Source organism: Bos indicus, chromosome 12, assembly GCF_029378745.1.
Source record: "Bos indicus isolate NIAB-ARS_2022 breed Sahiwal x Tharparkar chromosome 12, NIAB-ARS_B.indTharparkar_mat_pri_1.0, whole genome shotgun sequence".
Lineage (NCBI taxonomy): Eukaryota > Metazoa > Chordata > Mammalia > Artiodactyla > Bovidae > Bos > Bos indicus.
In genome coordinates, this window is record NC_091771.1 from 14,546,647 (window position 1) to 14,835,004 (window position 288,358).

At 41.5% G+C, this 288,358-nt stretch overlaps 2 protein-coding genes and 1 long non-coding RNA gene across 19 annotated transcripts; 2 read left to right on the forward strand and 1 right to left on the reverse strand.

The window, feature by feature from the left end:
- The first annotated feature begins 2,074 nt into the window (after window positions 1–2,074).
- Window positions 2,075–35,230, forward strand: SERP2 (stress associated endoplasmic reticulum protein family member 2). 7 transcript variants are annotated; one of them, XR_011569675.1, is made up of 5 exons: window positions 2,540–2,624; window positions 2,849–2,966; window positions 9,782–9,854; window positions 20,601–20,849; window positions 27,434–27,888. XR_011569675.1 is itself a non-coding variant. In XM_070800036.1 (4 exons), the coding sequence occupies exons 2-4, from the start codon at window positions 2,883–2,885 to the stop codon at window positions 27,472–27,474; spliced, it is 198 nt and encodes a 65-aa protein (XP_070656137.1). In that variant the 5' UTR covers window positions 2,075–2,093; window positions 2,849–2,882; the 3' UTR covers window positions 27,475–27,888. The 7 variants fall into 7 exon arrangements, 6 of the variants coding, with proteins under 6 accessions (XP_070656137.1, XP_070656135.1, XP_070656136.1 ...); XM_070800036.1 differs by lacking the exons at window positions 2,540–2,624; window positions 20,601–20,849 and adding an exon at window positions 2,075–2,093; XM_070800034.1 differs by lacking the exons at window positions 2,540–2,624; window positions 20,601–20,849 and adding an exon at window positions 2,146–2,423.
- A 25,430-nt stretch (window positions 35,231–60,660) lies between these two features.
- TSC22D1 (TSC22 domain family member 1) lies at window positions 60,661–184,053 on the reverse strand. 11 transcript variants are annotated; one of them, XM_070800046.1, is made up of 4 exons: window positions 184,021–184,053; window positions 180,773–180,816; window positions 63,218–63,269; window positions 60,661–62,052 (listed from the first exon to the last, which is right to left on the reverse strand). In XM_070800046.1, the coding sequence occupies exons 3-4, from the start codon at window positions 63,218–63,220 to the stop codon at window positions 61,795–61,797; spliced, it is 261 nt and encodes an 86-aa protein (XP_070656147.1). In that variant the 5' UTR covers window positions 63,221–63,269; window positions 180,773–180,816; window positions 184,021–184,053; the 3' UTR covers window positions 60,661–61,794. The 11 variants fall into 11 exon arrangements, 10 of the variants coding, with proteins under 10 accessions (XP_070656147.1, XP_019826785.2, XP_019826784.2 ...); XM_019971226.2 differs by lacking the exon at window positions 184,021–184,053 and adding an exon at window positions 181,180–183,957; XM_070800044.1 differs by lacking the exons at window positions 60,661–62,052; window positions 63,218–63,269; window positions 184,021–184,053 and adding exons at window positions 150,602–152,298; window positions 153,199–153,345; window positions 181,180–183,973.
- Window positions 184,054–212,301: 28,248 nt separating this feature from the next.
- On the forward strand, window positions 212,302–264,007 carry LOC109566685 (uncharacterized). The gene is made up of 6 exons (XR_002181871.2): window positions 212,302–212,451; window positions 220,611–220,757; window positions 235,039–235,167; window positions 248,612–248,664; window positions 249,206–250,925; window positions 261,691–264,007. It is a non-coding gene; the product is annotated as an uncharacterized lncRNA (long non-coding RNA).
- The last annotated feature ends 24,351 nt before the right edge of the window (window positions 264,008–288,358 follow it).

Consider the following 288,358-nt stretch of genomic DNA (forward strand, 5'->3'; position numbering starts at 1 on the left):
CTCAGGCGGGGTCCTGCCTTGTCTCCTCTCCAGGATCGGAGGAAGGCGAGTCACAGAGAGGCTGGCCCTGGGCCTCACACACAGCCAAATCCAGCAAGTGTGACTGAGGGGGAGAAGGCCTCTCACCCTTCCCCACCAAGAATCTTATTTGCAAAGCAGAAACAGACACACATAGAGAAGAAATGAATGGACACCAAGGGGGAACCGCAGGGGAATGGGAGGAATTGTGAGCTTGGAATCGACACATATGCACTACTGATACTACAAATAAAACGGGGAACTAATGAGAGCCTACTCAGTGCTCAGGGAACTCTACTCAGAGCTCTGTGGTGACCTAAGTGGGAAGGAAATACAAAAGTGGGGGATGTATGTATGTATACATACAGCTGATTCATTTTGCTCTATAGCAGAAATGAACACGATATTGCAAAGCAGCTATTGTTGTTCAGTGGCTAAGTCATGTCCAACTCTGCGACCCCACGGACTGCAGCATGCCAGGCCTCCCTGTCCTTCACTATCTGCCGGAGTTTGTTCAGACTCATGTCCATTGATTCAGTGGTGCCATCCAACCATCTCATTCTCTGTCACTCCCTTCTCCTCCTGCCTCAATCTTTCCCAGCATCAGGGTCTTTTCCAATAAGCCAGCTCTTGACATCAGCTGGCAACTATACTCAATAAAAATTAATTTTTTAAAAAGAAAGAACTCAATTGTTATTAAAAGCACAGCATTAGAGTTGGGCCTACTTGGTTTGTGGTCATGAAATTAAAAGATGCTTACTCCTTGGAAGGAAAGTTATGACCAACCTAGATAGCATATTCAAAAGCAGAGACATTACTTTGCCAACAAAGGTCCATCTAGTCAAGGCTATGGTTTTTCCAGTAGTCATGTATGGATGTGAGAGTTGGACTGTGAAGATAGCTGAGCACCGAAGAATTGATGCTTTTGAACTGTGGTGTTGGAGAAGACTCTTGAGAGTCCCTTGGACTGCAAGGAGATCAACCAGTCCATTCTGAAGGAGATCAGCCCTGGGATTTTTTTGGAAGGAATGATGCTAAAGCTGAAACTCCAGTCCTTTGGCCACCTCATGCAAAGAGTTGACTCATTGGAAAAGACTCTGATGCTGGGAGGGATTGGGGGCAGGAGGAGAAGGGGATGACAGAGGATGAGATGGCTGGATGGCATCACCGACTCGATGGATGTGAGTCTGAGTGAACTCTGGGAGTTGGTGATGAACAGGGAGGCCTGGTGTGCTGCAATTCATGGGGTTGCAAAGAGTCTGACACGACTGAGCCACTGAACTGAACTGAATAATGGTGGTGGTGGTAATGGTTAAGCCAATGGAAACTAGTTTGGAAACTTAACTCATCTTCAGAGTAGAAAAAGAATGACCAGACTTTATTAATGATGCTAGATAACTTCTGGCTTCTTCTAGCTTACCCAAAGCTGCCCCTAAACAGTCCGTGTTATCGTTTGATTGACAAGAAATGGGGAGGGGCATGAGGCTGAGCTCAGTCTAGGAGCCCCTGCCAGTTACCAGGGCCCAAAGGGCCAGAAGGCGCCCTCCCTCCCCTCCCCTGGACACAGGGGAGTCTCACGCCATAAAACCCGGTGGAAACCCAGTCACAGATGCCCCAAAGGGAAGGACTGGGGTGCACGAGCCAAAGCTGGTCTAACTCTTCTTCCCACCACTCTCCCCAGCCCCAGAACTTCCAGGCTGAGGTTTCCCCTCTTCTGGTCTTCTAGGGGCTAACTCCAATCCGTCCAGCACGTGGGAAAGTGAAGGACTGGACCTCTCTCCCCACCTGTCCCCACACTAGACAATCTGTAGGGCCTGGTACCAATGGTTGTGAGTCAGGAACGTTCCATTTGTACCCTTGAACCACAGGGAAGCCTCCAGTTCAGATGCCCCTGGACCGGGGGTCGGGGGTTGTGGGGGGGAGGAATTTTCTAGAGGAGATCCAAGTTGCCCCGAGTGGTCCAAGTTACCCACGTCCGGGCGGTGACCACCAAACTCCGCCTGGGCAGCAAGCCTAAGTCTTTCCTCCTCCACGTTTCACTCAGATGCGGCGCTGCCCGTCTTCCGAGTAACCCGGTAACCGCCCAGGCAGGAAGGCCTCTCTCCGCTCCATCCTCACACCCCCTTCTCCCCATCCTCGGGAAGATCCGGTCCTTTCTGCAGCACTTCAGAAAGCTCCTGCTGCGCCCTTCCCTACGCAAGCCCTTCCCCAGACCCCCGAAGGGGAGGCTCCTTCCCACGGTCCCCCAAAAGCGCGGGCCCAGCCCCGTCCTCCCTCGTTCAACTTGTCTTTTGAGGACCGCGGGCCGCCGCCTCCAGCCCTGCCCTCGGCCAGCGGGCAGCGGAGCCGGGGAGCACGACCCCGGCTCGAAGCGCAGCCGCCCCAACCCCTTCCCCAGGGCCTCGGTGGGTCCCGGGCCGGGGAGCCCCGCCCGCAGTGAGCGCACAAAGCCCGCGGCCGCCGGAACCCTGGGCCTCGCCGCCTTCGGCCACTGGATCCCGACTCCCCCGGGCTCCCCAGACCGGAGCCGCTCGGCGCGCTGCGCTCCGGCCGCCGGGTGCGCAGTGGACGCGCCGCAGCGCCCGCCTCGGGGCTGCGCTGGTTAGGTAGCTGGGGGGACCGGAAGGATGGCGAGGAAGTAGGAGAGGGTTTCCTGAGATGAAAGATTACTTCCGTCCGGGCTCTGGCCTCTCTCTGGAGCCAGCTCGTTGGGGGTTGGGGAGCGGGGTGCCCGGGGCTCGGGGGCCGCGCCTTGCCACCTGCAGCGCCCGGGGCGGGCGAGACGAGCTCGGCCCGGTCTGGGGGCTCACGCGGGGGGGCATCCTTGCAGGTGGGAGTCGAGAGCGTTTCCTGGCGCCCGAGCCATGGTGGCCAAACAGCGGATCCGGATGGCCAACGAGAAGCACAGCAAAAACATCACCCAGAGGGGGAACGTAGCCAAAACCCTGGTAAGGCGGGGGCGGCGTGGACCGAGCGGCGCGGGGCCGGGCCGGGGCGGGGCGGGCGTAGGGCTGCGGGCGCGGGGCTGCCCCCCACCCCGCCTTATCCGCGCCCCGGGCCGCCCCTCCCGCGGAGTCCGGCACCCGGGGGCGCTGAGGAATGGGCTCCCCCACGGCCGGGGCGCGGACTTGGGCTCGCGTGGGCGGAGAGGGCCCTGGTTGGCCGTGGCCCCTCTGGGAGTGGCTGCCACGGAGGCGCAGAAGGGCCTCCCCAGGACAGAACTGAATCTTTGTCTCTGGGAAAGATCAAAGTCACATCCTTAAGGGAAGAGTTAAACCCACTGCTTGACACAAGGGACAGAAACCTAGCAGGTGCGAGATCGTTTGTTGAATGAATGAATGGGTAAAGGGAGGCCGTTTGCCATCTCTCCCTCCTAGGCTTTCACCCCTGCCCGCCCTCCGCAACAAACACACCCTGATAAGGTTTTCTTTCCTGCCTTTTGTAATGCTCTCCTTGTGTACATTGGGAATTCGAAGTGCGATTCAACCTGTATTTCCTTCCATCTTCCTTCTTTGCCTTTTCTCCAGGGGCTTGTAGGCCAAATTCTAAAAGCAGCATTCCTCTTATTCATTCTGTGAATTCAGGTTCATCTTGATAATATGTTCCAGAATTTTAGAGCCTACTTTATTGCCAGGCATTCTACGCCTCCAAAACTGTAGATTAAAGCTTTATAACAATGTTTAAGTAAAATCTGTGCCTTATGCCTTATGTGTGTGTGTGTGTGGTGTTCATTTGTTTTCAGTAGAGTAAATGATCTTCAGCAGAAATTGCCAGGCCTGTATTTCTGGACATTCAATGGCAGGCCACAGATGAGTTGTCGGGTAGTGTTTGTCTCCAAGTGCGTGAGCAAAGACACTTGGAATCTGTCAATATTATCTCAGACACTTCAGTGGAAGTTTAGCTGAAGCTTGGAGTTTTGGCTGGAAGAGTCTTCTGATTTGATGAAGCGATTGCTTTTGGCCAAAGACACAATGCTAGTTTGATTCACTGAGCAAAAAGCTAGATTTGCAATCACTAGACTAGAATTCTTGCACAAACAAGCAGTACTATGTCAGAGAAGCCTTGGGATCAAAGCTGGATCTTTATACACAGCTACAGGCTTAAGTAGGCTTCCCTGGTGGCTCAGACAGTCAAGAATCTGCCCACAATGCGGGAGATCCGGGTTTGGTCCCTGGGTTGGGAAGATCCCCTGGAGAAGGGCATGATAACCCACTCCAGTATTTTTGCCTGGAGAATCCCATGGACAGAGGAGCCGGGCAGGCTACACATCATGGGATGGAAAAGAGTCAGACATGACTGAAGTGACTAAACACAGCACAGCTACAGGCTTAAGTTGTGCTGGAAATTCTCTCATTTGGGAGCTAGATCATTTAGTTGTTGTTGGGCAGCAAAACGGCAACATGCCATTGAATTGGAACTATTTTTCACATAGATCTGTGTTTTTCTTATTTTTACTCAGGAAAAAAAATCTTACTGTCCAAATTGATTCTGAAAAACAGTTTTTAAGGATATTAAAGCATTCAGGGTTTATATCCCTAGAAGATCAGGTCTTCCAAGGATATCATACAGACTAGCTAATTTACTGAAAATTTCTAGCTGTGTGGTTCTTTTTAATGAACTAAAAAAAAATCAGACTTCACTTATTAATTCTCTCCAGTTGACAACTTATCTGACTGCAAAAGTAACAACAAAACAGAAACTTTTTTGCAGAGTTGTGTTATCCATTTGTTGTTGTTAGGTCGCTCAGTTAGGCCCACTCTTTCACAACCCCATGGACTGTATCCCCCCAGGCTCCTCTGTCCATGGAACTTCCCAGGCAAGAATACCAGAGTGAGTAGTCATTCCCTTCTCAAGGGGATGGATGTTCCTGACTCAGGGATCGAAACCATATCTTCATTGGCAAGTGGATTCCTTACCACTGAGCCACCAGGGAAGTCTGTGTTATCTGTTAGGCTTGGTAAAGTCAGCATCTGTCACCTTAAGCTTTTCAAGACCACTTGAGAACATTTGGGACCTGAAAAAAAAAAAGTCTCCAAAGTAAGAAAAGACAATGGAACAGCTGGAGAAAAAACTGTTTAAATATCTAAGAAATGTAGTCAACTTGACTGCAGTTCAACTCAATTCAACTTTCAGAAATATTTTCAAATAATGTTTAATGTGTGGTGTGAGTAGATTTTTAATAGGTTCTGGTATACCATGGAGTGGGCCCTTCAAAAGTGCCTGGCGCCTACGAGGGTATTTAAGTGGTCCTACTAACTTTGTAATGAAAGATTTCCAAACTAAGCCACAAGGTATGTTTATTTTCCCTTGGTTAGAAAGGCTTTTTTGGTTAACTTTATTGTACATGGATCAGCATCCAAAAAGAAAAATGAAATTCTCTTTCAAAAAAACAAAACAAAATGAAACACTTTAAATCCTAAATCTCATTTTCCTAATTACAGATCAAACGTGATTATACTTAGAAAGAAGTAACTTGCAAGGGGTAACTTGTTCAGTATGAAATGCAGACACACGAACAGATTCTAAAGGAAAATCCAGACTAGTCATTTAGAAATAAACTCCTTTAATTGTATGCAGATATTTCATTATTGGTGTACAGCTATGAAGTGAATCAATATTGTTCTCCCAGATAACAGAGTAGTGGGATGATCATTTCATAATTATACAGTAGTAACTTCTTCAGAATAAAGGGGCAATTTACATTTCAGAGTTCTCCTGCTGGTATCTTATCACAGGGAAATATATCCTCCAACAAAGTGAAAGTGTTAGTCACTCAGTTGTGTCCAACTCTTGTGGCTCCATGGACTGTAGCCCACCAGGCTCCTCTCTCCATGGGATTCTCCAGGCAAGAATACTGGAGTGGTTGCCATTTCCTTCTCCAGGGGATCTTCCTGACCCCGGGATTGAACCCGGGTGTCCTGCATTGCAGGCAGATTCTTTACTGTCTGAGCCTCCAGGGAGGCCCATTTTGGGGCCCACGGACTGTCAAACTCCTGCTGGAAATGAACCATGTCATTTGCACGATTCTACTGCTTTAAAAAAAAAACACAAAAAAACCTTTCCCAGCAATAGATTCAGGCTTAGGTGAATTGTCCTGACAGATTTGTGCTGGGCAATGTTTCCCAAAATGAAGTAACTCAAAGCTCTCAGAAAAGGATATATAGGGATAGAGAGGTTTGTTTGTTTTTCCCCTGTGCTGCAAGTCATGTGGGATCGTAGTTCCCTTACCCGGGATTGAACCCATGTCCCTTGCACTGGCAGCATGGAGTCTTAACAGCTGGACCACCAGGAATTCAAATCTAGAAAAACGGTATAGATGAACTTATTTGCGAAGCAGAAATAGAAACACATATAGAGAACAAATGTATGGACACCAAGGAGGAGGGGGGATGGGATGGATTTGGAAATTGGGATTGATACATACACACTAACTGTGGGCTTCCCTGGTGACTCAGTAAAGAATCTGCCTGCAATGCAGGAGACCTAGGTTTGACCCCTGGGTAGGGAAGATCCCCTGGAGGAGGGAATGGCAACCCACTCCAGGATTCTTGCCTGGAGAATCCCATGGACAGAGGAGCCAGAGGCTACTGAGAGACTAATACTTTCACTTTCATGCATAAAATAGATAACTAATGAGAACAAGCTGTATAGCACAGGGAACTGGGAAGAAAATCCAAGGAAGAGGATACACACACACACACACACACACACGTGGTTGATTCACTTTGCTGTATAGCAGAAACTAACACAATATTGTAAAGCAACTGTACTCCAGTTTAAAAAAAAAAAATATATATATATATATAGGTACTATGACCAAGTTGTTCTTGAGCTCTGAAAGTCCCCAAGTACTATTGTTTCACTATGAAATGTCATCAAAAAGATTTCTGTGTTATACGCTCCAAGCTCTGTATCCTGATAATTTGAGTGGAGTTTCCTCAAAGGAAAAATAAAGGACTCCATTTGGTATCTGCCCTAGACCAATAATCCCATTTACAGGCTCCTGAATTCACTTGTTGACTTTGCTGGAGATAGAACTAAATGGATTTTTAAAAATATAGCATTAGTGGGATGACAGCAACAGAATTGGTTTCTGGTCAGCTGGTTCAAATGATTAGGAAGTTGGTGGGTGGGGGAGGGGCAAATGTTCCGCTCCGTTCAAATAACTATTTATCTGCTCTCATCTTGACTTAGTCTCAAGTGCCAAAGAAGGACACAGTGCAAATGCTGATTAAATAGTTATTCTGTGCAATTATTTGACTGATTTCGTCCTTGTTCTAGTCAAAAGAAACAGTCTATCCCCTTTCAGTGTGATTTGCCATCATACAAGTGTTGGTAGATACAAGTTTCTCAAAGTCAGAGAAGTGAATTGCTTTAATCCTTAGTCAGATTCTGTCTGCCCCTGACATTAATCTATACTTCTCTAGTAAGAGAAATCCTGGAATAACCCTATCACCAATTTGGAAAAATTCATAAAAGAGCCAGTATCTTTTCTAGATCCTTCTTTACTCTAGATGACCTACAGAGCAGTGAGAGTGAAAGTGTTAGTCGCTCAGTCATATCCAGCTCTTTGCAACTCTATGGACTGTAGCCTGCCAGGCTCCTCTGTCCGTGGGATTTCCCAGGCAAGAATACTAGAATGGGTAGCCATTCCCTTCGCCAAGGGATCTTCCTGACCCAGGGATTGAACCTGGGTCTCCTGCATTGCAGGTGGATTCTTTACCCCATCTGAGCCACCAGGAAAGCCCCTAGGTGTCCTAAGATGTCATATTTAGTGAAACTTGCATGCTTATTCATTCTTTGATGAATATTTATCAAGCATCTACTATACCTAAGTTCTGGATCAGGCATTGGTATGCCGTGATACATGAAAGAGACACAGTGCCTGCCCATGTGGGGCTTACAGTCTAGTGGAGAGACAGACATTAAGCAAAGCATCACAAGAATAAATATTGCAATACAAACCATGCTAAGTGCTATCTAGAAAAAGTACTTGGTGATATAAATGCCAAGTGAGCTCAACAGAAGTAGAAGAGAGAAGGTTCTCTACGAATGGAACAAGTAAGCTGAGAACCAGAGAACTGTTGCCTTATCTATGATAAAAATGTTTGTTTTTTTTTTAACCTGTGTTGACTACAGCCTATTTTTGGTTCATGCCAATGAGGAAATATTTACTGAGTTCTTTCTTTTTTTCACTCTACCTTCTCCGTTAGCATTTGAGAAATTCTCCACTTTCAGATGCCTCTCTCAGAAAATATTGGTTTTCCATTGATTGATTGGACTGTAAAGGACCAAGCCCTACCAGCACACAGACCCAGAGGGGTTGCAGAGGGACTTCTGTTCATTCGGTTTGAGATGAGCAAGAGGTTCGAAGGACTCATCTTTGTGGGAGCCACAGGCCCCTTGTGCTTCCCAGAGAAGTAGAGATTTCTCCAGAGTCAGCTTCACTAAAATTAGATTTATTACAAAATGCTGCTCCTCTCACCTCCATAACGTGATTGCTGTCTGCCGTTCCCTGGATTTGCACTGAAGTGACTTCCCAGGTTTTTAGCACTTAAAAAATTTTTCTTTTTTAAACCACCATTTTTTATTTTTTAAAGAGTTCTCTTTATTTTTTTGGCCACACCACAAGACACATGGATCTTAGTTTCCCAACCAGAGATAGAACCCGTGCTTTCCAGGTGGCGCAGTGGTAAAGAATCCACCTGCCAATGCAGGAGACACAGGAGACCCGGGTTCCATCCCTGAGTCAGGAAGATCCCCTTGAGAAGGAAATGGCAACTTGCTGCAGTATTCTTGCCTGGAAAATTCCATGGACAAAGGAGCCTGGTGGCTACAGTCCACGGGGTCACAAAGAGTCAGACACGAATGAGCTTATAAGCACCCATGCTTTGAAAGGTAGAGTCTTACCCACTTGATCTCGAGGGAAGTCCTGGCACTTGGAAAGTTTTGAGAAAATGGCTGTGCTTTGTGACCCAGCTTGGAAGCCACAGATGCGGGAATTCAAGGGGAGTCTTTTGGAGGCAAAACCCCTGGCTCTATAATGAGGCAAATCTAAACTTGAATCCCAGCTCTTGCTGAAGTTAACGAAGCCTGAGCCTCAGTTTCCCAGCTACAGAAGGGGGATGGTAAGACTGACCTCGTGTGGAGTTGTGAGCACTGGAAATGGTGACTATCGGCTGTTTCCTAGAGTGCCTGGTATGAAGTGTGCTTTCAGCCAACAGAAACAATTATTAGTAATGGCATTTTTGGCTCCCAAATCACTGTAATGATTTATGTATTATACCTCATCTGTCTCCAGAATATTTAAGAACTACCAAGTTCATTGAGTTACAGGGATGCAAATAAGGTTGTTGATGAGTTTTCCCAAACCAGTCTTGATCCTTTAAATTGACTTTGTTCATCTAGATCTCTGGTGGCTCAGACAATAAAGAATCTGCTCAGAATGTGGGCAACGCAGATTCAATCCCTGGGTCTGGCAGATCCCCTGGGGAAGGCAATGGCTACCCACCCCAGTATTCTTGCCTGGAGAACTCCATGGACACAGGTGCCTGGTGGGCTACAGTCCATGGGGTTGCAGAAGAGTTGGACACGACTGAGCGACTAACACTTTCACTTTCATCTAGATCTGCCCACTGGCATTAAGACTGGATCTGTCTTGTTCACAGACGGGTCCCCGGCCCCTAGGACGGTGTCTAGCTGTACTCGGTAAGTGTTTCTTGAATGAATGAACCTCATCTTACTTTCTCCCACTCACTTTCAGAGGCCGCAAGAAGAGAAATACCCTGTGGGCCCATGGCTGTTGGCGTTGTTCGTTTTTGTTGTCTGCGGCTCAGGTATGGGTTTCTCACTGTGCTTACTATCCCATGGTCTCCTCTGTCCCATAAAAACACATGTTTTCTCCACAAGGTAAATATGCCAAAAATATATTGGTCTGGGATTCAAGGTAATCGCTGCCTGAAGCCTTCCTCTTAATGGGTTTTGATTTCGTTTTCGTTCCAGCAAACCAAATAGGAATAGAGACAGAACTGATATGTTATCAGATCATAATCATAAAGTGATTACACTGAGCAATTAAATTGGCTGGCTACACTTCAGAGTTCAGTTAAAGCTTTCTCTGAAGACCTGACCTAAAAAAGGGCATTTGGAACAGAAAGTGGAGCACCGATCTGCCTGAGATAAATTCACATTCCAGAAAGAGGGAGAGGCCTTGTGCCTTAAGAGAAGCTCTGCAGAGATGCTGGGGAGAACGGAACCTTGGACCTAAGCCTCACGGTACAATCCCCTGATGTGGAAGGTGGCAAGTTCAGAGAACGGTATTTATACTCACATTACAACACATGCCTTCCCTGGTGGCTCAGCAGTAAAGAATCTGCCTGCAATGCAGGAGATCCAGGTTCAGTCCCTGGGTGGGGAAGATCCTCTGGAGGAGAAAATGACAACTCACTCCAGTATTCTTGCCTGGGAAATCCCATGAGCAGAGGAACCTGGTGGGCTAGTCTATGGGATCGCAAAGAATTAGACACTGCAAGCATGCACGCATTAAGCTTCATGAACATTTCTATTATAATTTCATTGTTGGTTACAAGCCATTTTTCTACAGAGTAGCCAGAAAGTGTGGAAGCATAGAAGAACATCTATAATAAATGGCTTACTGATATTATGTGATAATGTACCATACGGTTAGTGACATTCCATGATATATTCAGTGTGTTGCCCTGCATTAGCAATGCATAGTTCAAAGCACTGGTGAAAAATTGCAATAAATACGGTGCACCACTGTGGCATTTTGCTCGGTGCCGCCTATACAGTCATCTGTGACACGTTGCCTCACGTGATCTGCCTCTGATTTTCTCCCCAAAGCAAAACAAACCAAAAAAAGGAAAAACACATACTGATAGCATGCCAAAGAAAAATCCATCTATGTAAAAACTTATCTATGTTTTCAGGTTTTATAGTCAACCAAAGATTGAACCTTGAGCCTTTTATCTAATTATCTTTCTCTCCCAGCTTTATGGTTTCTTGAAAAAATATTATTCCTCCAAGTCACTGATAAAAGTCTAGCCTTGGAGAAGCCCACAGAACATGATTAGAGACAAATCCCCTCAGGTTGATTTTGAACCTCTCAGCAAAAGTCTTGCAAGCAATCCCGGTGACTTGAGGGTCCCCAGTGTGCCTGGCACTGGGCAGCCTCTGGAAATAGAAACTCCTCCAGGAGACAGCAGGCCGTGGGGAGGCAGATAAGGAAGCTGTCCGTTGTAGCCCAGGGGAAGAGCACTGTGATAGCAGAGTGCCCAGAGGGCTGGGCAAGCGCGGATAAGGGACCGAGTCCATTCGGGCTGCTTTAGCAAAACACTGTGGACTGGGTGGCTTAGAAACGGCAAAAATTTATTGCTCATGGTTCAGGAGGGTGGAAGTCAGAATAGGGTACCAACATAGTCAGGTGAGGGCCCTGTGCCCAAACATAGACTTCTCCCTGTATCCTCACATGACATCCTCACATGGCAGACGCGGCTTGGGAGCTCAGTGGGGTCTCCTTTATAAGAGCACTGATCCCATTTATGGGGCTTCCCTGGTGGCTCAGTGATAAGAACCCACCTGCCAAAGCAGGAGACCTGGGTTCAATCTCAAGGTCAGGTAGATCCCCTGGAGGAGGAAATGGCAACCCACTCCAGTGTTCTTGCCTGGGAAATCCCAAGGACAGAGGAGCCTGGAGGGCTTCAGTTCATGGTGGTCTCAAAAGATTCAGACATGACTGAGAAAGTAAATGAAACAACACATCCCACATATGAGACCTCCACCAGGACCTAAGCGCCTCCCCAAATCTCTGCCTTCCACCTCCATCACATTGGGTACTAGGATTCCAACACGGGAATCAGAGTGCATAGCGGGGCTTCTAAATCATACTGAGCAGAAGAGACATTTTCCCAGAGGAGCTGCCATTTGAACTGAGATTTGAAGGACAAACAGCCAGACAAAGGGAAGGTTATTCCGCATGAGGGAGCACCGTGTGACAAAGGCTTGGAGGCCTGAGATAATACACCAGGCTCAAGAATGGCCAAAGCCCAGTCACAGGGATCTCTGAGTGTCGGTCACCATACAGCCTGTGTTGTTAGGAACTAAATAGATACAGAGCTGGGTTTTGTTTTGTTTTGTTTTTTCTGCTTCAAGATACACAGTAACTGGAGCCCTTTCTGGCCTGTGCCCTTAGGTAGCATATAGGGGAGTGTTCGTGCTTAGTCGCTCAGTCACGCCTGACTCTTGCGACTCCATGGATTGTAGCCCACTAGGCTCCTCTGTCCATGGGGTTCTCTAGGCAAGAATACTGGAGTGTGTTGCCATGCCCTCCTTCAGGGAATCTTCCTTACCCAGGGATCGAACCCAGGTCTCCTGCACTGCAGGCCGATTCTTTACCCAATGAGCTGTCAGGGAAGCCCATATAAGGGAGAGGGCAAGCCAGTAGTCTGGCTTATTTTTCTCCAACCTGTGCTAGTTTTCAATACCCATCCTTTTCAAAGGGATTAAAAACCTTCTTTAAACTTCATCTTAGTTAACATTTTGCCAGGCTTATTGGTTCACATAGTAGGAATTGTGTCTCCCCCTCCTGCGTGAGTACATTGGGATGTTTGCTGCCAGTAATCTTTTGGAAACTTCCCAGTTTCCATTAGTTTTTTCAGGAATCAGGTACATTGTCTCTGCTGTCCTATCCACTTGTTGGTTTGTGCAGGGGCCTGAAATGGGAGCCTGTAGGGCCTGGAGATTTGGACTTAAAATGGTTAAGAGGACATACCACTCATGGCATGCCACATCCCCTGCCTGCATGCCTGGGGCTCTTCTAAGGATGCCTCTTTATTTTTATTTTTTAAATACTTTGGCCATGCCACATGGTTCACCAGATCTTAGTTCCCCGGCCAGGGATCGAACCTGTGCCCTATGCATTGAAAGCACAGTCTTAACCACTGGACTGCCAAGGAAGTTCCGTAAGGATGCTTCTTTACATCTTCCTAGTTAAGACCACTGGCTTCTATGGAGAGACTAGACAGTAAACAGGGAGTTGGGTCATCTTAACTTCATTCTCTGTTAACATGCTGTTGTGATCCAAGCAAAGAACCTCATCCCTTTTTTAATCATCACTAAAAATAATGTCCCTTTTTAAATTTTCTTTTCAAATTTCTTTTGCCAACTTTAGCTTTTTTTTTTGCAAGCTTCATTTCAGGCCTAAGCGCTGTTCTCACAGAAGTGTATCACTCCTCTCAGTTCGTCCTTGGTACTGTGCCGTTCCTTCTATCTTTGTCTGTGTCCTTTTCTAAACCAAACATGTCATGAGAAACACAATAGCTCCTTTAGCTCCGTCCCTGTGGCCGTCTCTCTGGGATTAGTCATGATTCAGTTCCTCTTGCAGCTCCCACTTTCCCTCCAAGTTCCTCACGTTCTAGAGTCACAGGCCATAGGCTCCTGCCTGTCTTTTTTCTCCTTGATTTTATTAAAGGAGTTGATTTTACAACGTCGTGTTAATTTCTGCCTCACAGCTAAGTGATTCGGTGATCTACCTACCTTTTCTGTATGTTTAAAAGAATTCGAGGGAGGGGACATATGTATACCTATGGCTGATTCATGTTGATGTATGGCAGAAACCATCACAACATTGTAAAGTAATTATCCTCCAATTAAAAATAAAATTAAATTTAAAAAAATGCAATTTCCTCAAATCTAGCCCTTCCCTTTATCATCAGTTCCTTTGCTTTATGTCATGAGCCGTCTCAGTGCCTGGATGACTGAAGCCCCTCATCACTGCTCTGTCTCGCCTCTGTTCAGTTTTGTGAAAGCGAAAATGTTAGTCACTCAGTCGTGTGCAACTTTTTGCTACCCCATGGACTGTAGCCCACCAGGCTCCTCTGTCCATGGGGATTCTCCAGGCAAGAATACAGGAGTGGGTTGCTATGCCCTCCTCCATGGGATCTTCCCAACCCAGTGGTCGAACTCAGGTCTCCCGCATTGTAGGCAGGTACTTGACGGTCTTTACCATACTTTACCCATTGTAGCACAAAGTCACAAAGATCCATCACATCCCACCTCTTGCTGTCCATCTGTGATGTGCGCAGCAGCCCTCTCATCCCCGCCTTGCCTGTCATGCTCACACAAAATACACCGGAGTTTCCGGTGGGATTTCCATACCTCTGCAGACACGCCGCTTCCTGTCCCTGTCCAGCGGGTCCCTTTCCCATGAACCGGATATACCGTAGGCCAACCTTAAGTTCCCTTTCACCAAGTCCCGGGGATATTGAGGAGGTCATTCGCCCTCTCTGAGTTCATATAATTAGTTATTCATATTTTGTAAATTCTTTTTGGCTACGCAGGCTCTTCATTGCAGTGCACAGGCTTCTCTAGTTGTGGCGAGAGGACTCAGGAGTTTTGCAGGCTTAGTTGCCCCAAGGCATGTGGGCTCCTAGTTCCCTGACCAAGTATCCAACCCAAGTGCCCTACATTAGGAGGCAAATTCTTAACCACTGGACCACCAGGGAAGTCCCTAGATTTTTATACAGAGAGGAAAATGTGATCTGATTCTCTTACTTTCATTACCTTACTCTGTTAACCCACTTTACTGATTGATGGTTGGGCAAAGGGCTCTTTTTAGGAATAGTGTCACATAGAAAACAAACTTATGACTACCAAAGGGGGATGGGGGAGGGGGAAGAGATAAATTAAGAATTAGGGATTAACAGATATTACTATACATAAAAGATAAACAACACAGACCTGCCGTATAGCATGGGAAACTATATGCAACATCTTCGTAATAACATATGGTGGAAAAGAATCTGAAAAATAATATATATATATGTTTGTATCACTGAATCACTCTGCTATATGGAAGCCCACTCCAGTGTTCTTGCTTGCCTGGAGAATCCCACGGACAGAGGAGCCTGGTGGGCGACAGTCCATAGGGTCGCCAGGAGTCAGACAGGACTGACGTGACTTACATACACACACATGTATGTTTGTATCAATGAATCACTTTACTGTACACCTGAAGCGTTGTAAATCAACTGTACTTCAATTTAAAAAGTCACAGAAATACTGTCAGTTTAGTTCGGTTCAGTCGCTCAGTCGTGTCCGACTCTTTGCCACCCCATGAATTGCAGCATGCCAGGCCTCCCAGTCCATCACCAACTCCCAGAGTTCACTCAGACTCACGTCCATCGAGTCAGTGATGCCATCCAGCCATCTCATCCTCTGTCTTTGCTTTGGCTACCAGGGTAAATAAATACTCAGGTCAGGCACGTCATAAGCAATTCCTGTTTTATCTGTTTTCCTGGTATCTTCTGGGAAAGAATGAAGACTGGTAAAAATGTTGACACTTAAGTAAATGCTCACTTGCTGGTCACCCTTACTCCATTTTATGTGGGAAAACAAGTTAACACACCTCCAGGAGGTGCCGGGACCCCTCATCACGGGGAGTGACGTGTCACAGCACACTCTTGGCCTCTCCCCCCTCAGCTCCTTCCCTGTGGCCTTCCTCATTCTCCACACATGCCTTTCGTGCCAGCGGCGCTGGGCGCTGACGAGAGCCCAATGATGAGAAGGACGGGAGAGGACCCGGGGGAGCCGGGAGGCCGCAAAGCACAGGCCCCCAGAGAGAGCCCTGGCACCCAGGGAATGCCCACTCCTCACCAGGGAGGCCCCGGGGTCCCATCCAGCCCGGATCCACAGTTGTGACCAGTCAGAAGACGTTATGTAGCACACCTCACTTCAGAGGAAGGAAGTTTCCACTTTCCAGGATTGCAAAAGATCTCTCCGGCAAGACACTTCTTTGAAAACTGACCAACTGGCCTTAAAAGGATAAGAGGCTTCCGAGGGGAGGTTAGTTTGGGGCGCTGCCAGATGTGGGTTCAGAACCTGGGTTTGCTAGGTATCCGCTGAAAACCCTTGGAACAGTTCCTCACTCTCTCTGTATTGATTTCCTTATGCATTAAACAGGGGTAGGAAGAGCCCTGCTGGAGGTTGTCCAGGCGCTGAACGGCCCCAGGGACGTACATGCTAGCCCACAGCACGCTTGAAACCTGCAGCCTCAGCCACTGCCACCTCCGTCCCCATCACCCTCATGGGAAGTAGTGGTACCTCGGATGGGACTTATGTGCCAGGGCGGCTTAGTCTCCCACCGCCCCCCACCCCCATCCTCCCAGGCTGTGCCTCTGCTTGGCAGACGCAGCCACTCACGGTGGTCTGAACCTTCCAGAGAGCTGTAAACCCCACCTCTTCACTCCAAGGAGAAGGGGACGCTATCTCGGTGATAACACTCCCGGTGTGTGAGACTTATGTTCCCACGAGAAAGCATCAGAGCCTTTCAGACAGACCCAGGCAGGAAAAAGGAACCACCCACAGGCAGACCGAAATCAGTGAGTAGGGGTTTGTACTTTAAAGTTGAATATCAGAAGCAGCCGGTGAGCTTCATGCCTTTGCTTGCGTGTGTGCTCAGTCGCTTAGTCGTATCCGACTGTTTGCAATCCCATGGACTGTAGCCTGCCAGGCTCCACCATCCAGGGGGATTTCCAGGCAGGAATCCTGGAGTGGGTTGCCATTTCCTCCTCCAGGGGATCTTCCTGACCCTGGATTTTTATTTTCTCAAAGCAACCGAAATACACCACTGTTTTGCTATTTAAAAAAAAAAAAAAGCTTGTGAGATACAAAAGCTCAGGGGAACAGCGTGTTCTTTTGAGACACGTAATTGTCCACATAGGCCATGTCAGGGCCGTGTCTTACTTGGTCAGGTTTAGTTTGGAAACTAGCCTTATTGTTGTTAATATTATATACCTTCCATCAGAAATCTATAACCTGTCTCTTAGTCACATCCCTCTTCTGAGTCCTTTCAGATGATTATTTCAAACAGGCCAGAAACTTTTCATGTTCAGGTCTTGACCCGAAATTTTTCCTGGGGCCTTTTTAACTGGGTTGCATTTGTCTTTGTTTGATCTCCTAGACCTTTAGATTGACACTGAAGTACCAAGGCTTTCAACAGCCCTCTCTTAGAGACTTGGCTGTTTTATTCTCTCCCATTTTTATAAAAAAAAAATTATCTTCTATTTCTGCAGACCGGGGGTCCTCTTTCCAGATAAGCAGCTCGTCCCGACTCTCAGTCCCCTGTTTTCAAAACCCTGCCTCTTTAGGGAACTGTCTGATAGCTTCTGTCTTTATCTTGAGACTCAGAGACAAGCGTGACCCGGAATGTCTGTCTGAGGCGGCAGAGATGCTGTCATACAGATACACCGAGTGCTATCTGCTCCAGACACTTGCTGTCTGCGGGTGCTTCCCTGGACCATTGACGAAGTCCATACGCCGTTTGTGCCCACAATTCTTGCCCCTGGGTTTCCCTCTCCCTTTTGTCTTGGGCTCTTTCAAGAGCCTTGTGGAGGAGGGTTCCGAGCCGCCCCCGGGGCTCTGTGGGGAGTGTGCGGCCGCGGGTCAGTAACGTCTGACCTGAACACAGCAGTCACAGCAGGGTGATCGGCCCTGACATCCGCTCTACAGTGTTCACTGGACAACCGTCTTCAGCAGTTTTACAATAGTTTTTAGTGTACAAGTTACGCACATCTTTTGCAAAATTTATGTCTAAACATCAGCATTTATGTTTTTGACGTGATTGTGCATGCAATTGTTTTCTTGCTTGCGTGCTTTCTCTGGCTGTGTCTTAGTTGCGTCATTCGGGACTTTTCCTTGCACCGTGTGGGCTCGGTAGTTGTGGTGCACTGGCTTAGCTGTCCTGCAGCACGTGGGGTCTTAGTTCCCCAACCAGGGATCAAACCCATGTCCCCTGTACTGCAAGGCAGATTCTCAACCACTGGACCACCAGGGAAGTCCCTGTCTTCAGCACTTTTTTACCCCTTTTTAGTCTTTCATTTTTTATATACACAGGATCTTTCCATAAGTATTACTGTCTTCAGCATTTTTAACTGTCCTCTTGAACTGTTTCACCTGGACCTGGGAAAATGAGGTCTTTTTCCTCACAGGCTAGCTGAACAGACAGTTTGGTAGTTCAGTCGGTGCTTCCATGTTTCTTGGGACCCTGTGGTGTCGTTCACCTCTCTGGGGCCCTGGCGTGTCCCTGGACATGGGCAGGAAGCAGCAAGCTAAGAGCAGAGTCTGTCCTCTCCCCTCACTGAGGTTTCAGCCAGGTCGCTGGAGCCATCGTGCTTACGACTCTCAGAAGGAAACTTACACACCAGCCAGCCCCGCTTCCTTCCCTCAGACTAATTCTCTCTCATCTGCCCCTCATTTCAATTTCATTTCTCTCTCTCTCTCTCTCTCTCTCTCTGGCTGAACCTGATACTCACTTCCTAATTAGAGATTATGCGCATTTTCGTGGTTCTTGAAGCCTGGGTTTTCTTGAAGCTGATGAGTTTATAGCCCCCATCAAAGGGAAACCTCCAGGGTAATAGGATTAACCAGTGACTTATTTCCTTCCTAATTTTCTATATTTTCCAATTTTGTCAATGAGCATATATTACTTGTATAATCAGAAAAAAATAAGTGTATTTGGGGAACAGAATGTCTAGACTCCTGGTTTTAGCCTTTTCTTTCTTTCTGTTTTTTTTTTTTTTTTTTAAGCAGTAGACCTCTTTGTTCAAATCTTAAAGGGAAACAAATGAAAGAAAAGCTCTTCTCACTGAGGCAGGATCTTCAGTGAGATCCTGTGTCGTGTGTGTGTATGCATATGTGTTTATGTCTCTGTGTGTGTTTATGTCTGTGTCTGTGTATATTTGCACATGTCTGTATGTGTGTTTGTGTATATGTGCTTGTGTGTGTCTCTGTGTATTTATATGTCTCTGTGTATTAGCATATATGTGTTTGTGTGTCTCTGTGGGTTTGTGTGTGTGTGTCTGTGTGTTTGTGTGTGTCTGCCTGTTTTGTGTGTATGTGTGTACATGTCTGACTATGTGCATGTCTGTGTGTGTGTATGTGTTTAGGGGATACCTCCTGTGTTGCTGGATATTCTGATTTTTTTTCATCCCCAGAAGGGAATGCACATCTGGACCCTCTTTGCCCATCACATAGGAAATTATGTCTGCCCCAGCGCTGGCCTCTGTGATTACAGAGTTCATGCCTTTCCCGCAGAGCCTGCCTGTCAGTTGTGAGTAGCTGCACGGTTTCTGGACAGGAATGTTCCCTTTGTCCGGCAGTTAACAGCCTGTACTCTTCTCCTGTCTCCTGCAGGCACTCTGCCTGCTGGGGTGGAACGGAGCAGAGATAATGTATCACGGGCAGGACCGTTTTCTCAGGACACCCTATTCAGAACAGATAGGAAGAGTGATTCCCTGAGATGTTCTTGGCTGGGCTTGAAGTCTCCTGTCTTCCCAGCCTCTTTTCAGGGGGTCCAGCAGTCTCCCTTTATGGATGTGCCTCTCCGTTTCTGGAAGGGCCAATTCCCCTTCCCTCGCTGGGACTGGTTGTTCTGTTAAGGATGGTGTGGATGAGCAAAAGGACCAAGCGTGTGCCAGCTCCAGGGCCAGCCTCCTTGGGTTGGGAACATGGCTCCGCCATCTGCTAACTCTGTGGCCTTGTCCAAGCTACTCACATCTATCCCCACTCTAAGCCTCAGTTCTCCCACTGTTAAAAGCAATAAGATTCTAACTGAAAACTCCTAGGATCCTCATGAAATGAATCCTGGGGATTATTAAATGAGACAGTGTGTGCAGCGTGTTTAGTTGAGTCCTGGTAGTGGTTTTACAAATGTTTGTTGTTATTGTCATTTTGATGATGCCCTTCATCGTGCTGTGTCGCCATATCTCAACACTCCTGGCAAAGTTCAAACCAAGTTTCTGAATGTTTACAAGGAAAGGTAACGCTGTGACTCTTGTGCAGGTGAGAAAATGTGTAGTGGGGGGCACAGCTCTGTGATATTGGGGAAGACAGAAGCCCCAGCTCCTACTGGACAGGTAGAGCTCAGGGTTTGCCAGCCAGAAGTCAGTGGTGTCATCTCTGCAGGGGCAGCTAGAGCTAGAGCCTCTTCTCTCCTTCTAGAAAGAACTCTTTGAAGACTAGCCCATGGGGTGAGCAGGATCTATTCATACAACTGTTTTGACTACTGATTCTTGAGTACTTACTATAATGCCAGGCCCTACATTTATATTTTCTTTTCTTATCACACAGTCCCTGCAAAGAAGCTATGGTACTCATTTCTCCAAATCACAAAACAGGTCCACAGAGGAAATCAGCCAGCATCCCATAGCTAAAAAGAGAGCTAATTCCCAAACCTAAACTCCAAACCCATCTGCTTTTATCACCCTACATCCTTTTCTCTTACCATTTCCCCCAAACGACCATGGAGCAGAAGTTTTCCACCAACTTCAGGCATTTAGCATATGACCAGGTATTGAAAAGAACTCCTGTTGAAACATCTCTTACTTTCCCTGCCAGAAAAGGTGCACAGTCCAGAGTTCCATTTGGACAGACTGTCTGGGTTTGCTCCCAGGTGGGTAAAGCCCCGACCCAGCCATGTTTCTTTACTGGGCCACCAGTCTTCTCTGTCACCTTGCTCTTTCCTGGACAGTTGCTTCAGGATAGATTTGAATTCACCATGTTTGCAGGTTGACCACATAAACACTGGCCTTCCCTGGAGACTGCCTGAACTATCTTGAAATTGTGATACCCAGAGGGTGTCGCAGCCCCAAGACTGGAAAGTGGGATGTTTGAGGAGCTGAGCCGCCCGGGAGAACCCCTTCTGTTTCACCACAAAGGAAAGCTTGAGGACGTGCGTCTGCTCTGGAACTCCTGCCTCAGGATCTGAGATGAACAGTCTGGAAAAAGATGTCTCATCACCCATTGGCTCCCTCAAGGTGATCTTCACACCTCCCTTGTCTGTGCTTCCTTCTTCCCCGTGCCCTTTGGGTCCTCTGGGTTTCTTTATGGGTTCCTTCTCAGAAGAATGCTTCTACTGTCTGCCATTTGACTCTAGAGAGCGAGCATCCCATTCTTTGCTAATATGATCCCTTCTTCTAACGTCGTCCTCTCGCCCTCACCTGTCCCAGGCTTCCCTCTCTTTCCGCTCTTCTCCATCTCTGGAGAAGCCACTGGGAAATGGCATCTTGCCTTTGACTTTCTTTGTGCTGATCCTTTCAAAGAAAGAACCACCTCACGATGTCTTGTCTTCTAACATTTCTGCTTGTCTTTTGTGGGTCCCATACTTTTCCTACTGGTGCTTTAATTTTCTAAATTTTTTAAATGAAAAATAATAAAAGTTGTGTGATTTCCGAAGTTGGCTTATCCTCCTAAAGGGGATTCCCTCTGGCCTCTCTTGATCTCTCTTCTCAGCAACTTCCTTGATCTCTCTTATCGTCAACCACTTACTTTCAATAAACATCATTTTTGGAACCCCCCATTGTCTGGCAGGGTTCCAGCTTTCTGACAGTCTCCTAGGAGATCCAGTTGTGTCGTGCCTGTGTTCTCCAGCCACTTGCAGTTATCTGGGGTCAGTCAGTCCCCAGGAGGAGAGTGGATTGGACTGGCACAGCCCCCAACCTTAAGGAAGTGTATGTTCTTATGACTTGACTTCCCCTCAAGGACTAAGCTCTTGGACCAATTGAATCTCAAGGTTGCCATATGATACCGATTCTTTTCGTTGGCAGAGTAATCAATTGAAGTTTTTAAATACATTTTCCTCCATGCTGTTCACAATTTTTCATCTTTCAGTCCTTCAGGAAATTTGTACAGAGGACCTACTATGTTCCTGGTGCTGAGCTTAGACCCAGGGGTTGATCTGGGAACAAAATCATCCCTGCTCTCCTAGAGCCTGTGGTCAAGTGGGGAAGAAGGATGAGTCAGTCAAATAATTATGCTGAGATGTGTAAAATTTCAGCCATGAATATGTTGGAGGAGAGGCACGTAGGGCTGTGAAAGCATGTACCAGCAGACCACAGATATATTGCAGGTTTGGGTCCAGGCCAGTGCCAGTAAAGTGAATATCTCAATAAAGCAAGTCACATGAGTTTTTTGGTTTCCCAGTACATATAAAAGTTATATTTGCACTATACTATAGCCTATTAAGAATCCAATAACATTACATCTTTTTTAAAAGTAAACATATGTTAATTAGAAAATGTATTTTTTTATTGATGAAAAACACTAACCATCATCTGAGCCTTTCTGCAAGCCACAGTCTTTTTTGTAACAGTAATATCAAAGATTACTGATCACAGATCACCATAGCCAGTATAATAATAATGGAAAAGTTTGAAATGTGAGAATTATCAAAATGTGACACAGAGGAAAGAAATGAGCAAATGCTGTTGGAAAAATGGCACCCTTCGACTTCAGCCATACAGGATTGCCACAAATTTGTAAAAAAAAAAAAAAAAAAAAAAAAAGGCAATAAAACAAAGTGTGCCTGTAATGCACAGGGATGGTGTGCTTTGGGTAAGTGGCTCTCCAAGCATGGTCCCTGGACCATCAGCCTCAGCATCACCCAGGAACTTGTTAGAAATATACATTCTCAGTTCCCACCACAGACCCACTGGATTAGAAACTCTAGGGACAGCGTCCAGCACCTGTTTTCAGGCACATTCAGGACACTGTGGTACACAAGTTAGAGACCTCTCGCTCCAGATGGTCAAAGGCAGCCCCTCTGAAGAAATAACTTCTGAATCATGAAGAAAAACTAGGCAGTAGGGTAGGATGGGGAAAGTATTTCAGACGGAAAAAATGGCATGTTTAGAAGTCCAATTGTGAGATCAGGGAGCTCCTGAAAACAGGAAGATGTGCCATAAAGGTGGAAGAGAGTGGAGAAGGTGAGTATGGACAAGATGCCTGGGGCCAGGAAATGCTTGTCATGACGGCTTTGCAAAGGATTGGGCAATAGAGAGCTTCTGGAACGCTAGGAACCCAAGGATGGTGTGGTCTCACTTACTGGGCAATACAAAGCTTCTGGTATGCTAGGAACTCAAGGGTGGCATGATCTCACTTATTTTTATCTAAGGAATAATTCTAGCTACAGTATGGAGAAAGGATTGAAGAGGAGCAAACCAGCTGGAGATTGTCTCAGGAATCAGGGGAAAGATGATGGTAACTTGGACTAGGGCGGTTTCTGGAAGGATGAATGAAAGACACAGAATCACAAGATTATTAGGTAATGCCCACAGGTCTCGGTCATCAACTAGACGTGTCCAAGAATGACTCTGGTGCTTTGGGTTTATGTGTGAGACAGAGGAGGAGGATGCCAAGCTTGGCAGTGGGAAGAGACCGTGAGGCGTCCCCATTGTGTTCGACGAGCCTTTGAGCCACCTGTGTGCAGGTATCAATTAGACGGTGGAAGGCGTGGGTCTGGAGCTCCTAGGAGAGGTCGGGGCTGACGGCACATCTTGGTGAGTCATTGAAAGCTAAGCGGCCATTGATGAGATCACCCAGGAGAAGGAATGTAATGAAGAGAGCGAAGCCAGAATATGTGCTGGGGAACTTCAACATTCTTGTTGACTGGTCAGGAAGAGTCGGGATGACCCCCATACACCAGGTTTAGTGTAAAGAGTAGAGAGAAGGAAGAAGACTGGAAACCAGGAGAATCATGTGTCACAGAAGCCAAGGGGGAGTTTCCCCCAGGGAGCGCTCAGTGACGGTGAAGAGGGGTATACGGCAGGAGGCGGCTGAAGGATGCTTGTGGATTAGGTGACTTGGAAGGCCATTTGTGGTTTTAGCAAGAGCTATTTCAATGGAGTTGAAGAGAGCAGAAGCTAGAGTGCAGTGGAATGAGAAATCGAAGGTAAGGAAAATGGATAAAGTGAGGACTATAGACAGCTTTTTGAAAATGGTTGTAAAGAGGAGGGTATCCGTGGATGGGAGATGTGGAGTCAAGAAGATTGTCCTGGTTTGTTTGATTTTTGAGTTTGCAAGTGCTTCTCACATGTTAAACCCTAAGGACTTCATTGAAAGGGAACAGTTGAAAAAAAGAGATGGAGCCAGCCGAGGTTAACAAGAACCAGGATCCTGAACAGATGGGAGAGCTTGGAGGCTCTCGGATTCTGGAGTTGCCACTCTAGCCTGGATTTTTCTGAACCTCTGTGGCCTTCCCAGGGCCGGATGCCCTGACCTCGAATGCCCGCCACCCCTCCCTTTCTTGGCATTCTCCTCCTGCTGACTCGCCTGCTCACAGCCCCTTTCCTGCAGCCCGCTCAACTGTTTTGTCTGCTTTGTTCACCCACTGTTAAGTTATTAACTTGTCAGGGTCTAGACTCCCCACTTCCTTTCCCACTCGGAACCCACTCTTGGCTCCCTTCCCGTTCACTGCCTCAGAAAGTCAGCACTGGGGAGGCCTGGATTGCTCGGCGGGTCATTACTGGTGTGCACACAGGAGTAAAGTTAATATAATTGGTATAAGATGGTAAAGCCTTTTTAAAGATCTTGATGCAACTGAAAAAGAAATCATAAAATACAACCATCTCTCCATTATCTTAGCAGTGGAGGCAAATGCTGAACTTAAAGTAGACTTTATTCAAAGTAATTTCTCCAAGAGGATTCGATTTTAAAGGGTTACCTGTAAACATATTAAAGACCATCAGATTTTACATGTTAATTCATGGATCCAATAAGGGTCAAGAATGACCTTTTCTTAGTTTTTAAAGCAGACCCAGAGATAGGTAAGTTTTAATATAAGTGTTGCTACTCTGAGGTAAGCAAACTTTGTCTAAGATTCTTAAGAGAAATTTGCAGCATTCCTCGAAAAGAATTGAGTGCTTTTATCATTACCCAGCTCTTTTGAAATCATGGAATAATTTAAATGGGATCTGATGGACTAAGATACAGACTGTTTCCTAGCCATTGACCTACATACTGCTGGTAACGATTTGTTGTCTAAGAATAAATCTCACAGAGAAACAATTCTTTGGAGTATATATTATCTACAGTTTTATAAATTAGAGAAATCAGGGCTCAGAACTATTTAGTGAATTCCAAAAATGCACACTCTGGCAGATGGTAAATAGCCCTTGAGCTCCGGTCTTCATGGGCATACCTGGAGAAGCCACAACCATCATTGTAGCAATAGTAACTAGTTACAATAGCTCCCATGCACCAAAACCTTGATATGTGAGGACCCTCATCTATATCATATGTTTAATCCCTATATTAACGCAGCAAGCAACGTGGTCCTCATTGCACAGCAGAGGAGACGAGCATGAAGAGGTTAAATTATTCATGCAGTCACACAGCTGGTCAGTGAAGAGTGGAGAGTCAAACCCAGTTCCCTCTGACCCTAACACTCTCTTGTAAAGTTAAGCCCATTTGTCCAAATTAGGGATATTTTCCCAATCCCAAGAACAAAGCCTGAGGCATGGTGGATGTAAATATTTTTTTCCTAATGTGCTTGAATATACAGCTGCCTCCTAGGACTCCTATGTGAAGCCAGAACACAGAATGTTTATTTAATTTTTATTCCTTGTTAGCTTTGCTAGAGGAAGACGGAAACGTCCGTATTCCAGCAAGCTTATACATTTGTGTGAGTACTTCCTCATCCATCTAGCAACTTCTCCCGTCAAAAGTCACCCCCAAATCAGAATAAGCCAAGAAAACCTCTGAGCACAGCCAGGGTTATATATCACGACTTGTTGAATTAACTCCTTTATCTAGAAAAGAGTCCAACCTTCACATACAACCAATTGACTCTAGTTTTACATGTAGTTCTAACAGTCTTTGTTTTCGACTTAGTCTGCAGCTCATAATAATAGAAGAGGGCACACTGCAGACTGGAGTAGTAACACCAGAGATGTGACCAGACACAAGAATACCTGAGCCCAAATAACCACTAAGAAGCATAAAGGAGAGCCCAAGATATGTAGTTGACTGGAGGTATTTGGGGATCAGATCAAACACTGCATCCGCTGTAACAATATTACAGCAGAGCCTTATCAGTTATCACTTTTTATTATGGTCACACTGGACATTCATGAAAACCTAATATTAAATCACATTGGGTGTATATCCAATTTAGGAAAGTCATAATGATGTACACAGTGATTTTTTTTTTTTTAATCTATAAAAATCCAACTACAGGGACTTCCCTGGCAGTCCAGTGGTTAAGACTATGACTTCCATTGCAGGGGCTGTGGGTTCGATCCCTCTTTGGGCAGCAAAGATCCCATGTGCCTTGTGGCCCAAAAACCAAAACATAAAATAGAAACAATACTTTAACAGATTCAGTAAAGACTTTAAAAATAGTCCACATCAAAAATGAAAAATCGTAAAAAAAAAAAAAAATCCAACTTCATTCTTACTTAATCTACGCTTCAAATCTAGCTGTCCAAGAAAGAGCCCTTGTGAATTATCTTTTGATCCCCAAACACAGTGCCTGGCCCATGGTATATGCCCACTAACGTTAGATGATAAAATCAAACACTTTGTTTTTTGAGGGTTCTGAGTAGCCTCTTTCACTCTGGTTACTTAGGATGCAGCATTCCCGGGTCTATTCCAGGAAGACTTTATGAAGGGAGAGATGGGGTAAACCCCTGAAATGACCTCTGCTTGCTCTGTGTTTACAGATGATTACATGGTACCCAGATGCTCCTCAAAAAAAAAAAAAAAAAAAAAAAATCATTCCGTACATGTTCACTGCTGTTATCATCATGATTGTCTTCATCATGATGGACCCATATTGTATATTTTACATCTGGGAAAGATGTGAAAAAGAAGGTGGACCTTCCTCTCCTGGGACACATTTAAACCCTTTAGACCAAACCAGACTGGGAACTATCCAATCGCTCTAACCCAGATAAGGAGGGGATGGGCCCCTGGAATTGTTTGTTGGACATTCAGGCTACCCACCCCTTCAGTTTATCAGGAAGGAGTTCATTCCACTTAGTGAGGACAGCGCCCTGAATAAATCAGTGCGGCTCTTGGTGTATTTCAAGTTGAATTTCAGAAAGTTCCAGGCCGCCTGAAGATGCACTTGTATCAAAGGTTATCAGCAGCCCGGGGGCCCAGCTCCCGCGCCTGCTCCCAGCACCTGGCCTTCCTTCCTGTTCAAGGGCAGCTTCTTTTCCAGGTCACAGCCCTTGGGAAGAGGCAGCGTCGATGACCTGTTAAATGAGCGCCCCGCCCGCACGCAAGCCCTGCTCCCCGCTCCCCAGCAGCATCAGAACCTTCTGGGGACGGGGGCCAAATCTCTCAGCATCTGAGGGCTGGCTGGCCTCCACTCTCGGTAGAATTAGCAGGAGTTATCCATAAATCCCCGCGGCATCCATCAGCAGACAGAGCAAGACTGCCTTTTTAAAGAAGTTCACTGACCTCTTGTTAACTTAACTCCTTGTTAGGAAATCTCTAATCAGCTGTATGCTAACAGGCCCAGGGCCCCGGGTCAGCAAAGCGGGGCTGGCGGTGGGGTTGGGTTTCCAGCTGTGTGCTGTCGGGTGTCTGAGCCGACTGTTTTGTTTTCCCCGTCCAGCTATCTTCCAGATCATTCAGAGCATCAGAATGGGCATGTGAGCCAGCCCTGGGGGTTTGACACCGCCCCCGCCCGCTGGAGGGTGGAGGACCACTTGAGCTCTTAGCCGGGTATCTGTGGGAAGCCGACAAGTCACCCAGAAGAGGAAAAAACAAACAAACAATCAAAGGCTCCCTCAGCTGTTCCCTGATCACTTCATCGTGGACGTCAGACCAAATTGCTTTCTCACAGGACATCTCGGTACATCCGTGTTCTTGAGCGGAAAGGACATTTTGCTTTGCAGTTGGCAGGATGGGGAGCTTTGTGGTGTCTGCAGCAGTGTCTGTCTGGATTCGCCCTGGGTTTCACTAATGTCTGCATGTGGGCCCCCCATGATCACTGCTTTACTTTCTATGGAGACAGTCTCTGCTCCATTGGGAATTGCTTTTACAAATAAATGTCTTTGTTCAACCTTATGTCCCGTGCGGCTTTCAGTGAGAAAAGGTGTCAAGATAGCTCCGCAGGGGGATGGGTAGGGTGGGGGGACTTAATTATGTAACAGGGGAAAGTCAGGGAATCTGTGGCCCTGGAACCAGGGCTAGATTTACCCATCCTCAAGGTCTACACCTGAAAGGAAGGCCTAGGCAGTTCTTAAGGACTTTGGGTTTTCCACACATTTGATAATTTGCAGAGGGGATCTTTGGACCTGCCCCCTGGTTGGGACTTCTAATGTTGCCTAAAGAGGTCACAGATGCCCAGATCACCTGCAGGATAAAAGAGGCTCTTAAACAGGCCTTTGCTGTTTCTTTTTTTAATTCCATTTTTGCTTTCTTAGTCATTTATTTCATCCCTTAATAATTGGGTGTGTTAGTCACTTAGTCACTCTTTGTAACACCATGGACCATAGCCCACTAGGCTCCTCTGTTCATGGAATTCTCCAGGCAAGAATACTGGAGTGGTTAAGCTATTCCCTTCTCCAGAGGATCTTCCTGACCCAGGGATCAATCAGGGTTTCCCACTTTGCAGACAGATTCTTTACCACCTGAGCCATCAGAAAAGCCCTAATAAGTGTGAGAGTTTTAAAAACAAAAATGAAGGAAACAGCCAGGACCTCTAGTTACCATTTAAGGGGCTTTGTTATAAGTGGCCCTTCGGAATAGAGGGTGGGGGCTTTTTGTCCACAAGAGTCCTTCACCCCAGACTTTTAGTGATGTTCTTGAAAGCTTTCTTTTCTCCCATCCTCCGAGTTCCCCTCCTTCCTCTTTGTTTCCCACTGAGGATAGGGTGTCAGGGCTGTTCTGAAATTTAGCTGCCGCAGGGACAGGCTACCCTCCTTGTGCCCACCTCCACCCCCACCCTAAGCCCCTCCGGAGCTGGCAAAAGGCATTCTCCACCACTTGAGGGCTGCACTCGGTAGGCGCTCTGCTAGCTGGCCCCTTCATTATCTGGGCTCTGTCTGGCCACCCTCTTCTTGGTGACTAAGATCAGTGTGAGATCAGACCCCATGGCTGCCTGCCAAGAAGCAGGCCGAAGGCCAGGCCCCTTGTTGTAAGGTTTCCCTGGTCTGTGCTCCTGTTTACACCCTCTCTGACTCCCACGGGGCCTAGACTTGATCTAAGAGCCTTCCTCTCCCCCCCGCCCCTTTATGCCAACAAAAGCACACCCATCAGACCATTGTGAAAAGCCATGGCTGGTTCTGAGCTTTGAGGTTTATCCTTTACTGGAAAGAGTCTTTTCCCATCCTCATTTGGTCTTTTCCACAACAATAATAATCAATAGGGTGATTATCCCCATTTCAAGGAAATGGAAACTGAAATTTGGCCAGGCTGGGCTCCACGTAAACCCAGCTGTCGCCAGGTGACAGGTGTGGTGGGCTGAGTCGTCTGCCATCCATAAAACTTCCCGTGGTGGAGTTATCTCCACCGGGCTATGCAGTCGCCCACAAATTGGCTTTCTGTTAGTTTCCAGGTAACCTCCCAGAAGTTCTTGTATTTGACAGTCTGCCCTCCCTGGTGACTTCTTCCATGAGCCCTCTACTCGTGGAGACCAGAGCTGCCCTAAGTTAGGGTCATGGCTGTACAAGGGAGATTTACAAACATTTTTTGCATGACCCATGGTAGGGACCTCCCTGGTGGCCCAGTGATTAAGAATCCACCAGCTTCCAATGTAGAAGATGCAGGTTCGATCCAAGGTTTGGGAACTAAGATCCCACGTGCCACGGGGCAACTAAGCCCACAAAACAACTACTGAGCCCTCGCATTCTAGAATCCATGCTCCTGCAGCAAGAGAAGCCCTCATATCAAAACTAGAGAAAGCCTGCTTACTGCAGTGAAGACCCAGTGCAGCCAAAATAAGTAAAAGAGCAGAAAAAAGAAACACATGGCAACTGGATATACAGCACACCTACTAAAGCAATCATGGAACAACACTTATCCTTAACACATGTGATGCACTCTGGTTTTTTTCTAGTCCTTTTTTTTAAGAAGCTGGTTGCACCCTCTTTAAAGGACTTTATAAATCACGAGTAGATTGCAACCTACTGTAAAAAACACTGCTCAGGAGAAAATCAAGCCCTTCATGGGAAATAGAGAAGCAGGGCTTGTGAGGTGAGAAAGTCAGAATCCTGAATCCTGATGAGAACCTGACCTCTCATCTCGGTCACCCCCAAGCAGTACCTCGAGGAGCACATTAAGCAGCTTCTTTGGGGATTTAGGGTACAGATCCTACAGAGAAAGAACTGGCACCCCCTGAATCCATTGAAACATAAACACCACATTCTGCTTGTCAGCATTCACTTGCTGTGCATCACAGTTATTGTGGGGTGGGCTTGGGGCGGGGGGGGACGGGGTATTTTTAAAAACAATATCCAGATGATTTCAGTGCTGCCCATCCACTCATTTAGCCTTTGGGAACCAATTCATCAGCAGACTTAGTTTAATTAAATCAAATGGGGACTCAGAGGCAATATTCCCAAACCTAACACGGCATCAACTTTGATGCATGAGAACGCCTCCCTCCTCTGACATTGGAAGCATCTGGGACCCTCCGCAGAGCTCAGCAACTAAGACTCTGTGTCTTATTTTGCTCCAGGTCCTGCGCATCTCTGTCGTTAAGAACAACACAGACAGGGGCACAGAGTGCTTACGACTTGACCCTCAAAAGCTCTGTAAGAGGGAAGCCATCTGCAGTGGAAATGTGAAGGGCTCTTTCCAGATTCTGGCTCTTTTCAGATTCTCGTCTCCCAGGGCATCATGACAAATCAAACACTGTTTCTGGGAAGGCCGTGCACAGAGAGTGTGCTCACAGCTTCAGAGGGGAAGAAAGCACACAGAGAGACATGTGGGCTGCGCAGGGCTGGAAGAGAGTTTTCATCCCTTCCAGACACGAGAACATCCTAACAGCCTGCAGTTACTCCACTCTGGATCACATTTGCTTTGGAGGCAAAATATCATTTGAGTGATCTCCTTTATCATACACAACTCATCATCAGGCTTCAGCTGCAAATTGTGAAGACATAGCAGTAAGCTCTTCAGGAGCAGTGAGCTCCTTTCTTTGAAAATCATCCAGTCCTCAGGCTTCCATCTGCCACCTGTGGGTCTGCCTTCCTCCCTGGGGCGTCATCAGACTTTCTCGGCAGAGGCCAGAGAGTAAATATTTCAGTCTTTGTGGGCCATACAGCCTTGAGACTACTCAGCTACACATTTGTAGCTTGGAAGCAGCCATAGGTAACACATACATGAATGGACAGGCTTTGTTTCAATAAAACTTTATTTAACAAGCCGGTGAATCCTGCCAAGCCCTGCTCTTGAATGGCAGTTCTCAGATTGTCATGTACAGATGTGAGAGTTGGACCGTAAAGAAGGCTGAGTGTCAAAGAATTGATGCTTTCGATTTGTGGTGCTGGAGAAAACTCGAGAATTCCCTGGACTGCAAGGAAATCAAACCAGTCAATCCTAAAGGAAATCAACCCTGAATATTCATTGGAAGGACTGATGCTAAAGCTGAAGCTGAAGCTCCCATCATTCAGCCACCTGATGCAAACAGCCAACTCACTGGAAAAGACCCTGAGGCTTGGAAAGATTTAAGGCAAAAAGTAGAATGAGGCAGCAGAGGATGGGATGGTTAGGTAACATCACTGATGCAATGGACATGAATATGAGCAAACTTCAGGAGATAGTGGAGGACAGAGGAGCCTGGAGGGCTACAGTCCATGGGGTGCTAAAGAGTCAGACACCACTCAGCGACTGAACAACAACAAATCTCAGATTGTGGTACACAAGCCCTCATCCCCTGGAACACTGGATTATGTTGGAAGGTTTTGCATATCCACAAGCCTGTTGCTCATGACAGAAGGCAGACTCTCCTAAAAAGGAATTTAGAATTTAAATAATAAAAGTAATATAGGCAATTGATCTGCCTCGGCAGAGCTGTGAGGGACTCTCTCAGGATGAATAGAAAGGATATTAATTCTATCAGTGCCAAGGTAAGATTGGAGAGTTGGAGTGATAGGGTGAGACCTTGAAGGCAAAGCCAAATTTAAGGTGGAGCCGGGGAGTCAAGCTCTTTCTGAGAAGTAACTGGAGATTCTCAGCCTTGAATGTTCAAAACAGAGGCACAGACTATGTTACAACATCTCGAAAGTCCCCAAGATAGAAGCCTGTACACAGAGACTAATAGTTTATCTCACTGTGACAGATACCAACTTTAAATATTGCATTAGGAGAACAAAAAGACCTGAGCAGAGCTGCATAGAGGTCTGGAAGAGAGTTCCAAGTGAATAGTTTAAAAATTGGCCCAGGGACTTCCCTCATGGTCCAGTGGTTAAGACTCCTTGCTTCCAATGCAGGGGACTCAGGTTGGATACCTGGTCAGGGAACTAAGATCCCACAGGCTGCTTGATGTGGTCAAAAAATAAATTAAAAAAAACAAAAACACAAACATTGGTTGGTCCTAAGACATTTATAACTCATCCATTACTTCTTGATGGGACCAAGATGGAGGTCAACTATGGGGGAGACAAAATATGTTACTACTAAGGAGAAAGTCCAGGATTTCCCTGCTCGTCCAGTGGTAAAGCATTTGCTCCCTTGTTCAGGATGATTCCACATGCCTTGGGGTAACTAAGCCCTCCGGCCAAAACTACCGCAACTAGAGAGTAGCCCCTGCTCTCTGCAACTAGAGAAAGCCTGCATGAAGACCCCGCTCAGTTAAAAATAAATCAATAAATACAATCTGAAGGAAAAAAAAAAAAAAAACAGAAGAAGAAAGATCCAGAAAGAAATAAGCATTTGGAGTCATCACCCCAAATTTGCTGAAAAGCATTCTTTGTTTTTTTTTTAAATTTTTAATTGGAGGATAATTGTTTCACAGTGTAGTGTTGGTTTCTGCCACACAGCAACAAGAATCAGCCGTAAGTATACAGATGTCCCCTCCCTGTTGAACATCCCACCAACCCCCAGCCCATCCCCCGCCCAGACTGTCAGAGAGTAGCCGCTGCGCTCCCTGTGTTAAAGAGCCTCTTCCCGTTGGCTATGTTTCACATATGGTGCCGAGTGTGTGTGTATGTGTGTGTGTTTCCCTGCCGCCCTCTCAGTTCCTCCCGCCCTCCTCTCCCCGCCCCCCACGCCGGCTCTGCCCACAGCCCGTTCTCTACGTCTGTGTCTTTATTCCTGCTCTTCAAATAGGTCCATCAGCACCATTTTTCTACATTGCATGTATACACGATATTTGCTTTCCCCTTCTGCATGAAGCGTTCTTGAGCATTTAATAGCCTTGCACACACGTTTGTTGCTGTCGCTGTGTTATTTCAGTCTCCCCATAAGGTAGGGTAGACTCATGACTAACACATATGGCTTACTGTGGGCCAGGTCCTATTCTGGTATCTATGAGTATCTGCTCTTTGAAGCCTCACAAAATGCCCCTTGGGTAGAAGCTATAATTACCCCTGTCTTACCCATGAAGTGAAAAATATGGCTTAAAACTCAATACTCCAAAAACTAAGATCATGGCATCTGGTCCCATCACTTCATGACAAATACATGGGGAAACAATGGAAACAGTGACAGATTTTATTTCTTTGGGCTCCAAAATCACTGCAGATTGTGACTGCAGCCATGAAATTAAAAGATGCTTGCTCCTTGAAAGAAAAGCTATGACCAACCTAGATAGCATATTAAGAAGCAGAGACATTACTTTGCCAACAAAGGTCCGTCTAATCAAGGCTATGGTTTTTCCAGTAAGCACGTATGGATGTGAGAGTTGGACCATAAATAAAGCTGAACACCGAAGAACTGATGCTTTTGAACTGTGGTGTTGGAGAAGATTCTTGAGAATCCCTTGGACTACAAGGAGATCAAGCCAGTCAATCCTAAAGGAGATCGGTCCTGAATATTCAGTGGAAGGACTGACGCTGAAGCTGAAATTCCAATACTTTGGCCACCTGATGCAAATAACTGACTCACTGGAAAACACCCTGATGCTGGGAAAGATTGAAAGCAGGAGGAAAAGGGGACGACAGAGGATGAGATGGCTGGATGGCATCACTGACTCAATGAACATGAGTTTGAGCAAGCTCTGGGAGTTGATGAGGGACAGGGAAGCCTGGCGTGCTGTAGTACAAGCTGTAGCAAAGAGTTGGACATGACTGTGCAACTGAACTGAACTGTACCCATGAAGAAAGAGACCAGAAGGTTTGAAACACTTGCCAGAAGTCACGCTGCAAGTGAACAGATGAGCGGGACTGCAGACCCAAGCAGGCCGGCCCTGCATCTGCGCTCTCCACCACTGCACTGACCTTAACCACCACCTGATTCTGCTCCACGGAATGGCTGATTTTGTTTTGATTTTTCAATACAAAAAAAATTTGTATTGAAAATTTGGTGCTCAATATACATGTTCATGATGGAGAAGGAAATGACAACCCACTGACTGAGCATATATGTTCATGAGGGGCTTCCCTGGTGGCTCAGTGGTAAAGAATCTGACTGAAATGCAGAAGATGTAGGAGATGTGAGTTAGATCCTTGGGTTGGGAAGATCCCCTGGAGAAGGGAATGGTAAACCACTCCAGTATTCTTGCTTGGACAGAGGAGCCTGGCAGGCTACAGTCCAAGGGGTCGCAAAGAGTCTGACACAACTCAGCAACTAAACAACAGATATGTTCATGAAATGAATGAATAAATAAGTCTGCGAACAATAGCTTCTTGGTGAGGGCATAGTTTCAGCGAGGCTGGAGCTGCGGAAGGCAGAACTGAACCATAGAAAGAGCCCAGGACCAGAAATCAGGCCCCCGAGTTCCTGGCTTCTGTTTATCACTTTGTTCTCTTGTTTGATTTCCTCCTTCATCTGTTTGAAGATCTCCTGCCCTCCCACATCACAGGGCTGTTGTGGGAAGCAAATGATATGATGTATGTGACACTGCTTTGAAAAAACTGTAGAATGCTATACAAATTATATATATAATTATATATACGTATACGATTATATGTAATTATTGTTGGCAATCATATAATAATATAAGAGTAATTGCTACTCAGGACAGGTGGGGACTATACAGAGAAACGTTGCTACGTTTTCAAAATCCTACCTCTGCTGGGGCCCTGTCTTAGAAGAACATGCTCCAGCAGCAAGAATGCCCAGAAGGGGAGGTGTGGAATGGGTCAACACAATCCATCCAGGCTGTTGAAGAAAGAACTCAAAATGTATAGCTATTGTCATTGCCCCTGTTTCCTCTATTACCACTGTTGCTCGTAGTAGCTCCTGGAGTTTTAGACAAGATTCTAAATTCATCTGCGCTATAGAAGACAACGATATCTGTGAAGAGGTTGACTTACTGCTTGTTCTGTTCTCATTATGCTTGTTATCTTCAAACTTTCTGATATGTTAGAATGGAGACAGGACACGCAATCAGTTCCCACAGCACTGGAGATTCCAAACAGACAGAGAATGGCTGGGGATGGGCAGGGGAGATGGAGGGAGGGGAGGAGGAAGGGAGGGAGGGAGGGGAGGAGGAAGGGAGGGAGGGAGGGGGAGGAGGGAGGGAGGGAGGGAGGGGAGTAGGAAGGGAGGGAGGAAGGAGGGGAGGAGGAAGGGAGGGAGGGAGGGGAGGAGGGAGGGAGGGAGGGAGGGGAGTAGGAAGGGAGGGAGGAAGGAGGGGAGGAGGAAGGGAGGGAGGGAGGGGGAGGAGGGAGGGAGGGAGGGAGGGGAGGAGGGAGGGAGGAAGGAGGGGAGGAGGGAGGGAGGGAGGAGGAAGGGAGGGAGGAAAGGACTTTCCTGACATTTTAGTGCTAGTCACTTTATCATTTACACAATATCTCCACATCTGTTGTGCCTGGGCTAGGTCACAGGATCTCGCACGTGACCCCCTTCCACACACTCAATCTCCACTCTCAGAACCACATCCCACAGGGGTATGTTTCTAAGGAGGGATGGTAGAAATTTGTCCAGGCTTTCCTGGTGGCTCAAACGGTAAAGAATCTGCCTGCAGTGTGGGAGATCCGGGTTCAACCCCTGCGTCGGGAAGATCTGGAGAAGGGAATGACAACCCACTCCAGTATCCTTGCCTGGAGAATCCCATGGACAGAGGAGCCTGGTGGGCTGCAGTCCATAGGGTCACAAAGAGTCAGACATGACTGAGCAACTAACACACACAAGACCTGAGAAAGGAGCTTAATTTTTTCCCCTATTTTTCCTCTGATTAGTGTTGTTAGGATAAACCATCTTCAGACTGGATAAGCTGGGGTTTGGCAGGGAACAAGTGAGAGTAAAAGATACATTTCTGGTGACAAGGTGTGAATAGGATTGTCAGGGAGCAAGACACACACAGGAGAAGTTTTCTTGGTCCCATGGACCAGGGCAATGTATCTTGGGAACCCAGGAAGAGCAGAGAGCAGGGTGTGTTGGGGGCCACCCCCTGCTAGTCTCCTGGGCTCCTAAAGGCTCCAGGGTACACAGTCACCTTGGGCATTCTCGATACCCTTCCTTTCACTCAGAGGCTGGACACATCATCTAATTTTCCTCCTGAGGATGCCAGGTGGCTGCCGGAATACAATGGCATCCACTACGAGGGTGACACGAAGCTCCAGGTGTTGGTGATGGACAGGGAAGCCTGGCGTGCTGCGGTCCATGGGGTCGCAAAGAGTTGGACACGACTGAGCGACTGAACTGATGAGGGTGACCCAGAAAGTATCTACATATTAGACATACATCCACAAAACTGGCATTGTTGCTCTCTTCTGAAATGTGATTTGGGAAAATGAAAGAAGGGAGAAAGGTTGATGACATTGATCCATGGTCTGCATGTGGGGAAATGTGAGCTCTTTGCATAACCGGAAAGCACTTTATTTATTCCCTGCCTTTAGGGCAGGAGAATAACCCTAGTTGGGTGTTTCTATTTTAGAGCAAATACTGCGAATAGGGAAAGGATGGCAGAGAAGCAGAAAGACTCCCCGGTGAATTAAGGGCACTCGCTGTCAGAAGTCACCAAACCTGTATTTCCAGAGCCATCTCTGCAGCTCTGGGTCCCCAGATTGGGCCTGGGCCGCAGCCCTGGCCCGGGCTTGGCTCCCACTCCTTTCAGTCTGAGTGAAACCTGCACGGTGTCTCTCTCCCTGTTTTCTAATATCAGCACTATTACCTGAGATCAACATTTGTGTTGGAAAAGGCTCCTGCTGCTAGCCAACCTGGCGGGGCTCCCAGGGGGCCAAGGAAGGGACAAGTTGCTGATGTAATAACTCAGCTTGGGTTCTGTTGCCCGTGGCAACGGAGACTGGAGGAAGCCGGTGCATGGCCGGGCTGCCCGGCATTACTGCACAGGGAGGCTGGGTGCAGGCCTCGGAGGACCAGCCTTGAAAATAGCCTTGAATCTTGGGCTTTTCCCTAGGAAGCTCCCCTTGACACCGCATCCCCAGTGGATGCCGGGCTGTCTCCTTATGCCTTGGTCTCTGTCTCTCTCTCAAAGGAGCAGCAATTTCTGCTCTCTAACAAGATGGTGTATTCTCTGCCCCGGCTTTCGGGAATTTCACAGCACTGCCTCTGCACACTCCTCCGGCCGCGCCCCCAGCATCTCAGCCTCAGTCCTGTTCTGGGCTGCACCCCGTCCTCCTCCCCTGGCCCAGGCAGCCCTTGCGTTCTCTCCCCAGGGAAGGCCCTGCCCTTTCCCCTCTTCCTAGAGCTGCTCAGTGATCTCCCCGCTGCCTGAGGAAAGTGAAAGCAAAGCGTTAGTCGCTCAGTCAAGTCCCGACTCTTTGTGACCCCCTGGACTGTGTCCATGAGATTTCCCAGGCAAGAATACTGGAGTGGGTTGCCATTCCCTTCTCCAGGGGATCTTCCCAACCCAGAGATCAAACTCCAGTCTCCTGCAGTGCAGGCAGATTCTTTATCACTGAGCCACCAGGGAAGTCAGTTAAATGAGGTACCTAGAATTGTCAGATTCCTAGAGAAGAAAGTAGAGCGGTGGTTCTCAGGGGCTGGAGGGCAGATGAAAACAGAGCATTGTTTAATGGATATCGAGTTTCAGTTTTGCAAGATGGAAAGCACTCTGGAGATGGATGGTGGGGATGGTTGCACAACCATGAATATACTTAATACTACTGAACTGGACACTTAAAAATGGTTAAGAGAGTACATTTTGAGTTATATATATATATTACCACAATTAAAAACAATTTTTAAAATCCTTGAGCCTATTGGTTTTAAAACGGTGGCCAAGGTTTGGTGTGGACTGGAGGGCACACGTTTTCCCTTAGTATTTCTTTGGCTCAAATCCACTCAGCTCTCTTCTCAAATAGCCCTCACTGATACCACTAAAATGGTGCTCCCATGTGCACACGTGCGCACACACACACACACACACACACGCACTGCCTGGCACACACCTTAGCTGGAGTTATGGAGAATCTCCATTCTCCATTACCACCATTTTTTATGCTGATATCCATGCTCAGTCACTTCAGTCGTGTCCAGCTCTTTGCGACCTCATGGACTATAGCCCGCCCGGTTTCTCTGTCCATGGGATTCTCCAGGCTAGAATACTGGAGTGGGTTGCCATGCCCTCCTCCAGGAGATCTTCCCAACCCAGGGATCAAACCTGCATCTCCTGCATCTTCTGCATTGCAGGCAGATTTTTTACCGCTGAGCCACTGGGGAAGCCCATTGGTATCTATACATTGGCTTATTTGTTTCTTTTTTGATCCCCCTGCCAGGACATCAGCTTCACCAGGACAGGGACTCTGTCTACTGTTCCCTCCCCTATGCCCAACGTATCCTAGGCGCTGGTAGGAATTTTTGGAAAGAATGATGACAAACAAATATACCACAGCTCGCCTGTATCACATCCCAATCCTCCACTTTGGAGCCCCATCTGGGCTTATCTTCTTGGCATTTTTCTCTCTCAAGAACCTTGAAGGGAAGTGATGTGGAAGATGGGGTTTGATGTGGAAGATGGGGTTTGAGGATTTGATACCGAATCACAGCTAAGTAACATCTCTTACCATCTTCCACGATTCCAAGTTGGTGTTACAGTTCAGAAACCAAGAGAATGCCAGATGGTGAATTGGGAGGGGAGAGTCAATTTTAGAGAACATAAAACTTAGTTTTTAAAATAGAATCATACAATTTTTGAGGTGGAGGGGACCACAGACTTGGGCTGGGTTTGAAACAGGGAGACAATATCCAATTGCAAGTGGATGGCATGGCCTGCTGACTACCAGCCCCTGATGGCCTGGGACTGGCTAATGGTGCCCTCTTAATCAAGTTTTACATATGACCAAGCCACTAAGATGGGCTTCCCTGATGGCTCAGCAGGTAAAGAATCTGCCTGCCAATGCAGAAGACACAGAGTTCGATCTCTGGGTTGAAAAAATCCCCTGGAGGAGGAAATGGCAACCCACTCCAGTATTCTTGCCTGAAAAATCTCAGGGACAGAAGAGCTGGTGGGTTACAGTCCATGGGGTCACAAAGAGTGGGACACAATTAAGCACAGCATAAGCCACTAAGATGTGCTTTTGCTGAGAAGGAGACAGAGTTGCTGATAGCAGCAGGTGACAGAGGAGAGGCCCAGGGACCCCTAGACAAGCCTACAGGATTAGCTTTCCTCTTTACCTTTCTCTTGAGCTCCCAGGCCTGTGGTCCCCACACTGACTTTATGAACACAGTGCCTACCATTGCTTACATACACCAGGCTGTTTTAAGAGCTCTCATCCACTCCTTCCTCCAAATTCGTTTAAACATTAAAAGGCTAACTTTGAGTAAGAATTCTATGAAAAACAGAAGATAAAATGGCAGTTTTGTTTGATTTTTCAAGGCAATGAAGCCAATTCTCACTAAATGCATTGTCCCTATGACACTATTACATTGTCACCCGCTGTGCCTTAGAATTCTCCCTCTGGAATCCCCGAGTCTCCAGCAGGGAGTAAAAGTTAAATGCTACTGGAATAGTGCTTCTCAAGCCGTAGTTGCAACCATTTGGGGGAAACATAAGACTATTTAGCAGCCCATAATGAGTCGATCCTAAAGAATATTCATTGGAAGAACTGATGCTGAAACTGAAGCTCCAATACTTGGGCCACCTAATGTGAAGAACCAACTCACTGAAAAAGATCCTGATACTGGGAAAGATTGAGGGCAGGAGGAGAAGGGGGCAACAGAGGATGAGATAGTTGGATGCCATCACCAACTCCATAGACATGAGTTTGAGCAAACTCCAGGAGATAGTGAAGGACAGGGAAGCCTGGCGTGCTCCAGTCCATGGGGTCACAAAGAGTCAGACACAACTGAGTGACTGAACAACAGCAAATGAGAATTTGAACTTGAAACAGAGAAGAATTAAATGGAAAATACCACAGTGCGTTGCAAATCATGAAAGGAAGCATTGCTTCACAAAACTTGTCACTCAGCTACATAAAAATATGTATGTGTCCACTGCACTGCAATCTGAGTTAAGTTTCTCTCTGATCCTGACCAAAAAATATTTGAAACCTATTGCCCTGATCCATTTTCAATATAGAATTCAACCCTCCTAGATCTAGCCAATGCTCAATCATTCCTTAATTCCTGAATTTATTAAGGACCCATGGTGTGGTAGGCTCAATGTGGGGTCCTGGGGAAACAAGGATGAATGGAGCACTGTGTTAGGCATGGTCTGGCAGAAACCAGGTGGCACGCTTTAACTGGGTAATATGAGGAGAGTTTAATAAAGGAGCTATTTGTCTGGTGTGGAAAGGGTATAGGGAAACCTAAAGAGATAGTGCAGAACCCGGGGCTGTGAACAACAGAGCAAGGAGCCAGAGTGACAAATATCTCAGCCTCTTTCCTCTCCCCCGCCCCCCTCATCTCCTGCTGGTGAGATCCTCAGGCCAAACTAGGCCCAGGGGCCCAGCGATACAGTCCAGATGGGAAAGTGGGGTGAAGAGGGTGATGAGTGAACATGGAGAGTAGACAGAAGATGGCCAGTACAAACCAAAACCCTGCTCTCTCGGAAGTTACATCTGATGAGTGAGAAGGTTATACAACCCAGAAAACCAGAGTGATACAACCCTTGCTGAGAGTGGTGTTCATGAGGACTTCTGAATGCACTTGGGAAGAAGCACTTGACTCTTCAAAGAAGGTGAGGGAGGGCTTTGGAAGAGAGAAGACATAGTGGTCCATCCCCACTGCATCCCTTCCTTTGGGAACTCCTCCTCTGCTTCAGTCCCTGCAGAGGGCTCTGGGTGCCAGACACTGTGCCCTGCCCCTCTCTGTTGCAGGAACCAATCAGAGTGAGTCCCCATCCCTTGAGCACAGTGATTGGCTCAGGGAAGGTCTAAAGCCCAGCCCCTCAGAGTTTTCCCAGCGTGTGGTCTTCTGCTAAGGAGGAAAATTGTCTCTTGCCTTTGAAATCAGGATGCTGGGTGGTTGTAAAGTTAAAACTATCTCCTGCCATCTTTCCCTTCTCCCCAATAAATGTAAATATTCAATTGGAGGAAAAATTGATTCAGAGCAGAGAATCTTCTTACTGGAAAATATTTTATATTATGGGTCACTTTATATTCAGACATTTATTATATTCATGATATATTTCTGATATATAACATGATTTCTCTTGTTGTTTGTGAGCTAGAGTTGAGTTTCTATCCCAGCTCACTATGGAGATGAAACAAGATGTGCAAAAGTGGGAGGTGAGAAAGTGCATGGTCTATTGGAAACCTGCTGGGTCTGTGGCCTGGCCAGAGCTGAGGGTGCTTGTGACCTGAGACAGTAGGATATGGCTAACAGTGGGCTTGAGTCAGGTGCTGAATGTAGGCGTGTTTATTAAGGATTTTCAGCAGGGAGTGGCACAAACTGCTGTGCATTTTGGAAAGCTCACCCTGAGTCAGGTGGAATACGGGCAGAGGTGAGCAGGCCCGGAGGATGGGAGCTGCTGCAGAGCCTCAGGAGACACAAGGGGCTCCAGAACTCAGCTGAGGACACTGGGGAACACAGAGCAATGCCAGGATCCAAGAGGGACTGAGGGAGGTGAAATAGTCTCGAATTACTATCAAGGTTCCAGTTCGGATGAGTAGGGGAATGAAAGCATAAATAGAATCATCATTTGGTTGTTTCTTACATTTCACAACTTTGAGCGTCTTTTCTCTCCTGGCCATCATTTCCTGAATCTATTCTGGGTTTATCCATCTTCTGTAGAAGACATGGGCCCTGGAACAGAATTATGCCAGCTGTGGTTTGACCAGTGGAGGGAAGGACCATACACACTTAATGAATGCAGCCCACGAGTCCTTCAGATTTCCTTGGAAGTCATTTCACAGTGATGACTCACATGGAATATATTATTGTGTAAAATCCCTGAGGTTTTTTTTTATTGTTTGGTTTGTTTTTTTTTTTAACGGAGGCTCTGGGTCTTTTTTCTTTAATGGGAAGTGAACAATTTTACAAATAAGTGATCCTTTGTAAGCCATCTAAAGTACAAGCCTATACTATTAAGCTTAGCATGACTTCCCTACATCTGCAAACCATGCCTTTCTAATATTTCTAATTCAGTTTAATTCAACAACCAAATATGGTATGAAGATTCTAGGGCAGATATTGTGGGAAATGCATGAAATGGACATATTCTTACTCTTTTCAAATAACTTAGAACCCAATGGTTGATATACACACACATATGTATATATAAGTTAAATTAGGCACCTATATAAACATATGTGTGTGCTCAGTCGCTCAGCCATGTCAGACTCTTTGCAACTCCATGGTCTATAGCCCACTAGGCTTCTCTGTCCATGGAATCCTCCAGGCAAGAATACTGGAACGGGTTGCCATTTCCTACTACAGGGGCTCTTCCCAATCCAAGGATCACACTTGTGTCTCCTGCGTTGGCAGGTGGATTCCTTACCACTGTACCACCTGGAAAGTCTATATATGCCTAAGATGAGGCACCTAGATACAAAATGATTAGATATCCAAGTATCTTTGGACCAGTGTCTACTTGTGAAATGTTAGTGTGGACTGTTGTGATTCTCTGATTTTTCCATGAAGTTCACCACAGCATCTTCACAGCTCAGCAAGTCTGAAAGGTTTCACCATATGAACTCATTGCCTTGATAATTCAGATTAGTCACTAGCCTTTTTCCTCTGTGACCTTTGTCCTAGAATATGTCCCCTGGGGCTATGGGTTTGTACCATCCTCTGCCTTCTCTTTTCTGGTGTTGATCTTTGGTTTATTTTCAAAAATCTCACTAATTTCTACAGATCCACCTTCCAAGGGGTGGTCATAGAAAGCAGACTCCTTAAAATGCCCTTTGTAGGTTTTCTGTAAACTACCTTCAGCTCTGGCACCCCACTCCAGTACTCTTGCCTGGAAAATCCCATGGACAGAGGAGCCTGTTAGGCTGCAGTCCATGGGGTCGCTAAGAGTCGGACACAACTGAGAGACTTCACTTTCACTTTTCCCTTACATGTATTAGAGAAGGAAATGGCAACCCACTCCAGTGTTCTTGCCTGGAGAATCCCAGGGACAGTGGAGCCTGGTGGGCTGCTGTCTATGGGGTCACACAGAGTCAGACACGACTGAAGTGACTTAGCAGTAGCACTTTCAGCTCACTCTTCCCCACTTGCCTTCCCTCCCCTGCAGGAAACTCCCACGTCAGTTCTCATCATTTGAGATTCCTACTGGAACCACCACCATCAACCTCTTTCCATTTTTGGTAGATCACCACTTAGTCCAGCCAGCCAGGCTGTGAGTCATGCCACCAGGGTGTCCCCCACACCACAGGACATCCTCTTTCTGAAGATCCATTGGGGAGCCTGACACACAGATCTCAGGACTATGCAACGTTTAGCAGATCCATTCATTCTGCTGGTAATTACTAAGCATCCATTGTGTACCCAGTACTCTGGAGGGAGGGAGCCAAGGGGAAGGAGATGGGTTACCAAGAGAAGACAGACCAGTAAGTACAGAGAAGAGGTACAGGATTCTTGGGGAGCAGACAGCAACACTCTCACCAGCCTTGGGGTCAGGGAAAGCTTCCTAGAGGAAGAGACGGTGAGCTGAGCCCGGAAAGAAAGACTATAAGAGCAGGAACACGGCTGGCCCAAGAAAGAGAGAAGGAGGGCTGCTCTTTGCCGTAGAATGTGAGCGGCTGTTGGGAGCAGAGGAAGATGTGAGGTGATGGAGGTGCCTGGCTTCTAAGGGCAGTAGGAGACTACTGAAAAATTCTAACTGGAAGTGATGTGATCAGGCTGATCATATTTTCTGCTTCCCTGGTGGCTCAGAGGTTAAAGCGTCTGCCTGCAATGCGGGAGACCTGGGTTCGATCCCTGGGTTGGGAAGATCCCCTGGAGAAGGAAATGGCAACCCACTCCAGTGTTCTTGCCTGGAGAATCCCATGGACGGGGAGCCTGGTGGGCTACAGTCCACTGGGGCTCAAAGAGTCGGGACATGACTGAGCGACTTCACTTCACTTCACTTTGATAACTTAGAAGCTCAGAACGGAATTTGCCGCCTACTGCTAGCAACCACAGAAGGCCACCCATGTGCCATTGGAGATTAATTTACCTTTCTCTCATCTTATTATCCCTTTGCTCCCATGTCTTTATTTGTTAGCTTCTGTTGTGCTCTATACAGGCTTCCCAGGTTGATACTAGTGGTAAAGAACCTGCCTGCCAGTGCAGGAGATGCAAGAGGCATGGCTTCCATCCCTGGGTTGGGAAGATCCCCTGGAGGAGGGTACAGCAACCCACTCCAGTATTTTTGCCTTGAGAAGAATCCCATGAACAGAGGAGCCTGGCTACAATCCATAGGGTTGCAAAGAGTCGGACACAACTGAAGTGACTTAGCACAGCACACACATACTGTATGCATCTCTGCAAATCCCATCAAATATCAAGGAAAAAACCCATGTTAAGGCAGTTACTGTCATAACACCCCTTGAGTAAAATGTCTGTATCCCCATCTTATGGAGAATCTTGAAGAGACTGAGGAATTTGCCTATGGTCTCAGCATCATTTCATTCATTACTGGGACTTGTTCACTATCTCACTTGCCTGACAGATTTTAAATACAACGGAGGCAGAGATAGTGTCTGATGTGGTTGTGGGGGGTGGTGTCCACCTCCAGCACATATAGGGGCCCCAGCCTGAGTTGCTTCCCCTCCCAGCTGGGGCTGCAGACCCAGATTCCCAGACCCCCAGCCACTGTCCTCTCCCCAACTGCTCTGGCATCCTGCCTGCTGTGGATAACCCCTCCTACCACATATAGATGTTTTTAAAGAAGATCCACCATTTAACTTTCAAGTACATCAAGTAACTTGTTGTTTTGTCTCTGAGTCATGTCCAACTCTTTTGTGACCCCATGGACCATACATAGCCCACCAGGCTTCTCTGTCCGCGGGGTTTCCCAGGCAAGAATACTGGAGGGGGTGGCCATTTCCTCCTCCAATATCAAGTAACTACAACAAACAACTAGCTATCTGCCTTTAGAACTAGACTTTTGGGACTGGAAGAAACTTGAGCGACGATTATCATCTGAGTGACTCATTTTACAGTAACTCAGATTCAGAGAGAGTGGATGTCTCCCCAAGGTCACGCTGCTGCTTAACAGCAAGTCTGGGATCAACCACGGTTCCCACGTACCTTAAAAACGCCCTGTATGGTATTTACAGTATCACTTTGTTCTTCTTGCAATATAAAGAGTAAAGCTTTAATTTGGCTCGCTCATAAAACTGAATGGTTTGATATATTTAGAAGGTCCGATGAGAACTTGTTTTTAAAAGATTTTAAACCACAGCCCTGTGATTTGTTCTGACCAGGATCCTGACTCAGAGATGCAGAAACAGTGGTGAAGTAAGAAAACATCCTTACGTGCTCAGGGCCACACCATCCTCAGCCTCACAGCGCTCTCTCCCTGAGCCATCTCATCCATTCATAAGGCTTCTGCTGCTGCTAAGTCGCTTCAGTTGTGTCCGACTCTGCACGATCCCATAGACAGCAGCCCACCAGGCTCCACCGTCCCTGGGATTCTCCAGGCAAGAACACTGGAGTGGGTTGCCATTTCCTTCTCCAATGCATAAAAGTGAAAAGTGAAAGTGAAGTCGCTCAGTCGTGGCCGACTCTTAGCGACCCCATGGACTGCAGCCCACCAGGCTCCTACCATCTCTTATTATGCGAGGGGTCCCAGGCAGTCCGGGACACAGTAGCTACCACACTTTGGGTGTGTGTGTGCATAGCATGCGCGCACGTGCAGCAGGCATTGTTCTAAGCACAATATATAGGTTATATCATCACATTCGTACCACTACCCAGTCCAGTGGACAAAAGAGGAAGGCAAGGGCTGAGAGGAAAAGGACTCGCCCAAGGTCACAGGTGGTAGCCCCAGTGGCCCTCTTACCAGCTCTGCAGCTGGTCTCATTGATCAGGACAGGACCGTGCGAAGCTCAACTCCCTTCCAGGGTCCTCCTCTCTCCTGAACTCCAAGTTCCAGCCAACAGCTGCGTCCAGGCTCCCCCATCAGGCACCCCAGACCTCACTCAAAACTGAGCCCAGCTTCCTGCGGCCAAACACGCAGGTGACCCGGCAACAGCCCCCGGGCCTCCCTTCTTCCCTCGGTTTCCTTCTCCCTCCATCTGCTACCTGCCCGTGTTTTTCTAGATGTTTCTTGGATCCACCTCCTCCTCCCAGGGTCTCCGCCACTACACATGGCTTCAGGGCCCCGGGCAGACTCAGTGTCACAACATCAATCCCAGCCCAGCCCTGCCCCCACAACCAGGCCTCCCCATGAACGTCACTCAGGATTTCTAAAGGCCAATCTTACATCAGGTTGGGCCCCAGCCCTTGGTGGCCCTGAACGTGACCTCGCTTCTCCCTGCCAATTAGCCAGCCACCTCTGAGGCAAGCAGCCTGGCTCTGGCTGAACTACCTGGTTCCGGGCCAGGCAGTCTTGCCTCACGCCTCTCTGCTCCTGCTTCCTTGGAATCCCCCTCTCCTCTCCTCCCTGCCCTTCCAGTAAAGCTGGTCACTTCCTCCTTTGCTCCAAGGCAGCCCCTCTGGCTGATGCTCACTCAGTCCTTTTCTAGGTTCCAACCACTGACTTCCCTGTCTCTCCTCTCAGGCGGCAGGGGCTTGTATCTGGCACTCAAGGCTGCATGGAACCTGGAGAAGGTATACAGGTAGAGAAGGTCTCTTTAGATGTATGTGGATGGATGGATCAGGGGAAGGAATGAATGGCAGAAAGCCTGCCATCCAGCGTCGCACCAAACCAGTTCACTCCTGCAGAGCCACAGCCCAGCCCGCCCCCCATGGACCCCAGATGGGCTCCTTGCCACTGTGCTCACATCAGTGCTACCCACCACAGCCTCATCCACCCTGACACTCTCTCACCTCCCAGCAGGCCCCCAGTGAGGCCCCGTCAGCCCACCACCAGAATCTCTCCCCTCAGTGCTCCTCATCCCCACTCTAAGGGCCTCTCTTAACCAAACTGGGAAGAATGGTTGGAATCTACCCACGTGGTGACAGAGGCCCCACGGTCCTGGAGGGAGCATGGATGGTTTGCTCTTGCTGACGTAAGCACTCGGCAAATATTTGTGGACCAAAGGCATGAACTATACGATGATAAGTCATAAAAGGGACTATAAATATTTGTTACAAGGGAGATGCAATCAACCTCTGAAAGAAAATGCTTGTAAAGACAAAACAAAGCATCACAGATGTTCAGATATTTCTAGAAGCCTAAGGTTTTGCAGAAGGAGTGTGTGTTCCTTGGCCAGAGTCAGTTGGGTCCCTGTCTCTTCGAGGTGAGAAGAGAAAGTGAGGGCTCAGGAGTAAGGAGGGGTCTACTGAGCCTGGTGGCCCCTAAGCCCCTGAGACACTCAGCACTCCCAGCCCGCGTGTCCGTTTGCCAGTAACATGTTCACCTGTGGGTGGCCGAGGCAGCGTAGACCCTGTCTACCCATCAGCATTACTGCTTTCTGGTGAGGGGACCTCGAGGGGACCTCAAGGGATGGTCATGATGCCACCTCCCTGCCAGACTCCCATCATGGATGATGAGATTGGCAAACGCATCCAACTTTTCCTTTCCCTTCTTTCCCCCCATTCCTTTCCTTTCCTTCTCTCTCTCCTCTCTGTTGTTTAAAGTTATCCTCATTGAATTCACACTGTTAGGAAATGTTGAGTTCCCATTTTGTTGAGAAATGCTTTTTTAAATAAATGCAGTGGTCATTAAAACAAACAAACCAGAAAGATTTAATCTATTCCCTTTCAAAGAATGTAAAATCACAAACAAAAAACGAAACCAAAACCTTGCTCTGAGAAGGGATCACCAGGCACCAAGCAGATCCAAGGCATAAAAAAGGATTAAGAGGCCTGGAAGATGAAGCTAAGATTTGGGTCCTCTGGGTAAACGAAACCCTCTGTTTTATAATCCCAGAATTACCAAAGAGGAAGCCCTTCCAAATCTTTTCTCAACACTCTTTTCCATTTATTCATTCATTCAATAGGCATTTATCTAACTTCTACAAAGTACCAGGCAAACTGGGGGAAAAAACAAAGCACCTGTTAAGAGCATTCCCGACCCTAGCAGGTGAGAGGATGAGGGCTGGGTAGACACAAGGAATCAAGGCTCTGAAAAAACACGGGTTCCAGGGCTTCCCTGGTGGCTCAGTGGTAAAGAATCTGCTTGCCAATGTAGGAGACATGGGTTCGATCCCTGGTCTGGGAAGAGGTCCCACAAGTCTCGGAGCTTGCACTTTAGGGCAGCAACTGTGAGCAGCACTCTAGAGTCCAGGGGCCACAGCTACTGAGCCCACGTGCTGCAACAACTGAAACCCATGCACCCGTGCTCCCCAACAAGAGAAACCCCCGCAACGAAAAGCCCAAGCACCGCACCTGGAAAGTAACCTCCACTTACCACCACTAGAGAAACGCCCGAGCAGCAATGAACACCCAGCACAGCCAAAAATAAATAAATAATTTAGAGAAAACACAGCTTCCAACCAGTCATTGCTTTGAAATCCACCGCAGCTCCTCCCTAAGGTAGAGATTCCATCAGAGTGATTCAGAGCCCCCCACCCCAGCCTCGTCTTCTCTCTCCATGACTCCCCATCCACTCTCTCAAACTCCTGCCCATGCCTCAACATTCCTGGCTCTGCAGCCCCTTCCAAGCTGGAGGTAATCAATGGCTCCTTCCCCAATGCTCTCGCCTGGATTTTAGCATTGTCACTTTTTATTGGCTTTATTTATGAGTCCACCTCGCTTCCAGGATCCTGGCCCTCAGCCCATGGTGTTTGGTGGCTGGCGGTGCCATGGAGCTGGTCCCGGAGCCCAGGGGTCCGCTCCCGAGCGCCTGTTCTTAGCTGAGGGATGGAGGCAACTTACTCCCCGCTCCAGTGGCCAGTGTGCACTAGCCAGGCCTCCGAGGGGCAAGGCTGTAACATGTGCCACCCTGAGAACGTTGCTCTCTGACCTTTCCTCCCAATCCCCCCGCCAATCAAAACGTTATTTCCGAGGAGCACTGGCTTTTCCTGCCCAAGGGCGGCCTTAGAACACAGCTTGCTTTCTGGCCAGCGTCTGACACATCCTTTCCACTAGTCCACCTCATCCTGTAAGACTCAGTCAAGTTGTTCCTTCTGGAAGCTTTTCGTGATACTCATCAACCACCCACTTCAACAACCCAGGCACACATGAGTCCTCCTTCTGTCCCTCTGTATCCTGTGTGCTTTATTCCAAAAGCCATTGGTGGCCCCTCCCTGGCTAGAAGCTCCTTAGAGGTAGATACCAGGTCGTATTCATATCTGTGGCCCCAGCATCTAAAAGGCAATACTCATTTGTTGAATGAAAAAGTGGACGAATGAATGAATGAATGAATGCCCCTCCTCTCTTCCTCTTTCACCAAGTTTTCCCTTTCCTTTGCAATTACATTTGGGTCCAGGGCTGTTTTGGCCACTAACTCTGATCATGGAGAAGTGACTTCATGTCCCTGGGACTCAGTGTCCCCTCTGGAAGTGGAGAGGGGTGGGGCAGAGCCAGAGGCTGGTAGGAAGCCCCCTCCCCTCAGTCCTGTGTAAGTGATTCTGTTGTGTGAGTCTGTAGGTGTCAGCACTGCTGGGTTAGAAGAACCTCTCAAGGCCGTGCTCTCTGCCCTGAGATTCCTCCCAGGAACTCTGGTATCCAGTTGGTCATGTTGTCCCCTCAATTCTATAGTTTTCAAGTTTTCAAATCCCCTACACCTGCCCCCAAAGGACTTCCCTGGTGGCTCAGATGGTACAGAATCTGTCTGCAATGTGGGCAACCCAGGTTTGATCCCTGGGTCATGAAGATCACTTGGAGAAGGGAACAACAACCTACTTCAGTATTCTGGCCTGGAGAATTCCATGGAAGAGGAGCCTGGCGGGCTACAGTCCAGGGGGTCACAAAGAGTCAGACAGGACTGAGTGACAAACACTTTCACCCACCCCCCCTTCCACCTTTCCCTTAAACCACAGCTTGAGTCCCTTCTCCATTTTCTTCCACGTGGACTCTAAGTCACTGCCCCCAGGACCTCCTGTCTCGTTCAAGTCCATCTTCTGCACAGCCCTAGACCACCAGCCCCAGAGCCTGGGCGCCAGGCCAGCTGATCTGGGGGCAGAGGCTCCTGCAGAAGCCTGCAAGGTCTGGATTTCCTGTTGGAACCCAAAGTCCTTAACATCAGCAGTTTCCTTCCACAAGGCTGTGTGATTCTACCTCCAGTGTTTTTCTCAAACTCCCAGCATCTGCCGTTTGTACTTTCTGTTCAAACATCCTCTTCCTAATCCACAAGGGCCAAATTTGGCCAGTAGGAGGGACTTTCAGCTTCTCAACACCTGCGAATCCATCTGTATTTGCCTCCACCTTCACTCTTTCCTGCCCTTTCTCTGAGAAGACCTGATTCCTCGCCCTGAGTTCTGGTCCAGAACAATCCTGACTCCATATTGGATCTGTTCCTTTAGCTCTAACCTTTGTTGCCTGTGCTTAGTCAGGCTGGTTCTGCACCTTTTGTCCAAAAGATGTTGCCGATAACCTGAAATACACATGATAGCCCGTTCTCAAGGCTCTGACCTTTAAAGGTATAACATTTTTCCATTCATACAGAGATAAGAAGTTGCAGAACAGAGAATACCATTTGTCTTGTTGGAGGTTTATAGGAACACGGTGACCAGACCTGCACGGACAACTGCAAGAATAAAGGATTCAGGTACCAAGAAGTTTGCAACAACCAGCCACAATCCTCCCCTTTCAGTATAAAAGAAGCCTGACTTCTAACTCAGGTAGTATGGTTCCTCAGACAGTAGTTCACCATTTTCTCCATTTGCTGGCTTTCTGAATAAAGTCACCATTCCTTGCCCTAACAATTCATCTCTCGATTCATTGATCTATGTGGGCAGCAGTACAGGCTTGGACTCGGTCACGAAATGACTCTCACTCTCTTCAGCTCCAATGGACAAGGTGGGCTAAATGCTGTAATGACTCCCCCAACCCCCTACGACGTCTGGGGCTCAGCACAGTTTGCTTCCCTCCCCACACCCTCACCGCCCTCCCCCTCCTCTTGGGGCTGCACACTCAGAGAGCGTGGAAGATGCCCTGGGGCCACGCCTACAGGTGTCACACACCCCTTCTGCTCGCCATCCATGGGCAAGGCAGGGCGCATGTTACAGCAGGGAGGTGGGAAGGTGGTCTGGCTGTGCCCCTAAAGAAGAGAAAAACGTGGGCATGATGAACACAAGCATCTCCACCAGCTAGCCCCCAGGCCAGAGGCGGGGCTGGCTAAAGGAAATCTCCACTTGGATTCCCTGCAAGTTCCCCACTCTACACATTCAAAACTGAACTCTGTTAGGTTCCCAGACTGGCTCTGCTTTCTTATTCCCATCCGGGGGTTGGTGCAATCACTCACCCATCCAATTCCCCGAACTAGAGGCTCCTACACTCTTCCCCCACCCCACCCTGACAAGTGTCTATGACCTTGTGTGTTTCTTAGACTTCTTTCCTGCACCTAATCTATTTCAGCAGTTCAATAACAGATTTCTCTCTGTATAGGCCATCCCGCCTCGATTTTTTTCTAAAATGTACCTTACAGTGTGATGCTTGCTGCTATTCCTTAGCGTGATTATGGGAGCCTCTCCCACAATTCAAAGGCTAGAGGAGATCTAGAGGCTAGAGCCTGCCCTCTCCTGCCTCACACCCCACCAGCCTGCACTTCAGTTAGAGGAAATTAGCCTCAAGTTGCCACTCCTCTCAACACACTCACAAGATGCCTCCAACACTGCTGCCCACTCCCTCTTGGCAACTTGTCCTATTAATAGAAGGCACAGCTCAAGTATCACATTCCCAGGGAGCCTTCAAGGTCCTCCCCAGATGGAGCTGAGCACCACCTCCACATAGATTGCAGTTGGTCATTTACAGAATGGACTCAACCATGTGGACCAGTTAAACATCGTGTCCTTCATCTACAGTACAAGTAAAATTTTTACATGCTAATAAACTCAATTTGAAAGCTTGGGAGGTGGTTCTTTCTTCCTTCCTTTCTCTTTCTTTCTTTTCCTCCCTCCCTCCCTTCCATCCTTTATTGTGAGACAGATTTATCACTCCTATAGAATTTTGAGAATTCAAAGTATACAGCAATAATTATTTCTTCCAAAATTCAAAGTATCCTACAGTAATTCTTCCTATGGGGAAAAAGAAAGTAAACAGAATTCCAAACTGTTGGCAAGGAAACAGAGGAAAGATCTGTACTAGTTAGGGATCCTCTAGTTTCCCAAGAGGTGCTAGTGGTAAAGAATCCACCTGCCAATACAGGAGATACAAGAGACGCGGGTTCGATCCCTGGGTCGGGAAGATCCTTTGGAGAAGGAAATGGCAACCCATCCAGGATTCTTGCCTGGAGAATTCGATGGACTCAGGAGCCTGGCGGGCTACAGTCCATGGGGTGGCAGAATTGGACATGGCTGAGCACACACACACACACGCAGTCTGCGCAGGAAACGTAATTTAAACCAGCTGTGGAGAATAAAGCAACCTCTGGGGATACAGACTTGTCTTCGGATCTAGATGAATGCAGGGTTCAAATGAGGTCACAAAGAGTCACGTGTTGGCCCAGCACTCTCTAAGCTGCCTCTCCTCTGGATCTGTATAGTGGCTCCTGCCGGTGTCCAGAGCTTTCCGCTCAGGGCTGTGGCACTTCTGAGCATTTCATTTTCATATGGCCAATCCTAGCAGAGGGAGGCCAGGGCAAGATTCTGAGTCCTTTGAGGGCTAAAGTCCACTCAGACTTGACTAGATTGGGTCACTGAGACCAGGGGAAGGCGGATGTGGAGTGGAGAGGGCAGATGTCAAATAAGACCATTACTGTGGCCACCTTGGGGCTTCCCAAAGGAAGGATAAAGACTGAATGCTGGGCAGCCAACAGCAGACAGTATGCCAACACTTCTTCCCAAAACAAGCAGGGAGTGAGACCAAAATATCCTCTGCGAACTTGTGTCTCTTCCCTCCCTCCCTCACCTCCCAGACAAAGTTCATTTTCCCCATATCTTTGTTCCGTGAGCCTTCTGAATACATTGGTATTGAAGGAGATAGTCTCTCGTGTTATCATTCTTAACATGATCTGTCTTTGTGACCGGACTGAGGCACCTCCAAAGCAGAAGTGTCTTCATTGTTGTACCCACAGGACGGGTGTGGGGGACTCCTAACGTTGGCACATTGTGGGTGCTTAATAAACAGGGTGGGTTTTATGAGTGAATCAATAGTAGTATCCTGTATAGGATCATTTCATTCTCCAGTGATGGCTTTTCTGGATCAAGAGGTGGTGACACTGGTGAGGGAAAGGTAGCTGTCCCGTCTGTGCTGTGGACTGCCTGCTGCCACGCTGGACAGGAGGAAGGGGCATCTACCTGCTTTTGTACTGTACGTGCTCCTGCGTGTGTGTGCATGCTAAGTCACTTCAGTTGTGACCAGTGACCAACTCTCTGTGATCCTATGGACTGTAGCCCGCCAGGCTCCTCTGTCCTTGGGGATTCTCCAGGCAAGAATACTGAAGTGGGTTGCCGTGCCCTCCTCCAAGGGATCTCCCCACTCAGGGATCGAACCCAGTCTCTTAATGGTCTCCTGCGTTGGCAGGCGTGTTCTTTATCACTAGCACCACCTGGGAAGCCCCATTCACATATAAATCCTCAGTTCATACCTGCTCTTCCCTTTGGAGTATAAAATTCCCTTCCAAGGACATAGAATTCCACTGGGCCTTACGAGCCAAGCAGCTTGGCAGGGTGGGAAGAGTTCGGGGCAGTGTGTCGTGTGTTATTGTTTTCTGGAGGAAACAGGATTCACAGGCCAGCCCTGACCTGGGCCACCAGCACACCCCTCTTTGGGGTGCACACTGAATGCAACACTGGGGCGGCCAGGGGGGCCAGACATGTTCGGCAGGCTGGGGCTGCCCATCTTAAAGCGGCCGACGTGGCGGCTAAGAGCACTGACCTTGGTATCAGACGCCCCTGGTTTGCCTGACACTTATCGCCTCTTTTACACTTGGCCATTTATTTCTGCTCTCTTCTGTAATGTGGGATGACACCTTTCTCAGAGGGCAGGTGCAAAGAATAAATGAGAAACCGTATTTCAAGTGCTTAGCACACAGTCGGCTCAATACCATGTAGTAATAATAATAACAAATGGGTTCCATTTTCCTTTCCCCAAAAGGAAGCTGAAGCCCTTCATGCTGTGACCCAGTTCAATCATTTCACATCCATGAAGGAAGAAGCGTAACTCTGCTCCTTTCCAACAACTTGGGTATCTATGAAGCAAAATAAAATCCAAGAGAGACTAGAACAAGTTCTATTTCTCTTCTTCTGTAAGAGTTAACGTGATATGAAGTTTAAAAACAGGGTTAAGTAAATGGGCTTCCCTGGTGACTCAGATGGTAAGGAATCCACCTGCAATGCAGGAGACTCAGGTTTGATCCCTGGGTCAGAAGATCCCCTAGAGAAGGGCATGGCAACCCACTCCAGTATTCTTGCCTGAAGAATTCCATGGACAGAGGAGCCTGGAGGGCTACAGTCCATGAGGTTGCAAAGAGTTGGACACGACTGAGCGACTGAACCCTTTGACTTTCCCAATTTCTGTATCTTTTCTTCCCTTTTCTTTTTATTGAGAAAGTGGACTCATTCTTTCCTGAGCCCACCTTTTTCTTGAAAGTCTTCATCAAACATAGCAAAGAACCACAGGTTACTAACTTTCTGACCTTTCAGAAATACAGGCTCCCTGGGCACCTGGGTGGCTATAGGTACCAGTTTTACAAAATGTGTTACCACTTCCAGTATGGGTCTCAACCTCTCATACCTCCAATGGTTTTATCACCGGCCACCGTCAATGCCACAGTCAACATTTCTGTTCTGACGGCAACACCCAGTTCAGCGTCATTTCTGTGTTAGCCTTGGGTCCGCCCCCAAGACAAGCAGATTCTCAGATGTCTGAAGGCTGACACACTCCAGCTTATGGGACTGTGCAGGCTGGTTCCAGATTAGTGGGGGAGGACACTCGGTCATTCACACACCCAGGGACAGAGGCTCTGTCACACCCAAGGGCCCCAGGTCTTCCCCTCTGGGTCAGTGGAACAAGCATGGCAGATTGTGCTTTTTGTTTGTTTTTATTTATTTTATTTTGTGGCACATCACGCAGAATGTTAGTGCCCCGACCGGGGATCGGACCTGTACTCCCTGCTGTGGAAGTGCCAAGTCTTAACCACTGGACCACCAGGCAAGTCCTCAGACTGGTTTTCTTAGGGCCGAGTGTTCATCACTTCAGCTCTCAATCCATTGGCTAAAACTGAGTTCCAGGTTGTACCGAATTTCAAAGGGCTGGGAGGTATGATTCAGCTGTGTGTCCAAGTAGAGAGGAAATGGTTTTTAGGGAGACCAACTTCTCCCAGCTTGCCTGGGACTTTCCTGGTTGTAGCATTGAAAGTCCCACTTCCAGGAATCACTCTCAATTCCCCAGCAAACCAGGACAGTGGGTTAGTCTGTCTCCATCTCTCTCTCCCCTTAAGGAGAGAAACACAAACTTCTGTCTTCTTGGTCCCCTAGTCTGCATTTCGGAGAAGGCAATGGCACCCCACTCCAGTGCTCTTGCCTGGAAAATCCCATGGACGGAGGAGCTTGGTATGCTGCAGTCCATGGGGTCGCTGAGTCAGACACGACTGAACGACTTCACTTTCACTTTTCACTTTCATTCATTGGAGAAGGAAATGGCAACCCACTCCAGTGTTCTTGCCTGGAATCCCAGGGATGGGGGAGCCTGGTGGGCTGCCATCTCTGGGGTCGCACAGAGTCGGACACGACTGAAGCGACTTAGCAGCAGCAGCAGTCTGCATTGACTGCAGACCACTACCCAGACATGCTTGAGTTTACCTGACACAATAGGGCCGATTGTTTTACTGAAATACAGGTTATTCCTGGAATTCTGAAGCATGTATGATAAAACCCTGTAGTACACACATCCGCTAACATCTTTGTCCTTAAATGAGTCAGTTGTAAACTGTAGTGGAGGGGTCATACTCCCCTGAGGAATCGCTATCGATTTAACAACAGTTCCTAAAAGAACTCCCAGAAATATTTGTGCTGAAGGATTCACCTGAAAGAGAAGGAGCGATTCGGTATTTTGTCACATAAGGCAAATTTCTCCAGAAAACAAAGTACCTCATATCTCTAACAGGCGATATTTGGGCTGCCCTTTAGGGCTGAGACTCTGTACTCCTTTCTAGTATAAAGAACAAGCCACAGGGGACTTCTCTGGCGGTATAGCAGTTGAGACTTCATCCCTTAATGCAGGGGGTGAGAGTTTGATTCCTGGTCAGGGAGCTAAGACCCCATATGTTTCATGGCCAAAACACCAAAACATAAAACAGAAGCAATGTTAACAAATACAATAAAGACTTTCAAAAATGGTCCACACTGGAAAAAAAAAAAAGCCAGGAGTGTACTCAGGAAAGGATCTTTGAAGAAATTCACACATAGCTCCCCAGACAGCCTTTGCCCATTTTCTCTACTCAAAAGAGAAGTTTTCTGTTTTGTTTTGTGCTGAAGGGATGAGCTGCCATTTAGGGTAGGAGTCTGGTTCTTGCAGATCTAGAAAGTAGGGAGCGGAAACTCGCAGCCCATGGGCCAGATCAGCAGAGTAGCCGTGCTTTTGTCTGGTCTACACGATGTCTAAAATCAGGAATTTTCAGACAGAGCCTGGATTTCTGGATCTTGGAAAATGTGAAGATCTGGCAACACAGAGCTTGAGTTCGCACACAGCGATGATTGCACGGAGTTGAGCAGCACAGGCTCCGTGCGTGTGTGGATGGAGCGTACTCTCGAGGCCATGGTCATCACCGCTTCCTATTGTCTGCCCTCACTTCACTCAAGGGACTTCTCTGTCACATGCTACAGACATCTGGGTCCAAAACATCTGGATTAAAGCACAGATTTATGTTGTAATAGTGCAGTAATTTTTGCACACTTTAAGATGGCCACTAAACCTTTAAAACAGCTGTTGATAAAGCTGGATTACCGACCCCGGTGACTCTGGCCTGCCTGGCCATCCACTGCACTGTTTTACCTAGAACTTCTTTCCATAAGGAAATCAATCATGTAAGACATACATTCCACCTGTAGTTGTGTATTTACTTCCACCAATATGACTTTCAAACAATTCCCAATAAATTCTTTCTAATCAAATAGCTGCCTTAAGTATAATTTCTTAGATATAGAAGGAATAGTATATTTCTGTCCCTATTCCAAGAAAAGGCATTTTTTAGTGCATTTTTGTAATAAAATTTTAACAGCCATCACGATTATCCCAATGCTAAATAAAAGCTAATAGAAAATAAAGTGAAAGTCACTCAGTCGTGTCCGACTCTTTGTGACCCCATAGTCCATGGAATCCTCCAGGCCAGAATACTGGAGTAGGTTGCCTTTCCCTTCTCCAGCGGATCTTCCCAACCCAGGAATCAAACCGAGGTCTCCTGCCTTGCAGGCAGATTCTTTACCAACTGAGCTATCAGGGAAGCTCAGAAAATAAAACTGCCACACCTTTATTCATGCAAAAAAATACAAAATTAAATATACAAATAAACAAGAGAATGAATGACTCAAAAATAAGACAGAGCCTAACATTTCTTGACCCATTTGCTTTGAATCAATCTGTGTTTACAGCGTTCCCTTACAAAATAAAACCTATGGAGATAGCATGTCCCCATTTTAGCATGAGGAAACAGACCAGTATGTAAAGGAACCTGCCCAACGTCACCTTGCTAGAAAACGGCAGAGTTAGGATTAACACCAAATTAATTTAGCCCATGAAGTTAAACAACTAAAACAGTACACTCTCCTCCCAAAAGGTCCAATGAAATGAAGTCACTGGAAAAAGCGGAGGACTGTAGCATCTTGCGGCAGGACAGCATCTTCGTAATCTGATCCAGCTCCGTATTTTACTGATGAGAAAGTGGGTAGAAGGTCCCATTCAAAAGGTCAAAGAGCTAGTTTCTGCAGTGCCAGGCCTGGAAGGTGGAGCTCTTCTTCATCTCTGCTCCGTGGCAGGCGCTCTTATTTAAGAGGGAGGAAACTTCATTTTTCTCTGCCTCCATTTCTGATCTTTGGGCCGTGATTGCTGTTGGAATGGTTGTGAAGTTGATGGCTAAAGGCTGCCAGGCCCCTGGTAGCTTCAGCTACTCCTTTTACATAAAAGTAAGGGCAGAGCACTGTTTGTGGAAATTAAGTTTTCATTTCTAATCTGTGTGTGTTAGTTGCTCAGTCGTGTCTGACTCTTTGCAATCCCAAAGACTGCAGCTTGCCAGGCTCCTCTGTCCACAGAATTCTCCAGGCAAAAATACTGGATTGGGTAGTCATTCCCTTCTCCAGGGGATCTTCCCAAACCAGGGATCAAACCCAGGTCTCCTGCATTGCAGGCAAGTTCTTTACCCATTTCAGTTATAATGAGTATCTATACATATCTTGTATCAATTTAAAATTGATCCTGGCATTATGTATTTATCACATAACGAAAAATAAATTTTTGCTTTTAAACTATGCAAAAAAAGAGGCACAGAATTAATGAGTTATAAGCATTGTGAATTTAAAACAGAAAGCATTCATTCATTAAAATCAGGTAAAATTCCTTGTCTCTCCTTCCCCAAATGGTGGTTTCTCCTGCTGTAATTGATGATGTCAGGCACACCCACGGCTGGACAACATTCCGTCCTCCTTAAAAATCTCTCCCGCTCCAGAGAAACTAAGTATGATATAATCAATTATATAGCAACCCACAAGCCAACAAAGCCCTAATCAGGTCTGTAAGCAGACAGTAAAAATGCCCTTTAAAATTACTTAAAACATGTTTAGTAGTAACTAAAGTGAACATGCATGAAAAAACATCTTTTGATTTTACTAATTCATTCTTATTTCACGTACAATATTCAGCTCCCAAAACAGCATGGGAGTCTTGCATTTTTAATAAAAAAGGCCCCCAATTCCATTAAATAATGAAGAAAGTTCTACCTTAATGATACATTGACATGAGTTTTTTCAAATTTCCCACAATTACAACCTTTGCTATTGAAGAGGCTTCGTTAAAAATATAAAGGATGAAATGGTTAAGGATTTAGAATCAGCATAGCTTTCTTTTTAAAGGAAATGGGATTACTACATGAGTATCCCTTTGTCAGTTATTAATATATAACCTTCACGTGAGTATGACAAGGATTGTTTTAAGCCCTCTCCAAGTTTCCCCAAACCATCTTCATGGCCACGGCCCCCTTCCACGGCAGTCGGCAGTTCAGCGCTTCAATAAGAGCTAGGTTGCCCAGCAGGTCACTTTGAGCTCCGTCACACATGCACCCAGTCCAGTCCTTTCCAGGGAACTCTGATGTTCCCTCCATCCACCCATCAACCTCCCATCAGTTCTACATTAGAGAAGGATTCAGAAAAGTTGAGTCCTATCCTGCAAGGGCCTGAGAAAACCGTGGAGCTGAGGAATGCTGCTTCTCTCTAGTGGAGGGGTACTGAGGTGCTGGGGCAGACTGCAGGGCTGAAAACCCACCCTGTTCATCTCTGCTCAGTGGCACGGCTCCTGCAACGGAATGGGACCCTGCAGGCTTGCTTCTCAGGTGCCAACTTGCTTTAGGATTCCATGTTTAGAACTTTGACTTATTTTAGCCTTAAGGAAACAAGCGGGAGGGGACTCCCTTGTTCATCTGGTCCTTCCTCAAACTCAGTATAAAGGAAGCCACTGGAATTATCCTATCTTTTGTTTGGGCATCCCTAGGAGCTGGGAACTCAATCCACACTAGGAAAGGCATCCATTCTCAGAGTTCTTCAAGCTCAGATTCTCTCTCTAAGCCCCACCTTCTGATCCTAGAGCTGCTTGTTGGGATTATACACAGAGTAAGGTTCATTCCCCTCAGCCGGTAAACACTGGAAGATTAAGACTTCCATGGACTCCCGGAGTTTTAAAGCCACAGAGGCACTGAAGAGATTTCTTTCAGCACCCTCCCATCAGCTGTGAATGGGGAAAGCCATTTGTCCAGGTCACACAACAATCTGAAGGACCAAGCTCTTGCCTCCTTGTCTCTTCCCTTACTGCCTGAAATAATGCAATGTCAGATTCCTTATGCTTCTCCAGTCAAACCATGAGCATCACTACTTTGCCCAACCCTTTCACCCCACTTCAGAATTTCACCAAATTGTTTTAACTTTGCCTGGAAATAGTTGTGGAAGTGACTACCATTACATTAACACTGTAACGTAGAAACACTTGTTTATCAACATTTTGTATGCTTTATTGAAAGTTGACAAGTGCAACAGTTAAATACAGTGACACCTTACAACTGTGTAGAGAACATGCAGAGAAACATATGCAGATAACTACTATACAGGTAATATGCAGAAACCCCTACTGGGAAATCCATTAGCTAGAACTCCGCATTTTTCAAAGTATTCAACCAGTTCAATCAAAGGATTTCAGTGAACAGGGAGTGACTTCAAGATACTCAGCAGCTAGAAGATTGCAGATTACACAAAGTGACTAACTGTGCCAAATTCTTAAAATCTCTTTAGGGAGGTGTGTTTTGCTTCATGGGTTTTTCACGAAGATCGCTATATAAAAGACAATCCACACCTCTTCAGACTGCCAATGAAACATCTAAATTGCAATCTGTACAACCTAAATAGTAGTTACAGTCCTCTATTGTACAAAATAGTTACACTACATACACAAATATACAATAAGCAAAACAACCTTCATGGTAAGAGAGCTTAGGTCCCAGCTACCTGTCACCATTTAGTCACGCCAATAGTTTTGTGTCATCCGCTGTTTCGGAAAGAGGCACAGTCCAATTTTTTTTTTAATGGAGTCTGGTGACAGTCGTCGTTTGTACAATGGACTATGTTTTCCCCTCATCTTAGGTGAGACTAAGCTTCACTCTTGACCTTCACCTCCCTTTCCAGTTCCTCTCCGGGGAGGAGAGGAAAGTCCAGCGGCAAGCTCCTCTGCTTCGGAACCCCATGGAGTACACTACTGTGCAAGCAGGAAGAACTCTTGGAGGGGGTGGGGGGTGGGGAGCAGGGGCGGGGGGGTGGAAAGGCACAACAGCTCCTCAGAATGAATGAATCCATTTCTCACGGTCCTGCCAAGCTGCATGAGGTCCCAGTATATCCATGCTAATTCTCTGATTAACCTTTAACTCACCCAACTAAGAAACTTCTTCAAGCCGAAAGCATATGAGTGTTTAATACTGGAGAAAAGAGAAAATGGCATGTGTCAGTCTCACGTCTCTTTTGCAGCGAGCAATGAAATGGGTGACGGTGGGGGCGGACCCCTCCCCTAGTACATCTTCTCGGGTCTGTTCAGTTCAGACCACAGCAGCCAGTTCTTCGGGGGCCCGGATGGCTACGCGGTTGGTCCTGAGCCCTGGGACGCTGGCTGGGCTGGGGGCTGTGTGGTCCCCTGTGGCTGTGTGGTGGCAGGGGGCGAGCCAGTCTGCAGCTGGGCCTGGAACTGGGCAAGCTGCTCGGGACTGGCCAGTGTCTTCAGCAGATTGTTCTCCTGCTCCAGCTGGGAATTTTTCTCTATGAGTTCCTTGATCTGTTCCTTGAGGACCTCCACTTCCTCTCTAACTGCATACATCAAATGGCTTTTCACCAGATCCTGAAAGGGAGAGAAGGAAGGGCGGTGGGGGAGAAAGGTTTAACGTTCTATTGACTGTTTCCCGGATTGTGAATTGTTAAAACATTTTGCACGTCTCTCCCTAACCACTGACATATCCTGCCTTTAGAGGTTCATTTAACAGGCTCCAGGGGAAAAAGACGGAATACCACCCTAACTGTACAATACTTCAGTTTAACGTATAAGTGATCAAGGTTTTGCTTTCCTTGCAGCCGTTGGCCAGGAATGCCTACGCTCAGGTTTCCTATTCGAGATGGCAAAATGCAGCCGGGCTCCAGCTCGGTGCAGAAAGAAGCCGGGCTCAGGGATGTCCAGCCCCGAGCAACGGGAGCCACGACCCCGCCCCCAAGCCCCTCCCTCCGCCCGCTGGACCGCCTCCCTCAGCACCGGCTGCAGCCAGTTCCTACAGAGCGTGTTGCCGCATTTTCCTCCCCCCAACCCCCCCTTTTCGTGATTAAGCTGACATCACAGAAACCTGGGTAGCCGTCGCAGCCAATGGGCGCTCGAGTTATTTATAGCTCCGAATTAAAGGTTCAGAGTTTGCCTAGCAACAGTGGGCAGAGAATCCCGTGAGAAGAGCCACAGGCGCTGCTCCAATAACAAAGAACGGCCAAGGCGGAAATAAAAAATAGAAGAAATCCAGGCGCAGGCTGAGACGGCGAAACTTTTCTCCAGCTCTTCATTGTGCAGGAGCCTCCACCACTGGGGATCCGTTTGGCCCTGTGTAGGAGGCTCCTTCCCGAGACCCCCACTTCTGGGGCCCTCCCCGCTCCCGGCTCCGCGGTAAACCTTAGGATCCCTAGGAAAGCCACATCACTAGCGATGTGCCCGAGACCGAAGGACACGCTGGGCCAGCGCGTTCCCAGCAATTCCCCACCAAAAGAGGGGCAGGCACCTCCGCCAAAGTCTTGACGGTTGTTTGAAATCGGTCCTGGCAAGAACATCGAATGCCCGCAGGGTCCCTTTCTCTCTCCTTAGCAGCCCCGGTATGTGGCTTCATGCTGGCAGAATGGAGACAGTGCCGGCATTTCTAAGTGTATGGAGAGCAGTCATCATCTTCTACGGATGCGCTCCTTTCATCCCAAGATACCCTGCATTTTGTACCGTGCCCACATTTAGTACAAACGATTTTTAAAACAGTACATACCATAGCTTGCTCGATTTTGTTGTCAATAGCTACCACACTTGCACCAGATGAGCTGAAAAAGAGAAGGGAAAAAAAATCAATAAATGAGACCTTTTTTCCCTATCCCAGACAAAAAGAATTCCTCAATTCTGTGGTGTTACTAACATCATTTTCTGAACATTCTTTAATGCTATGTAATATATCACCCTCCAGAAAACACCAGCCACTCTCTTCCTAACGAATATCCAGACATTTCCCTATTTTAGTGAGCCACAAAGGCTAAATTACATAATGTGGTAAAACACTGTGCTCTGGCCAGACCTGCAAAAACAAGGCTATTCGGAACATTTCAAAAAGCAACATCCATGTCACCGTAGCCTCTCAGCAATGGACAAAGGAATTCGCCGGGCTATCTTTCACCTGCATTATTACAAGGATCTCACGAGTAAATTTAAAAAAGTATCCCAGCCGACATTTACCTATTGTCAAGTCTCACAGAGGCGTTTTCGGTCCCGAGCAAGGATGACAAGAAAGAAATTGAAAAATGTCTCAGTTGGTAAACTCCTAGATCCATCGCCACTGGTCTACACCATTGGGATTTCATGCAATTGCAGCCAAAAACACCCTCGCAGGAAAAAAAAAAAAAAAAGAGGGAATACTAGCCGCTTTGTTGGGGCTAGATAAAAATCTTCTAGCTTTACGCAGCTCAGAGAGAAACAGAAACGGCAGCACTAATTGAAAGAAGCCCGGCTTCTGGGGCTTGGTGATTCCGGGAAGACGCAGATCCCACTGCCGTGCAGAGAAGGTTCCCTGGTCAGCAGCCGGGCTCCACTAGGCTCTAGTCTAGGGCTCCCAGTCTCCGTGCAAAATATATGCAGGAAAGAGCCGCGCCGATTGGCCAGCGCGCCGCTGGATCCGCCCCCTCCTCCCTTTCCCGCCCTCCTCCCGCTGCCCCGCCCCCTCCCCACCCCCACCCCGCCCCCAGCCTCCCCACCGGCTCCTCGGGTGGGCTGGCCCAGGCCGCGGCTTCAGGGGCCCAGAAGCGGGCCGCAGGGGCCTCCAAGATCAAGGAAAGACCGAGCAGTGCTCCGGCGGAAAACGCCGAGGGGTCCTGAAAATGCGATTAGGGCTCCGCACGTGCTTACGTTTAAGGGAGTCAGACCCCGTCCCTGGAGCTGCCTGTCCCCGTGGCTGCTGAACGGCGAAAGCTGCTTATTTGCAACCAGAACCGTCTGAGCTACTGGGCATGCCCAGTCCCAGCACTTAAAGACTCGCAGGAGCTGGAGTATCTCGATTTCAATTATCTCGTTGTAACAGGCAGCAGTAATTGGAGGACTTTAAGGGTGGTTTTATTTATAAAGATAACTATGTTGTAATAATACTTTTTTTTAAGCTAGTGAATTTTAGAGGGAAAAAAATCATATTTCCTTTTTGAGAGATTCTACCTTTCTATGAATTTATCAATTATGTGTAGAAACAAAAAGCAGTACATAGTCTTTGCTACGCATATATAAATTGAAGCCAAAAGGAATCTACCAGATGAAATGAGATCTTAAAAGTTCCCATTGCCATAAACCTTAAAACTGCATTTCCTTCCGTGTATAGCTAGGGGGAAAAAAAACCCCACAGGTTGAATCCTTCCTGCTGCTGCTAAGTCACTTCAGTCGTGTCCAACTCTGTGAGACCCCATAGACGGAAGCCCACCAGGCTTCCCTGTCCCTGGGGATTCTCCAGGCAAGAACACTGGAGTGGGTTGCCATTTCCTTCTCCAATGCTGAAAAGTGAAAAGTGAAAGTGAAGTCGCTCAGTCGTGTCTGACCCTCAGCGACCCCATGGACTGCAGCCTTCCAGGCTCCTCCATCCATGGGATTTTCCAGGCAAGAGTACTGGAGTGGGGTGCCATTGCCTTCTCCGTGAATCCTTCCTACATAGATCTATTTTCACTTTAAGTCCCTAAGGCAAGTTTTTAGATGTTAAGTGCAATTTCTATAAGAGTCAGTCCTTTGAGCCTTCTTACATCAGCGGAATTGAGATACTGTAAAGTCTGCGTGTCAACCTTACAGCCACACTGACCAAATAATTCCCTTCTCTAAACCAAAATTAAAAGATCTGAGTGTGAAATAGCTTAACCCGTTACATAATTTTCTTCTATTAATTTAAAATACTTGCAAGAATGTACCAACTGAGTTTAAAGTTTAATATACTATAAGTCTAAGGCCTTAGGGTCACTTGATTATTATAGGTTATAAACAGCTTGCAATTCAGTATGTTTAAGGTACATTTAAGCCTCTACAATACTGCCCTCTAATGGCGTAATCCTATAAAAACAGAAACAAAAAACAAATACTAAAGACTTTCAAATAAGCAAATTGTATCATCACAAATAATTCCAACATAAAACTTGACCACAGAACATATATAGGTACGTATTCTATTTACATACATACACACACAAACCCACATATGGTCTTTCCTCTCTCAAACATTCTCTCTTAAGCAGAATCCTTTAATTTAGGAAATTTTAAGTTGCTAGTGGAGCCTCTTAGATAAGTCTTTGAAGTTGACCCAATGTTGGCAAAGTGTGTTTGGTTTTAGAAACTGTCCAAAATGGTTAGGTACCAAATCTCGTGAAGGTGGAAGTTGATGAAAGGGCAATTAATTCTCTTTGGGGTTTAAAAACCAAGGCAGTATCATCATTCTTTGTTATTGTAAGGTTTATATTCTCTAAACTTTAAGGCTTTGCTTTTGAATAACAAATGATATTCAAGTCATATTCAAATATGTGTTGGCATATTTATAATTTACAAAAATTATATATTATGATACAAATTTATTTTCAAAAGGAAAAAACTAAGTGGAAGCTCAAAAATCACAATTTGGGAAGCAGATATGTGGTCTGTATGTCTATGAATCTAGGCACAATTATTATTTACTACATCATAGTTTCTATACCGGAGAAGGCAATGGCACCCCACTCCAGTACTCTTGCCTGGAAAATCCCATGGATGGAGGAGCCTGGTAGGCTGTAGTCCATGGGGTCGCTCAGAGTCGGACACGACTGAGCGACTTCACTTTCACTTTTCACTTTCATGCATTGGAGAAGGAAATGGCAACCCACTCCAGTGTTCTTGCCTGGAGAATCCCAGGGACGGGGAAGCCTGGTGGGCTTCCGTCTATGGGGTCGCACAGAGTTGGACACGACTGAAGCGACTTAGCAGCAGCAGCAGCAGTTTCTATATATTTTGAAAGTTACAGTTATCATTACATGATTAAGTCATTTACAGATTTAAATGGAATGTCAAGTGCACAGGAAAAAGTAAAGCATCACTTAAGTTGTAAAAAGAGCTTAAAAAACCAAAACTCTAAGATCATATACAGAAAAGAATTTTAAATTCCCACTGGTTTAAGAAGATTAATAAATTAACTGAATTTTATTTATTTGTGATGTTCTTGAAAATAGAAAGTTACAAGCTGGTCATGTTTTCATTTCATTCATTCCAACTGATCATCCACGTATTCAGCTAATAGAAGCCAATATCCAAATTGCAATCTGTTTACCCCATATCTCTACAGTGGGACATTATGGTCATCACCAACACTTTGCTATCTTAGACACACTTGCAAGAAACATCCTTGTACATACACCCTTGAACATCTGTAATATATTTCTGGAGAATCTGCTGGGAAAAAGGATAGTTAGAAATCTATTTCTTTTCCTATCTTTTTCATAAATGTGCTAGGTTCCTTTAAGATAGATTTTCTTTTTAACTAGAGAAAAAATTTTAATCTCTATGAATGTTATAGCCTTTGTTAGATTTATTAAGTTTGACTTTCATTTCTTTTTTTAAACTTTTTATTCTGTACACACACACACACACACACACACACACACACACACACACCCCCCGATTAATGATGGTGTGACAGTTTCAGGTGAATAGCAAAGGGACTCAGCCATACATACACAAGTATCCACTTTCCCTGGGGGAAAGGATAAGGGGAAAGGAGAGTTAGGGAGTTTGGGATGGACATGTACACACAGATATATTTAAAATGTGTACCCTACAAGGACCTACTGTATAGAGCATGGAATTCTGCTCAATGTTATGTGGTAGCTTGGATAAGATAGATTTTAAATTGAAAACTGAAAAGACATAATTTCAAAAAGAAGGCAACAAGATTAGAGATCTCTACAGAGGAGAGTCCATGGGTCAGGAATGTCTGAGGCCCAGAGGACTAAAATTACTTTCCAGCTATTACAGAAAGTTTCTTCCATTTGCAAAATAGAACATCTGTGAGTTTAGTGCCCAGAGTTTAACCAAGGACAGGATAAACACACGCATGCCTCCAGGAGAGACCCCTGAAGGCATGGATGATACTAGTCCCCTTCAGACACTGGGCAGAGGTCAAGAGGTCTCACTCCAGTAGGGAATCTGGATCACAGGAAAAAGCCCGGACCTTTAAGACTGGGTGGTTATCTGTTGTTGATTTTGTTGTTCTGTTCTGTTTTGCCTAAGTGCCTTTTCACCTGGATTCCAGTTCAACCACTTCTGCATATTAATAGCACATATGCTGATTCAGTGACATGTGCTCTTCTTCCAAACTTGATAGGTACAATACAGGTAAAGACCCTGATGCTGGGAAAGACTGAGGGCAGGAGGAGAAGGCGGAGGCAGAGGAGGAGACGGCTGGATGGCATCACTGACTTGATGGACATGAGTTTGAGTAAACCCTGGGAGTTGGGGATGGACAGGGAGGCCTGGCGTGCTGCAGTCCACGGGGTCACAGAGTCGGACAGGACTTAGTGACTGAACAACAGCAACAACAATATAGGTACAGTTGGTGACCCACCACTCAAACAAGATGACCTGTTTGTCCCTCTGTCCAAACTCCTTGCAAATCTAAACTGACTGCCGCAGAAGAGGCTGAAGCACAGAACCCCGAGCTTGACCGAACAGCTGTTGTCTAGGGACTGCTCGCCACCTTCCCTTTCTAGTCCACTCTCTCTAGGTGCTGGGGGTCATTTTACCAGGTTTAGCAAATGAAACTACAGGACTCCAAGTTAAAGCTGAACTGCAGATAAACCACAAATAATGTTCTATTGTTTGGGTCCTGCACACTATTGGAACAAGAAAGAATGTCAAAAAAAATTAAGAAAAATTCAACCATACTTTAAATTTCCTTGATTTCCACTGAAAAGATGGAAAATAAAGTTGAGAAAATCTTCCCCAAAATAACAGAACAAAAGAAACAGAGATGGAAATATGAGATACAAGACACTAACCGGGTCCATCGAGGAGGAGGTCCAAGAGCAAAATAGAATGAATTCCAAAAACACAGAACAGAGGGATGGCAATTACCAAGGAAACAATTTAAGAATATGTCGAGAACTGAAGGGCACGAGTCTCCTGATTATATGAGACGACCAAATGGCGACCACCATCAATGAAAAGAGCCCTACACCAAAGTGCGTCATGACAAAACTAAAGATCACTTGGGACAGAGAAAATCCTAAAAGCTCCCAAACAGAAAAAAGCAAGGTACAAACACAGGTACCAGTATCAGAATGGCTGTTTTGGCCACTGGGAAACAATGGAGAAACTGCTTATAAAATTCTAAGAGAGAAAGGTTTTTCACTTGGTCAAATCATTTAAATGTAAATGTATCACAAGAACATTTTCAGATATTTTAGACAGCAAAATGGAGGAGCAAATCAGGGAAAGGGGTTAAAAGCAAGAGGAATAAGTTCTAGAGATCGGCAGTACAACCTTGCACCTGAAATCAATAATACGATGTTGCAAATGTAAAACTTTGAGAGGGTGGGTCTCAGGTTAAGTCTTCTTACCACAATAAGATGAAAATTAAAAAAAAATAATACATTCCCCCACAAAGAAAAGATGGCATGAGAAACATGAACCAGGGACTCAAATGCTGGAGAGGAGGAAGGGAATCAACAGGATAATGAGGGATGTTCCTGGCTGTCCAGTGGTTAGGACTTCACGCTTCTACTACAGGGGGCATGGGTTCGATCCGTGGTGCAGGAACTAAGATGCTGCACGGTGTAGTGAAAGAACCCAAAAGATGATGGGGAAGGAAATCTGGGGATGACAGTGCTAATAAGCAAACCTGTCATATATAATAAGCAACAGGTATGTAATCGTGGGGGGGAGAGAGAGCCTTTGGGAGGCAGCACTTTGTTGAGAATAAACAGAGACATGATCTAATAGAGCTGAGCATTTGTAGGGGGAGGGGGCTAAAGCCAGGTATGAACCAGATCTAATTGAACAACTAGCTAAGTTCAAAGGCAGTTTTACAGTTTTGCAGAAATCAAAAGTAAAAGAAAAGAATGTTCATAGATAAAACTTGACTATAATAATTCTTAAAATTGTTTTACTGGTTTAAAAAGTTAAGGTTACTGGGAAGGTTGTGGGAAGAAGAAATGCATGGCAGGAAAAAAACAATGTCTGTTAAGAATGGTGTAAAAGTGCTAAATCCTCGACTATGGCTTGATTATATAATGCCTACAATTAACAGAGCAAGAAATAACAGTATAAATATATCATTACATGGACATTTGTGGGTAAATTTGAGAAATTAAAAGTGGCTGCCTGCTGAGGCATAAATTTATGGACTGAAAAAAGGAAATTGCTAACTTTTGTTTCTATTCACTCTATTTTTAGGTATGTACAGGTATTGCTTTGATTAAAAAATATTTTCAAGAGGGAGAATGGGGTCTTCCAGGAGCTGCTCTGCTCCCAGGTTTCAGATGAGTACATAGCACACGTGGGGAAACTGCCTGAGGCTGGGGAAGAGCCAGCAACAGAAGCAGCAGAACAGCTTCTAGAAATCACACAGGGCTGGTGTTGCCACCAGCCTGGGTAAAAAAGAAAAAAATAAAGACTTGTAAACACAGGATGCCAGATATTTAGAAGGATAGTGCCAAAGTCACGATGAAAAGTTAGTTCTGGACTGATGGGTGGTTGCCAAGGGGAAAGGAGGTGGGAGAGGATAAGGGTAGGAATTTGGGGTTAGCAGATGCAAACTATTATATATAGAAAGGGTGAGCAACAAGGTCCGACTGGACGGCACAGGGAACTGTATTCAGTATCCCATGATAAACCATAATGGAGGAGAATATGAAACAGAGTGTATATGTGAAAAACTGAGTCACTTTGCTGCACAGCAATAATTAACAAAGCGCTGTAATTCAACTATACTTCAATAAAAAATAAAATAGATAAATATACAAGGAAGCTTTGAAAAGATCAAACTGTTTCCAAGTAACTTAATTTTTTATTGAAACAAAGCTCAGAGATATTAAATAAAATACAGCTAGCAACCAATAATTCACAATGTCTGGCATCCAATGAAAAGTCCCAGGCATACAAACAAGCAGGGAGATATGACTCACGATGGGGAGGAAAATCGATCAATCAAAATGACCCAGATATGACAAAGATGATATTATTTGTATACCAGGACACTGAAATTATTATAACCATGTTTTATATGTTCAAGAAAGTACAGGTAAACATTAGCATATTAAGTGCAGAAAACCCAATTTACAAGGATGAAACATATGATTTGGGAAAAAAGATAGGCTGATGGGATTAACAGCAAATTAAACAGGGCAGAAATATTAGTGATATATTAGCAATAGAAACTAACAAAAACAAAACAGAAAAAAACCAAAAAAATTATTATTGCTCCATATCATTGAACCGTGGAGAAATTTCAAACAACCAAATAAATCTCTAGTGAAGTCCCTGAAGAAGAGAGGAAGGGAGGGGAAAAATATTTGAGGCAATTATGGTAATTTTCTCCATATTTTATTGAAAAAAAAAAAAAGATCCAAGAAGTTAAACAAACCTCAAGCAAGAGAATTATGAAGAAAACTACAGCAAGGTATATCATCATCAAATGGCTTAAAACCAGCGATAAAGAGATCATCCTAAAAGCTACCCAGAGAAAAGAACTAGATTATACACAGAGCAACAAAGATGAGACTGGAAGCAGACTTCTGGTTGACAGAAGAGTGTGGCAGTATCTTTCAAGCGCTGAGAGGAAATTCTGAAAAGTCTGTCAACTTATAAGTCTGTCCCCAGTGAAAATATCTGGCAAAAATAAAGACGAGGGACTTCCTTGGTGGTCCAGTGGCTGAGACTCTGTGCCCCCAATGCAGGGGCCTGCTTTCAATCCCTAGTCAGGGAACTAGATCTTATATGCTATAACAAAAGATCCTGCATGCTGCAATTGAGACCTGGCACAGCCAAATAAATAAATATTTTAACAAAGAAAAAAAAATGAGGATGAAGTTCTTTTTCAGAAAGCTGGAAGGACTCAATCACTGCCAGTGATAAGAAATTTATCACCATAAGAAATTTTGTACAAAAGAATGTAGAGCTTCAGAAATGGGAACTATGTATGTAGTTAAACACAAAAATATTTCCCTTAACTATTATTTCTCTTAAAAAAAAACCTATTATATCTCTTTTAAAAAATAACTGACTGTTTAAAGCAAAATTAGTAACAGTATATGAGTGAAGAGGGGCTATATCATACATAGAAGTAAAATGTATGACAAAATAGAACACAGACCAGGAGGGGAGAAGGAATGGATACTGCTGTACAGTTCTTAGATTACTATCAAGTAGATGTGATAAGTTAAAGATGGATTCTACAAACTCTAAAGTAATACCTGAAATAACAATACAAAGAGTTATAGCTATTAATAATAAGCCAATAAAGATAAAATGGAATCATTAGAGAAAATACAATCTAAAAGAAGTAGAAAGGAGGGATGAACAAAAAGCAAACAATAAGACAGTACACTTAAACCGACTGTAGCAATAATCACATTAAATGTAAATGTTCTCAATTAAACACCGTAATTAAAAGGTAGAGATTGTTGGATTAGATAAAAAAGCAAGACACACCTACTGCTGGCTTTAAGAAATAATTCTTTAAATATAAAGGCATAAATGGGCAAAATAAGAGAATGGAAGAAGATCCTCTATGTTAAAATAATCAAATGCTGAATGCTGAAAAGGCTGTATTTTTCAGACCAAGTAGACTGCAAGGCTAAATCATTTCCTAATGAATAAAAGGATCAATTTATCAAGAGGTCATAAAAATCCTAAGTGTTTAAACACTGATAACAGAGATTCAAACTATATTAAGCAAAAACTGATAGAACTGTAAGGAGAAATAAAAAAATCCCAAAACTGTAGTTTTCAACAATCCTCAGTAACTGAAAGACAGTAAACAGAAAATAAGAATACTGAACACTTGAATAACTGTCAAGCACTTGACCTAGCTGGTTTCTGTAGAACGTTCCATCCAGTAGCAGCAGAATACACGTTCATTTCAAGCACACATGGCACTTTTACCAGGAGACACCACATTCTGAGCCACAAAACAAGTCTCAAGAAATTTAAAAGAATTCAAATCATACAAAGCATGCTGTATACACACATTGGAATTGAATTAGAAATCAATGACAGAAAATTATTTGGAAAATCTCTGAATATTTGGAAATAACACATACCTAAATAGCCTATGGAGGTCAAATAAAAGGGAAATTGGGAAATATTTTGAACTGAGAAAAAAATAAAATAAAACATAGCATATTACATTTATTTTAATAAATATAACAACTTAGATATAATGAACAAATTCCTAGAAAAACAAAAACTACCAAAACTCACTCCAGGAGAAACAGGTAATCTAAATGGTCTCTTTTAAAAATTAATTTGTAATTTAAAATCTTCCTATGCCAAAACCCTCAGGCCCATGTGGTTTCACTGGTAAACATTTAAGGAAGAAATAATACCTATTCTATACAAACTCTCTTCCAGAAAACTCAAGAAGGGAAAATACTTCCCAAATCATTCTACAAGGCCAGCATGACCCTAATACTAAAATCAGGTAATGATGTTATTAAAAAAAAAAGAAGATAGCTATAGACCAATAGCCCTACTGAACAGAGATACTAAAATTCTTTAAAAAGTTTTGGCAACTTGACACCAGTTATATAATCAGGACCAAATAGCATTTATTCTGAGAAGGCAAGGTAAACATCTGAAAATCAATATGATTCTACTGTATGATTTAGTCAACAGACTAAAGAAAAATTACAGGGTCATCTCAATAGAGGCAGGAAAAAGCAATCTGACAAAATTCAACCTCCATTCATAATAAAAAAAAAACTCTCAGCAAAATAGGAATTGAAGTTCTTCACCCTAATAAAAACCATTCAGTTCACACACACTTAACAATATAAGAATGAATGCTTTCCTCCTACGATTGGAAAAAAAGGCAAGAATGTCCAATCTCAGCAATACTATTCAATATGACACTGGAGGTAATAGTAATAGGTAGGCAATAAGGCAAAAAAAAAAAAAGGGGGGGGGGAGGAAGGAAGACCAAAAGAATGGATATACAGATTAAAAAGATAAAAATAAAACTATCCTATTAACAGATAATATGATTGTCTTTGGGGCTTTTCAGGTGGCGCTAGCGGTGAAGAACCCGCCTGCCAATGCAGGAGACATAAAAGACTAGAGTTTGAGCCTTGGGTCAGGATGATCCCCTGGAAGAGGGCCTGGCAACCCACTCCAGTATTCTTGCCTGGAGAATATCACGGACAGAGGAGCCTGGTGGGCTACACAGTCCATAGGGTAGCAATGAGTTGGACGTGCCTAAGGCAACTTAGCACAAGACTGCCTATACGGAAAATCCCTAAGAATGCACACAAAAAACTACAGGAACTAACAATAAGCGTGTTTACCTAAGTCATGGGATACAAGTTCAATCAGAAAAAGCAGTTGTATTCCTATGTACTAGCATAAACAATTAAACACTGATATTTTTTAAATTCCATTTACAATATCATAAAAACATGTGAAACAGGTGTAAAATCTAACAAAATATGTATAATATCTGTATGCTGAAAACTAAGAAATGCTGACAAAAGAAATCCAAGAGAATCAAATAAATGGTGAGATAAACTGTGTTCACCAACTGAAAGACAGCATGGGTAACATGTCAATTACCCCTCCCTACAATAATGTATAGATTCGATGTAATCCCAATCAAAATTCCAGCAAGACATCTTATAAAAAAAAAGATAAAGTGATTCTAAAATTTATATGTGAAAGTAAAAGAACTAGAATGAGCCAAACAACATTAAGAAAAGTGCTGAGGGACTCCCACTCGAGGCTTTCTGTAAAGTTACTCTCGTCAGGATAGTATGGTATTGGTAAAAGGACAGATGTTCAGAGCAATGGAATAGAACAGAGAGGTTAAGAGACAGTCTCATGCATATATGGAAACTGATTTGACAAAGATGTAAAACTGACTTCGTGCAGAAAGATATTTCCAACAAACAGTACTGAAACAACTAGATGCATATAAAAAAACAAAACCCAATTTGACCCATTCTTCCCCCACCACATGAAATATCAACTTAAAACGGACCACAGACTTAAATGTAAAATCCCAAACTATAATTCCGTGGGACCTTGGGTTAGGCAAAGACTTCTTACATATGGCACAAGAAGCACCATCCATAAAAGAGAAAAAAAAAAAAATCAATAAACTAGACTTTATTAACGTAGAGAATTTTGGTTCTGTGAAAGACACAGTTACAAGAATGAAAATACAAGCTATAGACTGTAATTAAATATTGCCAGTCACACATCTGGTAAAGGACTTATATCCAGATATATAAAGAATTCTTAAAACTCAATAGCAAGGAAACAACCCAATTTTTAAAAAAATGGACAACACTTTATCAAAGAAGATGAAGACTGGTAAAGAGCACATGAAAAAATGTTAAACATCATTAGTCATTACATAAATGCAAACTAAAACCATAATGAGATACAGCAATGTAATTCCCTTCTCCAGGGGATCTTCCTGACCCAGGGATTGAATCCCAGGTCTCCTGCATTGCAGGCACATTCTGTATCATCTGAGCCACCAGGGAAGTCCCAATGAGATACCAGGGGGGGAAATCTTTTAAAAATTTAACCCAAAAATATCAACTGCTGATGAGGCTGCAGAGCAGTTGCAATGCTCATGTATGTCAGGAATGTAAAATGGTATAACCGCTTTGTAAAACAGTTCAGGAGTTGCTTATAAAGTTAGACTCACTCTCCATAAAACCCAATAATCCCAGTCTAAGTTAGTGAGCGCATGCTTCTCTGTCCATGGGTTTCTCCAGGCAAGAATACTGGAGTGGGTTGCCAGGCCCTCCTCCAGGGGATCTTCCCAACCCAGGGATCAAACCTGCATCTCCTGTGGCTCTTTGCATTGCAGGCAGATTCCTTACCGCTAAGCCACCAGGGAAGCCCTTTGTCATAATCACTCAAAAGTGGAAACAACCCAAATGTCATTCAACTGCAGAATGGATAAACAAATCATGGTACACCTATACCGTAGAATACTACTCAGCCATAACAAGAAATTAAGTACTGATACACACAGGAACACGAATTAATCTCAAATATATTATGGTTAAGTGAAAGAAGCCAGAAAAGACAAACCTATGGGGACAAAAGACAGACAAACAAACAAACCAGATCAGAAGTTGCCAGAGCCTTGGGGTGAGAGAGGAGAGGTTTTTGTAGAAGATGGAACTGTTTCATTTCTTGATTGTGCTGATGGTATAACCACTGTGTGTGTTTGTCAAAGCTTGTAGAACTGTGTACTAAAGAGAGAAACTTTACTGTATGTAAATCACACTTTAAAAAAATGAAAGAAAAGAGTGGCTAGGTAGCAGGTGAGAAGATAAAAAGGAACAGCTAATATTTTTTTCTATTAATTTTACCTGATCTTTATAAATGCATGTGTATTTTTTATTGTGGTAAAACACATGTAACCTAAAATTTATCAACTTAACCATCTTAAGTGTACAGTTTGGTATTGTAAAGAGTATATACCTTGTTGTAAAACAGATCTCTACAACTTTTTCTTCTAGCAAGTCTGACACCATGCATATTAAATAATTCCCCACACTCATCCCCCACCCTGGCCCCAGTAATCATCATGCTACTGTCTGCTTCTATGAATTTACTTCTCTAGTTACCTATGCATGTATTTTGATTAAAAATATTTTAAACTGAAAGCAAAGAGAAAAGACAAAAAAGCTATTAAAAAGTTATAACACAAGGACTTTAATACTTTCACTGACCAGACCTAAAAAAAAATGTCTATTTCAGAACTAACTGCTCTATAATTATTGGAAATGTATTATTGGGTTTGAATTTTAAACTACAATTTTGCTTTGTCTTAAAGCTATCAAATTTGTTGGTAATTAACCTGCAGAAGAACAGAGGTATATTGATACTACAGGTTTCCTAAATCTCATATGAGGATTAGAAGACTCAACAAATTACTTGCTCAGAGGAAGAATTTCAAAAATCCTAACAAAATACTAGCACATTTAAATTAACCTTTTATTTATTTATACACACACATATAAGGCTCTCTATATTTTTCCTGTCTCTTTCTGTATATTTTCTCTCTAAATATATACAATTACTTTTAAATTATTTTAAAGTTCTAGAAGCAATCTCTGGTTCTTCCATACCTGTCTGCACATGCCTCTCTCTATATATATTTGCTTTATTTAATATAACTATCTTTTAAAGATTTTTTTGATGTGGATCATTTTAAAAGTCTTTATTGAATTTGTTACAACATTGCTTCTGTTCTACGTCTTGGTTTTTTGGCCCTAAGGCACGTGGGATCTTGGCTCCCTGACCAGGAACCGAACCTGCGCCCTCTGCACCAGAAGGCCTGCACTGGAAGGTGAAGTCTTAACCACTGGACTACCAAGGAAGTCCCTGACATAACCATTAATTCCAAAATAATGCCCTTATGCTCAAAGAGTCAACAGGATTCAAATGATTAACATTCTTTTTTCTCCTTTTTATCGTCATGAAAATAAGCTCCTCAAAGCCAAATTTCTTTATAAACCACTGCTTTTGCTAAATTGTGGTAGATTATGAAAATCAGAAGCCACGGGCAAAATGGGCATCACAGATTTTGAAATCAAAAAACATAAAACTCTGAAGAAGCGAAAGGTTACCCTGATTATGATTTGCTATTTCAAGAACCTTGTGCAAGTCTATCAGAAATGAACACTACTTCTATTTTACCTTTGCACAGCTATGGGAAACAGATGCTTCAGGCTCTTCTTTAACTTTTCAAAAGCAACTAGTTACTTTAAGCTGTTTTTTATGTTAATTTCCCTAAGATAACAACAATGATAAGCAGTAGAAAGAAGAGCCAGTGGGGAGGACATTAACCATGACTCTGTACACAGAGAACCTCGTAGGGCCGTTAGAGCCGGTCCCTGGGGATCCTGAAACAAGCAGATGAAGTTCGGTTGAGCAGTTTTATTTATACAGGTGAAGATAAATACTAGAGCATTACATAGCTCCTGAATTTCAAAGGCAGTACAGACTCAGGTGAACATCAGCGACTGGAAGAGGTAATTCTGTGCTAGGGACGCTATGTGTTTAACAAACACCTTCTGCTTTGATCAAGGAGTGCGTTTCCATATTACAGTCTCTCAGACTCCAACTCTGTGACTTCAGTGGGCCTGAGGGTTTCTTTTACTGGTCTCTGCAGAATTTTAGAGCTGAAATGCCCCGTAGAGATCATCTAGTTCTAATTTCCTTCTTCTGTAGGTTTAGAAAGTGAAGTTCAAAGACACTGTGTGCTTTGTACAGCATTTATCTCATCTACTGTAGGATGGGGCAAAGAACCACCTTCTGATTCAATATGCTGTCCTCTAGATCAGGAATCCCAGATTTACATATAGACTTCTAAACCAAGGAATATTCACTTAGAGGGGTAAGATGGGGGTGGGCTGGGAGGGAGGCGCAAGAGGGAGGGAATATATGTACGCTGCTGCTGCTAAGTCGCTGCAGTCATGTCCGACTCTGTGCAACCCCATGGACAGCAAGCAGCCCACCAGGCTCCTCTGTCCACAGGATTCTCCAGGCAAGAATACTGGAGTGGGTTGCCATTTCCTTCTCCAATGCATGCATGCATGCTAAGTTGCTTCAGTTGTGTCCAACTCTGTGAGACCCATGGACAGCAAGCAGCCCACCAGGCTCCCCTGTCCACAGGATTCTCCCGGCAAGAATACTGGAGTGGGCTGCCATTTCCAAATCTATGTATAGTGATGTGAAGTTGCTCAGTCATGTCCGACTCTTTGCAACCCCATGGACTGTAGCCTACCAGGCTCCTCCGTCCATGGGATTTTCCAGGCAAGAATACACTGGAGTGGGTTGCCATTTCCATCTCCAGGAGATCTTCCCAACCCAGGGATTGAACCCCAGTCTCCAGCATTGTAGGCAGATGCTTTACCATCTGAGCTATGAGGGAAGACCAAATATATGTATACACATAGTTAATTCACTTTGTTGTACAGCAGAAACTAACACAACACTGAAAAGCAATTATACTTCAATAAAAATAAATTAAAAAATTTTTAAAGCTAAATAGTATAGGAGATACTGATAATACTGAGGAGAAAAAGAATGGAAGTCGGAATGTCGAAGATCAGAGAGGATAAATTTCAGATAGTCATCAAGAAAGCCCTCCATGAGAAAGTGACTCTTGAGTAAAAACCTGTAGGAAATGAAGGAATCAGTCATGGAAGAGCATATCAAAGAGACAGAATAGGCAGAGGCAATGCTCATCTGATATTCTTGAGTCCATACAAAGTTAAGCCATCGTGAAGCATCATGGGGATATGTGGTGAGCAGTACACAATGCAAGTGATGGCCCTGGCTTTCTTGGTACTCCGAAAGACTCCTTTCTTCTCTGGCAGAACAGTGACTGAAATCAGCATTATGATACACAGTGCATTTAAGAAGCACTGCTGAGCATTTAATAGCAATATAGCCATAGGTATTACATACCATTTGGTATGCTCCTAAATAGTTTCTTCAATGATTATTTAGGGGTGCTTTTCACCTTTCAATAAAAACTCAGAAACTTTTCCTGCCTGGAACTATACACAAGTGATGTCCCTTTGTAGAATTATCTGCCTACAAAGTTCCAGAAATATAGAAATATAGTGACAGCCCTCTTCTCTGAATCTTCATTTATACAGTTTCATGAAGCCATGAGAATCTCACAGGGTTTATTTCCTTCAGCTACAAAGCTCTTCAAAGCTACTTCCAAGTGAATATGGTAGACTGAATACAGTCAATTATATTATCCCTGTTGTTGCCAACAAACCACTAAAGAGAGAGAATCTGGTTTTAAACATAGAAGGATAGAGTAAACGTGAGAGATGTCGATTTCAACAGCCTGGAAAAAAAGATGGTAATTCATCAAGCTGAAACCAAAGCAAGACATATAGAAGCAAGACAAAGCAAGACATATCAGAAGATAGCTGATATGCATTGAAGAATCCAATACTTCTAAAGCACAGGCTTCTCAAAGTGCAAGGTACAGGCAAAATGAGAGTCTGTAGAGAAAAACAGACCCTTACCTATCCTTACCAACTGAATAACTGAGCAAGGCCTAACTACTCTCTAATGGAACCACCACCCAAAGAAAAAGGAACCTGAGGGAAACCGAGGGAATGAAGAAGCTTTGAAGATGCTAAAAGTTTACATGGATAAAATAATGGAGATGGAGAGGGGTGGAGTAGAAAACAACAGAACACTACAAAAACTCATGGAAATTGAAAAACTGCTATTATAAAAGCACAAGTGAAAATTTCCTAGAATGAATGAAAAGTAAAGCTGAAGAAATATCTCAGAACCAGAACAAATACCAAAAAGGGAAAAATAGGAAAAAAGAGAAAAAACAGCAGTGTATTATTTTTTCAAAAGCTGGATTGCTCTTTTTTCTATTTTGATGTTTTGGCCATGCCGTGCAGTATGTGGGATCTTTGTTTCCTAACCAGGGATAAAACCTGTGCTGCCCTCCCTGCCCCCCATAGAAGTGAGGTGTCTTAACCACTGGACCACCAGGGAAGTCCCAGGACGGCAGTTTAGAAGGACTAACATCTGCAGCAAATGTTCAATAAAAACTCAAAATTTTTGCAAACAGAACAGAGAATATGGAGGAGAAGAAAGTATCATAAAATAATGCAAGAAAATTTCCTAGAGCTACAGATCATGCTTTTTTAAATTAAAAGAGACTATCAAGCACAATCTGTTCTGTTATAAAGCATATTGGGAAAACACAAATTGTTCCAATATACAATATAGCCTATACATTAGACAACTTGAGCATAATTCATATTTCACATTTTGCTTAGGCTTATGTGTTCAAGCAATATTAGCAGAACACAGGAAACTGCATCCAGCTGGATCAGGCTGCCTGGAAAAACAAACACACACACATCTCAAGCATATTATCAGCTACTCGTAGTTTGATATCCTACAAGATTGTTTGCTATTCTTTCGCAAATCTTAACTTTTCTAACTTTGGTATATTAAAGAAAAAAAAAAAAAAAGCACTCATTCAAATCCCAAACATGTCTAACGACCCTGGTTCAAAAATAATTCCAGGCAGTGGGTTGGGATTAACTGATACACACCACTATATACAAAGTCGATAAACAAGGACCTACTGCATAGCACAGGCAACTATATTCAATATCCTATAATAACCTAGAATAGAAACGAATCTGAAAAAGACTATAGTGTATATATGTGTGTGTGTGTGTGTGTGTGTGTGTGTGTGTGTGTGTGTGTGTGTGTGTGTGTGTAACTGAATCAGTTTGCTGTACACCTGAAACTAACACAACTTTGTAAACCAGCTATGCTTTAATTTAAAAAAAATATATCAAGCAGTGCATGAAAAGGAAAAAAATTTAACTAATGAGGAAGAAGCTAAGAATAGGACGTTTTGAAAGACATCAGAGAGTAAGTGATATCTCTCCAGAGCAACAAGCATAAAGGAATCCACACTGTGGGCCACCAAAGAACACCTGAACTTAAAAGAAACACTTAGAGCTACAGCAACTTCAAGTGATGTGAAGCCAGTGAGAACAAGCTCTTGATAAACAGAAGAAATGGAAATCTTCCTGATTTCCAAACAAAATGAAACAAAAAACCAAGAACAACCTTTTTCACAATCAAAGAGAAAGCACTGCTGCTGCTGCTGCTAAGTCACTTCAGTCGTGTCCGACTCTGTGTGACCCCGTGGACGGCAGCCCACCAGGCTCCCCCGTCCCTGGGATTCTCCAGGCAAGAACACTGGAGTGGGCTGCCATTTCCTTCTCCAGAGAAAGCACTATCTCTACACAAAGATCTTAAATGGAAATCACTAGATGCTGCAGAAGTTGCTTCTTTTATTAACAGTGCTACTAATGACTAGTAGTCTCAAAAATCTCTATAATTTTAAAGTTTCCAGCTGTCATTCTCTGTGAAGCAGAGGATGAAGAAGAGAAAACTGCTAAAGAATTTCCAGCAATGATACACAAGTTAATGGAAAAAGGAGTTTATATATATGTACATACACATAATCAAATTTCCAATTCTGAGTTAATAGGTATTTTATTATAAGTGCACATTTGATCTAAGTCTAAGAACTATGGCTACTGACACTGTTTTATATTATTGGATGGACTTAGAAAACTAAGTTTCCAAGGATGTCCAACTCTGTTTATATCAAAATAGAAGAATTCTAGGATCCAATTCCAATTCTCAAATGGATTAGTGAAGACTGATTATTCCCAAGTCACTTGAGTTCAGTTCAGTTCAGTTCAGTCGCTCAGTCGTGTCCGACTCTTTGCGACCCCATGAATCGCAGCACGCCAGGCCTCCCTGTCCATCACCATCTCCTGGAGTTCACTGAGACTCACATCCATCGAGCTGGTGATGCCATCCAGCCATCTCATCCTCTGTCATCCCCTTCTCCTCCTACCCCCAATCCCTCCCAGCATCAGAGTCTTTTCCAATGAGTCAACTCTTTGCATCAGGTGGCCAAAGTACTGGTGTTTCAGCTTTAGCATCATTCCTTCCAAAGAACACCCAGGACTGATTTCCTTTAGGATGGACTGGTTGGATCTCCTTGCAGTCCATGGGACTCTCAAGAGTCTTCTCCAACAGCACAGTTCAAAAGCATCAATTCTTCGGTGCTCAGCTTTCTTCATAGTCCAACTCTCACATCCATACATGACCACTGGAAAAACTATAGCCTTGACTAGACTAGATTCTATCAAATATGAGCCTCTTTATGCTTCTAAGGTTCTGATATCAATGAAAATTCTCCTCATTCTCTTAATAGCATACACAATTCTATTGTTTTTAATGAACATTTTCTCATTGAAGGATAACTGCTTTACAGAATGTTGTTTTCTGTCAAACCTCAACATGAATTAGCCGTAGGTATACATATATCCCCTCTCATTTGAACTTCCCTCCCCTCTAGGTTGATACAGAGCCCCTGTTTGAGTTTCCTTAGCCATACAGCAAATTCCCATTGGCTATCTATTTTACATACGGTAATGTAAGTTTCAATATTACTCTTTCCATACATCTCACCAACTCCTCTTATGGCCTAAGAGAGAAATGCCAAAATGATGCTGACTTAGCCTTTTTAATTCCAATTAAAGTTATCACCTTCAAAAAACTCTTAAAAGCAACTATGATGTTATTTTAGTCCTTTGACTTCAGATATGTTATTGTAAAATTTCAAATCTATTTATTCCTTGATCAGTAATGTCTTTTTAATGCTGCTTTAAAGATTTTATACTTTGGAATTTGTTGTTGAGTTTCTAAGTTGTCCCATTCTTTGGAACTTCATGGACTGTAGCACACCAGGCTCCTCTGTCTTCCACTGTCTCTTGGGAGTTTGCTTAAGTTCATATCCATTGAATCAGTGATGCTATCTAACCCTGCTTTGGAATTCAGTTCAGTTCAGTTCAGTCACTCAGTTGTGTATAACTCTTTATGACCCCATGGACTGCCGCCAGGCTTCCCTGTCCATCACCAACTCCTGGAGCTTGCTCAAACTCCTGTCCATTGAGTCAGTGATGCCATCCAACCATCTTATCCTCTGTCATCCCCTTCTCCTCCTGCCTTCAATCTTTCCCAGCATCAGGGTCTTTTCCAAGGAGACAGTTCTTCACATCAAGTGGCCAAAGGACTGGGAGTTTCAGCTTCAGCATCAGTCCATCCAATGAATATTCAGGACTGATTTCCTTTAGGATGGACTGGTTTGATCTCCTTGCTGTCCAAGGAACTCTCAAGAGTCTTCTCCAATGCCACAGTTCAAAAACATCAATTTTTTGGCACTCAGCTTTCTTTATAGTCCAACTCTCACATCCATACATGACTACTTGGAAAACCATAGCTTTGACTAGAAAGATCTTTGTCGGCAAAGCAATGTCTCTTCTTTTTAATATTCTGTCTTGGTTGGTCATAGCTTTTCTTCCAAAGAGCAAGCATCTTTTAATTTCATGGCTGCAGTTACCATCTGCAGTGATTTTGGAGCCCAAGAAAATTCAAATTTCCAAAAATCACTTCTTTCTATATACAATGGGGAGATAACACAAGGAAAGAACCTAGTATTTCTCACATCAATCAGGTTAATCAAGCAATTAAAGTCATGACCTCGTGCTCTCAACTACTTGGTTTCAGACATAACTAGAGTTATCGAAAGGTCAGTACATTTCTCCACTTACTTTTTAAAACAGAAGTTGCCTGAGAATAGCCTAATTAATAAATAGTATTGTTATAGATTATACCCAAAAGAAATTTTTTCAACTATGAGAATCCCTAACACATAAAAATTATCCTGAGAACCAATTCATAATAGTCATCCTAAAAAAGACTTCATTAAGTTGTTAAAAGGACAGCTAAAGTTTTGCTTTAATGTCTGTAATATGATGAAGCACTTCCCAGGTGGTTCAGTGGTAAAGAATCTGCCTACCAATGCAGGAGATACACAAGATGTGGGTTTGATCCCTGGATTGGGAAGATCCCCTGGAGGTGGAAACGGCAAACCACTCCAGTATTCTTGCCTGGAAAATCCCATGGACAGAGGAGCCTGGCAGGCTACAGTCCATGGGGTCGCAAAGAGTTGGACATGACTGAGCACGCACATATGATGAATTAGTTCAGAGAGTGATTCCCAATACTTCTGTTTAATATCTTTAGAGAATCCTCTCTTTTTTTTTTCCTCACCTATTTACTTGGTGTCCCAAACTATGTTCCAGTCCTAATAGCCTCCTTCATAGAGCCCAGAAATAAACCCACAGATATACAGTCAGTTAATCTACAATAAAGGAGGTAAGAATATACAACGGGGATAAGACAGCAGCCTCTTTAGTAAGTGGTGTTGGGGAAATTGGACGACTACATGTGACCATTTTCTCATACTACATACAAAAATAAATCCAAAATGGATTAAAGACTTAAATATATAAGATCTGAAGCCATAAAACTCCTAGAAGAAAATATCAGTAGTTCAGTCTTAGCAATATTATTTTGGAACTATCTCCTCAGGCAAGGGCAACAAAAGCAAAACTAATCAGATGGAGCTACATGAAACTAAAAAACGTTTGCATAGCAAAGAAACCATCAGCAAAACAAAAAGGCAACCTGAGATGACATGTGCAAATGGCACACCCAATAAGGGGTTACTATCCAAACCATATCAAGAGCTCATACAATTCAGTATCAAAAAACACCTCAACTGAAAGATGGGCAGAGGGCCTGAACAGGCATTTTTCCAAAGTAAGCATACAGCTGGACAACAGGCACATGGAAAGATGCTCAACATCACTAATCACCGGAGAAATGCAAATCAAAACCGCAAGGGGACATCACCTCACACCTGTCAAAATGCTCTCATCAAAAGGACAAGAAATAACAAGTGGCAAAGATGTGGAGAAAAAGAAAGCCTTGTGCACTGCTGTTGGGAATGTAAATGGGTACAGTCACTATGGAAAATATGAAGGTTTCTCAAAAAATTATACATTGAACTACCAAACAATCCAGAGTACCATCTGGGTATTTATCTGAAGAAAGTGAAAATACTAACTCAAAAAGAAATATGTACCTGTGTTCACAGCAACATCAGCTACAATAGCCAAGATACGGAAGCAATCTTAGTGCCCACTGACAGATGAACAGATAAAGATGTGACACACGGCGGGGCAGGGGGGGCGGGGAGGGACATTACTCAGCCATAAAAAAGAAAAAACATCTTGCTATCTGCAACAACATGGATAGATCTGGAGGTTATTAAGCTTAGTGAAATAAGACAGAGAAGTACTGTATGTTTTCACTTATATGTAGAATCTAAAAACCAAAACAAATGAACAAATATAACAAAATTAATTCACATATACAGAAAACAAACTAGTAGCTGTGGGCGGCTGGAGGGTGGTGAAGGGGTGGGGATGGGAAAATAGGAGAAGGGGTTTTAAAAGGTACAAAGTACCAGTTTAAAAATAAATAAGTCACAGGAATGTAATGTATAGAACAAGGAATACAGTCAACAATATTATAACTTTGTATGGTGTGTAATCTGTAAAAATGCCAAATTACTATGTGTATACTAAAAACTAATATTATAAGTCAACTATATTTCAATGAAAAAAAGATGGTGAATGTGTCAGGAAATATTTAAATACTCTTTACTTATCTGTGAAAAGTAAAGCTTATATTAAAATATATAATGTATAAAAATTAAGTTAATGTACATAACTATAAATAAGATTTTAGATGTATGTTATACACATTGAACACTTATGAAATTTGAAAAATAATTCAAATTATGTCACGCTTTTCAATAAAAAAGATCCACTTAATAATTTTAGCATATCCCTGCTAATCTTAATTCTGAAAAAACAAAATAAAATTGATTTTATAATTCTCAAGTGTTGATCAAAGGGTTCAATTTTACTTGACAAAGTAACAAAATTAGACATCATCTATGGATAAACATAAGGAAGAAACTATAAATAACTATAAAAATTATGTATGATTTCCTAAAATTATGAAATTTCACTTTAAAAGTCCCTGGAAATTTCTTTGGAGCTTCCCTGTAGCTCAGTGGTAAAGAATCTGCCTGCCAATGCAGGAGACATGGGTTGGATTCCTGGGTCAGGAAGATGCCCTGGAGAAGGAAATGGCAACCTAGTCCAGCATTCTCGTCTGGGAAATCCCATGGACAAAGGAGCCTGGTAGGCCACAGTCCATGGGATCACAAAAGAGCCGGACACGTCATAGCAATTAAACAACAACAGTAACCTAACATCTGTAAATCACATTCAACTATTTGACATACTCACAGACTTCTCACATACCTGTATTAATCTTCATTCTACCCAGAATTACAGAAACAGTATCTTTAGCTAAATTGCAGCACTCTTTACACACTAGAAGTTCAGCTGGGTGACCAGCCCAAGGGTTTAACACTAAGCACTTGAACTCAGAGATGGGTCAGTGGGAATTCAGATTAACTACTGAATTTCATATGGAAGTTGATATAAAGAGACTATTTCTCTCTTTGAAGATGGCCTTTCGAAAGAAATGTCTAAATCCTTAAATGTGTGGTATTTCATTCAAGGATTTCATTTAAAAAATTATATTTGCAAATTTACTTTCATTTGCTCTTAAGATTATAATAAAAGAGAAAAAGTTGAAAAGAATCCTTACCTGCAGTTCAATCACAGTAATTGTCAAAGAGCAATGCCAGGAAAGTAGATCAATTCATGAAAGAAAAATGAAAAGAAAAATGAGTCATTTTCTGTACTGTTGACTGTGCCCATAATCGAGTTATTTTTAAATATATGTACATGGCTTACATTTTCATATACTCAAGTATATAGTGGCAAATTTTAAATGCTTAACTATGTACACAGAAAGTACTCAATGTCTGCTGAGTTGCATTCTAGAGAAAATTATGTATAACTATTACATTTTATAATCTCGTGTTTAGAAACAAAAGAAACTAAGGAGTTATAGACACCACAAATAATAGAAACTAAACAACATGAAAGTACTAAGTGAACAAAGATACAGACTGCACCTGTTTTACAAGGACAACGATCAACACGAATGCATGTATGTGGTACCCAGCCTTCAAGACTCACACCCTTGCTCAGCTCCCTTCCACAGTGAAGAGTGCTGACCTGGGAAAAATACCGTACAAACAATGGTGTGTGCTTTCTAAGACTCTTTGATCACTCTCTCTGGGAAAAGCCAGCTGTCATGTCACGAAGACCCTCACGTAGCCCTGTGTAGAAAAGGTCCACATGGCAAGGAACTAAGAGACATCCGGCTAACACCCAACATCGACCATCTGAGTGCCCCATCTTGACAGTGGGTCCTCCAGCCCAGTGTTAAATCTTCAGATGCCTGTAGCCTTGACTGATATCTTGACCATAACCTCCTGAGAGACCCTGAGCCAGAACCATCCAATTAAGCTATTCCTGACCCTCAGAAACTGAGCAGATAATAAATGTTTATTGTTGGTTTAAGCCACTAAATTTTAGGGGAGTATGTTACAGTAATAGAAAACTGATAGAGTGTGTATCTCAAAAGGTCATGTAATAATAATACAACAACAATAATAAGAGTACTAGAGTACGATTGCAGTAGAAGAGGATTAAGGATGATGTCTTCCTCAGCTTCCTCAACTTTCCATAAGGCTGCCACTTTCATTGTTCCATCTTTTCAAAGTATATATGCAATGCTCCCATCTCTGACTATTCCCACCATTTTCATTAGAGAAGTTCTAAGTCATTCATCCATTCAGCAAATGTCTCCCAGGATGGGAAGTCCAAACAGCCAGCATAGTCAGTCAATTACAACCTTTAGCAAGAGAATGAAGAGCTTAAGGGACTTCCCAGGTGGCCCAGTGGTAAAGAATCCACCTGCCAATGCAGGAGACATGGGTTTGATCCCTGGAAGATCTCCTGGAGGAGAAAATAGCAACCCACTCCAGTATTCCTGCCTGAAGAACCCCACAGACGGAGGAGCCCGGTGGGCTGCAGTCCACGGTGCTGCAGTCAGACATGACCACGCGACTGAGCAGGCACACAAAGAGCCCCAGGCCCTGCTGCTGCATTTAACAAAACTTCAAAGCAAGTGCTTGGCCAGGAGAGCCACCCCCCAGTTCTGTGCAGCTTTCAGCTTCTGCCAAGGAAGCTGCCTCTTGCACCCCACCCCACAGCAGCCTGCCTAGCTTAGAGCTCCATTTCCTTCTGTGTTATCTTAGCACCCACTGCTTCTGTGCTAATTAAAATGTTGCTGGCATTTCACCCTACTTGTGTGTGTGTGTTTTTAGTATCTACCATGAGAAGTTTCAGCTCTTGAGCTGGCACCAAATTTTTGTTTTCTCAGTGCTCTAGTTACAAAAGTTGCCTAAGTGTTGAGTGATCGGCTTGACTCGGTTTTCTCCAGAAGCCACCTTATTTTTGGCATGCAATTTTGCAAAGTGGGGTCTTTAGAAACATCCATGTCATAGTATAGAAGAAATCCCTGCACCATTAAGGACAGTTCTTACAGCTCTAGAGGACTTGGATCTAATATGGGAATAGCAAGTGCGAAGGCCTGAAGCAAAGAGACAGGAAAACAAGGAAGCCCACCAGGAAAAACACAGGCTTCAGGAAGCTTTCTCTTTACCATCTCAAATTCTCTGCCAGACAGGAAAGCTGTTTTCACTTCACATGGCTGAGGCATTCCTTTGTCTAACAACTGTGCCAGGCAGGGTGGGGTGGGGTCTGTTTGTGATGAGACAGACTAATTCAATGCTTCTCAACCTTGGCTGAACCTTAGACTCAAGTGGGAGGCTTTTCACAAATACAGAGCCTCAGGTTCATCCTGATTTAATTGACCCTGTATGAATCCTGAGCATCGGTAGGTTTTAAAAGTTCCTTGCAAACTCATGGACTGTGGCCTACCAGGTTCCTCCGTCCATGGGATTCCCTAGGCAAGGATACTGGAGTGGGTTTCCATTTCCTTCTCCAGGAGATCTTCCCAACCCAGGGACTGAACCCTGGTCTCCCGCATCGTAGGCAGACGCTTTACCGTCTGAGCTACCAGGGAAGTCCTAAAAGTTCCCCAGGTAATATCAAATAAGGCATGGGCTAAGAACCACTAGACCAGAGTTAAGACACCAGCAACAATCAGAGGATTGGAGAAAAGGTATTAGGAGGTTTTTTTTTTTTTTTTTACAAAAAACAAACCTGATATTATTTGATATAATTCAAAAAACTCTGCAGCTGTTTAGTGGGTTTCCCTGGTGGCTCAGATGGTAGAGTCCACCTGCAATGCAGGAGACCCGGATTTGATCCCTGAGTTGGGAAGATTCTCTGGAGAAAGGAATGGCAAGCTGTTCCACTATTCTTAGTAAGATTCTATATTCATTTTCTCCAACAAAGTGTACAAGGACTTCCCTGGTGGTCCAGTGGTTAAGACTCCAGGCTTCTACTGCAGAGAGCACGAGTTCAATCCCTGGTTGGGGAATTAGGATCCCACATGCTACACGGTGCAGCCAAAAAAAAAAGATGGGGGGTGGGGGCTGTGGTACAAAGGAATTTCTGAGGGCACAGATAGGGCTGGAAACAGGCAGAGCTGGAGTGTGAGGGCTGAGACCAGGGAGCTCTAATCTTGGCTTCCAGGTGAGGCAACAGGGAACGCTGACAACTATAGCTAGGATCCTCAATTCCACTGAGAGACCAAGGGGTGAGGAATGGTGGTGGGGGTGCTTGGAGGAATTTTCAGAGGGATTTAGACAAGCTATTCAACAGGAGTTCCTGATGGAGCACATGGACACTGTCTCACATCCTATTTAAAAACTTGGCCATCTTTGGACTGTCAAAAGAAAAAGAAGAAGAAAATGGATAGAGACATTTAAATACAGTCCTATTACATGAAGGTAGAAAAGCAGCTGGCAACAAGTTTTCAAACTTGGAGATCAGAGCTGCAGGAAGTTTTAAAAATACAGATTCTTGAGCCCAAAGTCAAAGGTATGAATTAGAATTCTCAGAGGTTGGAAATGATAAATTAAAAACAGCCACAGCTGTTTTTCAGTATTTACAATGTCCCAGGAAATCTAAGCATTTTGTATGTATCACTGGATTTAGTACCTGTAACAACCCTAAATAGTTAACTGGGACATAGAGAAGTAACTTGCCCATTAAAAGTGAAACTGAAAGTTGCTCAGTCGTGTCTGACTCTTTATGACCCCATGGACTATACAGTCCATGGAATTCTCCACGCCAGAATACAGGAGTGGGTAGCCTTTCCCTTCTCCAGGGGATCTTCCCAGTGATCGAACCCAGGTCTCCCACATTGCAGACTAATTCTTTACCAGCTGAGCCACAAGGGAAGCCTGAGAATACTGGAGTGGGTAGCTGTTTCCTTCTCCAGGGGATCTTCCCAACCCAGGGATCAAACCCAGGTCTCCCGCATTGCAGACTAATTCTTTACCAGTTGAGCCACCAGGAAAGTCAAAGAATACTGGAGTGGGTAGCCTATCCCTTCTCCAGGGATCTTCCTGACCCAGGAATTGAACTGGGGTCTCCTGCACTGCAGGCAGATTCTTTACCCGCTGAGCCACCAGGGAAGCCTAATTTGCCCACCGTCAAGGGTGGATCCAGGCTTCACACCTGTAGGGATGCATAGAGCCTATGCTTATAACCATGACATCTTCATCCTTTAAACATCCTCTCCCTCTCCAATAAACCAGTGGTTTTGAGGTTGCTGGATTTTTGAGAACCACTGTACCAAAATCTTTTAGTGTCACTTTTAGCATATCATTCTGTGAAATCAAGCTCAACATCAACAGTCTTCCATTACTGGACTTTAAATCAAGTAGCATTATCTTCTTTATGACGAAGAATTTGCAATACGTTAATGTACAGTAACAGTTCTCCTGCAGAAAGATGGGCTTGTGCCTAAGACTTCTGTCTAACAAAAACAGAAATTTTATATAACATAAGCAATTTGCTGTCTTGTCCATTCCTCCCTGCTAATATCTCTGCCTTTAATTCTATTTCTATTACCAACACTCTAATCCAGAGCCATATCATAAGATTTCTGGATTATTGCCATATTATCCCCACTGGTCAATCTGGCTCTAATCACCATCCACCTGGATCCAGGCAAATCCATCCTGTATACTGCCTCCAGGCTAATATTCTTAATTTTAACTTTCTTGCCTGTCACTCATTCAATTACAGGTCCTTTAATGATTACACACTGCATATAGGATAAAATCCCAACCTTTAGCTTGGCGTTCAAAGTCTGTAGGTAACTGCTCTAACTCATCACTAACTTTTTTTTTAAACACATTATAAAGCAATTATCTTCCAATTAATAAGTAAAAAATAAAATGTTCTCTATGTAATAGACTTGAAAAAAAATTTTAATTCAACTACAATGCATTTTTAGTCCAAAATTCCTTCACCAAAACAAAAATTAAATATATCTTAAAACTACATTTAAAAGGAGAAAAATACTTAAACTGTGGGCTAATACTTTTAATGAGATTGTACCTCATGTACAAATGAGGTTAAATGTTAAATGTTTAACTTGGAGGTAAATGTTCCAACTTGGTACCACTTCAAACATGCTGCTTTTGCTCACAGTTCTTCAATTTTTGGCAGAATGTGTAGCAGGATGTTCTTAACACAGCTAACCTCTTGCATCTTTCGGGTAATCTCAAAATTAGAGTTAATTCTGCTCCAGCCTGTACAGTTAACACAAAAACTGTCCTTGGGTAACCGGAAGGCTTCTGGCTATTTCTTAGAGCATGAGTCTTTTATATAATCCACAAAACCAGTTTGCAAATCTTGAAGATCACTTTTACTTAAAAACATATAATACCTTACCAGGAGGAAAGCATGTACAAGCTTAAACTACAAGCTAGGGAAGTTTATCCATATATTTAGTCATGAAACTCCTACTTTCTCATCTACTATAGGTTAAAAACGGTCGTGTCATTGAGGAGAACTGAGAAGAAAGGATCGAGGGTCTATGCCCTGATACCTATTTCCGGTAGAGCTAACTTAATGGTCATTTCCAGGGGCTTCTCTGCAGCCCTTTCAGAGTTCTCTCATTAACTCAGAAGGCAGGTCAAGGAACATTCCAGAAAACCAGAGAAATAAATGGGTGCTGAAGGAAGCCACATCCTCTTCTTCAATGAGCTTCATCACCAGAGCTCAACAGTGCTTTCTCAGGGCTTATGGGAAGTTAAATGGATTTGTTTTGAAATTTGGTACCATGAATTCTACCCATATCTTTTCAAAGATTACAAAAAATATGCAAATAATTAGCAAAGGAAACAAGTCCAAACAAAAACCTATTTTTAGCCCAAACCTCTGCTGTAATAGATTCATGGAACAACTGGAAGTGTGTGGGAGGGGAGAAAAAGGTTGTGGTAAAAATGCAGCCTCCAAGATACTGAAGATTTTACCCAACACTTGTTGTATCACCAGTAATGGCACAAACGGCCTTGAAACAGCTCTAGGATCAGAGCAGGAAAACAGTCACATGGAAATACATCCATCTCTAAGTATATAATTAGAGATATCTTATATAATCTGTATTATCTCTTTCATACACATTATGTACAACTCAGAATCTAAAATATTATCACAGGAAATATTTCTGAAAGTTGCTCCAAGCAGCTATGTTAGTTTCTAACGTCCCTCGTAACTACAGAATCCTAGTCCTCATGGTCTGGGGTTGCTTTACCAGAGCAGTCTTTGATGAAGACTTTTTAAGGCTCATAGTTTATTTTCTTTCCTCCACTCTGCTCTCTGCCCTACTTTCCCTACTGGGGAAAAGGCAACGGCTGTCTTCACTGCTGTTTAATTTTGCAGAAAGCAATTATGTTCTACTACACCAGAGTCTGGCACTCGACAGGACTGACTTCACTTCGCTAGGAAAAAATGCAGATACGCAGAGAAGCAAGCTAAGGCAAACAGCACGCGTTTTCACAGCACAAGTCCTAGCGTTTCTGCAGGGCCAAGTCCTCATTCCTCACACACCACCTTTATCTCCCACTTCATCTTAATCGCAATCCAATAACTGGTATTCAAACGGCTTATTGATAAAGGCTAAGTTATATTTTTCTGCTTAAGAATTCAGGAAAACAGGGAATGTACTTTAAAGGTTTTCCATTAGAAAAGTTAAAATTTAAAAGTTCTGGTATATAAAATGCTTAACAGTTAACCACATGGAAAACACTAATCTCAGATAACCAAGAATTTGCAGGCCATCAAAGCAAAAAGAATCTACGAAAACACAATCCTGCCACCTTGTGGTACCTATTCAAAAGACCTTCACCACTTCATACTTTTAAAACAAACTGTGACTTCTAAAACTGTGCTTATTTAAAAAAATATTCATCAAGATATTGTTTTAAAATCTTAAATACTGATAGTATTGTTTATAAAATCTGTGAAAATTATTAAATTGTCAATGTCTGATTTAATGAAGTTGTTTCTAAGGTCAAAACTAAATTGTTCTCTTCAAATACAAGATGTAGAAATTCAACTGTGAGCACCTGGAGCTCCCAACAAATTCATCACATCAATTAGGGATCACTTTTTCCTTTCTGGCAATCAAATAACCATCCTGTTAAATACATGGAACTACAAATTTTTACTGCCCACTAGATAGCATTGTTTGATCAACTTTAAACAATGAAGTAGGCATAAATGAAGTATGGTAAATTTCTATAGTACCTTAACTACATACACTTTCTAATTCTTAAATTATTCAAACCCCTTAATAAGCCTAAATAATTATGAAGTTTCTTAACATCATGTTGACATACAAAGACTGGTTTTAAAATAGTGGATAAAAATACAGAACCCCTGACATTTTCAGAGCACCATCTGTATTAACTCCGTTTAAGAAAATTATTCAGTGACGATTAAATCACTTTTGAAATATAAAGGATTGGAAGTTCACTCTGTGAAAATATGACCACCAATTACAATCAGATTGCGCTAAATGAAATTCTATATATGGAGGTCAAAATTATTAAATCCATAAAATTATTATTTTTAAAAAATTTATTTAATTAAATTTAAATTATTTAAATTTAAATTCATAAAAATTTAAATTGTTTTTAATAATTTTAAAAATATTATTAAAGTGATAGCTCAATTGTAATTTAGTTTACTGTAATAAATAACATTTATTGAGAGTTTCCTATAAATCTGTGCTATGTACTTCACCTTACCTCTCTCGTCTAATAATCCTCATGTTAACTTAGTGAAGGAGGTAACCATTCTTATCCCCCTAAGATACTTAGGTCATTGAGGCTTAGAGGTCAAATAACCTGTCCCAAGTGACAGAGCCTGTCTGCTTCCAGTTTCTAAGCACCATATCCAACAGAACAGATATTTACATAGTTAAAGCAGAATATCTGCTTTAAATGTTTCTGAAAAGATAATCAGTATCTTTTTGGGTTTTGTTTTTCTGTTAATGATGACTTTAAATAGCATTTATGTTTCCTTTTAACTATTTAAACTTTCAGGAGAGAAGACAAACAGACTGTTGCATTTTTCAGTTCTGCAGCATCATTTGAATTTACTTCTTTAACAACAAACTGGTCGTCTCTTTTATCCTCACAGCCCTGTAACTGTGCCTTCTCTTTTTTTCGTATAAACCAGCAGTTTCTACTTTGCATGCTGGTATCAATGCCTCAGAAATTTAAAGCCACTGGCATTATCTGATTTTTTTCTCCATCCAACAAATATCTGAGACCCTGCTGTGTGTGCCAGGTACTGAGGAGGAGACATGAAAATGCAGTCTTTACCATCAAAAAATTACCATTTAGTAGGAGAGGCAAGGAGACAGTGTTAATGATAAGTATTTCAAGACCAGTGTGTAGAGAGAATAATGGAATTTAGGAAGAATGGCAGCTAATTTTGTTTTGAGATATCTACTTTTGTCCACTTCTCCCACCCTCAAAGTCATTCTCCAGATAAGCTTCACATTTAATTGCACAGCTTTGCTAATTGCTTCTTTTTGTAACAGAAAGTTTTGTAGTATGTTAATAGAAAAAAGTACAAAACAACAAGTTGTATCAGGGATAATGATTATGCAGATAAATGTTTTCCACAATCTTTTTATCTATTCTGTTAAAGTTAAAATGTCCAAACAACTCACTGAATGGCTACAGGATACCAGTATTATATATAAATTCCATAAGCAAATTCAGAAAAATGGAAGATTAAAGAAAATTAAAGAAAAGTTTTTAAAATTTGCTTCAAATTCCTTTGAACCAAGCGCCACTTTTTAAAGTTCTATCACAGTCCCTTTTCATTCTGTTTCCTCTGTTAGTTTTCTGGATAAAATAAATAATTTTTCTTAATTTTCTCCCTAAATTTTCCTAAAATTGGACATAAATTCGTCTAGAAATGCTTCTTCACTGACACCAGGTTAACTATCAGATTTTAAATTGCCAATGAAGTATGATATCAGTCAAATACATATACATATATAAGTGTATATACCATACTATACACTATAATTATGTATTTTTAATGTTTATATATAGAATTATATTTTTATGTTATAATCACATACACACATGAGATAATTTTTTATCTTTCATCAAATGCACTGTAGATCAATTTGAAGATGACTTTTCCCTTCTAATTTCTTATATCATCCAAATTTCTTATTAAAAAAATTTCTAATTAAATCATGAATAAGTCTATTACTTTATAATAAAAATTATTTATGCTAACTCATTCAACAAACATTTATCAGGCATACTTTATTTGTACTACATACATATAAAAAGTACAAACTCAGCAGCTGAAAGACTAGGGCTGGGTCTTACTGACTGGTAACCATCTCTTGACTTCAATTTCTTTACTTGTAAAATAAGGATAAGAGTATTTGTTTTAACTTCCTCCTAAGTTATTCTAAGGACCCAGAAGAGACAATACATGCAGAAACATTTATAAAGTATTAAGTTATTTCTAAAGTCAAATCAGAGAAGCAAGTGATGTGACAAAACAAGTGGGCAAATAAGATCACTTAATGTTATAACAGAGATGAAATTCATCCTATATATCTAAAATATTTTCAGTTAACCATTAATTTCAATGAGCTATTCATTTGTAAATCATTAATGTTATCTGGTGGAAACAGTGTCAGACTTTATTTTTCTGGGCTCCAAAATTACTGCAGATGGTGACTGCAGCCATGAAATTAAAAGACGCTTACTCCTTGGAAGGAAAGTTATGACCAACCTAGATAGCATATTCAAAAGCAGAGACATTACTTTGCCAACAAAGGTCCGGCTAGTCAAGGCTATGGTTTTTCCTGTGGTCATGTATGGATGTGAGAGGTGGACTGTGAAGAAGGCTGAGCGCCGAAGAATTGATGCTTTTGAACTGTGGTGTTGGAGAAGACTCTTGAGAGTCCCTTGGACTGCAAGGAGATCAACCAGTCCATTCTGAAGGAGATCAGCCCTGGGATTTCTTTGGAAGGAATGATGCTAAAGCTGAAACTCCAGTACTTTGGCCACCTCATGCGAAGAGTTGACTCATTGGAAAAGACTCTGATGCTGGGAGGGATTGGGGGCAAGAGGAGAAGGGGATGACAGAGGATGAGATGGCTGGATGGCATCACCAACTCGATGGACGTGAGTCTCAGTGAACTCCGGGAGTTGGTGATGGACAGGGAGGCCTGGCGTGCTGCGATTCATGGGGTCGCAAAGAGTCGGACACGACTGAGCGACTGATCTGATCTGATCTAAATGTTATCTGGTTTAACAAAAGTATGCTTTTTTTTTAAATCATCATAAGCCAGTTCTAAAAAAAAATGACATCATAACAACTCTTGGTCATCTGTTTAATCAATAACTAAAATCTAAGTTAGTCCAGTGATTTTAAAAAAACCAGCTTTCCATTTGTATCTATATTGTTATGAAAACAAGTATTATTTGACCATTAGCAGTCAGATCATGACTCTATTTTGAAGTTTACACACACCTCAGGAATCCATAAATCAAACAGAAATTAGAATTTTAAAAACTGGATTCATACGTTTTTCACTAAAAATAACTAGAAAAAATTGCCTTCACATGTAAGAGTTAATTCAGGCAAAAAGATTGTTTCTCCTTTAAGATTCAAGGATTTTCATTTATGCTAAGCAGAAAATTTCCCTTTGCAATTTCAGCTCTGATGTATAACTTTTCTTCAAACTTAGTACTGATGAAATCTACAGATTTAATTTTAAATGATTTAAATGTTTCTTTGTCCATTATCTTTTTGGTTCACCTCTCTTTAAATAAAATTAACCATAATCTGTGCCTTTCTTTAATAAAGTAGTGAAAGTGTTAGTCACTCAGTTGTGTCTGACTCTTGCGATCCCATGGACTTGCCCACCAGGCTCCTCTGTCTATGGAATTCTTCAGACAAGAATACTGGAGTGGGTAGCCATTCCCTTCTCCAGGACATCGTCCCAACCCAGAGATCGAACCCAGCTCTCCTGCATCGCAGGCAGATTCTTTACCATCTGAGTCACCTAAGCCAACTGCAAAATTCCTATAATTATTTTCTCTAATTTGAAGCTAGTGACCAACTTTTTTTTTGAAACTTACTTTTAAAATTAGAATTCTAAATTTTAAAAGTTAATACCAACTACTCTGAAGTACTTTAAATTTATGTAGAACTATACAATTGTATAAGGACTTCTGCCAGCATTCAAATCAGTTTAAGTTATAGAAACAGTAGAGACAGTGTGAGTACTGGAGTGGGGTGCCACTGCCTTCTCCGATACACACACACACACACACACACACACACACACACACATATACTCATAAAATATATATAATATACAACATATATTGAAATTAAGCTAGAATTCACCAGCTCTAAGAAGCATTCACAACAATTCTGAGCAACTCAAAAGAACCATGCAACTGACTGACATATAAATCTAAAGATCTTTAATTTCAAAACATACTATAAAGTACAGATAACATCATTTTTAAGTAGCTAAATGAAGGGATACTGACATTTTCTGATAGAAAAGCTCAATATAAAGTCCTAAATCATCTACAATTTTAAGTCAATTCATTAGCGCTTTACCTGGGGAATCAAACAAATTAAAAAGTTATGTAACTAAGCTTTCAAAGATTTTAAACTAAAAAATGGACATTACAGAATTCATCTCAGTTAACAAGAGAAGGAAAAAATTATTTCCTTGATAATCTCCAAATAATCTTCCAAGTGATTTTAAAAATATATATATCTTTACAAATGTTCCAACCAGGACATAAAAATGGCTGAACTGAACCTTATTTCACCCTCCAATATGGGTATTTAGAAGTCAACTCTCTTTCAAGGTATAATGAATAGGACCACCAAGGGGGCAATTCTTTACACAGTTATTTGACGACAGTTGAGTACTCACAGCAGGTCTACCACTAGACTACAGAAAAAGTTTCATGGTACACACACCACAGGGCTTTCCTAGGGCCTCACTTTGCACTCAGGCCCAACTGACGATCCCGATCCCGGTGGACCCAGCGCTTCACAAGTGTCCCGAGTTCCACCCCTCCCTCAAGGCAGTTTCTATTTAAAGGGGCACTGACCCAGTTTCTTTAGGATGACCTGACTTCCCAGAGAACAGTAACACTATGCACATAGTGACTTGCTCTGCTTCAAGGATGTGAAATTCATAGGAGATTTTCCTTAGGTTTTCTTAGAGTGTAACAAGTCAATGCCATATGGCTCCTGTGGGAATTCTAGATTCAAAAATCAGGAGTATCCAGTTGGGGGGCTTTCCAACTTTTGAAACATGTTGGAGGGTGGGGGCAGCAATGAAGATGCAAGAATAGAAGGAAGATTTGAGGAAGAAAAAAGATGAAGGGAGGGATGAAGATAGGAGAGAAGAAGCTGGGGAGGGAGGGAGGAAGAGAAAAAGGTGGGGAGGAAGGGAGAGAGAGAACGGCCAGAGGAGGGAAGGGAAGGTGAGGGAAGAGAGGAACATTCAAGAGGCTTCGCAAAGCAAAACTGAAACAAGCAGACAGGGAGGGCTCAAGGAGAGATGGAGAAACTTCCTGCCCAGCAGTTTCTCAATTCCCAAGAGGGCCCACGGTACTTCCTACAACTTACATCCAAGATATTCTGCTCTAGTCTTACAAATATACCATTTTACTGGAGCAGATGTGGGGATGGAGTGGGAAATAAAGAGAAACACATAGTTCATTGGTTTTTCTCCTACACAATGCTACTTCAGAAAGTAGAAAAGGACTGAGAAAATGAAAATGAAGGGATGCACTCATCAGCAAAAGCTGGATGGTATCAATTATAAAACAGAAAATAACCAGTAAATGTCCAAGTTGGGGCTTTCAAAAAATAGATTAAACTTTAGAAAATTCAGGAACATTCGTAATAAAAAATACAAAGCAAAGGGATCAACATCACAGATTTCCTATTAAATTATGAGATTAAAATGAATATCATATATCTCAAAACTCGTAGGATGTAACTGAAGTTAACAGTCTTGAACGCTAAAAACTAAAGTGATATGAGGCTTTATCACAGAGGATAAAACTTGGCAAAATCAACCCAAAGAAAATAAAAGAAAGGAGATAACGTAATAGCAAAAGCGATTACAACAGAAAACATATATGAGAAGATTAACACAGCCAAAAATTGGCCCTGTGAAAAAGACTCTAAAATGTCAAAGCCCCAGTATGATTAAGGAAAAAAGAAAAGGCAGAAAAAAAAAAAAAGAGAGAGAAGGCAGAAATAAGCAATATCAAGAAAGAAAAAGGAATACAGCCATCATTTTAAAAATACAGAATAGGCAAATTGCTAGAAAAGCATTATTTACTGGATCAGACTGATGAAGAGATATGAAATCTGAACAGCCCAATATTGCCACTAAATAAAATTAAATCAACAGTGAAAAACCTTTTTATAAATAAAACTCCCAGGCTAGACAGCTTCACCATCAAGTCCTAGATATCATTCAGTGACCCAGCCCTGGGTGGTTCTTGCAACTGCCAAGAAAGGATCAGCAACAGAAACCACCAAAAGAGCCACTCCCGGTTAACAGAACAGAACCTCAGTGGGTGGCCCAAAGAGATGGAGAAAACGAAAATTAATGCCATGTGGTTGACACTAGATAAGCCACAGGAGTCCATGTGAGAAACTCTGTTGGAGAAGGGGGCATCAGTGGATGAACGCATAGATTATACAATCATCACTATGATTCTAACAAGACATGCTGAAATTCTAAGGGACATGGAGTCGCTAAAAAAAGTTGAAATGTCACTGCTGACAGAATACATAAATTAGGTATCCTTCAAGATCTATTCAACTTTCTACTTCAGCAGTTACATAAGCTATAAACAACTACAGAACAACTGGTGCAATTTATTTCTAGGAATACAAGTACAGAAAAAAAAAATACACTCAAAATATTATAAAATATAACAGAATGGTTAGTTCTAAATCAGTCCAAAACATACATTATTTGTGACTTGAAATAAACTTTGAATAACTGATGAAATGATCCTCCTTTTTTTGGTTACCAAGTAATAAATGGTGCAATTTATAAAAACAGGGAGAAAATGAAGTGAAAGTCAGTCATGTCCCACTCTTTGCAACCCTATGAACTACACAGCCCATGGAACTCTCCAGGCCAGAATACTGGAGTGGGTAGCCTTTCCCTTCTCCAGGAGATCTTCCCAACCCAGGGATCGAACCCAGGTCTTCCACATTGCAGGCAGATTCTTCACCAGCTGAGCTACCAGGGAAACCCCCCCAAAACAGGGATGATGTGCTCTATTTTAAAATGAAAGTGATGAAAATTATTCATTAGCCACATGATCTGACCCCTGACATAATCAAGAATAAATTATCTTAAAATAATCTTTAATATTGAAGGCACAGCTTATTGAAGCAAATTTTATGACTATTTTCAATATTTAGTAATTACAATTTACCTTAAAAGTCATTTCTTTTTACATTTTCTTAAACATAAAGATTTTATTAAGAAAAGACTAGACTGTCGCAGTTATTGGTTAAAAATTTTAAGACTGTTATAATACTTAGATCTTCCTAGACAGAATATATTTAACAGTAAAATACTGCAACTGCAATAAAATAAGAATTCATTACATTTAAGAACACACCTTTTTATAATGGCTCCCTTCCATCTCAAGCATATCACATCTGTGTGAAATGCATGCCCTGCCCTGTTCACTTCGTTCCTAGTTAATGATACTGATCAATCTCTGGACTTCATCTCTAAGTTCCTTCCCGAAGTGAGTCTTTTCCTGAACACTTAGACCAGGTGAGGTCTCCCTGTGAAATGCTCTCACAGACCTGTATCAGTTCAGTTCCGTCGCTCAGTCGTGTCTCTTTGCGACCCCATGAACCACAGCACGCCAGGCCTCCCTGTCCATCACCAACTCCCAGAGTCCACCCAAACCCATGTCCATTGAGTTGGTGATGCCATCCAGCCAGCTCATCCTCTGTCGTTCTCTTCATCTCCTGCCCTCGATCCTTCCCAGCAATAGACATGAATACAGCTGCTTTATAGAATTTAATTGCTGTATAACTGAAGACAGGACAGCGTGACACACCTGTATGCCCCACGCATAGCGGACACGGAACACAGGTAGTTTTCTCACTGTTGCACCTCCAGCATCCAGCGGGAGTCAGATGTGTGTGAAGCAGAGGGAAGAGGGGACTACGGAGAGCACAGCAAGTGTCATTCCTGTTTTTAAATAAAGTGCTTATATAAAAGGTAAAAGAATTTCAGTAGGTTCTTTGTGTAAGCTGGAACAGAACTTAAGATTGGAATTACTTTAAGTTGCTTAAATAGTTAAATCCCAACATTCCCTCAGAGATGCCAGAAGTTTCCAGAAGTCTTAAGTTTGAGGAAATTTTAAAATTTACATTTTAAATTTACATGAAAAATTACATTTCACGTCTCCCATAGGAAAAATAATGTACAAAATAATGTATGTACAAGCTGGATTTAGATAAGGCAGAGGAACCAGAGGTCAAATTACTAACATCCACTGGATCATACAGAAAGTTACAGAATTCCAGAAAAACATCTACTTCTGCTTCATAGACTACACGAAAGCCCTAGACTGTGTGGATCACAACAAACAGTGGAAAATTCGTAAAGAGATGGGAATACCAGATCACCTTACCTGCCTCCTGAGAAATCTGTATGCAGGTCAAGAAACAACAATTAGAACTGGACATGGAACAACAGACTGGTTCCAAATTGGGAAAGGAGTATATTAAGGCTGTATACTGTCACCTTGCTTATTTAACTTATATGCAGAGTACATCATGTGAAATGCCAGGCTGGATAAATCACAAACTGGAATCAAGACTGCTGGGAGAAATATACAAACCTCAGATATGCAGTTAATACCACCATTATGGCAGAAAGCAAAGAGGAACTAAAGAGCCTCTTGATGAAAGTGAAAGAGGAGAGTGAAAAAGCTGGCCTGAAACTCAACATTCAAAAAACGAAGATCATGACATCTGGCCCATCACTTCATGGTAAATGAAAGGGGAAAAAGTGGAAACAGTGACAGATTTTCTTTTCTCGGGCTCCAAAATCACTGTGGACAGTGACTGTAGCCATGAAATTAAAAGACACCTGCAACTTGGAAGAAAAGCTATGACACTTTTGTATTAAAAAGCAGAAACATTTTTGCCTACAAAGATCTGTATAGTCAAAGCTGTATTTCCGGTAGTCATATATGGGTGTAAGAAGAGTTGACGATAAAGAAAGCAGAGCACCTAAGAATTGACGCTTTCTAATTGTGGTGCTGGAGAAGACTTGAGAGTCCCTTGGTCTGCAAGGAGATCCAACTAGTCAATTCTAAAGGAAATCAATCCTGAATATTAACTGGAAGGATTGATGCTAAAGCTGAAGCTCCAATACTTTGGCCACCTGATGTGAAGAGCTGACTCATCACATCAGTATCAAGACTCTGATACTGAGAAAGATTGAGGGCAGGAGGAGAAGGGGACAACAAAGGATGAGATGATTAGATGGCATCATCAATTCAATGGACATGAGTTTGAGCAAACTCCGGGAGATAGTAAAGGACAAGGAAGCCTGGTGTGCTACAGTCCATGGAGTCACAAAGAGTCGGATGCAACTTAGTGACTGAAAAACAACAGCAAAAGAAAATAATAAAAATAATATATAGACAATAATATCACCACTATTGAGGAACTCGTATCCACACACTATTCTCAGTACTTTATATATATATAGTATCTCATGTAATTCCCGTAAGAACTCTGTGCTGTGCTAAGTTGCATCAGTCATGTCCGACTCTTTGTGACCCTATGGACTGTAGCCCACCAGGCTGCTCTGTCCATGGGATTCTCCAGGAAAGAGTACTGGAGTGGGTTGCCTTTCCCTTCTTCAGGGGATCTTCCCGACTCGAGGATTGAATCTGCGTCTCTTATGTCGCCTACAATGGCAGATAGGTTCTTTACCACAGCACCACCTGGGAAGCCCGTAAGAACTTTACTTTACCATTTTATAGGCGGGAAACTGAGGCACAGAATGACCAGGAAACATGCCCAAATTCATAGGCCTAAGCAGATAATTTTTTGAGTAAGGTTTAGCATCTGACTCAAAAAGCCACTAGTCCTAGGAAAGTCTCTGTTCCTTAGATCTCAGGCTTCCCAGATGCTGTGATGGTAAAGAATATGCCTGCCAATACAGGAAACCAGGAGACGTGGGATCGATCCCTGGGTTGGGAAGATCCCCTGGAGGAGGAAATGACAACCCACTCCAGTATTCTTGCCTGGAAAAATCCCGTGGATACAGGAGCCTGACGGGCTACGGTCCACGGGCTCGCAAAGAGTTGTACACAACTGAGGGACTAAACAACAGCCTTCGATCTTGTTTGAGAATTACTGACTCTTTTATCATACAAGTCTTAAAATCTGATTATCAGGCTTTCTGGGCTTCAGGAGATTATAAAAATTATAATGAAAAGGGCAAACAGTTACCAGCTATGCACAGTATCAAGAAGAGGTAACTTTTCTGTCTTGTTAGGCTGAGAGGTAAGTAGTTGCATCCATAAAGACAAGTCATGGTCCTGGATCTGAGCCTGAGTCATCATCAAACAGTAACCACCTCAGCAGGTTAAAATAAGATTAGGCACCTAAAAGTTTGTTTCAGTTAGCCCAATACTTCTCTTATGTCAAACACTAGAACCACTGGAAAACCTACATGAATAAGTTATAACCGTTTAGAATTTGGAACATGCCATCTTCTCATGTTATTTATTTAGAAATGAAATGGGAAAAGTTTACACCTCCAAGGCTGGCCCTGAAAGGATAATAGGGACAGTTTACTTTAAATATGACAAAAAATGGGAAGTACAGTATACATTTCACAAAAATGTAACTACTGAACCACCACTGGAGAGCATCTAAGGAACAAAAATAATACTGAGAAATATTAAATGAGAAGAACTGGATGATAACATAAGACTCAGGGAGTTTGAGCTTCATATTTTTAAACTGAAGGAATCAGAAGTGTGCAAGTTCTAAAAGGTATTGATAACATATAAACAACTCTTTTAAATTGAGAAACTACAAAAGAAAACAACCTTAAAGTATTTCACTTTAATATAATCTTAATATTCTTTAATATAAATTTGATCAAATCAAGATGAAAAGACCTATTGTTTTACGGTACGTTAGTGTTCTTTAGTGGAGCTTCCCTGGTGGCTCAGCTGGTAAAGAATCCGTCTGCAATGCAGGAGATCTGGGTTCTTTGGTTTAGTAGGGTGATGCTATTAAATATTCCTTGGGATTTAGGGATTGTTGCTAAATGTATTTCTACATATAAAAATATTACCATGTGAAAATATGCAAGGGACTTGGGACATAAAGATTCTAGTGAAATAGACATTGAGCAAATAACTTTAACAGTAAATTCCACTGTAGATACTAAGGAAAGATACTAAGGCGGTAGTTATCCCAGAGCTGGCTGGTTACATATGATAAGAGCAGCAGCAGCTGAGTTTAGGATGATTAGGGGTTTGGCTCATACACAGAGTCTATCTTGGTCCTGTTGACTGGCAGAATACAGGAGGAGCAGACCATCTGAAAGGGGTGATAACTGAGGAGCGCAGCCTGGATGGGACACGCAAGGAGACGTGTTTACAGGGAAACTGAGGCCACTCGAGCACAGCCCCAGAATTTCTACAGAGGAGTACGTCAGCAGCAGAAAGGGTTAGAGACACTTCTGAGGCTGCGTTTCCACACCAAACACACTACTTGTCCATGTTTCTGTGGTTTTCAGTTGCTTGTCTCATACAGATTGTATGTTTACACAGGGACGCTTTCCTGTGTTGACAGGTGGTGGAGGGTCTCGTGGGCTAGAGCCCACCGCTCTCTGCCCTCTGCACTACCAGAGGTTGACCTAGGATCCCACAGATAAAACTCAAGTGGAGGGAGCCTATCATCACATCTGGGCAGGGTCCCCGCAGTCCAAAGAAAATCTGCAGAGTAAGAGGAAGAGAAGGGCAACGACAGAACCTAAGAAAACACCAACAGTTAAGAGGGCTGGGCGAGGAAAAATTTTAAAATAAATAAATGAGACTCAAAAAGAGAAGGTCAAGAGAGGAGAACTAGGAACCAAGGGAGGAGAACATCAGACAATGATGACAAAGACAAGAGACTGAAGGAGGTAAGACTGAAAAGTGTTTCTCAGACTTGAGACTGGACAGTTAGGAAGTCAGTGGTCATGTGTGCAATGCAACAGTCTCAGGAACCTACGCTGTAAGCGGGTGACGAAGAGGGAAGAGTCGGCCCACAGCCACATCGATGAGTGGAGATCAGGAAGACACGGTCTGGGGCTGGGGGGTGGGCAGGGAGTGGCTTGCTGATCCACGCAAGTTGCAAGTAAAGAGGAAAAGATGAAAGATAACAAGGGGTGATGTATTGATAGCATCATTATGAAGTAAAGACCCAGAGGACACAGGAGGGAATTGGCTGTTTATAATTATGCACAGAAATTTAAACTAGAGTGTGATAAGAACACTGGTTTCAGCTGACGTTACTGTTGTGATGCAGAGGCTTTCATTCACTTGTTCATGTATTTACAAGCACGTGCCAAGTACAGCTGAATACACACACACACACACACACACACACACTCACACACACACAAACACACTCACTATGTTTTCAGTGTTCATCAGTTACCACCACATACAACCCCTGCCCTATCTTGAAGACTTGGTCCATAATGCTGCTAAACAACATGCAATTGGTTAAGTATTTCTATTAATCCATGAGTGGATTTTATCTTCTTTATGTCCTCTTAGAATATCCAAGGGGCGACAATTACTAAAACAATGATGGTGATTGATGACGGTGACAATGACAATAATGGTGACAATGACAATAATGGGAAGGGGGCAGGTAAGCTGGGTCCAGCAGAAAAAGTATTCCTCCTTTGAATTCCCCCCAAATATTTCCTATATAATTTATTTAATAATGATGCACACAGATTACATTATTCGGATTAAAAAGAAAACCTTCGTATATTTAGATTCTATCTCAATTAGACACCTCAAAGATGTCACAATTTCTTTGTATCCCCTCAAACTCCATGTCTCTCAAACATAAAGATGCTCGAAGTGAAGTGAAGTCGCTCAGTTGTGTCCGACTCTTTGAGAATCCATGGACTGCAGCCTACCAGGCTTCTCAGTCCATGGGATTTTCCAGGCAAGAGTACTAGAGTGGGGTGCCATTTCCTTTTCCAGGGAATCTTCCCGACCCAGGGATTGAACCCGGGTCTCCCGCATTGTAGGCAGACGATTTACCATCTGAGCTACCAGGAAAGCAAATCTCTTCTTATTTTAGCATAAATAATGCAAAGCTAAATTAGAGAAATAGGTGCATGTTAGCAAACTTGTAGTAGGCTGTTTTTGAAAGGGAGAATGAACATTTATTGTCTGCTACCCACTCCAGTGTTCTTGCCTGGAGAATCCCAGGGATGCGGGAGCCTGGTAGGCTGCCATCTATAGGGTCACACAGAGTCGGACACGACTGAAGCGACTTAGCAGCAGCAACAGCAGCAGCAGTCCACAAAAAGGAAATGAATATCGGCTCCATATATACACTGTATCATTTAATCCTCGTAACACCCTCCTCCCATTTTTCAGAAGAAGAAACTGAGTTTTTCAGAGAGGTTAAATAGTTTACTGCAGGTTACACTGCTAGTCACTGAAGGTCCAGGACCAGAGATCCAACAGGCCTTGTTACTTCCCACCCAACCATACAACACCCTCCATTGTAAGTGATGTGCAGAGACAGTAAGCATTTTGAACATTTGTATTCTTAGGAGGCAAGTTTTATTCAAACATTATAGGTTTTTTTAAAAGGTATTAGTTACTAAGATAAAAAATATATTTGTTGAAACATTTACTTTAAATATATAATCAGTGATAAAAATATTAATGACAAATAATGATAACAACTAGTATTTATTATTATAAGGTGCCAGAAGCTACGCTTAGTGCTTTAGAAGGTGTATCTTATTTATGCTCTACAATAATCTCAAGAGATAGGTACTGTTACTGCTATCCTCATTTACAAATGAGAAAATTGAGGCTCAGAGAAGTTAACGGTCTCAAGATCATAAGTGCCAAAGTAAAGAGTATTACAGGAACCTATTTTTGTAATGTGCTTTCCAGTAACAAACTCCAAGAAAATTAATATATTATTTAAACACAGCTTTTCCTCTAAATGACAAATACACTCAATACTGTGCTATGCAGATTTGGACATTCATTATAAAACAAGCAACATATGGAAACACAGTATTCCATGGATAGTCCTTCAACTACAAATGGTGCGTTCAATTTAAAATCTGAGTTTTAATCCTCCAGTCTTTTTATAGCAATGGCCAATCAATCAGTAAATGTTAAACCAAAGATGCTATATAGAAAGCTAGCATAACCAGCTAGCTTCCTTTTAAAATCCTTAACTGTTAAGAATTATGAGCAAGATCTAAAAAAACTGGTCAACTCTGAACATAGAATATCATCTAAATATTCCCAAACACCCAGAGTTTACAGAGTGGTCAACTAAGAGAGGATACCTACAGTAACAGGCAGGACTTAATAGGTAGGGGCTGGGAAAAATCCAAGTATACACAGAGATTATTCTTACTCAACAGTAGATGGCGCTAACACATCATATTCTTTTTTTTTTTTTTTTAAATAGTGTCCATTCCCTTCTATCCACTCCAGCACTCTTGCCTGGAAAATCCCATGGACAGAGGAGTCTGATAGGCTGCAGTCCATGGAGTCTCGAAGACTCGGACACGATTGAGCGACTTCACTTTCACTTTTCACTTTCATGCATTGGAGAAGGAAATGGCAACCCACTCCAGTGTTCTTGCCTGGAGAATCCCAGGGACGGGGGAGCCTGATGGGCTGCCGTCACTGGGTCACACAGAGTCGGACACGACTGAAGCGACTTAGCAGCAGCAGCAGCATGATTCTATATAATTTAATTTCTAATTATTTAAACCTGAACACACAGGCATCTTATATACAAATCTGGACAATTTTTTAAAATGTATTAATATATGATTAAAATTTACAAAATTTGTTAACAAATTTAACAGATACACTATCACAAAATTTGAAAAACAGAAAAAAATAACAGATAAAAGAAACTCAAAAATTGTATGTGAATGTTTTACGGTTAGAGTAGCCAGAAAGGGAAATTACTTGTATAGTCAACCAACCATAGGAATGCTCAAACAGCCCTCTAAAACCTCTGCTGCTGCTGCTGCTGCTGCTGCTGCTAAGTCACTTCAGTCGTGTCCAACTCTGGACTGCAGCCCACCAGGCTTCTCCGCCCATGGGATTCTCCAGGCAAGAACACTGGAGTGGGTTGCCATTTCCTTCTCCAATGCATGAAAGTGGAAAGTGAAAGTGAAGTCACTCAGTCGTGTCCGACTCTTAGCGACCCCATGGACTGCAGCCTACCAGGCTCCTCCATCCATGGGATTTTCCAGGCAAGAGTACTGGATTGGGGTGCCATTGCCTTCTCCCCTAAAACCTCTAGTATTTACAATCATCAGTTTTCCTATCTCTTCACAAAATCCTTTAAAACTTTGCAGAATATTCTAACTTCCTTGGAAGGAAAAGGAATATAGTTCTTCCCCACCCCTTCACATACTAGCCTACCTTTTATACATCATAATAAGAGACAACAGAGGATGAGATGGTTGGATGGCATCACCGACTCAATGGACATGAGTTTGAGCAAACTCCAGAAGATAGTGAAGGGCAAGGAAGCCTGGAATGCTGCAGTCCAAGGGGTCACAAAGAGTTAGACACGACTGAGCAACTGAACAATAACAGTGCCAACCCAACGGTAAATAATGTCTCTGAATGCTGGGCATTCATAGGTATGTAAAAAGTTGTTTTAATTAGCCTAGAAGAGATAAAATGCAGTTACTTATTATTACCTGTCACGTTAGTCTAGAATGGGAGCTGGGATAGGGGAAAGACAGGGAATGACAGAAATTATTTTAAGTACAAATGATGCTCATGATAAATATATTAAATGATTTGTGGCATAAGATATCGGTCTCAAATCCTACAAGTAAATCTAGTTACACACCCTGATGTAACACGAAACAGTGCAGCACTATTTTCAGTTGAGGGGCTCTGGCACATGAACATCAAGCCACACAGGTGGTTATTCAGCCTACATACTGATTTGCATTAGGATGACTGATTATCGTAGGATACCTTAAGTGAGACCAGAACTGTAGACAATACCTGAGTGCTTGTGGCTTGACTCCTAGTCCCAATATTTACATACTATGATACCCCAGGAAGTAATTAAAATAATTTTCAAACTCAATTTCCTCATTTATAAAATGGAAGTATATAAATCCCATTTCTAATGTAAGTATAAAATGGGATTATAATAAGAACTAAAAAATAAAAGCTATGTAGAATACACAGCATAAGTGACATACAAAGATCCAGAGAACATAAGACTGCATTTTCCTTCTAGCATATTACAGAAACAGTAAAGAGCAGACAGAAATAGCAGTAATCACTTCATCAAGGCAATAATCAGAAAGTAAGGTTTTAAAACATTTAAATCCAGACAACCTGCCCTCTGATCAGCAAAATCTAATAAAGTATGAGTTGCTGAAAAATGGGCACATAATATAAGCAAATAAAACCTCAAAGTCATAAATAGTAATAGTATAACTAGTGACTCCAGCTACAAACCTAAGGGCGGTCACCATACACATGTGTACAGAAATTCCTATTGGTCATATTTCAATCTTTAAATGTACAGCAATCTGTATATAACCTAATGCCAACTGTGTACCTAGTTACTAAGAGACTTTTTAGTAAGATTATTTTTACTGAGTCCACACATATTAAATATTAGATTTTTTATTACATTTTTCATTAGAAAGACATTTCAAAAATGTCCTACTATTGCAGAAAGAACAAATGACTAGGATAACTCTCAACCTAGAATTGGGTACCCAAGACCTTTCAAGAATTAAAGTCCTTTTCAGATAAACATAAAATAAAAATTTGTCACCATTTAACATTCACCAAAGAAACTCCCCAAAAATATTCCTTTAGGGAAAAGAAAAATGCTCCCTTTAAAAGGTCTGAGTTACAAGAAGGAACAGTAAGCAAAGAAGCTGGTAGACATGTATATAATACTAAACATTGTCTACCATAATAATAAATAATATTTGTTACTTAGATAATAAATAATAATGTCAATGTCTACATAAATAATGTCAAATTTATGGAACTTTAAAAAAATGAAATTAAAATGGTCAATAACAATGTCTGACTAGTATAAACTAAAAGAATGTAAGTAGAATATATAGCTCTCAAACCCAAATGGGGGGAAAAAAACCTCTCCCCACACACATCAAAATCCTACTATACAGTATTTACAAAAGACACAGTAAAATATAAGGGCATGGAAATACTAAAAGATGGAAAGTGGAAAAAAGAGATCATTGGCAATATCAACTCAAGAAAGCTGGAATGACCTTATTAAAATAAGACAAAATAAATCTAAGCAAAAGGCATCATTAGGGATAAAAAGAATCAAGACGTAATAGCTTCAATGCACCAGAAATGCACAAGAATTCTCCTCTTGTATTCACTGAATACATATAAATCTATAAAGCAAAAATTGATAGAATCATAAAGGAGAATGCATCAAATGCCCTCTCTTGACAATATTTAGATTAAGCAGACAAAATTAGTTAAGGTATTAAACATCTAAAAAAGCAATTAAATAACTTGACTCAATGGACACAAAGAGAATTCCCAACTTCACAGTTAAAGAATACACATCCTCTACAAGCATCCATGGAATATCTACATAAACTGTTCATGCGCTAAACCATAAGGCAAGACTAAACAAATTTCAAAGAACCTGTATCACACAACCAACATTGTAGATCACTATGCATAATTCATTTATACATAATTTGCTAACAAAAATGATAAAAATGTAAAAACACCTACATTTTAAAGCACTCCTAGATCATTTCTGCGTCAAAAATAAAATATAGTGATGATTTAAAACACTTAAAATGGGGACTTCCCTGGTGGTCCAGTGGTTAAGACTCCATGCGCCCAATGCAAGAGGCCTGGATTCGATCTTTGGTCAGGAAACTAGATCCCATATGCCACAACTAAGACCCAGCATGGCCAAATAAATGAATACAATTCAAATGTAAAGAAAATGTAGACTTGTAAGATATGCTACCAAAGTAATAACCTGGAAGAAATATTATAGCCTTAAATGCTTATAACATTAAAGAAGAAAACTTGAAAATTAAGAGCTATTCTAAATTTAAGAATAGAAATTTGAACTTAATAGAATAGGAACTAAAATAAGCCTAAAGGCAGAGAGAAACAGACAATGAATATAAAACAAAGATTCATAAAACTTTAAAACAAGATACAATTCTTACATGTTTGGTTCTTTGAAAGGCTAATAAAACAGGTCCGTGGACATAGGAGCCTGGCAGGCTACAGTCTATGGGGTTGCAAAGAGGCAGACACGACTGAGTGACTATCACTCACTCACTGAAAACATTAATGAAGAAAATGGGATACAAATATAAATAGCATGAGGAATTAAAGGATATAATCAAAATTAAAATATATTAGAATACTACAAAATTTGAGGCAACACTAAGAAACATCTGACCTAGAACCTTTTACATGTAAATTTCTATCAAACAGCCAAGGTACAGAAGATGATATTCTTACAAAAATAAATCTAGTAGTGAATAAAAAGAGATCATGACCAAGTTGGGCTTATTCCAGCAATAAAAGACTGGCTAATCATTAGAAAATCTTAAAAATTTATCACCTTAAAAAATTAAAAGAAAAAGAAAAGATCATTCGAAGAGATTTAAAAAAGATGGACAAAATTTAAAACTTAGTACCTAAAAATGTAAGAAAGCTTCTTTAACCACATATAAGATATCTTTCCAGACCTACAGACCAAATCCTTCTTAACAGTGAAATGTCAGAAGTATTTGTTTCTAAGTTAGGAACAAGTCTGCCAGCATTAGCACTCTACTAGAAGGTCTAGTCCTATGCTCACCAATACAGCAGCCACTAGCCACAGGCAACTATGAGCACTTGAAATATGGCTAATCCAAATTGAGACGTGCTATAAAAGTTAAACATATACTAGCTTATGAAGATTTAGTAACCCCAAAAAGTTAAATATCTCCTTAATAATTTTATACTGATTACATTCTGAAATAACAATATTAGATTAAATAAAGCATATTATTCAAATTAGTTGCACCTGTTTCTTTACATTTTTAATGTGACTACTACAAAACCTACACACCTTATATCTATTAGAATGGCTATCAGCAAAAAAGACGAGATACAACATGTTAGCAAAGATGTCTAAAAAAGGGAATGCTTGTGCATTTTGGTAGGAATGTAAATTGGTGTAGCCACCGTGGCAAATAGTATAGAGATTACTCAAAAAATTAAAAATACAGATACCATATGACCCAGCGATTCTACTTCTAGATATTTAAAAACACAAAATCAAAAAGATACTGGCACCCCTGTGTTATTTGGATTTATGACAAACACAGATTTGCAAAGAAGAAAAAGGACGGTCTTTTCAAATATTGCTGCTGCTAAGTCACTTCAGTCGTGTCCGACTCTGTGTGACCCCAGAGACAGCAGCTCACCAGGCTCCCCCATCCCTGGGATTCTCCAGGCAAGAACACTGGAGTGGGTTGCCATTTCCTTCTCCAATGCATGAAAGTGAAAAGTGAAAGTGAAGTTGCTCAGTCCTGTCCGACTCCTAGCGACCCCATGAACTGCAGCCTACCAGGCTCCTCCATCCATGGGATTTTCCAGGCAAGAGTACTGGAGTGGGGTGCCATTGCCTTCTCCGAATATTAGTGCTGAGCTAATTAGCTGCCCCTATATGGAAAAACTTATTCTTAATCTCTATCACAAACCATATTTTTTTAAAAAATCAAATAAGATGGACTATAGCTCTAAATGTTAAACAGTTTCTAGAAAATAACATAGGAGAATATCTTGGTGATAAGCAAAAATTTCTTAAACAGAACACAAAAGCATTAACTATAAAGGGAAAAATAAACAAACTGGACTACATCAAAATTGGGAAAGACATCAATAAAAGAATGAAAAGACACACTGCATTGTGAGAGGAGATATTTGTAATACATCAAAGAGCTTATTTCAGGAATATTTAAAGAACTCCTAAAATCAATAAGAAAAAGCTTAATAGAAGAAACAGACAAGAGACTTGAACAGATATTTTACAAAATAATATATCCCAATAGCATGTCTGTCTGCTTTCTATCTATGTTCAATCTTATTGTTCATAAGGGAAATGCAATTTAAAACCACAATGAGGTAACACTACATACCCACCAAGGTAGCTAAAATTAGAAAGACTGATGAACAGATTTAAATGGGACGGATGGAGTTAGAAGCAAATAGACCACTCATACATAGCTGGTAGATGTGCAAATAGGAAACTTGGTAATATCTACTAGAGATGAACATACGCAAACCAGCCAGCAATTTTATTCCTAGGACTACCCTCCACAGAAATGCAAACATATGTGCACCAAAAGGATATACATGGGAATGTTTATAGCTGAATAGTCATGCTGTTGCTGTTAAGTCGCTTTAGTCGTGTCCGACTCTGTGTGACCCCACAGACGGCTGCCCACCAAACTCCCCCGTCCCTGGGATTCTCCAGGCAAGAACACTGGAGCGGGTTGCCATTTCCTTCTCCAATGCATGAAAGTGAAAAGTGAAGTTGCTCAGTCGTGTCTGACTCTTAGCAACCCCATGGACTTCAGCCTACCAGGCTCCTCCGCCGTGGGATTTTCCAGGCAAGAGTACTGGAGTGGGGTGTCATTGCCTTCTCCGAATAGTCATGAAAGTTTCCAAATAAAAACTATCTAAAGTCATCAATAGAAAAATACAATGTGATATACTTATACAATGAAATACTACATAGTTAACGACAATCAGCAAATTTCTGTTAAACAAGGATGAATCTCACAAATAGAACCAGAAGTAAATGCGTATATAGCATACAATTTCACTTATATAAAGTTTGAAATGAACAAAAGTAACTGACACTAGACTAGTATCTTTACCTAGATGAATGAGGGTAGTAATTAGGAGGTAGTTTGAAAGGGGATTCTAGAATGCTGCTAATGTACTCAACTTCAAACCACAATGAACTAACATTTTCATGCATTGTATTAGCAAAATTGAAATGGTCTGTAATATCAAATTACAATTGGTGAGCTTTCTATGCACAGCTGGTGGGAGGGCAAATTGGAACAATAGTTGTGGAAAGTCCCTTTACAAGTTGAACACGTGTCTCTTCCATGATTGGGCCAATCCATTCCAGCTGGAAATACTATACAGGTCTAGGCATGTGTGTAAACAAATGCTCACACATCCCTGTCCACGCTGACAAAAAAACAAAGACAAAAACAAAACACAACTGGAAACAACCCTCAATGCTGAGCAAGAGAAGACTATAGAGTCTTCTGTGGGCTTTCACACACCTAAGTTTCATGTATTCATGAAAATGAACAATGCACAGTTATACATGGATGCTCTTAAAACAACACTGAGTGAAACGCATAATCCAGACAAGACTCCCCACACGATTTTCCATAAGGCTCCTAAAACAAACAAAACTAACAACACATTGTTTAAGGATAGTACTTATCTAGATAAGCTGATGTGGGATCTATTTTGATGTAAAACACAGGGGAAAGTGGATGCTGGGGGGAGGCGGAAGGGATTAAAAAATAGTTTCAAAGATACTCTAATGTGTTATTCCCTGGTGGCTCAGCAGTAAAGAATCTGCCTACAATGCAGGAGAAGCGGGTTCAATCCCTGAGTCAGGAAGATCCCCTAGCAACCCATTCCAGTATTCTTGCCTGGAGAATCCCATGGACAGAGGAGCGTGGCAGGCTACAGTCCATGGGGTTGCAAAGAGTCGGACACAACTTAGTAACTAAACAACAATAATAAAGTAGATTCACAGCTGTTTATTTCAAAATTAGCTTAAATGTTATGTAATTCTTTTACATGACTCCCAGATCCAATGACCAAAAGAACTCCTTAAAATATGAAAATATGAGTTCCATTTCATTTCCCTTGAAGACTGCTCAAGAGATATACTCTCACCGGTAGCCATCTACATTCAATATCTCTCAGGTACTCTTTACCTCTCCTATCAAACATATTCCTCAAAAGGCCACCTGCGGTTGTAGTAGCAGCAAATATAGCAAAGTAGGTAGCTCCAAAGGCACGTCCCTCCAAGAACCATGCCCCCAAATGAGCAAAACGAACAGAATCAACTTTGTAGGAGTTCTGGAAAGTAGTCAAAGGTTTATAAGCAACCAAGCAAATAGTGAATCATAAGGGGAAACACGAACATGGTAGATAAGCTTGGCAGCATTTCTACTTGCCCACCAACTCCCTGGCTCTGCTGCAGTCTTGATGACGGAAGCCTTCATTCAGTGTGGGACACCGGCCCCTGGTTGCACTGGGAGCAGAGCAGACCTTGTTCTCAAAGAATCGTGTCTGTGTTGACCTATCTGTGGACAACCTGAAAGACTGACGGACATTCACTCACTCCAGGTGGAAAAGTAGCTGAGTAGAGGGCATTCTTGCTGCTGCTACTAAGTCGCTTCAGTCGTATACAACTCTGTGCGACCCCACAGACGGCAGCCCACCAGGCTTCCCCATCCCTGGGATTCTCCAGGCAAGACCACCGGAGTGGGTTGCCGTTTCCTTCTCCAATGCATGAAAATGAAAAGTGAAAGTGAAGTCGCTCAGTCATGCCCGACTCCTCTCGACCTCACCAGGCAGCCCACCAGGCTCCTCCGTCCATGGGACTCTTCAGGCAAGAGTATTGGAGTGGGATGCCATTCCTAGTAAACACTAAAGGCAAATGAACAACCCTCTGTCACCTGAGGCAAAAAGATTACAGGGAAGGTGCACAAAAGATACGCTGACAGCCTGGGGAGAGAGATTCTATGGAAAATTAGTACACTGGAAAGGTACCATCTATACTGGGAAATCAGAAAGCCAACATGCACGCCCAGCACAGGATGTGAGAAGACCCTGAAACGTTACTCCTGGCAGATCTTCAGGTTCAGTGCATGAGGAAGTAAAGGCTAAGGGAGAACTATAAATTGCCTAGCTCAGCTTTAAAGGCTGTCCCAATGCAGGGCCAATCTACAAAGAGTGGGAGAGTTGGGGTTATTTGGCAAGGAGATGGGGGGCAGGGGGGTGGTCCAGACATTCAAGGCAATCTCTGCCAAAATACTGCTGCTGCTGCTGCTAAGTCACTTTAGTCGTGTCCTGCGACCCCATAGACGGAAGCCCGCCAGGCTCTGCCGTCCCTGGGATTCTCCAGGCAAGAACACTGGAGTGGGTTGCCATTTCCTTCTCCAATGCATGAAAGTGAAAAGTGAAAAGTGAAGTCGCTCAGTCGTGTCTGACTCTTAGCGACCCCATGGACTGCAGCCTACAGGCTCTTCCATCCATGGGATTTTCTAGGCAAGAGTACTGGAGTGGGGTGCCATTGCCTTCTCCGCTGCCAAAACACTAGCTGACCTCAAACCTCTGAAGTGCAACAGACACTTCAGAGATCACCTACAGCAAAAATACAGAAATAAACCCATATAACTCTCACCAACTGATTTTAGAAAGGAGTGCCTTCTTAAACAGGGGAAGAACAGTCTTCAACAAACGGTGCTGGTACATTGGATACTGACATGCAAATGAATAAACCTAGACTTCTACTCATACCATTGACAAATTCAAAATAGACCAATGATCAAAATATAGGAGCTGAAACTAAAAAATTTCTGGAGCAAAACACAGAATAAGATGTCATGACCTTGGGTTTGGCAATAGATTCTTAGATATAACACACTGAAAAGCACAACCAACACCAATAACAAAAATAGATAAGTTGGACTTGGTCAAAATTAAAACCTTTGTCAATCAAAGCACATTATCAAGAATGTGAAAAGACAGCCTACAGAATGGGAGAAAATACTTGTGATTAATACTATCCAATAAGGGTCTAGTATATATTGAACAGACCTTTGGGGTATACACCTAAGAGTGGAATTAAGAAGACATACTGATGGTTAACAAGCACATGAAAGATGTTTAACGGAGGAGTCTGGTGGGCTACAGTCCACGGGGTTGCAAAGAGTCGGACATGACTGAGCAACTTCACTTTCACTTTTCAGTCACTAGGAAAATGCAAATCAAAACCACAGTAAGGTACCACTTCACACCCACTAGGATGGCTATAATTAAAAGTATAGAAAATAAGTCTTGGTGAGGATGTAGAGAAATTAGAACATGTGTACCTTGCTGGTGGGAATGTGAAATGGAGTAGCAACTGTGGAAAATGGTTGGGTGGTTTCTCAACCATTTTTTAAAAGAAAAACCACATGACCCAGCATCCAAAAGAACTGAAGACATGTACTCAAATATTTATACACCGATGTTCACTAATGTGCACTATCCACAAGAGCCAAAAGGTAGAAACAATCACATGTTCAGGAATAGATGAAGACAAAATGTGGCACAGACACCCAAGGGACACACTCCAGCCATAAAAATAGTACTGATTCATGCTATAACATGGGTGAGCCTGGGAATCATTATACCAAGTGAAAGTAGCCAAACAAAAGAGGTCACATGTTGTATGATGCCATTCATACAAAATACTCACAACAGGTAAATCCATAGAAACAAAAAGTAGATTGGTGGTTGCTGGGCCTGAGAGCAGAGGCCAATGGCAAGCACTGCTCACTAGGTATGAAGTTTTCTTTTGGGGTGATAAAAATGTTTTAGAATTTGACAAGTTACACAATACTGTGAATGTACTTAATATCACATTTCAGCAGTAAATAGTTTATTTGTTTTAAAATAGTTAAGCACTGTTCACAACTCAGCTCTTCTCTAAACTGCTGCCAGGTCCATCTTTCCAAAATGCAAATCTAATCATGTAATTTTTCTACCCCAAATCCTCCCATAGTTTCCCTATAGTTTTTAGGATAAAGTGAAGGTCCTTATCTTAGCACAATAGGTCTTCCCTATTGTAGCCCCCTCCTAGTCAGACACGACTGAGTGACTGAACAACAGCCTAGCCCTCTGGCCTCATCTCCTGCTGTCCCTTGCCTTTTGGTGGTGGTGGTGGTGGTCAGTTGCTAGTCACTAGTCTATCCAATTCTTTGACACCCTATAGACGACAGCATGCAAGGCTTCCCTGTCCTTCACTATCTCTCAGAGTTTACTCAGATTCACGTCCATTGAGTCAGTGATGTTATCTAACCATCTCATTCTCTGCCACCCCCTTCTCCTTTTGCGTTCAATCTTTCCCAGCATCAGAGTCTTTTCCAGTGAGTCAGCTCTTTCTCTCCGGTGGCCCAAGTACAGGAGCTTCAGCGTCAGTTCTTGCCTTTCCCAATTACACTCTTCCTATTTTAAAGACCTGTGCTGCTGAAGGGGCCTGTCCTTTCCTAACTGGGAAATCCCTTCCCAAGCAACTTCCCTCAAAATTCAACTAAAATGTCTCATCCTCTAGAAAGGGTTATTTCACTATTTCACAGCATATTTTTCAAGCGCTTATCAGAGCACTTACCACTTACCTACTTTCCTATAGACTAGATAACCCTCGACCAGACTCTGAGGGCAGGGGTCATGACTTTATCATATTTATATCCCAGGTACCTCGCTTAGCGAATGCTCATGCATTTAGTCCTTTACTTGGTCCAACAGAAAATAATTCACAGCTTTGCTCACCCTTTGCTACTTGGTTGTTAGGTCTTCATGGCTGGCCAGTATCTGAGGGAATAATTAGCAACTTGTTTGTGCAATGTTTCTGCCTCGTAATCCATCCTCAAACTAATTAAAACAAGAGCTTCTGACTTGATTAATGCGTTTAATACACGAAGAAATATTTTCTAATCCTCCTTATTAAAAAAAAACTGCTCTAAGTCAATCTAAGGAAATGTAAATCTTTTTCTTATTAAATAAGGCCACAGTCAAGGTAAAATCCCTTAATTAGTTCTGAGATGAAAAACCTAAATATAAAAATCTAACTAACGGAATGGTTCTCTCCCTCACTGGAAATACAGTTCGGCTTGGGCCTGTGGAGTTGGACGTCGGTTTCACTCACTCCGGCATCACTGGCGAGCAGCTCCCCGGGCACACTGCCACGCTCTTAGCCTCAGCAAATCATCTGGATGCCATTAGATACTATGCTAGAAACTAAATGCTTGCATAGTATTTTTCAAACAAGTATTTTCTTTTTACTTGTTTCTGCTGAAAACACTTGATATCTAAGACTGTTTCAACAATATGAATTTGAAGGTACCCAGGTAAGCCCAAGGTGAGCAGGGCTGTACCTCTAGACTGCCTTAATGATTAGGTATAAACTGATATTTTGAAATATCTATAATTTACAAATACTCCCCCCCAAAATAGTACTTGCATGACAAACTACAGTTCTGTTTTTTCATTGGTAATGGGGTTAGTTTTACTTTAACTGTTCTAATTCAATCAAATTCTGTCCACTTAACATCTATAGATATCTGACCCTGGAAAGAATGAAACACTGCCATTAACTAACTTACTTTCTTATGATCACTAGAGCTATTTCTGCCGACCCAAAACATGTTCCCTGTTTTCATCATTTTATAAAATCCCAGAAAAGACTTTGGGCAAATATTTTCTCAATGCCAACAAGTCTTGTGTTTTGCCTAATTAACTCATTTGTTTTACATCATACAGAGTTGGAATTAGCAATTACTATTTCCATCTTTAGATAGGCAGCTAGAAAGCCCTCAGCTAATTTATGCCCCACTTCTAGACTTCTCTGTATATTGTCTGGGTCACATTTTCATTCTTTTCACATCTTATCCTTTTTTAATGTATATACTTTCAACGTATACTTTTGTAATTCTGTCATGCTGGATATATTTTTGTAAGCTTCCTTTAACTCCTTATGGAATATACTGTTAGAAAAACTTTACATATCACTTGACTAATTATCAGCCAGTCTGCTTCTGGGCTTCCAAATGTTATAGGAGCCAGACTTAACCACACTTATTTCAGGGCTTTTCGGCCACCCACATACACATTCTTGTTTGATTATACATCCATACTCCACATAAACCATTCTATATTTTGTTTTTCATCCTTTTGGAGCCATTGCAATTTATCTCACTATCAACAAGCAACATATCTACCTAAATTTCAGAGGTGATAGAGACAATCAACTAAATTCCCTCACTGTCCTCCTCAGACTGCATCTTCAAATGTCTAAATTATAATCTCAACCAAAAGAAAGAAGAGGCTTCCCTCTGGGTTCTTAATGTTAAAACCTGCTCAGTATTTCCCTATGGTCTTACTTTATCTCATATACTCAATGGCTTGTCTCCTCTGCTGGCTTCTTCCTTTGCCAGAAAAGTTTTATTAAACAACATCTCACCCTCTGCCACTGTTCTGTTTTAGGCAGTACCAGTGGTTCCTGCAGTGAGAACCTGGAAGGGATAAGGATGTGGAACTAGAAGCAGTGGGGTGGGGAGCCAACCATGGGGAGCAATGGAGAATTTAGCAGAAGGAAAACAGATAAAACCCTGACAGGCAACAGGTAATAATAAGGCAGAAGGTTAGTCTTAGGGAGTTTCAGTACCATTTAAGAGATGCCTCAGCAGATGGGACACTGCAAATGTCACACATCAGAGAGAGTCAGCCTCTAAGTTTCACGAAGAGGCCTAGAGTTATCAAACTACTCTGCAAAGAGAAATAAAAGTAGCCCAGCTACACAAAGTGGGGTGAAGGCAGGGGACTGATCACTGGAACAAAGCAGTACACTGAGTATACACACCACTACATGATAAAGAGTTAAGACAGCAACAGCCATCCCAACCGCAGGATCCTCCAGTGCTGAGCTGGACCTCTTTGAATCCTCCCTAAGGTCAGACTTGTTCCCAGAGGCTCAGGCGGGGAAGGGGTGCGCATGTTAGAGGGAGTCAAGTGGGACAGATGAAAGAAAATGATCAGAGGTGTGACATGCTGGATGAAATATAAGAAGAGGGGCTCTGAATGTGGGATGACCAGTCTAGTGTAGTAAAAACAACAAACTTCTGATTAGGTGTATCAAAGTCAGATGAATTTACAAACATACGGAAACTCTGTGTGGCGGATGGGGAGGGTGGGGAGAAGAGTGAGTGTGCACATGCATGGTGGAGAGAACTCCATTGAAATGACTCTCTCCCAGGGTTATCAATGATCTTTATACTCAACAGCCAACTGTAGTTAACCTACCTAAAGTTGTGCTCCAACAGCCCTCTAGCAGATCAAATGAAAATCTCTCTCTGATTTGTCTTTATATGCAACAAAAAATATATGTAGCCACCCCCAAAAAAGGTGTGTCGATTTACCTTTTTGGTACATGGTTGTTTTCTGTTTGCCATCTCTTGCTCACTGAAAACTTCTCTCTCTCTCATAGTTTCAATATGATACTTTTATATGACTTTTATACTTTATATTTTTATATTTATATGACTGATTCAACTAAATGCTTATTAAGAAGCATTTTTTTTTTAAATACACAATCCTCCTTTCAAAGGCTCCATGCTTTTCTGACTGATAACTAAGTTGCTGATTTTTCCAAGTCCCATCTTGGTTCCAAAGACACAAGTAATTGGATACTTATTTGAGATGGAAAACACTTTCAGATAACCTTTAACTTCTCTCAGCCTAAAAAACCCTTTACCTCTAATTAAATCCTCTCTTTTTCTCTTCAGAGTCTAACAACAATGATAATTAACACTTTCAAGCCCTGTTCCATATAATTGATTGCTCATTTAATCCTCAACCAGGGTTCCTTACTGGAAGTACTGTACACAGAAAATTATCTGTTTTCTCAAATCTCCCAACAGTGGTTCAAAACTAGTGCCATTTCAGATGCATAGGAGACAAATCAATACATAAATAGATGACTGAGGTCATTACTGCTGAATTTTCTCAAGAAATTCCTGTTTAGAAAGCCCTTAAGTCAACAATCCCAGTAGGTAAGCTATATTATTATCCCCATTTGACAGATGAGGAAACTGAGGCAGAAGTTGCATTACCTGACCAAGGCCACATTGCTAGTGAAGTAAGTGGAGGAACCAGGATTCAAATCCAGAGTCCTTACTATTTCAGTAACTCCACATCTGCAGCTCTGAGCTCTCCCTTCATATATGTGGTTGTTTAGTCACTAAGTCATGTCTGACTCTTTGCGACTCCATGGACTGTAGCCCACCAGGCTTCTCTGTCCATGGGATTTTCCAGGCAAGAATACTAGAGTGGGTTGCCATCTTATCCTACAGGGGATCTTCCCGACTCAGGGATTAAACCTGCATCTCCTGCATTGGTAGGTAAGTTCTTTACCACTGAGCCACCAGGGAAGCTCCGCCTTCATACGTAAGAAATATCTTATGAACTAATCCTTAATGATGTACTATTTTTATAGTTATTTTACAAACATACATACTTATCACAACAAAACTGCAAGCTATTTAAAATAAGGACCACAACAAACTTCCCTTGTATTCCTATAGCCCCAGGCTCCTGAAAAAAGTCAACTAAGTGTAGGCTTAGAGATATAAGCCTCACTCGAGCCAAAGTACAGTCATCAGTCATTAGAGATACACTAATATGTACATACTGAACATAATGAAATTTGAATATAAAAATATGGGGAAAATGCACACAACACAGACATATCTACAATTAATCATTTTTAAGTTATCATATAATTACTAATATGAAGGTTGCTTTTTCAGCAATTTTACTTTCTAGTTCCTTCAGACAGCTTCTAATGTACCCACACAAATACCCTGAAGTACACGGGGAAAATAGAGGGCAGCCAGGCGATGTGGTACATGATGAAAGATCCTAGAAACCTGCCGGGGCTCTATTTAGGAATATATAAATCTAGACTAAAGTTAACATGGCAGAAGAGAAAGGAAAATAAATGATTCCCACCAAACTCCAGGATGCCAACATAAATACCTTTGAATTTTCAAACTGCCATTGCTACTAAGTTTGTAAATGAGCTAATACTTTTCCAAGAATTTTCATCAGTTTTTTTTGGTGGGGGAGGAGAAGGTATAATCTAGAATATAAAAATCAGTATTTTCAACTCTAAAGCAGAGAGAGAGAGACTTTACAGCATGAACCCTCAGGGTTTCAACACAAAGGTATAAAGACAAATGAAACAGAAACACAGGCTAAGACTTGGCTAGTGGATGAATAAGGCATTCTACAGCTGATGAATGTTTCATTACAATTACCCGATACCTTTCCTCCTTTTACTTAAATACTGATCCATTACAAAACCTAGTTTTACAGATTCTTGAGTATATTTATGTTTTTATTTGGACTAGAAATACTTAGAACACTTAAACATTAAAAATTATTTCAAATAAATTCATGACAAAATTAGGAGACATTAACTGAATCCATCTTAGGAGCATATTAACATAAAAAGATGGAAATTTACTCTTTTACTCTGTCAAATATGCAAGATAATATACCTAGGTTTGACTATAAAATGATGATTAGTTTATGTGAATTTGAGATCCAGGGTTACATGGCACTTCAACTAGTTCTTTCGCTGTTGCTTCAAGACCCTTATTAAATCACAGAAAAAAAAGCTACTTTATCACCAAATGGAATGAAATATTTTAATCTGAGGCAAATAATTTTACTTTCTTGGGGGTATTTAGACATGTTTCCATTTACTGATGAAAATTCCATTTTTCTTATCCTGGAGCCAGAAAGAATTAAGCCCACACTTAATGGATTTTTTTCCCTTTTTCCCATCAGACCAAACATTACTCTGTGTTTTACCTGCAGTCTAGTCTTAGAGCTTCTTAAGTTCCTGTTAAAAGTCTCAAATGATGATGTTTACTATTTCTTTAAAACCACATAAATAAAACTACTACATGATACACCTTCACATATTTAAGCCTGAAACATCATCACCCCAATTTACAATCAACATATAAGACCAACAGCAAATATTAGCCCTGGCCATCTCTTATTCAGTTCAGTACTCAAAAACACTGTTGAATATATGTTGGAAAAGCCAAATGCATACATAAAAAATGCCAGGATGGAGTCTAAAATTATATGTAACCAACCAAGCTCTACTCTGGGGTGTTTTCACTTAGAAGGTTGTCTCTGTTGCATGCTAATTGTTGTCTAAAATGATTCTTAGTTGCTGTTGCTACTCTTTAAAACACCAAAGTTTATGTCTTAAGAGTTTTAGTGTTCAGTGGTTCACTAGTTCATCATCTTTGTATGATTTTGTTTAAAATCTATTTTTTTTTAAAGTACATAGTTGGTTTACTTTCCAAACCATGTAATTAAACAAGGAAACCATATACTTTGGTGCTAAACCATCCCAGAAAAACTCTGTGACCTCACACTATGACTGTTGAAACTCCCCTGGCACAAGTTTAAAGAACCTTGTTTCAAAAAAAAAAAAAAAGTAGCTGTTATTGGACAACTAGATCTTTCAATAAATTTAAATTTAATTCCATAAGTAATTTACTGAATGCCTACTAAGTATAAGGTACCTTAATAGTTTCCATGGGGCATTCCAAATAAGAATAAGACATCCTCGACCCTTAGGGAGCTGATGGAATAGGAAAACTCTTTTGGAAACACGTAATAATAGAAAATATCTATATGGTACTAGGCCGTGTTTTAAACATGTATTAAGTTGCTTATTAATCACATCAGCCCTGTGAGCCAGGTACTATGACTGCTCCCAATTTACAGATGAGAAAAATGAAGCTCAGAGTGTTAGGTAATCAGCTCAAGGTGTAGAACTAGTAAGAGGTGGAACTGGGCTGAGAATGCAGGCAATGCAGCTCGAGTCCATTCTTTTAACCACTCTGCCCATGATGACTCAAAAAAATAATAATTAAGACAGGTTGTGGGTGAGTGATAATTTTTTTAAAAGTTCAAGACACACATATATGGGTTGAGCTTCCAAAAGATCACATCCAAATGGGTAGAACTCAAAATATGGTCCCAGGACACATAAGCCTCAGGGGAAGAGTAGAATGGGAATTCTTGGTAAAAAGGATGCATATGAATAAGCATATGCGTTGATGCTTTTTGATTGTGGTGCTGGAGAAGGCTCTTGAGAGTCTCTTGGACAGCAAGATCAAACCAGTCAATCCGAAAGGAAATCAACCCTGAATAGTCAATGGAAAGACTGATGCTGAAGCTCTCATACTTTGGCCACCTGATGCAAAGAACTGACTCACTGGAAAAGACCCTGATGCTGTTGAAGGCAAGAGAAGAAAGGAGCGACAGAGGATGAAATGGTTGGATATCATCACTGACTCAATGGACATGAAGTTGACCAAACTCCGGGAGACAGTGAAGGACAGGGAAGCCTGCAGTGCTGCAGTCCATGCGGTCGCAGAGAGTCGGACACGACTTAGTGATTGAACAACAATGAATGAGCAAGGGGTTATGTCAAGGTGATATTTTAAAAGTATGAGTGAGTAGTCAGCTAGAAGAAAACAAGAGGAAGCCACTAAAGATGTCTGAACTGGGTATTGGGAGGGGGTGTTTCAGTGAGATTAATCCTATAACTGGGAAGGAGGTGGGGAGGCTTGGAGGCTGGGTAGTCAGTAAGGCACCTCCCACATAGTCCAAAAAAGTTGATAACAGCCAAGAGTACGGGGGTGATAATAGCAGTGGGCAAAAAAAAGAACAAAAAGCATGATGTTACAGAATAAGAAATTCCAAAACCAGATAACACAGAGTGTCCATTATGAACCAGGCACTGGGGATTCAGGAGCAAGCTCAAGGGAGGCAGGAAAAAGTGGAGTCAAGGTGACTAAGCTTTGGAGTCTAGCTGATGGGAACTCCAGGGTGATGGTTAATAGAAGCTCCAAGCTCAGGAGAAGGAACACATACAGGATACAAGGCAATTGGTCAGCAACACAGGACAGGGCAATGGGAAAGAGATCAAGGTTAAAGACAAGGATTTGGAGTCATCTGCAGTATTTAGAGTTTAAGAACTGTCACAGATGTTCCAGGAGTAAGTTGACAGAAAGGAACAGAACTAAGGACAAAGCTTTTATATATCTCTACCTAGCTTATGGGAGGGGAGGTAAATAGCCAAGAAATGAGATTTTAAAAGTAAGGAGTAAACCAGAGAAGTGCAGTGTCAAAATAAGAAAGATTCAAAAGAATTGGAAGACCAAGTTTAGATAAGTCCAAAAAGGCAAGGAATCAGAGGAATATTGTACTGAAGAACTAAGCATCTGAAGTCCTTTCAAAATTTTACGAAGTAAATATCTCACATAGGGACAGGGGATTAAGAGGCACAAACTACTATGTATAAAATAAACTACCAGGATATATTGTACAACACGGGGAATATACTCAATATTTTACAGCAACTATAAATGGAACATAAGCTTAAAAAATGTGAATCACTATATTGTACACCTGAAGCTTATATAATATTACACAACTATACTTCAAAAAAAAGTAAAAATATATTAGTTTTTAAAGCCTACAAGGTCTAATCAGGTGTGTATTGATGTTATTGGGCTTCCCTGGTGGCTCACTGGTAAATAATCTGCCTGCCAACACAGGAGACACAGGTTCGATGCCTGGGTTGGGAAGATCCCCTGGAGGAGGAAATGGCAACCCACTCCAGTATTCTTGCCTGAAGAATCCCATGGACAGAGGAGCCTATGGGGCTACAGTCCATGGAGTCGCACAGGGTTGGACACGACAGAGCGACTAAACAACAGCAATTGATGTTAACCCCCTAAAGCCAACATAAGAAACTTAAAAGCTCACACAATACTATAGAACTTAATTGCTCACACTAGAGACAACAGTATGCTGAAAACAGATAAAGCCACAGTGTAAACAACACATAGCTTCTTGTCATGTCAATCTCCCTCAGTGTTTGCTAATATGAAATACGGTTTCATATAACAAAGCTGTAGTATGGAGTGCAATTGAATATTCACAAGACTTCACAGAAATTTCACACTTGCCTCAAGTTCCTTCAAGTTTCTTTCTCCAATTCTCCCATTTGTCTTCATTCTCCCCAGTCTTGACCTTTGTTTTCAAAGAGCCTTATAATTGAGTAGAATAAATGCTTAACATAGGGGAAGGTATGCTGCTGCTGCTGCTGCTGCTGCTAAGTCGCTTCAGTCATGTCCAACTCTGTGCGACCCCAGAGACGGCAGACCACCAGGCTCCCCCGTCCCTGGGATTCTCCAGACAAGAATACTGGAGTGGGTTGCCATTTCCTTCTTCAATGCATGAAAGTGAAAAGTGAAAGTGAAAAGTGAAAGTGAAGTCGCTCAGTCGTGTCCAACTCCTAGCGACCCCATGGACTGCAGCCTACCAGGCTCCTCCATCCATGGGATTTTCCAGGCCAGAGTACTGGAGTGGGGTGCCATTGCCTTCTCCGATAAAAGCACATAAGAGGGGCCTTTTCCCAGTCTTATGGAATTAGAAGCAAATACACAGAGGAATTTCATGACCTTTTATCTGAGACATCAAAATAATAAATGCCCAAAATGTGCATAAAACTTAAATTTCATCCATACTCTGAAGTTATAATGGATTTGGAAGGAATTAAACTAAAAGCATGATGTTGACAAAACATTGCTTGCAGTTAGGAGAAAGTGACAAATGTTTTGATTTTAGTATTACTAATGACTATAAGTCCTACGTCCTGTTCTTCACGTATAAAATAGGCACCAGAATTATCTTTCTGAATTCACTAACTCCTACATAATTAAAGTTCATTTAACCTCACTGGGATATTCAAAGATCGCTGATAGCGAACTTCTGAGATTCACAGGCAAACCATATTTAGCCCAGGGTTAGTTAGCTTGATTAAAGTATGATACTGATCAACCCATTGCTCTGATGTTTATAACACATCCTGATAAGCCTCACTTTTCCATGGACTAAACCTGGCAAGTTATCTTCACATGTGCTGCAGATGGTCACATTGTGGACTTAGTTTTAAAGAGAGAGAGATTGAAAAAGGGAAGTATATCAGGATAAGACTGCCACCTGGACTATACATCCCACATCCCAACACAATCTCCCTGCTTCTACTCTTCTTCTAGAATCCATTTTTTCCCACCCAGTAGCCAGTATGATCTTTTATAAAACACACACAGACTATGCTGCTCACTCCACTCCAGCTTCACTTAGACTCCTTCAGCAGAATTCTACTCACAGTGCAACAGGAACCTAACTCCTATAGGGCCCACAGTATCTGGCCCCTGCATCTCACACCAATGTCCTTGGGCTCCTCACACCCAGCCACCAAGCTGCCCTTCTGTCTGCTGAGAACATCAAGTTCCTTCCCCATCTGAGCCTTTGTATTTCCTGTACCTTTTGCTAAAGCACAGAGAAAGAGAGACACACAGCCCAAAGTGTCTAACTGAAAAGAACAAACTATAGAATTATCTCAGGAGATTCCATGTGATAAGCAGAAACTGGCAGATTGAGCATCAGTCTAACCAGAACAGAGTAAGTTTAGGGAAAATTGAAATTCATGTTAATCAGCCATATTCATTGAATGATGGACTCTAAATTACTAGTAGTAACCAAGACTCAATATAAACTAGAAATCTCAGCTTCTGTACCTAGACAGTGTGCTTCCACACCCAGAAAAGTCAACAAATCTCCACAACATTTTGATAAAAACAGTAACCAAAAGGATGGTTCACTAACAATAAGAGTGCTACAGGCAACACCAGTGAGATTTTTAAGCCAACATTACTATGCTAGCAGAGCAATCAAAATGACCAAGAGGGCAGGATGACAGTGATTCTCAATATAAGTGTACTCAGTGCTACTCAATTGAATACTTAAAAATGGTTAAGATAGTCAATTTTATATAATGTGTAGTAATTATGTAAGGTATGTAATATGTGATGAAATACTACAATTTCAAAGGGGGTTGGTCACGAGTAGGGAAGTATCAAATACATCTTAAAGGCTAAAAAGTCTGGAACTCCTTTCTCTGAGAAGTTATAAAAGCTAAGAAGGTTATGATCTATTAAATAACAATAAATCAAGTAAGAATATGCAATTGCTCACTGAATTAATTACCAGAACTAAAAGGGGGAAAAAAGAAGATAAATGAAAAAAAGAGATGTAAGTGTACTTCTAACATGTTTATCTTCATTAGCCAAAGTTCACATTAAAACATATCAAATTAGAAAATTAACAAAAAAATTAAAACAAGAGTTATCTGTGCAAGGGGAATGAGTATGCTCATTTGTTGCTAGTCAAAAGTATAGTAGAGGCTCTTTGGGCTCCAACAATCTAAAAACTCAACCCAGAATTACACTGTCTGACTACTATGCTTCCTTCTGGTCAGGGATAAATGAACTGTTTATACACACAAATATACATGTGTGCGCATGTGTCTATATGCTTACACACATACATGTGTATTAATATAAGTAGATCCAGACCGTATGCAAAACACACAGCTTTTAGTCTTTAGAGGCAACAACTGAAATGGAAGCAAATTTTCAAAACTTAATTCATCCTATGCCATGGCCCCTTAAACAGTGTGTACTGATCCACAGGCATTACATTAAAAAAAAAATATCAAGAGCAATGGTTGCATCATTACAGAAAAAAAAATTATTCCCTACTCACTAAAATGTCAAGTAAAGATTGGAGAAAATGAACAGTGAGCATAAATTAGAAAATTTTTCAGAAGACTTGATTATCCCTTATAATTTCTAAGACACTAACAGAAAACAAGCACTGAATTTCACACTGAAAATGTGCAGAACATTAAAATCTTAAATGTGCAGGCTCTATCAGAACCTCAGCATATTCTCCATCCTAATGCTGTTGTTTTCTTTAAAAGTCTACCAGTTAAATCAATCTCAAGAATATGTTAGCACCTTCAAAAATAATTTTGACAAAAAATGAAGTTAAATATCCCAAAGAAAGGGATTCCCAGGTAGTTCAGTGGTAAAGAATCTGCCGGCAATGCAGGAGACAAGGGTTTGATCCCTGGGTAGGGAAGATCTCCTGGAAGACAAAACGGCAACCCACTCCAGTACTCCTGCCTGGGAAATCCCATGGACAGATGAGTCTGGTGGGCGTCTGTTCATAGGTTCATGGGGTCACAAAGAGTCGGACACAACTCAGCAACCCAAAAGAAAACAAATATCCTCCTTCAAAGTGGAGGTAAACAAATTATATGTTAACTCACAGAGAGTATTTCTAAACAAATTTTCTCATCCCGTCCCAAGGACAAAGTTAAAAACAGATTGCTTATTTAATTCACGGACAGTCCTAATTATAATGTCTAACTATCAACATATCATGGACATAGTATTATTACTTTCATCAAACTTTGCTTTAATATTTATCTAAGACTGTACAATGGTCTAATTAGAAAGATTTCAATCACCTTGGAAATGAAAAGCTAAGGTGATGGGAATAATCATGGACTGTCAAATAAGGCCAAAATTTATTTTAATGGACATGCAAACTATCTGAGTTTTAAAGGACTATGAGAGAGAAAATCCCAATTTTTAAAACCATACTTTAAACCAGTAAAGTCCAGAAGAGAGTATAAAAGATGATCTACTTGGTGCAGGAAGAAAAAAGTTTTTCATTTTAGAAGTCAGACATTGAGCTGTGCTGATATTTCACATATAGATTGACACTGGTGACCCCAGTCTATCCTTTGGTTAGATGGTCTCATCAACTAGTGTTCAAGTTGTGTTCCCGTTAAGGTTTCCTCAGTTGTATTAATAGTTCCACAAAGGTATCGGAATTTTCAGTAGCACTTTTACTTGATCACTTTCAATGTTTTAAATTTTACTGCAGTTTATGGGCATTTGATTAAGTGAGTTATATTAAGTAAGTAATCCACACCAAATTAAGAAATGGCTTTAAAATATTCCTGCAAAGGAATATAGGACTAGGATGATAACAAATAACATGTGCGTGCATGCTAAGTCACTTCAGTCGTGTCCAGCTCTTTGTGACCCAGTGGACTGTAGCCCGCCCGGCTCCTCGGTCCATGGGATTCTCCAGGCAAGAATACTAGAGCGGGGCTGTGCCCTCCTCCAGGGCATCTTCCCAACCCAGGAACTGAACCCCACATCTCTTACATCTCTGGCACTGGCAGGTGTATTCTTTACCACCTGCACCACCTGTGAAGCACAAACAGGTAAATAAAAGGAAAATGGCAGAGCTGAATAACTAAGCACAAACATCATATTAACCACAACAGTTGACAAATGCATCATGCTAATCAGATCTGCAAAAAAAGAACCCCAAAAAACTATTCATTTGAAATAGATTTATGTCCCTTACCAAATAATCAGTCCTAAATATATATTGTGCTTAGATAATTAATGAGAATATGAAGCCATCACTGTTCATAAGACATCTAAAATTTTAAAAATCCAGAACCAAGACAAATACCTGTATTTTTTCAAGATATGTTCAAAGCCATGCAATACTCAATCCAGTTGGCTCAACATTTTACAACACTCACTAAATATCCCTAACAAATAGTTATGTTACATTAGGAAAATACTTTGCTCTATGGCAAAACTGACTGAATTTTAAAAATAAAAGTCTAGTGACAAATTAAAATGCAATCCTCAATCAATAAATATTGTCAGAAGGGTTATAAGAAAGATTGCCTAATGTCTGAAGGAAGAAGCACTGGTGCAAACGATGTAGTCCAAAAAGGTCGGACAGAAGATAAAAAGAAGACACATTTCTTACATGGCTCAGCCTGTGGTGTTTGCTAGATTCTGTTTCCAAAATAAAACACTGTGTTTGTGTATATGATGAATTAAAGAAAAATTTTACTGGCGAAGATGTAATCTCAACCGCAAATTTCTTCTTTTATAATTGCAACTTCCGACGGAGCAGCTGCTTTAGCTAGAAAAGGGATTTGCAGATAAATCAGAGACATCAACTCATGTGAAAATCAATGAGTCATCCAGTCACAGGCAAGTTATTGCAGCAAAGAAGTTGAAATTATAAGTTTGCACTAAATGCTCCAGGATATCAACGTCGTTAATTCCATTTAAAAAAAAATTCATTTAAAGTAGAAAGATCATTTGTTGTTGTTGTTTAGTCACTAAGTCGTGTCTGACTCCTTTGCAAGCCCATGGACTGTAGCCCGCCAGGCTCCTCTGTCCATGGGATTTCCCAGACAAAAAATACTGGAGTGGGTTGCCGTTTCCTACTTGAGGGGTTTCTTCCCAACCCAAGGACCAAACCCACATCTCCTGCATTGGCAGGCAGATTCTTTACCACTGAGCCACCAGTGAAGCCCAGAAGAATCATAAGGGTATTTTCAATGAGACAGAGAACAGAAAAAAAAAATTCCTTTTTCCTCTATTTGGCTTGCTAGCTATCTATTGTGAAGAACTTAGAAGAACTGTTTAACTTAAAAGATGGGCTATGGATTTTTCTTTTATGAAAAGAAAAACATTCACAATTGCTGAGCTTTCCTGTGATGACAAGAGATTAATAAGCCACCAAGCAGAAATCTTCAGTACAAACACACTGAACCTGTACCTTTGATGTGAAAACGTTTCAACAGTTCATGAGAGAATGACTGCTTTCCAGGAATAACTTCTATGGGAATTTTAAAGATGGATGTCTCAAAACAGCTCTATCATTGTGTGATTGGTACTAAAAATGTTGAGAGAGATAATTTTTTAAAACCTCTCACTTAAAAGCTTGGAACCATAATGTTTAACCACTTTCAAAACCTTCCAGAAGAACATCAGGTTTCTAATCAATTTCTTAAAATGATGGAAATTAAAATCCATTCCATCAGGTACAAGGTCAGACTCCTAGGAACCAGCCAAGTGTCACCAAAACCTCTGCATAACTGCTGGATGATATTAAAATCCTAGTATCATGATTTAGGAATTACTGTCAATTCAATCGATCTATCTCTGTGAACCATCTCTGACAGCCATTTTGTATGTGTCGAAATAATGACCATCGAATCTGATTCATATTGCTGTCAAAGTAACCAAGATTTTTAAAAAATTATGAAGCATGTAATAGACAGATGTTCTGAAACATCCTCACCATTTTGTGATTTGTACTGAAACGTTCAGAGCGATCTTAAAAATCTCTCATATCTGCACATTGAAAATATGTACTTAAATTAAGGCTGAAAGAAAAGAGCTTAAAAAGAACTTTTGATTTATAGAGGTGAAGAATAAAACTCTAATTTATATGACAAATTTCATCCCCCTTTTCCTATCTTAGAAGCCAAACCCAGATAGAAAATATAGGCCGAAAGTATAGCCAAAAAATAGTATCCAATTTTTCACTGAGAAATTATGAAACAGAATTTACATATAAATATCTCCATTCCTAGTGGAGTTTTCATGTCACAACAATTCATTATATTTCCCAAGAATGTAAGAGGTGTTAAATCCTTTAGGATAAGTATAGTATCCCGACTTATTTAGTAGATTGAGAAATATCATCTAAATATGAGAATACTGATACAGGCCTATTAGAAACTCTATGATAGGGAGATAAATATATTTAAACAAAGGTTTCAGAATTTAGAGTACTTAATTAGAAAAGATACACAAAATGTGTCTTCAAATAGTCCTACATCCACCACCAACACAAACAGTTCAGAGAACAAAGACGACTGCTAGGAGATGATTATTGGTTTGTTTTTGTCTTTAATGCTCTGAACTGTGCAACTAAAATATCAAAGCTCTGGTTCATGCACAAAGTTGGAACAAAGCTGCTCATTTTTAAAACCCTGATAGCCGTCACAGGATTGTTTTTAATGACTTTTTAAAAGACAATGTTGAAAATACGAGAGTGCATTATTAAGTCTCATTTTCCATTAATAAAAGGCTTTATATTTAGAAAAGTAGAATGTCCCAACTTAGAAACAGTAATACTTAAAATATTTTAATTTACTCATGAAAAAATGACTAGGTCCTTATTATTAAAACTAGAAATTTTAGAAACCATTTAATAAGCTACTTTATACAGATATATTTTAATTAATATGATAGTAGTAACTGATTTTCGGAGAAGGCAATGGCACCCCACTCCAGTACTCTTGCCTGGAAAATCCCATGAATGGAGGAGCATGGTAGGCCTCAGTCCATGGGGTCGATAAGAGTCGGACACGACTGAGCGACTTCACTTTTTTTCACTTTCACGCACTGGAAAAGAAAATGGCAACCCACTCCAGTGTCCTTGCCTGGAGAATCCCAGGGACAGGGGAACCTGGTCGGCTGCCGTCTATGGGGTCGCACAGAGTCGGACACGACTGAAGAGACTTAGCAGCAGCAGCCGCAGCAATAACTGATTTTAACTCTTAAATATGAAGATTATTCTATGCTTTCAAAGAACTACTGTAAACAATTTTGAAAATAAAGAAATGCACTTCCATTCTTAGCAAAGAAATGTGTTTATAAATTTTTAAGATGCCAGTGTTGGTGTTAGTCGTTCAGTCACGTCAGACTCTGTGACCTCATGGACTGTAGCCCTTCAGGCTCCTCTGTCCATGGAATTCTCCAGGCAAGAATACTGGAGGGGGTAGCCATTCCCTTCTCCAGGGGATCTTCCTGACCTAGGAATTGAACCCAGGTCTCCAGCATTGTAGGCAGATTCTTTACCATCTGAGCCACCAGGGAAGCTGAGAGGTAATTAGTTCCCTATTATTTCAGACATATACACTTTCTTGTAAGTACTTCAGTAAGAAAAAAAAAAAAAGTTCTGTACTTTGCTGACTTTTTGCTCTACAAAAGAACATCTTACTACCAACCTGATGTTAAAGGAATAAATTGTTGTCCTGCAACGTACTTTGGCACCACTCAATTTTCAGAAAATAAAAATGTATGCTAAGCTCACGACACAAAGCTGTTCTTAACACCGTTAGGCAATTCAAGAAAGAAAAACAAAAGGAATATAATGTACATTATTTCAAAACAATGACTCACAGTTAATGAGTATTTCAAGTGATTGCAAAAGCCTGAAGTGATTAGTTTATTCCAACTACCAAATGCCAGGCTACCAGGAGTGCTGATTATTCAGCATCAAGCAAAACAAGGCCCCCAAAATTACAAAAAGTTTTTTTGGATAGATTTTTAAATTTAAACTCCTTTGAGAATTAATACAATGTTAAATGACAAACTGAATTTTTTCCATTATAAATTTCTCTAATACAAAGCACAAATTGAGTTGACAAAAATTAAGTCTGTTATAGAAATTATCCTCTTGGACCCCCTAATAGAACGACCCTCTTGGACCCCCTAATAGAACGGTGCAGAGAACCTCATGAACTAAGGAACAGAGATAGAAATGCTGACAGTTGGTACCTTCCTATAAGAAACCAAAGTATGAGAGAAGAAGAAAGGGTAAATTAATGAAATGAAGACCTAGGCAAAGACTCATTTCACATCACCCTACAGTTAAAAAGTAATTCTTGCTCTTGAACTCAAATTATGACTAATACCCCTTCCCAGAGATGACCACAAGGCAGCATCATTTGGGAATTCAGGAAACCTGCACTTAAAAGACAAATCAAACCCAGCTTGAATATTTTATTTCCAAAGTTAGAAACAAATCTAATCTCTCTGTTTCGGAAGCCCTGAAGAATGGAACTATGATTAAGTGCCAATTATTTTCGTATAGTATCAAGAATCTAGAAATAAACTAGAATATTTTCCTTAAATAACATTCTTTTATTATCTAAGAAAGGCAGGGGGCTGGGAGAAAATGTAATAGTTCAAGCTAATTTTATAGAAAATTCTTTCAATAACATTATTGTGAGCTTATCTTTCATTATTTTCCTTCCTTTTTTAAACTTTTTATTCCTTAGTGAAAGAAAGATAGCATCCCAAGATCTGATGAACCAAAGGGTGTAAGCCAGTTACTGGGCTAAGTACCCACAAATGGTAAGCAAAACCAAACATAATCCTTGGTCTCTTAGGGGTTTTTAGCTGGAGGGAGAGGTGGAACACAGAAATGTAAGACTGTGACCACTGATACGATATGAACATGGCATTATGAGAGCAAAGAGGATGGTGATCTAACCTGGTCAAGAACATCAGAGGTATTCCTGAAGCAAGGTAATGACCACGGAGTAAAGGCAAAAAAAAGATGAGGGAGAGGCAGAGTATAAAAACAATGAATAAATAAAAAGTGGCCAAGCATGAGTGGAGAGGTAAACAGGAACTTGGTCTGTTGGGGTTTCACAAATTATAAGAAGGATTTTGTCTCTAACCTACCCAAGGATTCAAACTAAAAATAGAAAGCTGATTATTTTAATTACAGATATAAAATCAATAAAACTTGTATCTTGAGAAACATCATTTTGGCTGCACTGTGGAAAGTGAATTCGATTAGCACAAGGCTGTATACAAGGAGACCAGTTAGAACTGTTATAGTGCAAGCTAGGAAGTAACAGACTGAGGACAATGATAACAGAGAAATAGGTTGCTGAGATTTCAGACACAAAAGTCAACAAGAGAGGATGACAGATGGGGTAAAGGAGGTGTGAGGAATACACACACACAGAACGTCATCTAGGTTTCCGGCATGCGTAAGTGGATGCACGGGGGTGCTAGTCACTAAAAGGAGGAATGCTAAGATCACATTTGAGGGCAGACAGATCAAAAATTCACAAAGTGTGTTTGAAGTGCCCTTGGGGCACAAAGAAAGGGAAAGAGATGCCAAGTAGGTCATTCTGTCTCTAAAGCTGGACCAGTATTACTACTGAACTTGAATCATCAGTATAAAGGTAATTAAATGACCAAGGATCCAGCCTCAGAAACTCTCAATATATAAAATAAAGCCTGGGAAAGAATGGGTTTGCAAATCAGACTCAGAACCAGCCAGAAAGGTAGGAGGAATTCAGACTGAAGACTCTCAGAATCCAAGTGTTAGAAGAGGGTCAACTGTGCTGAGTGCTGAGAGCACACGTGGCAAGGGATGAAAAGGTCCTGTTGATTCAGTGATAAGGTCACTGATCACCTCAGTGGTATCATTTCAGTGAAGTTCAGAGGTAGAAACAAGCTTGGAATAGAGAAATGAGTGGCACTGAAAGAAATAGAGAGAATGTTAGAGACAGTAAGTTTGCATACACAGAGGAAGAGGTGGGGCAGCTCCTGCAGTTACTTATTTTTTTCATTGGAGACTTGAATGTGTTTGTATGCATGCATACAAGAAAGATTTGTTTGAAAGGAAGAAATATGAGAGGGAATTTTAAGTCATAAGACATCTGAGAAAGCAGAGGTGACTGGATGCAGAGCATAGATGGAGGAGAAAGGATGGGTGCTGAGAAGGTTAAGATTTATGTTTGGCATCAGAATACAGTCTAAAGAAAAAGTGTGAACGGAAGTGTCTGTTGAGAAAGCTGCATATTACTCAGGGTACTCCAACATCATAAAATGTTAATGACAGAATAAGCACTTTTTCTTTATCTGGCACATGAAAAAATGCTTTACGTATTAGTCTATTCAACCCTCATCACAACCCCGTGCAGCGTTTATTAGCTCCTTCACAGATGAGGAAACTGAGGCACACGGAGGTTAAACTTGCCCAGGTGAATGGCTGCACTGAGCACTCAAAACCAACACGCACCCTACAGGCCATGTTCAGTCAGTAGGCTGGACAATCTCTCGGTGGGCTTGAGATCGTCCCTAAAGCACCCATACTGTCAGTACCAATGGATGATTTCTGGGATCGTACTGCTAGGATGAAAGTTATGTTGACCCTGCATTATCAAATATTTAACTCACTTATGGCCAAGGCAATAAGGATTCATAAATAAGCCTGGGCAGTAAGACTTCAGAAATTGATTACTGTAATCACTAGTTCACACTGCTAAGTCGCTTCAGTCATGTCCGACTCTGTGCGACCCCATAGACGGCAGCCCACCAGGCTCCCCCGTCCCTGGGATTCTCCAGGCAAGAACACTGGAGTGGGTTGCCATTTCCCTCTCCAATGCATGAAAGTGAAAAGTGAAAGTGAAGTCGCTCAGTCGTGTCCAACTCTTAGCGACCCCATGGACTGCGGCCTACCAGGCTCCTCCGTCCATGGGATTTTCCAGGCAACAGTACTGGAGTTGGGTGCCACTGCCTTCTCCGAGAATCCCAAAGATTTTTTTTAAGTCTTCTATTGCTTATTTTCCGGAACTGTAACATTGTCCAACAGCACTGAAATGGCCCTGCGATTCACCTATTTCTGTGTGGATCTCCCTCACTAGATGTGGACATCTGAAAAGTTGCCTACGTCTTCCTCACTGAAGTATCTGTTCAGTGCCTATTGTGTGATAGCTACTCTGCCAAGTGCTAAGAAACAGTATGAATAACAGACATGACCTCTGGAAGCCAGGCAATATATAAACAAACTATATATTTTAAATTGAGAAAAATACTAGGAAGGAATTGATATCAAAGAATGAAGGTTAAGAAGCAGAATGGGATGTTTAGATCTAGTGACTAGAGACAGCATCTCTGAAATGGAAACACGGAAGCTGAGACCTACAATCAGAGGAAGCGACGTTCCAGTCACCGGGAATCCCCTAAAGGAGAGGATAAGCAATTTAGAGACTTCATGAAATAAACCCAAGGTTGACTAGAGAGCAGGAATTAGGGTGAAGCTGGAGGCAAGATCACAGGCCATGATAAAAGAATTTGGACTTTATAGTTTTAATGAAGAAAAGCAACTGAGTCTTCAACAGCAAACAGATACGGATGGATGTAATAAATCCTATTCTATAAAGAACACAGAAGTCAAGGTGACCAGAGAGGGCTACTTCAAGAGTCCAGGCAAGGGACAGCCTGGAGTAGAGGTTGGTAGATGGAAATAGTGAGAAGCTGGACAGACTTGAGACAGATTTAGGAGGGAAATCTGATCTTTGAAAAAGGAACCAAAGTGATTCAAAGGTGAAAGGACAGTCTTCTCAAAAGCTGGTGCTAGAAGAAATAAACATCTACATTGGGAAAAAACAGATCAATCTAAAAACACTGGCCTTATCTAAATACCAAAGAGGATATAGAGATGGAAAATAAGCATGTGAAAAGATGCTCAATATCATGCCATTAGGGGACTGCAAATTAAAAAATGAGATACCACCACACTACGAAATAAGTCAGAATACCTATAATGAAGAAGAGTTTATCCTAAAGGATTTAACACCTCTTACATTCTTGGGAAATATAGTCAACTGTTGTGACATGAAAACTCCACTAGAAGTGGAGATATTTATATGTAAACTCTGTCTCATAATTTCTCTGTGAAAAACTGGATACTATTTTTTGGCTCTGCTTTTGGGCTGTATTTTATTTTCTACTTGACAAAGACGTAAGACAACAGGAATGCTCCTTAGTGCTGGTAGGAATGCAGAACGGTACAGCTACTCTGGGATAGTGTGGAGGTTTCTTACAAACCTCAACAGAGGCTTACGTTTAAGATCCAGCAGTTGCGCTACTAGGTATTTTTCCAAGTGTGTTGCAAATGTGTCCTCAGAACACCTGCACACAAATGTTTATAGGAGCTTTTCTTACTCGTAAGTCCCCAACACTGAAAGCAACCAAGACGTCCTACAAAAGGTGAAGAACAAACTGTGGCAGATCTATACAGTAATAAAAAGAAATATGCTATCAAGCCACAAAAGGACGAACCTTAACTGCATATGGCTGAGTGAAAGAAACCAGCGGGAAATGCTACAAGATTCCAACTCTATGACCTTCTGGGAAAGACAAACCTTGAGAGACAGTAAAAATATCAGTGGGTGCCAGGGACTGTGGTGGTGACAAGATACCCTAATGATGGATAGGTGAAATTACACATTTAGCAAAATCCACAGCACTGCTGACACAGAGTAAATCCTTATGTAAACTCTGGACTTCAATGCACCAAAACTGGTTCAACTACAACAAATATACCAAACTAATGCAAAAGGCTAGTAAAGGAAACTAGGGAGGGGAAATTAATATAGAAGTTCTGTATTTTTTGGTCAATTTTTCTATAAACGTAAAACCGCTATAAAAAGAAAAAAAAAAGTTTTTTAAAAATCCCAAAACAACCAACTGGACTAACAAATAACAGACTGCATATGGGAGGTAAGGGAGACCACTCCATTGTTTCTGATGTGAGATCAATATCATTCTTTACTGAAATGAAGAAGACACAGAGAAAAAATAGCCCGGGGTTGGACTTTTTTTTTTATGTAGTTGAATCCACTTGATTTCCAAGTGGGTATCAAGACCGGAGCTTTGAGGAGGTAGCTGGGCAAGAGATAACCATTAGGGGGAGTTAAAAAAAAGAAAAAGCATTAAGTCATGGGAATGGATGAAGTCATCCAAGTGCAAAGCAAGAAGAGGCTAAAAGAAAAACTCAAGGACTGAGAAGGGCATTTCAGAAGATAGGTTCAACTACAATGAATTCTGCTAAGAGGTCAGAATGTACAGGTAAACATCGAGTAGACCTGCTGTTGCCACAGAACCTGAGACTTTGATAAGAGCAGTCACATGATGTTAGATGCAAAAGCCACAATGGGATAGACTAAGAAAAAAATAAAATTTGCGAAATTATAACAATATGAGTAGATAATTCTTGGTAATAAAAGTGAGTACAGACTGTAGTAGAAGTTAAAGGGTGAGGGAAAAGGTCAAGATGGCTTCCTTAAGATGACATATGAAAGCTTAATTAGATGGTAATGGGAACGATCCAGTAGAGAGGGAGACTGGCTCACAGAGAAAATACTAAAGCCATAAAGTCTTTGACAAGACACAATAGATCGATCCAGGCTCCCGAGAACTAGGGCAGAAAGCCTTTGAAAAGACGGGTATGGGGTAGAAGCATCTTATCTTCAGCACTTGAGAGACGCATGAAATTTAGTAAGTGGATGCTCAAAAGAATTAAATGAATCAAATTAAAGAAGTGAAATGATTTAGAAGGCTCCTGGCAAAGCATATGTAAATGTTAGGACCCTAGGCTAGAATTATACCAGAGAAAGCAGAAATAGAGTGTAGGGCAAAACACATTTTAGAAGGACAAAGGCAATAAACAAACAAGATAGATATAAATCCAACTTAAAAACATTGCTTTAAATGTAAATGGTTGAAATACATCAATTAAAAGACAGTGACTATCAAATGGATTGAAAAAAAAAAAAAAAGACCCAACTGTATGTTGTAAGAAAAGTTCACAGTAAATATAAAGATACAGGACATTTGAGGATAAGAAAGATATACCATAACATTAATTAAAAGAACATTAGAATAACCACATACATTTCAGGAAAACCAGACTTCAAAACAAGGAGAAGTTACCAGGGATAAAGAAGGACATTACACAATGATGAAGGGGGTCAATTCTCTATGAAGAGATGACAACCCTTAGCATGTATTTGTTTAACAACAGAGCATCAATATATGTGAGTCAAAAACTAACAGAGCTGAAATGAGAAACTGATGAACAGACTAATACACTGAAAGACTTCAAGGCTGCTCTACCAGTAAGTGACAGACTCAGCAGGCTGAAAATCAGGAAAGACAGCTGAACTGAACAGCACCATCAATCAGCTGGTCTAACTGATATCTAAAGACTACTTCATCTAACAACAGCAAAATATACCTTCTCAAGCTCACATGGAGAATTCACCAAGATTAAAGGCCATAATACACACCACAAAATTTTAAAAGACTAGAAAGCATGCTGAGTATTCTCTCAGATCAAAATAGAACTGAACTAAAAATTATTAAGATAACAAATATTTACACATAGATGAAAATCCCCAAAATGGAGATTAAACAACACTTCTAAATAATACATTGGTTTTAAGAGCCTCAAGAGTAATCTTTAAATACTTCAAACTGAAGAAAGTGAAAATACAATTTATCAAAATTCTGAAACACAGCAAAAACAGTGCTGGGAAAGAAGAGCCACATAAACCTAAGGCAAGTGGAAGAAGAGAAATAAAAATTAGAGAAGTAAATGAAACTGAAACTGAAAACAATAAAACAGAAAAATCCACAAAACCAAGGTTTGGTAATTTTATCAATAAAACTGATAAATCTCTAGCCAGGCTAACAATTAAAAAGAAAGAAGACACAAATCACTAATAACACAATGAAAGAGGAGCCATTACTACTGATCCTATGGACATTAAAAGGATAGTAAGGAATATTATGAACTCTACTCCACAAATTTGTTAACTTAGATTAAATGAATTTAAAAGATATAATCTACCAAAACTTACAAGAAACAAACTGGAAAGGTTTGTATCTATTGAAAGAAACTGAATTAACGATTAATAACCCTCCCAAGCAGAAAGCACAAAGCCCACATGGTTTCACTGATGAATTCTACCAAATGTTTAATAAAATAACACCAATTCTCTACAATTTATTTCAGAAAGTAGAAACAAAGTGAACAATTCCTGACTCATTCTATGAAGCAATTCGAATATCACAGTCAAAGACATTACAAAAAAGAAAATTATAGACCAGTGTTTCATTAACCTTGATACAAGAATACTTGACAAAATATTAACAAACTGAATGCAATAACATGTAAAAAGAATTATACACCATAGCCAAGCTCCATTTAACCCACATATGTAAGGATGATTTAGTATTCAAAAATCAATTATAAACACTAGAGAAAAATCATATGATCATATCAACAAATGCAAAGCATTTGACAAAGGCAACATCAACTCATGATTTTAAAAAAATACACAACACTCAAACAAAAAACCTCTGAGGAAACAGAATTAGAGGGGAACTTCCATAATGTGAAAAATATCTACAAAAAACCTACACCTAACATCATGCTTATTGTTAAGAAACCAGATGCTTTCCACCCAATATCATGAATAAGACAAGGAAGTCCCCTCTCACCATCCTTACTGAACTTTGTACCTGCAAGTCCTAACCAGTGCAATAAGCAAAGGAAATGAAAGGTATAAAGACTAAGGAAAACAAAATTGTCTTTATTTGCAGCTGACATACTGTATATTGAAAGCCCCTAAAGAAAGAAAGAAAAAGCACCTGTAACTAGTAAGCAACTATAAAAAGGTTGCAAGATAAAGGTAAAGTTAACTGTTTTCGTATATATCAGGAATGAACAACTGGAGTTAAAAATACACCATTTGCATCAGCACCAAAAAAAAAAAAAAAAAGAAATATTTAGGTATAAATTTAACAAAATATATACAGGATCCATATGAGGAAAAAACTACAAAATGTTGATGAAAAATTAAAGATCTAAATAAATGGGAGACTAATTACATGATCATAGATGGTTAGACGTCAGGTCTTCCCAACTTAATCTTTAGATCCGATGCCATCCCAATAAAAACCATACTTAAGTCATTTTGTGGACAAATTGATTCTAAAATTTATACGAAAGACCTAGTTTCAGTCTCAGTGAAAGACCTAGAAAATTAGAGAACTGACAACCAATTTTGAGATGAACCAAAAAATCTACAGTATTCAACAGTGTAGTAGTATCAGGAGAAAAGACAGGTCAATGAAATGGGATAAACTGCCCAGAAACAGACCCATACAAATATAGTCAAGTGATCTTCGAAAAAGGAGCAAAGAAAATACAAAGGAAAAACGACAGTCTTTTCTTAAACTTATGCCTTACAACTTTCACAAAAGTTAACTGTGATCCAAAATGGATCACAGGTCTAAATGTAAAATTCAAAACTGTAAAACTTCTGAAGGTAACATAGGAAAAAATGTAGGTGACCGTGAGTCTAACAGTGAGTTTTTAAAAGACGCAACATCAAAAGCACAATCCATTAGAGGAAAAAAAATTGATATGGAATTGATTAAACTTTAAAACTTTTGCTCTTTAGGAGACACGGTTAAGATAATGAAGACAAGTCACAGACTAGGAGAAAATACTTTCAAAATACTTCTCTGGTAAAGGAGTGCTATCTAAAACATACATAGGACTTTTAAAACAAAAGGAAAAAAAAACTTTTTAAATGGGCAAAAGATCTGAAAGGAGACCTCACAGAAAAGGATACACAGATGGTATCATTAGAGAACTGCAAAATAAAACAGTAAGAAGCCACTATATACCTACTGGAGGGACTACAATCCAAAACACCACCACCACCACATGCTGGCAAGGATGCAGAACAGGAACTCTGGTTCATCGCTGGTGGGAAGGCAAAATGGTACAGCCACTTTGGAAGAAAGACAGCTGGGCCGTTTCTTACAATGCTAAGCATAGCCTTACCGTAAGATCCAGCAATTGCACTGCTGGGTGTTTTTCCAAATGAGTTGAAATCTTCTGCCCTCAAAAACCCTACACACCAATGTTTACAGCAGTTTTGTTCCTAAGTGCCAAAAACTGGAGGCAATCAGGATGTCCTTCAAAGATGAGTGGATAAACACACAGTGGTAGATTCATATGATGGAATACCGTTCAGTAATAAAAAGAAGTACATTAACAAGTCACAAGGAGACATTGTACACTGCTAACTTAAAGAAGGCAGTCTGAGGTGGCTAGAGGGAAAACTACACAAAGAAGGAAAAGATCTGTGATTGCCAGGGGGGGGGAGGGAACACAGGGATGAATATAGGCGTGTATCATGTGTAGGTTGGTGAAACTTCTCTGTATGACACTATTACATGACATTATGTATATGGGGAAACTTGCAGAACTGTATGACAGCCGTGAACCCTAAACTATACATTTCACTTAATGATGAGGTATCGATATCAGTTCATGAATTATAAAATACACCACACAAGATGTCAATAGAGCAAACTATGATAAGCAAAATTGTATATGGGGAGGAGGGAGGTATTCTGAACTTTCTGGTGAATTTTTCTGTAAAGACTAAAACTACTCTCAATTTAAAAATGCATACTAAGTAAAAATATCCCTTTTAAAAATGGAATTTTCCTAAGAATATCCATTCTTTTCGGCAAAGATGTTTGACAATCAACAGCATGATAGAATTCTTTAGATTTTTACAAATTGTCTTTTAAATGCTACTTTTGTTGCTTATTGATTATATGCCCTTGGGAAGATGTTGTGATTTCTGAGTTTTGGCATCTTTGGGTGTAAAATAAAAAATCACCTAAAAGGTCAACTGGATTTAATCACATCAGATCAGTCGCTCAGTCGTGTCCGACTCTTTGTGACCCCATGAATCGCAGGACGCCAGGCCTCCCTGTGTAATTCACCTAGCAAAAGTTGCACAAAGTAGGCATGTAAATCGTTCTTTTCTTTCTTGCTCATTTGTCCTCAAATTCTTTCTAACTCAGGTAAGGTAGAACACACCCTGAGGATTTCTCAAAAAAAGGTTAACACATACCCTAAAGGTACATGCAATCAACCATTAAAAAAACCATTAGGCTACTCATACCTCAAAGGTATTAAATACATGTCTTCCTGGAGCTCAATTTAAAATTTGGAGAGGAGGGGGGAAGCTGTTTAACTGGTAACTTAAAACACTGTTATACCAAAACAACGCTGCTGAAGTCTTTGCACGATATTTCAAAAGGCAACAGGAAACTATGAGAATTTTTGCCACACAGGCTTCCAGGGCACTTCTCCACCATCTTCAGCCGTTTGGGATGTTATCTCAAAATTTTCCACTAAAGCACTGCTTTTCATTTCCAGTTTTAATTATGTTACTAAACACAAGTTCATTTTCATCTCAATGTCAGTCCTTGTGTCAACAATTTAGCTCCAAAGTGCCTGCTTCCCCTTAAATTACTAAAGGACAACCTGAAAAATAACATTTTGCACTAAGAATTAATGCTTTTGAATTGTGGTGCTGGAAAAGACTCTTCAGAGTTCCTTGGACTGCAAGGAGATCAAACCAGTCAATCCTAAAGGAAATCAACCCTGAACATCCACTGGAAGGACTGACGCTGAAGCTCCAATACTTTGACCACCTGATGCAAAAAGCAAGGAAAAGATGTTGATACTGGGGACTGAGGGCAAAAGAAGAAGGGGGCAGCAGAGGATGAGATGGCTAGATCTCATAACTGACTCAATGGACCTGAGTTTGAGCAAACTCTGGGAGATAGTGGAGGACAGGTGGGGGGTGCTCAGAGCCTGGGGGTGCTCAGTCCATGTGGTCGCAAAGAGTTAGACATGACTTAGTGACTGAACAACAATAAAAACTATTTAATACAGAATTTATAGCTCTGTGAGTCAGAATTAAGCAAGCAATAACTGAAATGAAGATTACACTTTTTTGATTGCTTTCTCAAGGATCTGGCTTGACTTTGAGTCATTTTCTTTTCCACTGAACTGCGCATGTTAGTCTGTAAGAGACTACTGCCCTGATTTTTTAACAAAATTTGCGTATCAATATGAAACTCTTTTGTCCAAGAGAATCTCGTAAAATTAAGCACCTGATTGGATAAATACGTAAAGATAAACAAAGCAGTATGAGTGTCACAAGGTCAAACAGAGGCTGAGCATACCTGTACTTTGTTGTGTCACACATTAAGAAAAATAATATACTGAAGCATGTTCAGAGATCTACAAAACTCTTAAGGATTTCAAAACCATGCTACCTAAGAGCAAGAAATGGAGGTATGCTTAACCTGTAGGGGAAAAAAAAAAAATGAAACAAATTGCATCTGAAATTGATGCAGTGTAAGAGCCATCTTAAATCACCTGCAGGCTATGGTATTTGAAGGGAATCAGACTTGCTCGATGTTCCCAGAACTGGGACTAACATGAGGCAGCAATAAAGTACAGGATAAGTATAGATCTCAGAGCCTTCAAGAGACTCAAATCCTACAGTAGACCTTTAATCAACTATGTGATATTAGAAATACACGTGATATTCTCAGACATCAATTAATCTTGTATGTAAGATGAAGGTTCTAACTTGGCTAATTCCCAAGGTAATCTTCAAATAAAAAGTGACATGGAAGCATATTCTGGATCAGCTTCTTCCCATCAGAGCATCCTGAACATGGAATGAGCTATCTCACTGAAGTCATGAGTGCTATCACTACAACATGATCATGTGCTCTGTATAAAGGAAAAACCACAACAGATAGCACAGTATTTTAAGTAAAAGCCAAATGTCCACAAGCTGGTATTCTTACAAAAAGAATTAAAAAGATAGGATGGAAGAGTATTGTTTTTTATGTTGCCATCTACTGAGTAAATTATAATAACGTAATTTTAGGGAAAAAAAATCCTAAAATCATATTTCTAGCTCATCTGTACTGAATATTACATTTTCCTTTGTTTCTAGATAGACTGACTATTATGCTAACTTTTGATTCTTTGAACCCACTTAATATACCTTATGGAATAACCTTATAAATATCTTGTCTGAACAATTTTGTTTATACTAGCCAACAATATTATTTCTTAAAGATTCCTCTGAGTTACAGTGAAAGTGAAATGTTTATAAAACTCAAATTAACTTCTCAAACCAAAGTTAAAATTACTCAGTACAGCTACTTTCTACATTTTAGGTTTAATAAAAATAGGCATACACAACCAACAACCAGGGAATAACCTCATGAAATATGTACTCAACTTTCCATGTAAAGTACAGTATTTTAACAGTGCTCAGCACATAAGAAATACTAAGTTAAGTATGGATCATAAACATTAAGAGAACAAGGGTTTAAAAAAAAAAGAGCAAGGGTAGGAGATGCCTGGAATACAGTAGGCCAGGTACAGACAGTACAATGTAGATAGACGTATGTTCCTAAATTCACTCCAGACAAATTTGTGGTTTATCCATTGCTCTTCTCTGGGGCAAATTTAAAGAAAAATTCTTTCCCTAACTCTACATCTGTCTGAAAATCCAAGGAAATCTGTTGTAGGTCACTTTATCATCAGATGTTAACACTGAAAATATTTTGAACATTTTCTACCTACATGCCATATCTTACCTCTTGAGTAGAGATCACTTTGATCACAATTCCTGAAAACTCCGATGCACACTTCAAAGTTCCCTAGCATTTTTTGTTTTTTCTTACTGCAGTAATCTGATTACCTTAGATGTACATTTAAGTGGGAAAAACCTTTAAAGAGCACCTGTGTGCTTATTTTGGAAATACAAACCTTTCACATTTCAAGACTAAGTTAATGTGAACTTTCTTAAATGGGAAATTAAAATACCTGAATTTTTAAAATCAAGAAATTGCTTAGGACATCTAGGCACTGACACTTTGCTCAAGTGTTTCAATACAGCAAAATCGAATAAGATTTATGGATATATTTACAATAGCTACAAGGTCAGTACTTGTAGACACACTTATTGACATTTATCTCCTTTAAAACAGAAGTTATTAAAAAAAAAGTTCTTTACTCAAATAAAAAAAACTATTTTATTCTATAGCTAGTCCTACGAATCACAGTGAAACAATAAGCCTAGTTCTTATACCTCAAACATAAGGCCATGTTCAATATTCATAAACGTTTTTATTTTGAAACTACTGATAGTGTAGGGAAGAGTTCATGTAATGAAAATCATTTTTAAAACTCTCATTTCATCACTATTTTTACAATATGTTTGAAATTTCCAGTATAATGCTTTTATTTAACACTCCCTGCCCTACATCTTTTAAATACACATAGTTAAGGCTTCTAAATTCTTTTGTACTCAAGGAAATATAGCCTCCCATCTTTCATAGAAATACATTTTGTCTGTGAATCTTTCAATACCTTTAATTCTAAAAACAAAATTTTATCCACAGTATTTTTACTCATCTTTTCCAAACTACTAGACTAATAAAGCCAAGAATTTTAGCTCCTCTCCCACACCCCAAATACAGTAGCTACTCTAAATCATAATATCCTTTTATAATTCTTTTTTTCAGAGTATAATTTCTTTAGAGAGCCAAATTAGGTCATTTTAATCCACAAGTTGTCATTAACTAAACTTCTTATTTGTCACCTAGGACTCCACCATAAAGTTTTTTAATTTTAGCAGTCTGCTTCTTACAAATTTTCATCAAACCAAAAGGGAAATCTCCTCTTGTTTCTAGCAGACTCTGCATAGAAAAGTAAATTGTTCTAATGGCTCTAATTAAGTTTATGTAGATATAAAGACAAGAATCATGAAAACCAAATTTTATCCTTTCCCATGTTCTCTTGATAAGGTTAAAAAAAAGAGACTCTGTAAGTTAAGATTTCCCCTTCTCCAATTACTTGTTCAAGTAGAACACCAAAATGTAAAATACTTTCTTCTCCTATTAACAGCACCCACTAATAAAACAGTTCTCCAATAAGTCATTATTCTCAAATATCCTTTTTCTGACTCGAAGAACTGTCTTCTGTATGCAATTTTCTAAGGGTCTATGTTTAGCAAGATCTCACTTTAAAAGACTTGAGTGTATTACTCCTGATATTTGCAATATTAACTCTAGTTTTAATGGTTTGCAAATCGACATACAAAAATGGCATCTAAAAAAAATCCAATTCTGGAAACGAAGCTAAGGTGAAGCTAATCAGTAAAGTGCAAAAACAAGACTAAATAGATCACCTATTTCCTTAATTTGGCACTGTGTGACCCAATGAAAAGTCATTTTAATTTAACAGTTTAAATCATTTTTTTCTCAAAAAAGTTTAAGACATCCAAGGATATATATTCAGAAATACTTAGAGGAAGACACATAAAATTAAAATACATTTTAAAATACTGTTATAGTTTCCATTTTCTACTCCTGAAAGAAAAATAAGCCATTTATCAGTAAGTGCATTTTTTTCATGGAGAAAATATTTATTAGTTTTTCAAATGATCACATAATACAAATGTTACACAATTAGTCATTCTAGAAAAAAATTAGCTTATATTAATATTCATAAAATAAACACTGAAAAATATAGGATTGCATATTGTGACATGAAATATTTAAAAATATGAAAGAAAATGAATCAAAATAAAAGTTTAAACAAATCAGTTCACATTAATATACACGAAGTTTCACTTTTAAATAGCTTTCAGTGGCATGAGATGAATAGAAATGCACTTACATTTCTTTTGCACACTTTAAGGAACAAAGCTAAAATTTAATCAAAGCATGAGATGAATGGGATTAAGAGACTAAATCATTTCTCTTAAAAACTAAAACAAAAGGCCATAAACTGGCCTTCAGTTCCCTGAGTTCTAAAATGTTGAGTAGTTATTTTTTAATTTATATGTGTTTGTAAAAACTATCTTACTAACTTTTAACAAAAGCAAATCAAGACTAAAAAGTTGTAATCATTTATGGGAACTCAGAGCTCTCCTGGGAAATTTTAGCTCAAACTGATCTTTTAAACTTACTTTTAAGTACCATATATGCAAAAGTTTATGTATAATTAATGAGGGGAAAACGGGTCCCACACATAGCCAACAAAGACTAAAGGCCAGGTTATAACCTAGCAAGTGTGGCTTCTAAAACCTCTTAAGATTTCTAAAACATTTAGATGCTTCCAGAGTGTTACCTCTAGAACCTCCATTCTTAAAGTTTAGACCAAATAAAACAAACTGGCAGAATCGTGTAACTTTAAAAAACTTCTTTAGTAGCTTTCAACTGACTAGTTTTAATAGATACTAAAAAGGGAAATAAAACATTTTGATAGCTACTTCCATCAATTTATCAAATCCACAGTTTGGATAACTTTCTTGCAACACTTAATTCACACACAGAGGCTTATTCTACTACTACTACTACTTGCCTTTGCTCTATAAAATACCTCTTTGTTTCGGGATCATTCAACTTTAGAATGCCTGCAAATGCAGAACAGTACCTCAAGTTTAACAGGTATTTACTTTGAAAGACTTAACTTAGAAGGTGCCTCTACTTCTATACTGGAATCTGTTGATTCAACAAGAATAAGGCTCAAGACTAGAAAAAGATAAACCAAAAAAGTACATCCTAATATTAAAAGTAATTTAGGAATAATTAAGATTTTCACCCTTTACTTCCTAGTTCTTTTCAGTGTTGGGCAACAAAAGACAAGTTTCATTAAGTTTTCTGGGTCTCCGAGACTACCAGAAAGTCTGCCTGCTTCATTAGGGTGATTTTCAATCCCACAAATCTTTTAAGTGAAACAGATAGAGAGCTGCTTTTTTTAAAGAAAGGAGTCTCTCATGCTTCCTCTAGTTCAGTCTTCTGAATAGAAAGGAATAGTTTCATGGTCATGTAAAGTTCCAATCTGAAAAAATTACGTCATTATTTGAGCCTTTCCATTTCCAGATCAAAAGTACACCAGAGAAAATCTTAAAGTTTATCAATGACAAGATCAGGTGGCTCTCTCATCCTTGTGTCTTCTAGACATAGTGCATGGCTCCGTTCACCACTGCCTTCCAAACTGCAGTTGCTGCATGTGTGACAGATATCATCCTTGAAGGCTCTGCTAGAGGAGTTCCTTTGGCGGAAGGAGGATGTTTACCAGTTGAAAGAAATCTGGGCAATTAGAGAACAAATAAACCGGTCTCCCATTATCAAGATACCTGGAGTCACAGAAGGAATCCACCAAGGAAAAAGTGAAAACTTGCCAAAGGCACCAAAGTTCACGTTCTACCCACTGTAGATGATAAGAACTTCCTGAAATCAAATCCTACCCTTGGCATCAAAGATACTAACAGAAAACCATATTAATGCCATTGGGTAAATCTAGGACAAGGTTCTTTTGCCACAAATAACATTATTCCTAGGGACTGGAAAACTACTTGTGAGTATATTTAACAAAGCTTTCAGGGATAGCATCTCCTGAAACATATTCATTCATATGTATCGTATTAAAGAATGAAGCCTAAATTTGACAGTAAAACCATAATGGTACTATCATTGCATCTTGTTAAAGATCTACCTGATATGAAGTCCTAAAGTTCAACACAGGAAAATAGACCAAAAAGTTCTCACTAATAGGGTAGGATAACACCTGGACATCAGATGTATAAATCAGGAAAATACATTTGTCCAGTTTGCCCAAAGACAAAATACAGAAACTTCTTAAATACTGGAATATAAAAGAGCACTGAGAAGTACACTGCTACCAGTAAAGGTTAAAATGGGCAAGTATTTCCTTTTAAAAATTCCTGTGGACTACACAGGCATTCACCAAATCAGTGCCCCCAAATCAGCCACTGCTTTAATTATCTGGAGAGAAAATTAAATACATCTTAAGTCTCTTTTCTGAAAGGGCACTAGTTAGCATTCTTAGAAAAACAAACAGATTGCAGCCCCACTTGGTTCTTCTATGAACCCAAGGAGTAAACAACAGAATTACATGGGCAATGGAAGGACACTCCAGTCTATAAATAAACCCAAGTAAATAATGGAAAGCACCCACTTGTTTATTACCCTTTCCCAACTCTCTCCAGAAGCTGGATATTCTGCCTCCAAAGGTTCAGTGGAGAAAGTGGACCCCTGACGTCAAAAGCTCTCCGTGGTCTTGGCTGTATCTGTGGTTCTAGGATCACTCCTTGCACCTCTGGTAGGAGAGAAGCACTGAAATAGAGAGCTGAATATAGATTTAAGAAAAAACTCTTATTAAGAAATTACATTCTCTGGTCATTGAGCTTGTAATGACTTATCCTCAGGACAAAAAGGGGCTGCCTCTGGGCACACATTCTTCCGTGCCTTCTTAATTTGAATTTTAGAAGCCTTTCACCACAAATGGTTAATTCCTCAGTAACTACTAAGAAGGGAACTAGCTTGGTCTAAGTCAAAACACAGGGTGTGACAAACCACTCAACGTCAAGTGGAAGACCAAATACAAAAATGATAAATTAGGACTGGTAAACAAGATCATAAGTGTCTTAAAGGGACAGGCAAAGGCACTTGACCTCAGATATATTAAAGGAGGAGTCCCAATTAATTCTGCTGTCAAAGAGAAGACGATGGATTGAAAAGCAGAAATAGAATAATCAAGCATATTAACAGGAATACCACTAAACCTTGGGAATTGCCTTAAGAAGTGCAATTTGTTCTCAGTTTTTTAATTCTTCAGTAATTTAAAGAATTAATCAGACTACAGCCCCTTATTATAGCAGTATGAAAATAAACCTGAATTTTATCAAGCTGTGCCTACTGTCACTGAAAAAGATTTATTCTTCAAGCACTCATCTTTAAAAGTGGGAGGGCAGAATAGTGGACATAGGCATATCAGACTAAAAATCCTTTTCAAACATATGATCATTTGGTTTGGGGTCAAGAAGGACCAGGAAATAATCATTAATGGCTTCAATGTAGAAATTAAAGCAGTTAAGATATACCCAAATAATAGATGATGATAAAGATACTGGAAAATAAGTTCACTTTATTATAGAAATAAGGTGAACAAGAGAAGGAAGTTCAAAGCACATAGTATCTGATCAAGGAAAAGCTGAAAGGAGAATAAGATAGGCAGATATATAATATTTAAAGTTAGAGGGACTGCAGGATAAATTTTAACAGTGGAAAACAGATCAATTGTATTCTATGGTACAGAGTGATACATCCCTATTAAATTTCAGATCTTATTCTAAATAGAAAGGTGCTGTATGCTCCTGCTGTATGGAACATGGGCAGTTCACTGTCTGACTTCAGGGACATGTTGTATTTGGGGATAAATTAAGAAAAAATGCTATCAAATTATTTCTCTCTCACCCCGACTGGTCATCACAAGGGTTCCTTACCTGTTAGTGGAACGAGGACTGCACTCTCTTGTTCTCTATCAATCAACTCACAAAGGTTATAGGTTCAGCACTAAGAAGGTAGCAACCAACCAAAGTTAGTTTTAATGCCTTCACTTCCTCCTGGCTCTGCCGGCCAGTTTGGAAAAATGCCAACAGCTGAAAAGGAATGGTTATGCCATTACCTAACAACAATTAGAGTAAAAAAAAGATTTTTTTAAGCCTGAAGATGAAGGAATGAGGTAATAACCCTTTGGTACCTTAGGACTATATTAAATTCTGTACAAGTGAGAAATGAAAATGGTTCGGATTTAGAAAAACCTATAAATTTAACCATCAAATCTATAATTTCCAAAATTTAAAGAAATGAAAAAAGAAGTAAAATGAAGTCAAGGGGGTGAAACTGTCATCTAACAAGAAATATCAAATAAATAACTACAACAGTATTTTATGAGTTTATGTGGCAGCTATTTTTTCTTCAAATTTCCAACAGATTTTAAATCCCAGGGTCTTTAAACAGTATTTTACAGTAAAATCACATTAGGAGGAATGTGAGGGATAACAAGAGGAAAAGAGCACCAAAAGAAAAGATCTGAATATTCAATCTCTCAAGAAAACAAAATCTAAATAGGCATTTTCAAAGGTCAAAAATCACAAATAGATTAGCAAACTATTCCACAGCTGGAGTTCTTAAGGAGTGGCTCTTTAACAGATGGGAAAGGCTTAAAACTGATACATCAGAGGTACCTCATTTGTTTTCAGTGGACCTATACCGTGAAAACAGGTATGACAAAATCACTTTCAAAATTATTAAACAATCAACCTCTACCCTTTTCTAATCAATTTTCTTGACAAATTATTTTTCATTATCTAATAATATTTCAATATAAATCATGGAAATTTAAAGACTCCCAAATGAATAAGAGCTAAGTAAAACTTAACTAAGATACAGTTTAAAATATATTCAGAAACTATAAAGATATGATTTTCCAAATTTCTTAGTTTTTCATTTTATAAATACTAATCAGTAGTATAGCAATATATCTGATTGAAAATATATGCAAAAAGGGAGCATTCCATTATGGAAAAAAATTACTCAATTCTAAATTTAAATTTAGAAGCCCACTTCACTTTGAAAATGAGAAACAACTCCCAAGAAATCATTATCTTGCTCAGATTAATAATGGTCTAAATTTACAGTTTCTCCTTAAGTAGGAGCTCCAAATCCTTGAATTACCAGGCCCCACAGAATATATAAATTAAAAAGGCAACAAACTTAGATTTTAAAAAGCCAAATGTCCTTAGGTTAAGTTATAAGGTAAATAAAATAAGAGAGCTGGCTGGAGAAATAGACTCACTCACGAAATTCTCCCAAGTCATATTACTTTCAAGATATCACCTCTCTATTTTGCCTAAAGTATGCCAAAACTTGTGGATTCAACATATTCATACTCAAAAATGAACTAAACAGATTTCCTTAAACAGGAATTATTTGAATCACTGAGGAGAACTGTATCTCTCTTGCTTCAGGAATTAATTTATGAAGACTATGGATTGATAATCACTTACACAGAAAAATGTAAAGGCACTTTCAAAATGAGACCATTATTCAAACAAGAAAGAATAGCCTTTGCAAGACTACTACTGATTGAGGCTCACAAGAAAGACACAGTAGGACCTAACCTAATTCTGTTTTAATAGACAGCATTCTTTGATGTAATGTTTCAAGAGGGAAAAAAGAAATTACTCCACTTCAGGATTTACAGTTCAACCAGTAAAGAAGAAATTCCAAACCAAAGCTAAGAAAATCAGCAATGCTGAAATGCCACAAAAGAACTCAAACAAGGAGGCAGAAGGTCTGTCTATTCATCTATCATTTTAGTATTTTCCATTATTAAAGTTTAAAGATTCTTACTGAATATTAAGTTACATTCAAATTGGAAACAATCTAAGTATTTTATATATGAATACCACTCTTAAGAAACTCTCCTGAAATGTACAGACTATTTGCAATATTTGTTCTCAATACTAAATTACTAAATAAGCATATAATATTTATTAGGTCTAAGCATTTCTAATATCAACGAAAAGAGAGAAAGATTCACGGAATCATTTTTAATCAATGAAATAGAAGATAACCTATTTCTATGAAGACTATGATTTATATTCTCTTGTGTTATAGAAGACTAATTTGAAGTCTAAATTATAAATTTACAGATAATTCATAAAACAAAACATCTTAGAGTCACATGGTAGCTCAGATGGTAAAGCATCTACCTACAAGGTGGGAGACATGGGTTTGATCCCTGGGTTGGGAAGATCCCTTGGAGAAGGAAATGGCAACCCACTCCAGTACTCTTGCCTCCTCCAGAGGAGCCTGGTAGGCTTACAGTCCATGGGGTCGCAAAGAGTCGGACACAACTGAGCGACTTCACTTTCACTCTAAACTGGGAACGTGACACAGAAATTTTCTTCTTGTTCTTTTTCATTTATTCTTACTAGTTCTAAGGCATTTCTGCAAAGAATAAGAATTTCCCACAAATCCCTTCACATGTCCAAATCAGGCACAACTGGCATTAAGAAGAAAATGAAAGAACATCCTTAAGAGAAGCAGTGAGTCTTTGCAACTCCAGCCCCCATACACACTTGAGTTAAATAAATTCAGTAAAGGTTTTACAAACGAATGAAGCCCACTGGTCAAAAAACAAAAAGTTAAGGAGAACTTTGTCAAGCAGCTGATGTCTAAAGTTAGGCTTTCTTATCCTAAAGGAAATAAAAATCATCATAAGTATTTGTTTCATGGATTCTCTTTTTTTGGGGGGGGCGGCGTCCATCAGCATCTAGGGTTAATTTCTATGTATGATCGATCACCTGAAACTTCACAGGTATTATCCTGAGGTGACACAAATTTTAGCTAAATTATAAGACCCATTATAAATTTTCTAATGTTCTTTTCCAGACCAAAATTAGTAAGAAAACAAACTGGATATTGCCAAAACATCCAATTTCACTTTTAAATTTTAAAAAGTGAGAGATCTTGTCGAAAAGGCAGACAGACAGACAAAGCCCAGCTTCCTTAGAATTAGTTAGCCACAGCACTGTGTTGTATCTGGAGGAAAAGACAGTATCCCCAATCCAAGTACTAATGATGCCCGACCCTGCTTAGCTTCCGAGAAAAGGTTATAGCTAACCACAACTATGTATATATTATCAAAAGGGATACACCTTATAAATACTAAAATAAGGAAGAAAGCCTGGAAATTAAGGAACATAAAGCATGGAAAGCAATAAACTAACAAAGAAAATATAATGAGAGGGAAAGAAACCTGTTAGATTATTTTAAAAATCTAACCAAATTCCAAGATTTACCAATATATTTTTTTCTTCATCCTTTTGGAAAAGATACTAATCCCAAAATTTGGGGCTCAAGTTATTCTATTAGGTTTAAATATTAAGTATTTGTTAAAAGAGAGAAAAGCAATAGCTAATCCAACTGTATCTTCAGGTTCTACTAGCTATAAGATAGGGAAGTAAAAAAGGTAAAAAAAACAAAAACAAAATGTGCAATACATTTTTAGAGCAATTAATGCACTATAGAAGGAAGGATAAAAGGCAATCCTAAAAATATGTATCAACTATAAAAAAAGTCTAATTCAGAGTCAAGCTGCATTTAAAAAGGCAACTTCAGGGTCAAGATAACTAAACACAGAAACATTTAAATTTACCACTGCCTCCTTTAAATGAAAAAGGCTTCTATATTTCAAAAAAAGAAAACCTTAGTGAAAGTAATTTTATGTTAAAATTAATGGAAATATGATGAGAAACAATATTGACACAGTATTAAAATATCTCCCACAAGACACTTATTATTATAGGAAAAAAGTAAATTAATAGTGTAGAAACCTGACAGACACTTCCTTAACCAAATTAACTTTTATCACCACCAGTATCAGGACAAATCGGTACCATGTACCTCCTGATACAATGTACTGATAAGGACATAACATCACTTCAGTAGAATCTTTTCCAAAAATGTTTAATTCTCAATCTGATTATGAAAGAACATCAGACACACAAGTTAAAAAATAGTCTAACTAACCAGTACTCTTCAAAAATGTCACGGTTACAAAAGGCAAAGACAACAAAGAACCAGCCCAGACTGAAGAAGATTAAACAGACATGACAATTAAATACACTGTGAAATTCTAGATAGGATCCTGGACCAAAACAAGGTCATTTAATGGACTATGATCAAAATGCAAATAAACTTACAGATGGTTAGTATTAACTCCTGATGTCTACATTTGTTCTACAAATATTAGCAAAAGCTGGGCGAATTCTATGCACTATTTCTGCAACTTTGGTAGACCTAAGTTTGTTTTAAAATAAAATTAAAAGGTTCTGAATAATTTGACATAAAGTGCACTTCAATCTTTCTTTAAAAACTACCTCTAGTAGAAATACAGAGAAGGCAATGGCACCCCACTCCAGTACTTTTGCCTAGAAAATCCCATGGACGGAGGAGCCTTGGTAGGCTGCAGTCCATGGGGTCGCCAGAGTCGGACACAACTGAGCAACTTCACTTTCATGCACTGGAGAAGGAAATGCAACCCACTCCAGTGTTCTTGCCTGGAGAATCCCAGGGATGGGGAAGCCTGGTGGGCTGCCGTCTATGGGGTCGCACAGAGTCGGACACGACTGAAGCGACTTAGCAGCAGCAGCAACAGCAATAGAAGTAACAGCATTAATGTTCTGTACTAACATCAGAAAACTAATCAGATAGTGATAGTCTTGCTTATGCTTTTTAATTTTTTTGATAAATAGTTCTATACAGAGAACTCTGATTTGGAAGAAATCAGAGATAAAAAAATATCTTCTCTTCTACAAACAGAGAAACTGAATTATGTTTATGTTAAACTAGCATGGAAATGAACTTTGGACTAAAGCAAGCATATAGGAGTAATTGGCTAAAAAACAAAAAGTCTTCAGATTTTGAATTACTACATGTGAATTTTTATTCCCGCATAATAAAAAATTCAAGGAATAAAACTTTGTGCTCATTTTCTTAAAAATCTCCATAAGAAAGTATAGTGCCATAAATACCCCTCTTACAATTTTTTTTCCTAAAAATCAAATTACAAAATTCTCAATTAATAAACCTTCACTTAAAAAATGAGTTACAAGTAAATATTTGTAACCTGTTTTTTTTTTTTTTAACACTTACGGAGAGCTTAGTATACAGCAATATAGTACGTGTTTTATATATATGGCCTCACTCAACCTCACAACTCAATGACATACAATACAATTGTCACAAGTTTACTGAGAATAAACTAAGGCACAAAGCAATAAAGTTAACTCATCTAAGATCACAAATCTAGTAAGTTGTAGACTAGGAAACAGAAAACCAATTTGTCTCCAAGATCCTGAGTTTTAACTAATTTTATACTTTTCCAAATTATATTATTTTGATTAGCAATATTTGCTTTTAAAATACTTAGAATGTGATAAAATGCTAGAATAAACGCTTTAAGTAGAACTGAAATTTTCTTCTTTTATTTGTTTTGCCATTTCTACCAACCCAGGAAAGTCTGCAAGGCAAAAAGACTTAGAAATAAAGTATAGCAAAACTCAGTATCAGCACCATAAATAACCTAGAAACAGATGTTTCTACAGAACCTAAAAGGCCTATATCTAAAAGTCTGTTGAAATGGTAATTCGAAATTCTTCTATCTTGAAAGGATCTCCAAAAAATCAAGATTCAGAATTTTAATTTCTAGTTTACATGTCACATGTATCTATTAACCTGTCTAACAAATATATAGGACAGTCTCTTAAATGTATAAAAATCTCATAAAAAGTTCAATGAGTTTAATTATCTTAATGAAATTTAAACATTGTATTTAAGTCATTAAATATACACATTAAATTAATAAACATTATATTAAGTCATCACTTCTGTTACGAGCAGTGTAAGAATAATGATCTAGCAGTAACAATTGGATTTTATTCTCTACTAATTCAGAGCTCAATTCTGCTACTTAGAGAACAGTCTTTCGTTTGTTACCGTATATAATATTTTGTATGGCTGTTGTAGCTGTCCTAAATTTTAATGTATTTTTAAAATTATTTACACACGGCTTTCATTATTTCTACTCAAATTCTTCTGTATATAAAAACAAGATCAAAGGAAGGTCATTCCCTTCCTCATTCCGATGAAACCTAATAAAAATCAATATAATATCTCTTTGTGAGTATGATATAAGAAGTACTCAGTAGTTTATACAAGAACAAGATGCTTTCAAATTCCTTAACAACAAAGCGAGCAAGGTTTTTTAAAAGACTAGAGAATTATTTAATTATAAATAACACCTTTAATCTACTCTAGTTCTATATAACTTGTCTGGCCATTGAGCCTGCAGTGACAAAAAGTAGTCACAGATGGCATACTGAACTTTGAGGTCCATGTCAGTCAGTAAACCATCAAAAATTAAGAAAGCCCAAGTTTGCCAAATACTCATGAGGTATTTAATACCTACACAGTAATGAAACTACAAACCAGGAAAATAAAGAATGCCCAACCTGATATGCTATACTAAATTTACATTCTGAGGGAAAAAAAAAAACACATTAATCCTGATATTTTACCAACCATTCACAGCTTTCACAGACAATCCTACTTTCCAAACATTTTAGAAATAAGATTTTATAGTCACGATCCAGGTCGTGAAAACGAAAATACTGCCAAAAAAGAAAATGGTGAAATGGTATGAAAGGAAAAGAACATCATTACCATCAAATCAACTTTAGAAATGTGATTTGACATAAAAGAGATACATGAAGTTTAGTTAAAACCATGTGGGCTATCCATACAACTTTCTAAAGGCCATCACAGATCTTGGATTAAGGCCTTGTAAGTGCCACTATTACCACAACTCAAGTTTTCAATTTAGTCAGTGAGAAAACAGCAAATGTGAATATAACTTCTTCAAGAAATAAAATTCTTGTATACTCCCTTCACATATTTAAATAAGGCACTTCTTTAAGTTTTATTCAGAATACAAGATTATAGTGTTTGAGTTGGAAAATCTTTTTCCATTCTTCCTTTAAAACTTGAATCAAGTCTCTGATAAATACAGCTAATACTTTAAAAATGCTGACTTCCTGCTGTTTTATGGTCTATCGTCAAAGTTATTCCCAAAAAAGCCAGAAAATACCTTAATCTACCAATACATCTTCAGGAACATCTCCAATATCCATTCTTTTCACCTCTTTGATAAATCTTTTAGTCTCCAAAAGACTTCCATTATTCTCAGAATTTGACATCCTTTTTGGTACCACTTTCTTATTCCATTGCTGAAATAAATGCTTAACACATGAAATAGATAAATGGGAGTGCAAATGTTTAACTGGGTCCTTTACTTTGTTAGCAATGTCAAGTTTTAACTCTAAAACATAAGAAAAACAAAGTAAAGTAAGTAAAATGTCCTATGTTTTACTAACTGAAGCACAGAGCAAGTTCTGATTAGTTCCTATCTCTGAGTTCATGGAGTTAACTAGTTCTTTCTCTCCTAGTTTCAGATTTCCCCTAGGAATATGCTAACTCATACGAGGCCCATCCTTAAGGTCTGCAAACCATTTACAATGACAGGGCCAATTAAATGAGGCTGCAAATATGCCAGTGCTATACTTCTCACAACATGTTCTTAAACTTCTGCCAGATGGTATATATACTTGCTATACATTTTCACATGACAACAATTATACTTTTATTTCTAATATAAATCAAATACTTAAGAGAAAACAAGGTGGTATAGCAGAAAAAGAACCGCTCATGTAGAATAATAAATGAAGGGACGGGATGCACTTGAAGCCTGCCATCACTTAGCTATACGACCCAGAATATTCCTCACATGTAAAATGAAACAGATCAACATTTCCCAAAGTATGTTCCCAAAAACACAGGGTCTACAAGACATATAGGTGCTATATGTTCAAATGAGTTGGAGTCAAGAAATAAGACTGTCTTCCTTCTGCAGAATTTCTCAGCCTTCAATAAATTAAAATACAATGTCAGTCTCCAAGATGTATATAACAAAAAGCATTCTCCCCCAAATTCCAGGGCTCTAGAACATTTTTCTTTTTACTTGAAGAACCAGCATTCCCAAAACATTAGTTTTGAAACTTTTAAACTAGATTTCAAAATCCAGTTCAAGGAATCTCTGAAACTTAGAAACCAGGTACTGACTCATTATCTTATTTAAAATAAACTGATTTAATTCCATTCATTCTAAGCAGATAAGTCTTCAGTTCCATATGGGACTGAGTATGGAACAGATGGTCTTCAGGACATTACGCCTGTCTAAAACAATCTTACAGCAAAAAAGTTTCAGAACCATTTGATTAGGGAAATGGTTTCATTTTAGGAGTATCAGCAATCTGCCACATGACACTACATTCCTTCTACATATTCCCTGCCTCCATTAAGAAAGAGGAAAGTATGCTTTTAACAATTTTTATTTCCATGAGTTCCAGAATTCTGAAGCACTTCTCCAATAGTCAAGCTACAGTCCAAGCACCCTGGGATTCAGCAAAAGAATTAATCGCAATGCTTTCATTATAAATTCACTTTTCTCTTATGTATCTGGAATGGTGATACTAAATATACATTGTTTGTAAGAGAATTGAGAAGGTGTGCACTCCTCCTGCATGCATTAATTCTCTAATGGAGCTCCAGGTGAGAAAGGCTACCACGGAAAATGTCACAAAGGCGCAGCATCACTTGTTTCTAAGGCTGTAGTATGGAGAAAGTCTCTAAACACGTAGACAAGTTCGTAATTTCAATTTACAGTAGGTAAGAAAGGAATCATTCTTATTTGGCACAGTAAGAGCAGCAGCTACTATTTACCGAACAAAGAAGTGAACTTGCTGCACTACATTATCTCCTTTAATCCTCCCATTAACAGTGCAAGGGTAGCTAGTACTCCCATTTAACAGGTAAGAAATTGGGCTTACAGGTACATTTACAAAGGTCAGACAATGAAGAGACAGCATAAACAAGATTAGACACCTGATCTGAGGCCAAGGATAATGCTCATTAAACTCCACCTCATTATGCTCTATGCTCATTAGTCTACAGCATAGATTAATCAACCTGTGTGAACAGAAAAGCTGTCATGCACATCACACACAGAATAACTAAGCATAATTTAATGCGGAATAATTCAGAAGACGTACAAGATTTTAGGATATTTCTTCAGGGTCCAAGACAAAATTGTTTAAGACCAAAATCATGTCTTTTTCCCTTTGCATCCTTAGTATGTTTGCTCAGTGTGAACATATGTGTATAACAAGCATTTAATAAATATTTCTTAAATAATCACACATATCAAGAAAGAACAGAAATATGATAAATATAAAAAGCCTTCTGGGCTAAGAGACAATTGCTTACATTGCTTAGTTTTTCTAAAATACTTCATACAGCTAAAAACTATCACCAGATCCTCCTCTCGCCTGACCATCCCTTTTACTGGCCTTTCTATTTTTGTTCCCCCCCCCCCGCCCCTTTTCATGTTTTGAACCTCTAACTCAACCATTTGTATTAACTACATTTGTATTAATTGTATTTAAGTCACATATTCACAACACAACCAGGTTTTTGTTAAGCCGATGTGTTCACTTTTTTTTTTTTGCATATGGATCAATTTCTTAATAAGCTAACTGAAGCTACTGACAGATTCTTATAAGCTAAGAATCTGAATGTAACTAGAGACATACCTAAACTTATATAAAGAAAAAACAAAGTGAGTCTGTTAGCCTATCCATTTCAGAAGGGTAACCTCACTGATAATTTCTCTTTTTCAATGTGACTGCTTCAAGGATTGGGAAGAGTGGCAAATTTAGGCTCTTGAAAGCATATCAATAAGCAAAATGTCTAGAAATGCAATCAAGTGTACAAGATGTGAAAATTACTGACTTTTAGCAGCTTTGGCTATTTCATATTACTGGAAAGTGAAATTATGGAACATGTGAATAAGATTTATACTATGTTACTATTAAATGACAAATTACTACTATATCCTTTAAGATATACTTTAAGATATCCTTTAAGATATCCTTTACTGTTAATTATAATTTTTAAAAATTCCAATTGTTTTCTCTAGTTCCACTGTTTATAAGTGAATCAGGAAAATATAAAAATTAAGGAAAGCAACTTTACTATAAGACATTTGAATTAAAAGAATAACTAATGCAACTAAGATTTAAAAATAATATTCTTCTAGGTTAATAAGCAAAAAAGACTAGTAAATCTTGTTTTTCAACTTCATATAAAAATGTTCATGTAAATTAGTAATTTTTTATTCCAATAATAATCTTGCAATGTGAACATAAGCTGTCACTGTACAAAATTAAAAGATCTGAGTCACAATGTGCTATTATAATTGAATTGATTAAAGAGTTTTCTATTTTGAAAAGTACTGTAATTTGATCACATGAAACAAAAAATAACCTGAAGTATCAAGAGCTTATAAGTCTGTACTTAAAGCTCACTGAGATCAATACAAGGCTACCAGTCTGATCTATTAAAATGTTTGTCATAAAACTATCTCTATATCAATTTATTTTTCAGAAACTGGATTCCACTTAAGCAGATTTTCTAATTAAAGGCTTATTCTTTAGCAAAAACTTGGTAAACTTAAATAATTTTGAGTAGAAAATGCTTTCAAATGTTTTAAGAAAAAAAGAACGCAATTAAGATTGAGAGGATCATCATTTGGAACACCAGTCACTGTACCACTCCTGAAGAACCAACAGGAAGTGTATAAGGCCAAAGAGCTCCATACTCATATGCTAAAGACTGCTTTTTTTGTGGCCTGCATTTGTGCTTTTTTTTTCAAATTTTAAACTTTTTATTAGTGAAAGTGAAGTCACTCAACTGTGTCCAACTCTGCGACTCCATGGACTGTAGCCCACCAGGTTCCTCCGTCCATGGGATTCTCCAGGCAAGAATACTGGAGTGGGTTGGCATTTCCTTCTCCAGGGGATCTTCCCAACCCAGGGATCGAAGCCAGGTCTCCTGCACTGCAGGCGGACTCTTTATCATCTAAGCCACTAGGGAGGCCCTTTTATTGGTATAGCTAATTAACAATGTTGTGGTAGTTTCCGGTGAACAGCAAAGGGATTCAGCCATACATATACATGTATCCATTCTCTTCCAAACACCCCTCCCATCCAGGCTGGCACATCACATTGAGTAGAGTTCCATGTGCTATACAATAGGTCCTTGTTGGTTATCCATTTTAAATACAGCAGTGTGTACATGACCTTCCCAAACTCCCTATCTCCTCCCCCAGGCAATCATAAGCTCCTTTTCTAAGTTTGGGTTTCTTTCTGTTTTGTAAATAAGTTCATTTGTATCAATTCTTTTTAGATTCCATGTATAAGGGATGTCATACGATATTTCTCCTTCTCTGACTTACTTCACTCATTATGACATTCCCTAGGTCCAAAGTAGTATCAAGTATCAATACTACTGGCCCTCCCCACCTGTGGATCCCACATCTTCAGATTCAACCAACCAGAGAATGGCCGAATCCATGGATATGGAACCCACAGAGAGCCAGAGTGGTACAAGCTCTGGAATCAAATCACCTAATGGAATACTAGCTCCATCACTTAGTAGTTATGTGACCAACTTCCTTGACATTTTACCTGTAGTAGTATGTCAGCCAATAATATAGTGAAAGACATTTTAGAATCATCTGTCATCCAATCCTAAGGTCCTCTATGAATTTATCATCAACCTTATACAAATTTACCTTAAAAAAAAAAAAAGTTAAAGAAGTTGCTACTTCAAGTATTATTTACCTTCAGTAAATATTAAACATACTTGATACTGGGGCTTCCTAGGTGGCTCTAGTGGTAATGAACCTCCCTGCCAATGCCAGAGACATGAGACATGGGTTTGATCCCTGCACGAGGGGTGACCCCCTGGAGGAGGAAATGGCAACCCACTCCAATAATTCTTGCCTAGAGAACCCCATGGACAGAGGAGCCTGGCAGGCTACAGTCCACAGGGTCGCAGAGTTGGACAAGACTGAAGCACCTGAGCACACACGCAAGTATGCTTGTTCCTAAAAGGATTGGGATGAGGGGATATATATATACTTATGGCTCATTCACACTGCTGTACGGCAGAAACCAAGACAACATAGTAAAGCAATATCCTCCATTTAAAAATAAATTTTAAAAAAGGACTCGGATGCAGTTTAATATTTGGTTTATTACTATGGGATTCAAGAATGGAGGCAGAAAACTAGTTAAGATACCTAGCTTGGACTCACCCTACACCTCCTCATTCTAGATCTACCCTTCCTCCCTGGAATCTCAAAACAGGTAAATTCCTAATAAGATATATATCCAGTTGTACAAACATAAATCCTGATGTCACATAGGAGAATAACTGGTAAGTAATGTTTGACAGATCCCAAAAGAAGAGAATAACACAATGAAAAAACAGCTTAGGAATCACTGAAATCCCTTATTTTAAGATTCTATGATATCATGGAATATCCACCAAAGACAAAAGATAAGGCTCCATGCTTGACTCTGGAAGAGAAGTTAAGATCAACTGTAAGTGATCAAGCCTTTTAAAACAGGACAAGAAGGAAAGACTCAGACATGTGACGGCTCTTTAGCACCTGATCAGCATACAGCACTGGAGCCAAAACCAGAGATTTACTCAATTCACCTCATCACCTTGCACCCCAAACAATACAGTTGAAAAAACAAAAATCAAGTTAAAAAGGTTAACTACAAAGTAGCATTTTTTCCAAAATAAATTTAATAAGGTAAGTTTCACTGAACCAGTTCAGTTCAGTTGCTCAGGTGTCTGACTCTTTGTGACCCCATGGACTGCAGCACGCCAGGCTTCCCTGTCCATCACCAACTCCTGGAGCTTATTCAAACTCATGTCCATTGAGTTGATGCCATCCAATCATATGAACCTCTGTTGTCCCCTTTTCTCCTCCCACCTTGAATCTTTCCCAGCATCAGGGTCTTTTCCAAAGAGTCAGTTCTTCGCATCAGGTGCCTGAAGTATTGGGAGTTTCAGCTTGAGCATAAGTCCTTCCAATACCATCTCTCAAAAGTAAATATTAAAACAGGAGAGTATTTTCCTCAATAAAGAATCCTAGTCATTGTTGAAAATAGTACAACAAAAAGGATACAACGAAGAAAACAAAACTACATTAAAGGCATAAGCAAATACCTCCTTATGAAAGAAAGTGATTGTATTATCCATTTCTAAAAAAGAGACTTAAAACATCTAAAATGAGAAATCAGCTTTGATACAATTATTTGATTCACTGCATTGAAAAGATGATAAAAATATTTCAAAGAAAAAACTGAGGGGGGAATATTATAATAAAATATCCAAATAAGTAAGTATCTACACAATACCTTAAACTGATAGGTAACTGATATGCCATTTATTCATCAGTAACTGACATGCCATTTATTCATCAATAATTTCATTAATATAAATATAAAATTATATAAAATATATACAGTATATGATATTTTATAATATATAAAATTGATATAAAATATAAAAATCATTGATAATTACTTAAATCTTAGCATGTATTAGGGACTTTTTAGTACTGAAAATATTCTCTCTAATATCTGTCTGTAGAAGCCTAACATTTATTTATAACACATTATGAATTTCTTACAGAAGACTCTTACTAGGAAAATGTGAAGCACTTCCCTTATTTGAGAATGGGGAAAAAAAGCAACATAGAGCAGCATATTAAACAGTCCATGGTTAAATGATACAATGTGGCAAATACAACTAAAAATACCATCTCTTTATACTTATCCATAGCTCAGTAATTAACACCATTCGGACTTTATTCAGGTTCATGCTTCCTTAAAATAATATATAAAACATAACCTAACTTTCAACTAGTGAAGAGTCAATACCGTATCAAATTTCTCTGGGGTTTTCTTAAAATTTCCAACTCCGACTTTGCTGTCAGGTTATGAACTGCTACTTTCTTTCTGTCATCCTACATGCCTAAGAGTCCCGTTTTCCCCTTCCCCTCCCCTCATCTCCTTTAAGATGATACAGCTAGTAAAAGTCCAAAAAAGGACCAGAGATACCATGCAAAAAGAGGAAACAAGCAAAACAAAAAAAACCACATAGCTTTGTTTTATGATGGCAATTTCGAGCGGTTTCGGAAGCCAGAGCTGCGTTCTGAAGGATTAAGTTACCCACTCTGAATAAGTGGAGTGTTACCGTGTGTGGACTGGGTCCTTACCTTCTTAGCTTTCCTAATGAGGCCAAGGTCACTGGTTCAAACCATTATCTCCGATTGCAACCACAAAGAGAATGTGCCTCTATCTTCACCAGTGATGGAAAGGGAACTACTGAACTTCTCATACCCCATTAAGAAAGGAAGCAATGAGACATTCAACGTAAGGATGTGTTTCCTAAAACACAGCACTGATCAGGCCACTACATGAACACAAGAAGGGCCCTCCATTCCAAGTCCAATTAAGTCCAAACTTGGCAATCCTGCCTTTAAGGCTTTTCAAAGTTAGCCTCGTCTGCCACGTTCTTGTATACAGACACTATCTCCTACCAACTTAGACTATGTCCTGTGTTCTTTTCTATAAAACACTCTCCATACCTTGAACCTTTTGGGCTGTTTTCTCTGCTAATGTGACTTATATTACCAATCCCCACAGCTATCAAAGTTCTCTCAAAAGCATGTGATCTTTACATTCTATCTCTCACCACTGCTTTAATAGTATCTCTCATGAAACACCATATCCTACCTTGCCATACTTTTCCCATTTACTGGTTTTCTATCTCAAGTCATTCTCTAAAATGTTTCCAGAAGCTTGCAAAAACAGATGTAAATATTACAAGATAAATTATAAATGGGTGAAAAACTGACACAAAGGACCAAAAATAGGAGAAGAGTAATATATATTGAATCTGTTACCTGTTATCTCTTCCTTTCATGTACATGTGTGTGTGTGTGTGTGTGCATGCGCGCATATATATGTGTGTGTGTATATATATATATTTATTTATTTATTTATTCTTAAATTCAACTGCAGGCTCTCTTTAAGGATATAAATGCTAATGCTATGCTAAGTCACTTCAGTCGTGTCCGACTCTGTGCGACCCCATAGATGGCAGCCCACCAGGCTCCCCTGTCCCTGGGATTCTCCAGGCAAGATCACTGGAGTGGGTTGCCATTTTTCTTCTCCAGTGCGTGAAAGTGAAAAGTGAAAGTGAAGTCGCTCAGTTGTGTCCGACTCCTAGCGACCCCATGGACTGCAGCCTACGAGGCTCCTCTGTCCATGGGATTTTCCAGGCAAGAGTACTGGAGTGGAGTGCCACTGCCTTCTCCAAAGGATATAAACAGTGCTATGTATATACACGTAAATAAATTACATCCTTCCAAATACCCAGGAGATTCTGTAATCTAAGGACGATTTTAAAGCGTCCTCTTAAAAAAGCATATACCTTTGTATATGTGAAGTCACTCAGTGGTGTCCAACTCTTTGTGACCCCACGGACTGTAGCCTACCAGGCTCTTCCGTCTGTGGGATTTTCCAGGTAAGAGTACTGGAGTGGGGTGCCATTTCCTTCTCCAGAGGCTCTTCCCGACCCAGGGATCGAACCCAGGTCTCCCACATTGTAGGCAGACGCTTTACCGTCTGAGCCACCTCGTGTACCCACACATATGTGTGTATATTCCCAAATTTTTGAAATGGCAAACAAAAATGAAAAAAGGCACCAACATATAAAGGAATACGTTTTGTGGCACTTTAGATGTCAATAAAATAATCAAATTACATTTACTGTCAATGATAGTCTTAATGTTTTTCTCACTTTGAATAAATCTATACCATTTCCTTTTTGGTAGAGACTCTTGCCTGGAAAATTCCATGGATGGAGGAGCCTGGTGGGCTACAGGCCATAGGGTCGCAAAGAGTTGGACACGACTGAGCGACTTTTCCCGTACTAGGAGTGCTCAGGGGATAGGAAGAAATAATTCCATCTCTTTCTAGTGCCTGGAAGAAACTGGCAATGGACTCTGGTTAGTACGCAAAGAAATCACCTATGATCAATAACGTAAAGAACCCATCCTAGATATTTAGTTCACAGTTACCTGGATTTCCTTTCACTACTAAATATATTTAGGACACATCTGCTTTGGATTACAAACACAGATAAAACCTATGGAGACATTAAACTGCCAAAATCGTACTTGAAGGTTAGAACCACTTAATCCTTCAGACCTTTAAAACTGCAGCTGTAAATCAATAGCTTTTCTGGAAAATCAGGGTTGTCTTTTTCCTTTTTGACATAAGAGAAATGAAACATTGCTTTGAGGGAGGAGAAGCTAGAAAAGTGAATACAGTATTTTTACAAGTTGAGAAATTTGCTAACCAAAGGGTTCCTGAACTGAATCATCTTACAATGAAAACCACAATCCCCCTAATTTCCTCCATTCATTAAGACTGCTTTAAGACAACTTTAAGACTGCTATGACTCCAGAGCACATAATCTATCTCAAATGGTTTTATTAAACCCTTGCCCCACAAAAATAATACAAGAGTAAGGTTTTATTACTATCACCACTAGAAATATATCATACCCATATGATAGCAAAAATGTAATGCTAGATATTATTTCAACTATACCTCTATATGTTGTTTGACTAACTAGTCAGTACATGGCTTGTTGACATGGAGATATACACTAACCCTAATAACCAAAGAAACTAGGTAACTAGGAGAGCTGAGAGAGAATACAGTCTCATCAACAGTGAGCAATTTTATAATCAATCCATCCATCTACAATTACTCAGAAAAAGAATACTCCGACACGTACACTGAGTACCAGGAGCTCCTCGCCTAGGTAGTAAATCAGTATTATAAAAATAATCTGGGCTGCCTGGAAAAATAAGATGCTATCTCATCTGTCTTATCCCCAGGAAGCTCAGTACGCTTTACTCTATGGCTCCATGGATGAGAAAAGGCAATACCATTCACCACGATCTAATCCTTAATAAAATCAAGCCATGGTGAATCTTCTCCCCAGTCAACACAAATACAGTTTTAAGCCACACAGCCAGGTTTAACACTGGTATGTCCACAAAAGGATATGAAAACCTTTGAAGACTCTCAAACTAGCCTCTGATGACCCCTGAACTACAACATATTCTGTATTTTCCCTCCTGTTTTTAATAACCCCAACCTGAAAAGGCCTCATCTCTTAATACTTTTTTACTCCCATTTAATATCCATATATAATCAATTAAATTTATTGCTAATTCTAATCACTGCCACATGTTTTTCATGGTTCCTTGCCCTTAACAGAAACCATAACTTACTAATTTAGTAACAAGTAACTACAGTGACCATAAGCAAAACAGAATGGTTAGGAATTTTAAACAAGTAATTAACTCAACACTTACTACACTAACAAAGGAAACTCTTAATACAAACAAGTGGCATTTTGCCAGTTAAATGTTTATATTTTAAACAGCTGAAACTGCAAAGAACTTTCAAGGTAATACTTAGATATTTGAGAATCATTTATGCTAAAGAGCTGAACCAGTCAAAAGGAGATAAAGAAAAATACTGACACAATGTAGAAATAAATGGGTTTAAGTTGGAGAACTCATCATAAACTTACATAAACAAAACATATGTGCAAAAACAAACGGAGATGCTTGTTAAAAGCAGCAAGTAATACTGCATTGCTTTTTGCTCATGAACAGCAAAAAGTAATCAATCAATTTTCAATCAACTCTCTCAATCAACTATACTAAAGGAGAAAATAGTGTTATCACATGATGTATCAAGAACTTATTTACCTTTCAAATATGTCATAATAGTGTTTTTAAAAAGAAGTTGTCTTTATGCCAACATTAAATTTTTTTTTTCTTCACTTATTAAACAGATTTTGACTGAGTACCTACTGTCAGATACCAACATATACTTTGTATAAATAGTAGCAAACCAAAAACCTGTTTGTGAAGCTTAAAATCAAACAGATAATCACACACAAATTACAAGCTGTACTAAGCACTATAAAATAACAAGGTGATCTTAAACAGTGTTAACAAAGAATCTAAGTTTAGACTGGTGTATCAGAGAAGGCCTCTTAAGGTGACAGTGAAGCTTTAGGGAGGAAAGGAGGAAAGATGACATAGAACACGTTTTGGCTAAAAGAACAGTCCAAGCCAAAGCCTGGAGGACAGAGCAAGAAAGGATGACAACCTGAGGGTCTGAAAGGAGGCAGATGGGACTCAAAAAGTGAGGGGAAGTAGCATATGAAGCCAGAAGGGAGCAAAAGCAAAATGGAATCACCTTAAAAAAAAGTGGAAATGCCTTAGGGATTTGGGACAAGTGAGTAACTGAAACAGATTTCCATTTTAAGAATGTCATTCTGACTACAAGACATAAAATCAGAGAAAGGCAAGAATGTATGCAGAAAGTTGGTGAAGAAGCAACTGCAGTACTTTTCAGAGTTGAGTATGTTATCTTAGGCTAGAGTTGTGGCAACAGAGATAGTGAAAGAAAAGATAAATTCAAGATATATTTAGAAAGTAATGGTCAGAATGTAGAGGGTGAGGGAAAGAAATGACTGAGGCTCCTAAAGTGAAGAACTAGAATGAGAAATAACATTTATTAAAATGAGGATGACTAATAAATTTGAGAGGTCAAGTAATGAGGAGGTTAAGCTTGTGATCTGTTGAGACTGGGAGGCTGTGAGAACGCAAGTAGAGATAACATTTAAGGCAAAGGCCCACATCAGTCTAGAGCTAAGAAGAGCTCTACTACCTAGGGAAAAGGGAGGAGATGGGAAGAGGACACAAATCCAAAGAACTCCAACGATGAGTCTGATAGAAGAGCTGAACTGAAAGTAAATGAGAATGGGTGCTTCAAGGAAGGAAAACAAAGCTCAACTAGACCTCATGAGGCTGAAAGGTCCAGTAAGATTTTCAGGTCTAGCTGATAGGTAAGGAAGAAGTGAAGGGTTGGAGAGAGTGGGCCCTTTGAATATACGCGAGCCTAGGAAAAATGTCAACCTGGAATCCAAAACTCAATATAGACAGATCATTCTTTTAAAATAACATAAACATCCTTTATCATTTTTCCCCTCATGTCATTTCTTTTAATAAGCCACTAAAGCATATTCTTACCATGACATAGTCAACCCTAAAGACACAGTGACACAGCAAAAATCAACCACTATGGTTCAGATAATGCCGTACCAGAACAGGGTGTGCTCTGCAGTTTCATATTTTTTAATTGAAGTTTCTAAACAAACAAACAAACAAAAATCTATTTGCTGTGCAATACTGAAGCCAATGTTACAAAGACAGAATTTAGATTAGAAAATTAAAATGGTTTTCCTGAAAAGATAATTTTCATACAACTTTCCCCCCAAAATGTTAAAACTAATTCATCTAACATTTGTCTGTCTACTGTATTTTCCAGGTACATCAATCTTATGACTCTGCCCACTTTTTTCCTCATCAAAGGGTCACAGGTAAATGCTGATATGTTCTAGGGCAATTCCATGATTTGTACTAAGACACAAATCAACGAGGCCTGCCTTCTTTCAGGTTTTCAGCCACTCTAATACTCCTTAGGGGCTCACCTCGTGTTGGCCTTATGAGCAGTGGAAACAGCACCAGATTCTGAATTGGAAAAACGACTTTTAATCCTTACTCTGCTTCACTGCTATGTGTGTAACCTTACACAACCCACTTGGTTTCTTTAATAAACCAAATAAGCTTCTGTTTACGCACCAGTAAATTAGAGAAAACTTAATTCACAAGGTTGTTTAGTGATTAAATGTGATAATAAGTATTAACTGAATCTAATCCAACATTTTAAATCACTTCTGTGAACTGAAATACCAAGTTATAGGCCATTCTTATTTCTGCTGAATATAAGCCAAGCAATTCCACTCAAAATTTATGTACTAATTACAGATCAAAATTTTGGAGCATGAATCATTAAAATTAGTATCCTTCTTCATATTTAATAGCATAGCATTCTACAACTGAAATAGACGGTGTAGTTAACCACAGTTCACACTCCTTTCCTAAAAACCTCACAAACATGACAGAAAAGGAATTTTTAAGATATAAAAAGCCATGAGCCCACAAAAATTGAGAGAATGGGTGAAAAGACAATAGCAACAAAAATTTGGAAGCTGGAAAGCAGATGGTTGAGTGACAAATGACTTAGCAAACACTAGGAAATCAAATCTTTAGCAAACAGTGGGGAAAGCCAAGAACAAACCCAATTTAAACTGTAAAATCCCCAAAAGACTCAGGAATTGGCAGTACCACATACATCTGAAGTGGGATGTGGGGGAGAGAGAGTGCTAAAATAAGAAAGATTGTTTTAAAGTCTGTTTAAGAAGCAACCAGCCCCACAGATACCAACCACCCCTCCCCAAACCCAACAAAAAACTGAAAATATATTGTCTAGTGAATATAAAACACAAGATCCTGGGACTGAGAAAACGAGGCACAGCAATATGCAGGACAGCATACCGAAAACAAGCTGACCAAGTGAAGGAACCCATACGGAGGTGCCCGGACAGGTTACCAGAGTGAAGCTAACAAAACCTCTCAGAATTTCAAATCAGCATTTTACTCCCCTACTCACACACAACCACCATCTAAGGAAAGGCTGTAACACAAAAGATAAAGACCAAACAAATAAAAACTAAGAGAGTAAAAAATGGAGGACACAGATCACACATGGAGAAGAAACCTAAATGAATAAAAAAAAAAAAAAACTAACACTTATACTCAGCTAAGAGAAAGTATGATTGCTACTAGAACAGGATAGATACTATTCAAAAGGACCAAAGACAAAAGCTCTTGGAAATTTAATATATGATAATTTATGATTATAGATGAAAACTCAACAGCAGTAGAGCAAAAAGAAAAAGATGGAAAATAGGAAAGAAAATATCAGAAAATCAGAAGACTGGTCAAGAAGGTCTATTATCCCAATAAAAGGAATTCGAGAAAGAAAAGAGAAATCGGAAAGAAATAATCAACAACCTCATTCAAGAAAAAGTCCCAAAACTAAAAGGCGTTTCCAGACTGAAGGGCACACCAAGCATTCAGCACCCTGAATGAAAAGAAATCCACATAAGGAACCCTCACTGTTAAATTTCAGAATGCTAAAAACAGATACACTCTTGAAAGCTTTCAGATATTTAAAAAATGAGAGAAGGGAAGAAAAGAGAATAAACAAGAGGACAGGGGTAAAAAGGAAAAACAAAACACACACAAGCCACATGTAATATATGTAAGCCATCAGCAAGGCTTCAAACTTCCCAAAAGCAGCATGGAAGCTAGAAAGCTATGGAGCAAAATGATAAAATAATACACTTTCCAATCCAATATCCTTTACCTAACTGTATAAGGGTAATATAAAGCCATTTAAAAATATGGAGCAAGCCAAGAAAAAATATGACATGGGTCACTGGAAAAGAGAGATCCAACCACAGAACCCCACAATATTAGGGAAGATCAGAGAAATATGAGAGACTTCCTCAGAAAGATAAAAGTGGTAACAATACCTGATATGTCTGAACATCTCCAGGGACACTTGATGAAACGCTGAGTCAGTGATTACTACAGAGAAAACTAAAGCGGCAGTGAGGCGTGGAGACAGTGAATTCCAGCCAGATCAGCCTATGGAAAAGCTAACAGTCAACAAGTCACATTGAGAACTGCTTATCAGCTCTTTAGTCTCCTACATTCAAGTACACCCAAAAGATCAAGAATTGCCAGACATCTGAGAGGCTCTATCACAAAATGTTAAGCCCAAAACCCACAAAAATGGGAAGAAAGGCAGCCTGGAGGAAACAGATGATGATGGATGAAAACATGGGGTAAGGGAACCCACTACTAACATTAGTACATGTTAAACAATATACAGAAATACATATACAAGTATACCATACATACTAGATGGCTGGGATCGGAGGAGGAAGGCAAGTGCAGGACATTAGACAGGCTAGGAAAAGTTATACTTTATAAGAAAACTGAATAATCAACAGTGATGCAATCATAACTATTAAGATGAAGGGGGGACCAGGAGGAAGGAGGACCAGCTGAGTAGATCATGACAAAGTGAATCTTCATTTTCTACCCAGGAAGTTACTAAAGCCAAAAACAAAAGCTAGGAGTATTTTTACCTAACACATACTTATACAAAGCAAACCTAAAGGAAGTCAACTTTGAATATTCATTGGAAGGACTAATGCTGAAGCTCCAAGATTCTGGCCACCTGATGCAAAGAGCCGACTCATTGGAAAAGACCCTGATGCTGGGAAAAATCGAAGACAAAAGGAAAAAAGGGCAGCAGAGGATGAGATGGTTAGACAGCATCACTGACTCAATGGGCCTTAATTTGAGCAAACTCTGGGAGACAGTGAAGGACAGGGAAGTCTGACATGCTACAGTTCATGGGGTTGCAAAGAGTTGGACACAACTTAGCAACTGAACAGTAATATAGAGCATATGAGTTAGAGACATTTCAAAGGACTTTCCAAATTCGTTTCATTCTTACAAAATCCTACGCGGTAGATACTATTCTCACCACTTTCTAAAGTGAGCAAACCGAGGAACAGAGAGGTTAAGCAGCTGGTGAACAACAGAGGGTGGCTCAACCCAAGCAGTCCACGCTCCTAACCACCTGGCTGCGTTGCACGTCAAGTAGTAATACAGGCGGTTATTTAGAGACTAGGAGATAAATATCACAATCATCATCTACAAGATGTGAAAGTGATTGCTTCAGGGAAATAGAGAGGGCAGGAAGCTTTTCTTTGTTTTGATAAGCACATAAACTATTTGGCTCTTTAAACTGGGCAGGTACAACATAAATAAAAATTAGATCTTATAACTTAGTATTTCACAGTTAAAGTATTTTATCTGATGCAACCATCCTAAGAAGCTGGCAAAAATGAGTATGACTCCTATTTGATAAGAAAGCTCAAATTCCTCATTAATAAATATTTGAGGAACTACTCTATATACAGGTACTCTATTTAGAAGATAAATATCAATTTACCTTAAGGTATGAAATTTCTTTTCATTCTGTTGCATTAAATTATATGATCCTGCATCTCCAACAGTTATGCTTAAGGTGAGAGACAATACAAGTTTTAAATCATCCAAAAGGCAGAGAAAGGTCTGCTCATTAATTCTTTCAAAAAACACTTAGCTCTTGCCCTGGAAGAATTCACGGTCTTGTGGGGAAAATGGGTAAATGTAATTTTAATTGAACGTGCACAGTGCCTTGAATAGAAGAACACTAAAAAGGGCTAAGGCAAACATTTCTTGAAGAGAATGCTACAGAGGGAACATCTGAGCTGAGTCTTGAAGGATGAATGGAAGTTTGACCAATTTCACAGAAGAGGCTGTATTAACAATCACAAAACACTGAAAACATCAGTGTGAAATACCTGCATCTTCCCTGTGCTGTAACAGTAAGTTCACATTAAAGGCTAACCTAAGACATGATGTGTTTTGTTTGCTAGCCACCCAGTTGTGTCCAACTCTTCGCAATCCCGTGGATTATAGCCCACCAGACTCCTAGTCCATGGAATTCTCTAGGCAAGAATATGGGAGTGGGTAGCCATTCACTTCTCCAGGGGGGTCTTCCCAACCCAGGGACCAAACTCAGGAATCTGAGCCACCAGGGAAGCCCAACATAAGACATTAAGACCTTTTTAAGGAGAATGATTTTTTAAAAAAAAGATCACACATAATCTTAAGGCCTGATCCATGTTTCTAATCTTTATAGTCTCTGCCAGTAGCCAACACCAGTAGACACATGTGTTACCAACATTTTAAAATTTACCCTGTGTCAATATTATTTCAAAAGATGAAAAAAGAACAGCCAATCTTCATTTATCCTACCACCTAAAAGTTTTATTGCTAATGTGTTTTCTAAGTCACAATACTGACATTACAATGTATCCTTTTCTCCCATGAGATCCATAGGTGAAGCCCAGAAGACACAAACAACACAGAAACTAACATGGGAAGAAAAAAGTAAAAACAATTTTTTAAATCATTATCACTTAACAATTTTTTCCCAAACTACAGTGATAATCCGCAGTAAAATGCCAAGAAAATAATACACAAATTTACCAGATCTGACCTTTACAGCTATTTTAGGGGTCATTTTGATATTACAGAATTTCAAACCTTTCTACATAATTTGCCCCTCATTAGTCCTCACCTCAGTTGCTATATGGAAAAATTTTGTTCTACTATCTTAAACTGGGACTCTAGCTCTACAGTTAAAAACCAAGTTGTAAGTAGCGACATCTGACTTTAATCATCTGGAACACCATGTTATGGAAAGCTCTATCATGCCCTACCACCAGGAGGAGAAAACAAAAAGGAAAAAGTCATGCCAGGAGACCACAATGGTAATTAGTAAAAATCATGGCAGGTTTGAATTCAAAGTATGTGGTTTTCATTTGTGTATCCACCCATCTTTTACTTCTCTAAATTTAGCATCCACATAATATACCTGTTCTTATAGGGGTTTTACTCAGATCACAGTCACTAGATTTAGAAAACCTGAATATCTGAGGTAAGTTAATTATTTAAAATTATAGATGTGTATTAGCATGATTTGATAAATTTAAAGGTTTAGCAACAATTATAATACAACTATTAAGGAAACCACCTCCTAGAAGAGGTCTCTCTTTAAAGTTAGAGCCTTGTATACATGATACAGAATACATGTGGCTAGATAACAAGATTCTATATATGACTTAGAAAAATAAGAATCTTCAAAGGCAAGAATTTAAATTATTTCAATTAACTATGCCTTTACCTTATATCTTTTAAGTAATTTAAAAAAAAAAGAAGGCCTCACTGAAACATTTGGCCTTTGTTTTTCTAAAATGGCAATTCTTTTGAAATATGCTAAATTTTTCCAAAGTGAAAACCACAGACATACATTTAGAATGTAAATGTTCCAACTGGCTTAATAAAAGTTCAATCACAAAAATCTCCAATACTAAAATATTTAAGTATCTTTCACATTTATTCAAAGTTCCACAGTGAAAATGAATAGCCTCTGTCAAAACTCCTTGATCAAAACTATTACTTTGATCAAGGTTAGTAAGGCAAATCTGTGAAAAGAACATTCCTTTAAAAATCAACTTAATTTAAAGCCGTGTAGTATCATGAGAGGTTTCACAACTCTTCTAGCTAGCCAGCTTCAAAGACACAATTTGATTCAATAAATGTGATCACCATATTATTACCAATCCTATTAAGAAAACAATGGTCTAGTAATGTATTTTAGGCTTTCTGTATTTCTCTGGTTAGAGAAGAGAACAAGTAGAGTAGATTAGCAGAACACAGGCAGTTTCATGTCTCTATAAATTCAACCCTCCAAGACATTCTCTTTCTTTACTCTTTAAAACAGCTACCATCTTGATCTACTATGCAAAAGGAAAAACATACTGCCTACTACTGTCAAAGATAAATTGGGCTGTTTTTAAGAGTGTATGCCCCTCCTCCCCCATAAAACATTTTTTACCATTCCCATTTCTTTACTGTTCAGATAAAACGACCATTAAGTAAGTACACAAAAGTCAGTCAGTTAGTTTGAGAGCAACCTGTATAACCCAGCTTAGGTCACCTTTCCTATAATATCTGACTAGGAAAAGCAGTAACATGATCTTTTTCAGACTAATAGCAAACACAGTAGAACTTTGGGTCATCCAGTCCAGTGAAGGAGAAACAAATGGAACCAAAACCTCCCCTTCTGCCCCCAAGAGATGATCATAACGATTTTAGTAAGTCAAAAGAAGAGACGAAATATTAAGCTGGGTTGGCAAAAATTAAGCTTCTGTTCATAATTAATTCTAAAAAACCATCTCATAAATAACAAAACCGCTTGGGGCTCCCATACCTACTCTTAATGTTCAAAAACCATTCTGTCAAGTATTGTTTACGTTTTACTTAGACCATTTCCTAAGCAGTTTGAAACCATTCCATCACACTCCTGCTCTAGAAAACTTACCAGAAAAATGCTCGTTCACCTCTAAAGAGGAAAAAAGTAGATAATGCTTTTAGACTAACCCTGTGCATATGCAGTGACTAAAAAGAGGAACTCTGCATCTGTTGAATGCCTGCAGAAACACGGCATGAGCTTACCTCTCGTCCTCGCCATCCACCAGGGGTGTCGTCAGCGGTAGCACCTTCAACGGGAAAAGAGAAGCAGAGGCTGCAAGGCTGCTGCTACTGCCATCTGAAACTGCTGACACTCCCCCACTGTCACCACTGATGGTCTGAGGTAAGCCAACTAAGGAGGGTTCCGCTGGGCGCCTGGCATCTTCGATTTGGCTTCCAATTGCCTGAGCTAATGATTGTGCGGAGAACTGAACAGAACTGAGCGGTAGCTGTTGTGCCAAAGGCAAATTTATATTAGATGCTAGCAAGGGAGGCTGACTGACACTTTGAACCAAATTACCATTCTGAGTGACAGGGGCTTGTGCTATATTCTGTGACGGGACCAAGTTTGTCGGGGCAGAAGGCAGTCCAGAAGGACCAGCTGAACTAACCTGATTCGTAACAGAAATACTACTAGCAGAGGGCAAAGGACTAACTGCAGGCAACTGCTTCGAAACCACTCCTGGAGCTACCGACTCGACCCCCTGTGGCTGGGGAGGCACAGGTAATAGGGTACTCTGAGGTGCAATGACCAGTTGTTGAGGAAGGCCTGAAGCGCTGGGCTGAACTCCCTGATGAAGGATCGCAGCTGGAGCAGGTGGCACTATCTGTGAAGACGGAGGAGCACCTTGCTGGATAACTGAAGGTGTGACTTGGGTGGAGGGCTGCTGCAGTGCCGATGGTAGACTTGTCTGTTGACCAATAGTTGCGATTTGACTGCCAGGAGGTACAGCGGCTACTGTCGTGTGAGCCTTGCCAACAGGTTGGCCAGCTGCCCCCGCAGGTTGTGCTTGCACTGCCGCGGGCTGCACTGGGAGCTGGATGCTCTGTGGCTGAGCCATAGGAATCACCGTGGCTCCAACAGCCACCCCTGCAGAAGTGGGCTGTCCAGAGGATACCGCTGTTTGGAGAAGCGGTGAGGGCTGAACATACTCGGAGGCTGGGTTCGGAGCCACTGATGTACCATGGCTTGGGGCCATCGGAGGGCCCACAGCTGGCGCCGGCTGGCTATATTGTACCTGTTGGGGTGGCGCCCCTGGCAGGGGAGCTTGCACTGGGGGAGCCGCCTGGGAATACGGCAGTTGGGGTTGAGCCAGGCTGGCGACGGAAGGCTGCTGACCTAAAGCCGAAGTGACGCCCACCACGCCAACAGGTGACGGCTGAATACCGGCTTGCAGAGGTACTGGTTGAAGACCTGGCTTCGGCTGATAGCCCAGTTCTTGAGACGGTAACTGTACCTGCGAGATCTGCGACTGAGAAATACTCTGAGGCATGCTAACTGCTGAAATGCCCTGTGGAGCGGCGCTACTGAAGTCCATCTGCGGAAGGGCCACCCCTGGAAGGGTCGGGGGCACCGGCGGGGCTGCCAGGGTGCCCATCTCTCCGCTGCCCACACTCTCCGTGTAGTGACTCAGTGTGCTGACGCTGCTGCTCACAGAGCTCCCACTCGTGCTCTCCCTCTCAGAAGTCGCTTCGGTCGGGTTTTGTCTTACACTTTCCACCACCTTATTTACGACCACCCCTTCGGTGGCGGGTACAGCGGCGTTTTCTTTTTCATAGAACTCAGTGCAAGTCCATCGACCTTTTTTGAAAGGCTCAGAAGTAGAATCCAACTTCACGACTCTGAACCTGGACGTGTTAACGGTTGGCTGTTGCTGCTGACTCGAAACGGACCCCACTGTCATGCCCGCTGCTGCATTGGCAGCGCTGTTAAAGGCCGCGGAGGAAGCAATCGTACCATTGCCCATGCCACTCAAGATATTCACATTAACCCCGCTGCTCACTGCAGGCCCGACACTCACACTAGCAGCACTGGGGATACTGCTCACACTTATATTAGCGTTACCAAGCATGCTGCTGGTCACAGGAGGATTAAAACTACCCACAGCAGTGACGTTAACGTTATTCATCGTATTGGTGCCCGTAACAGAATTTATACCTAGGCTGCCGGTAGTACTCGGAGCACGGACACTAGTCATGACAGATGCCGGCGAGCCACTCGATGATACAGCAGAAGTTGGTGCAACTGGCATAACACCGTCAGAGCTTCCCGCGGCCGAGAGTTTTCTGGACACTGGGCTTGAGGGCGGCCCTCCAGGGATGGATGTACTGGCCACCCCGGCATGGGATGGATGGTGGTGCCCGTGGTGCAGGTGGTGGCCATGAATGGGATGGTGGTGATGGAGGGGGTGTGGATGAGCATTCCCATTGATCACAACGTTCTGTTGTGGAAGGTGAGGCAAATGAGGCTGAGGAAGGTGGGGCTGGTTGGGAGAGACCGCCCCAGGTGTCTCGGCTTCCTGGAAGTTATTCAGAGTCTCTTCCGAGGAGCTGCGTTCAGGCTCCCCTAAGTCCGTAGCCCTGGAAAGCGACACATCAAGGATCTCGGAAGACGACAGATCTTCCGTGTGAGACTCATCCAAGTCGTCGTAGCTCTCCGTGTCCTCTGCGATGCTGTTGTTCGAGCTGATGCTAGCAGAGATCTGAGCCGGGGTCACGCTCGTTATCTGGAAGCCACTTTTCTTTTTCATCTGCGTTCCGCCTGGCGCAAGAGGCTGTGCCTGCAGCTGAGCCTGCGAAAGGAGGTTCAGGCTTTGTGGAGGCGGAGGCTGTGGTCCCGACAGAGAAGATGCTGCAGGAGGCGGCGGCTGGAGCAGCGACGGAGGCGGAAAATCCTCGGCAGATGGGGCACTACTACCGACGCCGGTACCTGCTGCACCGAGAGCTGAGGCGCTGCCCCCGCCGCTGCCCCTTCGAGGGAACATTGCCGGGTGCGCCATCTTCCTAGCACTCATGTCTGCAGCGGCCGCGGCCGCCGTGGACTCGGGCGGCTGGTGCATTGTGTTGGGTACCGGGGCGGGGGGCGGAGAAGGCGAGTGCAATTTCCTTCTGCACCGTAATCTTTGTATTCAAGACGCCGAGGAGGAAAACGGGACCTGACGCTCCGCCCGGCGCGATTCCCCCACCTCCTCCTCCTCCTCCTCCTCAGCCGCAGGCGCCGGCCGTTCCTGCCTTCGAGGGCGAGCTTCGGAAAGGGAGGATGGACGAGGGTGAACGGGGCGGCCGAGGACCCGAAGGGGGGACCCCTTCAGTCCTTCGCCATCCACTTTCCCCTCTGGCCTCACACCCCCTTTATACTCCGCTTCACGTGGGGTGCGGGGCGGGAGGGAGGGGGTGGGCAGGGGAGCAGGGAGGCGAGGGGAGGGGGGTGGGAAAAGCCAAGAAATGCCCACCTTCTCCGGACAACTCCGGAGCCACCTCCGCCCCTCCTCCCGTCGGCGGCGGCGGCGGCCGCTGCAAAAAGCCTCCCGGTCGCCCTGCACGAAGGCGGCGCCGAGCGAGTGTCGCCTTCCCCTCGCCGCCCCCCAGTGCCGCCGCGGCTGCCGGCGGCGAGCCCCGAGCTCAGTCAGTGTCGCTCAAACCTCCGCTCCCGGCCCCGCCGGCCCGGCTCGGGCCTCCTCCCCCCACGGCCCCGCGGACCCTTTCAAACCCCCTGGGCTCGCGGCGGCTGCTGCTGCTCCTTGAGGAAACGCTGGCCGCGGCTGGGGCCGGCGCGGCGAGGCTCGGGCGGCGGGGCGCCCGGTACGGTGAGCCCAGCAACGGGGCGCGGGCGGACGCGCAGAGACGCCGGGTCCTCGCGGAGCACGGCCGGGGCGCGGCGGCGGCGGTGGCAGCGGGAGCCCAGGGACCGCTCCATCACTGGCAGCCATGGAGCCCGAGCATTTTCCTCCCTCCGGGCAGGCGCCTCAGCTCGGCACACGTCCTCGGGGAGGAAGGGGCCGGCGCCCGAGCCTCCCCGGAGGGCGGCGGGACGTGCGCTGAGGAGCGCCGGCGGTGGTGCGAGCCGCTTCGTCCTCGTCCTCCGCAGCCGGTTGGTCCTCTCACCCCCGCTGCTCCCGCGGCCCGGGCGGGAGGGGGCCGCAGGCGACGGCGACTCCTCTCTCGGCGGCGTTGGTGGCCAGACGGGGCTGGTGCAGCGACTGCAGCCGACGCCGTTCAAAGGAACGAGAGGTGGGGTTTGGTCGGTGTCGGCGAACGGGGCGGGTGAGTGGGTGGGTGCCGAGGGAGGGCGGCGGGCGAGGAGGGGGCTGTGGTGGTTGTTACTAGTGCTCTTCTCCGGCTCCGCCGTATCCCCCGGTCTCTCGCGGCATCGGGAGAGGAGGGACCAGCGCCCGAGCGCAGGAGGAGGAGGAGGGGCGACCGCGGGCCAGAGGAGGCGGAGGCGGTGGCAGCGGCGGCGGCGGCGGGAGGGGGCCGGCTGAGGAGAAGGAAGGAAGATGGCGTCTGCGCATGCGCCTCGGCGCCGCAGACATAAAGCCGGGTCTGGCGGTAGAAGGAGGCGGCGGCGGCGGGTCTTCGGGCCTCGCCGAGCGCCGGGTGTCCCGGCGGAAATTGCCGAAGGTTGACTGAGGCGCCGGTGGTAGGGGGGTGGGGAATTTCGGCCTCGGGGGAGAGAATCCGGGTCGGCCCATGGGGGGTGGGGCGGGGCGCGGAGCGCGCGCCGGTTAGGCGTGTCCGCTCCTTTTTCCACACGCGGCCGGCGCGCGCGCGGGCACGCGGCGGGCGGAGGGGCCCGCGGAAGCCGCCGGGTCCCTGGGGCTCGGGTGTCCGCGCCCCGGGTGGTGTATCCCCCCCGAAAACCCCGCCTCCGGAATGGGTAATGAGGCTTTTCTCCGCAGCAGCAGCATCACGAGTTTCAGTTCCCAGGAGTCCGCCGCCGCCACGACATGAGTCAGGCGTTCCTCTTAGGCGCGCGGCTGGGCCCTCCTCCCCGCCTTGCCGCACCTGGGCTTGCCCCCCGGGCCGCGCCGCCCTCGCCGGCTCCGAGGATATCCCCGAGCCGCGGGGTCCGCGGAAGGCCGGTGGCTCCTCGCGAGCGGCGCCCCCTTTTGTGCGGCGCGGTGGCAGCTGCCATGCGGTCCCCTCGACCCCTTCGACGGGCAGGGGCGAGCGAGCCGGCAGATGTTGCTGCTTTTTGCAGTCAACGGCCGGAGGGAGCTCGTCTCCAGAAAGGAAGCGCTTGCAATCCGTCGTAACCTGGAGGGAAGCAGCCCGGCCCAGGGCGGGGGAGGGGGGGGGGGGCGGGGAACTGACCTCAACAGGTGGAGCTAATCGCCCATAGGGATAGCTTTCCCTGTAATTGTCCAGGCGGTAGGCCGCATAGGTTTTGACTTGAAAGACAAAGTGGCCTGGTCATGGTGGCAACGCGAGGACAATGATCAATGAAGACCACCTTTGCTGTTAGAAAAAGAACTGTCTGCAGTTCCAGTTTGGAAAAAAGAAAGAAAAAACAAAACAAAACAAAACCTGCATAGTTTTACCGAAGCAGGGTTAGGTTTGATTGGAGGCAAGTTAACTGGAAGTTGCTGCTCTGGCCATTACACGTTAAAACGTTCTACCCTAAGCATTTTTGACCCCTAAACAAAAATGTACTTCTCACCTAGGAACCAAGAAAACAAAAACGCAGTATAGGAAACCTCAGAAATGTTTTTTTTCAACTTAGTGTTGAGGGACTAAACGTTTATGGTCAGACCTCTGATTCACTAAATCTCACAGACCAGATCTACAGTCCTATTTCAGGAGCTTGTTAAAAACGTATGGCAGGGTTTGAAAGATGCATAATAGTAGATTCAGCATGTTACCTTTTAGCTTTCTCTAAACTTTTCCCCTCTTTCCATCCCCTAAAAGGTTAGGAACCTCACCATTCTATTGCAGTATAGAGAAGCACATGCTCAACATCCCTGTATAGCCTGTATCAGTTTTGATATATTATTGCTTTTTCCGTGCTCTCCTTCACTAAACTCGAAAAGTAGGACTATGTGTTTTTAACGAGGAGTTCTGGGCTCAGTACGAAGTACGTGCCTGCTCAGAGGCAGCAGACTTTGCGATCGCATGGACTGTAGCCTGTCAGGCTCCTCTGTCCTTGGAATTTAACAGGCAAGACTACTGGAGTGGGTTGCCATTTCCTTCTCCAGGGGATCTTCCCTCCCCCCCCCCCCCCCACAGGGATCAAACCCCCAAGTCTCTTGCATTCGCAGGCAGATTCTTAACCAGAGGACCTAGGTACAAAGTTCAGTTCAGTTCAGTCGCTCTGTTGTGTCCGACTCCTTTCGACCCCATGAATCGCAGCATGCCAGGCCTCCTTGTCCATCACCAACTCCCGGAGTTCACTCCAACTCATGTCCATCGAGTTGGTGATACCATCCAGCCATCTCAATCCTCTGTCATCCCCTTCTCCTCCTGCCCTCAATCTTTCCCAGCATCAGAGTCTTTTCCAATGAGTCAACTCTTCACATCAGGTGGCCAAAGTATTGGAGTTTCAGCTTCAGCATCAGTCCTTCCAATGAACACCCAGGACTGATCTCCTTTAGAATGGACTGGTTGGATCTCCTTGCAGTCCAAGGGACTCTCAAGAGTCTTCTCCAACACCACAGTCCAAAAGCATCAATTCTTCGGCACTCAGCTTTCTTCACAGTCCAACTCTTACATCATACATGATCACTGGAAAAACCATAGCCTTGGCTAGATGGACTTTTGTTGGCAAAGTAATGTCTCTGCTTTTCAATATCCTATCTAGGTTGGTCATAACTTTCCTTCCAAGAGTAAGCGTCTTTTAATTTCATGGCTGCATCACCATCTGCAGTGATTTTGGAGCCCAAAAAATTAAAGTCTGACACTGTTTCCACTGTTTGCCCATCTATTTCCCATGAAGTGATGGGACCGGATGCCATGATCTTTGTTTTCTGAATGTTGAGCTTTAAGCCAACTTTTTCACTCTCCTCTTTCACTTTCATCAAGAGGCTTTTTAGTTCTTCTTCACTTTCTGCCATAAGGGTGATGTTATCTGCATAATAGAGTTTTGCCAAGAAAATGCACTACTCATAACAAACACCCTCTTCCAACAACACAAGAGAAGACTCTACACATGGACATCACCAGATGGTCAACACCAAAATCAGATTGATTATATTCTTTGCAGCCAAAGATGGAGAAGCTCTATACAGTCAGCAAAAACAAGACTGGGAGCTGACTGTGGCTCAGATCATGAACTCCTCATTGCCAAATTCAGACTTATATTGAAGAAAGTAGGGAAAACCACTAGACCATTCAGGTATGACCTAAATCAAGTCCCTAATGACTATACAGTGGAAGTGAGAAATAGATTTAAGGGCCTAGATCTGATAGATAGAGGGCCTGATGAACTATGGACTGAGGTTCGTGACGTTGTACAGGAGACAGGGATCAAGACCATCCCCATGGAAAAGAAATGCAAAAAAGCAGAATGGCTGTCTGGGGAGGCCTTACAAATAGCTGTGAAAAGAAGAGAAGCAAAAAGCAAAGGAGAAAAGGAAAAATATAAGCATCTGAATGCAGAGTTCCAAAGAATAGCAAGGAGAGATAAGAAAGCCTTCCTCAGCGATCAATGCGAAGAAACAGAGGAAAACAACAGAATGGGAAAGACTAGAGATCTCTTCAAAACAATTAGAGATACCAAGGGAACATTTCATGCAAAGATGGGCTTGATAAAGGACAGAAATGATATGGACCTAACAGAAGCAGAAGATATTAAGAAGAGGTGGCAAGAATATACAGAAGAACTGTACAAAAAAGATCTTCATGACAAGATAATCACTATGGTGTGATCACTCACCTAGAGCCAGACATCCTGGAATGTGAAGTCAAGTGGGCCTTAGCATCACTACAAAAAAGCTAGTGGAAGTGATGGAATTCCAGTTGAGCTATTTCAAATCCTGAAAGATGATGCTGTGAAAGTGCTGCACTCAATATGCCAGCAAATTTGGAAGACTCAGCAGTGGCCACAGGACTGGAAAAGGTCAGTTTTCATTCCAATCCCAAAGAAAGGCAATGCCAAAGAATGCTCAAACTACCACACAATTGCACTCATCTCACACGCTAGTAAAGTAATGCTCAAAGTTCTCCAAGCCAGACTTCAGCAATACGTGAACCGTGAACTTCCAGACGTTCAAGCTGGTTTTAGAAAAGGCAGAGGAACCAGAGATCAAATTGCCAACATCACTAGATCATGGAAAAAGCAAGAGAGTTCCAGAAAAACATCTATTTCTGCTGTATTGACTATGCCAAAGCCTTTGACTGTGTGGATCACAATAAACTGTGGAAAATTCTTCAAGAGATGGCAATATCAGACCACCTGACCTGCCTCTTGAGAAACCTATATGCAGGAAGTAACAGTTAGAACTGGACATGGAACAACAAACTGGTTCCAAATAGGAAAAGGAGTCCATCAAGGCTGTATATTGTCACCCTGCTTATTTAACTTATATGCAGAGTACATCATGAGAAACTCTGGGCTGGAAGAAGCACAAGCTGGAATCAAGATTGCCGGGAGAAATATCAATAATCTCAGATACAAAGTTGCTGCTGCTAAGTCACTTCAGTCATGTCCGACTCTATGAGACCCCATAAACGGCAGCGCACTAGCTGCCCCATCCCTGGGATTCTCCAGGTAAGAACACTGGAGTGGGTTGCCATTTCCTTCTCTAATGTGTGAAAGTGAAAAGTGAAAGTGAAGTCGCTCAGTCGTATCCGACTCTTAGTGACCCCATGGACTGCAGCCCACCAGGCTCCTCCGTCCATGGGATTTTCCAGGCAAGAGTACTGGAGTGGGGTGCCATTGCCTTCTCCAGATACAAAGTAGGTGGTCACAAATACTGAAAGGGAGATGGTAGTAAAAATCAAGTTCACTTGAAAACATCAGACTTGTTTTATGATATTCATGAATTTATAGGTGAATAATTGGATTTTTTACATAACTGTGGCCATTTTTTTTACATAACTATGGCCAATGAAGACGGGAGGAGAAGGGGACAACAGAGGATGAGATGGTTGGATGGCATCACTGACTCAATGGACATGAGTTTGAGTAAACTCCGGGAGTTGGTGACGGACAGGGAGGCCTGGTGTGCTGCAGTTCATAGGGTCACAAAGAGTCGGACATGACTGAGCAACTGAACTGACTCACTGACTGATGGCCATTTACAAAAATAATTTCTGTTTCAAGGCTACAACAGCCTTTGCTTTAAGAGATACACCCAATTAAGGCCACCATTCATTGCTGAAATGAAACTCTGACATGCTTTTTAAATAGTTCTTGAATGGAAAATAGGAAGTAAGTATCCTAAAAAATTGAAAGTGCAGTGGAATATAGTGGGCTAAATGTGTCTCTGAGCTACTATGTGAAAGAAAATACTCACAGTCCCTCAAATGTTGGCTTTTAGGTCAAAGTTTTAAATTACCCCCAAACAACAACTTAACATGCCTGGGGCCACCTAAATATCCACCATGATTGTGCTGATAGGGTTTGAAGCAGAAGAAACACATATAATCAAGTCTTCCAGAGTTGGACAGAATGATTCATTGAGATAACCCTGTAAAAGCAGATATTTCTAATAACCAGTAATAATGAATATTGTTATTTTTGTGCTGTTTTGATGTTGGGGGTGGGTGGGTGTATTATTTCTTTTAAAACAAACTTGTTTTCATTTTTCCAGGATAACAGTAAGACCTAAGAAAATACAGTCTTTCGAAACATGTTTCACTTTTATCTGCCGTTTCACCTTCAAATTCCTGGTGAGGCAGCCTCAAGTCCCACTGAAATATGAGAAGCAAGTCTGCAAATATGGAAAACCTGAGTTTGAGAAATGTCTCTCTCTTTCTCCAATTGCCAGCATTCCTATGACCAGTGATACATAAATATGAGTCCCTAAAAACAAACAGAAGCCCTTAAACCAACCTGGTGGTGTTATCATGTTCCCACCTTTCAATTTGAAAAGTCTGGATGTTTTTTTACATTATTATCAAAATGCCCGCTGCTGTGTGGAATGAAGTCATTAACTCCTTTGAATCCAGTACTTGGACTTACCTTTGTCTTTTGAAAGCCTACATTTCACCTATTTACATTCTGAAGGTATAGTTCTGAAAGGGAAAGGCAAGTCGCTCAGTTGTGTCGGACTCTTCGCAACCCCATGGACTGTAGCCTACTAGGCTCCTCCGAACCTGGTAGGGATTTTCCAGGCAAGTGTACTGGAGTGGGGTGCCATCGCCTTCTCCGAAGTAGTTCTGAATTACTCTCTATTGTTCATATTAGTCCCAGGTGCAGTGTTCACTTAAATCTCGTTATCGTGACATTGCAAACCAGCATGTAAATTTCTCTATGTCAGGAGTTTTTAGTGGGCTTCCCAGGTGGCATTAGTGGTAAAGAAACTGCCTGCCAATGCAGGAGATTGGATTCGATTCCTGGATTGGGAAGATCCCCTAGAGGAGGGCATGGCAACCCACTCCAGTATTCTTGCCTGGAGAATTCCAGAATTTTTTCTACCATAAAATAGAAAATTTCCTGACCATTATAACTTAATTTGCCTATTTGTGAGAACTGTGAAATAGATGGGCATTTAAAACCAAGTAAGGGACTTCCTTGCGCTGAAACTGCAGAGCCCTCATGCCCTAGAGCCTGTGCTCCTTAATAAGAGAAGCCACCACGATGAGAAGCCTGCACACCGCAAGAAAGAGTAGCCCCCTCTCACAACTAGAGAAAGCCCACACAAAGCAAGGAAGACCCAGCACAGCCAAAAATAAATACATTAAAATAAATTAAGTTAAAAAATAAAACCAAGCAGGGACTTCCCTGGCAGTCCAGTGGTTGAGACTTCAGCTTCCGATGCAGGGGGTGCAGGTTCGATTCCTGGTCAGGGAACTAAGAGCCCACATCCAGGGAAACTATACGCTGCGTGCCAAAAAAAAAATTTTTTTAATAAAATAAAACCAAGTAATTCTCCAAAAGTAGTGTCCTTGAGGAACAGGAAGAGAATACTTACACTCAGAATGGCTATGAGTGCAAAGATAAATACTAAAGAGAAACAGGTGCAGAAAATACACCATTGATCCACTCCAGTAATTATTCTGGCTAACCAGGGCTTCAGTCAGCTGTAGTTGTGTGTAACTTTTGTTTTTTTAAACAGAAGTATTTTTATTTTTTTCTTACTTTACAATATTGTATTGGTTTTGCCATACATCAACGTGAATCCGCCACAGGTGTACACGTGTTCCCCATCCTGAAACCCCCTCCCACCTCCCTCCCCGTACCATCCCTCTGGGTCATCCCAGTGCCCCAGCCCCAAGCATCCTGTATCCTGCATTGAACCTGGACTGGCGATTCATTTCTTATATGATATTATATTATCTTAAAAAAGTCAAATTTTTTAATAATGAGTTATAAACATGAAAAAAGTCATATTTTTACATACGAAATTTATGCATGGGGATAGTACAGCATGTTTATTAAATCAGTTTGCTCTCTAGAAAATTGTTAATATGAGACCAGAAGTCATATGTGCTCTTTGAATTTTGTAAATTGCACAAAATACTTATTTTGAAACTTTTCATTCACATTTCACTGAGTATAGCTTAACTTATAACTGATTCAATTTTGTAGCACTTGTTAAACCTTTAATATAAATATGTTTCTGGTCAGCTAAACAATTTTATATCCTCAAAGGAGACATGATTATTTTTTTTAAAAAGTATAGAAATTTGAATTTATGGTTCAGCGGGCACACTGATATACATTAGCTCGTTAAATTCTACCCTTTGAGGGAGAAGGCTTTATCATTCTCATTTTAGAAGTAAGTGATCACAGAGAGATTAAATAACTTGTCCAAGGTTTATGCCTAAATCTGGATACTCAGGTCCCTCCTCAATGCAGATTCCATGCCTCTGTGCTGAGGATTTTCCTGCAAACACAGTATGACCTCTAGAGACTAGTATTTTTCAAAGCTCTTTTGGATATTAATGAGTGTTCTTTTAATGCTTTTGAATGCCAAGGAAGATAATTCAGCATACACACTAATTGCGCACAGCATTTCTTCTACATGAAGGGGATGAAAGACTTCTTCCCTGTTTGAAGCAACATAAATTTTACAGACACTTCCACAGTCAGTCTTCTCTAAGGAATGTGTTAATTTGGAGAATTTCCTCACAATTAAATTAAAAAAATTTTTTTCTAACTTCTGCTACAGAACTAAGTAACATTAAAAAAAGATAATTTGTTAACTTCGTTGTTTTTTTTTTCTAAGTTTATAATCAAATAACCCTCCAAATCTCCCCAGATGATAGCTAGTATTTATTTAATGCCTACTCTCTACCACACATTTTCTAACAGCTTAAAGTGTTTTATCTCTAATTCTCACAACTGTATAATGTACAAGCTGTAATTACCCCATTTTGCAAGTGAGGAAAATGGGGTGCAGAGAGTTTGTGGTCTTAAAATTTAACAAGTGGTGGGGCTAAGATAGAAATTCCTGCAGTGTAACCTTCTCTTCCTTCAGGGCTGCATCTGAGACACGTTGTTAAATCAGGTTTCTGCCAACTCTAGCTCCCAAGTTAAATTTCCACAGAATACTCATGTTTTAATTTGTCCAAAGACTCTGGGAACACCATTTTCTCCTGATGTAGAAACATTCTAGGAAAGAATGTACATTTTAGAATCTCTACTACAGCTGCCTAGTAACTGGACATAAATGAACAGAACCACGGCTTGATAAGTTGGATGATCCTTCACTGATCAAAAACAGATGTCAAATGCTTGGGGGGGCGAGGGGGAGAGGCATTAATCACACATAATTGGGGAACACTGTCTATGCAGGACAAGATAAATGTTTTCCCATCCTAGCAATTAGTGTTCATTGAACATGAGAGCCTGTAAAATAGAGACAATAATAAACTAGTCTTTCCAACACGTTCTAAGGACCAATTTGTATTTGCATATGTTTTTGAATACTTAAGTTATTGAAATAAGCAAATTCATTATTTTTCTTTGTGTTACAATTCTGAGAAGACCTCTGTCCTTCCACCATATGTGAACCAAAACCAGGTCGAGTAGTACAAACAGATCATGGCAGCCAATATTTCTTTGTATTTAAAGATTAGGTTCACAAACACAGGTCTATTTCAAGTCTCAGAGCTCAAGGAAAAAAGAATGGCTGTTGAAGTCATTCCTCAGTGTGGAATTTTCCTTTGGTTATTCGTTTTCTCCTACTCTCAGTTATCTTTCAGGAGAAAAACCATAAAATAGTTTTCAGTAACTTATACTTAAATTGACATTCCCAGTTAATTTCACTGTGGAAGAAAACAGGAAATCAGTAGTCATAAAGGCCAAAATCTTTTCTGATTTTTATACCTTTGATGGAAAATAAAAGAAAATCTTGGATATGTGCAGCTAAATTAGAAGCACAAGATAAAATCCTTTTAAGTGTATGACCACTGACTGCTAAATGCAACTGTTTGCATAAGGTGTTTACAAAACCTTCCTATGTAAGTGATATAATTAGAACAGTTAAAGGGGAAAGGTTGGAATTTCAGAGAAAAGCATGAGATAGGATTTAGAGAAAAGAGCCTAACAAAACTGATTTAATACATGCAGTGTATACACACTTGTCAAATTCAAGAAATTAAATGTATAGCTGACTCAGCCCCTTCACGGAGTTAAACATAAAGTTAATTGCAAGGATGCCAGCAAAGCTTTCCGTCAAAAACTAGAAGTGAAGGTTCAGGTGCTTTCTTGCTCCAGTTATTTATAGACAGGAATGGGATCATGCCATAATGCCAACTCAGTGGTTTAACTTTGATGTTTTAAAGAGTTTCTAAACACCCCTTTTATCCAATGCATAAGTAACACAAAAAAAATAGTTGTCGGATTACACTTCTATCAATATACATTTTGATTAAAATGGGATAGTACTGTTTTACCCCATTGTTGATCCTCAATTACTTAATAAAATAAAAACAGCATTTTGAAAAGAATAGTTCCAGTGAAAAGCATCTTGAAAAAGGATGTAAGTTCTCTTTATTCTGTCAAGCATATGATAGGAACTCAATAAGTACTTGTAAAGAATTTCTTAGATCCCACATTTTGCAATAATATTGTCGATATAATTTATCACATGAACTTTCACTACTGAACTTTTCACAGGATGTTTCTGCAGAACAGCAGGTCTATTAAAATTTCAGTCAAGGGCATCCAATGGTATTACGTTTCCTTCTCTGTTCTTTACTTGATCTCTGAAAAATTCTCCTTGCCCAAACTAAACTTATGATAATTTTCTGACTACTCTTTTTCATGGAACATCATGCCCAAAGCATTTTTTTTTTTTTTTTTGTAAGAAGCAAAGTTCAGTGAAAATGATAAGAAGATGCAAGTTGAATCTGCATCTCCTTTTCTGATAGCTTTGCCTTTGTTTAGGGATAGGGCATCATGTTAAATACTGTTGAGAACTTAGGTCCTTAGTCTCTGTGGATTCTGGAGATTCATTCCTTACATCCTGGCTTCAGGATATGGAGAATTCAGGTGCTTCTTCCTCTCAGATGAGCTCCAGAACTACTATCTAAGAAACTTAACTTGGCATGACTCATCACAGAGCTCACACAAAGACTACAATGAATAATTTCAGATAAAATGATTAACGCATCTAAAAAACTTACTACCTGTTCATTGGTCAAAACTTCCATTTGGGGGACTTCCCTGGTGGTCTAGTGGTTAAGAATCTGCCTTGTAATGCCGCAGACTTGGATTCATCCTTCGTCGGGGAAACTAAGATCCCACGTGCCATGGAGCAACTAAACCTGTGCAATTACTGAGGCCATGCACCACAACTAGAGAGTCCATATGCTGCAACGAAATATCCAGCACGATGCAATGAAGATCCTGTGTGCCGCAACTGACCCAATGCAGCCAAATAAATAAATAATAAAATAGTTTAAAAAAAAATCTTCCATTTTGAAGTATTAATACCAAATGAGGGTTCTGCTATTATTTTTGCATTTGCCTCCATATGAAACACTTTTTCCTTTTACTTATGATTGTGAAGTGTAGCATGGCATACCACTCCCAAAATATGCTACTTTGGTATATTAATATTTTGTGCTGTAGGCACTTAAAAAACAGCAAGTGCAAGAAGAGGCTTTCTCTGAACTCCCCTTATCTGCCTAAAGACAGATCCTCCAGAAGGAATTCCATTGTCAAAAATCCCCTCCCCAGGAGTTTCTTTAATTCATTAACCAGCGAAGATGGACTTATCACAGGAGGAGAGTGGAAGTCAGCACCACACTCAGACAAAAGTTCTTCACAAGCTATCATACTTCCAATGTGTTCTTCTAAGGGTCCACTCATCTTTCCTAGAAGTCACTGACTCTGCCTTAAGAGATCTACATCCCCCCTACCCTTTCCTAGTAAGATGATATTTAATCTTGAATTTTAAGCCACCTGGGGGAGAAAAGGGAAGCTCTCCTTAGAACTAGGAATAGGAAATAATAAGACTGACTGAAGTTCAATATCATTAGTTGAATATCTACTACCTGTTTTTTAAGGGGACAAAATTGCCTAGGCGGTGCTCTTTTATGTATCAATGAGGGCACAGAAGAAGGCCAGCCTTACCATGGACCCTCACCACCGGCTCAAAGGTGTATTTATGTAACTTTATTGTAAACAAAGAGCAAATGGAAAGCAGCAGGAGAACAATTTGGTTCACGTTTCACCAAAGATATTTTTCCTCCAGGTTGAAGGTAACCAGAGACTTCTAAGTCATTGCAAACATGTCTTAATCCAGCAATTACATATAGGCACCATATGAATCTTTGGAAATTAGATAAAAAGAATTCTAATGTAACACAATAGCAACATGATACTTTAGAAACCATGATGCCTCACTGATGCATACATCTGCTGGGGAATGAGCATATGGTGGTGCCCAGTACAGATGTAAAGAAAACCTGCAGTTATGGCTCTTTAGTATGATAATTGATTCTGAGTAAACGTATGAGTTTTGCTGCTTGTCTAATTTTCAGTTGTTGGGTTTTTGCTTTTGTTCATTTTTTTTAATGGCAGACATTCGGGAGGCAAAAAGCCTCTATGTTCCTGGTGTAACTAAATCTAGCAATATTACTAGTAAGACCAGGGAAATATACTAAACTTAGCAGAAAGCGGAGACAATAACAACATCCAAAAGTGTTCTTTGAGGCTACTTATCCTCTGACAAATGACATGATAGCCAACAGCCAAGCACTGAAAAAAACTATGTCTGTATCTCATATGTTTAACATTAATCAATTTTATTCTATGGCAGCCCATTATCTATATGGTGACAGAACATTCCATAAGCAGAAAAACTGGAAAGGGGGATTATGTTTAAAAAGTAAATAAAAGCAATGTTATCAGACTCACCTTTAAAGCTTTGAAATGAAGTTTTTCGTTCCTTTTTATGGCTAATATTCCATTGTGCATAAGTACCATATCTTCCTTATCCATTCATCTGTCAATGGACATGTAGGTTGCTAAAACGAAATTTTTAAAACATGAACTGGAGTCCCGTTTTCAACAGGGAAACAGGATGAGAGCAGAACCTGAAGTCTATTGCACAAATTAAAGTGCATTTTGATCAGTATTTCAGGGACAGCCACTGCCTGATTATCTGCATATGCTTGTCCCCTGAGCAGTTTGCATTCTTCAACCATCACAAACCTCCCAGTCAACCCCACTGGGTTCCCCCATCCCCACACTACAATGTGTGTGTGAGGGATGGCAAATCATTTACAATTTGGTCTAGACCAAAAGAGAAAAAGTCTAGGCATGTAACTCTATTGAAGTGGACGTCTAAGTCTGCTATACTTTATCTACTATTTTGGAAGAATTCCGTCATTGCTTTCTTCTAATAGCAAAGATAATAAAAAAAAGCTATTGTTTCATTGAGGTCTCTCAGCCCACAAACATTTATTAAGGACTTGCCTAAATTGTAAGTCATTTTTAGTGTGGAACAGAAAAGGCATGTTTGCTTACATACCTTAGACTATTCTAGAATGATTATAATATACATTTCAGTCAACTCATCACACTTCTACAACCAGCAAAAATATGACATAATCAGGTTATCAAAAAGTAAGGGGGGGGGGAGAAAAAAAAGTAATAGAGTGAGTCGTGGAGCAAGAACTTATTTAAGGGTACTGAGATCACATACAGAATTCTTCAAAGGCTGCGTGAAAATAGAAATAACACAGAATTCTTTGGTGCCTTTGGGTGGTTGGAAAGCACCTGGGAGAGGTCTCTGGAAGAGTAAACAGATCTCTTTGTCTCTAAGGGACCCACCTTTGTCTCTGAATTGGCTGCCTAATTTTTATTTATTTGGGATGAGGAGAGTAGGTGGACAGGAAGTCTTGTCTTCTTCAAAGAAAGAGGAAGCCCAGACATAACAGAACCTAAACTCTTGAACATCATTTTCTATCATTACTGTCTTCTGCTGAAACCTAAGCTGATTTCCTAATGGCAATAACCCTGATACAGAGTTGAGTGGTCTGCATGACAGATACAGTAAGAACTATATGATGGAGAGTCTGCCATCAAAAGTACATTAGGGGGACTTCCCTGGTGGTCCAGTGGTTAAGAATCTGCCTTCCAATGCAGGGGACAAAAGTTCAATCCCTGGTCCAGAAAGATTCCACATGCCTCAGGGGGAACTAAGCCCACACGCTTCAACTACTGAAGCCCACATGCCCTAGAGCCGGTGCTCCAAAACAAGAGAAGCCACCGCATTAAGAGGCCTGCGTGCCACAACTAGAGAACGCCCAAGCGCAGCAACAAAGACCTAGAGCAGCCAAAAAAAAAAGAGTCCGTTGTGTGTAATTATCCACTTTTCTTTATCCACTCATCTGTTTATGGACATTTAAGTTACTTACACCTCTTGGCTATTGTGAATAGTGCTGTAATGAACATAAGTATGCAGATATATCTTTGAGATCCTGCTTTGAGTTCTTTTGGATATATGACCAGAAATGGGGTTGCTAGATCATATGGCGATTCTATTTTTAATTTGTGGAAGAACTGCTATATTGTTTTCCATAGTAGCTCTACCTCTGATCACAATGTATTTTTCATTCATTTTTGCACATGATTTGTTAGTAGTCAGTTCAGAAAGTTTGCATCTGAATTCCTAAATGAGATTGGCCCATTATTTTCTTTCCATAAATTGCCTTGTCTGGCTTATTTCCAAAAACCAGCCTTTGGTATTATTGATCATCTATATTTCTATTCTTTTCTACTGTTTCCTTAATTTCCATAGTTAATTTCATTATTTTCCTTTTCTACTTTGTTTAACCCTAGTTTTATGAATTAAACGTGTAGCTCAAGCTGTCTTATATTTTAAATAAATTCATTTACACATATGCATTTCATTCTAATTACTATTACCTTTCTAATTACCCCCAAGTTTTGATATGTTGTTGTACATATAAAAATGTTATCATTTCCATTGTGATTTCCCCTTGAGTCCATGAGTTCTGTAGAAGATTTTTTTTTTTTTCAGTTTGTAACCTCCAAATCCTCTTTTATAAGTAAAGAAACTAAAGTCCTGAAAAATTAAATGTCCTGCTCAAAATTGTATCACTAATGCCTGGGCTGAAAACAAAATCTCCTGATTAATACTCCACTTTGCTTTTCCAAATTCTTAATTCATATTCTTTACTCTATCAGAAAGCTTCTTGAAATTAAGCCAATGTCTTTAACTCATATTACAACTAGAAATCTACTTTTATATTAGCCTCATCCATTATACATTTTAAAAATATTTGCCTAAGCCTTTTTCTAAATATATTTAGACAATTTTCTAACCTTCTCATCCAGCCAGGATTTATTAATTTCTAGCCACATCATTTGGCATAGTGCTTAGCACAATGTTAGACTTTGAATAAAAAGTTTATTTAGGGACTTTTGTTTAATGAATGTTTAAAGAGTAGTATTAGTGCCATATATGAGCTTTATTAAACATCAAATGACAAGGATGGAAGGATACTTTCCAGCTTACCATAACACAAGTCCAGTGAATTTATAGTAAAGCCGAAACAAAAAAACAAGAAGCCAGAATCACTGTTGAAATGAACTACAATTCCATGGTCAAAAAAGGGACAGTAGAAATATGTGAAAACATAAAATATAAAGTATAAATGACAGTAACCAACTTTCATGAAACATCTGTTGAGAAATAGATTTTATTACCGCTACTATATAAATGGGGAAATGGAGTTGCAGACCGTTTGGGTGACTTCCTCAGGTGACATAGCTACAAGTGACAACTTGGCATTGGAATGCAGTTGTCTCCACAGCCCATCCTCTTAGCAGTAAACCACAGTCTCCAAGTCCTTTATCTGAGCTCCTTCCTCCCAGCTGTAGCGCAGGTCCAGCCCACCCCCTTGGCTGTAATTGGGAAGTGGGAGATAGCTCTGAAGCAAAGGGAAAGGCTGGTAGTATCAGGATCAATCTCCAGTGAACACAAAATATTTTGTGAGAGGTTAAATATTACCACTTTTTTTTTTTTGTCCTTGAGAATACTCTTTGGTGAGGGCCAGGGGGAAGAATTGGACAGTTCTGCTGTTAACATCAATTCAACATCAATTCAATTCAGTTCAGTCCCTCAGTCGTGTCTGACTCTTTGAGACTCCACGGCCTGCAGCACACCAGGCTTCCCTGTCCATGACCAACTACCAGAGCTTGCTCAAACTCATGTCCATTGAGTTGATGATGCCATCCAACCATCTCATCCTCTATCATCCCCTTCTTCTGCCTTCAACCTTTCCCAGCTTCAGGGTCTTTTCCAATGAGTCAGTTCTTCACATCAGGTGACAAAAGTATTGGAGTTTCAGCTTTAGCATCATTCCTTCCAAAGAAATCCCAGGGCTGATCTCCTTCAGAATGGACTGGTTGGATCTCCTAGCAGTCCAAGGGACTCTCAAGAGTCTTCTCCAACACCACAGTTCAAAAGCATCAATTCTTTGGCACTCAGCCTTCTTCACAGTCCAACTCTCACATCCATACATGACCACAGGAAAAACCATAGCCTTGACTAGACAGACCTTTGTTGGCAAAGTAATGTCTCTGCTTTTGAATATGCTATCTAGGTTGGTCATAACTTTCCTTCCAAGGAGTAAGTGTCTTTTAATTTCATGGCTGCAGTTACCATCCGCAGTGATTTTGGAGCCCAAGAAAATTAAGTCTGTCACTGTTTCCATTGTTTGCCCATCTATTTGTCATGAAGTGATAGGACTGGATGCCATGATCTTAGTTTTCTGAACATTGAATTTTAAGCCAACTTTTTCACTCTCTTCTTTCACCTTCATCAAGAGGCTCTTCAGTTTCTCTTTACTTTCTGCCATAAGGGTGGTGTCATCTGCATATCTGAGGTTGTTGATTTTTCTCCTGGCAATCTTGATTCCAGCTTGTGCTTCATCCAGCCTGGTATTTTGCATGATGTACTCTGCATAGAAGTTAAATAGCCTTGATGTACTCTTTTCCCAATTTGGAACCAGTCTGTTGTTCCACACCTGGTTCTAACTGTTGCTTCTTGACCTGCATACAGATTTCTCAGGAGACAGGTAAGATGGTCTGATATTCCCATCTCTTTAAGAACTTTTTATTAACATAATGCTATTAACATACTTGGACGAGGAGATACAAGGTAAGGAGTATTGGCTGCGCTTTGCTGGAGCAGCCGTGAAGAGATACCCCATGCCCAAGGTAAGAGAAACCCAAATAAGACGGTAGGTGTTACAAGAGGGCATCAGAGGGCAAACACACTGAAACCATACTCACAGAAAACTAGTGAATCTAATCACACTAGGACCACAGCCTTGTCTAACTCAATGAAACTAAGCCATGCCTGTGGGGCAACCCAAGACGGGCGGGTCATCGTGGAGAGATCTGACAGAATGTGGCCCACTGGAGAAGGGAATGGCAAACCACGTCAGTATTCTTGCCTTGAGAACCCCATGAACAGTATGAAAAGGCAAAATGATAGGATATTGAAAGAGAAACTCCCCAGGTCAGTAGGTGCCCAATATGCTACTGGCGATCAGTGGAGAAAAACTCCAGAAAGAATGAAGGGATGGGACCAAAGCAAAAAGAATACCCAGCTGTGGATGTGACTGGTGATAGAAGCAAGGTCTGATGCTGTAAAGAGCAGTATTGCATAGGAACCTGGAATGTCAGGTCCATGAATCAAGGCAAATTGGAAGTGGTCAAGAGATGGCAAGAGTGAATGTCGACATTCTAGGAATCAGCAAACTGAAATGGACTGGAATGGGTGAATTTAACTCAGATGACCATTATATCCACTACTGCGGGCAGGAATCCCTCAGAAGAAATGGAGTGGCCATCATGGTCAACAAAAGAGTCTGAAATGCAGTACTTGGATGCAATCTCAAAAAGAATGATCTCTGTTCGTTTCCAAGGCAAACCATTCAATATCACAGTAATCCAAGTCTATGCCCCAACCAGTAATGCTGAAGAAGCTGAAGTTGAATGATTCTATTAAGACCTACAAGACCTTTTAGAACTAACACCCAAAAAAGATGTCCTTTTCATTATAGGGGACTGGAATGCAAAAGTAGGAAGTCAAGAAACACCTGGAGTAACAGGCAAATTTGGCCTTGGAATACGGAATGAAGCAGGGCAAAGACTAATAGAGTTTTGCCAAGAAAATGCACTACTCATAACAAACACCCTCTTCCAACAACACAAGAGAAGACTCTATACATGGACATCACCAGATGGTCAACACTGAAATCAGATTGATTATATTCTTTACAGCCAAAGATGGAGAAGCTCTATACAGTCAGCAAAAACAAGACCAGGAGCTGACTGTGGCTCAGACCATGAACTCCTTATTGCCAAAGTCAGACTTAAATTGAAGAAAGTAGGGGAAACCACTAGACCATTCAGGTATGACCTAAATCAAATCCCTTATGATTATACAGTGGAAGTGAGAAATAGATTTAAGGGCCTAGATCTGATAGATAGAGGGCCTGATAAACTATGGACTGAGGTTCGTGACATTGTACAGGAGACAGGGATCAAGACCATTCCCATAGAAAAGAAATGCAAAAAAGCAAAATGGCTGTCTGGGGAGGCCTTACAAATAGCTGTGAAAAGAAGAGAAGCAAAAAGCAAAGGAGAAAAGGAAAGATATAAACATCTGAATGCAGAGTTCCAAAGAATAGCAAGAAGAGATAAGAAAGCCTTCTTCAGTGATCAGTGCAAAGAAATAGAGGAAAACAACAGAATGGGAAAGACTAGGTATCTCTTCAAGAAAAGCAGAGATACCAAAGGAAAATTTCGTGCAAAGATGAGCTCGATAAAGGACAGAAATGGTATGGACCTAACAGAAGCAAAAGATATTAAGAAGAGATGGCAAGAATACACAGAAGAAGTGTACAAAAAAGATCTTCATGGCCAAGATAATCACGATGGTGTGATCACTCACCTAGAGCCAGACATCCTCGAATGTGAAGTCAAGTGGGCCTTAGAAAGCATCACTATGAACAAAGCTAGTGGAGGTGATGGAATTCCAGTTGAGCTATTTCAAATCCTGAAAGATGATGCTGTGAAAGTGCTGAACTCAATATGCCAGCAAATTTGGAAGACTCAGCAGTGGCCACAGGACTGGAAAAGGTCAGTTTTCATTCCAATCCCAAAGAAAGGCAATGCCAAAGAATGCTCAAACTACCGCACAATTAACTCGTCTCACATGCTAGTAAAGTAATGCTCAAAATTCTCCAAGCCAGGCTTCAGCAATATGTGAACCATGAACTTCCTGATGTTCAAGCTGGTTTTAGAAAAGGCAGAGGAACCAGAGATCAAATTGCCAACATCCGCTGGATCATGGAAAAAGCAAGAGAGTTCCAGAAAAACATCTATTTCTGCTGTATTGACTATGCCAAAGCCTTTGACTGTGTGGATCACAAGAAACTGTGGAAAATTCTTCAAGAGATGGGAATACCAGACCACCTGATCTGCCTCTTGAGAAATTTGTATGCAGGTCAGGAAGCAACAGTTAGAACTGGACATGGAACAGCAGACTGGTTCCAAATAGGAAAAGGAGTTTGTCAAGGCTGTATATTGTCACCCTGTTTTTTTAACTTATATGCAGAGTACATCATGAGAAACGCTGGACTGGAAGAAACACAAGCTGGAATCAAGATTGCCGGGAGAAATATCAATAACCTCAGATATGCAGATGACACCACCCTTATGGCAGAAAGTGAAGAGGAACTCAGAAGCCTCTTGATGAAAGTGAAAGTAGAGAGTGAAAAAGTTGGCTTAAAGCTCAACATTCAGAAAATGAAGATCATGGCATCCGGTCCCACCACTTCATGGGAAATAGATGGGGAAACAGTGGAAACAGTGTCAGACTTCATTATTCTGGGCTCCAAAATCACTGCAGATGGTGACTGCAGCCATGAAATTAAAAGACGCTTGCTCCTTGGAAGGAAAGTTATGACCAACCTAGATAGCATATTCAAAAGCAGAGACATTACTTTGCCAACAAAGGTTCGTCTAGTCAAGGCTATGGTTTTTCCAGTGGTCATGTATGAATGTGAGAGTTGGACTGTGAAGAAGGCTGAGCGCCGAAGAACTGATGCTTTTGAACTGTGGTGTTGGAGAAGACTCTTGAGAATCCCTTGGACTGCAAGGAGATCCAACCAGTCCATTCTGAAGGAGATCAGCCCTGGGATTTCTTTGGAAGGAATGATGCTAAAGCTGAAACTCCAGTACTTTGGCCACCTCATGCGAAGAGTTGGCTCATTGAAAAAGACTGATGCTGGGAGGAATTGAGGGCAGGAGGAGAAGGGGACGACAGAGGATGAGATGGCTGGATGGCATCACTGACTCGATGGAGGTGAGTCTGAGTGAACTCTGGGAGTTGGTGATGGACAGGGAGGCCTGGTGTGCTGCAATTCATGGGGTCGCAAAGAGTCGGACAGGACTGAAGGACTGATCTGATCTGATCTGATTAACATACTGTCCACCTTTTTTTCTTAAGTCCTCATAAAGCTCACGTAGGAAATCTCATGTCAGAAGTTGCAGTGCTCTGTTAAAAATATCATACTCAGGACTTCCCTGGTGGTCCAGTGATTAAGAATCCACCTGCCAATGCTGGAGACATGGGTTTGATGCCTAGTCCCTGAAGATCCCACAGGTGTGGAGCTACTAAGCCCGTGCACCACAACTATTGAAGCGCATGAGCTTGCAGCCATTGTCCACAACAAGAAAAGCCACTGCAATGAGAAGTCTGTGAACTGCAGCGAGAGTGGCCCCTGCTCACCACAACTACAGAAAGCCCACGCAGCAACGAAGACCCAGCACAGCCAAAAATAAACAAATATACTAGTCAATTAAAAAAAAATAGTAATACCGTACTCACAAATAATGAGATCCTTTATGCATATTTTCTCTAGGCATCTTTTTAAAATGTAGGCCTTTCCCTTTCATTATTTAATGTGTGCGTGCTAAGTCACTTGAATTCTGTCCAACTCTTTGTGACCCTGTGGCCTGTAGGCCACCAGGCTCCTCTGTCCTTGGGATTCTCCAGGCAAGAATCCTGGAGTGGATGCCATGCCCTCCTCCAGGAGATCCTCCCAACCCAGGGATTAAACCCATGCCTCTGATGTCTCTCCATTGGCAGACAGGTTCTTTACCACTAGCACCACCTGGAAAGCCTTTATTATTTAATAAAACTACCTTAATTAACCTTACCAATATAATTTGGTGCTGCACAATAATAATTATTTTCTTGATAGTGTTGCAGGAAGGGGGACACCTTCCAGGGCCCGGAAGTGGGCTCTTGTCTAACACTTAGAAGTGTATTGTCCGAGGAGGCACTTGTGCTGATGAAGCAAGAGATTTATTGGGAAGGGGCGCCCAGATGGAGAGCAGTAGGGTAAGGGAACCAAGGAGGACTGCTCTGCCACAGTCCTGGCTTGCAGTCTCGGGTCTTATGGTGATGGGATTAGTTTCCAGGTGGTCTTTAGCCAATCATTCTGACTTAGAGTCCTTCCTGGTGGGGCATGCATCACTCAGCCAAGATGGATGCCAGAGAGAAGGATTCTGGGAGGTGGTTGGACACATGGTGTCTCCTTTTGATCCTGATCTCTCCCTATGACCAGTGTGTTCTCTTGGCAAAACTCTATTAGCTTTTGCCTTGCTTCATTCTGTACTCCAAGGCCAAATTTGCCTGTTACTCCAGGTATTTCTTGACTTCCTACCTTTGCATTCCAGTCCCCTGTAATGAAAAGGACGTCTCTTTCAGGTGTTAGTTCTAGAAGGTCCTGTAGGTCTTCATATAACTGTTCAACTTCAGTTTCTTCAGCATTACTGGTCAGGGCATAGACTTGGATTATCATGACATTGAATGGTTTGCCTTGGAAATGAGCAGAGATCATTCTGTCGTTTTTGAGATTGCATCCAAGTACTGCATTTCAGACTCTTTTGTTGACTATGACTACTCCATTTCTTCTAAAGGATTCTTGCCCACAGTAGTAGATATAATGGTCATCTGAGTTAAATTCACTCATTTCAGTCCATTTTAGTTCGCTGATTCCTAAAATGTTGATGTTCACTCTTGCCATCTCCTGTTTGACCACTTCCAATTTACCTTCATTCATGGACCTAATATTCCAGCTTCCTATGCAATATTGCTCTTTACAGCATCAGACTTTACTTCCATCACCAGTTACATCCACAACTAGGTGTTGTTGCTTTGGCTCTGTCTCTTCATTCTTTCTGGAGTTTTTTCTCCACTCTTCTCCAGTAGCATATTGGGTACCTACTGACCTGGGGAGTTCATCTTTCAGTATCCTATCTTTTTGCCTTTTCATACTGTTCATGGGGTTCTCAAAGCAAGAATACTGAAGTGGTTTGCCATTCCCTTCTCCAGTGGACCACGTTTTGTCAGAACTCTCCACCAAGACCTGTCCGTCTTGGGTGGGCCTACATGGCATGGCTCATAGTTCCATTGAGTTAGACAAGGCTGTGGTACATGTGATCAGATTGGTTAGTTTTCTGTGATTGTGGTTTTCAGTCTGTCTGCCCTCTGATGGGGAAGTATAAGAGGCTTATGGAAGCTTCCTGATAGGAGAGACTGATTGAGGGGAAACTGGGTCTTGTTCTGATGGGTGAGGCCATGCTCAGTAAATTTTAATCCAATTATCTGTTAATGAGTGGGGCTGTGTTCCCTCCCTGATATTTCTGGAGAAGGAAATGGCCACCCACTCCAGTATTCTTGCCTGGAAAATACCTGGGGCCAAATTATGGTGGAGGTAATGAAGATAATGGTGACCTCCTTCAAAAGGTCCCATGCCTGCACTGCTACACTCGGTGCCCCCAACCCCACAGCAGGCCACCACTGACCCATGCCTCTGCCGGAGACTCCTGGATGCTCACAGGCAAGTCTGGGTCAGTCTCTTGTGGGGTCACTGCTCCTTTCTCCTGGGGCCTGGTGCACAAGGTTCTCTCTGTGCCCTCCAAGAGTCTGTCTCCCGAGGCCTGTGTAAGTTCTGGCGGCTCTATGGTGGGGTTAACGGTGACCTCCTCCAAGAGGGCTTATGCCATACCGAGGCCACTGCACCTAAAGCCCCTACCCCTGCAGCAGTCCACTGCTGACCCGTAACTCTGCAGGAGACACTCAAACACAGTACTGTCTCAGTCTCTGTGGCGTCTCTGGGTCCTGGTGCACACAAAGTTTGAGCCCTCCGAGCATCTCTGAGCACTTGCTCCTTGGAAGAAAAGTTATAACCAACCTAGACAGCCCATTAAAAAGCAGAGACACTACGTGGCCAACAAAGATCCGTCTAGTCTAAGATGTGGTTTTTCCAATAGTCATGTATGGATGTGAGAGTTGGACTGTAAAGAAAGCTGAGCGCTGAAGAATTGATGCGTTTGAACTGTAGTGTTGGAGAAGACTGTTGACAGTCACTTGGACTGCAAGGAGATCCAACCAGTCCATCCTAAAGGAAATCTGTCCTGAATATTCATTGGAAGGACTGAAGCTGAAACTCCAATACTGTGGTCACCTGATGTGAAGAACTGACTTATTGGAAAAGATTCTGATGCTGGGAAAGATTGAAGACGGGAGGAGAAGGGGACAGCAGAGGAGATGGTTGGATGGCATCACTGACTCAATGGACATGAGTTTGAGTAAGCTCTGGGAGTTGGTGATGGACATGGAGGCCTGGCGTGCTGCAATCCATGGGGTCACAAAGAGTCAGACACAACTGAGTGACTGAACTGAACTGAACTGAACTCTCCCTGTTGGTGATGGCTTATTAGTTCCGTGTTCCTTACCAGGACTTTCTGTCATAAAATGACTCATGCAAATGGTTACTAGGATGCCTGGCCAGGGTGGGCCGTTTCAGTCAGTGTGCATCCCCTAACAATAGTATTACTGAAAGCTCAGCCTCTTTGTACATCAGAGCAAATCAATTCCTGGAGACAGAGTTTTGGATGAAGTAGAAAAGAATAGCTTTACTACTTCACCAGGCAAAGGGAGATACATCAGGCTCCTGCCTCAAAAAACTATGTGTCTCAACCTGGGAGGATTTGAGGATGGGTTTTATAACAACGTAACAACTCTTGATGACACCACCCTTATGGCAGAAAGTGAAGAGGAACTAAAAAGCCTCTTGATGAAAGTGAAAGTGGAGAGTGAAAAAGTTGGCTTAAAGCTGAACATTCAGAAAATGAAGATCATGGCATCTGGTCCCATCATTTCATGGGAAATAGATGGGGAAACAGTGAAAACAGTGTCAGAATTCATTTTGGGGGGATCCAAAATCACTGCAGATGGTGATTGCAGCCATGAAATTAAAAGACACTTACTCCTTGGGAACGTTAGAATTAACCTAGATAGCATATTCAAAAGCAGAGACATTACTTTGCCAACAAAGGTCCATCTAGTCAAGGTTATGGTTTTTCCAGTGGTCATGTATGGATGTGAGAGTTGGACTGTAAAGAAAGCTGAGCACCGAAGAATTGATGCTTTTGAACTGTGGTGTTGGAGAAGACTCTTGAGAGTCCCTTGGACTGCAAGGAGATCCAACCAGACCATTCTAAAGGAGATCAGCCCTGGGTGTTCTTTAGAAGGACTGATGCTAAAGCTGAAACTCCAATATTTTGGCCACCTCATGCGAAGAGTTGACTCATTGGAAAAGACTGATGCTGGGAGGGATTGGGGGCAGGAGGAGAAGGGGACAACAGAGGATGAAATGGCTAGATGTCATCACTGACTCGATGGACATGAGCTTGAGTGAACTCCGGGAATTAGTGATGGACAGGGAGGCCTGGCATGCTGCAATTCATGGGGTCGCAAAGAGTCAGACACAACTGAGCAACTGCACTGAACTGAACTTTATAACAATGATTCATAAGTGGGGCCTCTGACAAGATTAGTGTGTGAGCAAGGCTGAAGCTGAAGCTCCAATACGGCCACCTAATACGAAGACCCGACTCAGTAGAAAAGACCCTGATGCTGGAAAAGGTTGAAGGCAGGAGGAGGACAACAGAGGATGAGAGGGTTTGATGGCATCACTGACTCAATGGACGTGAATTTGAGCAAGCTCCAGGAGATGGTGATGGACAGGGAAGCCTGTTGTGCTGCATGCAGTCCACGAGGTTGCCAAGAGTTGGACATGACTGAGCGACTGAACAACAACAAGGGCTTGCACTCCCTTAATCTTGTCTCAGGTCGGGGGTCTCCCAATCTTGATGAACTTCTCTAGTCCCTTTAATCTTGCCTCAGGTGGCTTCTTGGCTGCTCCTCCCCTGATTAGCAACTGTTACAATCTGCCCTTTGGAACTTAGGGAAAGCCATGGAGGCTAGAGTCTTGCCCACAAGAAATGGGAAATGGAAAAGCTTCGGTGCCTGGGAGCCCCACAGGGCCCTGCTCAGTTTCAATATTTATATATTATGCCTTTGCTATCTTTTCATTATTTTATATGTTGATCAAAGTAATGTCATTCTTATTTTACTAGTTTCTAATGTTTTTCTTGAACATTTTTCCCCTTTAGGATTTGAAAATTAGTAATAGGAACAATCATTCTTTCATCTTCAACTTTAAGATTGTTTATTTTTCCCCCCTTTGGCTTTGTGGTATCTCCTTGATCTCTATAATCATTATTTTTTATGCACTAGATGTGTGTGGTGATTACAAAGAATGCTTTATGATACAAGAATGCTCACAATATAAAGTTTCAAAAAAATAAGATAAAATAAAGCAGAACTCAAAATTGCAAGTACAGGGGCTTCCTGGTTAAGAATCTGCCTTGCAGTGCAGGGCTGCTGCTGCTGCTGCTGCTAAGTCGCTTCAGTCGTGTCCGACTCTGTGCGACCCTGTAGACAGCAGCCCGCCGGGCTCCCCCATCCCTGGGATTCTCTAGGCAAGAACACTGGAGTGGGTTGCCATTTCCTTCTCCAATGCATGAAAGTGAAAAGTGAAAGTGAAGTCATTCAGTCGTGTCTGACTCTTAGCAACCCCGTGGACTGCAGCCCACCAGGCTCCTCTGTCCATGGGATTTTCCAGGCAAGAGTACTGGAGTGGGTTGCCAGTGCTATGTGGGTTCAATTCCTGGTTGGGGAACTAAGATCTCACATGGATGCAGAGAAACTAAGCCTGAGTGCCACAGCTAGTGAGCTCGAGCCACTAGGAAGATCCTGTGTGCAGCAACTAAGTCCCAATGTAGCCAAATAAATAAATAAAATATTAAGAAGAATTCTAAGTACAGTGGGAACCCAAATGACTATTTAAACATTTTTTGTTTTACACTATCCCAAAATATTGACAGATATCACTCTGGGTAGTGAGATTATGAATAATTTTAAAAAAAAGATTTCTGTGTATTTTTTATGTCTTCTGCAAAACATATATGTTTTATGTATTTATCTGAATCAGAGCCAAAACTTGGAAGTGAAGCCAAAGGGATGATTTTGTTGAAGGGTTCGTATGGCTGCTAAGGGTTGTCCATCCACAAGAAGCCTTCCCTTCCAGCCCTGTCTTGAAGCACCTTTTTCTGGTTTTCTGGTGGGCAGCTGGTAGGTTTGTGTAGAGAGCACGAGTGTGGGGGCTTGTGTGTGCAGGGGGGCACCGAGGGGTGCACAGTAATCCAAGGGAGAGGCCTGACAGTCTGATTTCTCCTGGGAGGTACCAGAGCTCTCTTAGTCTATGGTTGAAAGCAGTGCTATTTAGAATAGAATGGAAAAAACATATGGATCCACATGGCAGCTACTGGTCCAGGTCACTCTCTGCTTAGACTCATTTTCCCAAACAAGGTTATTTAAGCAAGTTCTGGCCTTTTAAATCAGATTGGTAGTGTAATATCAGGTATATTTTTCAGCCTCACTTTGCTTAATTTTCCCAATCATTAAGGGCTAAATAATAATATTATTATTTAGCAGAATATCTCCTGCTATCTCATTAAAGTGTCCTGAGGATTTAGCAATAAATGTCTCCTGTATGCTTTTTTGGGCCACTTCATAGGCCATAGTAGCTCTTTGTAACAAATTAAGTTGCAAAGACATATAGGTTAGAAAGAAGTGTGTGTGTGTGTGTGTGTGTAATACACTTTCCTTTTTCTTTTGCCTCTTCAGGCTTTATTCCATTATTCTTCCTTCTGGGAAATGAGACAGAATGACTGAAGTCCTATCGTGTCGAAAGGTTTGTTTAATGACTGTCCCATGTGAAAACATGCAGTGTTAACTGAGAAGCATGACTGATGTGACCGTGGAGGCCCATCAGACTGACTCATTTATCAAATACTAAAGAGTTGTTTCATAGATTGGCTTTTCTAGTCATTTTTCAATAGAATTAAAGCCTGAGCAATTATAAGAAAAACAAAGAACTCTTAGGGTTATTTTGGAGGGGGTGGGGAGGGTAGGGTCATCTAACCATTTGGGAGCCCTGACATAATAATCTGTGATTTTTCCCCCAAGCTCATTTTTGTCACACAGAGCAAAAATGTGTGAGCGAACATAAAACAACAACAAATTCCCATATCAAATAAACATAAAGGAAAGACATTTTCAAGGGACTATTTTAAGAGAGTTAATATATAGAGTGAAATTCTTGTCAATTGATCATATTCCGTTTTATTCAGCCTCAGGCTTTTGGTGAGCTTTTGGGTTAACAGACAGAAAATGAGATGATACAGTTCTGATAATACATCATTCTTGTATGAACCCCCTCATCATCATGTCTAAACTGGCAATCTCTTTAGTTGAGTTGGGCACAACTTATGGCTCCACACACCAATTACAAGGATATAAAATTAATGTAATGGTTCCTCCCTGGTGGTCCAGTGGCTAAGACTCTGTGCTTCCAATGCAGGGGGCCTGGGTGCAATTCCTGGCCAGGGAACCAGATCCCACAAGTTGGAACTAAGAGTTTTCATGCCACACCTAAAGATCCCACATGCCACAAGGAAGATCGAAGACCCGGTGCAGCCAAATACATACATATATATTTTTTTAATTAAAAAAATGTAAAATTAATGGAATATATTTCATATGTGAGGTGGAGAGAGTGAAAAAAAAGTGAAAGTGTTAGTTGCTCAGTTGTGTCTGTCTCTTTGCGACCCCATGGACTATAGCTCACCAGGCTCCTCTGTCCATAGGATTTCCCAGGAAAGAATACTGGAGTGGCTTGCTGTTTTCCTTCTCCAGGGCATCTTCCCAACCCAGGGATCAAACCCTGGTCTCCTGCACTTCAGACAGATTCTTTGCCTTCTGAGCCACTGGGGAGAGAGTAAGGACTGAAGAAATAACAAGGTAATAGTTCCGATCTACAGTGTGTACCGTTGGTCATTTTCATCTGTACTCATCACATCTGATGTTTCCACATTGCTAACAGCACTGTGTCTTTCATGCGTGTAGTGTGAGGAGGGAGCAATGGATCTGTGCTGCTGTAGGCATGGGAGGTTGCGTTCCGATCACCAAGCTATGACCCAATAAAACCAGCATCTCAGGCAGGATCAGTTCTAATTCAGCCTTCTGTCTTGAATCGCTCACCCGTCAACACAGAGCTGCTACATCTGGGCTGCTCTGTGAAAGTCTGGCCTGCTCACCAGAAACTGGCAGCAAGCCGTTTTCTATGGATATGTTTGGCGTTTAAAACATGCAAAACTTAGCATCTTTGGTAAAGCAGAAGAATAACCATTCTTATTCATAAATAATGATACTTTTCTGGACAAAAAAAAGTCAATAAAAAAACTCGGTTTGAAACTAGACTTTTTTCCGTATGAATAAGAGTTCTATTATTTTTCTCACTCAAGCTTTGGGCTTGCATCTCTCTTTTCGGACAGTTTTGTGTCTCATTTCTCGTACAGATTTCTATTGCCTTCATGGCTTTCACAGAGAATTTAATCCTTGGCAGTGAAAAGAAAGAATCCCAGGGGGCAAGTGGGGGAGGTGGGAGGGACTAGCTAAGTTGAAGGAGTTCGATTTGAATTGAAAAATCCTTTAGTCATGCCAGAGATGTGAAATCATCAAAGACACAAAGATCTTACACAGTAAAAACAGAGGTAAACCTCTGCCTTGCAGGAAGCACATTCTCTTTTCATTGCTCAAAATTGTGATGTCAATCTTGCAGTAGGTTATCCTTGAAAGAGAATATTACCCTCACCTTTTAGAAACCCTTTGCTACTTTACAGTGTGATTATATGTGCTTCTAGAGAGCTGCGATGATTGAATACAAATTTGCACATCTTTTTCAGGTTTAAGCTAAAATTGTTTTCCCCAGTACCTACGGATTCAGGATGTGAAAATATATTCTCAGTGGATCTCACTCAGATCTTATTGTCCACATGTATTTTCACTTATCTTCTTCCTCAACTGTACCAGGTAGAGTTCTTTGGTTGCAAGCAACAGTAATTGCCTCTGGTAAATCTAAGCAAAAAAGAAATTTATTGGGAATTCCTTCGTGGTCCAGTGGTTAAGACTCCATGCTTCCAATGCAGGGGGCAATGGTTCGATCCCTAGGCAGGGAAGTTCCATATGCTGAGTAGCAAGGTCAAAAAAAAAAAAAGGAAAGAAAGAAAGAAATTTATCAGGCAAAGTTGGGAAGCTCAAAGGATTGAAGAGAGAAGACTGAAGATCCAGTGTTGGAAGGGACTGAACCAAGCAGCTCACATGAGTCTCCACAGCATGAAAGTCTCAACAGCTGCATCTAGAAGCAATAGTTCAGATTCCAAAGAGAGAGGGTTTGACTGGCTTAACTAGGGTCAACTCTTCTTTCCTTGGTTGGGGGAAGGCACCCCGCTTCTGAACAATAGTCCCACCAGACGGTATCCGAATGGGAGGATATAATCGCAAAGGATAAATGGAGGATGCTATTACTGAAAGAACGTGGACTGAAAGCTAAAAGAAATAAACCCAAAATAACAACAACAACAACAACACCAATGAGTACCATTCCCTCCCCTTCCCATTCAATTCTTTTTCTTCTCCTTTTGTATGTTTTCCTCTCTTCATTTCTCCTTTATCTTCTCTGTCTTTCTTGTCTCTTCCTTTTCCTTGCCCTTTAAAACTTGTTATGTTGGCTGGAACTTTTGCCATTGCTCTGCTTCTTTAGCAGAGACCCTAACATAAAAATTATATCACCCCCCTAAATGGGAAGGAAATCCAATATACATATACATGTATATGTATATATCCCCTCTTTTTTTGATTTCTTAAATGAACAATGCAAAGAAGTAGAGTTAAAAGAATGGGAAGACTAGAGATCCCTTCAAGATACTTGGACATATCAAGGGAACATTAAAAGGATGGGCGTGATAGAGGACAGAAACAGTAAGGACCTAACAGAAGCAGATGAAATTAAGAATACACAGAAGAACTCTACCAAAAAAAAAAAGAAAATCCTAATGACTTGTATAACCATGATGGTGTGGTCACTCACCTAGAGCCAGACATCCTGGAGTATGAAGTCAAATGGACTTTAGGAAGCATTATTACAAACAAAGCTAGTGGAGATGATGGAATTCCAGCTGAGCTATTTCAAATCCTAAAAGATGATGCCGTTAAAGTACTTCACTCAATATGTCAGCAAATTTGGAAAACTCAGCAGTGGCCACAGGACTAGAAAAGGTCAGTTTTCATTCCAATCCCAAAGAAGGGCAGTGCCAAAGAATGCTCAAACTACTGAACAATTGTGCTCATTTCACATGCTAATAAGGTTATGCTCAAAATCCTTCAATATAAGTTTCAGCAGTGCATGAACCGAGAACTTCCTGGTGTACAAGCTGGGTTTAGAAAAAGCAGAGGAACCAGAGATCAAATAGCCAACATTCGTTGGATCAAAGAAAAAGCAAGGAAATTGACAATGTGGATCACAACAAACTATGGAAAATTCTTAAAGAGATGGGAATACCAGACCGCCTTACCTGTCTCCTGAGAAATCTGTATGCTGGCCAAGAAGCAACAGTTAGAACCAGACATGGAACAACAGACTGGTTCCAATTTGGGAAAGGAATACATCAAGGCTTTATATTGCCACCCTGCTTATTTAACTTATATGCAGAGTACATCATGCAAAATTTTGGACTGGAAGACTCATAAGCTGGAATCAAGATTGCCAAGAGAACTATCAACAACCTCAAATATGCAGATGACACTATTCTTATGGCCAAAATTGAAGAGCAACTAAAGAGACTCTTGAAGAGATGATAGAGGAGAGTGAAAAAATTGGCTTAAAACTAAGCCATCATTCAAAACACTAAGATGATGGCATCTAGTCCCATCACTTCACAGCAAATAGAAGAAGAAAAATAGGGAGCAGTGACAGATTTTATTTTCTTGGGCTCCGAAATCATGGTGGACAGTGACTGCAGCCGTGAAATTAAGACTCCTTGGAAGAAAAGCTTTGACAAACCTAGATACTGTGTTAAAAATAGAGACATTACTTTGCCAGCAAAAGTCTGCACAGTCAAATCTATGCTTTTTCCACTAGTCGTGAACAGATAGAGAGAGCTGGACCATAAAGAAGGCTGGGTACCAAAGAATAGATGCTTTTGAATTGTGGTACTGGAGAAGACTCTTGAGAGTCCCTTGGACTGCAAGAAGATCCAACCAGTCCATCCTAAAGGAAATCAGTCCTGAATTTTCATTGGAAGGACTGATGCTGATGTTCCACTGCTTTGGCCACCTGATGCGAAGAGCCAAATCATGGGAAAAGACCCTGATGCTGGGGAAAATTGAGGCCAAGAGAAGGGGACAATAGAGGATGAGATGATTAGATTGCCTGATGGACTCAATGAGCATGTATTTGAGCAAACTCTGAGAAATTGTGACGGACGAGGATGCCAGGCATGCTGCAGTCCGTGGGGTTGTAAAGAGTCAGACACGACATAGTGACTGAACAACAATAACAACACCTCAAGCGGGGGAACTCTAGCACTTTCTGTAAAAAAAATCGACAGCATCTGCCTTTAAAAATAAACTTCTCTTTACCTTGCTGTGGAATTTGGAAGAAAGGATAAGTGCTTCTTCAAAGATCTACTTTATTATTCTTCCACAAGTTTTCTAAGATTGTTTTTAATATATGCTGATTGCAAATGTTCTCTTTGGCCTCAGTAAATGCAGTCAAAACTAAGTGGCTGCATTTTAAAGACAAACTGGTTACACACACACACACACACACGTATGTGTATGTATATGTAAAGTACAACAATAAATTTTTTTTTATTAATTTGGTGTGCCAGGTCTTCTTTGCAGCACATGGAATCTTTAGTTACACTTGCAGTCTCAGTTGTGGCATGTGATTATCTGCTTCCCTGACGAGGGATTGAACCCAGGCCCCCTGCACTGGGAGCAGAGTATTAGCCACTGGATAACCAGAGAAGTTCCCAAAATTCTTGTATTTTAAATTGTCTCAATAAAATTTTCTAATACAAGATTATCAAATTATATGACTTAAAAGACAGTATGTAAAATTATAATTATTTTTGGCCTAATTATGAATGAATTTTGCCCAAAGCTGAAAAGTAATGATCTTATTGCTTCATAATAAATAATAATTTTTGTCTAAAAAATAAGCTGAAGGAAGACATATTTTTTAATTTTACTTTGTATGTGATATTACACCTATAAAAAGTTAAGTAAGTGATATTTTCCCTCATATTATGAAATAGAATATAATACCTATCAACCTCTTCAAGGAATCAGATTTTCCTAAAAGGCATAATAGTATGAATTGAGCTCTGAGGAAACACAGAAAAGCTTCTAAATTCAGAAACAGTCAGGAGAGTTTCTTCTTTATTGTCTCTGTCCACTTTTACTGTCTGAAGTTATTATTCCTTTTTCTTTGTCCCTTTGTGGAAAGCAGACAAAAACAGTGCTTCCTAGTAGCCCCCTAGGGAGACTTGGTTTAATTAAAGTCTGAAAAGCACATTTGAAAATGAGAAATATTAAACCAGAAATAATTTGTAAAGTGTTTTACCCCAATCTGTATATGACATAAAATTGAAAAAAGGTGGGGGTGTGGGGGGCAGTAGAATAAGAAAAGTAAAGAAATTGGGAAAATATTAAACCTAGTGGTCAGTTATCAACCACAATCAGGAATAGGCGTTCCCTGGGCACCACTCAAAGGGTGTGAGGCCTTGTTAGCCATTAGACTATTGTTCTGGAAAATTCAAATTAAACATTCTTATAGACATTTCTATGGAAAAAGCACATTAACGGAGAAGGCAATGGCAGCCCACTCCAGTACTCTTGCCTGGAAAATCCCATGGACGGAGGAACCTGGTGGGCTGCAGTCCATGAGGTCGCTGAGAGTCGGGCACGACTGAGCGACTTTACTTTCACTTTTCACTTTCATGCATTGGAGAAGGAAATGGCAACCCACTCCAGTGTTCTTGCCTGGAGAATCCCAGGGATGGGGGAGCCTGGTGGGCTGCCGTCTATGGGGTCACACAGAGTCGGACACGACTGAAGCGACTTAGCAGCAGCAGCAGGAGCATCACATGTAATTGACTGAGTCATGCAGGGATAGCAGTAAAACCATCATGAACAAAAAGCTTTTGCACCCAAGTCATGTGCATGTGTGAGACGACATTCCATGCCAGTCAAGGCAAACTGATGAGCTCGTCTTCTTATGTCACCTGCTACATTTCTGGAAATACCTATTTCTTCTTACCCTCTTCTATAGGAGAGGCTACAAACTATTCCTTTGAAATCTATCTTGTGCTATTGTCATTTCATTTTTGTTTTCTCATTGTTTTCCATTCCACACTGGAAATTAAGCCTCAGAATTAATTTATCAAGCATAATATTCATTAGTGAGATTACCACTTGAGAGCAGCCCAGTTTTTCAATATACCCATCAATCTGTTAATTGAAAAGTTGGCAACCATAGTGTTTGAAGCCATTGTAGTTTTGAATCCAAGGAAGATGTCATTATCTGATGAAATTTTGGAAGCGTAACGGGTTGCTATTACTTCCATGTTTTATCACTGGTATCCAGCGCATACTAGAGGGTCCCAGAGACTTGGTTCATGGGTACTTTTCTGGACTTGACCTTCTTTTGAGAACAGTCCCACCCTGTAGTTGGCAACTTTGCCTTGGCAACATACCTTGTTCATCGTCTAAGACTCTGTTTCCATGAGATTTAGCAGGCATGTATGTTTATTTTTATTTATTTATTTTTGGCTGCACTGGATCTGCATTGCAGCATGCAGGCTCAGTAGTTATGGTGCACAGGCTTAGTCGCCCTATGGCATGTAGGATCTTAGTTTCCTGACCAGAGATCGAACCCATATCCCCTAGATTGAAAGGCAGATTCTTAACCACAGGACCACCAGTGAAGTCCCCATGTATGTTTAAATTAACATAGATATTAATAAGCAAGAATGTATTTAGAAATTAAGGGCGGTCATGAGTTAAAACTCAGTTTATAAGAAATTATCTAATATAGAGATTCATTGGTGCCCTAATTGTTCCTCGGGTGTCCTAAGCAATAGTATTTGCCTTGGAAGAGAAGGCATAGGAATGATACAGAGAAGGTGAAACTGAAGTGTACATTTTGGAAGTCCTTGGCTCATTTAAATGTCTTCTACTTTATCCTTCCTTCAAACTAAGGGAATCAGAGTTTTCAAAACCTAACCTGAGAGTTTCAGATTTTCTATTTCACATGAAAATATTCTCATCTCTCACTTCCTTACCTAAAAACCTGATACAGCTGGCAAGAAACAACCTTTCACGAATTATTTACCCTTTAAGAACAGAGAATATTCCTAGTCCATACAAATGTACACCTGATTTATCCTCATATGCCTTAGGGACATTGATGAAGTGTCAGCAAATATCAATAAAATATTGTTGGTGAAGATAATAAATGATGAAATGCTGATGAATTTGCATAAGCTTCTGGATAGTCTATCTGAATTCAACTTAGAATGATGGTTAGAAAGAAGATAATATTATGCATCTTCTTACTTTAAATCTGCAAAAGAAAGCTTCATAAAATGATCTATGCAATCATAAAATTTGAAATCTTGTGACCATTGAAAGCAATGAAGAACAATGAGCAATATTCCCATATTATAATGCTGGTTATTTCCTGTATACTGCAGCAACCAAAAGTCTCTAAGAAAGTACTTAAATGTCACTAGAAATGACTTCTCGTGTTAGTGTTAGTTGCTCAGTCATTGTGACCCCATGGACTATAGCCTGCCAGTCTCCTCTGTCCTTGGGATTCTCCAGGCAAGATTACTGGAGTGGGTTGCCATTTCTTAGTGAGTCTCATAAAAAAGCAATTTTCACTTCTGTTCAAGGAACAGTTCTGTCTATGACTGTGAATTTGGAAATGATTGTGAAGTGGACAGAAGAGTATGATTTACCAAAGTCAAATAGCTTTATTTTCATTGGCTTAATCTTTATTTTTTTAATGAAGTCTCTCTCTCGCTAATGAAATAATTGACTCTAATATTAATAAATTAGACAACTAGTTTAGAAAACTAGAAGCAAATGGTTACTTTTTTTTTTTTCCATTTAAATTGTGTCACAGGAAAGGGAAAAGAATCTCTCTGGTTTACAAAATAAATTGCTCCTTGATTCCCTGGAAAACATGAAGCTAGAAATAGGCAGTGTCAGGGGCAGCCAGGATTGGTGTGTCACAGAAACACAAAAATCCTGGCTTATATTTCTAGTTACAGCATTGACTTATCTCCCAAGAGTCTCACCCTGCCTGACTCCCTGTCTCAATAGAATCAGGTTATTTCCACTTGTTCAGATGTAGTGGTTTAAGCTTAAGTCCTGGAAGCACCAAAACAGGAACCATGGCAACCTTGAGCAATGACAAGATTAACATGTCTCAAACAAAAATGGAGCTCCTTCTTTCAGCTTTTAGCCCCTAGAGGAAATATTTACATCTTGGATTTCCACCCTCTGAATGCAAATATCGTCCAGTTATTTACAGGGTGTAACGCATTTCTTTCCCATTGTTATTTCAACCAAAATAGGTTGTGGAATAGGAAAACACACAATTGCACGAGCAAGAGCAAGGAGGCAGAAAGGAGTGTGGTGTATTTCCCAAAGGATGAACACTGCAGGCCACACTTAGAGGTTGCATAGAGTTTGTCGTGAAGAGTGATAGAACTTGAGGTTGGAAAAGCAGATGGCAGAGATTATTCATACAAAGAGCCTTTGATATCAGCCTGATAATGGCTATAAAATTAGCCAAAGTTTATGCAACACACTAAGTGTAGCAATCATAGTGCTTAGACTTCACATGGGTTATTTCATTCATAGTTCACAAGCAGGGCTGTGAATCAGTAAATATGTACCGTTACCATGAGAACAATTGTTGTTGTTGTGTAGTCTCTAAGTCGTGTCCAGCTCTTTTGCAACCCCATGGACTGTAGCCCACCAGGCTCCTCTGTCCATGGGATTTCCCAGGCAAGAATATTGGAGCAGATTGTCATTGCCTTTTCCAGGGGATCTTCCTGACCCAGGGATCGAACTCCTGCCTGGCAGGTGGATTCTTTACCACAGAGCCGCCTGGGAGGCCCGTGAGAACTATTACCAGCCCCTTTTCACAGAATCTGGAGAACTTAGAAAACTTACCCAAGGTCACATAGCTGGTGAGTGGCAAAACTCGAAAGGGGAATCCGGGATTCTGACTCCATAGCTGGGAGTTTGGGTTTTATGCTATTCTGGAAATTGTTTTCCTAAGTTTTTGTTTTTGTTAAAATTGTGTGTGTAGGACAAGAATCAAACAGTTCTACAAAGCTTATAATGAAAAACAATAATCTTTTCCTTGTTTCCACCATTAATTTTTTTCCTCCCAGAGACAAGCCTTTTAGCTTTCTGTTTTTGGTTTTTATTTTTAATGTATTTATCTTTTTTGTTGTTGTTTTTTTTTGTTTCCACACCAATCCAGTGAGTTTGATAAAATGTATTGATTTCCCCCGGCAGGATGGGCAGGGGTGTTGAGGAAAGGAATTCAGGAGATGCCTAATTAAGCAATGCAGAGCCCTCTACCAACCCGCTATCTTTCACTTTGTCCTTCCTCTTGCGCCTCCCAGTCCCCAACCTGCTTGTGAGCTAAAGAGTCCTCCTATTTCAAGCAATCCAGTGTATCAATCATACTGTCTTGAGGTTGCCCTTGAGGGAGGTCCCAACCTCTATTCACAGTGATTTATCCAAGTATTGCTTCCAAATAAGTATCAGTCAGTTCAGTTCAGTCGCTCAGTCGTGTCTAGCTCTTTGCGACCCCATGGACTGCAGCATGCCAGGCTTCCCTGTCTATCACCAACTCCCAGAGCTTGCTCAAATTCACGTCCAAGTTGGTGATATCATCCAACCATCTCATCCTCTGTTGTCCCGTTCTCCTCCTGCCTTCAATCTTTTCCAGCATCAGAGTCTTAGTATCCTCTATAAGACACGTTAGGCAAATAAAATGTGTTACATTTTGTGACAGTGATAGTAACCCTGAAGGAGACATTGTTATTATTCCCATTTTGCAGATCAATCATGAGGCACAATCAAGCTAAGCCAGTTGTCCACATGTTTATGTTTTATAAGTAGCATGCCCAGATTGCAACTATGTTCTATCTGACTCTAAAGTCCATTGGTTTGTGTGTGTGTGTGTTTGTAAACTTTACAATATTGTATTTTTTAATGTATTTATCTTTAACTCTTTAAATAACCTTACTGGGATGCTATGGAAATAAATACCGTTACTTGATTTTTCAGTGTTGCTTATTATCCGTGTTTCTATTTATTATACAAGATAAGGGTTTAGCTTTTTCCCCACTTCTTGGCCTGCACTGCAAATATAAATCCTCTAAACAAGTATGTCATTTGGTTAAACAATGTTTAATATTTACATTATTTTAACTAGGTAAATACTGTTTATAATTGAATCGAGTAGTTCTCAGTGACATGATTACTTTTACTTTCTTCAATAACCTTTTGGTTTTCCTGGATTTGATAATTTCTTGGTTTGTTTTTTATTTTATTGCTTAGTTTTCTGTCTCCAAATTGTTCCAAGAGGTGTAACTCTCCTTTTAATATGTTCAAACATGCCAAGCGCCCAAACAATTTCTTTTTTTTTTTAATTAAAAAAATATTTTTGCCATGCTGGGTCTTCACTGCATCTAGTGGGCTTCTGTTGCAGAGCATAGGCTCTAGAGTGCTAAGGCTCAGTCGTTGCTGTGTGAGGGCTTAGTTGTCCCATGGTTGCAAAGAGTTGGCCCCGACTAAGCACACACACACATATGTGGGACCTTAGTTTCCAGACCAGGGATCAAACCTGTATCCCCTGTATTGGAAGGCAGATTCTTAAACACTGGACCACCAGGGAAGTCCCACCAATCAATTTATTCTTGGAGACATTTCTCCCAGAACCCTTTGATCTTATTCAGTTTGGACTGACTACTCTCTCTGTGTTCTGAGATCTCCCCTCACCATGTCCCTGAGTATTCTTTTCCCCTCTCTCTTTCCTTACATCCCTTTGTCATGCAAGTGTATGTTCCTCGGTTCTTTGTCTCGTCACAACAAAGATTTGGAGCGATGCCTTGATTCCTGAATTTCATTTCCTCCTCTTTCTTTCTTTACTCCTTTATTTGGAAGGAATATATCCTTCACTCTTTGCTGAGAAAAAAATGGTTGGGAAGTGAATTTTTGGAGAGCTTTAATTTCTGAAAATATCCTTGCACCCTTAAGTTTGCAAGGTTTGGTTGGGATTAGAATACCAGGTTAAAATATTATTTTCCTGTTAGAGTTTTGAAGGCATTGTTCCATTGGTCTCTGCTGATGCTGTTGAGAAGTCTGAAGTCAGCCTGATTTTTGATCATGTGTATGTAATCTGTCCCTCCTTCTCACCCAGGCTTTACTCCCTGTTTTCTTCAATTTCATGATGAGGTAGCTTCATGTAGATATGGATTTAACCCCTGAGCTGAACTGGGTAAACCTTTTCAATCTGGAAACTCATGACCTTTAATGCTTGGAAACTTTTCTGAATTGTTTCTTTGATATTTTCCCCTCCTCCATTTTCTCTGTTCTCTCTTTCTGAAAACCTCATTTAGGTATCAGTTCTCCCAAACTGATCTCTCTGTCTCTTTTTCCCTTATCTGTTTTCCATCTTTCTGTCATTTTGTTTTACTTTCTTAGAGATTTCCTTATCTTTATCTTATAATCCTCTTACCAAGTTTTTCATTTGTGTTATAATGTTTGTAATTTCTAAGAGCTTCTTTTTGATCTCTGAAGTCATTTTTTCTCCAGTAGCTTCTTTCTTGTTTCATGATAGACTTGTCTTCTGTTATCTCCCCAAAGATATCCCTGGTAGTTTTTCAGTTTTTTCCTTCTGCCTGAATTATCTTTGTTTCCACAAATGACTTTGCTCAGATGTCTACTGATTCTTGGTTGACTGTTCTTTCTTTAGCATGGGACATTTAGAAAAGGGGACTAAGAGGCCTCTCCCATAAGTGGGCCTTGTTGATGGTGGGCTTTGGTATTGGGCCCATCTGGATGGAAAGTTGCTTCAGGGAATGTGAGGACTGAGTTTTCTGGGTCAATTTGTGTAGCCTAGCTTCCCTAGTCGCTCGGACGGTAAAGCGGCTGTCTGCAATGCAGGAGACCCGGGTTCGATCCCTGGGTTGGGGAGATCCCCTGGAGAAGGAAATGGCAGCCCACTCCAGTACTCTTGCCTGGAAAATCCCATGGACCGCAGAGCCTGGTAGGCTACCGTCCATGGGGTCGCAAAGAGTCAGACACAACTGAGGGACTTCACTTTCACTTTCACTTGCCTAGCCTATAGTGCCCAGTTGTTTCATCAAGCACTATTCTAGACATGATGTGAAGGTATTTTGTAGGTGTGAGTAACACCTACAGTCAGTTGACTTTAAAGGAGATTACTCTCAATCATGTGGATGGACCTCATCTAATCAGTTGAAGCCCTTAAGAGCAAAAAAACAGGTTTCCTAAGAAAAGTGATTCTTCCTCAAGACTGTAACAAAGAAATCCTGACTCACTTTCTGGCCTGTTGACCTGCCCTATAGATGTTGGATTTTCTGGTCCCCATAATTGCATGAGCCAATCCCTTAATATAAATGTCTTCATGCAAATATACCTATATCCTGTTGATTCTCTGCTTCCCTGGAGATCCTTGTCTGGCACAGGGAGCTCTTGTTGTCTGTATATTTAGACTTTTCCTCCTAGCTTAGTCAGATTTATTTAAAAAAAATTTTTTTTTTTTTTAATTTATTTGGCTGCACTGCTTCTTAGTTGCAGCCCTCTTGATCTTCAGTCTTCATTGTGGCATAGGGGATCTAGTTCTCTGACCAGGGATCAAACCCAGGACTCCTGCAGTGGGATCAGGGAGTCTTAGCCACTAGACCACCAGGGAGGTCCTCAGATTTCTTTAATTAAAAAAAAAAAAAAGCCTCTTGTGGTCTCTTGACTAAAAACGACAGCCTGGCTACCTGTGAGGTAAGAAGGCTGCAGAGTTTTTCTTATTCCCCTAAAATAACTTTGTAGTACCCCCAAACTTAACTATGCCTGTGTGTGCTTAGTCGCTCAGTCATGTCAACTCTTGCGACCCCATAGACTGTAGCCTGCCAGGCTTCATGGGATTCTCCAGGCAAGAATACTGGAGTGGGTTGTCATTTCTTTCTCCAGGGAGACTATGCCTAGTAACTCCCAAATCAGAATCCCTCTGATTTACTCCCTCCAGAGAATAAAAACCCTTTTCCTAAAAAGATGTGACCTTCCAATGGAGAGAGAGGACATCACCTCCTGAACCTCTGAGGTCATTCTCTTCCAATGTTACATTTAGAATTTCTTGAATATCTATTTCAAATATCTTTAAACAAGCTATAATTTAAGGACTTCCCTGGTGGTCCAGTGGGTAAGAATTTGAATGCCAGTGCAGGCAATACAGGTTTGATCCTGGATCAGGGAAGATTCCGGACAACTAAGTCCATGTGCCCCAGCTACTAGAGAGTAGCCTCCTCTGGCCGCAACTAGGGAGACCCTGCACGCAGGAACAAAGACCCAGCACAGCACGAAATAAATTAACTAATTACTTTAACAAGTTTGATGACTTTTGGCAAATACATTTTAGTTGCTCTGAGGAAACACACTTTCTCCTCATTCTCAACACTTAGACCATTATAAAAACAGAAGCCAGGAACTGCCCCTCCAATTTCTTCCATGCTTCTTCTTCCTTATTCCTTCTCATAATTCCATGGATTCTTTCAGTCATCCTCTCCCAGGTACATGGACTCCTCTTTCTTTCTTGTAGTCAATTGGTCAACAAATTCCTTTCTCTTTTTTCAAAGGTTTGGCTCTTTTCATTCTCCTTGCCACAACCACATTTTAGACCTTTAACTTTCTCCCTTTGGGATTTTTGTGGGGCCCTCCTAACTTCGTGACTTAAGTTTCTGCCCATCTAGTTTGTCCTGCATTTTAAAGATGATCTGAGCTTCCTTAAAATACTGTTTTTACAATATTGCTCTCCTTGGCAAATACTCTCATGCTAACTTCTGGTTTAAGATGATGAGTTAAGGGCATTTTACTTCAATCACTTTCCCCAGCCCCAAAACTGACAGTAAAAGGTTAAAAATAAATAAATTTAAAAGATAGGCATATGTCTACGAAGACAAACATCATCAACATTTTAAAAACCGTTAAGCAGATGGATGAGTCATAACTGACTCAGGAAATTCATGAGAACTGAACCTGAAACCAGCAGTGAAGGAAGTCTAGAAGTGACCTGACTTACGGCATAATATCTCTGAAATGCCTAGGGACTGGAATCACAGCACCCTGGGCTTTGACAATGAACATGCAGCTGAAAAATGAGCCAGTTGCTTTCAAGTCCGCATAAGAAGCCGCTAGAACCTCAGATCCTCTCCCCAACTCTCCCCTCTATACCCATCCCAGCAGCCTTTCAATCTTGCCAGAACACTGAAAGGCTTTGTTCCCCTCTCTTTTCTACACAACAGCATCAAAACATAGGATGTGTTCCCATCTTAGAACATGGCTTCTGGTAATACATGTAGTATCTTTCACCAGAGCTTGGCGAGGGTTTTAGGAATATCAGGAAGAATGCTTCAAGGGAACAACTCATTAGGACAGAGCAGGACCCTGGTCAACTCCGGCCTGGAAGAGAAGTTCTGTAGACAAGCCATTGTACATAAACTGGCACTGGCTTAACCTTCATGTGGGCACGAGCTGCTTCTAAGGTTCACAGTCGGGCGAGTGGAGTGAGTGGACCAAATGGCCAAGGGTGCATGTGGAGTTGGTTCTTTGGGGGCCAGAACGCCGATCTGTCAGGAGCCACATGACACCTCGAGCTACTTTAGCACCTGGAGTTGATTGTCATAACGCCCTGTTAACAGGAGTCATCTGGCTGCCAGTGCAGGAGACCCTGGTTTGATCCCCGGTCTGGGAAGATCCCATGTGCCACAGAACAACTAAGCCTGGGCTCCTAGAGCCTGTGCTCTGTAACAAGAGAAGCCACTACAATAAGAAGCCCGTGCACCACACCTAGAGAGTGGCCCCCGCTCGCCACAACTAGAGAAAGCCCACATGCAACAGTGAAGACCCGGTGCGGCCAAAAATAGAGAAATAGTTAAAAACAAAAACAAAAACAGGAGCCACACTCAGGTGACTAATCTCTAAGGCTCTTCTTGGGCTTCCATTGCAACCTTCCTTTTTGGCTCTTGCATCCAGACTTGGCCTTTCTCGGTGAACATGGCTTCCTGGTCTGTTACGTTTTGCCTTCCCAGCTTTTGTTTCCTAAGCGTGCCCACTGTCCATCCCAAAGTAACCGTGACTTGCCTCCTTTCTCCTTGCCCCTCTTCGTCTTTTTTTTTTTTTTTTTTTTTTTGACGCATGGGCCATGACAGAAGTCTGCCAAGGTGAAGGGGAGTTGAGGAGGGACTCACTCTTTGCAGCCAAGTAGGTAGAGCTTGAGGGAAACTGGGAAGATGTCCATTAACCCAATGTAGTAAAAAGGAAATGTGACAGATTTTAAAACATTGCCAAGCAGTGTAAGCATCCAGGCAAAGTCTGATAACTAAATTTGTAGTGGGCTCTAATGAGATGGTTCTTAATTTATCATGTGGGGAAAAGACTGGAGGAAGCAGACAAAATGATCCAGAAAATCCCTTGTATATACAAACGTGAAAAAAAAAAGTCACCAAAATGTTAATGTTATCCCAGAAATGAGATTTCAGGTATTTTTCTTTCTCCTTTATACTTTTATGTATGGTTTAATTTTTTAATAGGCAATTATTGTATATAATGAGGAAAAGCTATTTCTGTTGAGAGACAGGAAAGAAGACTCTATTAAAAGAGGAAGAGGGGGAAGAGTGACTCAAGACTTGGATTAGACACAATGATTTAAGGCATCAAAGACGAAAAAAAAAATGAAAATGGGGTGAAGGTAGCACTGTACACTGAATATGCAATGAAATATCAGCAAAGAGAGCTGATAGACTGAAAAATTTGAGAGACTGGCTGCCTCAGGCAGGACAGCCAGTAGGTAATAAAACATTTATGTAAACGTTAAAAAAGACTTATTTTTCATCCATCACTCAACTTTTGGGCCTGACACCTTTGTGCAGTGCACGACCTCCACAAAAAAGTCTTGATCCATCACCCTGGCTGGGGACATGACTGTAATAAAACTGGAATTCTGTGCACAAGGAAGAAGGGAAGAGATACCAGCTAGGTAATTAAGAATTTGCCTTATCTTCAGCACTGGAGTTGCTCGTCTCACTCCTGACCTGTACAAGGACAAAGGAAGGAGCTTAAAGGTCTACATTGTTCCAGCAATAAATGACTACCGAGTAGGACTATTTTCCTGCACAACTCTAGGTGCTAGGTTCTGGGAGAAACAACTGCTCATCCCTAGCAGAACTGAAATGGTGCAATTACACAATGCCTAGCAAAGCGCAAATATTTGTTCGAAAATGAATGAATACAGCAACTCTAATGCTACCATTATATAAAACAAGGCAAAAGTATAATAAGAAGAACTCCTTATTTTCCCCCTTTTTCTTTTAAAAAATAATTTTACATCCTTATCAAAATCTATCCTTTGCCAGAGTCTAGAGCAGCCGTGTTAGCAGACCTTTCTGCAAAGATGAACATGTCCTGAGTCTGCACTGTCCAGTATGGCCGCCAATCACCATATACGGCTGAGTATGTCAGAGGTGGTTACTGCAACTGAGAAGCTGAATTTTAAATTTAATTTATAATGAATTAAAATTCAAATAGTCACATCTAGTGGATACTACTACTGAAACAGAGAGTTTTAAAGAGCCTGAGTAGATATCATGAATTCTGTGGATTAGTAAAGGTAAGTATCTGTTGTTAACCCATTTCCTTCACTTCAGTTGATATTGGGTTAAATTGAGATTACCCTAAATCTTTTTCCTCTGATAGTCTCACCATCTGTATGTTTTTGCTTTTCAAACGAAGTTGGTTTATCAAAGCTTTTCACACTTAGAATTATTTACAGGTGCCAAAAGTAGGTACCACAGATCTGATAAGAAACATGGATTTGATTTATGCATTTTTTGCTTGTTTGAAGTTAACAATAGTTTTTATATGATTACATCAGATTCCACAAACAGACTGTTAGTCCTTGTGTGGTAAAGATTATTTTCCACTTGTAATAAACATACACTCTGCTTTCTCCATCAAGAGTGGTATGTTCCTCCTGAGTGATCCTTGCTTTCTGCCTTGCACATTAGGCATTTAACCACTTACTACCCCGTAATATTTTCCAAATCCCTATTTCGCATTGCTGTCTAAATCTTGTTTGTTTTTTTCCTTTTAAATGTATGGATACCTCCTCTCCCAGACTTGAGACCTAAAGGCAAGGTACAAGGGTAAGATATAGTTCATGTTTTGGATGAAAGAACCCTGGACTTGGAATCAGGTTATGGACATTTGGACAATCATTTTGAGCCTAAGATTTGTCATTGGTAAAATGGGAATGATAATATTCATTTCAGCGAACTCTTGTGGGCCTCAACTAGTGTGTGTAAAGCTCTTGCCAAATGCTAAAGAACTCAGTCACTGCTGGATATTCTGTTTCATTGTGTCCTTCACCACAAGACCATAGTAAAAGGTAATGGAACAGTCACTGAATGACACAATGAATGGATATAGAAAACAGATATGGTTTTCAATAATTTTGAAAATTCAGATTTTAAAAAAATGTATTTATTTATTATTTGTGTTATTTATTTTGGGCTGCTCTGGGTGCCCTGGCTGGGGCACTAAGATCCTACATGCCACAGGGCATGGCCAAAACTTTAAAAATTAGTAAATAAATAAATAAAATGAAAATTGAACTTCATTTTCTAACCTCCAGTGTACCTTGCTCCCCTTATTTCTTATTTAATTACCACTTGGCCTGGGGGAGGGAAAATATACCTTACCAAAGAAAATATTGGTCATATATTCCAAATTAAACTTTCAGATTTAGCCATTTTGAATTATTTTGCATAAATCATTTATATAATTTGCACAATTATATAAGAATAATATTCATAGGCTTGGAGCAGTCCCCTTTGTAATACATGCAATTAATAAATCCTTAATAAAATAAATAGTAAAATTAAAAAGTATTTCTCACTGGGAGTCAGTCTCTTTTGGTATAGCCATTGTCAACGCAATTATGTATTACATAAAATTTTCTAATGAGTTTTCACTCCTAGAGTTACATGTACCACAAATAGAATGGAATTAGACCCCCCCCCAAAAAAATGGAATTAAAAATCATGAAAACCTATGCAATATGAAGTATTCCACTATTCTTTTCTCTAACAAGCCAAGTAGAGATTTATCTCTTATTTTTAAAGCTTTTTCTTATCAGGGCTTAAAATACCTTGAGACTAAATCACACCTTTATATAAAGCTATTTACTTTGACACAGTCTGTGTCCTTGGACTTAAAAATACACACACCTGGATGTAGATTTTCACCTGTTCCTCGCTGTTGTTGTTTAGTCACTCAGTCATGTCCGACTCTTTGTGACCCCATGGACTGTAGCCCGCCAGGCTCCTCTGTCCATGGGGATTCTCCAGGCAAGAATACTGGCATCGGTTGCCATTTCCTTCTCTAGGGAATCTTCCCAACCCAGGGATTGAACCTGTGTCTCCTGAATTGCAGGCAGATTCTCTATCATCTGAGCCACCAGGGAAGCCCCTGGTCCTCATTAAGTGATTGTAATTTCTACCTTGACTCTATAAGCACTCTCCCACATCCCTTGCCTCATTTTGACCATCTCTCAGACACCAGCTTCAAAATTGGGAAAGTAAGCGAGTGAGTGAGTGAGTGAGAGAGAGTGAAAGTCACTCAGTCGTGTCTGACTCTTTGTGACCCCATGGACTATACAGTCCATGAAATTCTCCAGGCCAGAATACTGGAGTGGGTAGCCTTTCCCTTCTCCAGAAGATCTTCCCAACCCAGGGATTGAACCCAGGTCTCCCACATTGCAGGTGGATTCTTTACCAGCTGAGCCACAAGAAAAGTCCTCAACTGGGAAAGGAGTATGTCAAAGCTGTACATTGTCACTCTGCTTATTTAACTTATATGCAGAGTACATCATGTAAAATGCCAAGCTGGATGAAGCACAAGCTGGAATCAAGATTGCCAGGAGAAATATCAACAACCTCAGATATGCAGATGATGCCACCTTTATGACAGAAAGCAAAGAGGAACTAAAGAGCCTCTTGATGAAGGTGAAAGAGGAGAGTGAAATTGCTGGCTTAAAACTCAACATTCGAAAAACTAAGATCATGGCGTCTGCTTCCATCACTTCATGACAAATAGATGGGGAAACAATGGAAACAGTGACAGACTTTATTTTCTTGGGCTCCAAAATCACTGCAGTTGGTGACTGCAGCCATGAAATTAAAAGACATTCCTTGGAAGAAAAGTTGTTACAAACCTAGACAACATATTAAAAAACAGAGAAATTACTTTGCCAACAAAGGTCCATCTAGTCGAATCTGTGGTTTTTCCAGTAGTCGTGTATGAATGTGAGAATTGGACCATAAAGAAAGCTGAGCACCAAAGAACTGATGCTTTTGAACTGTGGTGTTGGAGAAGACTCTTGAGAGTCCCTTAGACTGCAAGGAGATCCAACCAGTCCATCCTAAAGGAAATCAATCCTGTATATTCATTGGAAGAACTGATGTTAAACTGAAGCTCCAATACTTTGGCCACCTGATGCAAAGAGCCGAATCATTGGAAAAGACCCTGATGCCTGGAAGGATTGAAGGCAGGAGGAGAAGGGATGACAGAGGGCAAGATAGTTGGATGGTATCACCAACTCGATGGACATGAGTTTAAGCAAGCTCCCGGAGATGGTGAAGGACAGGGAAGCCTGGAGTGTTGCAGTCCATGGAGTGGCAAAGAGCTGGACATGACAGTGACCGAACAACAACAACAGACACCAGGAGCAAAAATGTCAGAAGGAAAATGATTTTTATTCAGCTTAAGTTTTCTTGTGCTGAGGATCAAAGAAGAGGCTGTTCCCATGTAGGGGCAGGAACCCGTCATCTGTGTTTGTGGTCTAAGAGTGGAGAGTGGGGACTTCTTTTCTACCCTTGAGAGAAGCAGAACACTTCTTTTCATTGTTGCCGTCGCTGTTAGGATTTCTATGGTACCTCCTCCTCAGTGCCCAGAAGGGAGCCATTGACCCCCGAGAGTGATGATGTTCCTTTTGGTTAATGTCTCTGAACTCTGAAAGATTCACCTCTCCTGTAACAACACCTAGACAGCACCCTGTGTCTTTCAGTGAAGGAATCCAACATGTGCCTCGATAGCGTAAAGATTATTTTAAACTAAAAGCATCTAAACAAATAGCAGCCACAGAAAGCAACCTTCCCTAAGCTTCTTTTCGGGACTTAGCCAGCACTCTTGAAAAATACAGCTGTCATCAATTCCCTGTCCAGGAGACTCACAGCCGGAAAGGAGACTAATCATTATCACGGGGATGAGTAACTGCTTAACAAACTTTATCTGAAACTGTCAGGCCTTCCCTTTGTTCTTCCACAGAACCTCTTTCTCTTCCCTCCCTCTCGCATTTAGTTCATATGTACACCCCTATCTCTCCCTGCTTTGGGAGTCATTTCATTTAAAACCTCCACTGAATGTAAGTAAGCTTTGTGTTTTCTCCTGACAAGCTGAACTCAAGTTGGAAGAAGTTTTTCCTCCAAATAACATCATCTCAACATAATACTTACAACAACCCTATTGTATTCCCGTTTTCCAGGTGAGAGAAACTGAGCCTTAGGGAGGTTAAGAAAGTTTCCAAGGTCACACAGAAATTAAACAGCAGAGGTGGGCTTTAAATGCTGATGACTTGAGAAAAAGAAAAACACAGCCAATTTTCTCTGTTTCTGAGCTGGACAAGTTGGAGGCAGCAGCTTGGTCCACGACAACTCGATGAAAGGTTTCAGAGTAAGCCCATGTGACAAGTAAGAACTAACCAAACACTGTGTTGTGTTAGTACCTGGGGTTGAACTGCAAGGTGAGAAGGAAGAGGGGAGAAAGATGCCACATGCAAGCACAATTGTGCACAAACTTAGAGGCCCAGAGGTCTCCCTGAGAGATGGTTCTGGGACCAGTATTTCTCAACCTCATCTAATCATGGCACCCAAAACAAAGGAGGTCCTTGGGCATGAACCACTGGAGGTGCCGTAGAGTGACCCCTGTGTCTCATTAGTAACTCATTAGTAATCCCCCTCCCTCAGCTTCTCCCCCAGGAAAACGCGTTAGAATGGACCTGAGTGAGGAAGACATTTTTTAAAGGCTAACCCTTAATCCACTCACATTTCTTGAGCAATAATAACCATTGCTACTAAGAAAACTCTACCACTTTATTACTAGCAATGTGTTTGTGACACACATTTCACAACTGATCCTGACACCCAGGATCATGTTGAATTGACCAAAAACTCTGTTCAGGTGTTCCTGTAACATTTTATGGAAAAGTCCAAATGAACTTTTGGGCCAACCCAATAGAAAACCGAGAGTTTGGTTTAACTGGGAAAGTGCCCCTTTGTAGTAGGGTTAATCCAGTACTCCAAAAGATGACGAGTAGCCCCCTAAGGAGGCAGTTGCGTCTCTTCTCTCCGTGGTCTGAGCTCTCTGGGGATCCTTTCCCAGGTCTTGTTCTTTCCACCGTAATACATGAAGATGAAGACCGGCAAAAAGAGGCAACCCTGGCATCGAGCTTTTGCCTGCTTCTCTAGTTTTGAATACGTGAGGAAAATTACAATCAACAAATCAGTGTTATCAAGCTACTGATGTATGACTATGAAACAAAGATCAGATTTCAACAATCAGGAGGGAAACGGGGAAAGTCTTAAATTGAGGAAGGGCTTTTGTAGACCTCGGGGCTGCCTCTGCAGAGGCAGTTAATCATCTGCCCGAACCATCAGATCCATTTCCACAACCTTTTCCTTAAGTTGTCTTTCCCCTACTGCCCCTACTCTCCTACAGGCAAAAGGATGGCAATGGGATCATTTCCTTTAGAAAGTAAACACTCATACAAAGCAAGTATACAGCTGTTACTAAAATGACATTCTTGGGGACTTCGCTGGTTGTCCAGTGGCTAAGACTCCCCGCTCCCAGTGCAGGAAGCCTGGGTTTGGTCCCTGCTAGGGGGAACTGGATCCCACATGCGGCAGCTAAGAGTTCACAGGCACAACTAAATATATAAATATATATTATATTTTAGCCAAATATATATATAATATATATATTTCAGCCAAATATATAAATAAATAATTTTTAAGTAAAATGATATCTTCTAGGGAAATTATGTTTAGGTATCACAATTAAAAGGTTGATATTTGGTATCATTTGTAGCTGACAGCATCTTCTTATGGATCAGTTTATCTGATCTACTATAGTTTCTCTTACATTGTCTCACAGAGCATGTGGAGTAAATTTCTTCTGAAAGAAGGAAAGTTCATTTCTACATCCTGGATGGGCTGAGGTGAAGGAAGAATAAATTCGCTGATTAAACTTTCACAAGTCAGTTTGCTGAGCAAAATATCTACTGTCCTTCAGAGCATTTTGTAGTCATATCTCTATCGACATGTCCAGAAATTGAACTCAAAATACCCCAAATTTGGGTGCTTTCCTAAAGTTCTTTGATATCCTTGAAAACTGAAATCGACTCCGCTGTTTCTCAGACTCATCTAGAATTCACTGTACCTGCAGGAGAGGCCCACACTGTTGGCCTTCTCAAGTTTCTCTTTGAAGAGACAAGAAACAATCCCTCCCTGAAGAGAAGTGAGAATGCCTCTGCCTCTCAAGTTAAAAGGAGATGGGAGGTGTGAGGCGAGGTCAGGGGGCACCAGGGCAAAGGCCGTGGCTGAACTTGAAGGCCAGCCAACAGATACGTGTCAATGTCAACTGTACTTGAAAGACAGAAATCCCAAACCCTAAGATCCTCACATTTCAGAGAAAATGAAGAGTTCCTTCTTTGTCTTCAACAAATCACTGTTTTCATAGCAGCATGAAACTTCTTTCTGACTAAACTTTTCTTGGCCGTGATCAGCCATGACTGAGTGAATAATTATCTAGTTAAACAGGGACTGCTGAAGACTTCCTTGGTGGTGAAGTGGTTGAGAATCCGCCTTGCAGTATGGAGGACATGGGTTCAATCCGTGGTCAGGGAAGAAAGATCCCACATGCCCCGGAGCAACCAAGCCTGCACACCTGCACACCACAGCTAGTCTGTAGGCACAAGGGAAGATTCCACACGGTGCAGTGAAGACCCTGGGTGCCACAACTAAGACCTGGCACAGCTAAATAAATAAATATTCAAAAAACCAAACCAGGGACTGGCCATCTACTCTGTGATTTTTTTTTTTTCAGGTGGCTTCATTCTAGAAAGGCTTCCTTGCGTTCCCGACAGAGGCCCATCATCACCTGTCTGAACTCTTGAAGTACTCAGAGCTCAGCTTTAAACTGCACTATGTCATGTGGAGATGATCAGGTCATGAGGTCAGTTTTTTTCTCTTAATTTCTTATCAGAGGATAATTGCTTTGCAGTACTGTGCTGATTTGCACCATACATCATCATGAATCAGCCACAGCTCCCCTCCCTTGTGAACCCTCCTCCCATCTTCCACCCCATTGCACCCCTCTAGGTTGTCACAGAGCACTCGGTTGAGCTCCCTGTGTCACACAGCAAATTCTCATGGCTATATACTTTACACATGGTCATGTATTTGTTTCCATGCTGCTCTCTCTATTCATCCCACCCTCTCCTTTCCCCATGAGGTCAGTTTTGTGGAGGAAGCTTGCTCTGTTGGCAGCATCATGGGAAGACAGTAGTGACGAGAAGACTAGGGAGATATAAAGTTCTTATAACAGAGAGGGTTGAGGGTCTAAACAAAGGCAGCAGTAGTAGATATGGAGAGAACTGAACCACCAATTTAACAGAAATGTAGGACCTAAAATGAACAGAACTTGATTACTGGTTGTACATGCAGACGTGAGGGAAAGGAAGGGGGTGACTTGGATGACAAGTGGATAGTAGGACCACACTGAGGCAGGAGGTGTAGAGAATATGAAAAGGACGAGGCCCTCAGAGGAGTTCAGTGTTGGATGTGCTCAGTTTGAGGTTCCGTGGGGGTAAGGATGGACACAGAAGGCAAGCTGGTGGGGTTAAGACTGAAGTTCAAAGACAGGTTAGGGGACTTCTCTGGAAGTCCAGAGGTTAAGACTTCACACTTCCAACACAGGGGGCACAGGTTTGATCCCTGGTCTGGGAACTAAGATCCCACATGCCGCATGGTGTAGCCAAAAATAAAATAAAAAGAAACAAGAATAGGACAGAAATTGGGGACTGGGGCTTGGCAGTGATCTGGAAATCTGTACTGCTCAGATTTCCCACCAAGAGAATGGGAACCTACGCTGGCGGACTGCCCTCTGCTCCTTCACCTTCAGGAGGGACAGTGTTCACACCCTCCACTCTCCCGGGATGGCTCCCAGCCACTAGTGACCAAGCCTGGCCATGGCCTGCAGGCTTCTCTAACATGGCTTCCTCGGGGCTGTACTGGGAGCTGAGGCTCTTCCTACCCAACCTCCTTCCTTCTTATTCTTTCATTGAAGTCCATCAGCACAAAGGCCTAAGGCTCTCCCTCTCTCCTTTAACCCTTACAACAACCTTCCAACAGATTTATTGCACATTTAATTCCATCTGAATGTGTGCTTCTTGGAGATCCTGCAGCAACCTAGGAGTCATCAATATATGTGCATGCTAAGTCACTTCAGTTGTGTCCAACTCTTTATGATCCCATATAGAGCCTGCTAAGCTCCTCTGTCCATGGAATTCTCCAGGCAAGAATACTGGAGTGGGTTGCCATTTCCTTCTCCAATATACAGGTAAGTAATTATTAAAAGAATGGGAGTGAATTAGACATATCTGGGAGAACCTACAGAATGAGGGGTAAAAAAAAATCATTGAAATGTTAAAATGAAGGAAAGGGTTACAGAGAATACTAACCTTTAGGTAGTGATAAGAGGGGCTCTGGGGCTAGGCTGCCTGGGTTTGAATAAGGCTAGGAAATAGCAGCCCACTCTAGTATTCTCGCCTGGGAAATCCCATGGACAGAGGAAACTAGCAGGCTACAGTCCATGGGGTCACAAAGAATAGGACATGACTTAGTGACTAAACAACAGTGACCACTTATTATTAGCATGACCCTCTAGGCAGATTGCTTAGCCCTTCTAAGCTCCTCTTTCCTTGTGTGTAAAAGGAGAGGGGGGATATTCATACTTGTTAAAGGTTTGTTGTAAAAGTAGTTAGAAAACTACCTTTATATATTGAGGTCTCTGTAGAAGTTGTTACCCTATATTGGAAAAGAATCTGAATAAAAATGAAAATATATATAACTTAATCACTATTCGTATGCCTGAAACTAACACAATATTGTAAATCAACTACACTCCAATAAAAGGTAAAAAAAAAAAAAAAACTGGCTATTATCATCAGGCATAATGGATAAGGAGACCCTAGAGTACCCAGTAGCATCCAGGAAAAGAAGAGGAGGACCAGAATCTCGCACCACAAAGTCGGGGGAGCAGCAGTTTCAAGAAGGAAGACAGTTTCAAAAGTCATAAAGAGCCATGAAGAATAAAAGTGAAAAAAAAAAAAATACTGGACTTCCCTGGTGGTCCATTAGTTAGGAATCTACCTGCCAGTGCAGAGGATGCGGGTTTGGTCTCTGGTCTGGGAAGATTCCATGTGCCATGAGGCAGCTAAGCCTGTGTCCCACAACTAGAGAAGCCACTGCAATGAGAAGGGCTCATACTACAACTGGAGAGGAGCCCCCCTCTTGTCACAACTAAGAAAGCCTGCGTGCAGCCAAAGATACATATATTTTTTTAAGAAACCATTAAAAAAAAGATGAAAAAATATTCAATAGGCTTGGAAATGACTGATGACTTTAACAAGAGCGGTCTCTGTGGTGTGGGGAAGACAGAAGTCAGAGGAAGAGGGCTTGAGAAGTGAATGGTGGTTGAGAAAGTGAATAGAGGGAGCCATCTTCCATCCTCGGCTTGGCTTTGATGTCAAAGAGAGAGAGACCTATGGACACAGGGGGCTCAAGAGGCCAAGAAGAAAATCAAGTTTGTTTATATGCAGAAAGTACAATGCCCGAGGACAGGAAGAGAAAGTTTTGGATAGCAAGATGTTTTCAGGAACTGTCAAAGAATGGGCTGAATGATTTTTGAGTTAACTCACAGAAGGGTGAGCTAATCAACAGAAAGGATGGTGATACTCTTGAGACCACTGAAGTAAGGATGAGGATACATCAAGGAGTGGTCACAAGACAGGAACGTGAAGGCAGTCCCAAGCAATGCCCTCTATCTGTTTTGTCTCTAACGAAGACTCCAAGATTGCAGCTATTAAAGATGAAGAGGGCAGAGGTGAAGTAGGCAACTTGAAGAAAACATACATTTTCCTCTTCTCCCCTAGCAGTGAAGGAAATCCAAATTTACTGAGCACCTCCCCTGGGCTGTGAACTTTCACTTGGTTGCTGTCCTGAATCCCCACCACCATCCTTTGAGGTAGATATCATTATTCCCATTTCACAGATGAGAAAAACTGAGGCTCTAAGAGATAGAGTCATTAGTCTAAGATGTAGGTCTAGCGGAGTACTCATTATTTGTTGAATGAATGGACTGCCCTTACCATGCTCTTTTTAATCTCCAATGGGTTGTGTACTTGTGTGATGTTTTGGCCAAACAGCCTTTTCACTGTTGAGACTATCCGTATGGCGTTGAGTCATGGGTCAGTCTCAACCCCCAAAAATGTCACACTACTGAAAAATGCAAGAAGTGGCTGGACAAGGACATGCATATACTTTATTTATCCTCAAACAGAAAAGCTACTTAAAAGATTATGACTGATTGGGAAATGGGATTTCGTGGGGCAGGAACATTTGAAGCTGCAGTTGCTAACATTCCCATCAGGGACCTCCCTGGGTCACAGAATTGATGCGTGGATTGTTTTCATTTTGTTGTTAATAATATCTGGATGAAAATGCCTGCCAAAACATTTCACTGGAGGATTTAGGATCTGCTTTCCAAGTCTACAACTGAAGGGCAGCCGCCGATGTCACTGTGCTGGCATCCACTGCTTCATCTGGTTGAATGAAAAATAACCAGTTGTGTCTTCAAGAACATTGTGTGTGCTTGATACTTTTCAGTTAAAGTCTAATTTGTGTTCTTCTTGTAATTTTGCTAGTCAGAAGAGAAGGGTACAAATAATCATTTAAGGCAGTAAGTGAACAGACCACTGGACTCCGAGTTCCTGTGGGAAGTGGGTCTTGTTTCAATTCCCCGATATTCATTTAGAGGGTGGACACCACGCTTGGCACTCAGTGTGTGCTGAATAAATTCTTGCTGAAATAAACTGAACTACATCCACACACCACAGACAGCAGAGTGGGAGGGGGTCGGCGAGCCGTTTGAATCCATTTCCGTTTTCTTCTAGAGCAGGGCGCAGAACTGTCTCACAAAGATGTGTGAGTGAACACTCGAATTCGTTATTGAGGTTCGAAAAGAGCCCTGTGAATAATCCAGAGCCAGGGTTGTCTGTCACTGTAGCCAGAGGAGAAAGGGTCATCTTCCTAAATTGTATCCTTTTCCCGCCTCTTTAAGTCTTTGTTTTTGTAGCTCTTTGGAGCTGTGGTTCTAATTCCCGGTCTATCCCAGATTTACTGTTTGACCTCAAAATGAGTCACTTAATCTCAGTTAATAGCTTAAGTTTCCCCTTCAGTGAGAGCCAAAGGGCCTTGGCTATAGTTACAGTTAGCAAATATCAAGCCACAAAAATTGGATATATTTAGTGCTATCCATCATCTATGTAAGGCTAATGGATATGAATTATGAGTACAAAGCCCCATTTAAACACTCTCAACTCCTCCCAAATTCCCCCTTGGAGGTTGTTAAGTCACTGTGTCATGTAGGAAGAGGGGAAAGACAAGGAAGCTGGGGATGGTTGCCCCAAACCCAAAGGAGATATTCTGGCAACAGAGGGCAACAGGAGGAAAGCTCAGCTCACTTGTCAGGGCGACTGTCATCTCCTGACCAACAACTTGCCGTCCTGGAAAAGAATGAACTAGTCTCTGCTTTTGAAAAATAAATGAAAAAGACAGCTGTCCACTCCAGCCTCATGTTAAGTGAAATAAGATGCAAGTTTACAGAATAAGTCAATAATGTTGTAATTATTCATGTTTTTCCAGGATTTGCCACTTGCTTTCTTCCAATCCTAAGTATTCCCCAGGGACTTTAAATAAGCTAGACTTTAAAGATTAGATTTGTGCACTGTCGTTCAATAACAATCTGAAAGAGAGAGGAGCGTGTATCTTATCAAAGAGAGTGATGGGTTAAGAAGTGAAGCAGATCTCTGCAAATGACTGAATTTCATTCCATTTTATATTCCTCTGTATATATGTACCACATCCATTCATCGAGATGTGGATGGACCTAGAGTCTGTCATACAGAGTGAAGTAAGTCAGAAAGAGAAAGACAAATATTGTCTATTAATGCATATATGTGGAAGCTAGAAAAACGGTACTGATGAACCTTTTTGCCAGGCAAGTACAGAGACACAGACATACAGAACAGACATTTGGACATAGAGAAGGTAGGTGTGGGCGGGATGAATTGGGAGATTAAGATTGACGTATATACACTACCATGTGTAAAATAGATCACTGGTGGGAACCTGCTGTATAGCACAGGGAGCTTGGCTTGGCACTCTGTGACAATTTTAGAGAGGTAGGATGGGGAGGTGGGTTGGGAGGAGGCTCAAGAGGGAAGGGATATATGTATACATATAACAGAATCACTTCGTTGTATTGCAGAAACTAACACAACATTTTAAAGCAACTATACTTCCCCCCAACCCCCTGCTCCTTGGAAGTAAAGCTATGACCAACCTAGATAGCATATTAAAAAGCAGAGACACTACTTTGCCAACAAAGGTCCATCTAGTCAAAGCTATGGTTTTTTCCAGTGGTCATGTATGGATGTGAGACTTGGACTTATAAAGAAAGCTAAGCACTGAAGAATTGATGCTTTTGAACTGTGGTGTTGGAGAAGACTCTTGAGAGTCCCTTGGACTGCAAGGAGATCCAACCAGTCCATCCTAAAGGAGATCAGTCATGAATATTCATTGGAAGGACTGATGCTGAAGCTGAAACTCCAATACTTTGGCCACCTGATTCGAAGAACTGACTCAATGGAAAAGACCCTGATGCTGGGCAAGATTGAAGGCAGGAGGAGAAGGAGATGACAGAGGATGAGATGGTTGGATGGCATCACCGACTTGATGAACACGAGTTTGAGTGAGCTCTGGGAGTTGATGGACAGGGAAGCCTGGCGTGCTGCAGTCCATGGAGTGGCAAAGAGTCGGACACGACTGAGCAACTGAACTGAACTGAACTGATACTCCGCCCTCGCCCCTGACTGTTTTTAAAAGTGAAGCAGAAAAAGGAGAAGCTACTATTTCCTCCTGCAAGTGCTGTCCTACATTTCCCAGGGAGGAAACAGCACAGAGATGAAAGCCCATATTTCTATGGGAAGGATCTAGAAGAGCCCTGATGGATGACCCACCTCTGCTACAAGAGAACTTAGAGCAGTTTACCTAATGGGTGGGCTCAGTTACAGTGGTCATGGTCACAGTGCAGCTAACGTTCTCGTAGGGGCACTGATCAATCTAAAACCTTGAAGATAGTGTATTGCCAAACTTCTCTGGTGAACAGGATCCATGCTGATTGAAGCGTCAGACCTCAAATTTGGCTGCATTCTCTTCTCCTACTCTGTTCACAAGCACACATGTTGACTTCTGCAGACACCAGGAGAGTGCCTTTGGGTCCCCATTCACCTTGCCACTCAGCCAACAGCACCATGTGTGAACTCACTGAGTAACAGGTATAATGGATGGACACTTCAGTCACATATGAAAACCTCTAAAGCTCCATTTTCAAGGACTGTAAATCTTATATATAACATTCCTGAGTGACTGATGAGATCGGTTCTCCACACAGCAGAACACTCCAGGAATCTCTGTGATAACATGAGTTTATAAATTTGTTTTCTTGTGACAGAATTTACAAGCTCCATGATTTATTGTAGAACTCAGTAAATATTCAACATGATAAAGTGCTGAAATTGGAAGTAACGACTCACACATGGACAGAATAGAAGTTACTATTTCTTAATGTGTAGAGGGAAAAAATCAACCGTTAATGAGTCTATTTCAAAATAACAATGTACTATTTAAAAGAACACGGTGCTGTATATACGTCAATGCTATATCTCTCAATTGGTCCCACCCTCTTATTCAAAATGTTATATTCCATTTGCTTTATTATGCTTTATTTGTGTGTACTGTGCTTAATGAGTGTATTCAGGAAACCCTGAAGTTCATTCCTATGGTATTTTGACCTTAACCCCATTCGAGTTTGAGTATTTCTTTGCTTTATGGAACCACTAGATGTTCCATGTTTACCTTAAACTTCTATTGTACAGACTTGAGCCATTTCTCAAAAAACCCTGGTTCTTTTTATTGGAGAGTGGTAATTAGAAAAAAAAAATCCGAGTGTTAGATTTGCTCATTTCTACCAGGAAGTCATTGTTTTTAGCCCCTTAAGTGAACAGGGCAAATCAGGAAATCTCTTTCAAAAAAAAGAGAGGGAGAGAGGCATTATTAGTAGCCATTTTAATTAATTTCTAGTTCATTCCTTCTGTGTTTCATCGTGGGAAAAACATATTTAAAATCTTTTTCCTTTTATAGAGAAAAGCGACCACATATATACTTTTATTCCTTGCTTCCCTTTTTCTCTTAATATTATATTGGAAATCACTTCACTCAACCTGTCATGATCTTCCTCAGTCTTTTTAGGTAGATGATCTATTCTACTAGTCTTCTAAGGATGGATTGCTATGTTGTTCCCTAATTTTTCCTCTACAGAATTGCCACATTGAAAACCGTTGTACGTACGTTGTTTCATATAGATGGAGGCCCATTTTTAGGGTGAATTCCTAGAATTGGCATTGCTGGGTCGGGGGTAAAGGTATTGCTAGATGTTCTCAAATTCCCTTCCACAAGGACTGGTAAAATGTTTTGACATGCAATAGTCTATCTTGTCTTTTAGAAATTTTATTCTTATTTTATATTCCCCATATTTTTTTGAATACCTTCAAGGCACAATCTATTTACTTATCTTCATGTGCTCCACAATACCTAACACAGTGTGTTGTTCATAGAAGATTCTCAATTAAATGTTGAATGAGGGGGTAAATGAATGAATAAATGAATTACTGGGCTATTCTTTTCCACCATATCAACATCGTTGACCTACTTGACAAGAACCTGGGACCTGACTAAGGTAACAGCATTTTTCAACACCACTCTACATGTTAGCATAGAGGACATGAAGGATTGATGAAAATGCAAGCAAGCAAGAAGAGGTGGGATGCTAACCTTGAACCTCTGAAATAGTGAGCAAAATACATTTGATTAACATCTATAGTGTGCTAGGCAAGGTAGATACAAAGTATATGAAGATATGGCAATGATGTCATGGAACTCAAGTTGTTTACAACTTAGTTATGTCTACAGGGATCAGGGATATACACATACACACACAAGAAAGGGCAACAGGTCATAAAGATCAAATGGATGGTGCAGACATTCTAATGCAGTAGGAGTTAAGAGGATGGAAAACCAAATCTACAGCTTGGAATAAGGAGATTGGGACACTGTGGACACATTTCATTGCAGCCTTGAGACTTGATTCCCATGAAGCAGGATTCAAATCGAAAGGGCTGAGGAACAATGGGAATTTATGGTGTGTTCTTCCTCGGTGGCTCAGATGGTAAAGAGTCTCCCTGCAGTGCAGGAGACCCAGGTTCGATCCCTGGGTTGGGGAGATCCCCTGGAGAAGGAAATGGCAACCCATTCCAGTATCCTTGCCTGGAAAATCCCATGGATGGAGGAGCCTGGTAGGTTACAGTCTGTGGGGTCACAAAGAGTCAGACACAACTGAGCGACTTCACTTCTTCTTAAAAAAAAAAAACAGTAAGTAAATCAGTCTGACTGAATCAGGGAGGTTATATGGCAGAACAGTGGATATTGGAACTTACTGTTTTAGGCCAAATTCGGGGGAAGCCATGAATACCCAGTAGAGAAATATGGTGATCATGGTAGCTATAGTTTTAGATGGTAGTAAATTTTCATGCTTTTTATGACCTTCTATCTTATTTCTTCCCTAAGCTCTCAGGAAATATGTCCTTGTGAGTCTGTTAAAAATAGGGTCAGTACCCTTCCCAACTCCCAAGGGCTGAGCAGTGTCAATCAAAGGACCTCAGTGAATAATTCGATATTGTTTAGGGATGGACGCTCTACCTCAGGCAGAAGCACTTAGAATCATCAAGGGGTTGGGATATGAACTTGGGGAGAGAAGTCCCTACCTCACTGGAATTGCTGAGCTGGGAGGATGTAGTAGGGGGCAGTCAGTAGGGGTACTGCCCACCTCATGGTGAGAGCCAGCATGCAGAATAAAGCTTAGCTGTGATGGACAGAGTGAAATGTTGAAGGGACAGACAGAGGTCTCACCATCCTGAGAGCTCCTGCGTCCATCCTTGCCTGAATCAAAAGCCTCTTTCTGACTCACAAATTTTGTGAAAGCCAAATTTTCTCCTTTCGTTTAGCTTGAGATTGGTTCCTGACACTTTTCATTTGAAAGAAGGTTGACTGATAGAAGAGGTTTGGATTTCATCCCACCGATCAAAGCCTCCCAATTTGGTTTTCTTTGATCACTGGTCCTAGGAAGCCTTCAAAAATGGAATTTTTTGATAAAGCTAGTTTAGGAATATTGCCTTCCAAAGCCTCCTTTGTAGGGTCACTAACACATTAACATATAAAGTATTCAAAGAAGTCCTCTTGCAAAGTAACTGTGCAGGAAAGCTCCCATTTGCCCCCAATTGTCCCTCCCTGCCTCATGTATTATCCCCACCCTGCTGTGTGCCCTGGGAGGAAGACTTGACTTTCTCTATTGGTGAACTCCCTTGCGTTTGGCCTTAGCTGGGGTTGAACAGGAAGCTGAGGAGGCAGGAGAGTGAGGTGGGAGCCTTTATCCCCTGCTCTCTGCCCAGTGACCGGGGTCTGCTGTATTCCTCAATTCAAGGATCCAGGTCCTGTCCAGTGTCCGTCTCCTAGTACAGTAACCTTCCTCTCTCCCTCTCTTCAAGCCTACGGGTAGTTTTTATTTATTTATTTTTAAAACACTTATTTGGCTACTTCGGGTCTCAGTTGCTGCACCTGAGATCTTCATTGCGGCGTCCAGGCTCTTTGTTGCACAGGCTTCTCTCTAGTTGTGGTGTGGGCTTTAGAGAACTCAGTCTCAGCAGTGATGGTGCACAGGCTTAGTTGCCCTGAGGCACGTGGGATCTTAGTTCCCGGGCCAGGGATCAAACCTGTGTCCCCTGTATTGGAAGGCAGATTCTTAACCACTGGACCACCAGGGAAGTCCCCAAGCCTAGGGATAGTTAATGACTTCCTACCGGTATCAGCCCTGGACTACTCACCTCTCCTTCATGGCTTCCTCAAGCACTGCTCAGTCATTTACTAAACCTGCCTTAATTTTGAGTGTGTCGTCTGTTTCCCACCAGTACCTGAGGACCTGACTGAAGTATTACTGTTAATTATTCATTACCTCCTAATTTATTAAACCCATAACTTTTTTCCTAAGTTGAGGAACACCTGCAAGACTGACAAATCACAGATTTTGACCATATACTTTGGTAAATGTCTTCCTAGGCAAGGGCTTTGGTACAGGATTCTGAAAAGATAAAGGTAGGCTAGGGACTTCCAGGTGGTCCAGTGGTTAAGAGTCTGCTTTCCAAGGCAGGGGACTTGGGTTCAATCCCTGGTTGGGGAAGTAGGATCCCACATGCCAAGGAATGACTAAGCCTGAGAGCCATGACTACTGAGCCTTCGCATGCAGCGAAAGATCCCGTGTGCTGCAACTAAGACCTGATGATGCAGCCAAATAAATAAATATTTTAAAAAATTAATAAAGAGAGACCAATACGGTGAATTTACACATTGAATTGCAAATTCAAAGAAGCAGCTTCAATTCTGCCGGGGCTTCTCCCGCCTTTTCCACTCTTACCCTGGAACATTCCTGTATAAGAATGTGATTTTTCCACCCAACTGGCACAATCTCATGGCTTTTAGTTAGGTCTCAGGCTTTATGACCTTGGTGTACAGCCCCTTCTCTCCCTGGGAACCCCTCTCCCTGCTCTTCTTCTATCCAAAGATGGTTCTTTAAAAAAAAAAATCAACAACAACAATTCACATCACCATCACCCATGAACATTCCCCAAAGTGCCGGAGCTCACTTTGTCACTCACGTGGGCATTGCAGCTTGCTGTATTGCATGACTACTCACACATGTGTTGGTGAAGATCATGTTTTAAACTTTTGCCTTGATAGTTAACTTCTCACAAGTTTGATTGTTTCCAGAGCTAGATTGTAAGCTCCTTGACAACAGGGACAAGATCCCTACACAAAAACACACCCTCTCCTCCTTCTTGTCTCCACTGACCCCAGGGATACATCATTTTTTCACAGCCAGTTAAAATCCCATCATGGTATAAAACATTCCCTGGTCATCCATACCAAAGGGGATTTCCTTAGGCTTCTAAAGGGCTAGCATTCATTATCCACCAGAGAAAACACTCACGCACTCTGAAATCTAGTCTCATCTGGAACTATTACTCATGACCGATTATTAATTACTTCTTTGTATACTTCTTTCTTGGAGCTTTAACAAGTTTAAAAACCCAACCGGAAGGAGGGGACATGTGTGTACCTAGGCCTGACTTACATTGATGTATGGCAAGAAACCAACAGACTATTGTAAAGCAATGATCCTCCAATTAAAAATAAATACATTAAATTTAAACACCCAACTGTGATGGATTGAACTGCATCCCCCAACCAAGTTCATATGCTGAAGTCCTAGTCCCCAGTCCCCCTAAATATGACCTAACTTGGAAATAAGGTTGTTGCAGATGAAGTTAATGAAATTGAAGTCGTACTGAAACAGAGCCAGCCCCTATGGTCCTTGCTCCCCATGTCTTCAGCCTGCCTTTTGTCTGTAGAAAAACTTTAGCCAAAGAATAAGTTTAATGAGAGAAGTAAGAAACTGCAGAAACAAAGGAAAACAGCCCCATAAGACTAAATGATAGTTCAGTCATCAGGCAAAGTCAAGGACCTTTAGTTCCTCTTTAAGAGCTCTAGGTAAGATTCTAAGCCACATCCTTTGAGCTGTACTGTAGATACTGAAACCCCCACCAGGTGGAAGAAGTTACATGATGACCAGACCATAGTTATGACATAAGCTGCCACAATTCTAAGAACTGACCTCAAAGAAATGGGAACATACCGACCCTGGGACTAAAGACTAACTGTACTTAAAACAGCCAAGATGACGTTGATCAAACCACCAATGACTAATTTCAAGATGATGGTCAGAGCTGACAGTGCTGTTTCTACGTGTAACCCTCTTCCTCCATCTATAAAGGCTCTTACCCACTGGCTGCCAGTGGGGGCAGTCAGCCTTTGGACAGGAGTCCACCCTCCTCCCTGGCTGCTGACACCCAAAATAAAGCAAATTTTCCTTTCCACCAACCTTACATTTTTATTGGCTTCTGAGAGGTGAACAGTGGGACCCCACTTTCAGTAACAATCCTAGAGTTAGAGTGGACCCCAAATCCAATACAACTAGTATCTTTATTAAAAAATGTGTGTGTGGGGGGGGGGTGGAGAATTTAGACCCAGACACACACGCAGAAAGGATGCCACATGAAGACCCTAGTTATCCTGGGCTTCCCTGGTGGCTCAGTGGTAAAGAATCCGCCTGCCAGTGTAGGAGACATGCGTTCAATCCCTGGTCTGGAAAGATCCCACATGGCATGGAGCAACAAAGCCCATGAGCCACAGCTACTGAACGTGTGCCCTAGAGCCTGGGAGCCACTACTGCTGGAGCCCGCGTGCCCTAGAGCTTGTGCCCCACAACAAGAGAAGCCATCACAATAAGAAGCCCACGCACCGCCACTAGGAAGTAGCCCCTGCTCACCACAGCTAGAGAAAGGCTTGTACAGCAATGAAGACCCAGCACAGACAAGAGAAAAGCATTTTAAAAAAGATTATAGCTATCCTGCCATAAGCCAAGGAATGTCAAAGATGAACAGAAACCACCAGAAGCTAGGAGAGAGGCATGGAACCGTCTCTCTCATAGTTTCAGAAGAAACCAACCTTGCCAGCACATTGATCCAGCACAGACTTCTGGCTTCCAGAACAGTGAGACAAATCGATTCCTGTCATGTAAGCCAGTCCATCTGTGATGCTTTCTATGGCCGGACTTAAATAAATGAGTACAAGTACCTTAGGTACAAGAACCCTATCTTGGAGCCTCTTGGAGTAGGGTTCCAGATTCAGATCCATCACTTGTTACTAATGTCACTTCTGGAAAGTTAATTTACCTTTCTGAGCTTCAACTGTCTCCTCAGTAATATGGATACAGTAACATTTATTTTGGAAAGTTGCTTGAAGAAGTAAAGACGATACATTAAAATGTCAGGCGCAGTGGCTGACACTGTGTCCAATAAGCATTAAGTCTTATAATCATAAACCTCTCCTTTTCCAAGTGGGGAACTTGGGTCCAGACATGACAAGTGCCTGTCTAACTCACATGGTTAAATAACAACAACTTTCCGCCCCAAACCCAGATAGTTCATGTCTAGTCCTATGCATACAATGTCTTGCCTGTCATTGCTTAGGAGAACAGTTAGGGTGGTGGCATTAATTTAGTGGTGCTTTGTTTCTGTTTGTTTGTTTTGCTTACTGCTGTTCTGTAGGTGGAGACTTTGAATTTCAGGAGTGGGACCTCTGAAGTTTTTTCCATCCACAGGTAACTAAGCCATATCTTAAAGTAAACCATCTCTCCTTTTTTTAAAATTTTTTTGGTACAGAATTAAATTTCTTTGCTTAAGAATGGTATAATTATTTGTTAACGACATTATAATTAAGAGCACTAATTATTGAGCAGAATATATATGAAGAGGCTACTGGAACATCTCTGCTTTGTGTGCACAGATATTCTCTGCATGCTATTATTAGATGATGCTTGGATTAATTTTAAATCCATATGCCTCCCAAATGCAGAATCCTCAGCTTATGTACATCTCTTGATGCCTGTGATTCTTATTGCAAATTGTTTCCCTCTTGTTTTGAATTGATAGTGTGAATTCTGCATCAGAATGCTCGGTTTCCTCCCAGGTTTATCAGATGAAATGCTTTCTCTTCCTGCCCCCTAGTTATACCTATTCTGGTGGCGTAAGTCAAAACTGATGATGTCTGTTAAACCATGATTTTATTATATAATTGATCATTAATGGTTGTGCTTTGTATGCAATAACATGCTGCTCATCCAACTCGATGTCTCTCAACAGGTTGAGAAATCAGTCATGAGCTGAACAGGTGGAGCCCAGGAAAGGTTATGTCCACTCTATAAAGGGACCGAGGATCTTGTTTCAAATACTGGCTGGATCTTGGGGAAACCACTTTAAAATGGCAGATTACCCATGAAAAGAGTGAAAAGAAAAAAGCATGAAAGTGTGAGTTCTGAGATCTCAACAGATTTTTCTGTCGTCTTCCATCATGCCATGACAACCTACATCAGAGAAATCTCTTATTTCAAAATTGCAGAGGATATTGAAATCTCTCGAAACAGAAATTTGGAAGCCCTTATTTCTGGGATAAAGCTGCCAGGAAATTAAACTAGAATCAACCTTTGACAGATTATTTTCTTTTTTTTTTTTTTAATTTTTGAGGACCCTAATCACCCTTCTCCTAGCAAACTTCCCCAGGTGTCGGATCCACACACGAGTTTGAAGCTGAAAGAATGGGGAAAGGAATCTTCAAAGGAAGAAAGGGTTCCTCAGGCTCAAAAGCAGCCCTTGCTATCAACAGATACTCCAAGGACAGCTAGGAACTCCCAGGGGCCAACGGCGTTGAATGGAAGTAACCCTGTGTCTTCTCTTTCATCAGCTGGCAATTTCAAAAGCATTTGTCTATTTCTCCTGGCTTCAAGAGTGGCCATCCAGCCAGTCCACGCTCATCTTCCATAATCGCAGGATAAAGACCTTGTTGACAAGAGCACAGAATACATGGTGCCCTGCCTCCCGTGTGTTTTCTGTTTTCAATCTCAAAATGGGTATTGATGGACTGCTCATCCGTGTTCCTAAAGGCTAGGTAACAGGGCTGCGGGCAGAAGTGAGAGGGAGGAATAGGGTGGAATCTTGTGTCTGACTCTTTGCAACCCCATGGACTGTAATCCACCAGGTTCCTCCATCTCTGTTCATGGGATTCTCCAGGCAAGAATACTGGAGTGGGTTTCCATTCCCTTCTCCAGGGGATCTTCTTGACCCAGGGGTTGAACCCAGGTCTCCCACATTGCAGGCAGATTCTTTGCCATCTGAGCTACCAGGGAAGCCTCTCTCTTAGCTGCAGAAAACCTCTATTCTTCTCCAGTAGAAATTCCAGGCTTGACTTCCATCAATATTAGGGATCTCCTAGGGGCTTCAGGGAATTCCTAAATCTCTTGAAATCATATTGTGCGTGCATGCATATGTGCATTTGTGGGGAAGAGGTTCAATAGCTCTCATAGAGTCTGCTACTAAAAAAAAATGAAAATACTGCTTCATAAAAAGTTCTCTTAAAAGGTATGAATTTAACCTTGAAGTCATAAATCTGATGTAATAATTAACACAAAAGTTTATATCAGATAGACTTTATGAGGACATTTTAGTCGACTGTAAGTCTTGAGTGTCTGATTATTAAAGAATAATATGGAAAGGAAGAGATTGCTTTAAGTGTTCAGGGAGTCCCCTGGTGGTCCAGTGGTTGGGATTCTGCCTGCCAGTGCAGGAGCCATGGGTTTGATCCCTGGTCTGGGAGGATTCCGCATGCCGTGGGGCAACTAAGCCCGTGTGTCACAACTACTGAGCCTGAGCACCACAGCTGCCGAAGCCTGTGCCCAAAGTCTGTGCTCCACAAGAGAAGCCCCTGCGGTGAGAAGCCTGCACACTGCAGCTGGAGAGCAGCCCCCTCTCACCACAATCAGGGAAGCCCATGCCTATCAGCGAAGACCCAGCACAGCTAAAAAATAAAGTAAGTATTTGTCTTAAATGTTCAGGACATTGAATCCTCATAGTGACTTGACATATGACTATAATGATTCACTTCAACAAATATTTCTTGACAGCTAGCTATTTTGGACATGGAAAACTTGGTAGGACACCATTTCTAACCATCTCGAGGGACTTACTTTCCTTAATAGAACAGAATAAGCAAATAACTAACCTACAAACAAGAGGACTAAAACTGCTGCGGTCTAAAATATGAATTGAAATTGGGAAAGACTGGCGAACTGGGGAGTCCTTTTGGTTTGCTTGAGAAATAATGAGAATATGAACTTGTAGAGTGGCAAAGAAAATGAAGAGAATGGATACATTACAATTAGACTTGTTTTATTCATTCATTCATTTGTTCTTTCTTACTTTAATTCATCTCTTTCATTGTATCAGACACTTGTTAGAGATACTCAGCAAAAAGGTGAGTAATGTAGAGTGTCTGTGCTCACAAAGCTCTCTGACCAGTCCTGAGTAGCTCCTCTAATCTAGCAATTCAAAAATTAGTCCCACCCCTATGAGTGATAGGCTTCCCTAGTGATTCAGACAGTAAAGAATCTGCCTGCAATGCAGGAGACCCTGCGTTTGATTCCTGGGTTGGGAAGATCCCCTGGAGAAGGGAATGTCTATCCACTCCAGTATTCTTGCCTGGAGAATTCCATGGACAGAGGAGTCTGGTGGGCTACAATCCATGGGGTCACAGAGTAGGTCACAACTGAGTGATTAACACTTTCCACTTCCTATGAGTGATGACAGCCTTCAACCAGAACCATTCACTTGACATCCTTTCAAATTCTGTTTCCTAAGCCTACCGATTTCTGGTCACATCTCATTTTCTTGACTATGGTTCCACCTCACTTCCTTGACAGTACTCCAGCTTTCATCTCTGGCTTCACTTCTTACGTTCATTTCCTACTTCCTGTTTGGCGTTAGGCTGATTTCATGTACCTTGGGGAAAGCCTTGCCCAGGCCAGCCAAGCCCTGCAGTCTCAGCAACTTGGCACAATCTTCCTGGCTGCCTCCCTTCCACCCAAAGGGTCCAGACCCAGACATCCAGAGTCCAGCCGTAAAGACAAGTGGGTGTAAATTGATGAAGATGTGGTGCCATTGCCCTATTCTTAGGGGTCAAGTGATATGCTCTTGGGAGCACAGAGAAGGATGAACTCAGCAGAACCTGGTGAATTCAACAGGGTTCCACATTAATAGGACTACCTCCCCAAAGGAGCATCCATTGGTTTAAACCAGTACAGATCCCTCCAGATGATTAAATGACTAACTCTTAGAATCATAAATAATGAGAGCAGGAAGAGGCTTTGGAGATCATCAGATTCAGCCTTGGCATTTTTCACTGTGAAGAAAATGGAGCCACATGATCTTAAGACCCACAGGGAGTTTTTGACAGATTCCTACCTGCCCAACATATTTTTCCAAACAGTGCACAGCTGCATGACAGTTCAATTATAAAAGGAAAGGAAAAATAGACGTGTGTCACTTTGTTTATAAACTGCCTGGAGGGACCACATCATGAATGTATTCTTTGTGTGATCTATCAGAGTCCTACACCCTGATGCTGGGAAAGACTGAAGGAAGGAGGAGAAGGGGATGACAGAGGATGAGATGGTTGGATGGCATCACCCACCCAATGGACATGAGTTTGAGCAAGCTCCAGGAGATGGTGAAGGACAGGGAAGCCTGGCGTGCTGCAGTCCATGGGGTCATAAAGAGTCGGACACGACTGAGCGACTGAACAACAACAGACACTGATGTGTGTCCTTAAGGATTCCCGAGGAAATAGCCACAAGTGCAAGGATAAGTGTGGGTTTGAATAGAGGTGAAGCAGGCAAGGTAAATCTGAGCTGTGCTTACTGTATGAAGCAGATAAGATGGAGATGAACTTGCATAGCAAACCTGAACAGATGAAGTCTAAATTCACAACAGGAAGAGTGAGGATCTAATAGTCTAGACATGGGATCCCTAACCTCCAGGATCTAATGCCTGATGATCCGAGGAGGAGCTGATGTAATGATAATAGAAATAAAGTGCACAATAAGTGTGATACAATTGAATCATCCTGAAACTATCCCCACTCTCTCCCACCCCTGACCCTAGTCCATGGAAAAATCGTCTTCCATGAAACCAGTCCCTGGTACCAAAAAGGTGGAGACCGCTGGTCTAGATCCTTCTTACTCAAATTGCGGTCTGGAACTAGCAGCATCAGAACATCTGGGAGCTTCTTGGAAATGCAGCTTCCTGGTCACCTCCTCAGACCCACCGAATCAGAACTTGCATTCTGACGAGATCCCCTGGCGATTTATCCGCAGGCTGAAGTTTGAGAGGCAAACAATGGATCGCTTACTCCGGCTCTTTTCCCTAACTAGTTTAAATCACACTGAGTGTTAGCAGAAATTGACAAGCAGGACAAATAAAATTTCATAGGTACAGGGATGGGAGTGGGGGGGATACAAGAAAGCACAAGAGAGAGTCAAAGCTACATCGCAGCAAGAGTTTTACTTCTTGAGTTAGTATATACCTTTAAACAGCTACTTTCCTCCGAGCTTTAATTAATTGTTTTGCATTGGTTTGCTGTGTTGCAAGAGGGCCTGTGTTTGCAATTAAGTGGCTCTGACAGATGGGACAGAATGATTAGGTGTTTCTGCCCAAGAGACAAGAAAGTTACCTGTGCCCAAGAGTATATTTCTCCCATATGAGACGTGAATTCGTTTTTGTTTTTTTGTTTTTTTCTCAAAGAACATAACAGTGTACTTTTCTTCCTGATGAAATTCCTGGCAGACTGTTCAGATCTTTTGAAAAAAAATCATTTTAAGGAATAAATGTAAAAATGAGATCGTGAACAAGCAAACGAAAGTTGGATGTTAGCCACCATCATTCAGGTTGTGTTTTCCACTGGTCATTTACACATTTACAGATTCCAGGGAGGGCATGGAGACAGGAGTTCCGATCCTGGATGTCCCTTTGTAAACCCGTACAGTTGAAAACTTCTAAATCCCAATTAGGCTGCTTGAACCCACTGAGATGCCGCAAATGCAACCTAGTGGCTTTTCCCATGGGAAGTCAGAGAAGTGGAAAATATTTCAAGCAATTTGGGCATGCTTGTATAACCCTTTTGTGGAAATTCCTGCACTAACAATTTGCAATTAAAGTGAAAGTGAGTAAAAATAGAATGACCTCTCATTTCAACAATGAGTATATTTTGTAGACTCTGGTCTATGAATGTGCTTTTACATCTGACCCAAATGTAAGGATCAAAAAACCCCCAAATCACCCACATTCTACACTCCTCGCTGTATAGTATACCTATCAGGGAGCAAGTTGCTGGTGTCACCTTAATGATCATTTTTTTGTTGAGAGATAAGCTGTGACTGTATAAAAGAAGTAAATCAACAGTCAAGTGGGGACAGAAAGACACATTCTCCATCCAAATTATAGTTATAAACTTATCTGCAACTAAAGTGGTTCTCCCAGTTAGCTTGATGCTTGAAATTTCCATACTTTTGAGTCACTCCCCAATTTAGCATTAACTGCTTGATATCTGAGATTAAGAATTAATTTTTTATTTACCCAACTTTAACAAAAGCTTCCTTAGAAAAGTTAATCTGCAACTTGGGAAAAAACATAACATATACAACAAAAATAGGTGTATTTCTATACTTGATGCTCTACGTTATTTGTGCTATATTCTTCCCTTAACCTGGGGGAAAAAAAGAGTTCAATGTTAACTAGAATAAGTGTTCAGAATCGCTCTGCTAGTACCATTATTCCTTGATCCTTTCAAATATTTCTGAGATGCCATCGGATAGTTACAAGTTTGCTCTAAAATTTTGTAAACTCTATGACTAATGTGTAGAGTATTTATATCTTTTTTTAAAATGTGACCAACAGCATAGTCTTTAATTTCAAGTTAGGTACATTGAGTGATGCTCATAATTCGTATTTCTCTCTTTGTTGAAGACAGAGACAAAGAGTATCAAGGGCAGGAACAAAGAGAAACTGTTGAGTTATGTGCCTTAGAAACACAGCATTGATCTGGCATTTATATTTTTACAGAAAACAGTAAACAGTGGGTGTATTTGCAAGTCAGACCACTTGAAGCCATCCATCTAAAAGAATACATTACATGTATACTAGGGTGTGTGTGTGTGTGCTTAATTGTGTACAATTCGTTTTCAACCCCATGGACTGTAGCCCAGTAGGCTCCTCTGTCCATGGGATTTCCCAGGCAAGAATCCTGAAATGGGTTGCCATTTCCTACTCCAGTATTTATACCATTTGATGACTAAAAATATCCACCAAAAAAAATTTCCTGGGATTGAATCACCTACATATGCTAGACAATACAAACAAAGCTGGGCTGTTTAGAGGAAGAGAGATCATGTGAGTGAAAGTGGTCAGTTGATGGACTGAAGTGCAAACTAAAAAGAAGCCATATAGGCCCTTACCCAAGTCCCAGGGACATTCAGTAAGGGGTGAGCATCAAAGGACAAATTGTGAAGGAGGTGGGATTTTTCACTGATGATTTTGGCAAAAGACATTTGTCAGAGACTTAAGCAAGGCAGCAATGTGAATTCTCTATTTGAAAAAGATTATCTCTGGCCCAGGAGGGAGGGTGGCTACAAGAGAGATCAGTTTGGAGGTTATAAAAATTGGATGAAGCAATGTGAGAGTTTGAACTAAGCATAGTGAAAATACAGGGACGATGTAAAATGGATAAAATGTAGAGTCAGATGGAGTGAGAGTTGGGAGGGGAGCAGGGGGCCACAGGGTTGTGGTATATGAATTTTCTGTTTTGGGTGTCCCTGACGGGGTGGTGGTTCCATTCTCAGAGCTTGGGAACACACAAGGAAGGAAGGGAACAAGAAGGACTTCCCTTGTGGCGGTCCAGTGGTTAAGACTCCACACTTCCATTGCAGGGGGCACAGGTTTGATCCCTGGTCCAGGAACTAAGATCCTGCATGCCAGAGAATTTATCACTAACAAAAGTAATGTGCTTTTTATGTGGTTTCGTATCATTATCTTTTTTCATCTTTTGGACACCTTTCCAAGGTACTGCTTAACAATGAGGAAACTGAGGCTCAGAAAGGTCACGTGCCTGTCTGGAGCCAGTAGAATGTCAGAATAGATTTGAACCTACACTTGTGGAGCCTCAAAGCCCTTGTTCTTTCTTCCATCATTTTCCACCTTATGTCAGGGATCTGTCCTCAGGCAGCAGGCCTTTGCCAACAGAATTAAACAGAAGCAGGGTCCAGGTCAAGGGAGAAAGTCTGAAAAAGGTATGTGAGGCCACAGGGCATCCAGCCCCAGCATCAGCTGCTTCCCAGAGACATGGGGATCCAGGTCTGATCAGCAGCAGTGACAGGTGGGGGCTATTGGCAGTGGCCATGAAAAGGTGGCGTGTTCTATTTAGGGCTGGTGGAAATGTGTGTGGTGTGTACATGGATTAGAGAAATGCCAGCAACAGAGAGAAGGGGAGAGAGAAGAGGTGAGTTATAAATGAAGGATCAAGACCACGGGGAGATGGATTGGCCTGGAAGGAGTTAAAGATGTAACCTCCTCCAAGACAAGGAGGAGGGACAGATAGGTAAACACATCATTCATTTTGACGATGAAGGGGAAGGAAATTGATGAAGTTTTGACAAAACAACCTCTGTTTTGTTTTGTTTTTCATTTTTGGGAGGGAGGCAGTGAGATGTAGAACACTTAAGGAAAATGATAAAAAATGCAAACCAAAGTGTCAGGGAATGTGAAAACAGAGCAGGAGAACATGCATCGAGGAGCCAGCAGAGTCAAGAAATGAGTCGCCAGGGAAGAGGTAGCACAATTTCAGGATCTCCCTGCACCTCCCAGCAGCTCAGGGGAGACACAGGGAGGTAACCAAGCCTTAGGTAAGAGAGCTCATAGGGAAATAAGTTATAATACGAAACCATTAGGTGGGTTAAAAGCATCCGAATTACTCCACTGACTTTCAGTTCAGTTCAGTTGCTCAGTCGTGTCCGACTCTGCAACCCCATGAATCGCAGCATGCCAGGCCTCCCTGTCCATTGACTTTACAGACAATGAAACAGATTGCAGGGAAGTTAAGAGCTTTCCCCAAGGTCACCCAAGATCATCCAAGGTCCTCCAGGCAGCAGCTGGACTTGAACACAGATCTTCTGGTTCCAGCCTCCATGTTCCCACCATATCCGCTTCTGCACAATGCATCAATCAGTAAATGAAATTTTTGGCACCAGGGTAAGAACCTGCCTGCCTGCAGGAGGCATAAGAGACGCAGGTTCCATCTCTGGTTCCATCGCTGGTTCCTGATCCCCTGGAGGAGGGAACGGCAACCCACTCCAGTCTTCTTGCCTGGAGAATCCCATGGACAGAGGAGCCTGAAACGCATCAGTCCACATGGTCGCTAAGAGTCAGACACGACTGAAGCAACTTAGCAAGCACACACGTACAAGGTGAAAAAAAACCCAAACAAACAAACCCCCTTTTCTTCCTTTTAATTCTTGTTCACAGAAAAATAAAATCATATCTATTTCCTACCTTCAACATTTAAATTTTTCCCTTTCTGGAGTGGTCCCCAGTAACCCGGAGAACAAATGGGCTGTTACAATAGGGTGAAATGAAAAATGGTGGAAAGGAACAATGACTTGATTTAGAGGTAGTATCATCACTATATCAATTTCAAATGTTAAAATTTAACAAATTAAAAAAAAAAAAAAAAAACGCTAACTCAGAAATAGTCCATGGAACCAGATACATTTAGCTTGGAAAAGAGACAGCTCAGAGAATGTAGCAGCACTTTCTATAGTTTTTGAAGGGCTGTGTATGGAAGAGGGACTAGATTTGTCTGCATGACCTAAGGAAGTATCGAGTTGGCCAAAACAGTTCACTTGTGTTTTGGTAAGATCTTATGGAAAAACCTGAACAAACATTTTGGCCAACCCAATAGTTAGAAACAAGTAATGTAAGTAGTAAGAATTTGAGTTCAAGATAATGAAGTCTAATCATCTAACAGTCTTGATTCGAAGACAGGATGAGATACTTTTTCAAGTAGTGAGTTCCCCACCACCGAAGGGTTTCAAGTACAGGCTGGACAATAACTGGCTGTGGCAAGACTGTTGTAGAGCATCAACAGGGTAATTTTCTTGGAGCTGGATTTCCCAGTTTGTGAATGAAAGGCCTCCAGGGATAGGCTGGTGAGCAGTGGAGTTATTATAAGAGCCTGAAGCCACAGAGACAAGTTTTGCTTTAGATGGAATGAAAAATATGTCTGGCAAGTAAATATACTATTCTTTTTCAAATTTTGCAGATGATCTTGTGATCAGGGGTGGGTTGTTGCTATTTAGGCACTGAGTCGTGTCAATAGAGTACCAGTGGACTATGAGTTGTCAATAAATCTATACAGTCTTTTGCCACTCTGCATTTTCTCAAAGAACAGATATTAAAAGTATCACCGCTAGTACATGGAGGTCCTTGAAGCTTTTTTATTTTTATCTTATAAGGTTGAAAGGAGTCCTGTTTCTCAAAAAAGGTCAGGAAAGACTTCACTGGAGAAATTTAAAGTCTTTTCCAGTGCAAAGAGTGTGATTTCACAACTAAGGGTTCTGAGGGCCACAGTTGGATTTCAGGGGAAAATTCCCCAAGCCCTAGCAGGTGGTTACATTCGGCTCCCAACGCTTCAGCACATGCTCGCACACATACACATAAAAATACTCTGATACTATCCACAGAACAGTCACCAACCAGCTGTGTCTCATCAAAGTAGTGTTTAGAGACCCATCATTTCCTTGTTCCATAAGCTGACATATCTTTGCTGCTCTAAAGAACAAGGGTATATTTTTGCCACTGTATGTATTTAGGCAGTCATCCCATTTTTGTCATTTCCAAATCTCCTGACACTACCCTTTCAATGCTTCTTTCAGTCTTTAAATATTTGGTTCATACTCTTTTCAATTGCTTTCCTAGTGAAATTTTTTTTTGTTTAGAAAGAAGTACTGATGTCTTCACCGTTATCACCATCATAAGCATTTACTAAATGGGGACATTTTCTGATGCTAAGTAAAGCAGAAAGGTTGGGCCCCAAATCTGCTCTTTTTGAAAAATTATTCCATCAGGTAATTGAAAGAAAATCTGATTTTCTTATGCATTTTTTCTTTTTTTTATCGAAATAGAGTTGACAAAACAGAAAAATCTGATTTTTTATTCATAATTTTATTTTCTTTCCACAGAAATGATCATCTTTACTTTCTGAAAGTATTTTTTTAGTATTTATTTATATCTATTTATTTACTTTATTTAGCTGCATCAGGTCTTAGGGCATGTGGGATCTAGTTTCTTGACCAGGGATCAAACCCAGGCCCCCTGCATTGGGTGTGCAGAGTCTTAGCCACTGGACCAGCAGGGAAATCCTCCTCTGAAAGTAGTTAGTGATAGAAGATATTGGGGTCCCCTCCAAGGAAAACAGAGGGGCAGATTCAGTTTTTCTGGGAGCTCCTCACCTCTTCCTTCCACGCTATTCCCTTGTCTTCCGCCCCTCCCTCCTACCCCAGACACTTGTGGTATTTCTAGCTACTCCATGATAGGGTCCCTCACGCAGCAGTTTTTTTGCTCATCCTATGTGGGTGTTGCCATGTCTTGCAAAAACCTGGTGAAGAAGGCAGACTCAGCTCCAGCCACACTGTATGCTTTAAGTGGCCCAGATCAGACTCCCTGGCTGCAACTCTTTCAATACAGATGCTCCAAGACCTGAGTCCTTTACAGCCAGGGTCCTATCTCTGGATTCTTTTCCCTTGTCCTCTGTGAAATACCTCTAAACAAATAACTCATTGGACTTGCCTGGTGGTCCAGTGGTTATGAATCCACCTGCCAAAGGAGGGGAATGGGGACAGGGGTTTGATTCCTGGTTCGGGAAGATCCCATGTGCCTCAGGGCAGCTAAACCTGTGCACCACAACTACTGAAGCCCGCCCGCTCTAGAGGCTGCTCCGCAACCAGAGAAGCCACCACAGTGAGAAGCCTGCGCACCACAGCTGGAGAGCAGACCCACTCGCCACAACTGCAGAGACTCACACAGCAACGAAGACCCAGCGCAGCCAGAGATTCAAAGAAAGAAATATTTCAAAAGAACTTATTCAAGTAAATCTCAAAAATATGTTGTATATTTGTCGTCGTTTAGTCATTCAGTTGTCTCTGACTCTTTTCGACCTCAAGGACTGTGTAGCCCACCAAGCTCCTCTGTCCATGAGATTTCCTAGGCAAGAATACTGGAGTGGGTAGCTATTTCCTGTATTCTTCCCAACAAAGACACAGTGCAGCCAAAGATAATAAATAAATCTTAAAAAAGAATAACTCATTCAAGTAAATCTCAAAAATATGTTATATATTAAATATATTAAAACAATGCAATATGGTTAATAATAAATATTATGTAAATTTTTATTAATTAATATATATTGATATTAACATATTAATGTGTTTCTTTTATTCAAATTATAATTTTGCATGATTATAGTCTAGTACTTCTTCAGTAACAAAGGTCCTTAAAGACAGTGAAAATAAGGTTGGAAATATGGTTACCTATTTCTCATCCTGTTTGAGGCTGACGTCTGGAGGTGGTGGGCACCAGGCTAAAAATTATAATCTAGAGCACCAGCATCCTGTATGGCACCACCTGAAGTATTGATACAAGTAAACTAAGAAATCCACCAATAGTTCAGCCTCACATCGTAAGAGCAGCCATTCAACATCTCAGTTCTGCAAAAAAAGGTAGGAATTGCAGAATTCCTAGTAAAACTGGAAAACAGAAGTCTCCCCTAACACACAAATGCTAGCACCCCCATTGCTCCTTCCTTAGAAGGAGTCACTAAGAACCCTGGTGTTTAAAAACAGAAATTGAAATTAAGGATAGTTAAAGCCAAGAATCTCTGGCTAGTTCCAAAGAAATTAATCAAATATGCAAAATTTAATGTCACAAACTACTATATCATATCAACGCAAACAAAGAGGAGGTAAAGTAAAGACTGAACAGGTCCTGGAATCTTTGCGATGTTCTTTCTTGGTTGCATAATAATATGGGCAGGCAGGAAGAGGGGAAGCCACTGCACTGAGGTCTCCAGCAGTAGGTGAACCCTCTGGGAGCAGGGACTTGCTGTGATGAGACCAGGGAAGGACCGTGCAGCCAGAGACAGGAGCTCTATACTATTGCATTCCACTCCATTTCACTTCTGGACGTTCTCATTCTAGAAGCTCCATCGCTGCTTTAAATAAAAAAAGAAAATCTTCTCTGCTAAATTCTGTAGTTTTGGTGAAAGATTTAGGGGGATGAAACCATAAGAATGCTTTGAATTTTATGATGACCCAATGACCTTAGGGGTTGGTCCCACATTCTTAAAAGGCGTGTCAGGTAAGGGAATTCTTTTATGTTCCACTTTTCTTATTCATCAGAAATCTCTGGACTCTGTGGTTCCTTTTGGGAATTCATGTATCTGTCATACTTTTTAAATCATCACAACTTCTGCCAACAGAGAGGTACCCTAAGAAAGAGATAAACACCATTTTGCTTTTCAGAATTCTGCCTCGTCACTGGGAGTTGGGGAGAGAGAGGTCTCGTGACATAGTTTTGGCCAATGGTGTGTCAGCAGAAGTCTGCAGTGGGCTTTTGAGAAATGTTTGACTTTCGTGGTTTAATCAATGTATAAGGCTGATGCTTTTAGATCTTCCTTCTTCCTTCCTTAAATGTAGATCTGATGTCTAAAACAGAGCCAGTCATCTTGTGATGAGGAGGAAAAGACCAGGAGAATCGCCAAGACAGGACCCTGACATCACTGAGTTGCTCAACTGATGCTAAGCCACCTATATCCAGGCTTCTTGGCATGTGAGAAAAGTAATCTACCATCTGCTAACCACAGTAAGCTACCATCCAAATCACAATGGGTTGAATTGTCTGTCACTCACAGCCAACTAACATTTATAACTGACACAGGAGATTTTCATAGGCTTCACAGAAGGGAGATAACTTGTCATGAGTTTCTTCTAATACTGTAGAATATTTAATTAAAAATAAGAATACTTCTTAACCATGAATATCAATCAGTCTGGGAGCAGGCTGATATAATAGTAAATGAAGGCTACCCAGCAGTCACCGAAATCCAACAAGAAAGGAAAATAAAATCACTCAATTCACTTCTAAATTGTTCCAATTTTTACCACTGAGTAGAATTAAAATTAATTCAGAGTTTCTAGAATTACCTATATTGAGTCTTTGGTAATTAATCTTCTCATAACTTCATACCAACTAGTGGTATGAAAAATCCCTATAATAGAAAGATCCTTTGGGTGGGCTGAAATGTTCTTTCTCTCAGTTGAAATGAGACTGTTGTAATCTGTGTAATCTGCTTAGCAAGTCTCTGCTCCATTTATAGAAGCCGAAATGCCATAGTCACAGCAAAAACATAGGTTTAAGACAACTTTCCAGTAACTTAGGGTCAGTGATGGAAATTTCACATCCTCTAAGGGCCAGCAGGCCTTAGACTCAGGCTTCTCGAAGTGTGGGCCACAAGTCAGGAGCATTAAAGGGATCCTGGGAGCTTGTTAGAACTGCAATTTCAGGGGACTTCCTTGCTGATCTAGTGGTTACGAATCTGCCTGACAATGCAGGGGACATGGGTTTGATCCCTGCTTGGGGAACTAGGATCCCTCATGCCCTGGGGCAACTAAGCCCAGGAGCTACAACTAGAGAAGCCTGTGTCCTGCAACAAAGACTCAGCATAGCCAAAAAAGGAAGAAGAAATGCAATTTCGGGCCCCATTCCAGACCTATGGAGTCAGAGTCTGCCTTTGAGCACAAGCTATAGGATCTGCATGCGTGTTAAATCATGAGCACCGCCGCCCAAGGGTTCCTCAGCCCTCTGTCAGATCCTCCAGGAAAGGTGGCCAAGGAGCCCTCTGCATCCGGGGCAGGGGCTGATGGGCCGTGGGTGGCCCATCCACACACGGGGACAAACAGTGAAGAGGGAAAGAAGGGAAAAAGCCTGGACTTAGCGCTTGGAATAGCTCTTCTGTCTCAACCCAGGGGTGCTGCTGTTCTGCCGCCCAGGAGTCAGTCTGATGTAGAAGCATTCTGCAAGGCAGTACTTCTCCAGCTGTAGCCTGCGCGTGTTTCTTTAGGGTCTGGAGTCTTTTTTTTTTTTTAATATTACATTTTAATTTCATTGATAATCTTAAAAAAGAAATCACCATTATCAGAATCACATGGAACTCCGAACATCTCCATGCAGCATGTCTACTTCCAATGAGGATGCTATGCGGACAAAAATCCTGCACGAGTTTGAAAAGAGGAAAGTGCTGAGAGAGTCAATTCATTAATCCCATGGGCAAAGTTTTACATTCAAAAGAATCTGCTCCACTGCAGTCAGTATATACTCCTCTTGTAAGCAGATCCCCTCATTCTATGTACCAACTTGCAAAAATTCATTAGTAGCCAGCACAATACTAAATATATAGTGAAGCATTTTCCTGCTCCTTAGTCAAGCAGTAACTGGTTTTGTTACCCATTTGACACATATTCCAATTTCTCTGTGATGGTAATTTTATCTTCAAGAGAGGTGGATTGTTTTACAGAACTGCTTTTTTTTTTTAATTAATTATTTTAACTGGAGAATAATTACTTTACAATATTGTGTAAAGCATACTTTACAATATGATTTTTACCATACATCGACATGAATCAGTCACGGTTGCATGTGAAATTTGACATCCATGGGATTCTCACTGACAGTTTTGCTTCTGTATGAGATAAGATTTTATTGAAGTAAAAACTAAAGTTTTGAAAATGTTAATACTGTCATGAAAAATATACTTAGGTGAACAGTTATTAACAATAGTGTTATTGAAGCCACATTAGCACTACAGAAGACACAGGAAGGAAACCAAAAAGATACATAAATTAGATATAAAACTGCACTTGAAATTTAATTTCTGCAAATGGCATTCTTCAATCACATTAAAATTGTTAACATTTGAGGTGTGTAACTTTGCTTGTATTTAATTAATACATTTGTTCTGGCTTTATTGTTATATACTAACTATATAACTAAAGAGCTTTTATCTCATTGTATGACTTTACATATTTAGGTAATATTATAATAAAAATACCAGTAACAAAAGTTTATGATAATGATTTCTTTTCAAAAGAGAGGCATCCATTATTTAAATTTGAAAAGCATTCCTATAAGAGAGCTGTTTATCTGATTTGCCCATTCTGGGATCTAGAATCTAACATCTAGAATGAAGAGTGAGGCAGGTTCTACATGGTGTGTGTATCTACCTACAAGGTTCTTTGATGAGCATTTCATTAAGAGAACAAAATGCATCGGCTATAATAGCTGACCTCATCCTTTAAAATAAGAACTGTTCTTTCATTTACGTTCTGTCTTCTTCCAAAAGGGATTTAGGAAGTTTTCAAATGTAGGTAAAATGTTGCAAGATAAAAGTAAAATAGATGAGAAGAGTAAAGCAAAAAAAAAAAAAAGAGAGCGTAAGAGCCAGAGGGAGCCTGATTGAGGTTGGTTGAGTCCTCTCTCAGTGTCCTGGGGGATGCTTCCAGGACCCCTGTGGATAACAAATTCTGTAGCTGCTCAAGTCCTTTATGTACCATGCTGTAGATTTGCATATAACCTACAACATTCTCCTGTATAGTTTAAGTCATCTCTGTATTACTAATATTACTTGATACAATGTAAATGCTATAAAAAGTGGCAAATTTCAGTTTGGTTTTGGTACTTTCTGAAATTTTCTTTTTCTTTTTTTTTAGAATATTTTCAGTGTGTAGTTAGTTGAATCTGCAGAGGTGGAACCTCTGGATAGAAGGCCACTGCACACAAATAGGTGCCCTGAGGTCCTAACACACGCATAGAATAGCTTGTTCCAATGTGGCTTTCTTAATAGGATATGTATGAACCATGTGGTCTTTACTCATTTATCCCTAGCATCTTTTACAGAGCCTTTTATTCAATAAGTTAATGAATGAATCAATGAATAAGAGAGGTGGGTCACAAAAGAAAGATGAGATAAGTTGTCAAGATAGAAATATATCTATTGTTCAGCAGATGTATGTCTGAAACTGAGAGGGAAGATTTTTTCCATGGATGACTATCAGTTCAGTTCAGTTCAGTGGCTCAGTCATGTCTGACTCTTTGCAAACCCATGGACTGCAGCACACCAAGCCTCCCTGTCCAACACCAACTCCCAGAGCTTGCTCAAACTCATGTCCATCAAGTCGGTGATGCCATCCAACCATCTCATCCTCTGTCGTCCCCTTCTCCTCCTGCCTTCAATCTTGCCCAGCATCAGGGTCTTTCTAAGGAGTCAGTCCTTTGCATCAGGTGGCCAAAATACTAGAGCTTCTGCTTCAGCATCAGTCCTTCCAATGAATATTCAAAACTGATTTCCTTTAGGATTGACTGGTTTGATCTCCTTTCTGTCCAAGGGACTCGCAAGAGTCTTCTCCAACAACACAGTTCAAAAGCATCAATTCTTGGGCCTCCAGCTTTTTTTTATGGTCTAACTCTCACATCTATACATGACTACTGGAAAAACCATAGCTTTGACTAGACAGACAAGTAAAGTAACATCTCTGCTTTTTAATATGCTGTCTAGGTTGGTCATAGCTTTTCTTCCAAGGGGCAAGCATCTTTTAATTTCATGGCTGCAGTCACCATCTGCAGTGATTTGGGAGCCCAAGAAAATAAAGTCTGTCACTGTTTCCATTGTTTCCCCATCTATTTGTCATGAAGTGATGGGACCGGATGCCATGATGTACTCTGCATAGAAGTTAAATAAGCAGGGTGACAATATACAGCCTTGATGTACTCCTTTCCCAATTTGGAACCAGTCTGTTGTTTCATGTCCAATTCTAACTGTTGCTTCTTGACCTGCATATAGATTTCTCAGGAGACAGGCAAAGTGGTCCGGTATTCCCATCTCTTTAAGAATTTTCCACAGTTGATTGTGATCCACAGCAAAGACTTTAGCATAGTCCATGAAGCAGAAGTAGATGCTTTTCTGAAATTCTCTTGCTTTGTCTTAGATCTAACAAATGTTGGCAATTTGATCCCTGGTTCCTTTGCCTTTTCTAAATCCAGCTTGAACATATGAACATTCTCAGTTCATGTACTATTGAAGCCTAGCTTGGAGAATCTTGAGCATTACTTTGCTGGCGTGTGAAACGAGTGCAATTGTGTGGTAGTTTGAACATTCTTTGGCCTTTCTTTGCCTTTCTTTGGGAATGGAATGAAAACTGACCTTTTCCAGTCCTGTGGCCACTGCTGAGTTTTCCAAAACCATCAATCTCTATATCACTTTTAAATAGATATCAATAGCTAAATTTAAACAACTTTTCAGATATACCAAGAGGCCTGGCATGCTGCAATTCATGGGGTCACAAAATGTTGGACACGACTGAGCAACTGAACTGAACTGAACTGATAGCTAGTGAGATAAGAACATATAATTTATATTATAGCCCAAATTATATCCACATGTTGAAACTTGGGACTCTATTTTTTAACGTTTTATTTTTATTTTTTGTCTGTATCATGAAGCATATGGGATCTCAGTTCCCCAACTAGGGATGGAAGCCCTGCCCCTGTAGTGAAGCATGGAGTCTTAGCCACTGGACCAGCAGGGGAGAATCAACCTGGGGATTTATGACTAAAGAAGAATACAAATAATTTTATCTAATTTGAGAAGGGCATCCATTATTGTCAAACTTTCCTATTAGGATGAGTTTCAGTGATGAGCAGTATATGGGTTATAGATTCTATAATTGCAACACACTTTCTTCCTCCTTACTTAAAGATGTACTCTTCCTTGCCTATTCCTTACCACCTGTCTCCTCTTATCCTACAACCTTAGCCGCATATACCTTTCCCCAAAATGTGACCTCTGCACAGGATGGAAATTTACATAGCACCAGTCCACATACAGGACGGCTCAGTATGTCCTGATGATCATGTGCTCAGTGGGTAATATGACCGAACAGTTACAAAATACTTGCAATTCCCCTCTACCATTCCATGAGGTTCTGCTGGGACTGTCAATCACAGTAGTGGGCATTTCTGGGCTCAAGGATGGTCCTGGGATAAAAGCATGACTAATCAGAGTCTTTCCTTGAGATTGGTCTGGATACTAGGAGAGAGAAGATGCTTTATCTTCCTGAATTGCTAATTTGGAATGCTAAGAATTGTTGAAAGCCACCTGTGATGGTGAATTTTAGGTGCTAATTTGGCGGGACCACAGTGAGCAAATATACGGTCAAATATTACTCTGGAAGTTTCTGTGAGAGTATTTCCAGGTGATATTAACATTTAAATAGGTGAACTTGAGTAAAGCAGATTACCCCCCATAATGTAGGTGGTACTCGTCCAATTAGTTGAGAGGCTGAATAGAAAAAAGACTGAGCTCCCTCAAGAAAGAGAAATTTGAACTTCAACATTGGCTACCAGCCCATCCTTCAGATTCTGAACACACATTTCATTAGTTCTGTTTCTCTGGAGAACCCTAGCACACCATTTTTCTATCTCTTGAAGAAAGAGCATTGGTAGTGGAAAAGAAGTTCAAGAGAGAGAGAGGGGCCAAATGATACATGATTGTGTCCATGGGCCTAGCTCTCCTGGACTTTCACTTTGACATGGGCCAATAAATTCCCCTTGTGCTTGAGTTAGTTGGAGTTGAATTACTGTTATCTGCAAATAGACTCCCAACTCATACACATTTTAATTCCTTTTCTCCTCTCATTCTTTTTCTTCTAACTCAATGGCAAGGGGCAAATTTGCTGGTTATTTTCACTTAGAATAAATATCCTTGGAATTTCATCTAAAAATGAATCCCAAGCTCTGGCCGTACATTCTCATTCTCCCTATATTTGATATAATACTAATGTGAAGTCAAGTGGGCCTTAGAAAGCATCACTACGAACAAAGCTAGTAGACGTGATGGAATTCCAGTTGAACTATTCCAAATCCTGAAAGATGATGCTGTGAAAGTGCTGAACTCAATATGCCAGCAAATTTGGAAAACTCAGCAGTGGCCACAGGACTGGAAAAGGTCAGTTTTCATTCCAATCCCAAAGAAAGGCAATTCCAAAGAATGCTCAAACTACCACACAATTGCACTCATCTCACATGCTAATAAAGTAATGCTCAAAATTCTCCAAGTCAGGCTTCAGCAATATGTGAACCATGAACTTCCTGATATTCAAGCTGGTTTTAGAAAAGGCAGAGGAACCAGAGACCAAATTGCCAACATCCGCTGGATCATAGAAAAAGCAAGAGAGTTCCAGAAAAACATCTATTTCTGCTGTATTGACTATGCCAAAGCCTTTGACTGTGTGGATCACAATAAACTGTGGAAAATTCTTCAAGAGATGGGAATACCAGACCACCTGATCTGCCTCTTGAGAAATTTGTATGCAGGTCAGGAAGCAACAGTTAGAACTGGACATGCAACAACAGACTGGTTCCAAATAGGAAAAGAAGTTTGTCAAGGCTGTATATTGTCACCCTGTTTATTTAACTTATATGCAGAGTACATCATGAGAAACGCTGGGCTGGAGGAAGCACAAGCTGGAATCAAGATTGCCAGGAGAAATATCAATAACCTCAGATATGCAGATGACACCACCCTTATGGCAGAAAGTGAAGAGGAACTCAAAAGCCTCTTGATGAAAGTGAAAGTGGAGAGTGAAAAAGTTGGCTTAAAGCTCAACATTCAGAAAACGAAGATCATGGCATCCGGTCCCACCACTTCATGGGAAATAGATGGGGAAACAGTGGAAACAGTGTCAGACTTCATTATTCTGGGCTCCAAAATCACTGCAGATGGTGACTGCAGCCATGAAATTAAAAGACGCTTACTCCTTGGAAGGAAAGTTATGACCAACCTAGATAGAATATTCAAAAGCAGAGACATTGCTTTGCCAACAGAAGTCCATCTAGTCAAGGCTATGGGTTTTCCAGTGGTCATGTATGGATGTGAGAGTTGGACTGTGAAGAAAGCTGAGCGCCGAAGAATTGATGCTTTTAAACTGTGGTGTTGGAGAAGACTCTTGAGAGTCCCTTGGACTGCAAGGAGATCCAATCAGTCCATTCTGAAGGAGATCAGCCCTGGGTGTACTTTGGAAGGAATGATGCTAAAGCTGAAACTCCAATACTTTGGCCACCTCATGTGAAGAGTTGACTCATTGGAAAAGACTCTGATGCTGGGAGGGATTGGGGGCAGGAGGAGAAGGGGACGACAGAGGATGAGATGGCTGGATGGCATCACTGACTTGATGGACGTGAGTCTGAGTGAACTCCGGGAGTTGGTGATGGACAGGGAGGCCTGGTGTGCTGCGATTCATGGGGTCACAAAGAGTCAGACACGACTGAGCGACTGATCTGATCTGAATACTTTCTTTGGAGAAGGCAATGGCACCCCCCTCCAGTACTCCTGCCTGGAAAATCCCATGGATGGAGGAGCCTGGTGGGCTGCAGTCCATGGGGTTGCTGAGGGTCAGACACGACTGAGCGACTTCACTTTCACTTTTCACTTTCATGCATTGGAAAAGGAAATGGCAACCCACTCCAGTGTTCTTGCCTGGAGAATCCCAGGGACGGGGGAGCCTGGTGGGCTGTCGTCTGTGGGGTCGCACAGAGTCGGACACGACTGAAGTGATTTAGCAGCAGTAGCAGCAATACTTTCTTACATTCACATTGCATTTTTAATATTCAAAGTATTTATCACTTGTGTTTTGTTATTTGACTTTGGAGTTCATTTTTAATGGTTTTTGACCTACATAAAGTTATGCTACCCAAATCTTCCACTAGCTAAAGATGTTGATGAGTAATCCTAACATTGATTGCATCTACTCAGTAAAGTCTGTTACATCTGTACACTCAGAATGCCTTCCTTAGAAACTCCATTTTCCAAAAGTTTAGAAAATTACCGTGAAGGTGAGGCTCAGTAAAATGATCCACTTTACATTTCAGGTTGTAGGATTAACAATAGCTCTTTTCCTTTAATAATTTAGTTCCTTGTTTTGCACTAGAAAGAGATCTCAGCCTTTTTCTCCCGTGGTTGTTCATTTATTATTATGAAAGGGTTTATCTTCTTTGTTGCTATGTTCCTGATCTTGCTCTTAAGAAGAACAGATTTCCCTGTATAACATTTCAAGCCACTTGTGTTCATTAATGATGTAGATAATCTTGACAGTTGGTTTTGAAGCAAAACACACTCTAGAGAAGCCATTGTTTTCCCATAGAAATAAAAATAAATTTTTTTTTGAATTGCTTATGACTAATGGTTTCTCCAGTGGTCATGTATGGATGTGAGAGTTGGACTGTGAAGAAAGCTGAGCGCTGAAGAATTGATGCTTTTGATCTGTGGTTCTGGAGAAGACTCTTGAGAGTCCCTTGGACTGCAAGGAGATCCAACCAGTCCATTCTGAAGGAGATCAGCCCTGGGTGTACTTTGGAAGGAATGATGCTAAAGCTGAAACTCCAATATTTTGGCCACCTCATGTGAAAAGTTGACTCATTGGAAAAGACTCTGATTCTGGGAGGGATTGGGGGCAGGAGGAAGAGGGGACGACAGAGGATGAGATGGCTGGATGGCATCACTGACTCGATGGACGTGAGTCTGAGTGAACTCCAGGAGTTGGTGATGGACAGGAAGGCCTGGTGTGCTGCGATTCATGGGGTCACAAAGAGTCGGACGCAACTGAGCAACTGAACTGACTGGCTGACTAAGTGATTAGAAGCAAACTCTCAAGGACAGTAACACAGAGCAACAAGAATTACTCTGTTTTCGTATGGAGAAGGAAAAAGACATATGAATCATATGGTTGTATTCAGAAAGAAGAAACTTGGCTTTGAAAACCCTCCTGGTTCCTTCCCAACTTAAAATTTCTTATTTCTTATATACACTTGCGACCCCATGGACTATAGTCCACCGGGCTTCTCTGTTTATGGGGTTTCTCAGGCTAGACTACTGGAGTGGGTAGCCACTCCCTTCTCCAGGGGATCTTCCTGGCCCGGGAATCAAGTCTGTGTCTCCTGAATGCAGGCAGATTCTTTACTGTCTCAGCCACCAGGGAGGTATATGTGTATATATATACAGTAATGCAATTACTTCTGATGTATTTAGCATTAGCTGTAAAATAAATGAAGTTTCCCAACATACAGTAGAGCAAAAGAGTTTTGCCAGACTTCCCAAGTTGCAAATTTTTTTTTCTTTAATTCTGGTGATCAATTTTAAGGAGTTTGCTTTGCCACACTCTGAAAGGACGTTCTATAACAAAATCTGTTGGAAAAGTTACAGTAATATTTTTAACCACATTGTGGTTGATCTTGTAGTTTAATAATCTGAATTAATGAGGTATTTTTGTTTCCAACCTGAAATCTCTGCTGTCCTGATTCACTTTTTCCCTAAGAGTTTAGACAGAGGCATTTGAATTACATATATATGTGTAGGGGATTTGACTGAAATGGGGTTTTGGTGAAGTATGTTTTTATGGAGCAGAAAATGGTTATACATGGGATTTTCCAGGCAAGAATATTGGAGTGGATTGCCATTTCCTTCTCCAGGGGATCTTCCCAGCCAAGGGATTGAACCCAATGTCTTGTGCACTGCCGGCAGATTCTCTACAGCTGAGCCACCAGGGATTCAATCAGTAATCTACATGTGTACAAAGCCCTCTCCCAGTTAAAAGCATGAGTAGTTTATGAGAATAACATCCACATAATAATTTGATGTTCTTTTTACCCTACATGGGGTTCTCTCCACTCTCACCTTTAAAATCGATACTTTCGGGAATTCCCTGGCAGTCCAGTGCTTAGGACTTGGCGCTTTGACTACAGAAGCTCAGTTCCTGGTTGGGGAACTAAGATCCCGAAAGCCACACAACATGGCCAAATAAATAAACAAGTAAAACCTACTTTAGACCCAAGCAATTTCTACAGTGGCAGAGCCCTCACTTTTGTTCAGGGCGATTGGTGTCCCAGCTGTCATGAATTCTGGCTACCATGCTTTAGACAGCATGCCACACATGGTCATAAACTTTTCTTTTTGTCATGTCCTAACCCAAAGTGTAACATAATTTTGTATTAAAAGTGAGAACTGTGACACCATTTTATAGATGAAAGGACTGAAATTTGACCTGAAACTTAATCAACATCTGATTTCTATGTAGAGTCAGATATTTTATGCAGACAGCCCACAAAAGAATAAATGAAATAACACATGAGTTTCATTAACCCTAATGCAAGTTTCTGAATATGAGTGAAAATGAAGTCGATGATATTCACATTTAAGAATTCTGTTAACTCTGCAATGGGGCTTTTCTGAACCATGGTGGGTGGCCAGAATGACTGCTCATTCCAAGCCAAATGCTACCCTGGAATGCCTCCACAGAGCAGAGAGAAGAGATGCAAAGTTTAATTAAAAGGAGCTCCAAGATCAACCCTGTTGTTTAATTAAGTTGTAGATATTTCAGAGAACTGAATATTGAAGTGATCTATCTTACCTCTCAGGCACACTTTATCTGATCTTGGACTCGCCAGAGTTCAAAGCCAGTGAGATGGTAAATGTCTTCTCTCTTCCTGAGGACACTGCTCAGTGTCTACAATTCCACCTCCCATTTGAAAGAGAGAGAGTGGGGTGACGTTTTCCTCCTCATTCTTCTCCATGGGGCTTCTCTCTAGACTATTTGCACGTTTGGAAATGACACCACAATCCAGCCTTTAAAAGGCCACAGGAGTCATCCTGTGCTGAGGAGATGCAGTGAGAAGGATGGTGGTGGGACTTACAAATCCTTGCTTTTGATGTGTTTCCTCTTATGTCATGATGCTGAGGCTGGCAGCCTCTCAAGAGCTTAGAAATCCCTCTGGATTTCACAGAGACCGGAGGATCTCTCTGTCCTCTGGGAGCTAGAATACAGGTGTGATGTCTGGAATGACTTTCCAATTACCTTGACTCTGCACCCTCATCCTTGGGAAAGGACCCTAGGATGGTTATTCTTAGGCCAGTGGAGCAGGGGGCTCACAGGCAGTTAATTGCAGTCTTTCATTTTTCCATCAACTGGTCCCCCTCTGGAATGAGACGGAGCCCATGCGCCTCAAGAATGATGCTACTTTAGCGGATTGTTCTCACTTTCCTATCCCCAAATCCCTTACTGGTCCTCACAGTCAGGAGTGTGATGGATGCAAATGAAGGTGGCTTGAAGACCACTAAAGGCTGAACCACCTGAGATAATACACTCCCACAGACCTGCCTCAACATTTACATACAATTGATATTGAAACAAACCTTTTGGAATAAAGGAAGACAAAATTCCCCAGGGCACCCCAGGTAAAGTTCAAAACTGTGACCTGGAAGAGGAAATGTGTTAGCCCTGTTAATACCCACTAACATTTTTTCACATGGGTTCCATCCCTGAGTCAGGAAGATCCCCTGGAGAAGGAAATGGCAACCCACTCCAGTATTCTTTCCTGGGAAATCCCATGGAACCTGGAAGGCTACAGTCTATGGTGTCACAAAGAATCAAATACTACTACTACTAATGCTGATATGTGGACTCTAGAAAAATAGTACAGATGAACTTATTTGCAAAGCAGAAATAGAGACACAGATGTAGAGAACAAACTTATGGATACCAAGTGGGGAAGGGAGGGGATGAATTGGGAGACTGCTATAGACATACATAAACTACTATGTGTAAAATAGATAACTATTGACAACCTACTGTATACCATGGGGAACTCTACCCAGTGCTCTGTGGTGACCTAAATGGGAAGGATATCCAAAAAAGAGAGGGGGATTAGGTATACCTTAGCTGACTCACTCTGCTATACAGCAGAGACTAACACAACATTGTAAAGCAAGTATACTCCAATAAACACTGAAAAGAAAACAAGACATAAAGTAGCTCAAAATCAACGATTCTCCCACATTTTTGTCTAGAACGGGGCCTATTTCAGTCATATAATAAAGACCTGGACGGATGCTCACAGGGTCTGAATAAGAGCCATACTGAACCCAGAACTGGGAGTGTTTTGATATGTTAACATACGACGCTAAACACCTTAAAATGGTAAAGCCAAGTGTGGTCTGTTGGCCCTTCTGTGAGATTTTTCACACAATCTTCCTGTGAAATAAGTCAGAAGTGTGGATTCCAATTATAGACAGAAAAAGAGAGAGAGAGAAAAAACAGTGGCTAAACAACTTACCCAAGAACATGAAATGCTTGAAGGCCTGCCGTGGTCTGTACTTCAAGTCCTTGAATCCAAACCTTCATCCATGGCTAAACCATAGTTTTGAGTGGAGTTCTAGTAGTTGTAGGAGACTCTGCTCTTCTGTTATCGTGTTACAAAATTAGTTTTTTTTTAAGTACACAATAAAGCACATTTTTTCATTAAAATTCTTTTTTTTAATTGAAGGATAGTTGACTTACAATGTTGTGTTAAGTCCTGATGTGCAGCAAGGTGATTGAGTTTTATATATTCATACATATATATTCTTTTTCATGTTATTTTCCATTACAATTCATTACAAAATATTGTATATAGTTCCTCATGCTATACAGTAGGACCTTTTTGTTTATATATTTTATATATAATAGTTTGTATCTGATAATCCCAAACTCCTAATTTATCCCTCCCTGCCTTTTCCTCTTTCCCCTTTTTGTAACCTTAATTTTTTTGCTATGTCTTTGAGTCTGTCTCTGTTTTATAAATAAGTTCATTTGAAAATACTGTAGATTCCACATATAAGTGAGATCATAGGATATTTGTGTTTCTCTGTCTGACTTACTTCACTTAGTATGATGATCTCTAGGTCCATCCACGTTGCTGCAAATGGCATTATTCCGTTCTTTTTTATGGCTGAGTAGTATTCCGTTGTATATATTTATACCACATCTTCTTTATCAGTTCACCTGTGAATGGGCATTCAGGTGGCTTCTGTGTCTTGGCTATTGTAAACAGTGCTGCTATGAACACCGGGGTGCATTTATCTTTCCAATAAAATTTTTTCTTCCTTTCTCAATATTTCTTTAAACATCATCCTATCTGCCTACCTCACAAGCTGCTGCTTTACAGTTAATTTACCAGCTCCTTCCTTCTCTTCAGACGTCAAAGCCTTGCCCTCCAGAGCACTAGCCATATTCTCTTTGGGGTGATCTGCTCCTGTCCTGTGACTTTATGGATCTACTGTGTATTCAGGACCCCCAGATGTAGTTCTCCAGCCACTTATTCCCTTTCCAAATCCCACACTCACATCCAACTCTCCACTCAGTCGCCGCACATGAACGACTAATAGGCATTTCAAATTCAACATGTTCAAAACACCTCTTGGTTTCACAGTCCCCTCACTCGCCACTCCCACACCTATTCCTCCCCGGCCTTCTCCATTCTGATGAGTGTCACTGTTTTCCACCCATTTGCTCTAAACCTAAGAGTCTTTACCCTCACACACCCACATCCCACCAAATTCTGTCGGTACTACCTTCAAAATACTTCACTCATTGGACTTCCTTTGTGTTCCAGTGGTTAAGACTTCGCCTTCCAATGAAGGGGGGTGTGAGTTCGAGCCCTAGTCAGGGAAACTAAGGTCCCATATACCTCAAAGCCAAAAAACCAAAACATAATACAGAAGCAATGTTGTAACAAATTCAATATAGACTTTAAAAATGGTCTGCATAAAAAAAATCTAAAAATTAAACAATTAAAAATTTAAAAAATACATTCATCATAGTGACTTCTTTGACCACCTCCACCTCAGCCATCATCTCCCAGCTGCCCAGCCTGTTAGGATCTCCATCCAAGAGGCCACTCTTCACCTCAATAATCTCTTTCCCACTCAGCATCCAGAGTGACCTAATACTTAGATATGTTGCCTCTTGGCTTCAATGCCTCTGATAACTTCCTGTTGCCTTTATCTTAGAACCTCAGCTCTCCACTGTGGCCTATGCAGCCCTCGTGACCTGGTCCTCACCCCCCCGATCCAGCTCCACTACTAACTCGTGACTTCGCTCTAGCCACACTGGCCTCCCTGCTTTCTGTTAACACCTGAGTTCTCCCCCTTTTCCATGCCATGGATCCCTTCAGCAGTCTAGTAAAGCCTATGGATTTGCCTCTCAGAAGAAAGCTTTTCAGTGCATAAAAGAAACTCCAGAAGATTATGAAAGATAATATTACATTGAAATATGGTTATCAGAATATTAAAGATCAAATTTGTGATATCGAATATTAAAGATCAAATCTGTGTTTATTCATCCACCTGTTAAATAACAGGATCTAGCAGCAGCTCTGAAAATGATCATAGTTTCAAAGTTGTGATGAACGCAAATGACAAAATGCAAACCTCAGTAAGAGCTGTAACATGATATGAAAATGTCCACACTTTCTACAATGACAGTGTCACAGATGCTGCTCATACTACTGCAATTCATTTGTCTGTATTCATTAGTGGAGAAAATGCTACATTTCAGTTAGAAGTTAGTGAAAATAGTGACATAATTTTTCTCCTCCCATTCGAGTCAGGCATCCCTGATTCTATCCATGGGCCCTCCTCAGTGAAGAACCTTTGCTTAACATGTCAAGCTCCTTTATGCCTCTGGGACTTTATTAACTTATTTAATTTTTTAAAGTAATGTTCTGTATCTGTGTGTGGTGTTTTGAGGGTTTGGTTTTGTTTTGTTTTGTTTTGTTTTAATTTTGGCCACGCAACTCGTGGGAACCTTACTTGGTTCCCTGACCAGGGATCGAACCCATGGCCCCTGCAGTAGAAGCAGGGAGACCTCACCACTGGACCGCCAGGGAAGTCCCTGCCTCTGGGACTTTACACTTACTATTTCTTCCCCTGGAATGCTCTCCCCCCAGATCTCTGCATAGCTCACTCTCACCTCATCCAAGCTTCACCCCCTAGGGAAGACAGCACCCCCAATCCACCGGTCACACCCCTTCCCCTTGTTCTGCTCCATCTTTTCTCACCTTACCTACCACCCTTTGAGGCATGTTGCTTACGTGTCTCTTTGCTTGTTCACTGGCTTCCTGCAGGTAACGTGGAACTTGTTCTCCAAGGTCTCTCAGCACCTAGAACTGTGCCTGGTACAAGAGTTGTTGGCTTTTAGTCTCTCAGTAGTGTCTGCCTCTTTGGGACCCCTTGGACTGTAGTCTGCCAGGCTCCTCTGTCTATGGGATTCTCTAGACAAGAATACTGGAGTGGATTGCTATTCCCTTCTCCAGGGGATCTTCCTGACCCAGGGATTGTACCCACATTTCCTGCATTGCAGGTGGTTTCTTTACCATTAAGCCACCAGGGAAGCCCCGTTTTTTAAGAGAGGACTTAGCAAATCTCTGTGGGATGAGTAAATGGTCATCAAGGGATGACTTCTATTTTATTTAAAAATATTTTTTGATTTTTATTTATTTGATTGCACCAGGTCTTACTTGTGGCACATGGAATCTTCGTTCAGCATGTGGGATCTTTTTTTTTTTTTTCAGTACCTGCATACAGACTCTATTTCACTGACCGGGGATCGAACCCTGGCCCCCTACATTGGGAGTACGGAGTCTTAACCACTGGACCATCAAGGAAGTCCCACAGTCTAGACTTTCAGACACAGAAAAGTATATCTCTCAGACAGAGAGGTTTCTTCCAAACTCCAATCAAAACAAACATATCTCTACAGGTTTTCAATCTTTTTTTTTTCCCCCCAAAATCAGATTTCTAACAGAAAATTATGTTCCTTATTTTATAGTCTTATAAATATGGTTCATGACACAGCTTGGGCATGTGCCTGGATCCTTAACCAGAGGACTCACTGTTAGACTACCAGAAGGTTGGCAAACCTTCATCACAATGAGTAGTGACTTGGTTTGATTACCTCAATTCCAGTATAACAGCTTACTTCTAATAATAGCTGTTTTCTTTTACACTTGCTCTTACCATTTTGAATTTGGTTGACCTTGGAAAGGAAATTTCCTGGACTTGGTATTATGCTTCACTCAAAAGAAAGTAATGTTACAGAGCAAGCATGATGATTTTCCACATTTTGTGGAGGCACATTAATCCTTTATCACAAGAAGAGGCTTAATATTAGACATATGTTTGAGGCTCTGGAGGACTTTGTGGTGGTAGCTCATGAGCCATTAAAAATATGGGGCTCATGGAACTTCCCTGGAAGTTCAGTGGCTAAGACTACCCTCCCATTGCAGGGGGCCTGGATTTGATCCCTTGTCAGAGAACTAGATCCCACATGCTGCAATGCATGCTGCAATTAAGACCCCCATGCAGACTGGTCTTTATTTAAATTTTTTGTTTTTTGTTTGTTCAGTCACTAAGTTGTGTTTGACTCTTTGCAACCCCATGAACTGTAGCATGCCAGGCTTCCCTGTCCTTCACTATCTCCTGGAGTTTGCTCAAACCCATGTCCATTGAATCAGTGATGCCATCCAACCATCTCATCCTCTGTTGTCCCCTTCTCCTCCTGCCTTCAATCTTTCCCAGCATCAGGGTCTTTTCCAATGAGTCAGCTCTTCGCATCAGGTGGCCAAAGTATTGTAGCTTCAGCTTTAGCATCAGTCCTTCCAATGAATAGTCAGAGTTGATTTCCTTTAAGATTGACCGGTTTGATCTCCTTGCAGTCCAAGGGACTCTCAGGAGTCTTCTCCAACACCACAGTTCAAAAGCATCAATTCTTCAGTGCTCAGCCTTCTTTATGGTCCAACTCTCATATCTGTACATGTCTATTTAAATAAACAATTTTTAAAAATAGCCCTTGAACTCAGGAAAGTAGACAGAGCCTTAGAGATCAACAGCTGTCATCCTCAAGCTATGATACTGGAGCAGTGGTTGTAGGTAGGATTTCCCAGGTAGGAAGGGTAGAATAAAAGAAGGAACTCAAATTAGCTCCCAAGGAATCCACAGAAGAGAAAAAAAAAAACAAAAACAGGAAGGAAAACTTGGGATCAGAAATACCAAGTTGTTCGGGTATCTATCTGCTCGTTCAAGTCTAAATTGACTTACTAATTGCCTGAGGCATGTAATTCCTGACTAGTTCTTAAAGATAAGAAAGAAGAAAAAGAGAAAGGTAATACCCGTACTATGACCTTTATAAAAATAGAGAATAAGATATAGCATAAAAGTAACAAACAATATCTGAAAAATGCTTATCATTACTCATTCGCAAATAATCTTCCAAAAGCAAACACCTAAATGGGAGAGTTGGCAGAATGGAGAGTTTGATAAAGAAATTCAGAGAAAAATACTAGGGCAAACCTCAAATGAATACAAGAATAACTCTGAGAGCTAAAAAGGAAAGTTAAAAAAAAAAAAAGCGTATTAAATGCCAGCCAGTGGATGTGTCCCCGCTGTACCAAGAAATTGCTGGTGTTCCCAGAGAATTTGTGTTAAATAACTGAAAAAAAAAAAAATGTTTTCTATTCAACCAATTGCCTTTTGAGTGGAAAACTGAAAGCAAGGCAGAAATAATGCAATCCTGAAAGGAACTGACATACATATTATGTGAACATGTAATAGTGAAACACAGAACAGAAAAAAAAATCATTTAATTGCATTTATGTAAGAGTTTTGACTAGCAATCATTGGCAAAGAAGCTGATGATATTTCTAAATGGCAAAGAATACAAATCAGGGATGCATAAGATTGTTCCTGATGAAAATAAGCTGATTGGAAAATATTTTCAAACTTCTCTTTTAAGCAGAATATTTTCATTGACTGGAAATCTCTCATAGAGCTTCAGTACACAAAGCAGTTGAATCTGATGGAATCTGGTTGGGTTTGGAGGGGACAGAGCCCTTCTCATAAAACCTCCATGCCCTCCCTGAGTATTTCACCACCTTCCCCGCCTCCCAACTCTAGACAGCCCCTAAGGAACTCTGTGAAAACTGAGGGGTCTGTGTTTGAAAACCGCTCATTCAAGGAGAGTGACGTGGCGAGCGTGACACCGCAGGAACTTTCATTCATTCCTAACATTTGCTTAGTGACTTGATCCAACATAAACATATCCACTTATTAACTGGAAATGCTGTAAGCATCACAGAGAAGTCAGGTGGGGCCCTAAGGCCAGTTTTTAAAACCTCTCCACAGTAGCCATGCACCCTCACACTCTAGGTTCTGGTTTTATCTGAGCAATAGTTGGCCTAGTGGAGGGAGGGTTGGGAAGGAAAGGGGAGATTTGGTGAGTGAGCAATTTTCTACTCATTTCCCAGAGAAGCCAGCGTTGGAGGGCCAGGAGGCTTAAGCTTCAGGACCCTTCACTTGCATGGAACCCTCCCAGGACACTCCCAGCACAGCTGCCTCCTGGACATTTTTGATAGATTATTCAATAAAGAGCAAATAAATGTCATCAAGTAACAAAAATCGAAGTCTCTCTCATGGGCCCACACAAATAGGCCCTGCCCTTGGTATCCATCAATATAATAAAGATCTGATTCATTTTCATCTGGGCTTACCATTAATTGCAGCATCTAGATATTTGAAGAAGCATCTAACTGTGACCAGCTAAAGATGAGATCTATGAGACATTGGTACACTGAAACCCACCCTCCCCAACTCCCACCTCCATCCAATCCCAGGAGAACAAACCTATATGTACAGAGACTGCTGATTTCTGAAGACAAAGACAATCCTGATTTACAGCTTATGAGTTCTGGTGAGAGAGAGGAATAGTTTAAATGATCATATTTTATTAAAAATTTATTTTATTCAAGTGTAGTTGATTTACAGTGTGGTGTTAATTTCTGTTGTACAGCAAATGACTCAGTTATACATATGTATACACGTCTTCATATTCTTTTCCATTACGATTTATCACAGGATATTGAGTATAATTCCCTGTGCTATATTGAGTAAGGCCTTGTTATTTATCCATCCCATACATAATAGTTTGCATCTGCTAATCCCAAACTCCCAACCCATCTCTCCCTCAACCCACCACCCTCCTTGGCAACAAGAAGTCTGTTCTCTATGTTAAAAGACCACATTTAATTGTGGATATTTAGATGATCATAAAGAGCTGAGCATGGCTGCTCTTTGAGTGATATAAGGAGATGTCTTACAATGGAGGTTTCTTCCATTTCTGAGGGGTTTCCCTGATAGATCAGTTGGTAAAGAATCCACCTTCAAGTGCAAGAGACCCTGGTTCAATTCTTGGGTCGGGAAGATCAGCTGGAGAAGGGACAGGCTATCCACTCCAGTATTCTGGCCTAGAAAATTCCATGGATGGAAGACCCTGGTAGGCTATAGTCCATGAGGTCGCAAAGAGTTGGACATGACTGAGCGACTTTGACTTTCATTTTTCCATTTCTGAGAGATACTGGATCTTCGTTTGAATAAACTGGGACATGGCTCCAAGGGATTATCAGATGGGCAAAACAGAGGGCCAGAGGGAAGAATTCAGCCTCAGATCTGGCTATCAACATCTTCAGATTAACATTCTCTTTATTCTGCCAGCAAGATTACACACAAATTGTTTCAGGCATACAAATAGCTGGGCCTCCACATGCTGCCTCATTTGGTGGCTCAGATGGGAAAGTATCTGCCTGCAATACAGAAGACCCTGGTTCAATCCCAGGAAGATCCCTGGCAAAGGAAATGACTGCCCAGTCCAGTATTCTTGTCTGGAGAATTTCATGGACAGAGGAACCTGGTGGGCTACAGTCCACGGGGTCAGGGAGAGTCAGACACAACTGAGTGACTAACACTTGCTTTCACACACCAAGAGAAAGTGACGTTTGAAATCATGCTGAGACCTGGAAAGCACCTATCAATTTCTAAATGAATGAAGTGAAGGCCAGAGAAAGCAAGGGACTTCTCTGATGCTGTGTGTCTCAGAAGCGCAAGTGCCACCAAAATCTGGAGCTGCTGCAGAGCTGAGATTCAAAGAACAGTGCTTCCGCCAGAGGTGCTGAGTGGGGCAGTGGGAGGAGGCGGCTGTAGTCACTGTCACCAAAGAAAGAGTGCCAGTGGCTCACCTAGTCTTGCGCTGCGTGTCACCTGCCCAACCGCACACGGCAGCCCCACTCTGTCCTCCTTCTCCCTACTCAGAGTCATTTAGTTCCAAGTCCTGTGACCAGCAGTCCCTGGAGAAGGACGGGCGGAAGCACTGGAGTGAAACTCTGCCCTTCCCACTGCCTTTTCCTCTCCCAGGAATGCATTTTTTTTTTTTCCCCAAGTTGCTTACAAAGTGGAATTGATGGTTTTCCCAGATGTCCTGCAATCAGACAAGACTGCAAACACCCCAGAAAACTCCAGTGGATTTTAACACATGTCAGCAAGGTTAGAAATGACAGCAGGAAGTTAGAAAATCATGAGGAAAATGGAAAAATCCTCAGCTTATTTAGGAAGAGAACAGGCTGGGATTTTCCAGTCTCCAGCTTCTCAGCTAAACCCTGCTGCTGCTAAGGAGAATGTGGACCAAAAATAGCTCAGCCTTTTTCAAGGTGGTGGCCTTCAGACAGCAGGGGACTCAGGTGGAGGGTAGGAGGAGCAAGCCAAAAGACCACTCAGAGAAGACAAGGAGGCAGATTTCTTGTTGAAAAGCATGCAACAGACCAATCCATGCTCAGTGACTTCTTTGGCTTCTGTTGAAGTTACTCTAAGATATGGTAGAAAATGGCTCAAAGATTGTCCATCCGAATCCGTCCCGCCCACATGGTTCCCCTACTGATGCCACAGGGCTTGCTCTTGGGTTTAGTCTCCGGCTCTTTCTCTGGGAAACCTCACCCCTATGGACCTTTCCTTCAATTTTTCTTCTGTGTTCCCTTCTGTACAATGCCTTGTCCAAGGACTAATTGATAACAAAAACTCAGTCAAGTGAATGCTTAGACCATTGAATCTCAACTCTTGACTGCACAATGGAATCATCTGGGGAGCTTTGTAAAAATGCCCATGTCCCACCCCACTTCAGACCAGATAAATCATCATCCCAGGCTGGAAACAGCACGGACAGGCGTTAAAAGCTAGAGAAGTTCGAGTCAGCCTGCAACTCTGAGTGAAATCGGTGATTCTCAAATTTGGCTCAACTTCAAAGCTCTTTTCCTTGAATTTCAACTCTTTAGGAGCCCCAGATTCAGTTGCATAGCTTAGGGAGGTTTAACAAAACCCATTGCCCATAATTGAAAAAGACACATGTACCCCAGTGTTCGGGCTTCCCTTGTAGCTCAGTTGGTAAAGAATCACCTGAGTGCAGGAGACCCATGTTTGATCGCTGGGTAGGGAAGATTCCCTGGGAAAGGAAATGGCAACCCACTCCAGTATTCTTACCTGGAGAACCCCATGGACAGAGGAGCCTGGCAGGCTACAGTCCACGGGGTTGCAAAGAATCAGGTATGACTGAGCAACTATCACTCAATGCATATATATGGAATCTAGAAAAATGGTACTGATGATCCTATTTACAGAGCAGACATAGAGAACAGACTTGTGGGCCCAGTGGGGGAAGGAGCTGGGGGTGGGGGATGAATCCAGACAGTAGAACTGAAATATGTACATTACCATGTGTAAAATAGATAGCTAATGGGAAGTTGCCCTATAGCACAGAGAGCTCAGCTGGTGCTCTGTGACAACCTAGAGGGGTGGGATGGGGTTGGAGGTGGGAAGGAGGTTCAGGAGGGACGGACACTCGTATACCTATGGCTAATTCATATTGATACCTGGAAGAAACCAACACAACATTGTAAAGCAATTATCCTCCAATTAAAAATGGAAAAAAGCAAAATTAACAATGCCTGGATTGCACCCCGTATCCACTAAATTAGAATTTTTGGGAGAGGGAACCAGGCACGGGTATTTTTCAGATTTCCCAGATGCTTCCAAAGCCAAATCTGAGAACCAATAAATTAAACAATAACAATCCAACCCTGCCGGGGTCCAGCCCCGGCTGATCCGTCGGCGACCTATTTATTTAAATATTTTAGTACTCCGCCCGTGGCACAACCCAAACACCAAGGGTCTGTATTGGGCACCCGAAAGGTAGAATGTCTTCCAAGCCAGGGCCAGGAAAGCAGCAGAGTCTGGCTGGAGCTTTCTGGGAGGTATTAACAAATCTAAAGATAGAAGGTGTCAACCAGAGGGGGCTGTCTGCATGGAGAGAGAAACTGGGAGTCAGGGGGAAGGACTCGCCAAGGGGAGAGGGCACGGGTGAGCTGACGGGAACATCCAGTCCTTTCCGTTTGGCAGGTCCATCTCCAAAGAGTGAGTGAGAGCATGAGCTTAAGAACATTTGACACCTTTGACATGACAACCATCCCTCTAATATCCCTGCTCAGGCTGTGTACTCAGGCTGCGTTCTCATTACCACTTGCCTTCCTATTTAGCTTCCTGCTGGGAGAGAACGTGTTAGTCAAGGTGATACAAATGTCCACTCTGCTTAGATGTGCTTGTTTCTCACTGCAAAGTAATAAATTGTGACTTGGGTTCATATGGCTGCCTCTCAAAGATTTGACTTATGTGTATCTGTCCCTGAGATCCGCTCTCGCTGGTTAATAAGTCTGCAAATCAGACTGCAAAGCGACACCACCTCAAAATTCCTATTGCTTAGCAGAGAACTTAAAAAAAAAAAAAATATATATATATATATATATATATATATATATATGTACAGGTCTTAGTTGCAGCACAAGGGATCTTTCACTGCAATGCATGAGTGTCCCTCTATTTGTGGCACGGGGGCTCCAGAGCTCAAAATCTCGGTAGTTGTAGTACACACACTTAATTGCCCCAAGGCATCTGGGATCTTACATGTCTGACCAAGGATCAAACCTGTGTCCCCTGAGTTGGAAGGCAGATTCTTAACTACTAGACCACTAGGGAAGTCCCTAGAACCTTTTTCATGATAATCTCCACCAGGTGATCCTGGAAGACAGAGATCAATATTGTCTTCTTCTGTGTATTCTCTATACCCAGCTCAGTGCTGGGACATTATGGTGAAAAGTGAATGTGTTAGTCACTCAGTCGTGTCCCACTCTTTGCAACCCCAGGGACTGTAGCCCACCAGGCTCCTCTGTCCATGGGATTCTCCAGGCATGAATACTGGAGTGGGTAGCCATTTCTTCTCCAGGGGTTCTTCCCAACCCAGGGATTGAACCTGGGTCTCCTGCACTGCAGGCAGATTCCTTACCATCTGAGCCACCAAGAAAGCCCTGGGATATTATAGGCAAGGGTGATAGTCTAAATATTTACACCCATGTCCATGGCACTGTCCTTTCCACATAATATGAGTCTTGATGCTGGAGTAGAGTCCTGAAGGTCCCTGTGGGGCCAGGTGTGAATCTCACTGGTCCTTGATCTTACAGAATCCTGGGGGTGCTTGGTCTTAGGGAATTCAGGAGGTATAGGGGTCTTGGCATGTCTGGGGCAGAGGGGGACACTGGGGAGGTTTAGGGTAGTGACATTTTACCAATCAGTATGGAAGTATTTTGATATTTTGAAAACTGGTACATGCAGCCATCCTGGTGCTGAACAGCTAAATAGCAGCCTTGTTTGTAAATAACAAATATTTGCTGATGAAATGAACGCCTTTCACTAAAGCATCCTTCTCGTGGTGGTTGGTACTCCATTATCTGCTCCCCCCAACCCCCCAGCAAATGCCAAAGACTTTGCTTCCCAGAGCTCCTTGACATTGGACCCGTGCAGAGTGAGTAAGCATGGTCTTAGCCTCAGGTCACATAACCTCAGGAGCTGATTGGTCTGGTGACTGGGATGTGAGGGGGCAGAAGAGGAAGGAGCCCTGCTCTCCCTTTAATTTAAAAAGAAGTTATAGGGGCCTCCCCTGGTGGTCCGGGGGTTGAGAATGCACCGCCACTGCAGGGACACAGGTTCAATACCTGCTCTGGTTTAATTACTGATTTATTGACTTATTAGGTCAATAAATTTATTGACTTATTGACTGCACCAAGCGGCTTGCAGGCTCTTAGTTCCCTAACCAAAGATTGAGCCTGGGCCCTCTGCAGTGACAACACAGAGTCCTAACCACTGGGAAGCCAGGGAATTCCCAGTCCCTGGCCTGGTGGGCTGCCATCTGTGGGGTTGCACAGAGTCGGACACAACTGAAACGACTTAGCAGCAGCAGAAGCAGCTCTCAGAAGATCCCACAAGCCATGGGCACCTAAGCCTGCATGTCACAACTACCTAACCCACCACAATGAGAAGCCCAATCGTCGCAACTCGAGAGCAGCCCCTGCTTGCCACAACTCAAGAAAGCTCACGCAGCAGTGAAGACCCAGTGTAGCCAAAAATAAATAAATAAATTTCAAAAAAGAGATTATAGGGACTTCCCTGAGAGTCCAGTGGTTAAGACTCTGCCTTCCAATGCAGGAGGTAAGGGTTTGATCCCTGGTCAAGGAGGTAAGACTCCATTAAAAAACAGAACATAAAAACAGAAGCAATATTGTAACAAATTCAATAAAGATTTTAAAAATGCTCCACATCAAAAAAAAAGCTGATAAAAAAATAAGTTACAGACACTCATATCTTTTGCAGCTGTGAAACGCCCTGGCAAAACCCCTGTTCTTTGTGTGATATTCAAAAGCTATGCTCTAATACAAAAGCAAAAAAGCCCATTAGTCTAACACATATGGCCTGATCAGATGTCAACAAAACTTCTGATCCCCTTGAAAGCGGAATCTACGGTAATTTCCCGACAAAGCGACTAAGAACTTTCTATTTGGCTTTCTGCTCTTTCTTCCTACATTTGATCTTCTACAGGTGACTGTTGGTTGGGGGGCGGGGGGTGTCACTGGGTGAGAACACTGGAAAATGCTTGTTTACCATGTCGTTCTTGCTTCGTCATCCTCATGGGGACTAGTCCACTTCCCACCTCGGGTCACCTTAAAGGGACATGAGCAACCAATGAAACAGAAAGATCTAGAGTTCTTCTTCAAAGATTTTTAAAAAATGAAGTAAAATTGATTTACAATGTTGTGTTTGCTTATTTATTCATTATTTATTGGCTACACTCTGCAGCATGTGGGATCTCGGTTCCCCGATCAGGGGTTAAACAGGTATCTCCTGCACTGGAAGGCGAAGTCTTAACCATTGGACTGCAAAGGAAATCCCAGATCTAGAGTTCTTCATGGTGAATGGTGTTGTCACTGCTCAATATAAAAATATGTCCCTTCATGGGCATGCACACACCGCTATATTTAAAACGGATCACCAACAAGGACCTACTGTATAGCACGTGGAACTCTGCTCAATGGCATGTGAATGGGAGGGGCGTTTGGGGGAGAATGGATACGTGTATATGTATGGCAGAGTCCCTTCCCCTGAAACTATCACGACATTGTTAATCAGCTATACTCCAATACAAAAAAAAAAGTTTTTTAAAAAATTTATTAAAAAAAAAGAAAAAGTATGTATGTCCCTTCATAGTTCATCATTCTATCCAAAGTTCTGGCTTTTCAGATCATTCCCTCAGCTATTGTACTTTGCTTATACTCCCCAACGGCCTAAATGTTAGTGAACTGCATCTGGTCATGCTATTGAGAAATGTAGCCTAGAAATGTATTTAGGGAAGTTGAGTACTCCTCCTAAAATAGTTCATACTGTCTCACTCATACATAAATTATTTCATACCTTCTGAGTGTCCACGATTGGAATGAGGGTTATTTAGTGCCCATTAATGATGTTTTTTAAAAATAAAGATGTCTAAACAGATGGATAACTATCAAATTACAGCAGCAAAACAACAAGACATTTTTTTCCCCAAGTTGCTATTTTGGTGTCATCTCAGAAAGCTCTCGACTGAGAAAGGAACAGGAAAGGTTTTGTTATCCAAAAGGAAACATCTATTCTATTTTATAAGCCCTGAATGAAACCAGCCCGTGAGCTTGGGGCTGCCAGCGTAGCCTCGTGCCAGCTGGTTCAATGGGCAGAAGTGAGAATGTTAATAAACACTCTAATGAAAGGAAGTTGTTGGATAGTAATTAACATATGCCATTAGTATCTGTCCCTTTGGCCAGACGCTGCAGACAGGCTGAACCCATACATACAAATGAGTGTCTGCTAGGGCTGCACAGGGAAGACAAGGGGGACCGGGGCATTGTGAGCGGCTGGTGTTGTCAGCAGCTTTAAATCACAGGCCACTTAGTAACAAAAACAGAGAAGGCTTTTGTGTTCTGGAACAATCATGGGACTGAAAATTTTTTTAATGTTAATAAACATTTTTTTATGCTTGTTTTCTTTCACTTCAAAACATGCTGTTTATACTCTTTTTTGAAAATGAAAATACTGACAGCTTTTTTCTTTGGCAAATCCATGACAGCAGGACTGCAACTTAGGGCTTTTTGGTTTTCAACCACAATTTCCTAATCTCTCCAGGAAAAGACGTGATTACAAGAGTCTCATGGGCA

Excerpts from the sequence above, each read along its gene's own strand:
- SERP2 (XM_070800036.1), top strand. The coding sequence starts at position 2,883 with ATGGTGGCCAAACAGCGGATCCGGATGGCCAACGAGAAGCACAGCAAA. Across the intron at positions 2,967-9,781 it reads GGAACGTAGCCAAAACCCTG|AGGCCGCAAGAAGAGAAATA; the intron begins GTAAGGCGGGGG and ends ACTCACTTTCAG. Across the intron at positions 9,855-27,433 it reads TTTTGTTGTCTGCGGCTCAG|CTATCTTCCAGATCATTCAG; the intron begins GTATGGGTTTCT and ends TTCCCCGTCCAG.
- TSC22D1 (XM_019971225.2), bottom strand. The coding sequence starts at position 183,627 with ATGCACCAGCCGCCCGAGTCCACGGCGGCCGCGGCCGCTGCAGACATG. Across the intron at positions 63,270-180,772 it reads GTGGATGGCGAGGACGAGAG|CTCATCTGGTGCAAGTGTGG; the intron begins GTAAGCTCATGC and ends TCTCTTTTTCAG. Across the intron at positions 62,053-63,217 it reads ACAAAATCGAGCAAGCTATG|GATCTGGTGAAAAGCCATTT; the intron begins GTATGTACTGTT and ends TCTCCCTTTCAG.